Source organism: Parasteatoda tepidariorum, chromosome 3 (genome assembly GCF_982258835.1).
Source record: "Parasteatoda tepidariorum strain Cologne lab strain chromosome 3, Ptep-v5.0, whole genome shotgun sequence".
NCBI classification, from domain to species: Eukaryota; Metazoa; Arthropoda; class Arachnida; order Araneae; family Theridiidae; genus Parasteatoda; species Parasteatoda tepidariorum.
Window position 1 is genome coordinate 92105431 of NC_141757.1, and position 288358 is coordinate 92393788.

General features: G+C 28.9%; 6 protein-coding genes across 14 annotated transcripts; 3 read left to right on the plus strand and 3 right to left on the minus strand.

The window, feature by feature from the left end:
- Positions 1-1138: 1138 nt before the first annotated feature.
- LOC107438351 (32 kDa beta-galactoside-binding lectin) lies at positions 1139-39060 on the minus strand. Its single transcript, XM_016050631.4, has 9 exons — positions 38889-39060; positions 22014-22102; positions 15931-16129; positions 14614-14742; positions 11683-11771; positions 10472-10793; positions 5726-5800; positions 2592-2680; positions 1139-2142 (listed from the first exon to the last, which is right to left on the minus strand). Exons 1-9 carry the CDS (start codon positions 38949-38951, stop codon positions 1821-1823), a joined length of 1377 nt encoding a protein of 458 aa, XP_015906117.1. The 5' UTR covers positions 38952-39060; the 3' UTR covers positions 1139-1820.
- Positions 39061-45569: 6509 nt separating this feature from the next.
- LOC107438341 (opsin, ultraviolet-sensitive) lies at positions 45570-61171 on the minus strand. Of its 2 annotated transcripts, none has more exons than XM_043043595.3 (5): positions 61066-61171; positions 53677-53924; positions 52163-52293; positions 50773-51164; positions 45570-47710 (listed from the first exon to the last, which is right to left on the minus strand). In XM_043043595.3, the coding sequence occupies exons 1-5, from the start codon at positions 61072-61074 to the stop codon at positions 47336-47338; spliced, it is 1155 nt and encodes a 384-aa protein (XP_042899529.1). In that variant the 5' UTR covers positions 61075-61171; the 3' UTR covers positions 45570-47335. The 2 variants fall into 2 exon arrangements, with proteins under 2 accessions (XP_042899529.1, XP_071039103.1); XM_071183002.2 differs by lacking the exon at positions 61066-61171 and adding an exon at positions 56739-57061.
- A 15141-nt stretch (positions 61172-76312) lies between these two features.
- LOC147813954 (uncharacterized) lies at positions 76313-79924 on the plus strand. The gene is made up of 2 exons (XM_087160170.1): positions 76313-78070; positions 79790-79924. Exons 1-2 carry the CDS (start codon positions 76313-76315, stop codon positions 79922-79924), a joined length of 1893 nt encoding a protein of 630 aa, XP_087016296.1.
- Positions 79925-81045: 1121 nt separating this feature from the next.
- On the plus strand, positions 81046-98641 carry LOC107438350 (protein O-glucosyltransferase 2). Of its 2 annotated transcripts, none has more exons than XM_043043593.3 (9): positions 81046-81514; positions 84857-85053; positions 86165-86373; positions 87999-88076; positions 89243-89409; positions 91078-91315; positions 92508-92807; positions 94662-94763; positions 97100-98641. In XM_043043593.3, exons 1-9 carry the CDS (start codon positions 81315-81317, stop codon positions 97124-97126), a joined length of 1518 nt encoding a protein of 505 aa, XP_042899527.1. In that variant the 5' UTR covers positions 81046-81314; the 3' UTR covers positions 97127-98641. The 2 variants fall into 2 exon arrangements, with proteins under 2 accessions (XP_042899527.1, XP_087015906.1); XM_087159780.1 differs by lacking the exon at positions 81046-81514 and adding an exon at positions 82203-82373.
- A 4733-nt stretch (positions 98642-103374) lies between these two features.
- Positions 103375-111466, minus strand: LOC107438349 (uncharacterized). Of its 7 annotated transcripts, none has more exons than XM_087159784.1 (3): positions 111272-111466; positions 110350-110476; positions 103375-104955 (listed from the first exon to the last, which is right to left on the minus strand). In XM_087159784.1, exons 2-3 carry the CDS (start codon positions 110465-110467, stop codon positions 103967-103969), a joined length of 1107 nt encoding a protein of 368 aa, XP_087015910.1. In that variant the 5' UTR covers positions 110468-110476; positions 111272-111466; the 3' UTR covers positions 103375-103966. The 7 variants fall into 7 exon arrangements, with proteins under 7 accessions (XP_087015910.1, XP_087015907.1, XP_087015913.1 ...); XM_087159781.1 differs by having other exon boundaries at positions 111149-111281; XM_087159787.1 differs by lacking the exon at positions 111272-111466 and adding an exon at positions 110926-111158.
- Positions 111467-111561: 95 nt separating this feature from the next.
- arr (low-density lipoprotein receptor-related protein 6) lies at positions 111562-222172 on the plus strand. The gene is made up of 40 exons (XM_087160171.1): positions 111562-111766; positions 115759-116158; positions 116678-116833; positions 117077-117336; positions 119742-119873; positions 120559-120759; positions 121681-121876; positions 132905-133158; positions 133697-133837; positions 134469-134758; positions 135596-135822; positions 136940-137124; positions 138258-138461; positions 139859-140002; positions 143721-143923; positions 144388-144587; positions 144839-145036; positions 146722-148079; positions 159455-159854; positions 162467-162619; positions 163567-163826; positions 163933-164064; positions 165682-165882; positions 166861-167056; positions 168444-168697; positions 170697-170837; positions 181549-181838; positions 183764-183990; positions 185720-185904; positions 188155-188358; positions 188551-188694; positions 189701-189903; positions 191409-191608; positions 195340-195537; positions 196448-197799; positions 213097-213321; positions 217378-217608; positions 218902-219144; positions 220528-220761; positions 221944-222172. The coding sequence occupies exons 1-40, from the start codon at positions 111712-111714 to the stop codon at positions 222012-222014; spliced, it is 10548 nt and encodes a 3515-aa protein (XP_087016297.1). The 5' UTR covers positions 111562-111711; the 3' UTR covers positions 222015-222172.
- Positions 222173-288358: the final 66186 nt, after the last annotated feature.

Here is a 288358-nt window from a genome sequence, read left to right on the forward strand (position 1 = left end):
ATTGATTACTAGGTTCAATAGAGCATATATTAATGAATAAAATTACACAAATTTAGGAATATTAATTTGTAATTTAAAGCAAGAAATTGTGCTCATGTAATTCCATTGGTTGACATGAAGAGAATAGAATTCTTTTTTCTGTTTGAAGGGTATATTTATTGTTTACGTTAAAACTAATTGCAAAATTTAAATGTTTGTCATACCAAAATGCTATATTTATATGTTCATCAACCCCTAACATATGTGTTAGAGTTAATTTGAGCGTGCAAAACAAACACCTAGAAGAGAGGCCTCAGCATAGATCAATTTGGTAGTACGATGTAACGAACATAAACTGCGCAGTGGAGGATAATAAGAAAGATGACACTACGTTTGGGCTACTAGGCTGCACAGTGGGGGATATACAAAAGATTCCATCACATTTGGTCTACTAAAGGATCAAATTTCTTGTTTGTGGTAACACATGCTGAGACCTTCTCTCCTCTAGAAGGTATTGGCCAAACTATGCATATTCTAGATAATTCAAGCATGCTTAGCAGGCCGAATTGTGCACACTCTAGATAATACGAGCAAAGTCTTATTTTATGTTGCTGCACTGAGCTTTGCATATTTTTATTTTAGACAAAAAGTTTAAAAATGTGTTTTATAAAAAAAAAAGTTATTTTTTTCCTTCAAAAGTGTGTGCATTAAGGGATTTAGTTCTACAAACTAATTGAAGAAACATTATGTTAACATTAATTTTATTTTAATTATAATAGTGACTTTTACTTCAAAAACTAGCAGATGCTCCTAGGTTTTTTTTAATGCTAAATATAAACACATTAATTTGATAAGTTATGTTAAAAAATGCAGTTGAACAATAAGACTATTTATCAAATTTTTTCACAATGAAACAAAAAAAATTTATTGAAATTTTTAGAGCATCTTAACATTTTAAAGACTGAATGCCCACTTGGTAATTGTAATTGTGGTCTAGAAATGACAAGTTCCCTATTTGTATAGAAATCAGATGAAGAACCTTGTGTAAGGTTGTGCGGTTTAGTAATGCCTCAAGAACCCAACATCATTGATGTTGCCATAATAATCTTGCCTTCAAAATTTTTAAGACATTAAAAAGAATCAAAAAAGAAAATACATAATCCAGTCATAAATTTATTACAAATTAACAAAATCAAATCAGACAGAAAATGTCAGGTATTCCTATGTTAAAGAAAAATATAATATAGAAAAACACAAATAATGCACCTCAAAATTCAGATTGCACCTTGCAGGTGACAAAAATGCCATATAAATCACAACAAAAACCTCTATATCCAAACCCATTAACAGTGTGACAATAAAAAGATGAAAAAGCACTTTCTAAAATGTCAATGAAACATAGAGCAGAACTGTAGGTAAATTTACAATTTTAGATGAAAATAGCTTTTAATTAGGCATAATTTAAAATTCTAAACTTTGTGCATACCACAAAATAATACTACAAATCAGCTACAACCAATAGAAAATATGTTGAACCATTTCTATACTAAAAATCTACATTAGTTTTTATGGTTTACTTTGAAGAAAATAGCCGTAGATCTTTCAATTCAACTAACTTTTTAAGCTCTATCATAATTTTTAACAAGAAAATTCGAAACAAGCAAATATTATGAAAATAGAGAAAAATCTTTAAAGACATCAATTTAAAGTCTATGTTATGTGCTGCCTTTTAAGGGCTTTTTTTTTTTCATTCCCTGCCCCTATAGACCAGAAGACATATTTAGAAGCTGAGATTCTTATGTAGCTGCTTCATATGTTAAGCTCATTCGTACAGTTTTAGATTAATTAGCCAGCACTCTGTAGAGCATGATTGAACCATCAAGGCTGATGTGTGTAATTCTACTTATGTCCATGCGATGTTCAATCTCTTCAACAACTTCACCATTGACTAGAATACTAAATCCTTCAGAACATCCAATGATGTATATGTCAACTTCCTCTCCAGAAACTATTGGGTTTGGTTTTCTTAATTCTTCACCCCATGCATCGGCTTCTCTAGAGTTGAAAACCAACACAGAACCTTCGAAATCATCCCACCTTGGGTTAATGTGCATGGCAATATCATCATCTGGGCTCTCACCACATTGTAAATTTATGGCAAATCTGTGTATAAGATATTGTGTTATGAAGGTGCATAAAAATTCAAATTGGATTTCAAAAAAGTTCAATTAAGTTATCTAACCTAGATTATCAAAGTAACCTAGATTATCATATTTCAAAAATTTTACAAGAAAAAAAAATTTCAAGCTTGAGCAATAGTTTTTAATAAAAAAATTTTTAAAAATTTCAACCTTTAAAGAAATAACAGCAGATAGGGATTGAACTAGAAAGAGATAAAACTAGAAAAATTTGTTTTCAAAAATAGCTTTCATACTATGTCATACTTATTAATGAACAAAAGAAAAAGTAAATTTTAAACAGATTAAGACTGTCCACAGATTTTAAAAACTCTTGAAAGAAATATGAAAAAATATTTACATGTATAACTTAATTGCACATTTGCTTTGACACACTATTTCAAACAATCTCTGAATCATAAAAAATATACTTGCCGTGATGGATCATTATCAACTTTTCCAGAAATGTAAATAACTTTTTCAGAACCGAAATGTCCAATAAGTGGTAAAGAAACAGGTGCATGCTGAAAAAAAAATTTATTACATTTTAATTACAGGTTCATGTCTGGTAACTAAGCCAATTATATTTGCTATAACCCTTGATGGTTGTTTAATTATGAAGAAAAAGGTCATAAAAGTGTTTTGTTATTCAAGAAAATTAGATAAAACTTAAGTGTATGAACAAGTACAATATATGTATTCATTTTTAATTTTCTAGCTTACATGTTTGAAAAGTGCTGAAATCTAGTTTAAAATAAACTATCTCTAAATATATTACAAATAGTCTGGTTCTACTGCCATCTAGTGTATAGATTGAAGAGTAAATATATTTCCAGGCATAAATTAATTTATTGGTTTCTTACTTTTGAACACTCTAGCCCAGAAATGTCACAAGCACAAGAAATAGAAGATGAAACTATACTAAGTTATTTTGATAGAAGCAAAAACGAAGAGGTTGAGTGTTATTTTATAGTTACCAAGGTAACACATACTGTGTAACTTACATAAAATGCTGTCTAATAACCAATAGTTGGTTACCAGACAACAAAAACTGCTTATTATGATGCTAAAATGGACTATACAATATGCCTACAGACAAGAGAAACGAAATTCTTACTAAATAAGAACTATATACAAATGATCATCCTGTAAGGTTTCGTACTTCATGATTCTGGTACCCAGCTAACAGGTAAGCACCATAAATATAGTTATGGTTGTACTTTTTTTTTTAATTGTTATACAATTAAAATTTATTTGGTTGGTTCAATAAAAACCTTAAAACGAAAATAACTAATTAAAAATTTCAAATTGTGGTCAAGTCTAACATATAGACAAGACCCTTAGCTATACTGAACCGAATGTTAACAATATTATAATCTCTATATGTTAATAATAACTTTAAATATTATAAATTCAGTATATAAATACTATATATAACAATATTATAAATTATATATATATATATATATATATATATATATATATATATATGTAGTTTAAGGGATATATACTAAAAAGTAATTGAAGATTAAGTTTACTTAAATTACTATTATTTTAATAAATTGGAAAGATTACTTTTCAATTAATTTAACACATAACTTAATAAATATCAAAAAATGTTTAAGATAATACGAAACAAACAGCAATTCAAAAGAAATAACTAAAAAAAATTTTTTTTATCAATTTTATGCTGTTAATATTGAGACAAAACTTTGATTTTCTTTCTTTAGTGAAAAACAGTGTAACACATTTGTCTGCTCAGGCTTTAATTAAAAATTGGGCAAGATACAACTATCAAGTTTTATAAAATAGAAAAATGAGGAAATTATACTGTTATAGATATCACAAGCAGATGAATAAACAGAATCTTTAAGGTTAATGTTTTCCTCTCAATATAATGGAAAAATATGAATTACTTGTTACATTTATAGTGATAAGATTAAATAGCTACATGACACATGTAGTTATTCTTCTCTGAAAGGAAATAAAATGTTTGAAATACAGATAAGATTAAATTTTATTAGAACGTAGGATTGTCACTATTTCCTAACACAGGAAAAGAATTATAAGACTTAATGAAAAACCAGGTTATCTTTAATAAAGTTGGAATACTTTGCAGTTTAAAGAAACAAACTAATGTTATTCTTTTAAAGATTTATTTTCGAAATAAAAATATATTTTAACATAATTATTTAATAATATAACAGTTTAAGAAAAAGCATAATTCATTCTGAAACAAAATTGAAATTTCAGTAAAAATAGAAAAATTTTAATGAGAAAGAATCTAAATATCTATTTTTTAAAAAAAGACAGACTTTTTGTACTCTTTTATAAAAAAAATAATTTCTCTAATTTGTTTTGAATATCATCCAGAACTATTCAATCTATTTACAGAATGTAGATCGTTAAAATGTATATTATTTTATTCTATGCTTGAATTCTATTTACCTTAGTTTTTACATAACTACATGCCAAGTATAAAAAGTTCACTAAATTTTGAGAAAACAACAAATACCAACTTTTTTTTTCTTTTTCCCCCCCAACTACCATTCTTTTTTCTTATAAATTTAAAGTTAGTTTTATATAAAAAAAAATAAAAAATAGATTCAGAACCAATTGAATTTAATAGAAATATTTTTTTTTTCAAGCAGGACAACATTAAGAAACATATATGGCAGTTTATACATGTTACACGCAAATGTGACTAAAGTATATACAGTAGGGAACCGATTATCCGGAACGGTCGGAACCATCGCTATTCCGGATAACTGATTTTTCCGGTTTTCTGAATTGCTACAAAAAGCCGTTTTTTTTTTATCGTCAAACCGAACTAAAAAAAAAATATTAGGAAATAATCTTAAAAAGAAGAAAAAACGATGAAGTAATACAGTAGTGATTATTTCTAAAATGATGGTATGGTAAACATCTTTCAAAAAAGAAAGAAAAATCCTAAAATCTTATGAGGAATTTTTTTTTTTTTTTTAAAAATCGCGGGAAAATGTATCGAACTTCGTTCCGGTTTTCTGATTTCCAGATAACTGATTTTTCCGGTTTCCTGAATAGCTACAAAAAGCCGTTTTTTTTATTGTTAAACCCAACTAAAAAAATTTTTTTTGGAAATAATCTTAAAAAGAAGAAAAAACAATGAAGTAATACACTAATGATTATTTCCAAAATGATGGTAAGGTAAACATCTTTCAAAAAAGAAAGAAAAATCCTAAAATCTTATGAGGAGAAAATTTTTTTTTTTTAAAATGGCGGGAAAATTTATCGAATTTTGTTCCGGTTTTCTGATTTCCGGATAACGGGTTCTGTACTGTATTAGAATTTTTTTTTTATCTTTATATATCTGGAAAACAAATATATAAAATTTATACTTATATCAATCCATTTCTTAAATGTCTTAAGATTATAAGTAGGATAGTTAGAGTATTTTTTAGTAAGAAATAAAATTATAACCTAAATTTTAAGAAAAATATTGTTCTTTCCTTTTCTTCCAATCCACTTATTATGAATATTGTATGAACCTCATTAAAGTACATAATATTGTTAGTCATTAGAATACTTACTCCCCTCAGAGCCTGAGTAGTAATTTCTTCAAAAGTATCAATATCAATGTCTGGTACTCGAGGAGGCATTCTAGCCTAAAAGAATAATTCATATTAAAATGCTGCAAAGTAAAATAATTTTTAAAAAAAAATCCCATTAATAAATTACAAGAGTTTATAATATACAATTTTAATTATTTTGAAAGCTTTATTTTATATTAAACCTTGACAGCAACCGAATTGTTCAATCATATTTTATAAGAGGACTCAATCCCCTTCTGCTCGCAAATTCCAGCTCATATCACACTCTCATTTGATACATAATTTTTTCAGTCTAGCTTTGTGGAATGGTGATACTATTTTTAAAATAATGTTAAAAAGTATGTAACATATACATTCAGTGATTTATATACATTTCATACACATTTATTTATACTTCATTTTACATACACTTCAATACTATATGGAACAAATTATTTATAGAATTTCTATGTCAGTGTTTGAAGATAACAGTTATGAGACTTATAATTATATTATTATGAACTCGTAAAAATCAAAGAAATGAATTTTTTAAAAAAAAGTAAATAAAACTGAAGATATTATTCTAGAATTAAAATTTAGGCTGAATAAGCAACGCGAGCTATCCTCTAAATTTATAAAATTTCCCACCTATATTTTCCTAAATTAATATTTTACTATTCAATAAAAATATAATAAATTTCCATCAATTAGAGCAATTTTTATCTAATTTTATAATTAATAATATTTTTTAAATAGATTCCCTGATAGGTCTAAATTAATAATAAAGTGTCAGTTTTATTTTGAGATATTTTTATATCAGTATCTGTTTGGGTTAACTACAATTATTAATTAAGGAATTTTAAAACTTTCAAAAGGTCCCCTGCTAAAGTTTCTCATGAGCCACAGCTCAGAAGTCACCTAATATTTTGCATTATATTTGAGGTAGATAAAAATATGGAAATCTTTCCGTTTAATGTTATACTTTAAGCATTGCTACATTATTTGGACACCGGACAGAGGGTTTTGGACAAAATGGTTTAAGCTATTCCTTCTTAAACCTTGTCAACCCTGGTAAAATTCCATAAAATATTTGGCCCATTGCTTTACTTAAGGCCATTGAAAAGGCTATTGGATTGAAAATTAAATCTAACTGAATGAAATTAATGGTATTAGAGATATGAGGTACCTTTAGTTATACAAAATACCTACAATTTTTAAAATTGGATAAACCCTGGAATTTTAGGGATTAAACCTGAAATTTCAAAATTTAACTTGTGATTTTGAGGGATTTTAAAGGCAAACCAAACTGGCCTGATTCCAAGATAAATTGAAATTAATGTATGTTATGTATGCAATGCCTTTAACAACTGCAACATAAAAAAAGCATTTGCATTTGAGCAGATTGATATTTCAGTTTAAATGCAATGTTGTTTTTTTCTAAACACATCACTTAAAATATCATGCATTACAGTATTAAAAGGCAAATTTAAATGTAATGTTTTTTACTTTATTATTTGAATATAATAACTTTAAAATAAAACATTATTCTAAATATCAGTAAAAAATATATATCGCAAATATTAAAAAAGAAAATTTCATATTTTTATAAACTGCTTACACAAAATATTTAAAAAAAAAAAAATTTAAAAAAAAGGCTCAAAGCATTAAACGAACATCCTATTAAGCCACTTTACTCCTTAAGGCTGGGTATATATTTTATTTGAAAGGGCTAACATATCAATCTTATGACTGGTTAAATGGAGTTCAAATCTCAGCACTGATACTACAATATTTCATCCCTTCCTTCAAACATGTATGGCCACTGTACAGTACTTCTCGAAGTACAATATTTTTCGAAAAATATGTTCAAAGGCTAAGCAAAAATTAAAAAAGTTAATCCAACTTATTAACCACAAATAGTTAAAATATATGGATTCTAAGGGATGATTCCAAGTCTGCTACTTACGCTGAAAAATGCGAATGCATTGAAGACCAATTTAAACTCCTGTGTACACAATAAAAAAAAAAGCTTTTAAAATTTTCTTCCCAAAAACCCGGCTTATTCCAAATAATAAACAGAATTTTTTTTCAACCCATTGCATCTCTAGGTACCTCGTTTGCCCTACCAGGCCGGCATTTAACTTTAGAATTCTTCAGATTTTCTATGTATTGTTCGCCTCGTGCTTTAGCACGCCTAAGCCTGTCGGCAGCATTTCTGAGTGCTTTCCGTTTATTCCTTTCTTCTGCAGTTTCTCTAGAACGCTTCTCTCTCCTGAGTAAATTATGACGCAATTTGAGTAAAGTTTTAAGCATAGTTATAACAAGTTCTAATTCTGGTTTGTGTTCTGTATTTACGTAAATAGTAACAGTAAACTCATTTCTGTGCAGCTTTTGCTCAAATTTGTGTGAAACTTGCTTACAGAGCCTCAAGAAAACCGTTTCAGTAAACTCTTGTCCAGCTAAGAGCTCCTTGGGGCGCTCTGATCACCGTAGGGAAAAAAAAGAACCTGAATGAGTTATTCTCAGGATAATATTTATCATCAATTAATGTAATTCTTCCACGACGGCGATCGGAAGTGCGTGAACCGCATTCAGTGAGAATGGCCCTTAAACATAAAAATAAGAAGAGCTCGCGTGCAGTAAGAATTTTATGTATTGGTACAAATGCTTATTTTATTAGTTATTTCTCCTCTGCCTCAAATATTTTGAGTGCTAGGTTGACATTTATATATCATTCTTTTATATACTGTTTATAAAGGTACATCGACTTTTCCGTACATGAAAGCCAATAATTGGAATTCTCTAAAAGTCTCCTTCAAAATTGCAGAGAAATAAAGAAATTTTTTGTAAATTATCATTGATTCTCATACGCACAATTTCAATTTCGAAAAATTGGTAAAGATCCCAATTTGGAGAATTCTGATAAATTTTCGTATTTATCACAAACTATACGTGGAAGGAATAATTGCTGAGGAGTTTATTAAAAGTTTTCTTACAAATGGAGGTAGCTATAGAAAAAACCTAGAGGCCAACTTAAAAGTAGATGAGGGAGAGGGGAGCAATTCATGCAAGTTTATGTAAAAGATCTTTCTCTTGTCCTCCAAAAAGATTAGAATCAACGAAAATCACTGAGAGGGCTCTATGATTTTTGATTTGTAAGAGGTTAAATTACGTGAGGTGGAGACCCTATGCATAACCAGAGATAATTATGCTGCATCTATGTTGTTCCCCAATATAATGAGAAAATAAGAATCTAAGAAAGTTCATGTCAATAATGTGTGTTTTTCATAATAAAATATTTTACCCTGTATCCAGTTAAAAATCAGGAACTTTAGTTTGTTTCTGATTTGTAATTTAATTTTTAAACACATTACTTTTCTAAGTATGATTACATTAAGTTAATTCTATTCAGTAATTATATTAAATAAAGTCTCGATGATTGGCCAAATACTAAAAATGTTTATCAGTTTATGCATTTATTCATTAAATCAAAAAGTCAATAAATAAACGAATAGTCATAAATCAAATAGTCATTATCATCATTTAAGCGACTTTTACTGATTTGACTCAAGCAGTAAATAATTCTTTTTATGCTAATATATTATCAACTAAACGAGAATTCATAATTTTTTTTCAAAAAAAAAAAAAAATTTAAATGCTAATGGTGTCACATTTATACTTTAAAAGAACATTTTGATTTCTACTAATTGGGACGATTTTTTCTCATTCCCTGAGCAGTTAGGTGGCTGAAGAATTTTCTAAATCATCTTTAACATTTGATTTCCTTAACGTTTTATAGAGAAAAAACCGAGCGCATTTGCTTAGGTGTAACTGAAAAGTTCTTAAAAATTTAAGTGAATACGTAAAACGAACATGTCCTTTTAATATCGCTCATATACAAACTCTAATTTAGTATTTCGTATTTTATACTTCAATAAGTGTAAGAGTGAAAGAGACCAAATTAAAAGATTTAATTTGGTTTTTATACTCTTACATCTATTGAAAACATAAAAATTAGAAATACTAAATTACAGAGTTCATTAATGAACGATATGCAAAGAGCATGTTCATTGGAAGTGTTTCGGCAGATCAGGAATAATTACTCTGACTGCCTATGAGACCTCCATCCCTGGATAAGATGTGGATCAAGTTATCCATATCTCTTCCACGTAAAAGCTATGATGTAAGTCTAATAGATAGCTTTTAGATTTCGACTGGATCTTTCCTGTACCAAATATGGATGTTTTGTGGACGTTCACCTGGCGACCACATGAACCTACGTGGATGTTTGGGATGACGTCTAGGGGACACCCACTTGATGATTTTTTGCTATATGGGTTTAAATTCCTAAAATTAAAAACGATAAAGAGATAAAAAAAAAATTAATCTTCTAGCAGATATTAGGCTTTTTTTCTTGTCTGTGAAATTTAAATTCATCCCCCTCAAAAATGAAGTTCTTACGACATCCATGCAGAACAGTATAAAATGAATCCATCAGCTATCAACTTTTATAAACACTAGAATGAAGTTGAATTTAATATGGCGTGATGTTTTCCAGTGAAGCAAACCGGGAAAGTGTTTTCGTGCTACATTATAAATGAAGTAATGGATAAATATACGCACAAATGCTCCATCCCCCAAAAGAAAAATACTCATTGAATAATTAGATAACAAATTTAGTTGAATTGCAACCTTCACATACGAAGTGTGTTGACTTAAATAATTTATGTAGAAAATTTTACTTACTGGAGGACAATCTAGAACAATTTTTTTCAACTCAACATCACCTTCCACGTTAATTGTGCATGCACCTGAATAAGCCACTCTGTGGTTGAAGGTAGGCAAGGGCTGGTTATTCATCATTGGTATAAAACCATCTTTTGACACCACAATGCACAAGCTAAAATTTTCTCCAGAAGCGACGGGTAAGCCATCAAATCTTTCCTCATCACCCCAGGAATCAGCACAACGGCTGTTGCACACTAAAGCGTTGTCACCAAACCGAGGATTAAAATGGTACAAGATTTCTGCATCTTCTCTTTCACCACACTGCAGATTTACGTGGAATCTATAAAGGGATAAAAACTTATAAAATAAAAACTTTACATAGAAATCTTTCAACGAAAATAAATTTAAATTTATAAAAAATGAAACTGAAATTACGTGTTTAAAAAAAAAATGGATGAAACTTATTTGTATTTATAAAATGATAGCTATGGCTACGGTTTTATTTTGTTATTTTTAAGCAATAGGATGATGAATACAAATATATTTATTGAAAATAACAGCCCCCTTTCTTTCATTCAGACTTAACAATCGAACAATTATTTAAAATTCTACACGACACATTAATTTCAGAGCATTCATAAATTTTAATGGCAGAAGGCTGTGATGAAGATCAGTATCACCCATAAAAGCTACGAAATATTTAAGCTAAACATATTGTTAAGTTAAACATTTTTCTTCAAATTTCCAGATTAGCTTGCGGTCAAGCAAAAAGTCTCTCGTGTTTCGAAGGCAGGAGAATCTTTGAGGTCTGCTCCAAATGTCAAACTAAGCAGCCTTCTCCCAAACACATCCTGGACTGTTCGGGACTTTCCAGAGAGGACATCCGCCCTTCTGGTCCTTGATTTCCTTAGGGTCAATGGTCTGATGAAACTTGTCTGACTTCGTCAGACATTTGGAGGATAAGCCCCAACATTTTACTCTTTTTCTCTTCTTTACCATAAATAATATACAAAGGAAAGAAATTGTAATTCAAATATGGAATAAATATGGATGGTTGACCGTGTAAAGCTGAGTGCAGATGGCGCTAGGGGGTTAGAATTCACCGTAAGACTTCTGGGTTACTACTTCCGATTGATTTTTTACACCTAAGCTTGAAAAATGACCACCGTACTGTACAACAATACCTTGTATCAACACATCAGAACCAGAACAATGAAACAAAAATTTACCTGTCAGCTCCACCAGGAACATGGCCTTCAATGAGATAAATGTCTCCCACAAAAGCATTTTTGGGAATGCGAAGATTCAAAGGAATATTCTGCAAAGGAAATTTTATTTTAAACATGATTAAGCATCAGTGTTTAAATAAGGCATTTCTTAACGTTTAGTAACAATATTATATTTCAGGTGAATTCGATTATGTAAAAGCCTTTAGGGTTAAATTGCAAATAAGTATTGGTGCATACAATCATATAATCAATTAGCTCATAGGTTTAAAACGTTTGCAAGACAAATCTTTTTTCAATACTCTCTTAAAAAAATTTAACTAATAATTATTAAGCTAGTTAAAAAATAATTTCTTTATTTTCGATATGGAACTCTTAATTATAACGTAAATTTAGTGAAAATTCCTATTGATCAATGATTTTATATTTGAACTTTTTTTTAACAATTTTTTAATTAAACTTTTCGTGAAAAAAAAGGAGTATTCACTGCGAACTTCTAAGTAGAGCGTAAATTAACTAAATATAAATTATTTTAAAAATCCCAAACTTTCGTTACATTATGTTGTTTAATAAAACGTTTCAAAATAATTTGTTAAAAACTCAAAAAGAATAGTTTGAATTCAGAAAGATGAAAAAGCTATGAAAAGCTTATATGTAGAAGAGCTTGCAAAGTGTTATTTTCGATATAAAATTGGTTAATAATCTTTTCCTCAATTAATTGCTGAATTAATAAATATACTTACTGATGATTGTTGAATAAATAGACTTAATAACATGTAATTTATGTAGAGATAAATATTTATTGTTTTTTTTATATGAAATAAGATATCAATTCTGAATCGTACTAGACATTTATAAAATTTTCTTTTGTAAGTTTTTACACATCCTTCTTTCCCAAATGCTCCCCCCCCTAACCTAGAAGTCTTCAAGGAATACTAGAGGGTAATATCAATTAGCACATTATATTTTAAGGCGTGGGGGATGACCTTGGTTGAAAGTTTAATATACTTCCAAATTATGAAGCTAATTTTTTCCCCAGATAACTGTCTTTCAAAAGTATTTATTATATTAAAGAACAGAGCTGGTTGGTCATGAGTTTGATCCTGGCAGCAGACAAAACAACTAGCGTGTGTATGCAGCAAGGTACACATTAAATCTGTCGAAGCGGAAAATTCGTGGTGTGGAAAAGTTGAACAGAAGTAGCAGCTGAGACGCTATCCAAGTCGTCTGTCCGGGTTGCCCGGAATCAAATCACGTGACATTTCTACCATGGCCGTTAAAAGATAGAGTTCTGAAAAACTGGACTAAGCGCTTGACTATAGTTGAGTGATATGAGTTCTAAAATTTTTCATACATGGCAAAAAACTTAAGACTTACTCGCAATAATTAAAAAGGGAAAAAAAACTTATTCATATAAAAAAAAACATAGATGAAACACTAGTTAATAGCACAATACCCCGAAACAACTTGGAAATCGAGATCGAGGTGTTTCTTTAACAAGACACTCCTGTATGATTTGAAACTATTATTTCTCATTTCAATTTATATTTACACCGGAATTAAGCAAGGCCTGTTAAAGTAATAACCTTGTACAGCACGCAAAATCCTAAATAACTTTTGATCTAATGATCGGATCTTCACGTTCAAGTACTCAATCTTAATGGTTCGAGGGGGTGACCTCAAATATGTTAATTAATTGGCGCTGACGATATTTTAAGTTAGGAAATCAGACACAAAAACGTACTTTCTCTGAATAAACATACCTTTCTTTTCGACGGGTCCGGATTTTTGACCCCCAAAATATTAGCGATAGACTATAATCTAGTAAATATGAGGCCTATAGTTTGGTCAGGAGAGCGATCCAAAGTTTGGACCCTTAACGTAAAATTTTACTTTTTGCTTAGTTCGCTATATTTCGAGAACTCTTAAAACTAATTGAAAAATCTTTGCACACAATTATAAAATTCATTTATCCAAAGATAAATCGATGCAAAAAACTAAATTTCAGTAAATATTTACAATTTATTATTTTATATAGCTATAATCGAAAAAGTTTGAATCGTAAGATACACAATTTTTTACATCATTTTAAAGAATCCTATTTTGATAAAGTAACATGGCAAAATACAAAATTTGAGCGAAATTGGTTGAATAGTTCCTGAGGAATCAAATTTTAAATATACTACTTTAACTATTTAACTGATTTCGCCCAAATTTTGTATCTTGCCATGCAAAATTAGATACTTAAAAAGTATGTAAAAATTTATATACCTCACAATTCAAAAGTTTTACACCCGTTATTAAAGAAAATAATAAAAAATAGTAAATATTTACTAAATTTATTTTTTTCATTGATTTATCTTTGGATAATCAAATTCACAATTATGTGCAATGATTTTGTAATTTGCTTTCGATTAAAAGTTTTCGAGATATGGTGAAATAAGTAAAAAATAAAATTAACATTAGAGGGATAAGGAAGATTAAAATTAATTTTGAATCGCTCTCCTGTTCAAACCATGGGGACCATATTTCCCAGATTGCTGCTACTCCCCACACGATATTCGAATCCATCAAAAAAAAAAGAGGTATATTTATTTACAGAAAAATTACATTTTTGTGTCTGATTTCGTAACTTTAAATATCGTCTGCACTAATTAGCATATTTTAGGACACCCCTTCTAATCATTAAGATGGAGTCCTAGAACATGAAGATATGATCATAAAATCAAAAGTTATTAAGGGTGGTCGGTTTTTTTTCCAGCACTGTACAACAATCTTACTTACAATCAGAAAACAGGAAAGTTCTGAGTTAAAGATATTTACAGGTGATATTCACTAATGAAAACATACACTGATGAACTATCAAGAGAAAACATACACAAGATGCCACACAGACTTATTGCAAAGCATGCAACAAAATTCAATCTTACTCACTATGGAGGGGAATGGAACGTAAATTCCATAAATTGTAACATCTCCCCACATTGCTATATGAGACACATTAGCGAATGGCAGTCCTTCTCTGTGGTTGAACTTAGCAAATGGATTTCCGTTTACTTCAACCTATTAACAAATAAAATTTTCAAACTTTAAATTTAATCAATAAAACTATCAAATATATATAGAAAAATTTCTTAATTAAAAAAAACTACGTAGTTTTGAAAAAAAATTCGAATCAAAATTTTTACAGATCTTAGTTTTTCACAAAAGAAAGCATTATTTAGTTACATAATCAAGAGTAGCTTCCTGTTTTAATTCGCTTCAAACAGTAATTTTCTCCTTTTTGTTATTCAATGAATAACAAAGAGAAAAAAAATTCTAAAAACTCAATTCAGACATATTCTGCATCGACCTTTAAGAATTGGAGAAGCAAGGATAAAGGTTCTAGATGACATTTTAGTAATTCAACCTTGAAGATAACAATAATAAAAAAAAAGATTATGTATTGCCTACATTTTATTACTGAATGGCGAAATCTGTAAATCCTTAACATATTTAAAATGTTCATGTAACACTACGAACACATGGCGCTTTATTTGTTGCTTACGGTTATTCGTCAATTGTTAGTTGCATTTGGAACCTTCTTGACTTAAGAAAGATTGAAGATTGACTCTTAATACCTTCTTGAAAAATTGACTCTTAATACCTTCGTCCGTTAATGTCTGCCCAATTTAAAACACTTGGCAAAATATATTAATGCTGAAAAGAAATTAATAAGACTGAAATAAGATCTTCCCTCTTAAAATCTCAATTTTACAAAAATGTCACTTTGAACCTTCAACTGAGTTTTTCAATTTCAAAACTTATAAGCCATCCGGTAAAACATGCTCAATACATGTTTTAAAATAATTAAGCAGTAGAATTTTTTTTAAATTTTATTTCCTATGAGCTGCACAATCAGTCTTCCCTGATGAGCAGACCCAGGGTGTTCTCCAGAATTGGTATCCACTCTTTCAGGACCACCACATTGGGTGAAATACCGTTGGCCATGTTAATTTGGACGTCTAGTTTCTGCCACACTAGATGGCAGCACCGAGACTATTTGGATGCTAAAGTGCACTAGGAATTTAATTTTGCCGGAAATGCCAAGAGCCAATAAGGCACTCCCGGGATCTTTTACATGTCGCATAATCATACGACATGGCCGCTGAGGATTTTCTGCATCCCGAAAATCCGGTGTCTTGGCCGGGGATCGAACCCGCAGACTTTGGCTCAGATAACATAAGTAGTAACATTAAAAGTAATAATTACATCATAGTCATCATCTGTTGCTGTAATGGTGATCAAAAATGGTTGGCCAGCTTCAAAAGGCATATCACCCTCTCTTTCCTCATCACCCCAGGATTCATCAAGACGAGCGTTTCGGACCACGCACCCTTCATCCAATCGGGGATTGAAATGGAAATAATTGTTGGCATCGCATTCAGCATCCTTCAGATTCACTGCAAACCTAAAACAGTAAAAGTCATATCGTGATTATATCGCATTCGATAATTCATCGCTATTGATGATACTCGTGATAATATAGCATTCAAGACATCGTTCTTGATTATGATCGCGATATTATAGTTGTTGATAAATATCTTAATATTCGATATTTTATTTTATTTTAGAACCGCCGTTGAACAGCCAACCCAATTTTGAGCTAATGACCACCAATGCTCAACGCCATAGCCTTGTAATTTCGAACCCAATCTAGAAGACAAGGGAACTTCTGAATCAAGTATTGGGAGAAATTTGCCTTCGCGGAGGACTTTTTAATGGAACTAACCTGCATTTGCCTTCTATGGTGAGGAAAAACACGTAGACCAGCTACGGATAGCCTGAGAGCAAAGGGGACTCTAAACCATTATCCGTCTCCCACTGAGAATATTTTATGTCAGCACTGTGGTCAGTACGATCAGGGTGTGGAATTCGTATCGACCAGCCATCTCTGGGAATCGAACCCGAGTCACCTCACTGGGAGGCGAGCGCTCTATCCCCTGAGCCACTAAGGCTCATTATTCGATATTAACGGTATTCAATTGTTTTTAAAATCGTTGTCGCAATGTCTAAAATATAAGGGTATAATACTATATAATGCTCAGTTTTACTTAATATTTTGCAAAATACATATACAATCTGTCGAATTTTCCAAAGGAAGTAGACAGATTTACATACATATTTCCAGTATTAGAACATGCCACACACCGTTTTAAGAATATTTAGTTTTCTAAAAATAAAAATCTTCAAACGAAAATAAAAATAACTGTGACATCAGAAGAATGGAATTCTTTTTCCCCTTTAAACAAAACAATATCCTGCAGTCATTTTCTTAATATTTATCCTTGAAATTATTTATGATTCTTTGTATTGTAGTGACTTTTTTACCTTCACGCAGATCGTCTAGGTTTGATATATTGAGCTCGTGGTTGATAAACATGAATAAACCCTTTACTTGACGTAATTGATTTTTTATCTTAAAGAGATGGGGTTTTGGAGGGGGGTAAGGAGTGTAAATTTCATACAGGCATCTTTATTGGCATAATAAAATTTTCAATTATCAATTAATTGTATAATCTATACATATATTTCCCACGTGTGGTACCGATATCTAGGGTATTTGTTCAGTTATTATATTGTTAAGTTAAATTTTGTTAACAGGTCATTTTGTTAAGTTGCCTTAAGTAATAATTAAAGCAGTGTTGACTATTTAGTCATACTTCGAGTAATTATTTAAAATAATTTTGCATTTTAATACATGTAAAAACTCAGTTACGAAGCAATCATTGAAATTTATTTTTATCCTTTCTAAAAACAATTATGGAAATTTTAAATATAAACGCTGCTGCTATGGTGCCACATATTGTCATATCAATTATTAATGACGGAGTTATTTTTTTTTTAACAATATCATATCTATATTATGCGATACTCAAGTTATGGCTCGATAAACATAGTAATGAAGAAACTGGCATTAAAGTTTTTGTGTTAAATTGGATAATTTGAAAGGTGAACAAACTGATCGCCAAAGACGGCTAGAACATATTTTACAATCATTGGTATAATACCGTGTGTAAAAATGAAAATCAAGGTTTACTATAAGCACCCTCATTGATAACACAATTTTCAAAGTAAAAGAAAACATACTGAATAGCATAATCATCGAATTCGACATAGTTTTGCTGCCATGTGAAAGCGTATACTTGTTCAAAATCATTAGTTATAAATATTTTATAATTTGTTTTTGAGAAGAATTTAAGCTTAGGTTAGTATAGTTTAAAAAGGTTCACTAATTCTGAAACTGAGCTATAAGAATTCGAAATTATTAGTGATCTAATCTACTAACTATTAAAAAATTATGCACATATTTCTGCCATGGTTTCATTATCCTAAAAGCATAACAGTTGAGCATAACAGTCGGAATAAGTTATGCCGCAGCAAACAAAATACAAACGCTATCGTAAAATGTTGGTAAATTGATAAAATAACGCAATAAACTATGTCTGAGAAGATAAAAAATGGATATAAGATCGAGGATAAATCTTGAAATTTTTTTTAGAATGCCTGGAAAGACCATGATGTGTGGTGTCTAGGTTGCAACAGAAATTTTAGAAATACTACTGCAATTTTTTAAAAACAGTTTTTTTTAAAAATATATTTGGAATATGACAGCAATTATTCATATGTGTCATAAAATATTAGATAACTTACATAGGTTTTAAAAATAAGTCGAAAATAAGCATTTTTTTAAAAAAAAAAATTATTAATTTTATATTTATTTTCAATGTGAAGAAAAATCACTGAAAATCACGCATTGAAAAGAAGGATTCGATACAAGATATTCGGACCAATGAAGGGTGGTGATGTTTAGAGAATTCAAGCAAATTTAGAAATTCAACAGCTATATAAAGATATTGTAAATATCATATAGGCTAAAGTGGTTGGGCCTTTAGATGCGATTTGATAAGGACACGGGTACGATAAAGGGTTTTATTAGGGAAGAAATGTAGCAAAATCCAAGAAAAAAAGTTTAGATAAAGTTGAAGCAGATCTTAAGAGGACGCCATACCACGGGAGAAACGTTTCGTTGCAAATTCCCTTTCACCTCCATGAATTGTTAAAATTTAAAGTAGTAGGGGAGAGTCGGGTAGCCCCGCTCACTTAAGGAGTATTGCTCATATTTCTGCATAATACTGAGTAATAATCAACATTTTTGTATGTTTCTATTGTTTTATCATCTAATTAAATAATACAAAAAGAATAAACCAAAAAAAGAATAGTTAAACTTAAAAAAATAGAAATTTAAAAAAACATGTTTTTCAGCTCTTTTCAAAATGTGTCGGGTAGCCCCGCCCAGTTACAAAAATTTTGTTTTTTGGCTATTTTTCAGGTGTAAATGAGAATGACCAATGTATTGACAATAGATAAACCTCATTTATCATTTTTATCACAAAATTATTTTATTTATTACATATTTATATACTTTCAGTGAATTCTATCATTTAATAACAACAAATGTCATACTTTTTATCATTATTAATGTATATTAATATATTATAATATTAATATATATTTATATTAAATATTTAACGAAAATAATTTAATTTAAGTAACAATAATTAATAACAATAGTTGTTTTTCAATATAAACTTATTTGGTTGATCTCTTCTTATAAACTTAATATAAAATACTTCTTATAGAATTACAAATTCACTTTGTATTTTGATTGCATTCAAATGCTTCTGTAGATTGATTCGTTCACAAATAAGTGAAAATATATAAGTAAGCAAATAGCCTATCATAATATTTATGATTTCTTGATATTAAATTTAATTTGGATATATCAATTACATTTTAAAAATATTTAATTTTTCATTTTTAAATATATAAATTTATGTTTCATGTAATATTAAAACATATATTTGTTGTTAAAAATGCATATAACATTCAAATTTGAAGCAATAAAATAATAATCTTTGCAACCGTACATTTATAGACGAAATAAAATTGGGCGGTGATACCCGACATTCATGTGAGCGGGGCTACCCGAAATCCAATTTTTTTGTAAATTTGTAATTACTCGAACAATTTTTTGCATACAAACTTCTTTCTTTGGGCAAATTAAACTTAAGACTACTTACTTTAATGCTGTATGTATAGAAAAAAAAAATTTTTAGTATTAAAATGAAGTTTAATCGAAACATTCAACCAATTTTTTTTAATTTCATGACTACTGTATTCAACATATTTTCAAAACTATTGTTTACCATGTTACCAGCTGCATAAATACTTGAAACTTTCAAAACGATATTTTTTTAATATAACAATTAATGTCCGATGACCCATTGACTTGAAAAAATATTCTATACATATGAAATTGACAGTGGGCGGGGGTATCCGCTGGATGGGGCTACCCGACTCTCCCCTATAGAAAAAGTGAGTTCAGACAAAACTAGAGTAAGCGTTGAAGTTTTACTAACTGAAAAGGAATTTTTAAAGTATCAAAATGAAAATAAATTATGAAAAGACAATTTAGGATTACGTAATGGAGAAGTTTTCCGATAATTTGATTGTATTTTGATATTCAAAAAAACATTCAGCAATTGAAACTCGTAGCTTACTCTAGGCTTGTCTGAATTCACTTTTAATTTCTTCTAAGTTTTAAATTAGTTATGAAAGTAAAAGAGAATTTACGACGAAAAGTTTCTCCTCTGGCATGGCGTCCTCTTAAACTATGGAGTCACAAATTATAAAAAGAAAGCTGAGGATCGGAAAGTTTGGAGATTTGCTGGGACGGAAGACAAGATCCTTCATGTTTAAGGAGTCAATGAATTCTTTAATGGAAAGAAAAAGTCTCATAAATTAGTAAAAATTATTCCTTATACTATACACAAGCTTCTCCTCATCTCTTTGACTCAGAATTTTTATTAAACACATTTTTAATAATTTTTACATTATTTGGTATCAATTTAGAATAAAATAACTGAAAATATTATATTTAGCATATGTGGTTCAGAAATCCTGCTCGAAAAAAGGAGTCTCCGGAGTTAAAGGTAAAATCTTCCATATGCGACTCACTTCTAAATAATTTTTCCAATTTGCAGTTATTTGTAGCTAATTAGACGCAAGAGAAAGCTATTCATCAGTGAAATTTCTTTAATTTATAAAATCAATTATTGATAAATTTTTGAACATGAATGAAAAAAAAAAAACTACTTTTTTGGATTTTATATTTTAGTACAAATATAATTCAGATAATAAAATTAATCTTTTTAGTTTAAACTGTTTTATATAATTAAAAAATACCGAAATACATTTTTGCTTGTAATTAAAGAATCAGAAAAAATAAAAGGGAGACTAGTGTCCCCTCTGCGTCAAAGGTCTAAATTATGCTTAAAGGCAGGTATAGGTATGATAATGCTTGGTATATATTTTAATAAGAATATAAAATTATTAAAGTTGCAAATTATGAAAAGAAAGCTAATGTTTCTTGTAATGTCAAGGAGGGAAATAGTTTATTATTATTATTTTATGAAAAAAAGTAAAGTTTTAAGAATTACCGCAAATAAGGGCACGCAAATTTTACAATCTATACTTCTGAGAGATTTAATCAACACTTTTGTAAAAAAAATTTATACTTTAAAAGTATTAATTTTTTTACTAATTTTGCAAGGTGGCAAAATATTTCATTAGAACAGAACACACTTTAATGAATGAGTGATTAGAGACAGCTCCAAGTTAAAAAAAAGTAGATTTGATCATCGACATCAACCAATTATTTCACCAGAATTTCAATTCGAAGAATGATCACATCATCCCAAGTAATCGATATTATGACTTTTTAATCGCAATAACATTAACAATCAAACACAGAGATTCAGAAGATTGTTAACAATTCATAATCGTTAAAAGGAGGAAGTATTTATAAGAGATAAAAATGGAGATAAATGAGCCGGAGTTAAAAATGAAGTTCATTAGCTCAAACTCAAGAAAAGGTCACATGTTAAGAGTCATTTTGGAATCCGAAAAATGATCCGGGTTATTTAAAAAACCTTGAGGAATGCAGAGGCGTTTTATCCTTTACTACCTTGACCCAAAGAACCATTTAGCTTTTGACACTTCTTTAGAGGAGTTCAAGAGCTCCGGTCAAAAGAAAGCAAAATATCATATTTCATGTAATTAAGAAGTAAAATATAGAATCACTAGTAAAGTCTCAAAGACGACGAGGTGGCTTGAATCACGAATTAAAAATTAAGATTGTAATTTACAAAAATGCAAAGTAAACACAATAATATATATACTTTTTTTTGCATAATATGTGAAGGAAAAATATGTATGCGAAATGTTCTTACCTTGATGCTGTAACAAATACAGCCCCATGGATATGAATTTTGGTTCCAACTTCTAACTTGTTCGCTAGTTTAACTTTCAATGGAAATCTCTAAAAATAATAAAATATTTAGTTAGTTTCTTAACTAATTTCAGTTAAAAAATATACAGAATTTTAAAATTTGTATAAAAAAATCGTTTTGAACCAACTATTCTAAAATGCAATTTTTGTGTTACATGTTTACCACAAATATTTAGGGCGATATCGTTTGTAATAAAAAATTGAACAGCATTCACTATTTGACGAAACTTGCGCACTTTATTGTATTTCACGGAAAGGGCAATCAAGATTCGAAAGATTAAAATTTATAGTAGAGAATAATAGCACTTACACATAACATCCTGCACGCTCACACTCGAGACCGTCTAACGTATTGGACAACATTTGGCATAATTTTATCACATATTTTATAAATATTTTATAGTTTTTTCCATTTCTCTATCTTACTACAAAAAGATTGTTTATATAAAAATTAAGTTGTTTTACGCTTATTGGTTGGAGTTTTCAATTACTATGAAAAACAAGAAACTTTATTCTAGTAATTTTGTGAACAGTTTCGTGGTATATAAATATCCTATTTGAGTTTAGTTGATTTTATTTCATAACCAAAATGTGAAGAAATACAATATAAAAATATTCTACAATACATAAAAAATGCTAAAATATTAAAATGTATAATTTTTTATGCAATAAATAAATATAATTTGAAAAATAAAGTTTAATAAACTGAAATTAAAACTTTTTCACATAAGTTTATGTTAAGCTACAAACTTGTTTCAAAGCTAGGGCGTTGCAGGGACCCAATTTTTGAGGGGCCCTGAAGTCAAATTACAACCACAATAATTCTCAACTTTCGCACGTAAGAAAAAAAAATTCTTAAATGTACTAAATATTGGAAAAAAGATTAATTATTTTTATCTCTTTCTTTACTTTTTAACGTATATTTTTCTGAAATATTGAGGGGAACTTTTAATTGTTTCTAATTATTGAGGAGGGGGGGGCATATATTCTCCGTCACAACCCCAACGACGTCAATGTTTCCAATAAAAATCGCATAATTTCTATTATTTAACCCTTTGACGCAGATTGACACTAGTGTTCCTTTTATGCTTTTTTTTTCTGACGCTCTTCTAATTACAAGAAAAAATATATTTTTGTATTTTTAATTATAAAAAATAGTCTAATAGTTACTAAAAAAACCTTGTTAGATTACTGGAATTATATTTGTACTAAAATATAAAGTCTAAAAACAGTAGTTTTCATTCATATTTACAAAATTTTCGATAGTTAATTTTGTGAATTAAAGAAATTTCAATTGATTGATTGATTTATTGAAATTACATACATTTGCTGACTTGTGTGCTCAATATAGGCTTATAAGTCATTGTCAAGTAGAAAATACAGATAGAACAATTCAGAGAAAGACATCACAAAGAATACATCCAGGGTTACGGCGGGACTCGAACCCGCTACCTCCACGCTTAACAGAGCGTTTGGACCGACGATACCGCTCGACCAGGGAGGCCCCAGAAATTTCAATGATAAATAACTGTTTCTCTTAGAATCGAATTGAATGTAGGGTTTAGTTGCACAAAGTCCAAAAGTGGACATGCTGCGCCAAACAATACAGTAAAACAGTTCAAAACTGTTTCTCTTAGATCTAATAACTGATAATAAGTGCAAATCTGAAAAATTATTGTTTGGAAGTGAGCCATGTTTGGAAGATTTTACCTTTAACGCTGAAAAAGTCCTCGACTTTTCATGCTATATTTTATAACCATAAATTATTAAAATGCTAAATATAATGTTTTTCGCATTCACCTAAATCAATACAAAATAATGAAAAAAATATCAAAAGTATGTTTAAGGGTTAAAGCTCGGATCTCAGGAGTTTAAATTAAAACTTTAATTATTTATAGACCTCAGAAGCTATTTGGTGTACTATTTCTCTACCTTTGTTTTCGGCTGTCTTATTTTCAATAAAAATTTCAAACATTATAACTGCTGTGTTTTTTAAAAAACTGCAAAATGAAACAACAAAATTTTATTTTATTGATCTTTCGTAAACTATATTATATATATATTATGCAGAACTATTTTCATTTGACAATTATGCAGAAAACAGCGCTAACGCGTCGATAATCGTAACTTATTTCATAAAAAATTGTCATTCATAAAAAGAACTGCGTATTGCACAGATGGAATGCAAGTTGCAACAGTACTTTAACTAAGAAACAATAAAAACTAAACCAGTGTTATAAAATTTTGTTTACAGTAGCCTTAAATAAATTAAATTGAGCCATGTAAAAAGAACCCATTGCTTCAATGAACATTAAGCCCAATGTAAACAATGAATCTCGTAAAAAGATAGCAATAAAGCAATGCAGGAAACTTTATTGAATCTATGAGTCATCTAATGATTCTATTCTCTTCCACGCGCTGGAAAAAGACAGAACGCCAGACAAGCTACAGAATTAGTTTCATTGAAACTTCCTTTTTAAAAACTTGTTTTCTCTCTTTCCCACGCCATTTTCATCGTGTCAAGACCATAAACTCATGTCCAGAAAGAATCGGAATATATCCATTTACTTCGGGAAACCTTCCTCCTTCGCAGATAGTTACGAAAATGTTCTACTTTTTATTTATTCATTATTATGTATAATATATAGGTTAATTTGATAGAAAACGTACTCACTTCTCGGCTCTACAGTCCTTTGATAGAACACAGACTAAAATGAATTTTTAACGAATTTTTTTATTGATTTATAAAATTTACAGTATAGTGATTTGTGTATGAGTAATATAATGGGTAACGAAAGGGTCGTGAATATCACATACTTCTTTTTTTGGTCGAAATTTTCAATGGCCGTTTTATTAAATTTCGTAAAAAAGGCAACCTCAGTATTTCATTTGATAGCTTGCATAATCATGCTTTGTTAAAACAAATCTTCAACGTAAAAAAGTCCAATAACTTTATATCTAATGATCTAAGCGGCGGTGGCTCAGGAGATAGAGCGTTCGCCTCCCAATAAGGCGCTCTAGGTTCGAACTCTAGTGATGGCTGGTTGATACAAATTCTGTTCCCGGCTCTCAACGACCATAGTGCTGACGTGAAATATCCTCAGTTGTAGATGGATCATGGGTTTTAAAACCCCCTTGCCATCGGACTAACCGTGGGCGGGCTAACCGTTCCTCCTTATATATCGTAAACGTAGGTCAGCACCATCGAAAAGTCCTTCATGAAGTAATCTTTGACACCTTGTCTTTTGTGTTGGATTCAAAACTACAGAGTTAAACATTAATAATTGTAAACTCAAACTTTTGTCGGCTGTTCAACGCTGGCTATAAAAATTTAATGATATGGGAGGCAAATTTTTATAATCAAAACACGAATGGTACAATAATGCTTTAAATGCTGTTCAACAATTAAAAAAAAAAAAAAAAAAAAAAACATTCTTTCGGGCAGTGATTTTTTTTCTAACCCTGCACTACCAACTCGACTTGTTTCATTTTCTTACTCTTTTTTTAACGTTGGTAAGATTTTATAGCACAAATGGCAAAAATTCTAGTCTTGTGTGAATTTCGACACACACTTTATACCTATATTAATTAGGGTTAAACACTTAATCGCCGCATAATTCACTTTATACTTGGTGAATTACTTCACAGTACAATTTTAATCAATGCAAAGATAAATTTTAGATTTGTTCAACAAAAAAAAAGGAACTTTCCTAGTTTTGAATTATATGGATGTATTAATTCCTTTTAAATCTACAAAAATGCATAAAAAAATTCTTTAGTGCACCTTGGCAGCGTATCAAGCACAAAATAGTTTTACCCAGCAAATCGTTTTCCTTACAAGGATACAATTACAGCAGAGAAACAAATAATCAGGCAACCTATATACGTTTTTTTCACGTTCGTAAAAAACCAACCGGTAAGTTATGTTAATGATACAAAATTATTATTTTCATATGAATATTAATTTCATATTTTTTTACTCATTTTAAATATTCACGAAATATTAACCATACGAACATCTTCAACAAGGTAGCACAAATAAGGTAGCACAAAACAACTTAAGTAATTGATTTTCCATTTAGAAATTAATTTCATATGTCGTGGAACGAGCAGAAAGAAAAGATTCAAAACAATCAACAACTTTGGATGTAATGTTCGGATTTTCAAGTAAAAGCCTTATAAAAGTTATAGAGCTTACCTAATTCATGCAATATAATACTTTTTAAATTAGATATAAAAACATGTTTTTTCTGAATAAAAAAAACTATTTTAATTTACCATATTTACCCTACAAATATGAAGTGTAGCATCAATATGAACTTGAAGTTCAATCTATGACAGGTGTTTTAGATTTGACTTTGCAAATCATATTTTTACTCATATGATTTTTTTTATAATAGCATACAAATTTGCAAGAAAATATTTTAATATAAAAGAAAAATTTAATTTTATCACTTCCGAATCTATAATAAATTGACTGAAGACTTTCCTAAAAATAACAATCTAGTAAACGTATTTTCTAAAAATTCTTAATATAAAGAAAATTGTTTTTGTCAGTTTCTTTCAAATTTTCAATTAGAATTAAACACTTTAAACGCGTCAATAAGAGCAATGTTACGTGGAGGCTGTGAGTAAAAAATATCTACACAAAAAAAAAAATATCCAAAATTTGGAAAATACGTCCCACGGAAACATTTCAGATTTTTAAACAATATATTGTTTCGAATTCGCTTTTATACTATCGCAATACAGTTATAGTAGTTTAGAGAAATAGGATTCATCTGTTTCTGGGACCAACACTTCATATTTAACAATGAAGAACATTAACAAAGCCGGGAATATTAATCTTAACTTGTATATCTTCTCCTTTATCATTCACCAACTGAGCAAAAATTAAAAAGTTAGTATTTTTGGGCTAAAAAAAAATTAGACATTTTTGAAACACTAATTATTGGGTTTATAAGCACCTTAAGTGTCTTGCTAAAAGAGGTTGACGGCGGCAAGTGTACTCTTGCTAAAGGTTCTACCATTGAGGATATTTTAAGTCAGCACTCCAGTAGTTCCATACAAATTCTGTATATAATATATTCGAATCTACCAGCTTTTAACGGAGTTCCAACCTGGATCCCCTAGTTGGGGGACGATAGCCCTCAATCCTCTGAGCCATTTCTTCTCACTGACTTATTATAAATCAGCAACTTATTCCTAAACTTATCAATTACAAATCAGAAAATTATTTCACCAAATCACTGAGAAATGTTAATGATTTTAAAAAAATATATTAAAATTCCAACTCATAACTCTCAAAAAGGAGAGAATAATTATCACTACAATCGTGCAAATAAGTCACGAAAAAGTGATTTTAAGCAAATTAATACTGTAAATACTTGTAGACAAGCATATTACAAAGACATGATTAGAACTAAATTATCGAATCACGAATGATTAATATATCTCAATCAGGTGAGTATCAAAGTTCCTAAATGCAAATAATCGCGTTTTAAATCACAAATCACGGATAATTTAATCTAATCAGTACACCCTAACCGTGTTAAGTCTATCATCCTAAAATTGAGATGAAAATCAGAAAAAAGGTAAATTAAATATCGATAATTACATTAATCAGAAATTCAGATGGTAAAATATAGTCATTTATTTTAAATAACTCACGAGGGCGTGATCAAGCCAATGCACATTCGTGAACAATAGTCTTTTATTTACTCACGGAAGTTTTACGGACGGGAATAAATCATGTGACAGGTGTTTGCATTGATGAGAATTCTATCTTTTGTTTTGAAGTGTTGCAAAATGTGAATACAAAAAAAGTTTTGAAGTGTTGCGACATGCAGAAGAGTAATAACAACACAACAGGAATAGCAACCATTTCTTTCTAAGCTTCACACTTAAATTTGGAGATAATTATTGACTAATTTATTTTATAATATCTTCTTTTTGGTAAGTTTTCATAAGTTCTTTAAAAATAGAGTGGGGAGAAGTAGGTTAACTACTACGGGGGAAAATGGTCACACACAAAAAATTTATCTAAAAAGATCATTATTTGTAGACAATTTTTTAAGTTGCTAAAAATGTGGAACAACTTTGTTTCAACGAAATTAATTAGCAAATTTATAGCTATTTTTATGACATGCAAATTTATAGCCGATTTCAAGACTAAAATAAATTTTAAAAAGTCTAATTATATTCCAAATGATTTTTACTCATCGGGAAGTAGCGGTTTTTACCTAGTTTTTAGTAAAATTAATCATCATTTCTATTTTTAAATCCATATTTAGTTTAAACTCTGATAAGAGAATTAACCTCTCTTTGGGATTTCAAGACCAAAATTAATCATCAAAAAGAACAATTATATTTCAAACCATCTTCACTCATCGGGAAGTAGTATTAGTATCGGTTCCTCCCAGGTTTTGTAGGTCCATCCTACAAGTTTTGTAGGTCCATCGATCCTCCAAGTTCTTCGTATATTTAGCCATTATTTGTATTTTTAAATCAAAATTCAGTTTAAACTCTAATTAGAGAATTAATCATCTTTTACAGAAACTATCTGAAATGTGTGTTGAGCGTCAATGTAAGTTTTTGTACGAGTTACATTAAAGTAAGGAACAGTGTAATTTCAAGCTAATATATTTCTACTTAATTCTACTTATTTCTATTCACTTAATATATATTTTGCTAAATACATAATTTAGCTAACATAAATTAATAATTAAGTAACATCTGTATTAAAAATAAAGATATAGAAGCTATAAAATAGACATATTAGGTAAAACACTATGACCACTTACACCTCAAACTTAAATTATTATAAAAATTATTTTAATTTATAAAACTGTTGTTAAACAGCCGACCCAATTTTTAGTTTACGACTGTTCAACTCCATAGCCTTGCAGTTTTGAATTCAGTCCAAAAGACAAGGGAACTCCTGGATCAAGTATTGGGAGAACTTTGACTACGTGGGGGATTTTTTGATGGAACTAACACTTATTTGGGTTACATTGAGAGGAAAACCCCGAAAACCTCTGTCGGTTAGCCTGATGGCAAGGTAAATCTAACCCTTGATTCGTCTACCACTAAGGATATTTTACGTCAGCACTGTGGCCAGTGCGGGCCAGGTGCAGAATTTGTATCGACCAGCCAACGCTGGGATTTGAACCCAGATCCCCTCATTACGAGGAGTAAGCTCTATCCAAGTCACCACGGGCTTATAAGGGGAGATTAAATGTTAATGAGAAAATAATACCCATAAATGTATAGAACTACTTAAATTATCAAGGTGATAAAAAATCACTTCAGAAAAATGTTTTTAAAAAATTTTACAATACGAAACTGGTGCCCGAATGATCAGAAGAGCTGTTCCTTTTACAAAAGTATTACCATGATAAACTTGGCTCGCATTGATTGAAATCTAAACAGGCATTAAAAATTGGCAAGCAATTACAATTTTTAAAGTTATAGCTATAAAGCTTGGAGTAAGACCATTTTACACTCCCTATCCTATGACTTTAAAAATGCTCTGAGAACTTTTTCAGTATCGGTTAATACCAATTCTAATCATGACATTATTTTGCGACAGCTCTTAAAACTGCAAAAAGCTGTTTGCCGAAACCAGAGAACTAATTTAATAATTTTTTTATTTTTTTATTCTTCTATCCTTAAAGTTTGTTTTAATGTAAAGTTTAATGACCCAAAATTTCAATGCGACTGCACTGAATCAAACTCAAAGCTGGGAAAATTTAGGACATTAAAAAACACCTCAAAACTATATCTGACACTATAAAATGAAAAGGAGAGAATGAGAAAGAGACAAGGAATAAACAACTGAGGAGAGGTATCTAGATAACTGTAAAGTCTTGATCCCTTTTTTATTTAATGAAAGTAAACACGCCAAATCTTTATTCAATAACATTAAATATATTTTTTGAATTAAAACTTTTTTAAAAAGTATTGACGAATAAATTACATCTACACGAATAAATTAGCAATTTTGAGGTCAGATCCTTAAACCGTTGAGTGCTGAAATGTAAGAATCTGCCAATTGATCAAAAGTTATTCTCGGTGTTCCGTTTTTATTTTTCTATACTGTAGTACATCGAGAAAATGAAGTATTTGAGAGAAAAAAATACTAGACAGGGATACAAAATATAATATGGTTAAGTATAATAATATGGTATGGAAAAAAATATGCTTAACTTAATTGTATTTAAATATAAGATATTTAACATAATATGAGCTATTTAGGCTGGGTTTCAGAAGAGATTTCTATATTTTCCAGCACCTGCACAACATAATTATTCATCGTACATTTCGAGTTTTTTAAGTATACGTAAGGTAAAACACCTTCTAGCGTCAAACTAATTAGAAATCATTAAAAGAGTATTGCGGAAAACGGAAGCAATTATTCTAAGAAAAATAATTTTCATTCAAGGAGGCAAAAGTAATAAATCTAATTTTCGAAGGTTTTGCAATAATGTACTTGGAAATGCATGTCGTAACATAATTTATCAATACTAGAGATATTTCGTTTACAGAGAAATATCCTAAACATAGAAAAATGTAGTCGGAAATCGATATCCATAAAATTTTGTTGACTTGAAAGTGACAAATAGTGCAATACGCATTTTATTGCCAACAAGAAACCTAAAGTACTTTTGTTTCATTTCCTGCTTATAAGATTTAGAAATATTGACAAAATTATAGATTACTGTCATTTACAAATTATAAGTTTAACTTTTTTTTAAAATTAATTTGCAATCTGATTCACTGTCTTTCAATCTTTTTTTTACTCAAATATTATTACTTACAGTAATGACTGCAATTTCGATGTTTTTTTTTTTTAAATTGTATGTTTGTAAAGTTAGAAGTAGACTGTCTTGAAAATAATGTTTTTAGACAGGAAAATAAAGTGTGCAAAAATTTATCACCACTTTTTAGTTTTAAGTTATTAGCCCAAAACAGTGCAGTTAGCCGCTTTACCCATTCTGCATATTACTCTTTTGTACTAGAAATTGGTCGCAATGGTAACGGTCTAAGAGGTTATAGTATTTTAAGGCTTATAGCTTGTTTGATTCAGAAGTTCCCTAGTCTTCAATGTAGGGTTCAAACTTAGAAGGCTGTGGAGTTATATATGGAATGGTTGTTAAACACCAATAACTAAATAAAATAAAACCCCATAAATGCTCTTTACCGTTGAGGTAACTATGGGAGGCTTTTCATTCATAGGTTCCTTTTAATGTAACATGAATATGGATTAGCTTCCCTCAAATTTCTTACCCCTCTCTGAAGGAGAGTTTATCTCGAAATCCTTGTCTTTTGAGTTTGGTTCAAAATTGTAAAGATACGGAATTAAACATTAGTAGTCACAAATTCTAGATAGAAGCTGTTCAACACCAGACACAAAAATAAAGAAATCCTATGAATTATTTCACTTGAAAGGCTTAAAAATGCAATAGATTTTTTTTACCATAGGAAAATAAATCTTATTCCGTCTAGAATAGAAAAATATATTGCAAACTCTATTTTTATTTGATGAAACTATTAAATTTTTCTAAATTTCAAACATGTGGAAAAGTTTCAATTTTTATGCTGGTTAAGACATACGATTTAGTATCATTATTACATATCTTAATTTATCCACTGTTATTCCTTCCGACACAATCGTCTCTATTATATATTTCTATTTAAGTAAGGTCAGCTTAATATGAGCCTCTGCCAGCAGTAAGCGTCTGTGTTCTAACTACTGGAAAGAATATTGAATATTTAGTGAATGCGTGTGAGGCAAATAGATATTAAAATCTTACTATTTGTCTTAATTACAGTTCAAACTTTTTTCATTAATTATTTTGATTTTAGATCATTTTCATCCAGTTATGATTTTAGCATAAACTAGAATTTTTAAAAAAAATTGAAAGAAAAATTCGTTAAAAAGTTAAATATCTGATATTTCGCGAACGTAATAATGTTTATAAAAATAATAAAGAGTTGGACGGGAATATTAAAAAAATGAATAAAAACAAAATTCAAACATTCTATTCTACTCAGACTGATATTACGATAGACCTACACACATTTTTCCCAGAATGAGCCCCCACAAACCAAACAGAATAAATTAAAATTTTTGCATGCTTCACAAAATGGAGATGAACGGATACTGAAGGCTGCATAACCGGTCCAAATCGAAAGTGACGTAAGAAAAGAATACAATTAAAAAAAAAAAATTTTTTTTCACCGCAGACCTGCAACCTCTTAACGTTACATGCGTTGATGGACCTTTTCAGAAAAGTCGTCTGGCTTTAAGCCAAAGAGAATAAACTAATAGACAAGAATGTGGGTCGTAAACTGTGAGGAAAGAATAGAATGTAATCGCATCGATGCCCCAACCACGCCTATCAATCTAATAATATGACTCATATTGTCTATTTCAAGGACATGTTAAATTATATTTGTTCCATATTGACTCTTTTATTCCTTTCCTGTTTTGGCAACACGCTGTCTACCAATCTCTGTTAATGACAATCACGAGAGTATTTTTTGATGAACTGATTAGATTGGAAGATGTGGGGATGTCTGAAAATTTGCTAAAAAAGGCTAATTATATCGCTGACTCAATATATTTGTGATGTAATTTAACTCGTGATTTGAACTGATAATGCATCACTGCAAAACTGGTTTGTAACCTTTAAGGATATTTATTACGCTAATTTGAATATTCATTGATGATTGTTCAATCACAAGACAAAAAATATTTGCTATTGCCTTTAAAATGTACATTTTTTGAAAACTTTTGAAAAAGAACGGTTGAATGTAGGGGCCTTTTTTTTATTAGAATTATTTCCTTTTATATAAATGCGCATCTTCAAATTTTATAAATACATCTCCAAGTTTTTTTTAAGTAAGACTAAGTATAATACTTATTAAGTTGATCAATTAAATAACATGAGAAAATTTATGACTTAATATAGACATCTCATGTAAAGAATTCTTATGATTACTGAATACATATAATTAATTAAAACAAATGCATCACAATTAATTATATTAAGATCTTAGGAACAAAATTAAAAGAATACATCCTTTAGTTTGCTTTAATAAAATTTATATAGCTTAAAAAGATTTTTTTCTTATTTAACAAAAATTAATAAGAATATAAGAAGAAAGTAAATAAGTTATCTACCTTCGTGCTTCATTTGCAAGTTACAAGTATATTTGAACATTTTCTTACCGTTTTGATTACTTTTTACAGTAGTATAAAAAATAATTAATAAATAATTTTTCATAAATAGTTAATGCTTTGAAAAAAAGAACATCATGACAATTCAAGTGCGGTTGTGAACACACAGCCTATTTCCTTAATTTAAAAAAAAAATGCTTTTGAAATTTAACACTCCTTATAAGTTTTAATAGAAGAAACGTATAAATTTCACGAACAAAAAATTCTTTTCGGAGGAATTTATAAAAAGTTTTAATTTGAGCAATTTCAGTCGGGATAGTGCTTTCCAAGTCAAGTGTCGAGCAAGAGCAAAATGTTTTCGATAACAATTTTACTTCTGAATTCCGACAACATATACTGCTAATACAAGTATGAAACTGTCAAATTTAAAAAAAAAAAAAAAATTCTAATTAGCGAGGTCGTAGAAAAATACATATCAGAAAATTAATCTCAATAGTTCATAAATATAACACAAAATAATTATTTTAAAAATTAGGAAGGTTTACGAAAATAACAAAAATACATTAAATCTAATATATTAGTTAGTATAGGAAAGATAATATAATTTTCTGGGATTTTACAATACGTCTTATTTTAATAGTGCGTACCAAATAAATTTTACAAGAGAAAAATAAATACGCTTTTTGTGGTAAAAAATTATAGAAAAATAAATTTCTTAACTAATGCCCTTAGTAACTATGCTATAAAATGTTTCCTTGGCGACCGAAGAATTTTGTGAAAATCTGACGCAATCGAAGCGAAAAGAAGGCAATGAAAATCAACAAACATATTAAATACACTTAAGAAACCTAAAGAGTGATAGTTTATGGCCAAGATCATGACCTGTAACTCCATAGTCAAGGACAAACACTCAAAAAATTCATTATTCCACAACCAGTTTTTCATACTCATTTCAATGTTTGATAGTGACTAAAATGTTAAAATAAAAGTGAGCTCACCATATTAAAAATATAATACTTTCCTGTTGGCTATGATTAAAAAAAAATTAGCCGATATTTTATTAATGAAGAACTTATTAACCCAAAGAAAAAATAAAGTTTTCGATCTTAGAAACAAGAGGATCGATACATCGATTTAAGTTAGGCTGAACTTATCTAAAAATATACCATCTCCAACTAAATCGCCCTCTTTGTTTAGTGCAAAAACAATCAAACATTTGATATTTTAAGAAAAATAAGTTTGGTTTATAAAAATGTATTTATTATTACTGGACTGAGACATTATCAGGGAAAATTTTTTTAGATCGTAACTGTAGGGGAGAGTGGGGTCAATTGTAACATTTTTTACTTAACTATTTTTAACTAACAAAAAATCCAATATATTATTAGTATTAATTGACAGACGAGTAAAGTAGACTATCCTCTACTAGAAAAAAAATAAATACCTGATTTTAAATATTATTATAATAGTTATTAACAATTTTTGACAGTCGTGCAGTTGTTACAATTGTCCCCACTTACGGGGTCAATTGTAACAGTTCATAAATTCAACTAAAATATAGTTAATTATACATATTATCATAGTTGTGATATATTTTTTTATTGATCAAAATAGTAGTGATATTTTAGGAGTAAAAATAATAATGAGCAGAAACCTAAAGGGTTAAACTTTTAACTTTAAGGGGTTAAAAATTTTAATTTATGCTGTGAAAGGTGACAAATAAAATAATGCACATGCAACATAATATAAATGATATAGGAAACTATTGGTGGTTCTTAAAGAGTTAAGTAATGGTTTGTAAACATAAGATTATTTATTTTCAGCTGTTACAATCGTCCCTTTACTTATTGTTACAATTGTCCCCAAGACGCCATTTCAGCTTCATTTGTTAAAAACAATGCTAGTTAATTAGCAAAACTAATCTTTTTTTTATTGAAATGTTAATTAAAGTGTCCACTTACATATTCGGTTACTAATTTTTATTTGTTTAAACAAAATTACTTTGTTACAATATAATATTCTAATACCAAAAAAAGTACTTGCGTGGCGTGAAAATATCTTTTGTGATGTAACTCTTTCAAAAGTACATAAAAATGGTTGCCATCAGGGGTGTACATGTAGATTTATTAAATACACCTTGTGCGCCACCTAGGAACCAAATCTAGAACCCGACACTCGAAATTTTTGCTCTGTTACAATCGTACCCTGTTACAATTGACCCCACTCTCCCCTACTTAAACCTAATATACCTTCTACTTGCTTAGCAACACAACTTATGAAAAATCTCATATATTCTCTTTTTCGCTTAAATATGACTTTTTTTTAAACAAACAAGGCAATAGTGCTTCTCATTACTTTATTCTCTACTGTTTTTGCTGTTGTTGTTGTTCATTTACGTCGCACTAGAGCTACACAATGGGCTATTGGCGACGGTCTGGGAAACATCCCTGAGGATGATCCGAAGACATGCCATCACAATTTTGATCTTCTGCAGAGGGGATGGCACTCCGGTTCGGTAGCCCGACGACCTGCACGCGAAGTCGAGCACTTTACGGTAGCACAGTTTAACGAGAACCAATACCGCACACCCTCGGTCCCTACGCAGACTGATCCAAGTGGTCACCCACCAGCACACTGACAGCAGCCAGTGATGCTTGACTTCGGTGATCTGATGGGAGCCGTGTCTTAACGATCAGTCCACTGCAGGACCTATTGTTTTTGCACCTATAATGATTGTAAACATTAATTTACACTATAGCTTATAAATTTTTTAATTACTAACAGTATTATTTTTTAAAAAAAAAATATTATTTTTGAATTCTGTGGCTTGATAATTTTAATACTTATATAAAACATTAAACTGAAGATTAAATTCACTCATATTTTATAAAATAAAATTGAAAAGGAAAAACAATAGAATATAAATTCAGAAATGCTTTTGACGCAAATATATATAAAAAAAGAACAAATAAATAATTTCTTTTCTTCTCGAAAAAAAAAAATATTAAAAATGGTTAAAGTCACCAGACGAGGGAGTTAGGTAGTTGAACCGCATCTATTTGGATCGAAGCCAAGTGCTTACCCATCACAGTAGTTGTTAACATCTTGGAAGAAATTGTAAAAATAAAAATAATTTAGGAACTTAAAGTTTTAAACACGAGAATAAACAAGTTATTATAACGAAGAAAAAAAACACCATCGCAATTTTGACTAAAGTTGGATCAGATTTACAGCATCTAATCAGATTACGAGCAAAACTAATTACTTTTAAACATTTATATATTTTTGTAATGAAAAAATAATTAAAAAAAAACAGTAAATTCAGCACTTCTGCAACAGACAGTCTGTCGACCAAGAATGGTTGAGGTGCGTCGGTGGAGGTTAAGGTACACAATTTCTTGACTAACAGAATGATGATAGGAATGTGGTTGGCATTACGTACCGCCCGCCTTTACTTCCAGGCAAGTTGGTAGGCACTCTTCGATCCAAAGCCGTGGGCGAACTTCCAGCTTTCACGGGTTTAGATTGTTGTTGTAGTTGTTGTAGTTCATTTACGTCGCACTAGAGCTGCACAATGGGTTATTGGCGACGGTCTGGGAAACATCCCTGAGGATGATCCGAAGACAATCCATCACAATTTTGATCCTCTGCGGAGGGGATGGCACCCCCGCTTCGGTAGCCCAACGACCTGCACGCGAAGTCGAGCACTTTACGGTAGCACAGTTTAACGAGGACCAATACCGCACACCCTCGGTCCCTACGCAGACTGATCCAAGTGGGTCACCCACCCGCACACTGACCGCAGCCAGTGATGCTTGACTTCGGTGATCTGCTGGGAACCGTGTCTTAACGATCAGTCCACTGCGGGACCACGGGTTTAGAAATGCTATTCTTCACAATGTCAGTTCAGTACTTTAAACACTGTGCCATTGTGGCTCAAATCGTAATTATTAGATTGAATTATTTCCTTATTCTTAAAGAAATTTGATAATCGTGCCCACATTAAAAAAAATTTCAGTTTGTTGCATCAAAAAACAATTAACTATGCAAATTTTTAATTAAAACTAAAAATTTGCATAAATTTAAAATTTAATTCCTGCAATTTTTTTCCTCAAAGTAATTTAAATTCATACCACCTGTTAAGCCAGTTTTCAGTGAACAGTACTTGACCACACCCAAAGTCCTTATAGTAGTAATGTTATTCATTTTTTTTTATTTTATTCTTTTTGCAAAACATTGTAATAAAAATCAATGAATTTATATTTTTTTACATGTAAATCGTTGGGTATTTTCTGTATAAACCGCCATCTTATATTTGAGACCTCCCATATGGTAAAGATATTTCAACAAAGAAATACATTTTTATTATTATAAAAAAACGACGATGTTAAGAAAAAGTACATATATTTATCTAAATAAAATTTATATAATATCTATATATATGTATATATATGCAATCTATAACAATAAATCAATAATATTTCCGCAGTTATAAATTTAAAATAATCGATCGTGAAAAAATGACGCAATAAGGTTTTATAATTTAAGTTTCCTTAAAATGAAACTAAAAATTCAGGATCGATCATAAATTTTTGATTCTAGAATCCCATAAGTCGAAAAAGTTTCGTGTAAAATTTACATAATTATTAAAGAGAGGAGAGTTTTAAACAAACTTTGAGAAAAATTCAGGACTGAAAAATATGGTTCAAAAATATTCCCTCTCAAAACTAAAAGTAAACATTAAAAATCATAGAGGTAACTTAAATTTTTAAAACAAGATTTTTATCAATCAAAATCAAGTCAATCATAACCAAGTTTATGAAAATCCGTGTATGATCAGTTTTAGAAATTCTGCCAAAGAAATATTAGATTTAAAAAATACGGTTTAAATCAATTATGCCGAAAAATACCAAAATTTATAGTAACCATTGCCATTACTGAATTTGTAGAATCCTTATTACGAAGTAGAGAATAAGATAATATTAACATTAAGATTAAAAGGTTTTTATTAATGATAAATATCAATTAAATGTGTAGGTTCAAACTAAACAATCATAAGTTGAATCGTAAAATTGATTAAAAAAAAGCCACCCATTCTAAATAAATGAAACTGATTTAATATATTAAAATAAATTGGATTTTTCTCTTATTAATCCTACTTAAAAATGAGTTTTTAAAATAGAAAAATATGCTGTCTCATTTTGGAAAATTAAAAAAATATATATATTAAATTGCATGATAAAAAAATCTCTACAAAATTATTTTACCATAAGTACCAAATCTAATACATCACATTTTCAAAATATATTTACTCATTTATTTTCGGAAAATCTATTTGTAATATATTTTTGAAGCGTATTGCTCCTAATAAAAGTAAGTTACAATAAAATTGATAAAGGCAATCACAGCAGTGCATTTATCAAACAAAATAATTGGTTATATAAATAATCATTAAACATTTATTCTCAACATGTAAAAACAACGCCCACGTGAAAGCCGGCGACTGAACATCACCTGATTACGCCCAACTAAATTTCAGATTTTAAATATTTTATTTAAAAAAAATCTGACAATACACTTTTTTTAATCACATAACTTAATAGAAATAAAATATTCTGAATAAATACTCACTGGATTTTTGTAATGCAAACCAGGTTCCTTTTTAAGGGGAGCGACAAGATCGGCTACAGTCATGATGATTACGGAAGATGGTGAGCTATCGGAGTGAAATCCTAAATCAGATAGACGTGTACTTTTTCAGCTGACAGGAGCTGAGGTAAATTTGGCGAGTTGAAATGCGATTGTGCCAAATGGGTATCGCCAAGCTGAACTGTGAGTAATTTCTTCCGGGTGCAATAATAGTGCAAGAAATAGTAGATTTTTGATTACATAAAAATTTAACTCTGGATTAGACTTTTTTTTTAGATTTTGCATGATGCATAGAACTTTAAAATATTTTATTTTCAGATTTATTAGTTCTAAACGTATACATATACCTGTACTGTAAACTGTAATATTATTCAATAATATATAAATATTACGATAAATTACTGTTTAAAGCTTACATACTGTGGCTCCCAAAAGTGTTCGTAAAAGCTTTCAATGAAATAGGGCTCTATTCATTAATTAGAAGGAATATTTCAAAATGGTTAGATAATAATAAGGTCTTAAATGCATTCTTTAAAAAAAAAAAAACTACATGAAAAATTTTAAAAACAAAGCAAAAGTTAATATTCATTCTAAAATATCCATTTTAATTAATGAATTGAGTAATATTTCATTGAAAATCATAAGTTTACAAACACTTTTGAGAGCCACTGTATATATTTTTAAGTCCTTAGTTGATGTTGGGAGAAAATTTGTAGTTTCATTTAAACAAACATTTGATCTTGTCTAATTCGGGTTTGGGGGATTTCAAATCTGAAACTAGTTTTTCACATAAAGTTACAGATTTTTTTTAGTCTATTTTTAAGTCAAATTTACAAGTTTAAAAGCGCTATGCACAAGGGGGGAGGGAAGAAAAGGAAGTTTCTAAATTGTAAGATTATAAGAAGGAAAAAAAAAAATTATAATTTCATTTCAAAAAGTGAATTTCGATCATAACTTCAATTAAATACTATGTTATTAACTTTAATAACGAAATTTATTTTCTGAATAATAGTGAAATTTAACTTAAGCGATGAATAAAACTCTATTTTAAAGTTTTTTGGCTTTTATGTTTTATAATCATATAAATGGATATAATTGCTTTTTTGTTTTGTAGCAGCATTTGTTTAGATTTAATTAAAATATTTTAATTTATTTATTTATTCAATTTTCATTATCTGATCTTGAGTAAAGGAGGTAATTTTAATCGTATGATTTATATTTTTTTCTTTTCAAACAGCATATAAATATTAAAAAAATCATACTTGAATTTTACGACTATATTTTTACATAACTTATTTAGTCCCAACATTTTTTTTGTGATCTGATATCAAATAAGGTTGTGAATCTCTGTTGTAAATGATAATAATTTTAGAAAATTTTGTTTTCTGAAAATTAAAATTTATTTTTCATGATCGTAGTGAGATATAATTTTTTTTGGGGGAGGGAGGGAGGGGGGAGAATACAAAATTTGACAATTCAAATTTACTTTCAACCCGATTAATGTTCAATTAAACAAAAAAACTTTTTTTTTCATTCCGACTGTTTAAAAGAAGTCATAGAAATAAAAGTCAAATTGGAAAAAAAAAATTTATTATTGGTAATAGGGCTAATTAAAGTGTAATACAAGAAATGTGGGCACTTCCTCATTCTTTACCCTTTAGTTTATACAATAATGAAAGTAAAAAGATAAATTATTAAAAATTATTCTGTATTTGTTTATTCATAAAATATTCGGAAAATATTAAATAAATAAATAAATAAATAAAGCTTCACTTATCATCACGGACCCTACAAAATTTCTAGGAATACTCTTTATGAGTAGTATTTTTTTCTTAGATTTTAAAATTGTTTTCAGATAAGTTTTTATATGGTTTACTTTTATCCTGACGGCTAGAAAGGATAAAAATAAAACAACTCTAATCCTCCAGTTCTTTTTCTGTTCTATTTGACTGATCGTTCAAATTGTTTCTAAGAAATATCCTTACATGCTATTTTAAAACATTTCTTTTTCCAAATTGTTCTTTCTAAACATTTTATAGTCTAGAATATAGTCTCCAAAATTATCTGTTAGCCTAACTAGCATATTTAATTTTTTTGCCCAATTTAACTTGTTTACTAACTTGAAATTGATTTAAAAAAATAAAGCGCCATATCGCACATCGAATTTGTTTAATTATGATTCCTTCGCGTTCTTACTTAACTTCCTCTTTTACTACTTCTTTAACTTCTTTTACTTAACTTCTATTTATTTTTTGTTTATGTATTTTATTGTAACCGTGTTATATTTTTGTTTCATGTACCTGGCAACTTGGATGTATAATAAGTTTGTTTATGTTCCACTGGGCTTCATGCCTATCTTTGAGTTAAGTAAGAAATATATAGTGAAAGAACTGAAATCTTTATGAAAGAATATAGAATGTGCATTTTAAGATAATTGATACTTGACGGACTTGGCTTACTCGAAATAAAATGGATAGATCAGTTGCTAACATAAACAAATGCTATGTTTTAACAAGCAATCAGGATGGAGATACCTACACTATGTCACTTGCAGGCATCACATTGTTAAGATTTTTTTTTTTTTTTTAAATTCTACTTGAGAATCATTTTCTACTTTAAAAATTATTTTTATTTTTATATTATTCCCTAATCATTATTAAATTATTATCTACACAAATTATGTAAAATTTGAGAACTAATTTTATCACGTTTTAGGGAAAATGTCAATGTAGAATTTCTCTATTATTTAAGAGTTGAAAAAAATAATTTTAAAAATCTATATGCAATAAATTTTCTTCAGGATGGAGATACCTACACTATGTCACTTGCAGGCATCACATTGTTAAGATTTTTTTTTTTTAAAAATTCTACTTGAGAATCATTTTCTACTTTAAAAATTATTTTTATTTTTATATTATTCCCTAATCATTATTAAATTATTATCTACACAAATTATGTAAAATTTGAGAACTAATTTTATCACGTTTTAGGGAAAATGTCAATGTGGAATTTCTCTATTATTTAAGAGTTGAAAAAAATAATTTTAAAAATCTATATGCAATAAATTTTCTTCAGGATGGAAATACCTACACTATGTCACTTGCAGGCATCACATTGTTAAGATTTTTTTTTTTTTTTAAAAATTCTACTTGAGAATCATTTTCTACTTTAAAAATTATTTTTATTTTTATATTATTCCCTAATCATTATTAAATTATTATCTACACAAATTATGTAAAATTTGAGAACTAATTTTATCACGTTTTAGGGAAAATGTCAATGTGGAATTTCTCTATTATTTAAGAGTTGAAAAAAATAATTCTAAAAATCTATATGCAATAAATTTTCTCTTTTAAAAAATTCTTATTATTAATTTTTAGCCTTATTTTACTCAAAAAATTAAATAAAGTTTAGTATCAGTTTAGTACGTTTCAGTTATCAGTTTAGTAAAGTTTAGTACATATCAGTTAATCGAAAACTACAATTACGAAATTTTTTGGTGTTTCTAAAAACACTGTGTCTAAAATTTATTTCGTGAATTTAAGTTCGTTTGCTGAAAATTGTGAATTTTTATTATCTGTTTATCTCTCTCAAAAACTGCTTCAAAACAATTTTCAACTCAAAAACTGTTTGAAATCAATATTCCGTAAGTTTTTTTCATATCGTATTTAATGATACTTTCTGAGAAAAAATAAGTATAAATATTATTTTAAAATTTTAGAAGAAAATTGCTACAGATGTTTTAGAAAATAAAATTGAAAACTGAATGCAAGTATTTCATGAATGTATTTTTGTCTTTCCTTGGTAATTTTATCTAAAACTAATACGTTAATACTTTTGATTATTCTATTATTTTTATGCCGTCGAAAATTGCATGATTACAATAGTTCAATTTGTGGTTATACTTTAATAGATGATTGTTAAAACATGCAAATATTTATTTTCTTGACCAAATTTTAGTTAATTTATGTAAAAAAATTAGGCGTAATTCTTTTTTTTAATAATTTTCTTTATTTTGTTTATTTTTTAATAATTGTAAATTGTTTTTTTTTTGTATGAGTAAAAATAATTTCAAAATTTATTTGAAAAGCTGAAATAATTTTTTTTTTAAATTATGAACATTCCAAATCAACCATTTTATGAATTCTATACATAACAATTAAATTGAAGTAACAGCTCCGCGTGTTTTAAAATGAGTATAAGTAAAAAAAAATTCAAAATTTCTCTATGTTTCTTCCATCTATTGAAATTTCAGCAGATAGCTTTGTTCTAAAAATAATTTCAAATGAACTGCATTTGCGACATTTTAGAATTATGCTTATTTCACGAATTACGAAGTTAAAACCAAATTCCAAAGTTTCATAGAATCTCTGACCTAACTATTGTAGGTGTTAAAACAACAAAACCGATTAGGAATCATAGTTACGTGATTATGAGTCATCAAGGATTTGCTTACACATGATTGCGATATCTTATAAAATCCCTTCTTGCTTAGATTTCATGCAGACTTAGCAATCTATAAACTTTTTCAAAGTAAGAAAAATGACCAAAACATAAAGATTATAAGATTATGTGTTTTATTGGGTAATTTTTAAAATGGATTAATCGATATTTTCATAACTGCGTTAAGTTGTTTTACGATAACAAATTTTTTATTCTATCTTTTTAATTATAAAAATCAACAATAATTTTTCATTTTACTAACGGTTTCTTATAAAAACCTATTTCAAAATGACTTAAACGTGAGATTGATAACAAATTATTTTTAGTAAGAAACTTTAAAATTTAATGTTATAATTTTTATGTTTTAACCTCAAAAATTAGTAAATAAGTTATTAAATCACCTGAAAAAATTGATTTTAAGATTCATTCGTGGTTTGTTAATCATAATTGTCTTTCAAAAATAAAACTAATAATGAAGAGTTACGGATTTCTCTAATTTTTTAAAGAAGTTACAGGCGAATCATTTTGAGAGTGATGATTTAATTTCTAATTGAAGGATATTTACACTAAAGTAATGAAGGGTAATAAAAATGGACTATTGTTTTACGAGATTATGCCCACTTAAATGATTCCTACATATTTACTACCTACAGAAATTTTACGCCAACATAAATTTCATTGGAATAATTCTAAATCATTTCACGCTTTCTACATGATCCCAAAATAACCTTTAAAATCAATAATGTTTCGTGATAATTATAGCTTCATATTTGTTAATAGCTGATGTTTGAATCTTAAGAAAATTAATAATAATAATTATGAAGTATTTTTAGAATTGAATACTGCTAATTGAATGCTACTTATGCCAACATAACGCATCTTTTTAATACCGTCGGTCATATTATTGGCATCAGCAATATCTGTTATTATTTGAACTAAACCTTATTTTCACTTCAAAACCAGCGCTATGAAAAATAAAAAAATAAATGATACTAATAAAATAAGTAATCATGATCCTGTTAACTAATAAATTATGAATAAAAATGCATTCTAGAAAATCGTGCTTACATTGTTTTTTGTTGGAAAAACATTTTAAAGCCATAAAACACATTAGGGGGGGGGGCGAAACTTATGTCATAATTGTTTTTAAATTCTTTTAAGTAGCTTGAACTTTGTTTGAAACTGTACAAGTTTTGATTTTTTTAAACATAAAAATATGAAATTTTGTATAAGAGCTGCTTTAAAATAAATATTTCGTACTTTTAAGTATCATAATTGTATTAATTGTTGCATATAGCGAGACAACATTTTAGACTTAGACCCTGACTCCATCGTGGTTGAGCCTTTCCATTTGCTAATAGGGATCTTACTTCTCTCAATAATTCCACCTCTGAAAAATATAGTGTGTTACCCAGTACAAAGTCAGCACGCGTTTAGATTGATTTATTTCTATTTCATAAAATGTCTAGAATCTAATGCTTCAATACAATTTTATCACTTTTATTCCAGAGTATGTGAAAACGCGATACATCTTTCTTACTTTTTTTTTTCCTTTCTAAAGACTAAAAAATAGCACAACTTATTGATCAAACAAATATAGCACCGCATGTGATAATGAGTTAATTTACACGTTCTCTATGCATTTGCTTAGGTCATAAAAATAGAAATCGAAGAATTATTTTACATGTTTATAATTTTAGTTTTATGTGACGAAAATTCAATAAATCTCTTCTTTGATTCAATATTTTTAAGTAAAATGAAGTAAAAAATAATTTAGAATTACGAATATAATTGTAACATTGATAGAAAATAATCAAGTGTAAATGGAAATATGACAGAGACTGTAAATTATAAATTGTAGAGTGTACCACTTAAATCTGTTCAGAACTAAGAACTATTAAGCTTAAGTTAGTTAGATTAAGACAGGAACTTACTTTTAATAATAAATAAAATTTTTAGGGATTTTTTGGCTAAAAAATTTGTCATAGGAGTAGAACAAGTAAAAATTATATAGTAATTAAGGACAAACAAACGAGGTATGCTTTTAAAATTTAACTTTAAATAAAAAAACTCTTCTTCGCAAAAATCGAAAAATGTGCAAATTTTTATTTTCTATAAATTGCGCATGATTATTTCCTGTATTAAAATGAATGTGTAAACGTTTAATCCCAGGATGAAAAAAAATCCCAACATGCAGACAACAAATTAAACACATCATTATTTGATAGTATCTTTATTCTGAAGAAATACAGAGGATTTTTTTTAATTAATTAAATACATAGCAAATGCATGCATAAAAACAATTTGTGTTTTACAGTATATGAAAACTTAGAGCTTTGCTATTCAATTATATAGTATTTATGCTATTAATTAAGCATTTTCACATTTTATGGGAAAATTGCACTAATTCTACAAATTTTCCTTCTATTTCAACTAGGATTTGTATTAGAATGTATTAAAATTGTTAGTGTTAAAATTGTAACCAAGGAACTTAGCTAAATTTTTATTCCTCACCCTTCTCTCTCGTAAATATAATTTTTAACGCTCTGGAAAGTTCCTAAACTAAACTCTAGACTGAAGTAAACTGTCTCCAGTGTTTTGCTCAAAAACTATAAAAAAACAACATCTATTTAAAATCTAGAAAAGTTTTACAGTTTACTAAATCTCTTATTTTATAAGAAATATAAACAGCTATGTATTTTTTTTACTCTATTTATTTACAGTAAATTCCGCTAATTCTTATTTCATTATGCAAATTTAACTACCATATTTATGCATAAAGGGTCAAAAATTATAATGAATTATTGCAATATCTGAAGACATTTTTCAGAAATACCATTTAAGTTTGCAACCTAATCAAAACTATTTAAAATATATTTTTCTGTAGAAATTACAGTAAATTTTTAATTTTAATAATTTGCGATAATAAAACTTTTTATATTTTCCTTTAAACATTTTCCACTTTTGTGCATAATAGAAGGGATTATTATACTACAATAAATGGTAGACTAGCATTGTGTTAAATTGAACATTACATTCCCACACAAATTAAATACTAAGTTCAGTTGGACAGTTAGATTCAATAGATATGTAAAATCTGAGAACAAAGGTAAAAATTTTCATATTGAAAAATATTTTTTTCTTTTATAATATTTTTTCTCTCTATTATAATACTCTTAGTTACTATAAGAAATTGCAGTATTTATATACGATGTAATTAAAACCATAACGCTCAATGCTCTATTTGTAGAAAAGAAAAAAGCCCTATTCAATAAATAAATATATTATTTCCTCGAGTTTATTAATTTCATAAATATTTTATATATTATGTCCTAACTAGATTTAATAATAGTTTAACATCTAGTTTAGGTCAAAATAGGTGCATAAATACATAATAATTTATTCTTTTCTCGAAATCACATAAATCAAAATAAAAGTGAAATGATTTTTTTTCTTAATTTCAGTGTTTGGAATTGAATGTATTCTAGGTACAACTCGCAGGTGCTCATAATTACTTAAATTGTAAATAAATATATGCATTTATTACTAAGCATGCCAGACCAATATTTGCATTTTTTTCACTGACTATATATATTTATAATTATTAGGAATATAATCCAAAATGTAAACGGTATAATCGGTCAAAATGTAAATAAGTAAGTTTTACCGAAATAAAAAATTTTCATTGCTGAAAATGTCTAACACATATTTTTTTTATATTTATAAGCAATTCATAAGCAGTTCGTAAGGATAGAACTAACTTACAAAAGTGTTTAGATATTCCCCAAATAACTTCCAGATATCTTGAGATTTTATGGGCAAATCACAAATTAACATCAAGCTAAAATCCCTCCATAAAGAAGAAACGTAAACAATGTTTACATATTTCATAAATAGTTCCTAGGCATTTTAGAATTTATGAATAAATTACCATATAATATCAAATTAGATATTACAAACAAAAACAGCAATTTTCTCCTTGAAATCTATGTCTCTGTAGTAGCTTTGGACACAGTATCGATGTTGCCATTAGAAGCATTTTCAGCCTTCTCTTGGATGCAAAGCCAAGGTAATCGCTTTTGTAGCTCCAGTCGGTATCTAGGATGACTTATAGCGTAAAAGAATGGATCGAAACAGGCGGATGCTTTCAATGTAAGTGCTGGAATCATTGATATTATTGGGGTGATCTTTCTCTCACTGGGATCTGAAAAACCAGCCAAAAATGCTACCGAGATGTAAGGAACCCAAGAAAAGAGGAAAAGGATGATAACACAGAATGCTGTTTTTGCAATCCGTACTTCAGCAGACGAGTTATTCATTGCTGCATTGGATCGAATGCTGTCCACGTTCATTTTTCTTGCCTAAAACGAGCATTTGACAATTTTTTACTTGGATGGAAAGGATTACAAATATAATGAAGAAATATTAACAAATTCAAAAAATATTACTAATCTGATAAAAAAGATGGTACAGTAATTAATTATTGACAAATTTTTACCTTAATAATACTGCAAATGGGTGAAGCAATCGTGCCTTTAATAATAGAAAAATATAACTTGGTACACATATACTACACATGCGAAGCTTTAATTATGGATAGGAGTCCCTCTGGGATTTAACCCATAACAATAATGGCGGCCTCTGAAAACTTTTTATATGCTCTTTAAAATGTTTTTTGACGATTTTTATTGATATCTATTAAATAAATGATGAACACATCATATTTTGTGCATGCCCTTGAGGCAATAAATATTACTTGTTTACATTGTGCATCGGCCCCCACTATTACTTTTTTTTTTCATGATAAACAAATTGTGACACTAAAAGCATCCTGTTTTACTCTATTTTTATTAATGCATGAAATTTTTAATAGTGTATCATTAATAATATATTTATCTAAATCAAATTTCATGGATTATCTAATGGTATGAATTAATTAATGTTAAAGTATTTTCGCTTATTTTATAGCATATTTTTTGTACTGCTAGACAGTCTATAATGAATTGAATGTATAAACTCAATATAGATTGGATTTATATGATAGATTAAATTCAAAATTTGATACCGCCAAGTTTCATAGGGAACCACAAGCACAAAGAGCAATACACTGAGAGAGAGAGAGCCATCTTACATTGTCCACTGTCGTGTACAACCATTCTTGCAGCCATATTGTCAAAGTTTAAAGCGAAACTTTGGTACTTGGTACTTCTCATACATCTTCAACTTTCTTTTAATTGCCCTAACAACTTAAGGTTTGAAGTACTGTTGTTGAGACCATCATGTGAACCCATTAGTAGCTAGATTGATAGACAGCTCTCTTTGTAGGCTGAAGAAAAGCATTTTGCGAAGGTTTGAAACCACAAATGGTTTGATATGGTATGAAACTACAAATAATCTAATCTATTATGCGTTAATTTACTACTATTTCTACACAAACTACATGTACAAAAATTAGACTTTAAAATGAATTTGTTTAACCAAATTTGAGTTAATATAATATGAAATTTTGGGATCTTTCAATCGAATAATTTTTAATTTCAAAGAAAAAATATGTTCATAGTTAATAATACAAATTTATCGAGAAATAATCGTGGAGTTGATTAACGAAGCTAGCTGGTAGTGAAACCCCCGACATGTTTTGGTTAAAATAGAGAATTTCATGCACAAGATTTCAAGTTTTCGTCCTATCTTTAGTAAATATTATTTAAAGTAGCAAAAATTTTTTTATAAAAAGTGCATCAAAAACTAATTATTCCATAAAATTTGATTTAAACAAACACATTTTAGTGAAATATGGCATATATTATTGAAAATAGAATAATACATAATATTTTCCATCTACAAAATGATTGAGGAGTAATAGTGGGGACCAGTGAGCAGTTGGTTTATTTTGCTCGAAGTAACAGATATTGGTTAAAATAGAAAACTGTATCCACAAAATAGTGAATGTTTCTCATATCATTAATATATATCACTCGAAATCGTTAAAAAAACATTTAAAAAGAAAGCAACAAATCCGCCTTTCTGAAAGTTATAAGGTGACTGTGAAGGAAATTGTTACATGCTACATTTGAGATGGTCATCCATCCAAAATTAAAGTTTCATATGGTGTGGTATGTGTATGCCAAGTTTTAAGCTTCGATTATTAATGGCGTTATTCATTCATATATTTCACCAGTCTGTCGTACTATTGAATTCCTACCTCTTCACACTGAATTTTAAAATAGGTCTTAAAAATTTATTTGTTCGTAGCATGCTACAATAATGAATATCTTACTGAAAAATTTTCAAGCTCCTAGAAATAATTTTTCGGGAGGACGTATAGGACATCTGAACAAAAAATACAAAAACGTGTTCTAGGTAAAAATTAAAATAGAGTAGCAATGATTGAGGCTGTCTTAATTTTAATCTTAAATAATTTTGGGAATATTCTTAAAATAGTATTATCTCCTTCACTCGGAATTTTTAAATAATCAAGAAAAAAAATTTTCTTTCAAAACATAGCATGTTACAACGATGAATATCCCATTTGAAAATTTTTAAGTATCTGAAATAAATTTTTAGACAGTTATAGTGGATAAAATAAGTGAATACAAGAGAAATAGTGGGTAAAACACGAAAAGTGGAATTCTGAAAAAGAAACACAAAATTAAAAGATAGTAGCAATAATGAAGGTTATCTTAATTTTAACCTTAAATAACAGGGATATTCTTCAAATTTTGAAATAATTTAGTAAGAGATTTTTAGGAAATTCTAACAGTTTTTGGATAAAATCTGAAAATCTCAACAAAAAAAAGGCCCAAATCAAATCAGAATATTCTTTCAAATTTTCCATTGATTAATTTTACTAAATTAATTTTTAATAGAACCAAACAAAGTATTAATTAAATACATCCCATTTCAACACAACTTTATGAAACTTAATACCGAAAACAACTTTTTTCAGAAGTTCCATGCAGTTGTCTGTCAAGGAATAATTTTGAAAAAACAATAATAAGATTTTCTACCCTCAAATAAACTAAAAATTGTGTTTCTGATTATTATTAAGTAAATTATGCAAGTTTAAAAGTGAACTTCAAATAAAAAAGAATCACCTTATTTCGGAAATAACTACTTCACTTTAATCAAGTTTCACATATTTTCTAAACAAATAATATTATATTTTAGTTTTTTTCCAGTTTTATTGTAAAATTGTTTTGATTCCACTATTATAGCGGAAGATAAAAAAAAAATTAAAAATGAAATTTTGCATAAAATATGTTAATATGATTTAAAATACATTTTTATTTCTTCTAATAGCTCATAGAATATAGTGAATATAGCAGACTTTTAAAATAACTTGATACAATATTTCATATAATTCAATCACAATGCTTTTGAATTTACGTCTTGAATCACTATTTACAACTAAGTTTGGTCGTACCTGTTCTTTTATTTGCAATTCATGATTTCTTACAGCAAGAAATATCCTAAAGTAACAATACAGAACTGTGCAAATAGGAATAAACCAACCAAAAAACCATGTCCCCACTATATAAGATCTTCCATTAAAGTCGTGCATAAAGAAATCTGCAGCACAACTGGTCAGGAAACCTTCTGGCACAAATCGGCTCCAGATTTCGAAAGCAGGCAATAAAGCAAAAGGGGTTACATAGATGTAAATGAGAATCAGGATGCAGATTGCTTTTGCCAACGTCATCCCAGATTTACTGAAGGGATGGACGATAACTCTATACCTATCATATGATATGAGGGCGTTGCAAAAGGCTGAGCCTATACCTGAATAAGCTCCAACAACACCGTAGATGGTACAACCTATAAATAATACAGAGCAGTAAGTAAGATTGAAAAAATATTTTCACAACTATTTTTTGTTACTATGAGAAGTTAATGTTTATAAGATCTTCATTTTCTACTGAAAGCAAATTGAAGTTGAGGTATTTAAAGTTGATGGATTTAAAGAAAAATGTCAGTTTAAAAAATTAAGAGGAAACATTATTTTGGTCATTGTTAGAATAATTATGATTTAGAATTTATCTTTGAAGCAGTAATTTATTTCAAACAAATAAAATATTACCAAATACGATGATATATGGCACTGTAGAGCAATCATGGAAAAATCATTCTGTAAAGATATTTTGACCTGGCTGCTATGTTCCTCAGGAAAAATTCAGTTGATATTTATACTTTTATACGGTTACAAATCGTTTTTTCGATCGTGTTGGGTGGATTTGTATGGAATTTTAATTTTTGGATTCTTATAAGCGTTTCAAGTTTTCTGCTAAAATTATGCAAATAATTTATCTAAAACAGCTGAAATTATATATTTTTTTTAAGTTAAAGCATTTTTACTTTATCCATGAATAAGGATAAGGTAATAAGGCTTTAAATTATTTAAAAACACAATTCAAGTTATCGATATTTAACTTCAAATCCTAAAAAATATATTTTTTCATAGAACCAGCTTAAACACTCTAAAGGTCCTATTTATGCAAAATAATAATAATATTGAATAAAATCTTTTTTGAAATTTTTAATATTTGAAATGCTCCTCCACAGCTTAAAATATAAAAATATGGAGAAGAAACCAAAACTTAAAAAACACATTCAAATGTTCCAAATTTTGCATTTTTTTTTGTATTTATTTTAAGTGATAAAAACAATTTAAAACTGCTGAGATATAATATATGTAAAAAAAATCTCTATATTGTAGTAAAAGCATAAGATATATTACACTTAAATCTATAATTTAAAATACAGATCTACTGCTTAAAAATTTCAAAAATGCATAATAAATTAAGTGGATACTTAACCTAAACTTCCAAATACAGGTCCAAGTTGAAAAGAGTTGTAAATGAAAACTGGTGTTTTGGCCATCATAAGTAAATCTGATAATGCAAGACCAATTACAAACATATTAGCAGGTGTTCTTAGATTTCTTGCTCTGAAAGGAAATAAATGCAATGAGAACACGCCAAATAAGCTCTTACAAAGCAGGACACCATTTTTTAGGGAATTTTTAGTATAACTTGTGTCATTTTTACAAGTTTTTAGAGGATCTCGAAAATCAGATTTAGAGAAACTGGTTAAACTATTACATGAAAATTGAAAAAATTTATACAGGTTGCAAAAAAGTTTGGAGACGGTCAAATATCTCGGGAAATGTATATGGGATTAAGTTTGTGAAACTGGACACAGTCAATATTTTTTAAAGGTTATCCTATGATTTCGAACTCGATCTTTCACTCCCACCTGGGGGTTGACACCTGGAGGTTGGAGGGGGCCAACTTTAAAATCTTAAATGTAAACCCCAGGTTTTTTATTGCAAATTCTGTTTGCATGAGGAGTTAAAGCTAAAACGTATTTTTTAATGTCGCGAAGTTGAGTAAAATAGCGATACAGAAATAGGAAGAACATGTATTACATATTTCAAACGCGAAAATTGATATTTAAAGAACGCGCTGCTTGCAGTGAAAAAATAATGAGTTAGAGCTATTGTTTCTAAGTCTCAATCATTTTTAAGCATAATGTTGATAAAAAAAAATTTTGTGTAAATACTAGTTATGATAATACTTAACAAATATAAAACCTACACTGTAATGTATAAGTTTGTATCGTATTCATTAAATACATACTTTTCAATACGTGCATCTGTGTAGTCACATTTTACAACTGTTATTAACCAGCATATGCGACTTAGGTACAAAACAAAATGAAACAAACACCTCTATATTTAGTCAATGTAAACAATCCTTCTTTTAACGGCGAATGTTTTGGAATATTTCACAAAGCAAAACTATTGGCACAATTTGAAAAAATCATGCCTAAAGCTTTTAGAAAGGATGTCCTTACCTATGCAAAATTTCCATCTTTTCTTTCCTAATACCTCGATAATTCTAAAACCATTCTTAGATAAAGATTGCAATCCCATTGAATGATTTCAAAATTGCTGGTATTAAAGTTGCTAACTTTCTCTCTTCATTTTGCTCCTAAAGAATTTTGCAGAGATGAAAATGACAACAGATTGTGCCAACAAATTTGCAGTGTAAAATCTTCTGTAACATTTGTTGCTAAAAGACAAATTACTTACAAAGGGTTAGAAGTGTTCTCCTTATTTTGTTCTGTACCAGTAGCTATTTTTAGAAAGTCTAACAGGAAGTAGCATCTATTCAGTAGCACTGGTATCGATATTTATTTTAATAATTTTGTTGATTGGAAAGAAGATCCCCAATCCTAAATATAGCCACTTTGCCTGTCTTTCCATTGTAAATAGCACAATCTTTATTGTGATGTAAGAAATTGTCAAAAATCATTTTGTAAAACTCACACTAAAAATATATAGATGACTATTCCATTTCCAATGCATGAGACTACCATCAAAACTACGTAGAGTATACCTAGTAAGTAGTGCAGGTAGGGTGCAGGCGCCCTGAATTGTTTCCAGTAGGGGCTGACATAAACATCAGGAGGAGCGTTCCAACCGTTGAAGCGTGTCTCGTAACACCACGATGGCGGACCTTCATCCAAGAAGGTTGGTGAATAAAGTGATGATGCGTTCAACATTCCCCAGCGAAACTGAAAATTAAACATTTTTGATCATCAGAAATCTCCCCTATACCTTTTTTGAAACATCCATGATTATATGTAATCGAGTTTTCTAAAAGCACAATTGAAGATATTATGAAAGAACTTGTTAAAGTAACATTATTTAAATTCTACATTTTCAAGGTTTTAAAACACGTAGTTGTAATTATTGACTGTAAACATAGAATCAAGTAACATGTAAGGTAATTGATAGTGATTCTATATATTCCAAAACTAATTTCGTCTTCTCCCTTCGTGTCATCTAACATGGTCTGGGTATTGGAATTCCTATAGAGTTTTCAATACTGAAAGATGTTGCTCCAATAAAAGCACAACTGAAGATATTATGGAAAACCATGTAGTGTTACGTAATTTAATTTCTACATTTTTCAGGTTTTCGAACTAATAGTTATATTTGTTGGTTGTGAACATTGGTATATTATGTTTTAAAGTGAACCCTCTACAGTTACATATTAAGGTAGTTTACGATGGAACTTCTAGATGTTTCAATACATTCTAAAACTGATTTTGTCTACTCGCTTCATGTTATTTAGTATGTTCTGGACATTGGAAATCCAATAGAGTTTTCAATTCTGAAAGATCTTACTCCAATCAATGAGATAAAAAGAAGAGCAGCGAATTTTATGAGAACAAAAATGTCGGCGAAACTAACATAGATTGATAATGTAATTGTTGCTGGCAAAAAAATAACACTGTTTGATATTTTATCAATTCAACAAAAATAGGAAATTAAATTTTTTCAACTAATTTTAGTCACAACCCTAAAACGTTTCGGAATATTTTTGGTTATTAAAGATATATGCTGTGAAAAATAAAATCTGAACAAAATCAGTAAATTCCAACAAAAAATTATTAGATCACTTTATAGCTGCCGTGTGAATTAAAAATATATAATTTAGGACATTCGTATATAACTAACTAAATTGAGCTTCCTTAATTATTTATTTTAGTTTAAATGTATAGAGATAAGAACAATATAATCCAAAGAGTTAAGTTATCGTACTGCTGCCAAGGTGCCAAACTCGATGCTATATTTTCTCGCTGTGTGAAATGTCTACAGACAAGAAATTTAATAATATACTTAACTTTATAAAAAACTTAAAAGTAGAAAAAGATAGAGAAATGGACTACATGCATAATAAATTTTATCAATTATAAATTTTAACAATTCTATGCGTATGTTAAAACTTTTAAAGATGAAAAAAAAAAATAATGAAGAGCGATAGCATTCGTTCCTTATTTGAATTGTTGTAAGTCTCTTCTACCAGTTAAATTACTTCTCATATTTATATCTTCTGTGAGTCACATAATTGTTATTCCTTAGACTAAATTTTTCTCTTGAAAAAATTGCACAGATTATTTTTCAAATCCAGGTAATCATCCATTTTGTTACGATTAACATTTCCACAAAAGGTTCTTAAATGAAGTTACAGTAATTATATATTTTTAAATCAAAATGTTCTGTGATTTTATCGAAATTATTGACGTTAAAGAAAAAAAAATTATTAATGAGAAGTGTTCCAATTGCACTTGATCATTACTAGTCTTTGAGCTCCTCAAAATACCTAAATCCAAAATAAAAAAATGAAATAAAATAAAAAGGAGACAGACTAAATTCTTGTGACGATATCTCGAAGAAATCCCGGCAGAAGCGAATAAATTGTTAAAAACAACGGGTACTAGTAATAGTAACACTATATTGCACGCATTTTATATTTTATTTAATGATAAAAATCAGCCTACGGAAATTAAAGCAATAATGGTAGGCCATTTGAATGCTACGAAAATAGTATGAAAAACGAAAGAAGAAAAAAATGAATATATGTCACAACATTTGCCCACACATTATAAAATTTTTCTTTCCTGTCACTTCAAATATTTTAACTCAAAATAGGCAGACCAAAATCAGGTGATCGAACACATCTGCAGATGTAAGTAAAATGTTAAAAAAATATCATTAAAAATTAATAAACAATTTAAAATGCATAAAAAAGTTATGGAAAGTGAAAGAAAATATTTGGAATAAAAAAATAAATAAATGAGGAAAGCAATTTTAATAAAAAATAATCTGTATCATCATTAAAAACAGTCATATGCTTCGGATAGTTAAATTCATGAAATGTGTGTATCATGGAAGAAATGTAAATCATTACAAATTTAAAAATATTGTGAAAATATTCCTTTCATCGCGATCGCAAACATTTATACGCATCTGTCAGTTAAATTAATGGAAGGTGTATATCATGGAAGAAATATGAATCATGGCAAATTAAAGAAATTGCGATAATATTTTTTTTGCCAGAATTGCAATCATTTATACGCATCTGTCAGTAAAATGTCAAGGAATGTGTATATCAGGGAAGAAATGTAAATCATTACGAAATAAAAAATTGCGAAAATATTCATTTCATCGCAATTGGAAACATTTATACGCATCTGTCAGAAAAATTTCAGGGAATGCATATATCAGGGAAGAAATGTAAATCATTACAAAATAAAAAATTGCGAAAATATTCATTTCATCGCAATTGCAAACATTTATACGCATCTGTCAGTTAAATTAATGGAAGGTGTATATCATGGAAGAAATACAAATCATTGCAAATTAAAGTAATTAACATAATATTTTTTTCGACGGAATTGCAAATATTTATACGCATCTGTCAGTTAAATTCTTACCACTAATAGATAGATATATAACAAATACTTTTGATACAATCGCCATTTTATTTTTTTATCTAATTCATTTTATTTTTAGAAAATAATAAGATTTTTAATACTTACAATTTTTTTCTGAAAGTTATTTTGATGAAATAGCTAAGACTGGATTTATCCAAGTACGGATGTGGTTACATAGTGTGGATGTGCTTTTTCTGTGATGAAATGACTCTTTGTGTCAGGTATTACAAGAAGAAGCCATACTGCGGCTTCGATGTTAGCTACGCGAAAAAGGCAAGTTCCAACAGTAACAAAAAATTTCTATTCGATGTCATTCTTTCTTTTGTATTTATGAAAGATAATGATCAAACACTGAAGCCAGATCTTTGAAAGCGGAATGATTAGAAAATAAGACGTTTGACATAATTGAGAAAACGCAAGTAAAGTAGATCGAGTAGTAAGGGAATTAAAAATGGATCAAGAAATCAAAAAATAAAAATAATAAATAACGAAATGAGATGTAATACAAAATTATTGTGTAAAATATGTTAACAGGGTGCTCTATAATCACAACCTATTTTGAAAGTTCTCGTCAAAAAGGAAAATATTATAACTTACACTAAAAATCCCAAATTAATATTTAAGAAGAAAATAAACATTATCATGATTTGACGAATCCTTATCAAAGTCAATCACGAAAAAATAGGCTTCAAATTCCGTTTAGTTTTTGGAGGAAATTTTAAAAATTTTTTATCAATCACTTTTCCCTTCTTTCACCACCTTTCAGTTTCATCCGAACTAATTTTTTTTAATTTTTGTATTCCCGTAAGATAATATTTTATGTCACTTGTACTTAAATCTTTTCTCACCCAGCCCTATACTTAACACAAATGGAGGCTATAGCTAGTCATCTCAGCTATCCAGAAAACTATTAAATCGTTACTAAATTACAAATTTTTTGAAAATTGCACTTAACCCTTTTTTTACAGCCCATATCCCACCCAGATAATTAGAACTCAGATGATACACCTTTCAAATGCGACGGAATCATGCTTCTTTTTCTTTTTAAATTTTCAATTAATGCATAGAATGAAACGGTTTGAAAGAACTGTTTCGATTTTCTTCCTCACAACTCCATCTGATCTCAATAAAAGCGATAGTCTATTCAGGGATGGTGAACCAATGGCACGCGTGCCATTTATGGCACCCGACACAAGATTTTGGGCACGCCACCGATCACATTTGTTATTACAAAATTATGAATTGTTATTACAAAAATGTTATTACACTATGAATTGTTATTACACAAATGTTATTACACTATGAAGCATATGTATAACAATTAAATTAAAATTCACAAAAAACACACAAAATAATAAACAATTACTAATAAAAAAAATTTCAATTAATGCTAAAAAAAACAATAAATAACCATAAAAAACTAACAATAAATAACTAGCAAAAAAAATTAACAGTCCTGTTTAAACTAACATTTTACAACCTAATTTGCCATCGAATCTGCAACAACAGAAGTCACACTGATGTTACTTTAAGTTGAATAACACGTATAACTGAGACATTGCAAAATATTTTTTTTCAAAGTAAATAAAGAGCTTTGAGTTAATAGTATTTAGTATTATTATTTTCCCAATAATCACAAAGTCAAAATTATTTGACGGCACGTCTATGACCTCATCAAACAATTTTTTAGAAAATAATGGCAGTTGAAGCATAAAGGTTCGCCACCCCTGGTCTATGTGAATGCTTTCTAATAATAACTCGAGAGAGGGAGCAACGATTTAGATCGTGTTCTTACGGTGAGGCAGTTCGCCCTGTAGTCCAATCGCCCAACTGTCAAATTCCAACGGAAATATAACAAGAATCCTATTTATTTATTTATTTTATTTTCCTTTCTTTGCTTTTTTTTCTTTCTACAGTTTACTAATCTTTATGGGCTAGTTTGAGTTTGTAAAGGATCACCAGTTCCGGTATCAAATATTTTAAGCGCAATTTCTAAAATTCTATTGCTGAAACTCATTGTTACAGATTCAATCTTTCCTTAATATCTCTTGAATGGCTTCACTGATGAATGCAACTTATTATTGTTAAAGATTTAAGATGAATAGCTTTTGTATCAATTTGTGATATTTGTCATCTTTCCAAGAGCAATAAAAAAAATTTTTTTTTCGTTGATCTTTGCTATCATGGAAACAACAGCCTCGTTCGTAACAAAATATTTCATAAGAAATAGAAACAGATGAAATTTCGAGAAAATACGTACTTGAAGTCCCCTTAACTGAAGGGAAAACAAAAACGCAGGCTAACAGACATTATCAAAAATTAAATAAATACTGTACTCAACCATTACAGGTAATTTTAAGCATAACTATACTTACCCAAAATGCATTTGAATTTCAAGAAGTTTGAATTTATTAAACTTAAATTCAAAAACTTTTTGTTACCAATTGATAATAATAATTTAGCATCTTTTTTAAACACAAGTTTTTAATTCTCAAACTTTAGGTTATGATAATTTAAAATGCAGATATAATTCAAATTAAAGATGAAATTTAATGATGCAATTTAATTTAAAGTTTAAATGAATATAATATAAAATTTATTTTAAAAAAATCTGTTACAGGAACTATAAATCTAAGTTTGTCAACATGTTGGAACAACGCCAGGTTCTGATTTACTCAGGTCACTGAGACTGCTAATAATACTCATAAGTAAATTAAATACGACAAAATTGTAAATATACCAGAGATAATAATTTAATATGACGTTATTGTGAGTGTTGCTGCAGTTTATTTGGGCAACGAGAATATTGGCCGAAACGTAAAACTAATATAAATTAGCCAAATTGGAAAAAACCACAATATGTTATTAAATGTCGGGACAAGTGTAAAATCCCGTTGACCAAGAAAGTTAGAGCGAATTCTGCTAAAATGAGAATAAGTCATTCCATATTGCAACCAGTGCATATTTTGCCTAATGAAATACTGTTAGATTTTAATATAATAGTTTTCTAAGAAATGTGTTAAAACAACAAATATTTCCCGGAATTCGTAAATAATATTTTTGCGTGAATCGAAATCAAAACTTTTCATTTGATCGTTTTTCCTTTAAAAAAAAGTGAGTGAACTTGGTATATACAAGCTTAAAATCGGGAGACTTCTCAGTAAGTCCTCTGGACGTAAATATTAAAAAAAAAGTGCAATGTTTAAAGAATAGTTTAAAAAAATTACTCTGTTAAACCTAAACTAAGAAAGCTATGTCATTCAAAGTAAATTTTATTGTAAAATATTCTATAAGCAATCCAACAATTCCATAGACATTCGCAACTCGTATAATGTAACACATGGGGGGGGGGGGATACGGATACTTATTAGTACTATACATTAGAAAAGATTTCCAACCTCGATATTACGAGCTTGAAGAAAGACACTAAAAATTTCGGGATATTGAAAATTTAGGATACAAAAAATTTAATATTTTTTATCGAATATCAAATATTCTTTTAATCGGTTTAATTAATAACTTTACTATCATTTCAAAATTTCCATAACATGTATTTAGTTCAAACAAAACTTATTTCAAACACTTTCAATATTTTTACTCTTTTTATTTGAATAATTAGCTCACGTTCCGCTATCTTCTTTTTCTGATAAATTTCTTAATGCTTAGCTTCTTTTTTAAGATTTCCGATTTTTTCTCATCACCACATACTGAAACATTATTGTTTACAGTAACTGTTATCTCATAAACATTAGTTTATTTTGGATTCATTAAATTTGTAAGTTCTTTTCTATTTTATAAGCAGATGTTCTGATTTATACATATACACCTGGCACCTTCTTTAGGAATGGATAATGCCAGTATTTTTGTTTTTAAACATAATAATCTTTTTCCTTGTAGACTTTCAAGACAAGATTCATAACATTGTTTTAAAAAATTCTTAAGATTTTAAATTCTAAAACAGGTTTTAACTAATTCAGAAATCAGGAGGAATAACTTTTTGGAGATGAAAACGAATTCGTGGGTCACTGAGAAAAAAATTCGACTAAAAGAGTTTTTTCTTTTCTTTTTTTCCAGTTACAAAGCAAACAGGTAATAAATTCAGATTTTTTCATGGCATCTGTAATTTCGGGTTATTGAAGTTCGTGACATTGAGGTTTGATTGTATATTGTTGGTAAACATATTTTTTAAACCTTCGTAGAACAAATTATTTCTCTTTGCTTATAGCAGACCATAACCATGTTTTCATACATTACAAACAGATAGTTTTAAAATTTCACTTTTTCCCCAAAACTTCTTAAATTTACATTTTATCAAAGATTAATTTTTAAAAAAATTAATATAGATTGAAAATTAATATAGATTGACCTGACATCTTGAACTCTTCATCAGACTATTAAAACGCATTGTAAAACAAAAATGTTGCATACTCACCACTCTCATATTGTCATCAAAAAATATATGGTGTGATGAAGTTGTGGCAATTATAAAGCGCCTACACCCTACAAGATTTAACTGTAAAAAAAGCACATATTTATGATCTCCGGGCTTCGCATAGAAAAGGCTTCAAGTCAGAAAGGTTAAGTTTAACTTACTTTAATCTGAAATGTAAACTTGCAAGCAAAACATAATATGACAAATGATGAAGTAGTATTTTAGTTTTTTACAGGGAAGCATAACTGCCTTAAAACACTAAAAGAGTGTTTTATTATTTTTACCTATTTGTATGGTTAATTAAGTTAAGAATAAATTATTAACCGTGATTATGCGTTAAACTGAGTCATAAATAACTTTTAGTACTACCTGAAACTCTTTATCGAATTTGTTGCGATCTTCTTCAACTTGTATTGTAATATCAGACCTACAGCTGCAGAACCAAGTGTTGTGCAGAAAATAACTCAAAAGTTATTTTATTTTTAATCAAAATTCAATTGAAAAAAAATAAACAAAATAAAATTGTTACAAAAAAATTTTTCAAAGATTTTATTTTTAAGTTGGTTTACTACCCAAATCATAAATAGTATTTTCAAATCAGTAAATAAGCTACAGAGATATCTAAGTTGCCGTCACTTCACTTACCTGTCTATTAGAAATTCATCAATGATCAATTAGTTACAGATGCAACCAATAACAATATGTTTCCATTGAGATAGGAATACAAATCGTCCAATAGGAATGGGGTAAACAGAAAATAATTGAATGATTATAATGGAACACTGATCTAGTTCAGCCTCTGACTTGGACATCTCTATTGAATCTTGAATCATTATTTTTGGTTTTACAGTTAATATATTGAGGAATAGGGGAATTGGGCAACTATTTATGTTACAGCTTTTTGCCCAATAAAATCTCATTTGATCAAACAAACCAATTAAAGTATGCTTCTGCTCCTGAGAAACAAGCCCCTTTTTCACATACACAGCATATACACTACGCGTGTAAAAATGTGATGACAAAAACTTTATTAATGTTTCGATTTAACTAACAAATCTGGAGCATTTCTATTAGCAAACACGTGCCTTTAAAGCGGAAGTATCTTCAACTCAATCTATGTATATAGGCTTCATCTTGTTGGAAATCAAAACTTCATTTACCTATTCATCCTTTATTAATCTATCTGTAGACAAATATACGATGAATAAGCAGTTGGTGATACTTTTACGCGTAAGATAAATTTAAACCACTTCTGGTCATTGGAAATAGAACAAATTGTTAGTTATTTAAATGTTTGACAATTACAATTTGTCAAGTTTGAGTCCGTAAGAAAGTTAATCTTCTTATAGGTTCCACGATTCATTGTGTACCCGGGTGATCTTCTTGCCTTTTATTCTGCCCCTTTCTTGGCAGATTTAGTTTACACCACTATTTAATTTTGTCAACAAGTATGCAAATTGAATTCTGCTTGGAGCAGCATAACCGTTGACAATTCTTGTGCTATTTAAATCTACATTAGAGCATTCAAAAAAAAATTTTTTTTGGTGCACTTGAAAATTTTGCGAAAAAAAAAGTAATCGTTTAACCCTTTGACGCAGAATTTTTATTACAGATATTTGTCAAACTTTTTTCCCTATTTCGTATGTCAAAATAAGAGAAAAACATTATATTTAGCATTTTAATAATTTATGGTTAGGAAATACAGTACAAAACGCCGGTGTCATCTTCAGTGTTAAAGGTTAAATTTTCCAAACACGGCTCACATCCAAACAATAATTTTTCAAATTTGTAGCCATTTAAATCTGCGCGAAACATTTCTTTAGTTTACAAAATCAATTAGTGATAAATTTTTATATATGAATAAAAAAAAATTCTAACTACTTTTTTTGGATTTTATATTTTAGTACAAATATAATTCCAATAATCTAACAGATTTTTCGAATACGAAAATATATTTTTACTTGTAAATAGAGCTATATATATATATATATATATATATATATATATATATATATATATATATATATATATATATATATATATATATATATATATATATATATATATATATATATATATATATATATATATATATATATATATATATATATATATATATATATATATATATATATATATATATATATATATATATATATATATATATATATATATATATATATATATATATATATAATATATATATATATATATATATATATATATATATATATATATATATATATATATATATATATATATATATAATATATATATATATATATATATATATATAGGCTAGTCGTGGACCGTGGAAGGTTTTCATGGTTTTCTCCTCGGTGTAACGCAAATACAGGTTAGTTCCATCAAAAAGTCCTCCACGAAGGCAAATTTCTCCCAATACTTGATTCAGGAGTTCCCTTGTCTTCTGGATTGCGTTCAAAATTACAAGGCTACGGAGTTGAACATTAGTAGCCGTAAACCCTAAATAGGGTCGGTTGTTCAGCGACGGTTATGAAAAAAATAATAAATAAATATAAAAATCAGTCAAAACTATAGTCCGCACGTAATGCAAATTTTGGTGGTATCGATAAAAAAGTTCATTGTAGATGCATGGTCAACTATATACAGGTGTCTAAAATGCATGAAAGCAAGCAAATATCACGAGAAATAAAAATTATATAGAAAATCTAAAAATACGTAGGTGAAAAATTTTAAAACGATGCAATCAGTGATGCTAAACTCAACATCCCAACTCCAATAAGAACTCCAATTTTTATTTATGTTTTATTCTCCAGAAAAAAAAATACCACTATCGAATTTATAGTTCTCTATAATTACTTTTCTGAAGGAACTGAATTCTTGAAACGTTAATTTGAGGTAATACCGAATTTTACCATTTGTTTATAAAATAAATTAATAGAAAATGATGATATATAGGAAAAACATTTTTCGTCAGGTCAAAAATAAATTTTAAACCTCATTTCGGAAAAAAAGCACAAGTTGTGTTTTATATCTATTGCAAGTTTACTTCATTTGACGTTCTGCATAGTCCTGGTTTTGCAGATTTCAGCTTCATCACATTCATTAGATGTTTTTCGAAATTCGCGTTTTACGATTTCTGCAACATGAATATTTAACAAAATAATGCTCGTTAAGGGAAATGTGTATTATTTTCTAAGTTAGAGCTTTGATTGTTGCAAAAAATTATTAATGATTAAAAAATTTAAAAAGCATTTTATTATGCATAATAGTTCAGAGAAAAGGGAAAAAGCATAAAAACGCAATCATACAGAATAAAAGAACATTATTTTTTTCTTGGAGTGGTGTTCAATATTGGTTTGTGTAAATACTTGAAATTGCTGTCTAATTTTCTTTTTTGCAAATTAATGTCATTATAATTTTGCATGATTTTAGGATCCATTTAAAATTTCTACTTAATTCAGATTGATAATTTGATTATAGTGTATTACGAACGCGATCTCTGCACACTTTCAATGTTTTTTGTAAATTCTTGCCTCCCCTATATAATTTCACATTTTACCAATTTCATTGAAGGAAAAACTTGCTTTTGTTTTATTCCTTTTGTGAAAAACAACTTAATTTTTTAAAAAATATTTTTTGTCTTGTTTTTTTAATCACGTTTCAATCATTTTTTTTAATAGAAAATTTCGTTAATTTAAAAATTTTATTTATTATCCACTTAAAAAAACAGCCTGTGTTAAAATATTTATATATATAGTATATATATATATAGTATATATTTATAGACTTATTATATATAGTATAGTATAGACTTATTATATATATAGTATATATATATATATATATATATATATATATATATATATATATATATATATATATATATATATATATATATATATATATATATATATATATATATATATATATATATATATATATATATATATATATATATATATATAATATGCGGTGTATCCACACCGATATTTTTTAGTATTTTGCGTGAAAAAAGCATGATTAAAGAGTCCAGTTGTGCATTATCTGTTTAATCTTTTATTTTACTAAGCGATGGTGAAATAGCAGTTTAACCCCTCTCCGAAGCGGGAGAGGGGGAACAGATATCCCGTCTAAGCTGACGGATTTTATTTTAGCAAGATAAACAACAAAAAGCCACGCAAAATCTTGCGCTCTGCATTTTATAGGATGATTAAAAAGAGTAAAAAGTCCAGCCATATGGTTTTTCTGTATTCTTACGCCTCATCAAATTTATTTATTACTCAAAGCAAATCGTTTAATCTTTCCTTATATGGAAGTGAAAGATCTTAAAATAACTTCTCTTTTGAAGTATTAATCTAATTATTATTCATTGGCATGTTTTTAGCCTTGAATTCCCAAAATAGAATTTCTACCCTTATCTTTTACTAAAGATATTTTATGAAAAGGAATGAAGTTTTAATGCTTTTATTAATACAAAAGTATTTAATTTTTGTATTACATATATATATATATTATATCCGCAAAAAGCTCTCCTTTTTGCGGACATAATAATGTGAGCTGATGAAAAGATTATATCTTTTATTTTCCCGATTTTTATTCGTTTTTTTTTCCTAATACAGTCTTTTTAAAAAATGGATTCGACAGACTTAAATTATCTTTCTTATTTTTTTATGTTTTGTTTTATTTTTTTGCTTGTAAAAAATGGATTCGACAGACTTAAATTATCTTTCTTATTTTTTTATTTTTTGTTTTATTTGTTTGCCTGTAATCAACATTTTTGCTACCTACATTTATGATGTACATTTTTAAATTCATATATAAAAAGTATCTAAAAATATATGCACATAAAGGTCTTTCCAAAACACCTACGCATCCTAATTTTGACAGAGACTTAAGCTCCTAGTTATACCCTGTAATCAAAATTTTTAAAAAACTATTTTAAAAAAATCTAATATTTATTGATTAATTTAATAACCAAGCAAACCACTAATTTGGACTTTAAAACTTTTTTAATCCAATGAGGTAATATTATACAATGTAATTGATGCAAACTTGTAAGAACTCACCACAACATTTAAGCCTTATTATTTATTCAAATTTATTTCATTCAAACAAATAAAAGAGAAAAAACTAAATTTCCTCTCAAAAGACATTCGTGTTTTGTGTAAGAGCAAAGGATTAAGCGCGTACTGCTTTAGAAGTCCTAGAGTTTCATGTACTTGCACAAACCTTTGTTGTCGTTCTTTAGATCGATGGCAACTGGATAAAATTTCCATGTCAACTTTCAGGGCTGAGTGATTGGATGCCATAAAAAATAAGGGAGTTGACATGGGTTGAACCTATCCCCGATTTATTCGTGTGTAATTGGATTTTCGCGTGACATCATTTTCCTGAAAAGGCATTTAAGTTTTAAATATCAATACTCGAAAAATTTTGCAAACGTTTCTTTAAACTAATAGGATTTTGTTTATCTTAATCACTTAATATTTTCCCTGTGGTATGGTTTCTCAACATAATTAAACTAATATTTATTTTAACTGAGCCTCAGAGAGATTAATTTTTGGATCAGCAAATTAATATCGTTAACCCTTTGACGCAGAGGGGACACCAGTGGCTAATTAACAAACCAGCGGCCTTTAACGAATGGCTCTCTTTTTCGAAGATTTTCCTCTTGACTGTAATTACTGTAATTGTCTCTTAAAATTTGTTACCTGAACTGAACTAAAAAGAGACATATATATATATATATATATATATATATATATATATATATACATATATATATATATATATATATATATACATATATATATATATATATATATATATATATATATATATATATATATATATATATATATATATATATATATATATATATATATATATATATATATATATATATATATATATACTAGGGGGCAAAGCCCCCTGTTCGCTACCGCTCACCAACCCCGATGATTGCTTCGCAATAATTGTTTTTTCTTGCCAGAAAACAGTTTTTCTACTAAAATTAAAGATATTCACCTAACATCTATGTACTAAAAGGATTTCTGTTTACTTACTCTCTTGAGCCTCTACTTCCCACTTCCAAATATCTATTAGTATTATAAACATTTAGATCTCTTGGTGAACAGAAGTGATTTTTTAATTATCATTTTTTTAAAATAACATTTATATTCTTAATACATTATATTGTTCAAACAAACTTGATGAGTTCACAACCATAATTTAAAATTTTCACTAATAATAGCAGTACTGAAAAATAACTTTAAATTAGGGATACAAAAGTATTTAAAGGAAAACAATACCTTCACGACTTTTGTTAATTTTATGCTGATGACAACCTAAACAATATGGAAATGAATGGGGGGAAACTGGATCCTACCACGTGATTTTCCAGCCAATAAAAATGCGCCGACAACAATGGAAAACTGCGACACCATCATTAGAATTTTATATATATATATATATATATATATATATATATATATATATATATATATATATATATATATATATATATATATATATATATATATATATATATATATATATATCTATATATATAAAAATCTCTTGTCACAGTTTTAGTGGTTAAACTCCTCCTAAACGGCTGGATCGATTTTGATGAAATTTTATATGTATATTCAGTAGGTATGAGAATAGGTTTATAACTAATTTTTTTTTCATTTTTTGGACAGATTTAACGTATATTTTAAATATATCTTTATTTAATCATATTCCAATCCAAACTAGACATAGAAACCTGATAAATCAAAAAGTAATATTCACGCACGTTGCAACAATTCACTTTAAACTCTAATACTTATACTCGCCCTTAAAAGAAGAGCATCAAATATATTTGCAAGTATGTGAATAAAGGCAGTGATATGGCAGTATTTCGAGTTGAAAATACCAATGTGACAGCTCTTCCAGTGAATTGGGTATAATATAAAAGAAACACAACTACTTCCACTTAGTAGGAATAACATTTACCATGACGCAATGCTAAATTCTATGCCACTATCCACATAAATGCCACTAACCACATAAATCAATTATTAATCAAAAATCGAATATCAATTACTTTTCTTTCTAATGCAATAAAATCTGGCGAGCAGCTATTTAAACGATCAAACACTTCGTTTGTTTATTTGTGGCTTGAAGTAAGGCTCGCAGAAAATGCCGTTCATGGGTTAAATTTAGTAGGAATAACACAACCTGTGACGTAGGCTATAGTATACCCAATAACAACGACGAAATAACGCTGTACCAAATAGGCCGGTTCATCAGTTCCAATGAAGCTGTTTGGCGTATCTTTGGATTCCCAATTCATGAACGGGATCCAACCGTTAGTCATTTTAGCCGTTCATCTTGAAAACGGTCAGAGCGTATATTTCACGAACGAGACAGCGATTGACCGAGCTGCAAATCCACCGAAAACTACACTCGCCAAATTTTTTGAATTGGGTAATCGTACGGATGCTTTTGGTGCCGTTGCACAGACATTACTCTACTCAGAAGTACCATCCTAATTCACACGGGTTCAAAAAAATGGATAACCCGCACGCAAGGCACACCGGTTGATGCATGTCCCGGTTTATTCAAATCAAACGCCTTGGGGAGAATATTTACAGTCAATTCAAGGCAGACTGAGTGCTTTTATTTTCGACTGTTGTTGGTTAATGTCACCGGCTCATTGTCATTTCAAGATATACGTAAAGTCGATGGACATCAGCATCCAACGTATAAAGATGCATGCCTTGCACTCATCTTGCTGGAAGACGACAACCAGTGGGAATGTATGCTTGCTGAAACAGCATTGAACTGTACTGCAAAGCAAAATCGTCTACTATTCGCTATAGTATTAACTACATGTTTCCCGGCCTGTATAGAAACGTTATGGGATAATCACAAAGATTCGATGACTGATGATATACGGTATCAACATCGCACACGTTGCAACGATCTAACGATAACATTCAGAGATGCCATGTACAATGAAGCACTGATTGCTATTGGGGATCTTTGCATTATTATTGCCAACTTGCCACTCAGTCATTTCGGTATGCCTTCGCCAAATCGACGTGCATCTGATTTATTAAACACTGACATGAATCGTGAACTTCAATGCAATACGATAGAAATAGCAGCGATCGTTACTCGCAATGTTCCACTAATGAATGAGGAACAAAGGAACATTTATGACCGCATTATGCTCGCAGTTTCGGCAGGACAAGGTGGATTTTTTTCCCTGATGCACCAGGTGGAACTGGCAAAACATTAATTATTTCGCTAATTCTCGGTGAAATACGATCAAATAATGGCATCGCGTTGGCCGTTGCATCATCTGGCATTGCTGCAACTTTATTGAACGAACCAACGAATTGAATCTGTAGATGCAACAGTTATTGCCAGGTAACTTGGTGACATATAAATCCGTTGATGCAGTTTGCGATCCCATTGAAGCTGCAAATTTTCCAACAGAGCTTTTAAACTCATTGGATTTACCTGGCATATCACCGCATAATTTAGTACTCTAAGTTGGATCTCCAGTTATTTTGCTTCGTAATTTGAACCCACCACGGCTGTGCAACGGCACGCGATTTGCCGTTAAAAAAATTTATGAACAACGTCATCGAAGTCATTATTTTAAATGACAAATTCCGGGATGAAAGTATATTACTTCTACGAATCCCTATGATACCCACAGATGTGCCAATTCAATTTAAACGCATTCACTTCCATATAAGACTGACATTTGCAATGACAAGGCCAAACAATGTCAGTTTGTGTCTTAGATTTGAGCACACCATGTTTTTCACACAGACAATTATACGTGGCATGCTCTCGAGAGGGCAAACCACCCAGTTTAATTGTGTTAGCTAAAGATGGAATGACAAAAATTATTGTATGCTCCATTGCACTAAGAGATTAATATTGTTGACTAATATTTTCAGAATTCGTTGTATATATAATTTATAAAAAAAAGTTACAATAAATTAAAAAAAATATTATTTGGTGTGTTGTTATTTTCACATTCCGTCATCGTTCATAGCGCTCCATGCCTCTTCCACTCATATACCACATACGCACACACTTACAATAAATAAGATATATTTTCATACTATAGAAATAATTCATGTGGCAAAACAACGTTTGCCGGGTCAGCTAGTATATATATATAAATACAAGAAAACACTAAGAAAGATAAGAAAAACAATAAGTATCATTTATTGCGCTTAAGCTGCAAGTAAACAGCACTCATTAGATAAGTTCAAAATGAAGAATAAAACAAAGAAAAGTTATAGACATATGAAAAAAAGGGGGGTGGGAAATAATAAGTAAAAAAATAACAAATAAAATGTTGTTTGTTATTTTTTTACTTATTATTTCCCACCCACCCACTCCTTTTTTTCATATGTCTATAATTTTTCTTTGTTTTATTCTTCATTTTGAACTTATCTAATGAGTGCTGTTTACTTGCAGCTTAAGCGCAATAAATGATACTTATTGTTTTTCTTATCTTTCTTAGTGTTTTCTTGTATTTATATATATATATATATATATATATATATATATATATATATATATATATATATATATATATATATATATATATATATATATATATATATATATATATATATATATATATATATATATATATATATATATATATATATATATATATATATATATATATATATATATATATATATATATATATATATATATATATATATATATATATACATATATATATATATATATATAACTGCAAATCTGAAAAATTAAAGACACCGGTGTTTCATGCGGTATTTCATAGTCATAAATTATCAAAATGTTAAATATAATACGTATTTTTCACTTATTTTGACCAAAAGTAATACAAAATAATGAAAAAAGTATGAAAAATAAGTTTAGTAAAAATTCTACGTCGAAGGATTAAAGGGCAACGATCTCAAAACAAAGACTTTTTTTCAAAAGTGAAGTAATGAGTCAAGTTTCTCGTTTTTTATTTAATATTTTATTACCGTCGTTGAACAGCCGACCCAATTTTTGGGTTTTCGACTACTAATCTTCAATTACGTAGCCTTGTAATTTTGAACTCAATCCAGAAGACTAGGGAACTCCTGTATAAAGTATTGCGAGAAATTTCCTTCGTGGAGGACTTTTTGGTGGAACTAGCCCGCAATTGCGTTACAGGGAGAGGAAGACCACGAAAACCTCCTGCGGTTAACCTGACTGCAAAGGCACTCTAACCCATGATCCGTCTACCACTGAGGATATTTCACGTCAGCACTGTGGTCGGTGCAAGTCGGATGCGAAATTCATATCGACCAGCCATCGCTGGGATACGATCCCGGTTCACCTCATTGGAAGGCGAACGCTCTATCCCCTGAGCCATCGCTGCTTAAATTTCTCTATTTATAGAATAAAGAGTTTGTAGCTCTGAGTGTGTGTCTCCTTCCTGAACTCTAGAAACATTTAAAATTTGGATAGCGAGTGAAAGGAGCCATTTTCGCTCGGTGTTAAAATATTCAAAAATTTTAATACTTCCCTTCGTGTAAAAAGCGATTTTTTTCATAGGTTTAGCATTACTCTTTGCACAATTAACTGTTTCTTCAAATTATTTAAATTACAAAAACATCATTGACGTTTACTAACTAACAAATCTATTTAAACGAGTTGCATTAGGAATTCAGTTCACGTTCTTTAATGATTATGTACTTTTTTATTATTTATGTCAATGTTGACAACATAAGAAACTAAGGTGGTAAGCGTGTTAGGGTGAGGTTCCCATATAAGTTTCCGAGCTACTTAAAATTACGTGTTTGTTTTGTTCATAGTTACACTTTTGAAAAATCTCTGTATAAACCTAAAACAAAATAAAACTTGGAAAAATAGAAAAAAGGAATTAAGTTTTGTACTAAAGTATCTATTCATAGGAAAAAATTTATTCTGAGAAACCTCGACTATCAAGAGTTTGTTGTATTGTCAGTTTCAAATCATATTAAATATAGTTAATGTTTATTTTAATGAGTTAAACTCTTAAAACCGTTTTCCGTAATTTAATAGCGTAAAGTCACCGCTAAAAATACCAAATAAGAGTGAAATTTTTTTTAACTGTCTTAATTGTTTTGATATATGCTTTTTAGTTTCGTTCATGATTGTGTAGTGCTAACTAAAAGCAATCAAATTAGTATTTACAATTGTTTTACTCCGTACTCAGAACAGCATTATGTTAGTAATAAATAAGAAAATATGTATTTATTTTTACATCATTCTACATACTTTTAGCTAAATTTAAATTAAATGAGGATTAATAGTAGGGGAGAGTGGGGTCAATTGTAAAATTTTTTACTTAACTATTTTTAACTTATAAAAAATCCAATATATTATTAGTATTAATAGACAGACGAGTAAAGTAGACTATCCTCTACTATAAAAAAAAACAAATACCTTATTTTAAATGTTATTATATTAGTTATTAACAATTTTTGACAGTCGTGCACTTGTTACAATTGTCCCCACTTACGGGGTCAATTGTAACAGTTCATAAATTCAACTAAAACATAGTTAATTATACATATTATCATAGTTGTGACATATTTTTTTATTGATCAAAATAGTAGTGATATTTTAGGAGTAAAAATAATAATGAGCAGAGACCTAAAGGGTTAAACTTTTAACTTTAAGGGGTTAAAAATTTTAATTTATGCTGTGAAAGGTGACAAAAAAATAATGCACATGCAACATAATATAAATGATATAGGAAACTATTGGTGGTTCTTAAAGAGTTAAGTAATGGCTTGTAAGCATAAGATTATTTATTTTCAGCTGTTACATTCGTCCCTTTACTTATTGTTACAATGGTCCCCAAGACGCCATTTCAGCTTCATTTGTTAAAAACAATGCTAGTTAATAAACAAAACTAATCTTTTTTTTTAATGTTAATTAAGGTGTCCACTTACATATTCGGTTAAGAATTTTTATTTGTTTAAACAAAATTACTTTGTTACAATATAATATTCTAATACCAAAAAAAGTACTTACGTATCGTGAAAATATCTTTCGTGATGTAACTCTTTCAAAAGTAGATAAAAATGGTTGCCAGCAGGGGTGTACATGTAGATTTGTTAAATACACCTTGTGCGCCACCTAGGAACCAAATCTAGAACCCGACACTCGAAATTTTTGCTCTGTTACAATCGTACCCTGTTGTAATCGTAATTGACCCCACTCTCCCCTACACATTATGTTAGACTAAACGAGAATATGGACAATAATGTTAGAATTGTCTTTGGAAATATCTGAACAGTGGACATGATAACTTATTTAAAGTTTGTCCGATTTATTTAAATATTTAGTTAATACACTACGCTCCAATGACAATCTTTTCAAATATATTTTTACTATCATAAAACATTGTAATTTTTAGAAAGTCAAAAATTAAGGTCAAAAGTTACGCTCATTAAAAGTCTCAAAAATATTAAAGCGAGGAAAATTGAAAAACGCTATCAAAATTTAACGAATCATTACTGAGGGAATCAGGATTGAAAACATCAAAAGTTAATTGATTTCAAAAGAAAGAGAGAGGAGTTGATATGCAATTCTTAGAAATACTTCCAAGCTTTACCAGGTAAACTGGTTTTGATGATTTTTATTCTGCCTTCCACAATAGTGATTTTAAAAAATTTTGACAGCATTTTTGTTTCCTCCTTGCCCAAATATTACAAACCGTAATAAACCTTAATTTTTGTCTAAGATTCTAAAAATATGTATTAAAGATGGAAATTACGGAATGTTCTGCGTATCATTACCGTGATCCGCTGCTTGCATGATTTATTCTCAATTTTTTATTTTCAACAAAATTATGGCATATTCATTGAAAAAGCCCTTCTAACTTATAAAATAAATTAACAGTCATAGAAAAAACTGTTTATTATGGTTGCATTGTACAGGCTTTTAAATATTAAATCTTTAGGAAAATCGTATGAAAAAGAATTGGTCAAAAAAAATTTCATTTCCTTAAAAAATTTCCTTCCCATAAATAAAAAAATACAAAAATAAAAAATTTTAATTTGCGAATGCTTACTTCATATAGTTGTACAAATTTTTAATGCGAGGTGAATTTTTTTTCTTTTCATTTCTATAAATATTTTATTTTATAACCGTCGCTGAGCAGCCGACCTAATTTCGGGTTTACTACTACTAATGTTCAACTTCACAGCCTTGTAATTTTGAACCCAATCCAGAACTATTTATTTGAGCAAGGGAATTCCTTGATCAAGTATAGGGAGAAATTTGCCTTCGTGGAGTACTTTTCGATGGAACTAACCTGAATTTGCTTTACATGGGGTGAAAAACCACGAAAACCTCCCACGGTTAGCCTGACGGTAAGGGGGCCCTAACCACCCATGATCCGTCTATCACTGAGGATATTTTATTTCAGCACTGTGGTCGGTGCGAGTCGGGTGCGGAATTCGTATCGATATAGATGTATACATGTTTTCTTTCTTTCTTTTTTTTTTTGAGAACGAATATCGATTCACTCCAACATTTAGATTTTTTACTACTTTATGGGCAATCCGTCCCAAATCTCAAATGAAGTCAGCATCGTAAGAAGTTCCGGGGTTCCCTAATTTGACTTGTTATTATGGCTCCATATTCCTTAATGGACCAGATTTTATTTTGTTTTCTTAATAATTTTGTTATTCACTTAGTAAAAAAAAAAATTTTTTTTACTTCAAAAATATACTAAAAAATTTTAAGTCACATCTTTTTTAAAAACTGCACACTTGAAGTAAATACTCGAATAGAGTGATCCCGATAGAAATAAAATTGATCAAGCAGGTTAGTTTCTAGATTATTTTGTTTGTTTCCAGGAACTTACAGGCAGTTATGCTGTGACCTTCGGCCTCTTCGAATCCCCATTGTGGTCAGATGTAAGAAAAGGGAAAAAAGATTGTTTTCCATAGGGAAGGGTAAACGATGTGGAAAGAAATGAAGAATAAAGTAAAATTTCATTGCAAATCATTTATGTATTTTTTTTTCTTCATAAAAAGCAGAAAATCGAAACAAAATTAATATCAATTTCCCTTTTTTTCATAATTTTTTGAGGAAAATTTTTAAAAAATTTCAGAAAAAAGTAACGATATCTTCCAACATTATCGTTACAAATACTTGTACTTTTTCGCAAAAAAAGTGGGGAAAAAACAAGTAAAAGTACAAAATTTTAAAAGTAACGAAGTACAATTCTCTGAGCTATGCATTATGCTATATATGAGAAAATTTAGAGCCTCAAAAATTTCATATAAGTACTGGAAAAGGATTATTCAAATATTTTAAAATGATATCGAACAATTAAAACAGATAACCGACTTTAAATGTCGTTTGATTTCATCATTTAAATTGCTTCAGTCGTTATTAGTGGTCATTTAATTAAAGTTTTGAAATTTAAATAACTTACATAAATTGTATATATTATATTGTAAATTGTATTAAATTGTATATATTTACTTATATTCTACATATATACATAAATTGGAAAAACCTATACACACATATGTACAAAACATGTATGGCCAATATATGCATACACATAATTACAATAAATGCATATCGAATGTATGCAAGCTCATATGTACGGTGTCTACCTATGGAATGTGTGTATTTACATATGCACAATATACCCTGTATATGTATAATTGTACACACATGCTTTGTGCATACATGATTGAAAATAGTAATCACGATTACAAGTAATTGATTACATAGATGTAATTGCCTGTTATCGATTACCATAATCGACGCCCAACTCTTTTATGTACGACTGTACATATATATGGAGCTACGTTGTATGAGCTAACTAAAGTATGTTCATTGCTATTAAATAGTCCATAAGTAAGTACATTGTGTGATCATACTTATTGTATACGTACCTTTGTTCGTGCTTTGCATGTACACATATACGTATGCTTTCGTACGTATGTATATGCACCTACTTACGTATATTTTTAACATACACACATATATATTTTATGTGTATACGTATATTATGAACATACGTACGTTGGATGTGCATCTGTACACAAACGTTTGCTTGCATACTTGCATACATTGTATGTACATGTACATATATGCGTACTAATACACATTGTGTGTACTACTTTAATGTAGGTTTGCATGCATATAAATTATGCATATATGTATGCATAATTTCATATCGGGCCAAATTCTCTTGGCGGAAGCAATGACTTGTGAAATTCCAAATGACAGTTATCTAACCTGGAATGAGGAAATCACGCCTATGAAGTGTCGAAGGGAAAGCCATTTGGAGCCTTCGATGCGGAAGAAGTCATTGATGAAACCTAAACGCAAGTTACGAATTGGTGCTTGGAATGTAAGAACTATGTACCAATGTGGAAAAAGTAGACAGGTATCAATGGAAATGGATAGATACCAATTGGATATCTTGGGAATATCAGAACTTAGATGGACAGGTTTTGGCAAGATTAAAACTGGAAGTGAACAAATCATTTTGTACTCAGGAGCTGAAGAAAAGCACGAAAGAGGCGTGGCGCTAATCATTAATAAAGAAACAGCGAAGAGTCTTTTGGAATGGGAACCAATCAGTGAAAGAATTTTAAGAGCACGATTTTATTCAAAATATATTAAACTATCAATTATTCAAGTGTATGCACCAACGAATGATGCTGATGAGGAGGAAAAGGAGACATTTTATGATCAACTACAATGTGTTTTAAATCGAGTTCCAAAACATGACATGATAATTCTTATGGGAGACCTTAATGCTAAGGTTGGAAAACGGATTAGTGATGATGAAACCTCCATGGGAAACGAATCACCGGGTGAGAGGAACGAAAATGGAGAACTGTTTGTTTCCCTGTGCGAACTAAATAGTTTAAACATAGGTGGGAGTAGATTCAAGCATAGAGAGATACATAAATGTACATGGACCTCACCAGACGGAAGAACAAAGAATCAAATTGATCATATTGCAATTAATAACAAGTTCAGGAGCTCACTAAGAGACGTAAGAGCGATGAGAGGTGCCGACGTTGGATCAGATCACTACTTGATTCTTGCAATATTAAAACTGAAATTAAGAAAATCACCAAAGAAGACGGGACATAAAAGAATAAGCTATGACATTGCTAAGTTAAAAGCCAAAGAGTGCAGACAAGAATTTTCAATCGAGTTGAAAAACAGATTTGAGCTGTTAAAGGAAGAAGAAAATCATGGCAACACTAAGCAATCAGAAAATGAGGTGAAAGAAAAAGTTGAAGAGACTTGGGAACATATCAAAAACATTTATTGCGACGTAGCAGAAAAAGTGTTGGGTAAAAAGAAAGGAAAGAAAAGCAAAGAATGGATTACGGGTGAAACATTAATACTAATTGAAAGCAGAAGGAAAAAGAAAATACAGATGGAAACTACAAAGTCTGAAAGATTATTTAATCGGTATAGACAGCAGTATAGTCAAATTGATAGAGAAGTAAAAAAGTCAGCCAGAAAAGACAAAAGGAAATATTTCACAGACCTTGCCAATGAGGCTCAAGATGCAGCGCAAAAAGGACAAATAAGTACTTTCTATCAGAAAGTGAAACAAATAAAAGGAAATAAACGAAATTCGCAATGTGCAGTACGAGACAAAAACAATAAGTTACTTACTACGGATAAGAGGATCGAAGTAAGATGGAGAGAATATTTTGAAGATACGCTTAACGCACACCATGTTGAAAATTCTGAGCAACTCCCAAATGTTACATTAAATGTAGCATCTACTGTAGATTTTTCTTTGGAAGATATCTCGCTGGATGAGGTACAGAGTGCCCTGAGGGCCACAAAACCAAAGAAGGCTGCAGGGAGAGACGGAATCGTGGCAGAGATGCTTAAGGCAGATTTTGAAACCGCTACAAGACAGTTGCAAAAGCTCTTCAATGAAATCTGGAGAAATGAAAGAATACCAGAACAATGGAAAGAAGCAGTAATAGTGAAAATTCCCAAGAAAGGCGATCTAACAAAATGTGAAAATTGGAGGGGCATTAGCCTACTTTCCATACCGGGAAAAATATTTGGAAGAATATTTTTGAATAGACTAAAACATGAAATTTATGGAATTTTAAGAGAAGAACAGGCAGGTTTCCGCAGTGGAAGTGGAACAATGCAGCAAATCTTCACACTTAGAAATATCATTGAGCAAAGCTTAGAATTTAACACCTCTTTATATTTAAACTTTATTGATTTCAGTAAAGCCTTTGATTCAGTTAAGAGAGAGAAATTATGGGAAATTTTATCACTTTATAATATACCAGAAAAATATATTAACATAATCAAAGATATGTATGATAACAGCAAAGCATGTATAGAAGTTAATGGAGAATTAACTGAATTCTTTTTAGTAAAAACTGGCGTGAGACAGGGATGTGTTTTATCGGGATTTTTATTTATACTGGTGATAGACTGGATTATGCGAAACAGCTTGAAAGATGAAAAAAGAGGAATAAGGTGGAATTTCACAACTACTTAAGAAGACCTTGATTTTGCTGATGACATCGTACTTATTTCATCCAAATGTACAGACCTTCAACTTAAAACAGACAAATTCAACAAATATTCAAATAGTGTAGGTTTATTCATGAACAAGAAGAAAACTAAAGTAATGAGAATAAATCAAAAGAAAAATGACAAAATTAAAATCGAAAATCACGAAATAGATGACATAGAGTCATTTAGCTATTTAGGTTCTATTGTAGATAAAAAAAGGTGGAAGTAGCGAAGATATTAGACAGAGAATAATCAAAGCAAGAACATGTTTTAAGGGATTACATAAATTTTGGAGAGAGTCAAATATTGAAATAAAGACAAAAATAGTTGTTTACAAAGCTATTGTTAGAGCAGTACTATTATATGGCGCAGAAACCTGGAAACAGACTAAGATCGAAATACAAAAATTAGAAACCTTTCAAAACAAATGTTTAAGATTTATTTTTAAAATTTTCTGGCCTTACAAAGTATCAAATCAAAATCTATTAAAGAAAGCTAAAATAAAAACAATCGAAGATGAAATTAAAAAACGAAGATGGAGCTGGCTCGGACATATCCTTAGAATGCCCAAAGAAAAAATTTCATCTGTTGCGCTTACATGGGCCCCTGATGGTAAGAGAACAAGAGGAAGACCCAGACTTACCATCCAGCGCATGTTGTTGGGCGAATTAAAAGAATGTGGAATATCTGGCTGGGAGGAAGCAAGATCTATTGCTAAAGACAGGAGGCGTTGGAGGGATATGCTGGAGGCCTTAAGTGCCCAAGGCACGTAGAGGATAAGTAAGTAAGTAAGTAAGTATGCATAATTTATACATTGTACCTCTACTTGTACATACAATGTACCGTAAGTACGGATTTACTAAGTAATAACAATGCAGGTAAGCATGTAATCGTAGTCCATTAGACTATTCTGTGCCCATTTCTGTTGAGCAGTGAAATTATTCACTTATTCTTGAGTAACGAAATGATTGAAAATATTGAATGATTTATTCTTTATTCAAAATATTTCTGACTAATGAATAATTCTTTATTCCTTATGCAGAAAGATTTTAAGGAATTATTTATTATTCTTAATTCATTATTTTGAATGAGGAATGCCCATCTCTGATAATGGGTGTGCTTCTGTACATATATGACTGTTGCGATGATATGAACCTAGGAACCCTGTGGCAGAAGCGAAGGCGCCACAAGAATGGCTCCGCCACATTCCTTTCCTAGTCTGCTCGATCCCCAGACTTGTCACCGAAAGAGCATGGCTGGAACTGCAAGTTGTGCAGCCTCCAAGTTTAGCTGATTTAGCGGTGTTTTTACGGCAACTGAGAAACGAGCTGCCACAGGATATGTCAAGGGTCTTTTATGTCTCAATACTGGACCGTATCGCATCCTGTATTCTCACTGCAGGTGGCCCAAGACGGTACTTTGTATATTTTCCAGCAATTTATCATTAGTTTGATTTGATTTTTTCCATCACTTTCTTAAAGTTGTACTTACGTATGTAAAATGTAGAAGTTAATTTCTTCCTGACAACTCTTTCTAGGTGCGCTAATTATTCTGAAAATGAGAATATATATGCATCAGAAAAAAAAAACATATAAACATTGAATCGAAAATAGGCATATTCAATATATTTAAAAAGCAATTCAATGATTTCAAACTCAATCTTCCACCCCGAAGTGGAGGGGGTCATCCCCTCTGCAAAGGATCAAAATTGTGATGGCGTGGATTCGGATCATCCTCATGGATGTTTCCCAGACCGTTGTCAATAGCCCATTGTACAGCTCTAGTGCGACGTAAATTAACTACAACAACCACAACAACAATCTTTCACCTAATCCCCTGGAGACAATTTTAAAATATTGAATCGGAATCCCGAATTTTTATTACAGATTCGAATTTTTTAAAAAAGGAAACTGCGCGCGAAGTCGATCACTTTACAGTTGGATCACTTTTATAACAGTTTAACGAGGACCGATACCCCACATCCTTGGTACCTACGCAGGCTGATCAAAGTAGTCCCCCACCCGCTTACTGATCACAGCCAGTGATGCTTGACTTCAGTGTTCTACTGGGAACCGTGCCCTTTAAGATCAGTCCACTGTGGGACATTTTCCCTTATAATCTTACAATATAGCTATATGTTATATTTTTCGAAAAAATTTAAGTGTAGCTTTATTTAAAGATTTATTCAATATTGAAATGAAATTATTGTTTATTCCACTTTTTTTCCCCATTAAAATAAATGTAGAAACCCAAATTCTCCCATGATATAAAATCGGAATTAAAAAGAAACTGAGAGCAATTAGACGATTTCAGACTTTTGGTCATCTTATGTCTGCAGCGCCCCTCTCCACACATCAGATCAAAAGTGCCAAGTATTATTCATCTAGGTTTTAAACTGAACAGAAATAGACAGCCAGAAGCGTTGAGCAATGAAAATAACTAAATAAACAAATTAAAACGACAGTCTGTTCTTTCTTGTAGTTTGAAATCTTGCATCTTGAGGATGTCAAAGGTTATTTTCAGGGATAAACCGGTTGTTATTTATTTATAGAAATGAATTGTTTTAAACATTATCGGCTTTCCTTGCGTGTGAATATTAAGAACCTTTTATTTTTTTGTTCTTCGAAAGAATTATGACCTGATTTATCTGAGCAAAATAATTTGCACATTTTACGTTTTTCATTATGTTATTCAGAATATTTTGTAAGAACAGAAAATGCATATTGCTGGTTAGCATTTTTATATTGACATTAATCTCTTGCTTTTATTGCGAAAATAACATTGATTTGAAGAACAGTAAAGTATATGGGCCAGGTCTAATTGCAAATTTTACTGTGCCTGTTCGATATTTTTTTATTCAGCTTGTTACTGAAAGAAATAATAGGTAATAAAATATTGCAATATCATGCTTATATCAAAATCATTTTGACGATTTTATAACGAGTGTTTATTTAATGCATCTAAATGTTTTATTGTTTTATTTATGCTTTTAAACTACTTAAGTATTAAAAATTTTTATTTCTTCTCGAAAGTTCATCAATTTTGTAATTACTAATTTATATTTCGAATTATTGGCCAAATTTCTAAAATCTGTATTTCAATCTTTTTTTTTCTGTGTTATATTTCTGGCATGTTAAAAAAAATCATAAAAATTTTAACGTTCTATTATTTTATTTAAGAATGTGGTATTTGCAGACTCTTAAAAGCACACAACTCAGTCAAAAAAAATTCAAGTAGTTCTAATAATAGTTCTAATTGTTTGAAATTTTGAGAAAATAAGTCATTGTGTCATTTACACTAATTTTAATGTTTTTAGTAATTTCAAATGTTTAAAAAAATCAATTAATGTGTTATGGACTTAACACATTATGGTACATATATAACAGTCGATTTTTAAGTTAAAAAACAAAATTTTTAAATTTGTTAAAGTTTTTAAAAATAGGACAAATGACACCAAGACTTATTTTTACAAAATTTATTAAAACTGCTTAAAAAATTTTTAAAAAAATAATGTTTTATAATTTTTAAGTTTGTGAATGCAAGCTTTCTCCTCTCTTTCTTCTCGTTGATAGTTACCTATGGTTCTAAAGTTGTTGACGTCGAACACTGTCACGTGAAACTTTTTCAAGCTGCCTAATGAGAAGGAATTGTATTAATGTGTCCGCATCTATATTGGTGTGTTTTAAAAATAATACATCATGATTCACCTTCTTGCAATTTAAAAATCATGCATCACAATTTGGGTACACCTGATTTTAAAATCTTATATCACGATATATTATAATCTTATATCACTCAATTAAAAAATTGCGCATTGCAATTGCTATTCAAGCAATTTAATTATCCCACATTGCTTTTAGTATTAATGCATTTTAGAAATTATATGTTGTGATTCATCTTCCCACAATTTAAAAATTATAACTCTTGTTTAGTATTAACCTGATTTAAAAATCATGCATTGAGATTCGTATTCACACGATTTAAAATTCGCAGATCATGAGTTGTATTCAAACTATTTAAGCTAGCATTATTTAGTTATTGTTATAAGCATTAATATTAGCTGAGCTGTCAAAGACTGACAAAGATGTTAGAAAGTTAATATAAGTAGTTTTATTTTTCAAGTTTGAGAGTAATCATATATTTTACATCATGTAAATATATTTTTAAAAAATTTCTATCGACTAAATCTGTAAGCATGCTGTAAGTGTATTTTGTATGTATGCTGAGAGAGGAAATTATTGAATATCAGCATCCTTAAGTTAGAAGATAATTTTATCCTCTAATATCATTCTTTGGGATATCCATCCATGTTTGTGCGATTCAGAGAAAATTTTAAGCTTACAAAGAAAAATCTGAGAAAGGTTAGGGAATTTGAAAATATCTTCTCATAATTTAAGTTGTAATTAGGTTTAGTTTTCCAATAACAATGTCATATGTTTTAATTGTTACTGTTTTGAACATTTACTTGCATGAAAAAACTTAGTAAAAGAATGTTATTAAGAGATTAAATGAGGCTGCAGTTAGGATATGCAGTTTTCCAACAACCCATTTTATTGTTAAAACCTTGCATGTGATATCCAAACTCAGTTCCGGTAACGCAAATTCATCAATTTTAGAAAAGTCTGACCTAAGATCAGACAAGATAAAAATTGGTGCCTCAATTCTGTGAAATCTGAACTTAATTTATTCAATGCATAATAAGTAATTCACCATTTTTTTTCAATAGATGGTGTTACTTGTTTCAAATTTTCCCAAAAAATTTCGGCTGTTTTGTTGGATTTTTAGAATTTGACAGAAATTTAAAGAAATCTATGGCGCATGAAATTCATAACAGTTGATATAAATAAATAATATTGCATTAGTTTATTATATTTATCTTGAAATTTATGTCATTTGACATATTTTGCTATAACTTGAGCAAAAATTGCTGTAATACGTTAACATTTCCCATATGTATATATATGAAAATTTTGAATATCGCAGTTATATTTCGCTTTTTTAAAAAATAATCTATTTCTAGCATTTTGATGATAATAATAAATGAAATTAAAGATAACTTTTTTTCTTTCCGTTTGTGCAATGTTTTTCTCAAATATATTCCTTAGGAAAGGGGTTAATATTTTGCAGGTTCACATACTTGAAAGACTTTTGGTAAAATAATGCATTAAACTATCTTATTTAAGTACAGTTTCACAAGGACAATAATGAATGTTATCTTTAGTATTTATTTGCATGAAAAAGCTTATCAAAAGAACACATTAAATGATCTTATTTAAGTTACAATCAAGTGCAGTTTTCCAACAACTATGTCAAAAGTTATATTTATTTAACATTTTGCATATTTTTTTGCATTAAAGAGTTTTGAAGAGTATATTAGAGGGCATTCTTAAAAGTTCTAATTTTTCTCTAATTCAACTGCAAATATTATTTTGACAAATCTTACAGTTTATCCATTAAAAAGAGTAAACTTTTCAATTCATAAAGGTGTTTTTATGAATAAATTCTTCTATTTCTGAGCATTTTATGGCAGAATTTACAACAAAATGTGGTTTCAACTTATTTTTTTAAATATTAAATTGCAGGTTTTTCCATAAGCTTTATTATTGTTATTTAAATTGATAATTTTTTTTATATCTCAGAAAGATCATTATGTTTATTTTTTCTTAATCACATTTGTTTTATGATATTTATTCATTTTTCGTTAAAAAATTAAATAACTTTCAAAAGAAGCACTATTAGCTTGCTACTACAGTAGGGAACCGATTATCCGGACCATCACTATTTCGGATAACTGATTTTTCCGGTTTTCTGAATCGCTGCAAAAAGCCGTTTTTTTATTGTTACACCCAACTAAAAAAAAATATTTGAAAATCTTAAAATGAGGAAAAAACGATGAAGTAATACACTAATGATTATTTCCAAAATGATGGTAAGGTAAACATCTTTCAAAAAAGAAAAAAAATCCTAAAATCTTATGAGGAAAAAAAATTTTTTTTTTTTTAAATGGCGGGAAAATTTATTGAATTTTGTTCCGGTTTTCTGATTTCCGGGTAACGGGTTCTGTACTATACTATAAATACTATCCTCTTTCCCTTTTTTGATGCTGAAAAATGAAATGAATAAAAAAAAAAAATATTGAACATTTAATTTTCATTACATTTGCTACTGTTTACCTTTAAATTGTATTATTTTACTAATGAACATTTTTATTTGATTTTCTTTAAAGCTTTTCAATTCTTCCACAAAGTTTAAGTATCCAGGTATCTGGACTAGAACAGAAATGTCGTATTTGGTATCAACTTCTACAAGTTAAAGAGGGACTTTTCATAGCTCGTTACAGATTATATGAAACATGCCAAAGCGTTAAAATAGATATTGTGTATGAAAATCAATTGGTAGCTGATTCACCTTATATTGTTGAAGGTATTTTACTATCATTACCATTATTTTATTTATGTATAATTATTGTAATGAAGATATATTGTTATCAGTGTCAGATAAAAGGATAATAAATTTGAAAATTGCTGACTGGTTGAAAATATGTTAATATGATTGTGAAGTATTGTACTCCATTATAAAATTATTTAAATGAAGTTATGTACGTAGTGGGTTTTTATCATCTTAAAATCATTAAATCACATTGGAAATATTAACTATTAGTCAATTTTATTTAATATAAATTTTAAACAAGGCTGCATTTATAACACTATAAAGAGTGATACATTATGACGGTCAGGGTTGGCAAGATTTTGACAATTGACACTTTCATCCGGTTATTTCAATTTTCATAAATTCAATCAAATTTCGAAATAGCCCTTTTATCATAGTTTTTATCCAAAAATTTTGAAAAAATTGTCATAAATATCTATGACATAACAGGAATGAGATTTTTTTTTATTTACGAGACTTTGAATGAGCCTTATTATTATATAAATAAATTAAGAAGAATAAAATAGAGCATAGACAAATGTAAAATAGGGTGCACAATGGCTCAAGGTATAAATAGCACTTGTTCCTAGCATAAACAGCCCAGGTTTGAGCCTAGCAAGTTGATACATTTACTAATCCATGTCATAACTTACCACATTGTTGTCATAAAATATTCCCAGTGTACTTATGGTTAGAATCAAATTTTGTGTAAAACTATTTCAAACTATTGTTGTTTTTCTTGACTTGTAATGAAAATGTATAATTGTTCTTTCTCATGGTGAGTTTGTTCCAATATTAATATAAGGAATTATTGTGTCTTTGAAGTTGAAAATTACAATCATACAAAGTAAACTATACTCACATCAACTAGATTGTGAAATATTTCTTTGGAAGTGATGAAATTAACTGTATTTAATAAAATCCTATCTATTCTTGCTTTTTTATTTATAAAAAAAAGTATTAAATTTAAATAAGATGACAAAAAAATATTTTTTTTCTTTTTCTTGAACAACTATTATGCTTTATAATTAAACGAAAGTGTTAAACATTTAGATTCGTTTTTTAGCATTTGAATATTTCAACTTTTTTTACATTCTTTCTTTAGGTATGTTATATCATGAACAGTGTTACTGCCCTCAACCAATGACCGAATGGCTGTCTTCTTTAAATTGCCCTTCCAGTTACTCACAAATTAAATATGATTTATCATCTTTTCCTTCGATTAATATGAAAGATGTTGTAACAGATGCATTTTCAAGGTTTAATCATCCTGGTTCATTTAGTATTTGTCACTATTCTGTTATCTCTAATCAGGTATATGTATTTCTAAGATAAAACCTTTAAATGCTTTTATTTATTTTTATTCCTAGTGATTAGTTATTGGGTAAATTATAATATTGTCAGGCTTCATGTATATAATGAATTTATTCAATGCTTTTAGATTTAAAAAAAAAATCTTATACAGTGAAACCTTCTGTTATGGACACTCCTGCAAAAGGGACGCCTCTCAATATGAACCAATTTTTAATTCCCCGGGAATCTTCTATGAACAAACCATTATGTACATACTCCGCAAAGTGGACACTCCCGTAACCGGATGCGGACAGTCATTTTGGTCCTGAAACATTATTTTCTATCTCTTCAAACCGGACGACACTACTTTTTCTAAATTTGAAAAAAAAAAATACTTTCTGCTTTAAATTGCAAGAAAAAAACTCAACTTTTCACCGTTTTTAAAGCATGTAAATTTTTTTTGCCTTATCCATAACTAAAAATATTGTTAAACTATTTCACTACTGAAGAATCAATCTTTCTCCTGTCACCTTGCCTTATCTTAGTAAAGAAAGGAGAGAGAAATTCGGAATGCTGTTGTGAAATAATTCAGACAGTGGGATTTTTTTATCTGAACCACACAGGTTATGAGACCCCTTAAGTTGAAATGACATCTTAAATGCTCTCATTCCTTTTTATCTTTCTTAAAGTTTAAAAAAATATCCTTGTAGATAATTATTGTAGATTATTTAATTTTTTCCACATCTTCCAAAATATTTTAAAAACAATTCACGATGTTAAACTTTGTTATTAGGGTACCCTTTCCGTAAACGGACAATTTTTTCGGTCCTAAGAATGTCTGCTTAACGGAGGTTTTACTATATTTAATTAAAAAATTAGATATTTGTGATTTGTTTATTTTTCTATTCATAGTAATTATAGGGTAAATTATAACATTGTTAGGTTTTATGTATATTAGATAAAAAAAAAAATTTTATTGCTTATAGATTAAAAAAATTAAATATTTAATTTTAAAAAATGATTTATTTGTGTGATCCATACATATTTTTCAAAATTAATTTATTAATTATTATTTTTCAAAATTATTTTCTTTTTTTACAAAAAAAAAGGAATCTTTTTGTAATACCTCAAATCTATTTTGTATTTCTTCTGAAATGTGACATTTTTTTTAGTTTACCCTAATAAATGAGATGTAATTAGCAATAAAAATATTGAAAATTTCAAAAACTAAATGTGGGAATCTGTAGAAAATTTTCTCTGCATATATTTTGTTTATCTAATCAATATTTTAGATTTATAATTTACGCTTTACATTTTTTATGTTATTTTATGTATTAAAAAAATGCATTTTAAGACCGAGTATTCTTTCAATATGATATTCATCTACTTCCTCAAAAGTAGTTGTTAGAGTTAGATAATACTTTGAGTAATCAATTTGTTACTATTTCTTATAACAACACGAATTCTGCAGAAAGAAATACTTTAAAACTTGTACTATAATAGTACTTTATAGCTTTTTCTCGATTTCTAAAAATGTCAGGAGTTATTTGTTTATTACTAATTTTTTAGTTTAGGACAATGCTTATTGTTTCATTGTCCATTGGTTGTGTCTATGTTATTAATTCTTTTTTTCCCCTATTAATTAGATCTATCGAAAATGTTTGGGTCAGTATGTTGGCTTCAGCATGTTCATGGATGAAATACTTTTGTCATTGTCTAGAAAGGTGTATATTTATTTCATTCTCTTATCTTTGACAGAAGTATGTCAATAATTTGTTTTAAATTTATTTGCTCTATTTTTTTAATTGCTATGGTGGTGATATGTTAAATCTTTAGTACTCTAATTTTTATATTCAAAATTTAGTAGTTTAGCAGTTATTTTTATTGTTTCTATCAAATTTTCAGTATTTCTTTTTTTTCTCATTCTACTGTGATTAATAATATTTAACTAAACTCTTCTCTATGATTACGCAAAGATCTCTTAATGAAATTATTGAAACTTATTAAAGTGCTAATTAAAAATTTATTTGTTGCCATAAATTGCAAGCAAATGATCTTAGAAGGAAATTTTATTTTGTTCAAAAGTAAAATGTATCTGTTTTCTTTCCTATTTTTCCTCATTTATTATTATATTTTTATTTTAAATAAATAATTTTGAGATACTGAAGTGTTAAGATATTACTTGATTAAAAACTATAATCCCTTAAGAATTTCGAAATAACATCAGAATTTCGAGAACATTAAGAATTTCGAATTCGAAATAACAGTCGGTGTGTTTCAAGAGCTCAAATATAGGGACCCTTTTTCAAAACTTGTCAGACGTAAATGAAAAACAAAAGTGATTTGAAAAATGTTGGTTAATAATTAAGTTAGAAATATATTTTCTGTTCATAAAGATATCAAGTATGAGATTTTAATCAGCATAGACCTTTTTTCTTCGTTTTTATGCAATGTCAATAATAATAGGCATGCTAAGATTGTGATAATAAAATTAAAAACCTTAAATTAGCATGTCAAGATATGTTATTGTTAATGATCAATATTTCCTTGCTTGTACCTCACATTTACATAAAATGAGAATTATTTAAAAATAATTTTTCAATCTTATTTTATGCAAGTATTTTTATTATTTTCTTTTTTAAAAAAAGAAGTATTAGTAATTTTTTCCTTCTACACATAAATATTTATTGACAGTTGTTCATAAAATTTTAATAACTTCAAAAATTTCCAAAACAATTATTTAAAAAAAATTATAAATGAAATATGAACAAATACTAACATCAAAACTTTCTCAATGTATTAATCCAATAAAGTAACAAGTTTAGTTGTTTATTATAGTCTTTTTGTGGTTGTAATATGTTTTTAATATATTGTATCATTTTTATTTCAGACATATCTTCCAAATTTTGAGCTTATTGTTAATCTTGGTGATTGGCCTCTAGAACAAAGAGCAGAAAATCCAATACCCATATTTTCTTGGTGTGGTTCAAAATACACTAAGGATATTGTTATGCCTACATATGATATAACAGAGGCTACCCTTGAAATGATGGGACGGTATGAAAAAAAACTGTTTTCTTTAATTCTTGTCTTTTTCTGTTTGCAAATGAAATTTCATCATATTGATTACCATAAGATGAGAATTGATATAAACTTTAATTTTTCTATTAATACATTTTAGAAATGTAGTTCTGTTCATTTATGTCTTTTTAAAATTTAGACATCTAAATCATTTCAAACTATAGTTTTTGAATTTAAAGCTTTTTAAAAGTAATTTTTTTTTTCCATCTTCTTATTGTTCTGCTGCTAGCCTAATATTCTAAACATTATGACAGATTTATATGAGCACATAGTTTCATAAAATAATTTTTATCATCAATAGCTCTTCGTATCTTATTGTTAAGCTATTAACCTATCACACTTCTTTCTATAATCAATGAATCTTTCATTAATTATAAAAAGTAATTTATTGGTGATATTATTATTTCATTAATATATATTTCCTTTTTGAACTAGAGCTCAATTGGCTTATTTTCATTCTACATGGTAATTATGTTGATATTTGTATTACTGTATTTCTTACATAATGCCTAAGAGAAATGTATTATAAGTAATAAGCACATGAATATGGATTAAGAATTTACAATGAGTTTAAAATAGGATATAAATTGGAGATAAAATTAAAAAGGAATAAAGACTTGAGCTAAGTTACAGCCTCAACCTTATCTGATTCATATCTAAAATAAAGGAAAAAATTACCTTTTTCTTTTTTTTAGGGACCTTGTAAAACCTGATCATGTTATACCCACTTTTTCCTTCATACAGCAGTATGACTTTCAATTAAAAATTAATAAAAAATGTGTGCGAACATCTAGATAAAATCAATCTTTCAATTAATTTTAAGCCGCATTGTTTTTAAATTTTGATTCATACATAAAACTAACATATTTTATTGGAATCAAATGTAGATCTTATTACATTCTACGTTGATAAGGAAGCAGCAAAGCTTATATCATTTCTCCAGATTATTTCCCTGCTTAATTTCTAAACTGTTCCATTACCTTTACTTTTCCCGCATAAAATTGTGCTATCATAATTCCTTTCTGTTATCTTAGTTACTTATTTGTGTGGTGTTTCTAATAAAGATGAAAATGTATTTTTTATGCTTAGAATATGTATGAAACCATATAATCATGCTCATTACTCTATGTGTAATAATACAATAGTAACCTGACAAAATTACTTGTATAAAAATTGATTAAAAGTTTATTATATACAAATCACAATGGTAAAACGTAACAAACTCATAATGATAAAACGTTAATATCACAATGCACAAGTCAAATTACATCCTTTTCATGTCAAGATTATTCTTTAAACATATATTTTTCTAATAAATGAATTATTGTATAAAAATTTATAAATTATAACTATGAAACAATTTTTATAAAAATTCAATATATTTAATAATTATTGTGCTTAATTCAAATTACAATGTTTCATGTCATAACTATACTTTAAACATGTACTTTTGTATTAAATGAATTACAATATAAATATGTTTATAGATCTGAAAAAATCATGATAAAAAATCAATATATTAAAAATTTACTGTGCATAAGTCAAATTACAACCTGTTAATGTCAAGACTATTTTTTAAACATATATTTTTCTAATATATGAGTTACAATATAGTAATATTATCATTCTTTTACATTTTTTTAGAGTTATGGTTGACATATTGTCAGTTATGGGAAACTCTGGACCCACTTGGGAAGAAAAACTCAAAGTTGCTTTTTGGAGAGGACGTGATAGCAGGCAGGAAAGACTTGACCTTATTAAATTATCTAGACAATATCCAGATCTTATAAATGCATCTCTTACTAATTTTTTCTTCTTTCGGCAAGAAGAAGCAGAATATGGACCCAAAACTGAATACATACCATTTTTTGATTTCTTTAAGGTATATTTATCTAAAAAATTAGAAAAACTCTTCATTCTTATCAATTTATCGAGTGATATCTGTAACTTATTCAAAGTCAATCTGATATTATATGCTTATCCTATTTTTAAGTGGAGTTATTTTCTTTTTGTTGATATCAAGTTAATTTTAAGTCTGTTTATTTCATTATTACTCAATTTTGATAAAAGTTCATTGAAAACTCAAGTTTTAATTAATCTTTTGATTATTGCTAATAAACTTCATTGCAAGATCTGTTGGTTACAAGTGCAATTCATGTACAGTAGAAGGTTTTTACAACACAAAGATTTAAATGTAGGGCTTTGTGGAATTTTGTGTTATACAGATCATTTCACTTATCTACTAACTATGGCAATATTAGTCTGAAACAAATTAATCTTAAAATGCTTTAAAACAATTTTTAGATACAAATACTTAAAAATACAAAATATACGTTGAAGTATTTATTGAAAAAAATTTATGTTTTCTGCAGCATTAGAACTAGTTACAAACAAATTAATTTTGGTTAGAAATTTTATCTTCTCAGCAAATAATTAAACAAATAATATGAAAAGTTCTTCCTTCATAATAGAAATTTCTTAGCTGCAAATTTCATTGTTTACACTCAAAAAGCTAGTGTGGTGCATGTAGAATTTTGGTTTATAACATAAAAAACACATGGTTAACAACTTTCTTACTTAAAAAAACACATTTTTCATATTCACTTCTTTGAATTTTTATACCATCTACACTCCATATATTTATATCGTAAATAAGGTCTTGTTAATTAAAGTTAACTAAAGTTGTGTGTACCATTTTAATAATGCATTATATTTTTATTATTATTTTTAGATAATATGTAAATTATAAGAAAAGGAAATGTTAAATTGCATTTTGTTCTGGTATTTAATAATACAATCAAACTTGAAAAATTGTATTAACATATATGTTAATTATTGAATGTAGTGCAACATCAAATAGATGGCAGATTGTTACATTACATTTAATAAGAACAGATTATATTTCATTAAAAAAAGTTAATGTTTGATTTTAATGCTGATTTATTTAAGGAAAAGATATAAAGGTTTTCAAGAATGAAATGTATTTTAATTTCTTATGCTTTCGTTTAAATCCAATAAATTATTTCTTAAATTCTTCTTAGTTGTAATTGAGAAGTGTTTTTCTTTTTATCTAGTATCGATACCAGATCAACATAGACGGGACTGTAGCTGCTTATCGATTTCCATATCTTTTAGCCGGACGTAGCTTAGCTCTGAAACAGGATTCTGAATTTTATGAACATTTTTATAATGACTTAGTACCTATGTTTCATTACATACCGTTTCAAAGAAATCTTTCAGACTTAGTTTTAAAAATCAACTGGGCACTGTCTCATGATTCTGAAGCCAAAGCAATCGCTGAAAATGCCCAAGAGTTTGTTCTCAATAATCTCATGCCAAAAGACATCTTATGCTATTACACAGTTTTGTTTAATGTATGTATTAATTTTTAACTTATTTAAGTTAAATGATTTTGATATATCAGTTAATTTTTTGAAAGAATTGTTTGATTAATCTTTCTTTCATTTTAAAATGGGAAGGGTTTGGAATATTTAATTTTTATTTTTCTACTAGTAGTTCTTTTATATTTCTATTATCATAACTAACAAATATCTATAGGCTTTATATAATCTACACTTGTGGGCAAATAAATATCAGTTTTTATTGTCTTACAGGATCTCATTGATACATACTAATCTACTAATATTCAGCTAATACTAACAAGTTTTATTAGCTGAAATTTCAATTCCAAAGTCTTATAAGCTTATATTATTCTAAAATATAAAATACAGTTTGTAACTAGGTGGAAAGAAAGGATAACAATTATGGCATACAACATTTTGATTTAAATAAACACAATTAAAATTATTACATCAAATATTTTATGCAATTTATTTTAATATTTTGTTCATCAAAATGAATTCACAGTCATTATTTGTAAGCTGACATATTTTATTTAAACACATAGTTAAAATTTGAAAACGAAATTTTTAATATTTTATGATAAAGGATAAAAATTTTTGAAAAAATTTGACATTATTTATGGAAGGCCCATTTTGTATTTATCATAGATGAATCAAAATTATATCTTAATTATTGCAGTTGAGTTAGTGAAATATTCATTTGAGAAATGACTAAAATATTCAACTAAATTGCCTGAAAATATAAAAAATCTGAAAAAGGTTATATTCATGCGAAAATTACAGCAAAAAAAATAGAACACAATAAGTAAAAATAACATGTAAAAACAGAAAGTAAAATAAAAAGAAAAAGCAGAATAAAAAAAAATCTATAAAGCGAGTAGGGAATTTAAATGTACTTACATGAACGGGAAATTTTTCAAGAATGATTTATAAAATATTTTCGTAACAAGATTGCATAATATGAAAACAAAAATGCGAATTGAGCGTAACTAGAGGAGTTTTGTTTTAAGCATCCTTTTTTGCGGATATAATCGTGTGGGCTGATGAAAAGATTATATCTTTTATTTTCCGGATTTTTTTAAAAAAAAATTATCCTTTTTTTCCCCATTTTTTTCTCCCCCCCCCCTTTTCATATGTCTGTAATTTTCCTTTGTTTTATCTTCATTTTGAACTTATCTAATGAGTTCTGTTTACTTGCAGCTTATGTGCAATAAATGAAACTTATTGTTTTTCTTAATTTTCTTCGTGTTTTTTTCATTTATTTATTTTGTTGTATATATAAATATATAAGTAATAGTTATTTTATGTAACGATTATTAAAAATAAAGTTTTATAGTCACTTTGCTGCACATTCAAAAGGAAATGCCCAATATTTTAAAATATATTCAAGTAGAAACATGCTTGGGTGTACAAAATATGTGTAATACATTCCACATTATCCATTTGCCCTTTAACAGTATCAGTGTAACCTTATTGTCTTTAATTCTAAGTTATCCTGTGGATTTGCATACAGATTTAATTTTTTATCTAGTTTCGTTCATGGTAATACTGAAATGTTAAATAGCATGTAATGATGAATATTTATTTACTATTTTTTGTCTCAAATTAAGATTTTGTTTTATGAATCTAAAAATAAATATTAATGTTTACAGTAATGTCAACTTTAAAAGAAAATTATAATGTCTAGTACACTGTAACTATTTCTAGAAACTAGCCAACAACTGCACTATTTTACTTTTATGCTTACTACATTCATAAAATTTTCTAAATTAATAAAAATAATATTAGTTAAAAAAAACCTATATGTCAGTTGTAATACAATTCTTAAGAAGTTTTTTTAATATACCTTTATATATATATTTGCAGGAGTATTCCAAAAAATTAAACGTCAAAAGTGAAGTTCATGAAGGTATGGAAAAAGTTACACAGCCGCCTCAGAAAGATTGCATTTGTTCCAATAATGATCCTGTATGTAAATACTAACTTATATAACTTTTTATTCACGATTTATTTATCACAACAGTAAACATAATATATAAAACTATTTTCTTAAAAATAAATCAAGATAACATTTGAGGTTAATAAAAAATTTATTTCATTTTTATTACACATTTTCTTTATCAATTATTCTGTTGATAGAGATACATTAAGAATATGCTTATTTTTTCTTAACCAACTGAGCATTTACAGCAACTTAGGAAGTTTTTTTTTACCTGAAAAAAAATCCTCTTTATTCAGGAAAAATTTCCATTTGAACTTACTTGAATAATGAGTCCTTTAATTTATGAGTTAATAAGAATAATCAAAAGTTTTATTTCCTACTTTCAAATGTGACAAATATTTACTAATATTATTTATTAACATTCATCCAATAGACTAAATTGTGTTTCAAAATTCATTCCTATTTATTAAATCAATCTACATATATCAATGAAAATATCTAGTTCTACCCAAAAATCGATAATTAATGTAGTATGATATCAATGAGTTCCCTTTTATTATTCATATCTTAGACATCCATATTTCCAGGGAAGCATAAATCTTAGACACTTGAAGCATTGTAGCTGCCGCCTTGTGCTTAAAGTAAAATAATTTTGGTTTAATTGATGTGCTGCTTATGTTTTAAACATGCCGGCTTTCTGAAATTCTGTACTATTATTGGCTCCTAATTATATTTCTAGTTTTAAAATTACTTTGTGATGGCAATAAAACCTTCTTATCATTCCCTAGTTCAAATTTTTTAGTTATTAAGCAAAAATGTGAGAGGAGACGTGCATGCATTTCTCACACATAGCACGCTTTTTAATTTTATAGGATACTGCCACTCCTGATTATGTTAGGCGAAAAATACGTAATTAAAATTTCACTCTATAAATGAGTTTTTTTAATTTCAATAATTATAGTACTATTATAATAAACTTTATTATTTCTTATTATTATTAAAATATATATCATATTAATATAAGTCCAAGAAATTATTTTAATCTATTTTTCTTTTATTTGTTTTAAAGAGGATTATTCCTAAATACCACTTGTAGTTCCAGGGTGGCCACCCACCTGGAAAACCTGGAATTATCAGGGAATTTTTTTATACTGGAAAAAACCTGGAAATATCAGGGAAATTTGGATTAAAACCTGGAAAAATCAAGGAATTTTAAAGAAAAGATGGAAATTTTTTCTTTGATAATTTTTTTTAATTTCACTTTTTTAAAATATTTACTAATTTTCTTAATTTAAATTATTTCATCCATTATATCCACTTTTTTTAACGGAAATGTATCGCCAAACAGTTGAAATATCATCAATTTAGCTATACTTTGCTTGCATCAAAATTTGCTCCATTACAGCTGTTAAACTTGAATGCCACATAAAATTCTCCTATTGTTGCTAAACGAGTGCAGAAACCTTTGACCGCTATGGGACTGTGCAATTTAGGAAAGATTCTGGTGTAGGTGGAAAAAGATTTAGGATATTAGCTTCTATCTTTAAATACTGTCTTTGGGCTGAATCCATTTATGGCTCAAGTTTGTTCTGATGCTTTGGTGGTAATTTTTTTTTCTATTTTGACAAAATGTTTTTGTATTTTTAACTTTATAAAATTCTCCAAAAATTAGTTGGTTATAATTTGATAATAGATTTTATATTGCACTCTTTTTTCTGAAATTTTTTCTACTCCCATTCAAGGAAATCTGTGAATTATTTTTTCTCAGCAAGCCAACCAATCACACATTTTTTTACCATCGCTGACAGCAATGTTTGTCGATAAATCGTTACAATTGTTGCATTAATGCTAATTTTTTCTATTTCATTTTAACCTTTTATAACATATTTTTAAAAAAGGGTTTTTTTAAGAACCAACTATATATTAATATTTAATTTTACTCTTTTGTTGATCAATATATGATTTTTGATTCAAAATTTTGTACCAAAACATTTGAAAAATAAATAAAAAATCTTGCCAAATTGTCAAAATAACATTTTGAATAAAATATTTTATAATATAGACACTTTTCTTGTACACATCCTACACTTAATAAGAAAAAAGAAACAACAAACCTGGAAATTTGAAGATTTTTATCTGGAAAACCTAAAAAATCAGGGAAATTTGAAATCTGATTTGAGTGGCCACCCTGAGTTCGCACTATTTTTAAATTGCGACATTAAAATTTTTTCCCAACTATTTTAAATGTCAAGCTACTTAGGCAAGAGTATAAAAAATATTCCTATCTTGGTTAAAATAAATGCTTTTAAACCTGTATGTTCTAATATAATCTTGCAAAATAACAGTTATGTTTTCGTTTTAGGTTAAGCAAGCTAAGTCAGAATTATGAAAGTTTTGAGTTTGATATGAAGGAAAAGCTTTTACTTGGGTTACATTTGACTAGATGAATGTTTTATGAAAGCTCCTTTAAATTCAACAGTATTTGAACTGCATTTGTTTTTGAAAGAACTTTGTACTTGTTGATATTTCTGTAATTATTAGGTTTAAAGCATGCCAACATATAGCTTAATTTTATATTAGCCTTCATCTATGAAATGCACATATACCAAAGAATCAAGTGAAAAGCAAAATATCATGAGCATTTTTATAGTATATAAAATTTTAAAAATTATTCAATTTGAGGTGCAACTATGTTGCAAGAAATTTATATTCAATTTTTTATGGTTTTTACAAAAACTTTTAGATATTGTGGAGATAGTATGACTATTCCTCATGTGTGTAAGTAACTAAATTACAACAAAGAATAGTGATATTTACTTTTGTTGGGACAAGTAACCTTATAATATGCAAGGTTTCTGTTGTATGAGATTTTTTTTTTTAAATATTTTATTTTCTAAGTTTGACTTTTTGGAGTATTTCTAAATCAAAATTAATTTTTTTTATATGAAGCCAATCTAAGAGATAATTAGAAATTGATGTTTTTTTTTAATTATTACAAAATTTTGTACTGATTAAAACACGAGTTATTTGAAAATGCAATTTAAAATGCTCTTTATATGAAATACAATACAATTTAAGTTCACTCTTTTAAGTCTTATTATTTAAGGATCAAATATTTAAATGTCAGCAAACAGAAACTGTATATGATACATATATATTTGTCTATTAACAAAACCTGAATAAATAAGTTAAAATAACAAGCAGTTTTCTTGGCACTATAAACAAATACCAAGAACAGATAAAACAGAAAGAAAAAAATTTTTCCCCTTGATTTGTCTGAGCACAAAAATGGCACTTGTTTGTAGTAAATTCATTTTTTTTAAAAATTTATCTGTGCGAATATGCATATATAACGTACATTTTTTTCCAGTGTCAAGAATACCTTCATATATTTTTAATTCATTAACGTGCAACATTTTTTAAGAATTTTGTAGCACTATAAATATGTATTCAACATATAATAATAACACTATAAATATGTAATTTCATGTAGCTTTGAACAATTTTTTATATTTTTGTACTTTATTATATATTTGCATATTCTGTATACAATTTTTTCATTTACTCAATGTATATATTTACTTTGAAATATTCATGAACAATATCAAAGTTGTGCCAAAAGAAGGTAATCTACTTAAATTGTGGCCTTTTTTTTTTCTTCTTCTTTACAAATATTTTATTATTAGTAATTTGTCATTGTTTATGATTATTTATGGGCAAGAAATTATTAATTCTAAACCAACTAAGAAATTATTAATTCTAAAAAATATGAATGAGGCACTGTCAGTGACAAGTGGTTGGAATAATGGTTGAAAGTCATAAAGTTATATTATAACTTATGAAACGCAATATAAAAGTTTTGGTATACATCTCTATAAATTTTATCCATGCAATAGCGCAAAAATAATAAGACTAAATAAATAATTGTTGAAATTATGTGCTAAAAGTTATTTTCTTTTCTTGAAAATTATATTCCCTAATTTCCAAACTGCTTTTTGGAAGGTAAAATTAATTGCAATTTTGCAGAAGCAATTACTTTGTGGATGTATAAAACATGAATATTTTTAGCTATATAGGAATTCTGTGACATAAAGCCAATGGAGTTCTCCAAATTGTTGAAAAAATTCAATTGGTTAAAATATCAGATGTTTGAGATATCCACCCTTTTCTCTTGTAAATAAATAATTTAGTATTGAATAAAATATTTTAATACTGAACTTTTACTTGTTAAAGGAAAATATTAAAACTGTTTATAATCTAACTGGTAGGCCAAGATCAGGTCATGAGACAAACTCACGAGAAAGTGTTAAATAAGTGAGCAGCAAAACAAATTTTCCTTAGCAGGTCCAAAGCAAAAAAGATGTTCAGGGGTGAATTAAGGGTTGTTACATTTTCTATGTAAAGGCAAATGTCTAATTTCCCTAGTCAAATGTAAAGCATTTTAGTAATCCACTTGACTAAACAGTCTGTTTGGACTTGACTATCGCTTAAGAAAAATATTATGCGGTGATGAACGAAATTTAATATTTGTAACGTAGGTTTTCCATTGAAATGAAAACTCATATGAAATATTACAATGGCCATGCACACTCAGAAAAGAGATATCCCTGTCTTTTCCTTGACTAATTTATCAAATTTCCAAATTTTTCTAATTGCAGATTTTGTTATGGCTTATTCATTTACATATGTAATTAGAATTTTAAAAAATATTACAAGACCAATTTTTTCTTGGCAAAATTATTGAACTATCAGGTACTTAAATTCATTTTCCAGCACTTTTTTTTTAAAATGAAAATCTCAGATATTTCCAGTTGGATAAAATTGTGACTTTTTCCTATTCTGAATATGCATTGGGTTATTAGTAGAGCCCGGAAGTTCAGGCAAAATGCCATAAATGCCCTTTTCTGCCTTTTTTAAACGTTTTCTTCTGAAAATGCCTTTTTCTTTCCTTTTGTTCATAAATGCCTATTTCTGTCTAATTTAAAGTTTTTCTGCAAAGCTTTTTGTACTTTTGACCGAGCATAAATTTTGAAGTACAGAAATGGTTGACTGTCATCCGACATATTGTAATGCATTTATAGAGATTAGGACTTTATTCCTTTTGGGACAACTCCCTCCCTCTGAGGCAGTGGTCACCCCTCGCACTGTACAATGGCTATTCATCTGAGCTGATAGTGTACTCGTGCTTGAGTGAGCAAGGCAGGTGAAAGACATTTTTCTGTCCATGAGATTGACAGTGTTGTTTGAATAGAGAATAGAATACACTTAAAGCTGGAAATGCCATAAAAGTTTTATTTCCTAATATGATCCATCTAACGTGCCTTGTTCATGCATCGCACAGGATAGCAGAGGAAGTAAAAGGTCTCTATCCTGAGGTAGACTCGCTTGTTTCTAGTGTGAAAAAAGTATTTGTGAAAGCCCCTTCAAGAGTTCGAAGAAATTGCACCAGACATTCAATTACCTCCTAAACCGATCCTTACTAGATGGGGAACATGGATTTCAGCAGTCTCATACTACTGCACAAATTTTGAGGAAGTTACTCGAGTCCTTACAAGCTTTTCGGATGAAGAGGCAATAACCATAAGAAAAAGTAAAAGTCTGCATAGCAGTTCTAAAATAAAAAATGAACCGACTTTTATTTCAATTTATTTTGGGAAGCTCCCTGGAGCTATTGAACACATGGAAAAAAGAAATATGCCTTTTCCCGAGTCACTAAAGATTTTCGACAATACTACTGAAGAATTAATGTCTGTGCCTGAACCAGCTGGTGACAGAATAAGGAAGAATTGTGAGAACGTCATCACTGCAAATACAGACTTTGAATGCATCAAGAACATTGCAAAAGTACTTTCTGGTGATACTACAGTTGAACTTACCATATATCCTACCATGGCAAGTTGTTTTAGGTACGCGCCCATAACCTCTGTCGAAGTAGAAAGATCCTTCTCTTTGCTTAAAACCATATTGACTGACAGGAGACAAAATTTATCTTTTGAAAATTCGAAAAAGCATCTAGTTGTGATGTGCAACAACAACCAATCATCAGAATAAATTTGCATACAATATTATTGTAAGTATGAGTTTTCAATTTTTATTTCACACTTACGCAGTTGAAGGTTTTTTTTTTGTGCAATTATGTCCACTTCTTTTGTACTATTGCTACGACAGTCGAGTAAAATGAATATATAGGTATACCGGATACTTCTAGCAACTTTTTTTATACCTTGGATACCTATATGGGCTTTTAGGCATTACCAACTAACATTTTGCTCCAATTTTAAGTGCCTATTTCAAGCTTTTTAAATGCTTTTTTGCCTGCCTATTTTTGCATTTTTTATTGCCTGAAATTCCGGGCTTTAGTTATTAGTGTGTTCTAGGTAGACTGGTAAGAATACTTTGTAAGTTTCTAAAACTGTTGGTCCCTATTATTATTTGTTACAATTTTCAATATGCACTGTTATAATTTGTTTTTTTCTCACAGAAGTATTTTAACTATTAAAATATAAAATTTTTACCACTTGAATAATTATATAGTGTTAAAAGTATGAACTGGATTGTTCAAAATGTCTCTTTATTGAATACTTTACAAAAAAAAATCCAATATTCAGAGAGCATATAAACGACTTAAATTCCTGTTATTCTACAGATGACACTGCTATTTACAATGGTGAATAAATGATTTTTCTGTAGAAAAAAATTAAAAAGGTGCAGATGAATGTTCTAAAAGAACTATTTTATTATATATTTTTGACAATTTTTTTTAGCATTGTATATAGCTTACATTTTCCATTTTTCTACTTATATAATGTCATTTTTCTTTTACCAAAGAGTGCAGCATACTTTTATGTCATACTTTTCATTTTATTGATAAACTGATATATTTTATAAAATGTTGTTATACAAATATTGTGTTTACTTTAAATAAACTTCTATTTCTTATACTTTCTAGTGTAATTATTTATTTTAAAATAAGGCATTAACATATGAGGATTTTCAACGTAGATTAACTCTAATTGCCACATATCTTTGGTTTTGTCATACATGAAACAGTTCAGAAATGAAAGGGATTAACTTGAAATTTTTGTCAGTTTCCATATTTCCTCTAACATAGTTTGAATCAAATTTTACCCATCATGTCTTTTTACAACAAATGTATCCAAAAAAAAATTGCACATTTATTAAAAATTTGATAAACTCATGCAATGTACAGTTGAATTAGCAAATGCATAAAAAAAATTATCAGCACATTATTTTTTAACATAATTCTAAATTTAATTCTAGTGAATTAATGCAACTATTTCAGTGAAAAAAATATTTCATATAAATATTTTTAAATTCAAAAAAAAAATTCAGTATTAATGAACATAAAAGATCAACAACTTGCAAGTTTTAAAATTATTTTATAACAATCTTGAAGTTGAGCAAAATTCGAAAATAAATTAAAATGCCCTTAATAAATGAAATATCTATTGACAGAAAGTTGTTAATTATTGTAGTGGATTAAGTTCTAAATTAAAATGTACATTGTTATTTAATCAGTTAAGTGGTTGGTTTCCAGATTTCTGAGTGGTTCAAAATAAAGAAATTTTTGTGCAATACGTTTTAGACTATTTTTAAAACGGAGAAACGCAAGGTCGGGACTAATAGTGTAATCCACTTTGATATTTTTGTTTTCTCTACAACATAAAAAGAAAAAACATGAGTGCTAAACGTTCTTAAATAAAAATTATTAAGATTAGAACAAGTGATCAGAAATGATTTTTAAAAGAAACTATACAATTTTGTGTGTACATTTGGTGAGAAACAATGGAACTTCGAATTTTTTTAACTTTGGAAATAGAAATCCTCAGTACAAAGATAAATCAAAGTAACTTTAAACGAAACATAATTATTTTCATTTTGATGGACAATTTACTAGACTTATGATCGAAAGAGATGTTAAATGAGTCAGGTAGAAAACAAACCTGTAAAAAGGGGGGGATTAAATAATATTTTGTTCCAATACTGTTGCAGCAATAATTCATTCTGAGAAGAAAAAAAGAGAAAGATTTCTGTTTTTCACAGAACTCCTTTTCATTTTAAACATGTTTCAGATTTCACTTTTTGAATCTAGTTTGATTTATTTTTACAATAAAAGAAATTTTTAAAATAATCCAAGCAATTCTTTTAAAATTGAAGCTACCTCAAAATGGTATATTCTGAACAAAACAAAAAAACAGTAATATTTTGACGGAATGTGTAAAATCAGGACAAATATTTTAAGTTCAGACAACTATCAACCATGAAATTCTAAAATCAGATGGGAGAAATAATAAAGGCATCCGAATAAATATGTCATGAATATCCAATTGTATTTTAAATAATCACATTTAAATACAAGTCAATCATAAAATTGTAAACACTTTAATCCTAATGAAATTATATATATAAGAAAATTAGTTATTTAATGTCATTAATCTGGGTTTGTCCACATAGCCTTAGTCTGTAACTGGTTGTAGAGCCATAAAAGTATAAAATGACAATTGAAGTGTGTTTATATCATTTTAATATTTTGCAGTAATATTTTATTAATACCAGTAATTGCTTATATGTACCAACTGAAATAAAACAATATTTCGATGACAAAAGAGAGACAGATACATTTCTTTAGGTTTTTATTAATTTTTTACATTCATGTTTGATGTTTGAAATTACAAATCATTTCTTAGAAAGAAAATTTAAACATTTTCTAAAAATTTGTAGCTGAAACATTTTAAATATTTTCATAGTTATGATACAGCAATAGTATTTATATAAAAGATTTATGCCCAATCTTTAAATTTTCTTAAATAAATCTCGGCTAGATGTTTAGAAAAGGGAGGGAAAAAAACTAACAAAATTAATGTGGATCAATATTATCCCTTTTTTTTTTTTTTTTTAAAGAGACTCACTAATGACTCAATAGATACGTAAAAAGAAAAACCTGCTTAATATAATGCCACAATAGTCTAAAGGAAAACTTAGATAACACAACTTAATTAAAATTCTGCTGTTTAAGAGACTAATAAGTTTTTATTAAAAAAATGTGCAATAACAAAAAGAATAATGTTGCTTTCATTAGAATCTCACACTAAGGAAGGTTTTGAAAATATATTGCAGTCATTTTAAAAAAAATAATAAGTTTGCAATAAATCAGTAAGAGAAACTTTTGTCTACTTTCAAACGATATATATTAATATATATGCTAAGCTCAATACTTATGCAAAACCTTCACAAGTTCAATCATATTCTTAATCTGTTCCAATGAGTACTCTATTTTAACATGTTCCGCATTTATGCCTTTGTGTTTCTTTGATTTCTCTGACCTTGATTTACGTTTTCGTTTTCCGGAAAGATTGGAGCTAGCTTTGTCTGATGGACTTGGTACATTTCTAGAAAAAGAGCTAAAATTCTTGTTCTGTGCAGGTGCACATTCTTTTTGGTCAGAAACAAGTTCCTTTTCAAGGTGTAAACTTTCAGGAATGGGCTGAGCACACGGAACTGGTTGAGAAAGATAACTTTCATCTGCATCAACTTTAGATTTTACTGTTAGGATTTCTCTAGAAAGACCTGCATTGTCAAAACAATCATTTTTACTTTTCCTTGTAGGAGAAAATTCATTCCAAATCTTTCTTGATTCTTTTTCCTTAGAAAAATTAGAGGAAGGTATAGACAAAGCAGCATTTGTTTGAAAAACATCCAACTCTAAATTTAGATCTTGACTCATTTGACATTGAACCCCACTGCTAGAGAACTGAGACTTCTCAGAAGAACGATGATCCATATCAACAGGCATTTCTTTAACTTCTTCTATTTTTGATAATGAGGATTTTTTAGTTAAAATTGCTTTATTCCCAAAACAAGAATTATGTGTATCGAAAGAAGAGATCTGAACTGCTGCAGCCTTTTCTTCTATATCTGAAGCAGAAGATGAACGTTTTAATATCCGAAGAGAGGGGTTAATTTTATGGATACTAACAGAATCAAGAGATGAACTCTTTCGTAAGGGAAATCTATCTTTTCTGTTGGTATCCTCCGAATTTTTTTCACTTTTGTTAAGATCAACTGCAAGAGCTTTCTGACTAAGAGTACTTGCTGGCTCTACACTTATTGATGAAGTCTGTTGATTTTCTTTATCTTTATTTGATACAGTGTTTAAAGATTGACTATTTTGGGCTGACTCTACCTTGGATGTCCACCCTAAAATTGATAATGAAAATACTTTAATACAAACTTAAATAGCAATCAGCATTAAATAGGTAGTAAGGAATTTGAAAAATTAAACAAGAACACAAAGTAAAAACAGTGATGCTTAAAAATTTGATTTACATTATGTACATTAAAATATATTTTAGATTAGTTATACATCTTTATTAATATTGTAGTTAAAGATATTGTTTTCCTAGAAATGAACAGAAATTTAAAAAAAGAGAAGAAAACACCACTTAAAAATTTTATTATTCTTCAGGGTGTAAATAATTTAAATAGATTTGTTAAATGTAGCAATTTAATCCACTGTTTTAAAAAAGTGTTTCAATTATGAATACAATCATTTTCTAAGGAAATAGCTTAATTTCAAATTTTCATGCAAGCATGTCACAAGCTGACTATGAATTAATACTTACTTTCTTTCTGTGGTTTTTTGAGATTAGATATATCTTAGACGTGTAGGCTTTTAAGATTTTCTTTTCTGTGTTGCTAAAGTCTTAAGTTTGAAATGATCTAATGCTAAATCTACAACACTACATAATAAGTTCTTTAACAGGGTTGCCACTCAAATCTGGAATTCCCAGTACATAGTATACACAATACATTAAGAGGAAACAACAATTACTGTGCTCTTGTGTGAGCTATATTAGGCTAACTATATTTATTAGTTTTAATTGCTGGAAAAAAGTTGAACATACTTAAATAATGATATAGTAAATGAAATAGTTTAGTATAGCTGAAATATCATGGTTATATATCCCATAGATAAAGCTTTGAGTGGTCACCATTTTTTAAAAGTCGAAAATAAGAAACTAAATAATTTGTAATAATAATTTGTAAAGAAAAAAAAATCAAAATTCCCAGTCTTTTAGATGATTTTTAAATTCCCGGCATTTTCCAGGTTTTTCCTGTTCTCCCTGTAGAGTGGCAACCCTGTTTAAGCATAAACTAACTATGAGATGGAGATATTAAATTAGAGCCGGAACCTCCAACAAAGTAAAAAACCTGTTTGAACAACTTCATGTGGTCAAATAGAACAAATAGCAATCTTTTAATAACGAAAAATTTATCTTATTTCTCCCAATACTGTTGCTAAAGAGTTTTGAACACAATAAGCATCAACCCAAAAACTAAACCTCCTATATATATATATACAGTGAAACCTCCTGTTATGGACACTCCTGCAAAACGGACGCCTCTCAATACGGACATATTTTTAATTCCCCGGGAATCTTCTATGAATAAACCATTACGTACATTCTCCGCAAAGCGGACACTCCCGTAACTGGACGCGGATAGTCATTTTGGTCCTGAAACATTGTTTTTTATCTCTACAAACCGGACACTACTTTTTCTAAATAAATTGCAAGCTAAAAAAATTCAACTTTTCACCATTTTTTAAAGCATGTAAATAAGACTTTTTGCCTTATCCATAACTAAAAATATTGTTAAGCTATTTCACCACCGAAAAATCAATCTTTCTCCTGTCACCTTGCCTTATCTTTGTAAAGAAGGGAGAGAAAATGGTACTGCACTCCTGAAATAATTCTGACATCGGCATCTTTGATCTTTTCATCTGGACCACACAGGTTATGAGACCCCTAAGTTGAAATGACTTCTCTCAATGCTTCTTCCCCATTGAAAATTTCTTTAATTTTCTTATCAATTTGAAGACTGTATTTAACACAACTGGGGTAAAAAAAAAGAGAACAGAAGTATAATCTTTGAGGTGTTTATATAAATGAAACATTTATTCAGACACTTGATAGCTGATCAATTGTGAATAATCATCTCCATAGGTCCTCATGACTTACAGGTATGCATTACTTTTTTTTTCTGTGAATTATGGGAGGTTTATTTTCCAAGAAGGTATTAACCATGTTCCCTATCAAATGATAAGAAGGTGTAAGGGGATGTGAACCTAATAATTGAAACGGATTGAGGACAGTATGCTCCTATTTGGTATCATATCTCTAACTTGAGTATCTATGCTAATAGGAAAATTATATTTATTTATCTGTAGCTACATACAGAATTATATATTTATATCAAACTTCTTTATAAATTCTTTTTTATCTTTCTTATTGTTTAAATAAATATTCTTGTAGATATTTACAGTATCCTTGTAGATATTATTCAATTATTTCTACATCTTTGAGAATACTCTAAAAACAATTTACGGTGTTAAATTTCGTTATTAGGGTACCCTTCCCATAAACGGACAAATTTTTTGGTCCCATGAATGTCCGCTTAACGGAGGTTTCACTGTATATATATATATTGAAGATTCTAGTTATAATCCCAAGCTTAGTAGTGATATGAATGTAGATCCATCACTTAAAGCTATTGAAACAGTATCAGAAAAAAGAAAATCCTTTTACATTCTTAATTTCATAATGTAATGAAAATGATTGTGATGATCCATTATAAAAATGAATGTCTTTCTCTGTGTGCCCTTCATAGACTCCTCCTAAACCATCCAATTGAAATCAATGAAACTCTGCATACAGATAGTTTGAAGCATGAGGAAGGTCACTGTCGACATAAGAACATTCTACAATGAACTATTCGAGCGGCGTGAATGACAGACAAACAAAATGGAATTTTCTGATTTGTTACACATTAGCCAAACATTGCAAGGAAAAGGATTGGGGAGGTGGAAAAGGTAAGGGTAAATTTATTGAGTTTGATGAGTTTTCGAATTTTTGTAACTTACCTGTTAATTTGAATAATATTTTCACTATTAGGAAATATATTTTTGGTTTTAAAAATAAAGTTTTAAAAAATTTCCTTATTAAATATGGTTCTAAAATTAAATTTGATACTGAACTTGTTAAATTTATAGTTTTGGATTTAATTAAATCAAAAATTGGTGTCAATAAAACTGATTTGCTTTTTAATAATGTTTCTAAAGTCGAAAAGGTTTTTTGTACGATTAATTTTCATGATAAGAATTTTGAAAATGCTAAGTTACCACAGATTATTCATGGTCTTTCTGATTTCTTTCCTTTAGAACAAATTAGGGTTACTGCTGCTTTTAAATATTCTTCTACACTTAGGAAAAAGGTGTGTAATTATAATTTTTTAAGTCGAAATCTTAATTGTATTTCTAAATCTGATTGTTATTGTAATGAGGAGGGTTTTTCAAAATTTATTGATAATGATTATGGACATGTTATTACCGGAAATTTGGAAATTGTGGGTGATCAGGATCTAATTAGCATTTTAAGTAAGGGTTCAAAATTTAGAACCAGATTTAGGATGAAAAAAGAAGATTTTATTTTATCCATTAAAAAAGATCTAGATTTTTTTATTGCAAAAATTTCCAGAAAATATCATTGGCCTGTTGAAGGTTTTTCTGAGTGGAAAGCTAAAATTATTGAAAGGGTTAGATTTAATTTATTTAATACCAGTTTTAGTTCATTTCCTAAAGGTACTTTTATTGATTATGATTTATCTAGAAAAATTAAAAATCTTAAGGATAAATTCATTGTTACTGTTGTAGAAAAAGCTTCAAATAATTTCTGTATTATGTGTAAATATTTTTTTAAAAAATTGATTATTGGGGAATATAATGCAAATAATACCTATTTAAAGTTAAAAGAAGATAAAAAAGTTTTTGAAAAAAGAATTATTGCATTTAGTAAAAAATTAAAATTAAATAGGATTACATTTCCATATTTATTTCCAATAGTTAAATTTCATAAAAATCCGATTAAATTTAGGTTTATAGCATGTGGTACTAATAGTTATAATTCTGATATTAGTAAAAGGTTTTTTTGTTTTTTAAAAATTATTTTGCTTAAAATTAAAAAAGAGAAAAATATTATTATTGAAAGTAATGTTGAAGTTTTGGATTTTATTAAAAGTAATGATATTTCCAGCATTAACACTTTTGATTTTGAAAATTTGTATACCAGCATACCACATGAAAAAATTATTGAGATTTGTGAAGGTATTTATGACAAGTATTTATTTGATGAAAAAATTGATAGGTTTAACTGGTTAGATTTATGCAAGTTTAATCTTTTTGAGAATGTTCTTTTTAATGGTTTAGATTTTTATAAACAAATTATTGGAATTCCACAAGGTAATTCCTTTTCTGGGGCTTTTGCCAACATTTTTTTGCACTTTTTCGAGGCTAAATTTCTTGAACATGAAGTGCTTAATGCTTTCCGATACATTGATGATTTGATTTTGTTTAATTGTGACGATTATAATTTTATTTATACTATTTATCCTGGTGATTTGGTCCTGAAAAAAACTAATGAAAATTGCTTTAATATTGAACATTTAGATTTTAAAATTGATATTGTTAACAATTTTATTAAAATTGGTGTGTTTGATAAAAGAAAAGCCTTTAATTTTAATGTTATTTTTTTCTGCAACTTTAAAACTAATTTGTGTAGTAAAATATTCAAAAATCTTGTTTTTTCGCAATTAGTTAGGATCAAGAAAATTTGTAATAATGTTGAAAGTTTTCGGGAAGCTGTGGATAATTTTTTAAATAATTTGAGTAAAAATGATTTTCCTTTTAATTTTTGTAATGTTAATTTTTTAATTAAAAAAATGATTGATGGTTTTTAAGTTTTTATATATTTTTTCTTTTAACAGGGCGCAATTCTAGTCTTAACTGAGCAGCCCCAGTTAAGCATTCTATTAATTTATCTACGTATCTCCTTCTCCTGACCTTTTTCATTTCATTTTTAAACTTCTACTGCGCATTATTATAGGGGGCGTTGTTTTTCAGTTTTTAGTGTTTTCTTTTCCTCCACTTGCTTTTGAAGTTGATTCTTGACCTGTGACTGTGAGTTTTTAATTTTCTGATGATTTTTATTGATTTTCTTTTGTAATTTGTTTATTCTTTTGAATGTATCTTGTTTTTCCTGGACCTCTATACAAAACCATCGGGGTACTGAGGGAGATATTTTAAGCTTTTGCTTCTCCCTCAAATAGAAATGGTTTTGTTTTTAATGGCTACCGGGGCCGGTACCCCCTGAAGACGTCGGCTTCGGTGGTCATATTTTTATTTTATTTCATTTGTTTTGTATTGATACTTTTTTCTGAAATTTCTGCTGCTTCTTAGCACGTTTTTTTTTCAAAGAAGTTTTATCCTTTTGATCTTAATTATTTGTGTTTTCTTTCAGTATTATAAAGACACATAAATTCTGTGTTTTACGATTTTTGTCACTTAATGATAAGATATTAAAAAATTCGATTCTATAAATAATTTCTATCCAATAGTATTCATAACCACTTATTTTTGGTCCATTTGTCTTAATATTTTATTCAGCTAAATAAAATATTAGAAATTAGCAATCTACAAATTCTAAAAATTTTGATTTCAGATAATTTCAGCTAATAGCAAGCAAAGTTAAATCTTACCAGGAATGTTGTTTAAAATTTTCAATTGATCTTCAGGGATTCTCAAGATTTTTTGGAGATACTGGCTGTTCCAAACAGAAGATGTGCTACCTAGCAAATTTGCAGTTGACTGTAACATAACACACACCTAAAATAATTTTTATTTACTGTTAAACAATTAATCACAGAGGTTTATGATGAGTTTTTATTGATTAAAATTAGCCAGAAATTAGACTTAGGACTAGAAACACACAATGTATTTTATTGTGCAAAAAAGATTCTTAGAACGTAGTGAACTTACAATAATTAGATAAACAAAGTTCAGAGTTTTCGGTACTAAAGAAGAAAAAAAAGATAAATGACATTTAAATCACTTAAATCCCACTGACGCCATAAAATCATTGCATTAAAAATAATTTTAAATCTATAATTAAATAAATATTTAATGTTTCCTTAAAGAGACAGATTAGCTATAGATTAATAAGAATATATTATGTAAAATTAGAGAAAAAAATCACAAAGTCTCAAGATAGTTTTCTCACTGAAAATTTTTTTAAACTCATATCTTAATTACTTCATTAAACTAAGGGTATCTACATTAAATAAAATTGTTCGCTAGCAATTCCATTCTCTAAAAACTTAAACAATATTCCTTCCTCTGTGTTGGGATTAACTATGAACAGAATTATAAAGCTTAATTAGTTCTACCATTTATAAACGATTCATGAGGTTTACGAGGGAAATATATAAACAAAAAATATTTAAGTCAAACGATACAAATCCAGTGAATGAGTTGGAAAGTTACAATTAATTACAGAACTTTATTAATCACTATACTCCGTGAAAATTTCATATTAGTCCAATTATATCCTTCAAATATGTACGTCAAAAGCTTATTTTTAACTATAAGATGAGTAGCGAATAATCAAATCAATAAACTTACAATAATTTTCTATTCTCTAATTCACTACTTCGCAAACGAAAACAAAAAAAAATTGCGCCTTTCAACTATTCTCTGATGCCAAAAACTAACTTTAGATCTTTCAAATAATTTATTTACATTTAAATACTGTGGTTGATTATTTTGAACTCTTTTTCTAAAATTTATAACCAAATAAATAAAAAATTGCTTTGATAGGATAAAAAAGGAGAATATTAGATTTTTTCTCAATGATTTTTGCATTGCGACCTCAGTCACTAATGGTAATTGTTTAAGATTTATTTCATGTTTTTGGCATCACTAGTTTTCGCGTTAGTAAATAATTAAAATGGACTTAGCTTGTTGTTTTATACAAGCGGTTCATTGTTAATTACCAATTAAATGATGATTTTTAAATTTTTCTGGATCTGTGCGGAAAATCGCCAGATGTTTCTTCCAGAATAATGGAAATATTTTTTAAGTTCTTATTGTTGTCATTACTTTTGCTACATTGCTATGGTACGTCATTTAATTCATATTTATTATCTCTAGTGCTTTCATTCATTGTAGGCCATTGTCAAAAAAACATCTAACACTTAAATTGAATTTTTGTGTTCTTTAGCAATATTTGTCCGATTTTTTTTTTTTATCAAGCAACAATATTTTTACTGACATCTTAGTATTCTTTTACTTTTTTAAGTGTCGGAATGATATTGCTTGGAATCGATTAATAATATCGTTCAAAACCTTTAATATTTACTAAGTAAATTATTACAGAAAGACTATATTTGCAAAAATATCTTTTGATTATGGTAAAAAATAATGCGTTTTGACCATTTCAAGTTTAAATAGAATTTTAAAAAGGAAAGATATTCTATAATAGCAATCCAGATGAACACTACTGATTTTATGTAAAGTAAATTAAGATAACTCTATATTTAAAGCCAGACCAAACAATAAATAGAAACTCCTATCATTTTACTTTCTAGTTACACATTACGATCTATAATTACAGTTGCTTGTGAAAAAATTAGGAACTGTTTGTTCCAAATCAAAGATAGAACATTGAGTTCAATTTTTCTTATAAAAGTAAAAACTTTTAGCAGTTCTTTTCTCAAAAGGTTTTCACGTTTTATCAAATGCTTTGTTTTCATCACAAATTTTTTTCAGTCGACTTCTATGAAAACAAACTATTTTGAAAAATTTAGTAATAAATATAAATAAGATGATTAAAATGTATACACATAAATTTAACAATGAATAAATTTTTTTATCATCCACAGGGTTTTAAATTATGTTTTTTTCTTACTGAAATTCATATTTTGTAATCTTTTTGATTAGGTATTAGATTACAGCTTTTTTTAGAAAAGCTATGTAATTTAATATTTTTCTTTAGAGTATTGCAAATTAAAGTTTTGGTGACATAATTATAATAACAATGGCCCCACATCATATACAGTAGAACCCGTTTAAGAAGTTTTTCAAGGGAGTGGAAAGAAACGACTTATTAAACGGGAAAACTTATTAAACGGTGAAACTTAAAAACACATTAATAAAAAACTAAAAAATTTGAAATTGTGTAACTTATATTAAATTCTCAGCCTAATGAAATAAATATTGAATTTTAATATTCATTTAGAAAAAAAATTGCTAATAAATAAAAACAAAGTAACCTACTTTATTTTTTGTTTCATACAATGTAATATACGTTGTTACAATAATTGACTAGATTTCTGTGAGAAAAAATCGTGTAAAGTGGTTTGTTTTTGTCTTTTCTCACCTACCTTTAAGTGAAAATTGTCCAACTGCTGTAAAAATTTAAACATTTCCGGGGGTACATTTTCAACAGTGTAAATAAATTTCCTAAAAGTATCCAGCCCTTTCCTGGCATCAGAAAAGCTAGGTGGTTTAGCAATATTTTCTTCAGTTTCACTGAATTCTTCTGTATCATTTGTAACATCACAAATATCCTCTAATGTCAGCATATCACAAGGTAAAATTTCGTCGTCAACGGATACATATTCTTCAAACGATGCTGTGAAATTAAGTTTATTTTTGAATGACTTCCAATCATTAACAAAATTTACGTTTGTTTCTTCGTCTTCATCTGATATTTCATATTCAGCTTCTAACAGATATTCTTCAGTTGTATCTCCGTCAGAGAATCCAGCTTTCCGAAAACAGTTAGCAATGGCAGATGGTGTTATTAATTCCCATGCTGATACAATTAACTCAATCGCTTCTAACATATTGACTTTTTTTAGCTCTCCAGTATTTTCAAGTCCTTCCAGCTTCCGTTTCACAAGTCGCATTTTATAATGCTGCTTAAATACCTTAATAACTCCCTGATCCATTGGTTGTAGAACAGAAGTAGAATTTGGTGGTAAGAACTGCAACTTGATGTTAGTGTACTTATTCTCCTTGGAATGAGCAGCGCAGTTGTCTACGAAGATTATGATGTTTCGTTTTTCTTTTCGCATCTTACTGTCTAATTTTTTGAAATACGTTTCAAAAATTTTAATTGTCGTCCAGGATTTTTGATTACTGTCATAATCACAAGGCAGTGACTTAACATTTCGAAAGCATCTTGGTTTTTTCGATTTACCGATAACTAAAATTGGTAATTTTTCTATACCATTCATACTGGCCCCAACTAAAATTGTCAAACGTTCTTTAATGTTTTTTCCGCCATGACAGGGTTCACCTTTAAAGGCAAAAGTTTTATTTGGTAAAAGATTGAAAAACAGTCCACATTCATCCATGTTAAAAATGTTCTTTGGTTGATACCCTGAAATAATTTCAGGTAATTTAGCTTTCCATTCTTCAGCTTCTTGTAAATCAACGCTGTTACAATCTCCTTTAATTGTTTTATAAACTAGACCAGCTCTTTTTTTCATCCGATCAATCCATCCATTGGAAGGCGTAAAATCAACATTCAATTTCTCCGCAATCTCTAATGCTTTTCCTCTAAGAAGAGTTCCGTTAACAGGTATGTTGGCGGATCTTGCTTGTTTAAACCATATCATCAGTTTCTCTTCAATATTTTCGTATTTTCCTTTCTTCACTTTTTTTACTTTCTGGGATGCACCGGAACAGGAAGAGTTTAAGATGATGTCTTTCTTAGCAATAATGCCATTTAACGTAGTAACAGGAAGATCTAAATTTTTTGCTATTTGAACTCGTGTTAATTGAGGATAGCTGTCAACAGCTTTTAAAATTTTTACTTTGTCATCAATAGATAGAGCTTTACGCTTAATGCCTTTACAGGACATTTTCCACAAAAATCAAACTTTTTATGATGATTTTTAAGATAACATAAGCGCCTACACTAAGAAAATTTTCAACGAAATGCTGCTAAATGTTTAGATGTATCTTTCTCTTCAGTTATTGAATGGGTGTGGACAGCAGTGAAGTTCGTGAGTCACCAGGCTATTCATTTAAGGTGGACACAATGACAAAGCTATTCCCTACATTCTTATCAGTTTTATAGTTCATCTAAAGGTTCACATTCCTTTGCTCACACCTGTTCCTGATAAGTCACCTTTCTTTGTAACAAAGGAGTGATGAAGGTCAGTGGTCAGTACCCATACATGTGTTTGTAAGGGCAAGTTAAAACTAAATAAGACATTTTAAATAAAATTTTAAAAAATTGAAATTAGGAGTGGAAACTTCTTAAACGGGAAAAAAACTTCTTATAAAAGTAAATTTAACATTATGGTAATTGGTTTTTTTAAAAAATAACTTCTTACGCGGGAAAACTTCTTAAAAGGGAACTTTTTAAGCGGGTTCCACTGTAGTACAATTTTTATTACAGCAACATTGACATCACAGACTTCAAGAATTTTTGTCTGAAATCCAAATAATGGATAAATAATCCATGATTCAATTTATCTTAATTGCTCTGATTAAACAAAATTCTATTTTGCTCTTGAGTTTTAAAATTACATATAGAAATATTTTTAACTTAAATATAAAAATTTAAACTACCTACCTATAATTATTAAATATCAGGACTAGCTTTCTACAAGAATGTAACTTATGGTTTTTAACCTTGAAAAACTAATGTTAGCAAATGAATGGTTTTAATTATATTGTAAAAAAATTTATCATGGTGCAATATACCCCAATGATTTTTTTTTTTAATATAGAAATAGATGTCTGATTTTATTTTATGTTTAGTAAAGGTGACAGTTAACCAACATAATAGCCAATATTTGTTTCAATCTTGAAGTTGCTTTCTACATTCTTTTAAAGACAGAGATTTTTTTCCTCGCACACCAACAAGTCAAACTCATTGCGATGATTGAAGCAATTGTTTATATTGAAAACAAAACAGTCAACAGACTCTGCCAATCAGGAAGCTGAATGAGTTTCATTAAATCTACTGTCTAACTTGTATTATATTTATATGTTATTTTATAAATCACTTTATTATTTATGTTTGTGTCATTATCTATATTATCTCATAAAGCCATTTTTTAAAAAAAAAAAATTATTATTTTTCTTTTCAGGCTTATATAACCAGCTACTCTTCTCTAATCGAAAAGATATCAGATTACTGGATTATGATACAAGAAGAAAAAATTCCTCTCGCATACTCATTAAAGACTTAGATGATGTGAATTTTATCGATTATTACTTTGAAAATCGAACTATTTTTTGGGCTGATGCCGGATTAGAGGAAATTAGAAGCAGACAAATCAATGATCCTGAATCTGATCGAAGCATAATATCTACAGGATTGATTTCACCTGATGGCTTAGCTGTGGATTGGCTTGGGAAAAAATTATACTGGACTGATTCTGAAACAAATAGAATAGAACTTAGTAATCTTGATGGAAACTTTCGAAAAGTTTTATTTTGGAAGGACCTTGACCAGCCTAGAGCCATTGCTCTTGTTCCTATGGATGGGTAAATAGTGTTATACTATGTATATTTTTATATTTTCTTACTTTAACTTTTTCTTTTTGGAAATTTTTTGTTCAAATAAGGTTATCTTATACTTAGTTTTATCTAGTTAGAAAATTTTACTGTGGTCATGAATTAGTTTTTTACCCCACTACGCATTTAGACCTGATTTTTTTCATTCTTTTCTTTTACAAGGAAAAGAAGCATAATGTAGGTTGTAGAAAATTTAATTCAATTTTTTTTTCTAATTACACAAATATGGCTTTTAAATCACATGAATATGAAACTCTATATTGAATTTCAAATTCGATACCGGACTGAATTTCCAAAAAAAGCGGAATATTTATTTTAAAAAATCGAAACTTTTAGAGAAGCATAGTTTTTGATAAAAAGGCTGAAGTTCGCTCATCCCTGATGATTTATTGTTTTGATTGTTCCATAATGAAATTTTATTGTAAGACTTGTATTTGTTTGTATACAGTTATTTTCGAAGTATTTTATGTTTATATAAATTAATTTCAGGTGGATATTTTGGACAGACTGGGGAGAAACACCTAAAATTGAAAAGGCTAGCATGGATGGTAACCAACTCACAAGAAAAGTTATAGTGCAAGATGAAAACAACTGTGTGTCTATATGTTGGCCTAACGGTTTAGCTGTTGATTATGACAATAAAAGGCAAGTCACAGTTACAATATTATATTTGAATATGTTTTTAAATTTAGTATCAGTTTATTGAACTGTTATATGTTCCATTTAAAAAAAAATATTAGAATTTTTGATTTAAACATATGAGATTTTTTAGGGGGAAAAGGAATCGTTGAAGTTTAAATAGGAAGTTTATTTAAGTTTTTTCTGTTATGAAAAATTTTCTTAATTGATGTATGAATTATAAATACTTATTATTTTATTTATTTTTAGAATCTATTGGACGGATGCAAAAATAAAAACCATTGAAAGTGCAGATTTTGATGGTAATCTTAGGCAAAGAATCACTAAAGAAGCAGTTCCCCATCCTTATGCTATCAGTCTCCATCGTGATACTCTTTATTGGACTGACTGGTCAACCAAAGCTGTTCATTCTTGTAGCATCTTAACTGGGTGTGTTAAGAGAACAACTTTTGGGGGATATTTTACACCTATGGGTCTTCAAGTTTATCATAAAGATAGACAGCCTATAGGTAATGGCTTTAAGCCAATGTATTTTAAATATTACACTAATTTTACCTTTTCACTAATCTAGTACATATATTTAAATAGAGTGATTGATTTAATTAAAAGCTTGGAAAAGAAATATAACTTTGAATAAATTTCAACTTTATAAGTCTAGATTTTTAACTACACTGGTTATCATAAATTAAGGAAAATTCACAAAAATCGCGATAACTCAAGAAATTACACATGGAATTTTATGAAACTTACCCACAATATACAACACATAGTAAGGTATTAAACAACATAAAAAGAAATTATCAGACATTAATAGTAGTATAGAAATTAGCACATGTATAAAATAAACAAATTGGAAGTATCGGTTTGCAATAGAAAAAGTACCTTTAATATGGAATATGATTGCCTCTAGAAGCAATACAGCACAAACAGCGATGTGTGATGCTTTCAATTATGCGGTCTATCAGTTCAATAGGAAGTGAGAGCCATTGCTCTTGTAAAGCAGTTGCAAGCGTGGCAAGGGTCTGAGGGGGCGGATTGATGGCAGATACACGCCTCCCTAGAGCATCCCAAACGTGCTCGATAGGATTCAAGTCCGGGGATCGAGCTGGCCACTCCATGCGAGTAATTGTTTCCTGTTGAAGATAATCATCAACAATGCGAGCTCTGTGTGGTCTTGCATTATCGTCCTGTAACAGGAAGCAATCACCAATTGCCCCGGCATATGGGCGCACATAAGCATCAAGGATGTTGTCTCGATAAACCTGAGCATTCACGGTTCCCCTTGGAAAGACATGGAGGTATGTGCGCCCTCCTAAGGATATGCCTCCCCAAACACAGACACTGCCTCTTCCGTATGCATCTCTTTCACGGATGTTTGATGGATGATAACGGGTCCCAGGTTCTCTCCATATCAAATAACGTCTACTGTCACTTTCTAGACTAAACCTGGACTCATCCGTAAAGAGAACAGGCCTCCATTGATCTGACGTCCAGTGGACATGTTGTCGGGCCCACTGCAAACGGTCTCTCCTATGGCGTGATGTGAGCGGCACGCAAATGGCTGGTCGTCTCGCATACAGACCACCTTCGTGGAGCCTTCTGCGCACAGTTGACGTTGACACCAACCTTCCGGTGGCTGCAGCAAGAGAGGATCTAAGATGTGTCGGAGTAGCGGTTCTATTCCTGCGTGCACTTAATGTCAAATATCGGTCATCGGCACTGGTCGTAACAGTTGGCCGTCCTTGACTGAACCTCCTAGATGCCGAATCTGTGGTTTGAAATTGCCTCCAAAGTCTATGAACCACAGATGGACTCACATTTAGCCATCTGGCCACTTCTGATTGACTCTGCCCTGCCTCTAGTCTCCCGATGGCTCTCCATCGTAGTTCTTCAGGCAAATGATGCCTAGAGGTCATTATTACGAATTGGCTATCTCAGATTTTCAATGTCGCAATCACAGTAAAATTTGTGTGCTTTCTCTCAAACTTGGACTTTTATGCTCCAGGCAGATGACGTAAGCCGAGTGCAGCGCCACTAATTTGCATATTGCAATTTTACTCAGCTACTCTTAGTGGACAACATATGCAAATTTTGCACGGTTTGGCTTACTTTTGAAAGAGTTATCGCTATTTTTGTGATTTTTCCTTAATTTATGATAACCAGTGTAGTTGTTTGATTTAATTTTTTTAGTTTGCCTATGTTGTACGCTTAGCATTTTCATAAACTTTTTTTTGGTTTTTCATAATTTTTGTACATAAATGTGGTCTTATATATAGTCCTACACCGCTACCGCTATAATGAAGCTGCTTTATCTCTCACAAACTTGCTTTTTAAACTAGGACAAACAAGTAGCACATTCCTCTTCTTACTCTATCCCCCTTATACTGAACAAGAACAAAAAGCTTTTGCCAACTTTTATATCAAAAGTGAAATGGCATTGATCTGAAGACTAGAAAATACTGCATTCTTTACAAATTATTGATAGAAATTGGTGACCTCAACATAAAAAAATCAAATTGTAGTTTGTCAAAAATCCCTAATTTATTCCATAAATTATAAAAGTTAACTATTTTTTTTTTACTATTCGATTCATTATCTATGAATATTAATCAGTTAAAACTTTATAAGTTATATGACTAAAACTTATAGGTACTATCATAACTACTTCCCACAATATTTTCATATGCTAAAAAATAATTTTTCCTGGAATTTAGATTTATTAAATGACAGTATATAGCTGACATATTACCGAGTCTATAAACAGTTACTATGACGGGGTTCGGTTGTACTAGTGAATCAACTTTGAAATTTAATATGAATACATTTGTACATTTTTTTTCTCTTTTACTTTCTCTATTTTTCTGTAATTTTGCAACTAAGCTTTTATTTAAGGACTTGCATTCTAAATTTTTAGCTCAAACCCCTTGTGATGAAAACAATGGGGGATGCTCCCACCTGTGTTTACTATCTGCAATTGAACCCTATTATTCCTGTGCTTGTCCAACTGGGGTGAGGTTAAATTCTGATGGAAAGTCTTGCAAAAATGGTATGGTTTTATAAGTTTTTGTTGATGTTTTGTTTTAACTGACCCTTTTTTTCCTTCATAATAGTATTCTAAAGTTACGAAATAGTTACAAAAGCAATTCTTTGTGAAAAAAATTAAATTTCATTTAAAACAAGGTTTAAAAATCTAATGGTAAATCTTTATGTATGTTTTAGTGTGACATTGGTGCACTAATCTGACATTGAAACAAGTGTGGGATTTTATAAATAAAACTTGACTGTTTGTAATTCTTAAATGTTTTTAATGAAATATAATAGTATCATGTTCAGTATTAGTTAATCTTTTTTTTTTTTACTTCTTATTTTATGATATTATTACTACCATTTAAATTAATATATCAGATTTTTTAATTGAAAATCTAAAATTTAGCAATTTTATCTTTAATGTCATATTTTTTTAAACATTTGTGAACATATTAAATTATGTATTTTTTGTTACATGGTTAGTGTAATATCATACTAAATAATTAAATTGTATTATTATTTTTAGTTTTAAATAATGTTGTTTTTCATGTCTTTTTTCATCATATTTTAGTCCATCTTTTTTTTTCTTTGTAAGCTTTCAAAATTCTTTTTTAATTATTGCATATCATATGTAATTATATTAATGTCTGCTGGTTCTTTTTAGAAATTAAGTTGAAAAAAAAATTTTTGCCTGTTTATTTTAGGCCCGCAAGAGCTTCTTTTACTTGTTAAAAGGACTGATTTGCGAAGGATTTCCTTAGATACTCCTGATTATACAGATGTTGTTTTAGAAATTGATGGTCTTAAACACGCTATTGCTATTGATTATGATCCTGTTGAGCAAAAAATATACTGGACTGATGATGAAGCAAGAGTTATAAGAAGAGCAGAGCTAAATGGGACGGGTAAATATGTTATATATTCTAGTGATATAGTAGGTATAGGGTATAGCAATTTGATGGATTTCCAGATTTATAAAAGTTGAGACTACTTTAAATTTTATAACTGCATGCATTTAAACAGTGATCTCATTTACATGCTCTAACATGTCATTTGTACGAATTTTTTTTTTTTTTTTAATTTAAAATTAATTTGCAGAAAATTAGCTATTGCACATGCCCTATTATGCAAATTTGCAGCCTGCAAAAAAATAGTTTCAACAGGTTTGCGTAAATAAAATTGTAATTGAACTTTTAAATATATATTGAAAAAAATATTTTTCTTTGTTCATTATTGATAGCTTAAAGAGAAAATTTTGAATAATTCTGTGTATCAAACTACATTGTTGCTTTTCATTCATACAGGCATTTGATTAGTCCTAATTAACCTTCTGAGCGTTAGTCCCGGCTTTTTACGAACTCTTAACTGCAAGTATTCCTGCATTATGAAACCAGATTCCGCCAATGGAAGACTAGTTCGTAGCTATGACAATTTTACCCAGGGGCTCAATGCTTGGAGAGTAAAAGCCTTGATCTTCCAAATATAATTCTTCTTGTTCATTTATAAATAGATAGAATAATTATTACTGCTAATATAATAAAGAAATGAAGATACATATTTTAAATAGGAACTTTCTTTTGGTAAAAAGTGTGCTTGAAATATGGAAATCCGTAGTTTCCAAAGTTTAGCAAAATCGTTGATTAAATGTGTTGTTTGTGCGCCACATATTTAATAGTCCTGAATAATTAAGCTTAAATTTATTCTTCAGTTATTTTTTATAAATACATGCTATATTAACTTCAAGTTTACTTGCAGTTAAAACAATTTATTAGGAACCTCATGTTGCTTTGTTGAACAAGAAATTAACATTGTTAATTTTTAATTAGGATGTGAGGACCTGGTTTCAGCTGAAGTTCATCATCCTGATGGAATTGCTATTGATTGGATTGCACGTAATATGTACTGGACTGATACGGGAACTGACCGTATTGAGGTGGCAAGACTGAATGGTACATCAAGAAAAATTCTTATTACTGAGAATTTGCATGAACCCAGAGCAATCATAGTGGATCCACCTGAAGGGTAAGCCAATTTACTTTTCTTTCTTTTTTTGTCCTTATTTTGGGATTACTTTCAATTGCTTTTCTCCCTGATTTAAAACTTGTGACATCATTCTGTATCAAATAATGTATTGTTTAAAATCTGTGCAGCTTATAGATAGCTATGAGTAGAGATAAGAGGAGTTTAGCCAAAGAGCGTAGGCCCGACATATGCTCGTATTCATTAGCTTGAAGAAATCTTGAGCTCAATAAAATTTCATGAAAATTCAAACTACTTCATAGCTAAACAAATGTACAAATTTCCTTTCTGTTCAATTATTAAATGTTAAATAAGCAAAAATGAGTAAGCATAGAAAATTAATATCATGCCTCTTGATCCACAAATAATTAATCTTAATAATATATTTTAATTAACTTTTTTTTTCTTCCAATTTCGACTTTATATTGGACTTTATCTGACACATTAAATTAATATACTGGGGCTCAGTTTTAGTCTTCAGGGTCAGTTTTCTAAAAGTGAGTCCAACTCATCTCTACAAAGAGGTTGCAGTGCCCTCTTAAGAGGACGCAATACCTACCCTCTCAATGCCAGCTGCTAATGCTTTTTCTATGGGAGCTTCATTTGCTAATAACTTTTTTGCATTTTGATATTTTGGAAAAATTCTTTCAGCATTTGAAAGTTCATAGTTTACTCTAAGGTCTTATGAAATCACTTTTTGTTTTACCATAAATTTTAAATTATTAATGGAGTTTAAATATCGGTAATAGAGACATCTTCTTGAAATCCGTTTTTTATCAAAATTCATTTAGTAAATCCTTATTTTTGAGTTCACTTACTCGAACTATACATTTCAAGCTACCAGAAGAAATAACTAGTAATTATTTTCTTCAATTATGAAATGTGTTATTAGGAAAGAAAGATGAAAAAATTCTTAAAAAAATTGGGAAAAGAGCCTAAACCACGCCTCCCATCTGTCCTCCCTTCATTTACCAATACGAGTAAAAGTTCTAGTGGGGAGATCTTTTGGGGGGTTAGGAGAAAAGCCTCTTTACTTTCTTTGAATAGTTGAGGGGTTAAATAGCCTTGGGGTCTTCTGTTGTGGTTGAAAACAGTTTTTATTTCATTCTCTTTCTTTAAAATGAGTTAGGATGGAAGACTTTCTTTCGAATTTTCTTATGTTATTTATTATTATTTTTTCTTCTTAATTTTGGCAATAACAACTTATCAAAACATTGTAGGATAAATATATTTAATTAGTTAATTATATATATCAATTAAGCTAACAATAATTATGCAATCTTCTGTAAAAAATTTTATGTAGCACTTTTAAATACGGAGTTAAAAAATAGTAAAAATTTTAAACTTCGTAATTTAAATTATAATATTGTCATTAAATTTTTTTTAGCTTTATATAAGAGGTTAAAAATTGAAACTAACAATATGAAATTTCTTTACTTAAATATCAGTCCTAAATTTCATAAAATTACAATAAATTTCAGAACAGTCACATGTGGGTCTAATACTTTCCTAATTAAACTTGGCACCTTTTTCTTTAACTACTTAAATAAAATTATCAACAATATTATTAAAGAGGATTTTTCTTGGATTATCACTAATAATCCACCGATTTTAGAATTTATTAAACATAATAAAATTAATTCTATTGCCACTTATGATTTCCAAGATCTTTTCAATAGCATTCCCCTTTCTAAACTAAAAGATGTTCTTTTGAATTATTACTATGTTTTGAAAAAATCTTTAATTGCGATTTTGATTATTGGGAAATTCCAATTAATTTTTGTCTTTTCAATAATTATCTTTAAAATGGAAAAGATATTTTTTTTTCCTAGTTGATGGAATACCGGAAGGACCTAACGTTTCATCTCTCTTAGCTAATTTTTTGTTTGCACTAAAAAAAAGAAATTGTACTCTTAATATTAAATTTGTTTTTAGATTTATTGATGATTTAATTATCTTCAATTTTCATGAATATACTCTTTTATTTAATAATATTTACCCCTAGGAATTAACCTCGCTTCGTAATCATAATGATAGCTTTAATTTTTTGGATTTGAGTATTATAAAAGGAGAAAATATCTGCTTTGTTGGTCTATTTTATAAAAGAAATTATTTTTATTTTAAGGCAAATAAATTATTTGGAATTCTAATGTTCTTAAAAATATCTATTTTAATACCATTTTTAATCAAATGTGTAGAATTAAAAGATTATGTAGTAATGTTTAGTTATCCAAAAAACAAATAGACAAAATTTGATAAAAAAAAAACAATGGTTACCCAAATAAAGTAATTAAATTCTATATAAAAACATTAAGTTAATTGTATGTTATTGTGAATAAATTTACTAAAAAACTTCTTCGTTAATTTATACAATTTTTACCGTGTGCAAATCCATTTCGGGCAAATCCTTGGCTGAAATTATGTGCATAACAGGCAATTCATATTTCCTTCTCTCTCTCTCTTCTGTTTTATTTATTTTTTTCTTAAATAAAAGTTAATTTTCTAAAATTATTAATTGGCAATTTCTTTAAATTATCCGATATAATAACCGATATGCGATTTATATTTTAATTTCTTCACTAGCAAATGCTAACTATTTCTGAGCATCATATAATGTTACTCAGGTTTTTATGGTCGTAAATATAGATTGCTAGTTTTAAATATGAATATTATATTTTCCCATTTCGTAAATTTTCCTAACTGTTCAATAATAATGAGTTTTTCTGAAAATACGTTTCATTTTCTTTACAGTGCTAACAGAGTTAAATGAACATATTTCATTTTAGTATTTTCAAATCTAATTTTTATTACTGTGCAGAGTCATGTATATTTTTGAAAAGGAAATTTTTTTCCCTGTATAATTTGTTTTATTCCCGTTTTATTTTCCCATTTTCAAATCTCTGCCACTATTTAGCATTATGTGTTTATTCGAAAAGCATACATATACATACATACATATACATGCATATACATACATTTTAATTTTCCCTTCCCTTTAGCAAGTGCTTCTTATGTCTCAGCATCCAGATTTTTATTTTGTATAGTATTTCCAGATTTTATTAATAATGTTATATTTTCTTCACATTGCTGACAGTGCTAAATGTACATATATATATTATTATTATTATTATTTTCAAATTTAATGTTTGCAACTGTACATCATAGTATATATTCTTGAAAAGAATTTTTTTTTTCACTATTATTTGTTTTAGTTACTCATATTTTATCTTCAAAATTTCCACATTTATTTAGCACCATGAGTTTGCCCGAAAAAATACTTGTGCTAGTTTACAGAATTGCCTAGTATCATGAGTTTTCTCAGTAAAATTTTGCTTTCACAGTGTCAACGATTGTATATTATAATTTTCCTTCTCGCAAATGCTCTATATTTCTCAGCAACACATGTTGTTGCCCAGATTTTTATTTATTTTGTTTTATATACTAATGCTAGATTTAAACATGAATATTATATTTTAACATTTCTTAAAATTTTTATTGCCTGCTCATCATAATGCCTATTTGCTTTATTTATTCTTGCCTGACTTTATATTTTAATTCTATATTTTAGTATTCTTTTCCTTTCTTTTGTTTTTTTGTCAGCATTATTTGCAATTATTGAATCAGAATTATTATTCTCTAAAATAAGTAGTTATAGCAATTTGACAGACTTGCTATTAAAAGTCGTTACTTTATATGTATTCAAATAATCATCGCTAAAACTGCATTTTGGATAAATCAATTTTTAATTTATGTCACAATTAATTTATTTTAATCCATTAAGACATACCATAAATTTAATAACATACAATGTATTCAGATTAATTTAATCATGAGACAATGGGGATAGGGGAGTATGTAGGTGATATTAGCGAGTTGCATTAAAATTTTTAGAAAAAAAAATATAACACCAATTTTTAGTATTTTATTGCAAAATAGCTTTTATCTTTAAAAACTTTTTTAAAGAAAATTATATTAAAAATCTTTTGTTGAGAAACACGTTTTTATATCTTGCAGGATATTTCGATGGCTATTTAAAATTGACAGAAAAATGTTCACTTTAAGAAAATAAATGTTTACTTCGACTTTTAACTACTACAAAATGCCCATAATTAGCATTGTATTATTTACTTTGCCAATTTTACCTTTAATTAACTTTTTGATATTACATTCCTTTTTTCCATCTGTGATAAAGTAAGAGTTGTGTTCTTGCTTTTAGCCCTCATTTTGTTACCATATGTAAACATAATAAATCTATTGCAATTATACATTTCTTGTGACTCAAGTTATACTGTTTGTAATGCACACATGTAAACTATTTATATTTGCTCTATTTTGTAATTTATATTTTTTATTTTTTCCTTTTTATGTTTTTATCTTGATTATACGGAAGTAAAAGATCAGGATGGTTATAAATAAAGATTTTTTATGCTTTTAATTAGAGAGTTTTTTTAATTGCATGCTTCGCCCTCAAAATTAGAGTTTTTTGTAATATTACAGTCATTTTCTCTATTTTTGATTTATTATTTATTTTTGTGTTTGCGAAGTTCTGACATATGTCTGCAAACTTATCTGCGTTATAAATAAGTTTATATTTCATTACGTAAATAACAACAAAAAAGTAACATATGTTTCAAACATATGTTACAAAACATATGTTTCATACATCAAAAAAGTAGTTCGAGAAAATTTTCTTCACTGAATTTAAACACCCAAAATGACCATTTTTTTTTTTTAAATATAGTGTCTCTTAGCTTTTATATGTATCTGTATGAACAGGTGTGTGCTCATAGATACACAATTAAAATGAAAGTAAAGAATTCAAGATGTGATCAAAACAAAATTTTAAAACTTTAGAGAACAAAGTAGAATAACAGAAAAATAAAAATCGAGGGGAAATTTTTTTTTAATTCGTTGATTATCAAACTATACGCTAACAGATGTTTCATCTGAATTCCATCTTTCTGAGGCTGAAGTAATATGGAACATGTGGTGAGAATTCGCTTTAAAAAAGGAGAGTAAATAAATAATACTAAAATACAAAAATAAATAATACTCAAACAGAAATTTTAATAATTCAAATGGAGATTGAAATGTATGAAACAGAAAAGAATATAAAATTATTGAAACGGAAAAAAATAAAAAATTATTTTTGTGTAGAAATATTTATTTTTAAATTTTCTTTCTCCTTTGCACAAACACACACCCATATTCTAATATACGTATGTGTCTTAAACTATTGAAAATGAAAGGAGAAAAATTCTCAGACAAATACAAAACTGTTGTCATTCCCTGGGAAGGATAGCTACGAAGTCTTTTTCTTTTTATACCGCCAGATGGCGTTCTTTTTAAATTTGTATGTGTTTGTTTGCTTTTCGTTAATAAACTTTTACTTTCTGTCTGAATCTCGATCCACGGACTACAGTTGGCAGCACGACTGTGGTTTTGAAAATTATGACGCAGTAAAAAGTTTCACTTAGTTTCGCCGTGATTTACATCGTTTAGATTCCAAAATCAAAATGAACAGGGATCTGCCGAGTATCCCACTGCTGAACAGTGAGAACTTTTATCAGTGGAGTATTAAAGTCAAGGCTTTGCTGACACTTAAGAAAATAGCTAATGTGCTAACTGAGGAAGCCCCCGTTGATCCAAAGTTGCGGGAACAATGGACATTAAACAATGATGACGCAGTTGCATACATACAACTATCGCTTTCTGATGACCAAAGTCTTCAGTTCGCAAACGAAACTAACGCTAAAATTCTATGGGGAAAAATTCAAAGCACATTTACTGGTAAAACCGAAGATCGAAAAATCGATGCAAGTAACGAAATAAAAAATCTTGAAATGAAAGAAAATGAAAATGTGTCAGACTATATTGCAAGATCACGAGGACTTAAAACGAAATGTTCATCACTTGGACTGGAAATTTCTGAAAGAGAACTTGCTTATTATACTGTTAGAGGATTAAGAGGAAAATTTGCAAACGTAAGGGAAATCCTAAAAACCCAACGCGAAAAACAAATGGATGAAATTTTAGAAATACTGCGGGAAGAAGAAAACATCTTATCAAAATTAAGAAATGACATTCCTAGACGAACAGAAGCATTCGGAGTAAAACATAAAAATGAAAATAGAAGCAGGAAGAAATGTTTCATCTGCCATAAAACGAATCACCTAGCTAAAGACTGCTATTTCCGAAACAAGAACGAGGGAAATCAAAACCAAACATCTCAAGAAAAAAGAACATTTTCGAACTATAAATCGGACATGAACAAAATCAAAAACAATAACGCTCATTGTGCATTTGAAAATCAAGATAAACATTCTAGTGAAAATTTTGCACTTACCGCAGAACAAGAACAACACCAAATAAATTCTAGGTCTACCGGTAAAAACAAAACTGTTTTCATTTTGGATTCTGGTGCTACTTCACACATGGTAAAAGATTTAAACTTTTTTGAAAACTTAAATTATGTTAATGGGATAATACAATTAGCAGGTAAGAAGTCAAATTTAATTTCAAAAGGAATCGGTATTGTAAAAGCTACAACAACAGTTGATAATTGCAGTAAAAATCTAACAATATACAATGTAATATATGTACCAGACTTACGAAACAATTTAATTTCGGTATCTAAACTGATTGATAAAGGTTATAAAATAGAATCTAATGGTAATGATATTTTGATTTTAACTAATGATAATCGCAGTGTTTTAAAAGCTGTAAAAGTAAACAATCGTTTCGAAATTTTAATGGAACCGTGTAATAACATTTCACCTAAATTTTTTGATTATAACGATGTAACTAATTCTGAGTTAGAATGTAATGAAGTAAGTAACTTAGATACTTATAATATTTGGCATAAAAGACTATGTCATTTAAATCCACAATACATGATTAAAATGCAAAATGTTCTTGGCTTAAATTTTAAAGATTTTGAAAATTATCATTGTGAATCTTGTGATATAAGTAAAGTAACTCATAAAAGTCATCCAACAGTTAATATTGCACAAAGTAATTCTGTATTAGAGCTGATCCATGCGGACCTAGCAGGCCCAATAAATTGTGATTCATTAGGAAATTCAAAATATTTTTTAGTACTAGTGGATGATTTTTCTGGGATGTACTTTTCTTATTTTTTGAAACATAAAAATGAAGTATTTGAAATGTTTTGTATGTTTAAAGAAAGGTATGAAAATTTAATGAATAAGAAAATCAAAAGATTCAGAACAGATAACGGTTTAGAATTTGTTAATAACGAGATTGATAGTTTTCTAGAAAAATACGGGATCATACATGAAAAAACATTACCGTATAATCCTTCGTCAAATGGACGTGCTGAGCGAGCCATAAGAGTATTAGTAGAAAGGGCTAGGACATTATTATATGAAAGTGAATTACCATTAAAATTTTGGGCTGAAGCGATAAATTTTAGCACTCACATTTCTAATCTAACACCGCGTAAAAATAAACAGAATCTTCCGATTGAAATATGGTCAGGAAAAGAACCGAAACTTAACTACTTAAAAGTATTTGGATGCGTCGTTTATTTTCATATACCTAAACAATTCCGAAATAAATTTGATGTTCCGGGAAAACGTGGGATTTTCGTCGGTTATTCTAGAGAAAGGCGCGCGTATAGAATATATGATGTTGATAAAAATATTGTAATTGAAGAGCGATCTGTTAAATTTAACGAATCATTAAGTGGAAGTAAATTTCTAACAAACAAAAATGAATGTAGCATATGGAACATTGAGGATTTGACCCAGTTTAATATAACTCTACCACAGATCGAAACTGAAACCCAAAACTCCCCTCCAACTGAATCAAGCAGTGAACATTCTTTTTCTCATAAATCTTCTCAAGAAAGTGCTGATTCACAAAATGAAAATAATCAAAATACTTCTGCATTAAGACGTTCTGAAAGAATTAAAAATAAAATATCCGCGAACTTAGCCTTGAAAGGATCATCTATTCCTCAAAATTATGACCAGGCGATAAATAGTAATAAATATTCCGAGTGGAAAACCGCAATGGAAAATGAACTTCTTTCGATGGAGAAACATAAGGTTTTCGAATTAATTGAGAGGCCTAAGAAGGAAAAAATAATAAAAAGTAAATGGGTGTATACAATTAAAAATAACGATAAAAACAAAATTTACAAAGCGCGACTGGTTGCAGCAGGGTTTAATCAAATTAAAAATGTTGATTATTCTGAATCATATTCACCTGTGGTAAATATTGAATCATTCAGGTTATTAATTGCTTTAGCAGCAAAATTGGATTTATTTGTTAAATGTTTTGACATTAAAACTGCATATTTATATGGTGATATTGATGAAACTCTGTACATGGAAATACCTCCAGGTTTTGAAGATAAATATGGTAAAAATAAAGTGTGTAAATTAAATAAAAGTATTTATGGTCTACCTCAATCTGGTAGAAATTGGCATATAAAGTTAAAAAATGAACTTAAAAAGATTGGTCTCACTCAACTTGCATCTGGCAATTGCGTATTTACTAAAATTAATGATAATGATTTTTTCGCAATTTGTGTATACGTAGATGATTTGGCAATATTTTCTAATAATTCGAAATTATACAATGATATCATTTCAAAACTTAATCAAACATTTGAATTAAAAGAAACAACTAACGATTCAAAATTTTTAGGTATTGAGATTTCACAAAAGGAAAACGGAATTGGTCTATCTCAAACTCATTACATTGAAACTTTAATGAAAAAATATGGTTTAGAAAAATGTAAGAAAACAAATATTCCCATAACTAAAGGTGAAGATAGATGTTTTAATCCTACTGATGATTTAGTAGATCAAACTGATTATCAGGAAATCGTCGGTGAACTTTTATATTTAGCAAATAGAACTCGACCAGATATTGCTTTTGTAACTAGTTATTTATCACAATTTAATAAACGTCCTGAAAAAAGGCATTATGTTTTGGCCAAGAGAGTTTTGAAATATTTGAACGGTTCAAAAGATAGAGTCTTGTTTTATAGTAAAGAATTTGGTATTTTAAGCTGTAGTGCGGATGCAAGTTGGGGCAATGCAGAAGGAGGAAAATCTTTTTCAGGTTGTGTAATTATGTTAAGTAATTCTCTTATAACATGGAAAAGTAGAAAACAAAGATGTGTAGGACTTTCAACATGTGAAGCTGAATTATTTGCTGCAGCTGATACAGCTCGAGAACTTACTTGGATAATAAATATGTTAAATGAACTGAACTGTAAAAAATTTATTGATGCTCCTGTTACTATATTTTCTGATAGCCAAGCAGCTATTGACTGGTTGAACAATGGTAAATCTTCTAACAAAACCAGGCATGTAAATCTTAAATTTCATTTCGTAAGAGATATGATTGAAGATAAAATTTTAAAAACTCTTTATAAGAATACTAATGATAATATTTCTGATTTTTTAACTAAAGCTGTAACTTTTGATAAGTTAATTTTTTCTTTGGAAAAAATAAGTTTAATTTGAAATTTATATTAAGAGAATTAATGTTTTTTGTGTGTATATTGTTATATGTGTTAAAAAGTAAAATCCTTCTCGCAGGGGGAGATTGTTGTCATTCCCTGGGAAGGATAGCTACGAAGTCTTTTTCTTTTTATACCGCCAGATGGCGTTCTTTTTAAATTTGTATGTGTTTGTTTGCTTTTCGTTAATAAACTTTTACTTTCTGTCTGAATCTCGATCCACGGACTACAGTAATGTAATTTGTAATTCAGCAAAATTACAAAGCAATATAAATAAATTAAAAAATTTATTGAGAAATTATTATACTTATTTACAGAAAATAAAATTTTCCCGGATGGTGAATGTAAGTTTGAAAAAGATACATCAAAACAAAAATTTTCTTTGATGCAATTTAAAAAGCGTTTGATTTTTCTTTTATCATATTTTATAATTAATTCTTATTTTTTTATTTTTATAACTTTTTATTATATTAGTATAAGTTTTAATAATTTTTTCAATTCTGTATTATGACTTAATAAATTGCCTACGTTTTAATAAATTATGTATTTTTCAGAATTTTTATAATTATATTTCTTCATATATTTACAGCTCAATATAATTAGCAGTTCTAGCTCCGATTATTAAAACTAAGTTACTTTAATTAATTCCATTAATTCCACACACATTAATAAAAATTTATATTCTTCTTGGTGTTTTAATTTGAAACGAATTAATTGTAAGATATAAGTAATCCCCATTATCTTGTAAACACCTATTTACATACAAATAAATAGTTAGAATGTCTATTCTGGATATTTCACAACGAAACTAAGAATGGGTTTAAAAATAAAAGACCGCGTACCCAGAATCACTTTTCGAAACTAATGCTTATATTGTTCAGTTTTGCTAAGGGAAGGATGGGATAGTTTAACTGACCCTCTATCATATATCACTGTCACTGTACCAATTCACTCCTCCCTCAAAGCGACGCCCCCAAAGGGTGACTATTACAACTCTGATTTTGCCAATTCCGGTTTTTTATCTGGGTATCGCGTCCTCTTAAGATTTAAGATTAAGGAGATCCTGTATCATGCATTTCTTGGGGGGGGGGGTGAAAGTATCTAATACAACCATTTATTTATTTATTTTTGGATTGAGAAGGTTTTTTTTTACTTATTTTTTTAGTCTGATATGTGTGAAGTGCTATTCAAATGTTATAAAAATAAATTATTGACTGAATAGTCAAATTTTAATTGATTAAATAGATCTAATTGATCTAAGATGGTTTTCTTTTTATGAAAAACTTTGATTGTTTTGTACAAATTTTATTAAATATTTATTACATTAATTCAATTTTAGAAATTTACTATTTTTAATGTGTGTCTGGGCATGAATTCAACTATTCTAGAAAATATATAGTTGAAGTGACACATCCTTGGGTTGTTTCTTTTTAGTCTTCTTAATTTTCTTTTGTTTGGGTCATTTGATATGTCAACCCAGGTAAATATTATTCGCTTCTTCACTCTTTAAATTATTCTACATTTAATTCTAGATACATGTACTGGACGGATTGGAGTCCCGATCATCCCAGAATTGAAAAGGCTGCTTTGGATGGCACACAACGCATAATATTAGTAAACACATCTTTAGGATGGCCTAATGGCTTATCTATTGATGTTGTTGAAAGGAAACTTTACTGGGGGGATGCTAAAACAGATAAGATTGAAGTCTCAAATCTGGATGGGAGTGATCGCAGAGAACTTGTTTCTGATCAACTGCCTCACATTTTTGGTTTCTCCTTGCTTGGTAAGTGCTATTTTTTATTTTATTTACTATGTGTTATTATATTTTGCACTAATGGATAAAATCTTAAGGTAATAATAATTAAATAGGGTAATATTTACTAAAAATTAGCATTAACACAATCCATGCATGCAACAACAAGAAAACTCTATATGAGGGGGGGGGGGCTTCATTTATTTTAGAAGAACTCTTAAACTTTAAAATTGATCAGTTTAAAATTATTTAATATTTTTTGCACTCTTCCATTTTGTTGGAAAAATTTATAAAGTCCCCAAGCACAAATAAATTCAACTGTTTTTTATGTATATATATATATAGGTGACAGCTATCTTTTATTTTAAAAGATAAATAACTAAATTAATATAATAGCTGAATTTAATTGTGCCAGGGAAATGGAAAAGTATCATATTTTTTTAATTAATTTGTTTCAAAATAATAGTTATTAGATTAATGACACCAAAATATGTTACGAGTATTTTTTTAAAGTGCATATAACTGTTGTAAGTTGTTTAATTTTTATTGTCTTCTCCTTTTTCTTTAGGCAATTACATATATTGGACTGATTGGCAACGACGCTCCATTGAAAGAGTCGACAAAATTACTGGAGTTAATAGAGAAATTTTAATTGAACAACTTCATGATGTCATGGGCATTAAAGCCATAAATGTCAACGATATACATGGTATGACTATTTTTTTTTAAATGGCATTTAGTTTTACATTGGTTAAGCCTTAACTTTTTTTTTCTTCTTGAATAAGCAAAATATTTTTCTCTGCATCTTTTTTGTTTAATTCTGAGTTCATAATCAATTAGCAGGTTATCCTCATTATAATTTGTAAATTCTAAAAATCCATCCTAATCTCGAAATAAATTCTATCAAATTAAAGCATATATTATTTTTACCTGTTCAATCATGTATTATAATTTGATTTCCAATATTTTTTTTCTTACTGTATGAGAGTTTTAAATATTCAATGCAATTATTGAAAATATTGAATTAAAGGTAACTGGTCTTTAATCAATACTAAGCGTAAACAGATCATCTCCAATAGATTTCTTATTCAGATGATCTGTTTACAGACTTACCGATTAAATTATAATAGTTTTGGAATCATATTTTAAGTAGACGTGGATCATATATCCTTACCCCTAAGCTGGAAAACCTTTATAAGTGATTTAAACAAACAAAAAAAATTAAACCTGGAGTTTTTAACCAATCATCATTGTTCTATAAAACAATTCTTAAAGATTCTTGATTATTTTTTATTGTAATTTTTTTCTATCAATTTTTGAAATGTTTAACATCGTTTTAGGTACCAGTCCTTGTGCGAATGACAATGGGAACTGCTCACATCTATGTCTTAATAGACCAAATAACAATTATACTTGTAGTTGCCCTATAGGGTTAGAACTTACTAGTGATAATAAGACTTGCATTGTTCCTGAAGCATTTCTTTTATTTACAAGAAAAGACAGTATACGAAGGATATCTTTAGAATCTAATCATGATGATGCCATTCCTATATCTGGAGTTGAAGAAGCAAATGCAATTGATTATGACATCAGTGATAATCGTGTCTACTGGACTGATACTAATAAAAGGGTATGTTTAATTTTTAAGAATTTATTTTTTTATTGTGTGTCATTAAAATTGTCAAATGTGACATGATATATTCATTTCTTATATTGTTTGTTATTGTAATTTTAGTTCTCTGTTCTATGTTGTTTAAATTGCAATAGTGTAACAAAGAATAATTTTAACATTCAAAGATTTATGTGTTTTTTGATTTACTGGATGAGCATAGGTGATTGTTCTCCCTGGCTTTAAACTTACTGTAGTGATTTGGCTTGTCTTCAAAAAAAGGGAAAAAAATCTTATCTTGCATCCAATTATATTACTTTAAATTCATTTCTACAGTTTGGTAAAAACTTTCTTACAGTTGGTTCTATAAAAGAAAAATAACAAACTAATGCATGCTGCACCTAATTGTTAAACTGTTAGAAAATAAATTTTTTGCTAAAATCTTCTGTATTTTTTTTCCTGTAATAATTAGTTGTCTCCACAAAATGTTTATTGTTTGAAGCAACACATGTATATACTAGAAGCTTTAATTTATTATCTACAGCATAGCAAAACTTTTTTTTACCCTTGGCTAAGTATATGAGAAAATAACACAAAACAAACTAGTACATGCTTCACTTATATTACATTTTAAGTTAATGTTTATAGTACATTATTATTAAAAATAACACATGTATAGGTCATAGTAAGAGATTGTTTTTTTTTTTTTTTTTTTCAAAATAAATTTAGCATATGCTATATTTATTTTTTTCAAAATAAATATAGCATAAATTTAGCAAAACAAATTTAGCATCAATTGTATTCAATGATTTTCATTAATAAAACAGTTATTAATGTATTTCATTTCTCTTATTGTAGACAATCAACCGAGCTTTTATGAACGGAAGCAGCGTAGAGGTAATTGTTCAGATTGGACTCAACTATCCTGAAGGAATGGCAGTAGATTGGATTGCCCGAAATCTGTATTGGACAGACATGGGGCTAAACCGCATAGAAGTAGTGCGACTGGATGGGTCATCAAGGAAAGTTATATTGCATCAAAATATGGACGATCCTCGAGCAATAGCTTTAGATCCAGCTGAAGGGTATGATGCCTTTTCTCTTTATTAAGCTTTTTTTTAACTGCCAATTTAATATTTTCAAACATATTTGGTTTTTAAATATTGGTGCAAAAAACTATACCTTAACCATTTTTGAGTTTTTAATTTTCAGTTAAACACCAATTTGTTTTGCTTTGCCATTTTATATTCATACTTTATTCCCATATTATATTTCCTTTTTTTCCTATTCTGCTTTTTGCCTTATTAACATCAATTTTTTATTTTTATTTTAATGTCAGTCATCAGATTGCTAGAAAAAACGTATGTCTTCAAGTTTTTTTTTTTTTTTAATTTCCTAAAAAGATGTTATATTAACCATTTGATGCAGTAATATTATTAAATATATTTTTCATACTTTTTTCATTATTTTGTATTATTTCAGTACAAAATAAATGAAAAGTTTGTATTTATTGTCATTTTAATAATTTATAATTAGGAAGTACGGCTGGAAAAACCAGTTTCTTTTTTTGCCTTAAAGGTAAAATCTTCCAAACAATATTTTTGTCAAATTTGCAGTTATTAATATCTAAGAAAAGCTGTATAAATTGAAATTTTTTAATTTTCAAAATCAATTATTGATAAATTTTTGAATATCAATGGGAAAGAAAATTTCAAACTACTTTTTTATATTTTGTTTATAGAAATATAATTCTGATAATTAACCGATTTTTTTAGTATCTATTAGACTGTTCTTTTTTTTATAATTAAAAAAAATAAAATATATTTTTACTTGTAATTGAGCATCAGAAGAAAAATATATAAAAAGGACAATGTTCTATTTGCATTATAGGGTTAAAAACTTTCTTTTTGTTGAAAAATCTTATTTTTTCATTGAATAGGTAGTTGCTAATTATTGAACATTCATTTAATTGAGCTTATATAAATTATTAATTTTTAATATTTAAAATGTTGCTAATCAATTTCCAATGTGAAAATTTTTTTTTCTCTAATTTATTTCGTAACAATGCAAGTATTTTCCTTCTGAATTCTTATTAGATCTTGGCTATTGTGTTTCATAAATCTACCTTTTTTTGTTTAAGTATTTTTTTAATTTTCAAATTGTGACAGTTTATTATTTATTTTAATAAATATATTATTTCAGTTATATGTATTGGACTGATTGGGGCACAAGTGGGCGTATTGAAAGAGCTGCAATGGATGGCACTTATCGTAAAGTTTTAATTGGTAAACTTGGTAGACCAAATGCAATAACTATCGACTACCTAGAAAGGCGTCTCTATTGGATTGATGTGGATGCTCGGAAGCTAGAATCTTCAGACTTATCAGGTTGATATTAAGTTTTTAACTTTAAATATATTCAAGATATATTTAACTTCATCTTGAAATTGATTCATTGCATTACATTTTAACTAAACCACTTTTAATCATTACTAATTAGTCACAATTCTTTCTTCGAAACCATATGTGCCACATCCATTAGCACACCAGAGTTACTATTGGTAATCCAAATTAACTTTAAATTATGATTTATTTTAATTTATCCTTGGATAACAATTACTTCAGAATTTCAATATTTACTACATAACTTTGTAAATTATGGATTAACAATAAAAAGAACATATTAAACCTGAAATACTCCTTTTAACCGGATAGAAAACATGCAATATTTCTTCTGTACTTTTTCTGGGATAAGAGAAGGCAGGATATCAGAAACTTTCTTTTTTGCTTTTTCAAAGATGTGTTACGAATTTCTGTCTGTCCAGCAGTGGGCGTTGTAATCTCTCAAAATTGTTCACTTGTGTTGCAGGCAATGGATCAGAATGGATGGCTTATTGGAAAGCTCTAAAAATACTGTACCACCATATTGTTGTTTTTATTATTTTGCTATTATTAAATTTCTTTGTTATCAAATATGGCCTCTTTATTCGATGTACCCATTCACCACTGAATCAAGTTGCAACAACCTGGAAGAAGCAAACCAATTTTGCTAGAAAATGGTAGCAAAATTGGCAAAGAACAGTGTGATCTGGCCTCTCATCACCTTATGTACTAAGTTCCATTGTGCTTGCTCTTTGATTTTATTTAACTTGGAAGCGTTTACTTAAAAGATAAACAACTAGCGCTAGCGATAGTTGTTATATTTCAAGTATAGTTTTATGTTCAACTCTGATTTTTGATTTTTTTTAATAATAATATTAGCTTGAACAGTCACTTTAAAGAAAAGAGTTTTATTTTTCTCTTGCCATGAAAGGACAAGGTAATTGAAAATGGGTTTCTATTAAGAATTGTAGTACATTTAATGCTTTTAGTTCAAATATTTTAATAAATGCATAAAAGAATAAATGTCATTTGAAATATTAAAAAAATGTGTATTCCTTTTATAAAATGCAATTAAATTTTATTTTAACCATTTGATTTGGAAATTTTTATCTTCTTTTTTCTCTATATGAAATTATTAGGCAATAATAGAGTTCAAGTTATTGGTGAAGATATATATGAACCCTATGGTCTAACTCAGTATACAGATTATATATATTGGACTGATTGGAATAATAAGAGCATTCAACGAGCTAATAAAACTAATGGAGGCAACAGGACAACTATTCAAATAATGCCTGATAATGTTCTAGATATACAAGTCTACCACACATCTAGGCAATCAGGTAAATTAGATATATTTTTAATTTATTGTTTTGTTTGTAAACAATGTTTTAAAGCAAGTGTTTTTATTTTTTAGTTTCTTTACAAAATTAAAAGTTCAAAACAATGTTTTTTTATTAAGTTATTAAAAATTGAACTAAATCTTTACCCAATTAAAAGAAGTGCTATGTTGGATTATGATTACATCCTTATTGTTATGCATTAATTATAGTTGTATAAGTAGCAAGAATAATATCCTTCCCTTAACTGTAGCTTAACATGTGTTTAAAATCTTTGAAGAAATTTTACATCTTGGTGGAGTACGTTTTTGTACGTTAAGCTTGTTTAAAATTTATTCCTATTTAATATTCATTTTTTCTTTAGCTTTTTCGTTCTGCCTTTTTGGCCAGTGAAGTGTATGATAATAAGTTTCTTTAACTGAATAGTCACTTCTTCTTAGATGCATTCATATGTGTGTTGTTGTTCATATGTTGTTAAATGTAACTTCTATAAAAGGTGTTTGGACGTATAAAAGTTCTATTTTGGCATTATTTTATAAGTTATTATACCTGGCAAAGCATGTCAAAATTTTTAGAGCCCTGGTCAGGTGTTCTCAAACTGGGTTTTGTGGAACCTTGTGGTTCCATACAGATCTTTCAAAGTTGTGTGAAAAATCTGAATTCCTCTCTTCAGTTGTAAATCTGAGTATGGATAAATTGATCCATCATTATATTTTTAAAGATTCTCATATAAGCTTTTTAATTATAAGTTTCGTATAGCAACAAATCTGCTACAAATTAACTTTTAGTTTAGTAAAACTCTAGTAGCATAACATAATGTTACACCATGAACAAATGAGGCTTTTAATAATAGATTTATATGCAACAAATAGTGATAAATAAATAAAAAAGTATCAATACCATTGCGTATTTCTTTGAAATTATAAGTTACAAATAAAAATGGTCGCAACAGATCAAAGTTCTCTTACTCTTTTTGTGGTAAATCTGACAATGAACTTAAATTTTGTGTTAGATTTCACTCCTTTTTTTTATTGTTATTTGTTTATTACATATATATTTTTGCAATAATAGCAAGTATCACAAAATTAATTTAATTTAAAAGAAAATAAATTATATTCTCTAAGATACTATAGAAAGTCACAATTAAAATGAAATAAGATTTTGATTCTTTTAAAACTAACTGCGAGCAAATTGAGAAAGATGGGTGTCATGAAGTTACTTGAACTAAAAAGTTTGGGAACTACTGATGTAAATTATAAAGATGAATGAACAGAAAGATTTGTAAAGTGTTCATATAAATTTATATGTGTATTTCTGCTGAAAGTTCAAGGTTTTACTTGGTTATTAAAATAAGTTTCATTTTCAAAACATATATCTTAAATATTTTTTTCCCTTAAAAGGTTGGAATCCATGTGCATTAAATAATGGAGGCTGTGCCCATTTGTGTCTTGCTGTACCTGCATCTATTCAGTCGAAAATCTACACTAATCATTGTGGTTGTCCCACACATTACAGCCTGAACTCTGATAACAAAACATGTTCATGTGAGTTTTGCACATTAAGTATTATTGCATTCTAAATTAATTTAAATTTATATTGATTTAGTATTTTTAATTTGAAATTTGAAAGAGAAAAAAAAATTTTCTTGAGAGGTATGTTTTCAATATTTTACTTTATAGCTATTAAATTATTTTCATCTCTCAACATTGATGCTTAATTGTTAAATTTTTGAGTGTGCTGAAAATTGAAAGTGCAGTCTTTCAGTCTTTAACAAACTGAAAACCTGTTTGTAGTAATAAACTTTATCTGCATAGAGTGACCAATTTTTCTTCTTCAAATTTTTAATGGGATAGAAGTGTTATCAAAATATTAATTTTTACTACAATCATAAGCGCACTTTTTTCACTATTAAAAAAAGTATTTAGAGTTTTCTTCATATTACTATTTTGAAATTTTAACTTGCCGAATCGTTTCAGACCAAAGGTAAATTAATCTGACTTTAACATTTAAGCCTGAGCTCTTTATAAAAAGAGAATCAAGTTATGCTGTTTACAAAAATCTTTAGGGAGTTTATGAAGCAAATGTTAAAATGCAATTATGCAATACAATACAATAATAATAATTGATGAACAGATATTGCAGTCCATATCTAATCTTCTAATATACCAATCTTTTTTTTCGTTCTTTATAATTAATTTAAAACAGGGACAAACAACAATTTACAATATCTTGTTTTATATTTCCTTTGGATTGTATTTAAAGAAATAATATCAGGGGTCTAAGATTTTTTAGAGGTACCTATTTTGTGAAAATTTAGACATAATTTGTGAAAATTATATTAAAAAATCAACAGCGTAAGCGACCATTTAGGCTTACAACCATATATGGCAACGTTACATTTAAAAAGTAACGAGTAAAAGTACAAGTAATTTTAAAAAATGTAACGAGTAAAAAGTAAAAAGTTCTTATTTTAAAAAGTAACGAGTAAAAAGTACAAGTAAAAGTACAAGTACAAAACAAAAAAAGTAACGATTTAAAAGTACATCTCTAGGAAATTGAAAATTTAAAGTAACCTAAATTTTATTGAATAATATTCTTATGTTCTGTAATGTTTTTGCAAAATTGTTGTTATTTATTTAATTATTTTTAATTTTGAAAGTTATGGATTTAAATTTACTTTTAAATTCGAAAGAATATTATAATATAATTTTATAATATAATCGTATAATATAACTTTAAAATCAAATATAGTTTTAATTTCAAACTTTTTATGGATTTGCACGAAAAAGAAATTTTATCTATTGATTTTAATTTTTAGTTTATTATTTTTATTTATTTAAATTACCAGTGATTTAAAATTGTTTAACTCTATAGAAACGCGTTTTAAAAGCACAAACATAAACAAAGCAAACACGGGGTTTCAGATAGCTTTGTGATCTTTGAGCTGGTAAAAAATAATTGAATGTGCAGTATAAGTTGAAATATAACAGTCTACAGTTTTATTTGTAACAATGGCTAATGCTGAAGTCATGCGAGAAAATCATTTTCCGAACATTAGACTTAGAGATCTAAACTTAGAAATTTGACTGGGCTTTGTTTGACAAGGTCGGGCATAAACATAATTTCAGTAAAAAATGCACTAGGTAAAAATGTATTTAGTAAAAAATTTATTAAGACAAAAATGTATTTTTAGTGAGTTCAAAAAGAAAATTGAAAAACATAATAACAAAATCCAACATTTTTTATTTAAAATCTGTTAAATAAATGCATAAAACTCGAAAATGAATGAAAATAACTTGCTAATTAATATTTTTTATTCATTTTGCAAAATAATTGCATTTCGAAAGTGGTGTCACTGAATCTGCTGCGAGAATTTCTCAGAACGTGCTTAACCATCGCTTAACCACGCTGAATAAGCACTCCACGGGAGGTCAAGGTATTTAAACTCACGAAGTTAGCTGTGAATGCTTATATATTGCACATTAATTTTATAAATTAAAAAAACATAAGCATTTTTTTTTAAATTTAATTTTTTTTTAAATTTTTTTTTAGAAAGATTTCTGAGTTTTAGAAAAAAGTAACGATTTCATTGGACATTTCCGTTACAAATACTTGTACTTTTTCCCTAAAAAAGTAACGAAAGTACAAGTAAAAGTACTAAATTTAAAAAGTAACGAAGTACAAGTAAAAGTACGTACTTTTTACTTGTACCGGCGGTACAAGTAACGAAAGTAAAAGTACTGCCATATATGCTTACAACCAGGGTTGGGGTTTTGGACGTCCTTAACTGGTTTTGGACAGGACACGTGGGTTTTACTGTCTTAAACTGGGTAAAACTGTCCTAAACTGAGTAAAACTGTCCAAAACCTTAAACTTTGGTAAAAGGTAAAAATTCTATAGGTGTAACCATTGTACACATAATAATTACATGTATCAATAAATATTTGATATTTTTTATACAATTTACTTTAACTTATCAAAAGAAAATAATATAATAGGAAAAGGTTTATAATTTTTGAACCTCCATAATTCATTGAACAACGAAAGTGAATACCTAATCCTTTAAATATAAATATGCTTTTAATACTGATAAATAATATTTTTGCATAAGGATAAATAATGCAATATTAAAAAATAATGATTTTTTTTTAAAAAAAAATACTAAATTTGTTTAAAAATTAACCTTTTATTTTTCACAATATTTTTTTTAAAAAATGTTATAATTTCTGCATCACAGGATGATAGAAAAGACATCCATTTTTTAAAAAAATTGTTTTCAAATATAAATATATTAGTTTAAATTGAAAATACAAAATAACTGAAAAATGTATTAACAGTTTTAAAGAGCATAACATCAGTTTCAGTTACTGACACTGGTGATGTATCACCACTATGCTATAAGAATTGAACATGAATGAAATAACAGTATTCTTGAATAGTACTATAGGTAAATAAACCTGTTTATGACTAACCAAGCACTTAGTCCCTAATAGCTTAACCTGTATGGCAAAGTCCAACTTCAGTTATGTACTATTGAATGAGAGGACCAATTGAACTTGATTACTGATTAATCTTCCTTTGTTTAATGTTTAAATTGAAGAGTCAAACAATATTAATAAAACATTATACTTTTAAAAACAAATATTCTGTAGTAGATTTAATTATCAATATGTTATTAGTTCTATGTTTATTTTACCTCTTATATATTGTTCAGATAAAATTGTGACATAATTTGAGTAAAAGGGTTTTGGACAGTTTAAGACAGTTTTGGACAGGACGGTTTAAACCATGGATTAATCCATTCTGTCCTAAACCTTGCCAACCCTGCTTACAACATTGCACCAACTGACCTTTTCGTAAAAGACAGCTGACAGAAAAGCCCTTTTCCATAGATTGCAACGAAAATGGGGTTTGCATGAGAACTTGCTTTTTTAAAAGTATTATGTGAAACTACCATTTTCCCTAAAGTTGAATTTGTGAAGGTACTGCTAAACAGTAGTGAATTTACCCTGGACAGACCCCTGAATATAGTTGGATTAGTTATTCTTTACTGTTTATTATTAGAAAAAGAATAATATTTTTTATTTTTTACTAAAAGGCTCAAAGAGCAGTCTTGAAGTTTAGTTTGTCTTTAAATTTAAAAGAATTTAAACTAATTTGTAAATAGGATAATATTTTGTTGATTGGTATTGGTTTACAAACAAATATACTCCAGAAAATTCATATAAAGGAATTATTTTTATTGTGTATGTTTTTATTTAGATCCAAAAACATTCATGCTCTTTAGCCAGCGTAGCAGTATAAATAGATTTCTCATAGAAACATTGGATTCCCCAGAAATAAATTTTCCAATTCCCAACTTGAAAAACATCAAAGGTTTAGATTATGATCCTGTTGAGAGATTCGTTTATTGGATTGATGGAAGAACTAAGACTGTCAAGAAAAGTCATGTCAATGGAACCAAAGTAGGTTTTGTTTAAATATTAAATGATTCTCACATTTATTATTTATTATCACATGTATTAAATAATTATCGCAATTATTATTTTGTAATGATAATTTCTTAACAAGTAATATGTGACTCAGTGTTATAGATTTGCATGTGTCAACATCACTTAGATTTTATAAAATGGTATTAATGTCCTAATTTGTTGGGTTTTATATAACTATTTATTTTTGCATTTTTAGAAAAATTAACAATAGTTATAGTCTTCTTTTAATATCTCTAGAAGGCTTAAATTTCAAGTTAAATTTTTCAAAGATTTTCTTCTTTAAAAAAAAAACTTGTTTATTCCTAACTTATTACAATATTTTTATTCCTATCAATAAGAGATTGAAGGGATGTTATTGTGCTATAAATATAGATTTTTCTAGTATCAAATCATTACAAATATTAACTTTTTACTAACGATGATTTATCTTTTCTTAGGCTAGCATTGTTGTTGCCAATCCAACTGATAATATTCATCCATTTGCCATTGCTGTTAATTCATACTCCCGGACACTATTTTGGTCATGCTCTCAACACAATACCATTAACGTCACAACTCTAAGTGGTACTCCGATAGGCACAGTAATTGGAGATGAAGATGATAAACCTCGTTATTTGGCTGTTCACCCTACAAAAGGGTAAGAAATTTGTATAATTTAATATGAAAATGAATAAATTGTTTTAGTTTTAGCCCATATGATTATTTTTTAATTTATGTAAGGATTTTTTATGAACTTTTCTTTAATTTATTTTACATTAAATCCATAATCTCTTTCTACAAATCTTTTCAACAATAGAAAGCTTTTCTAAATAATTAAATTATTTAGAAGAGCTTCCTATCTTTTGATGATGTTTTTATTACTTTATTAATTTACTTATTTTTGGATAGATTCCTATTTTGGGTAAACATGATACATCCACCTTTAATAGAAAGATCCAATATGGATGGCCAGATGAGAAAAATTCTTTTTTCCACTGAATTAGACTCTCCAGTATCACTAACAGTTGACGTTTTGGATAATTTTATTTATTGGGGAGATGCTGGATTGAAAACAATTGAAAGAGCAACAATATTTGGAACTGATAGGTATGTGATTTGTTTTCCACTTTGCATTCATCAAAGTTTATTTCAGCTGAAATACGTATATATACACGTTGTCCCATGATTATTTCGACACACTCTAAGGGGGTGTGGGAGACATCACGAGTTCAGATTTGCATAGCAACCCATGGTTGGAATTGTCTTCGTACTCCACTTGGTGTTGTTGTTCACAAGATTAGTGGACCAGTTCCCTGGCCACTACACTTTCTTGATTTATGCAGGTGTTCTTTGGGGTACACTAAAAAGTGCTGTATACGCAACACCTGTAGATTTTGAAATGGATCTGGCTGCAAGAATAATCTGTGCTGCTGCGGATCTCCAGCAAAATCTGTTGCAGGTGTATTTAAGCGAGACGGGCAATCCATAGCCCGATGAAGTAACGCGTGCGTCGCTAGCAATAGTGGAAACTTTCTACATCTTTGATGACATTTTCACATATTATCTACCACAGCACACATAATATATTTGCCCGATGAATATATCAAATGATCTCAGTCTTGTGTCTCTTTTTTTTCTTTTACCTGTCATGCTACTTTTTCATGATTTTTCCGATCATGGGTTGCTATGTAATTCTGATATCTCCTACCTTGTCTTGAAGTTTTTCCCAGTAATCCTTGAACACTGTATATATTTATATGTGTGTATACATATTAGCCATAGAGCTAAAAAAAAATATTATAGTCAGCCATGAGATTTCACCAACTTTTTGTGGGTATTTTGACTTTTTAAGAAATTGTGTATTGAAAATTTATTATTATTGATCATGACTTATGCATAAAATTTAACAGTTTGTTGGACTGTTAATGTACACATATGGTAAAAAAAAACTTTAATGTAACTTTAAATGCATATATAAGTAAGTTAATTTTTTTTTAATGTTTGCGCAAAATAGTTTCACATGCTTATTTATTTATTTTTCATGATTTTAGTTGAGAGGTAGTTCTTTTTCTACTCACATACTAGTATGATGTTTAAATTTTAGACTTCCAAACTTTCTAAAATTATATTTTTAAAGTAGCATCAATTTAGTTTCTTAATTCCATGAAAAGATAAATTTAGGTTTATTTTATCTAAATAAGTTTCATTAAGACCTTTGTTTCCCAGTGTTTGTATTTAAAAATAAATATCTTTTGAGTTTGCTTTGAAATTGTCTTTAGTATCAGGAAATAGGAATTTCCTACTAATGGCATCTCTTTTGATGAAGTTGGTGGTTACCTTCTTCAAATAAACATAATTGCCATAGCCCCAAGGATTTTTTTCTTTGTTTCATAAAACTTGGTGTTTATAATATTGTTTGACTTAGATGTCATCAGTAAGCTGTGCATAATATTCTTGTCTGTAAACTCAACATTCTATCCATCTGTTCTATGAATGTGTGTATTTTTCAAATGTTACATATATTTTTTTAAAAAAATCATATTTTTTCATCAACAGCAATGGGTGGAATTGTATACTGTCTAAATTATTGGCAGTTGTATTTATGGAATATCTATTGTTTTTTCTTAAATTTCAAGTGAAAATAAATAGTTCTTCTAAATGGTTTTGTTGCAAACTTAAATAGCAAAGGAAAAAAGTTGGAGTTACAATATCACATTGTAATAACTCTATATTATATAAAAGAATAGTTACTTTTCATAACTAAACTTATTTTTACAACTTTTTAATTACAGAAAAGTACTTGTCTCTGATCCTGTATTGCATCCTGTTTCTTTGACGATTCTTGGAAAACACATGTTTTGGATTGATAATGATCAACAAATCATTGAAATGGCTGATAAAGATAGTGGTGGTGACAGACAAAGAGTACAAAGACGCATACCAAATTTAGTTAACTTATTAGGTGTTAATTATATTGACCCTGACCGCTATTCTAATCATGCTTGTTTCACTAAGAATGGGGGCTGTTCTCATATATGTCTTATTACAGAGAATAATAAAAAACGTTGCTCTTGCCCAGTGGATTTAGTTTTATCAACAGATGGTACTTCTTGCATTGATATACCCATTTGCCCTCCTGATAAGTTCCGTTGCCTTACTGGAGTGACTTGCATACCAAAGAAATGGCTCTGTGATGGCAGATCTGACTGCAGTGATAGGTCAGATGAGAATAACTGTGAAGTTTGCAAACCAGGGCAATTTAGATGTCATAACGGTGACTGTGTTGAAGGAATACTAAAATGTGACGGTGTTCCACATTGTAAAGATTACTCTGATGAAGAGTGCTGCCAAAAGAATGAGTTCCTGTGTCCCACTTCAAGAGAATGTTTGAGTGTCACTCAAGTTTGTGATTCTAAAAGAGATTGTATAGATGGCTATGATGAAAGCCACTCCACCTGCGACACTTTGCCTAAACCCCGCACAGCAGAGTCAAACTCTCGATTTATATGGAGTGTGTCGGCATTTGTTACTATATTTATATTAATAATTTTCCTAGCTTTTGCTGCCAAACGATGGAAAATTTGTCTAAAGAAAGAAAATGTAATTGATGCAGAATTGAGGAATGAGATGCTACCTTCGGCAATGTGCAATGGAACACTCAGCTCTATGAATGTGAGCAATCAGCGAGGAGGTGTGGCTGTTTCTTCATTTCATAGCTCTAGTTACTCCATGTCTGGTCTGGGACCTTCAAGAGCTTTGAGTCGTAGCAGTGTTTATGACCGTAACCATGTAACAGGAGCTTCATCGAGCTCTTCAAACAGGACTTATCGCACTGAATTAATTAATCCCCCTCCCAGTCCTGTTACTGTTTGTGATCGTGGTTTCTGCTATACTGGACCACCTTATAGATATTATCATCAAAACAATCGTTCATACATTAACCATCCTCCACCACCCACTCCTTGTAGTACGGATGTTTGCGATGAAAGTGAAGCTTATGCTTCGTCCTTTTATGGTTCAGGAATGGAGCTTTCTTATGATTCTGATCCTTTTATACCACCACCACCTACTCCTGGAAGTCCGTATCTATCAGATGAAAATCACGAAAATCTTGAGCTTATGGCTCCACCGCCATCTCCTGTGCCTACATCTTGAAGCTATCTGGCTACTTAAGTTAAACTTTTCAATGTCCTGTATTTTATTTGTACATTTGCAATAATATATTAGAATTGTAGAATTCGAATTTGCCAAAAACTCTTTAGTTCTTGTTGATTTCAGCACTTGTTATATCTATAAACAAATTTTATAGCATAATTATTATTTCCTACATGAAAAAAAATAAAACCTTTATCTGATGTGAAGTTACATTTTCATAAAGAATTAAATTATTTCTGTGTTTAGAGAGTGAACATCAGATAATAGATTAAAATAATTATTTTAAAAAGATATATTAAAATAATTATCTTATTGCTGTGCAAAATTTAGAATGTTTGTAAAACTTGTTGCTGTTGTATATAGTTATCTTTGTATTTTGTAAATATGTATATATGTAAGGTATATTTTTAATAACATAGATATATTCATATAATGTTTAGTCTTCCCCAGTTTGTTCTGAAAAATAAATTTTATGGTAGCTTTACGTATAGTTGTAAATTATGTAATTTAATATCGATTCTATGATAACATTTCTTCATCAACAAAATTTTCGAAAAGCTTTTCTGCTAATATTTTTGCTAATGATAAGGAGCTATAATTTGTGATAATTATACTACAAATTAATGTACAAATTATTTGTATTTATATCATTCAGAGCTCTGAAATAGTAAATGTTTTTTAGTTGCTCTTTTGTGCAGCTATATATTTTAGATACACGTTTTTGTGCTATTATATTAAAACACTTATTTTACAATCATAATATTTTATCCGGTTATACTTTTTACATAAGTATTGGATTCAAAAACTTTTGGTTATCCCTGAATTCAGTCAATTCATAATTCTATTCTCTAATTTAGAATGCTATGTACATTTTGCATAGTGGATGTTTATGAGATATATTTTTTAAAAAAAACTCAGATATAACAGAATGGTTCTGTTCATTTCTGCTCTATTTTTTACAGAGTATGAAGCTTTCTAAAAATAGGGAGTGTACTATGAATCACGCTGTAGTTTTTTTTCTTCTTTCTTTTCATTAAAATATACAAACTTTTCTACCGAAAGATATACAAACTATTGTAGCGTTTATTTTTCTAGGTTTCATAATAGTTTACCCATTTATATTGGGATATTTGATTAACTTTATTTTATAGTTCTTAAAATGCATAATTCTTACTTTTTATGAACTGTAGCAATTGTAAAACAATACTTAAAGACAATAAGTTATTCTCAAAAAAAATTCTCTTAACAGAAATCCTTTAACACTATTTCAAAATAATATATTATTCTTATGAAGAAAAAGAAAACAATAAACTCTTATTAATATTTTACTCAAGTATAAGTTGAAGTATGCTTGTTTTTATTTACTGTATGATCTATTTTTAAAAAAAATGAAAATATGTACTTTTATTTAATATAAATTTTTTAAATTTTATCTTAGGACTTTTTAAACTTTTTTATCATTATATTTTAGTCCAACTAAAATTTCTTTTATCTGAGAAAAATTTTCTCAAATTATTCTTCAAGGTTTTGTCTAAATTATTTTATTTTGATGTAATTTTTTCGATATAATTTTTTAAGCTTTCTCTCCCCACTTTATAGATATTAAGTAAAAAGTTATTTTTGTGTTAGATTTCCTGGGGAAAAAATATGCCTTTATGTAATACATGGTTTATTGGAGATATTTTAAGTATATATTTATCATATTTACTACAGTGTAGTTACAAAATATTTTCTTATTAAACCATAGTATACATAACAAGCTCTATGTTTAAAATTCTTGATAATTGAAGTTTTAAATGAGGAGAAAAGTAAAATGCTTTTATTGATTGCAATTTTGTAAAACAAAGAAACTGATTAAAAATAATTTTGAGATGAAAATAAACATTTTGATGAGCTAAGTTAAGAGTTATTAAAGTTGTAATGTAATTATAAAAGACAGTCCATTTTTGAAATTATAACTCATGAAATTTTTGAATGTTTAAAATTATTCTCGTTATAGCTATTGTTTGAAAAAATGACAATCATTTTTCTAACTTAAGGAGTGCTAATTTTGATCTGTGGTTTTAAAATAATATTCTTTTAAGTATTTGTTAATATGTTATTAGCAGTAATTATTTCCAAAAATTTTTAATTCATTTTCTAATGATTCTATTAGGTTAAATTTGCTTTATTATGTGAACTTGTGTCACTGTGCAAGTGATGTTGCTTGTTTTTTTTTTTTTTTTTATCTATTCATATTTGCACATACTGTTTCAATTAGAGTGTGTTTTGCTAAAATTAAAAATTTTTTATTCAATGCAATGATATTTCCAATTTAAGTTATAAGGTGAAGTAAAAGAAATAATTGTTCAGACCCTGTGATTTTTTTTAAATTATTACAATATTGTAGTTTTGATATTTTTTTTTTAATATTTGTGTTTGTTTTTATATAACTGATATGTGTTGAATTTTCAAAATTTTGAAGGAAGTAATTCTGAAATTTAGAATTTTGCACGAGTTTCTTAAAATGTATTTAGTATGAGCATTTAATTGTCATTGATCTCTTGTGATGGGAAGGGTACTTTACTCCAGTAGTGTTCTGGAAGTTGATTTTAATTTCATTACAACTAATATTTATGACTGCAATTTTTAAAAAATGCTTTTATAAAAATATTAACAGGAATTTATTAATGATTTGCTTTATATATTATTTTATTATAATGTAGATAAACCTTAGACGGTCATATTAATTTTTACATTTTAGTGTTTTTTTATAATTGTTTTTTCTTAGTTTCCCTTTAAATTCAGTGCTTGTTTCTGTGAGTCACTTTTAAAATTGTCTGTAAATAGAAAGTACTTGTCGAATTTTTAAAGGTGTGCAATTAATGGGATTTTTTTTTAACAAGATAAAAATGTAATTCAAGTTAAGGGTGTTCAGAAATATGATGTTTCTTAAATATACCATTTGTTATATTAAAGTTAGCTAGCAAAGAATAATTTAAAGATAATTATAAATAATACTTTGTTCCATACATAGTTAAATTTATATATTTGACTTTGAATTATTTACAGTTTTAGTTATTAGTAACTATACAGTCATATGTCCTATTCATCTCAGGTAATGTAATAGAATAGTGTTACTAAAGTTGATTTTCTCTTTTACAATTCCCATCCTAAAACTAGTAAGTTCCTTTGATATAAAGTGCCATGTGTATAGTAGTATGTATGGAAGTTTTTTTTTTCTAGGTGGATTTTAAATGATTTTTATTTTAAATCATGTTGTTTTTATTCAACTCTACAATGCACTGTGTTGCATCTTTTATTTACTTAAAATTATTTTTGATAATAAAGTTAACCTTTTTTATTTATCTCTACTATTTAAAATAATTATGTCATTCAATTTTTTTCTTCTATTTTTTAAGCTTAAAATTCAAGTTTAATTGTACATTCATTATCAGTTGCATAAAACTAATGCTATGTTCAATTTTTATCTATTTTATTTTTAGAGCCTGAATTTTGATTAAATAGTTAAATAATGCTATTAAAAAAAACATAGTAAATATCATACCATCTATAGGATATATGCTTGTTCATATCATATCTGGGCATTATTTATCATTAATGCTCATTTAATTTTTATTGTTTATGAAAAAAATCAATATCTTTGTAGCTATAATGGAAACATAGCTACAAAGGATTCCATTAGAAGTTAAAAATGAAAAGGCGTAAAAGAATATTGTGTGCTTTGTAGGGTTAAATAAATTTTATATTGTGTTCATTTATTTCATATCACTCATACATTTTAAATCATCAGGAAATTAGAATTTGCATTTATTTTTTAGTTCCTATTTAACAATACATAAGTATGATAACTTGAAGGATTGTACTTATTCTATATATTTGTCATTTGAAGGTTCAAGTTAAAATTCAATGATTCAAAATATTATAAAGCAGCTATAGTGATTGGAATGTGTCTTAAATGCTACAAAAAGTAGTTTGTAAATAATGTCATTGGAGCACAAGACAGTATTTCTATTTTTTAAAATTTGTTGTATTGATGTGCCTTATTAGTGCTACTAAATTCTTTATTTGATTTTGTATTTATGAGTTGTTATTGTATTCAGGATGGAATTTACAACTGATAAAACTTCTTTGCAAAGGACAGTGGCATGTCAATGACTGTTACTTACAATTGGCAAATCAGCTTTAAATTATTTGTGCTGAACAATGTCTGCTTTTCTATTCACTTACTTATACCAAATATGTCTAAAGATCCATCTCTGTGTTAAGTAAATTAGATTACCGTTCTTTTATGGTATATATTTTTTATTTTTGAATAATTCAAATATGTATGACTTTTCTTTAACTTCCTTTTGCAACTCCAATAAAATATAGCTCCTACTGTTTTAGTGCTTTGCAAAATTCATGCTTTTGCTTTTTTAATAAAACAAATGTAAAATAGATGAAAAATATGTATACATTAAAAGTTTTAGTAATGATATTTTTTGGTTGTTATTATTATTTATTTATTGTTTCAACTTAACTTCAAAATCATACAGATATTATTAATTCTTTACTTCTTTTTTTTTAATTTACACAAAAACGATAAAAAAATTTCAATGTAATCAGGGTTAGCATTTAGTTTGGAAGAAACGTATTTCTTCCAAAACATTAGAAGAGACTAGAAAAAAGCAAAAGAAGCTGGTCAAAGTAGAAGAAACTAAAAGTAACCAATACAAATGTTTAGAAGTATTATAACAGTTTAAGCTTAAAAAAATTAATATAGTACCAGAATATTATAAGTTTTTCACTCCTACTTTTAAAAAAATATTTATATATTTTCATACAAAACTTTTAAAAATATATGTATCATACAATTTAGATATTCATACTTAATTGTAATTGATTTGCGACTCTATATTCAATATTTTGCGTTTTTAGTAGTGTATATGTTTAGTAAGTAATTTGTTAATTTAGTCGTAGTAATAAAATTTGATTATGTCATTTTGACAGTTCTTTATATAATTATAAAATTAGATTTTACTATACTAATTTACAAAAAAATTTAAAATTTCTGTTATTTTTATTTCTTAAGAAAGTCATTACAATTATTTTTTCAAAATGTTGTTTTGAAGTTTCCACTTATTTAATAATGAAATATTAAATAGCTTGAAAATTAATAGTTTTATTTTAACTAGATCACAATTATAAAATGTTTAAGAAACTGTTTTAATATTTGATATTTCTTTTTTAAAAAGTTTCTTCTACTTGGGTTGCAAAAAACCTATTTCTCTTGAAATTTGCCATGCCTGAGTGTAATGAGCCTCGTGTGTCGTTGGATGTGAAAAGTGACGAGGCGAATTTACATTCAAGATTGTAGATTAGAAAAAAGCATGTTTTACTTACATGTTCAAATATTTGGAGGTTTCCCCCCTCTCTTTGTAATATTTGCTCCCATTGTTCACTGATGGATATTTGCATATTTTTATTATTGTGAAAATATGCAGATAACATAACCAATTCAACATATTTATTTAATTATAATATTTTAATGAACATTAACATTTGTTTATATTGATCATAATAAAAATACAAGTTATACCATCTATTTTTTATTCTTAATTTATTTGCTTTTAGTTGATTAATTAGTAGATTTTCTGCTTTGAAAATATTTGCATTAGATGTTTAGTATATAAACTTTTAAGTTATATTTCGATGTATATTTTTTTGGAGTGTAGTATGTCAAAAGGAATATTATTATTTAAAAAAATAATGATTTGGAATTTGACTAATAGTTAATTATTAATCGAAATGCATTTTAAAATTGAAACTAGCTTTTATGATTATTGTGCTGATTCCAATCATTTATGTATTTGTAAATATTACCATCAACAATTGGAATTAGCTTTTAATCTGGATTTTGTTGCTGTTAAATTTTTATCTCAGTTTTAATAAAATTTTGTTTAAATTTTGACTGTGACTTTTTATATGTTTAAGCCTCTCAATTATTCAGACATAAAATTCTTCCGACTTTCTTAAATTAAAAAGAATTCTTAATATTTCTACATTACCTCTCTTATATCCCTTTGTATAAGACGACCCCCTGTTTTTGATTATGAGATAGCAAATTTTTTGTATGTCAGATGGATAAGTAAACCACTGAAAAATCTAAATATAAAAATTTCCAAAATTGAAAGAATATTAATTAGTCAAAAAAATTTCCCATTCAATCCCATTGCAGAGTGAGATCCATATAAGGACACTGCTAACCATATTTATTCCTACACTGGAATCTTTAAATTTGTATGTTTATGATTTATCTTAAAGGATATTTTTGTATTTAAAAAGTCCGCCCGATCTGTGTAGGGGGCAGGGAACAGTCCTTGCATCAGAAAGGTTCTGGGTTCGAATCCCGGGCAGGGGCCCTACCATGAGCTACCGGGAATGGAATGAAGATACCCGGCTGGAAGGTGAAACTAGGAAAGTTTGGTTCCCTGAACGTTCAATACCGCACCATGAACACTCCCTTGGAATCAGACATTCCATGATAACTCTCTCTCTCTCTAAAATTTATTAGACTGGAGGAAAGAGAGCTCTAACCCATGATCCGTCAACCACTGAGGGTATTTTGCATCAGCACTGTGGTCGGTGTGAGCCGGGAGCAGAATTCGTATCTACCAGTCATTGCTGAGATTCGAACCTTGGTGACCTCAGTGAGAGGGGAGTGCTCTATTCCCTGAGCCACCACGGCTCGCACTTAATTGTTCACATATTTAAAGTTAAATTCTCGAACTATTAAGATTGCATCTTAGTACATGACAGTTTTTAAAGCGCTCCTTTTTGACTTCCCTCGCTGTATATATACTGAATAATCTTTTGTAAGAAATGAAATAAAAAAATTATTTCATGGATCGCAAACAAATGTTTAAGCGAGGAGAAAAGCAACGAAGTTATCAAAATTTCTCAAACCATATCCAAAGTCAATAATCGTAAATGTGAAATTAAAATAATCAAAACCAGTTTATTTGTTTGAAGAAATTAAATGGCAACATAGGTAATTGTTTGGGTCATTTCGAGTTTAATTTAATTTATTTGACTATAGTCAAGTTAACTATAAATTTTTTTTAATGGCACCTATGCTATGATAATTCTCAATACTGATTCGCTTGATGTAGGTAATAAGTGCTTGTTTTCCGTTCTCACTTGAATATTAAATTAAAACTCTAAATACATAGATTCTAATATTGACCATTCATGTGAGAATAATACTAAAAACATATAAATAGCGGCAATAACTGATATTTTGCATCAGATATGTTTAACTAAAATCTTATACACTTTAATATATATATATATATATATATTTTATGTCCAGTGCCCACCTTTTAAAAGGACCCACTTGGGCATCTGAGGGCAGATTTGCTGGCCACTCTTTCAGGGGTACCGTGTTAGGTGAGCCAACGCTGTTTCCACAGTAAGGACAGATAGTACAGAGAAGGAAAGAACATTCATGCCTTGCCCGGTATTCGAACTCAGAACCTTTCTAATGCAAGGACAGTTCCCTAACCCTTACACAGGCCGGTCGGCACTTTAAAATATATTTGATAGTTTATTTTATAAGTCAGCGTTTTAATAAGTTATAATTAATTGCAAAACTAGTCCTTTTTTTTAAATTTTTTCCGACACGATTAGCTGAAAAGGTTTTAAATAGTAATATTTTCATTACGGCTTCATAAGGAAAATTAGAGAGCAGATTTAAATAAGGGAGCAAATTCATATTACTTCAAGAGAGCGCAAATGGGCTAGTTACGCCACTGTTTTTAAAAGAAAACATCGTGAAAATTTTAAAATGAATAATATTAAGAAACGGGAGCAGTGATGTCTCAGAGGATAGATCGTTTTCTTTCTAATGACGTGGCTCGGGTTCGATCCCACTGATGGTTAGTCGATATGAATTCCGTGAATTCCGCATCCGGTTTGCACAGACCCCAGTGCTGACGTAAAATATCCTCAGTGGTAGACGGATCATGGGTTAGAGTCCCCTTACCGTCAGGTTAAACGTGGGAGAGTTTCATGGTTTACTTGTCATGTAACGCAAATGCTGGTTAGCTCCATCAAAAAGTCTTCCACGAAGGCAAATTTCTCCCAATGCTTGGTTCAGGAGTTCCTTTTTCTTCTGGATTGGGTTCAAAATCACTAGACTACTGAGTCGATTATTAGTAGTCGTAGACCCAAAAAATTGTGTCTGCTGTTCAACGACGGTTATAAAATAAAAAATATTAAAAAAGTTTAAAAGGAGGAGAGGGAAGGGGCGAGGATGGAGACATAGAAACGATCTTCTCCCTAGATGGCGCATTCGAGCGTTGCGAAAGTTAAGATAAAATTAAGCTGTAAATTACTGTTTAAAGAATAGTTTGCTGCACAGAAATAGATAGCCAAAGACTTCAAACCAAACAATAGTAATAAGATCCGCGAAATTGAAAGTCAATGTTTTTTGTTGTTGTTTTTGTTTGTTATATGTTTTTAATTACTAATTAAATATAAATTTTTAAATTATGTACATTTGAATTTTTATTTTACAGATGTTTTTCTTAAATTTCATATTATTGTCTCTATTTTTAATCTATTGCAGTGGTATGTAATTTTTTCGCACGTTTTAATTGAAATCTCTTTAATTTTATATATCGCTATCAGAGCTCTAATACTTTAACTGAACAGACTTAAATTATTTTAAAAATCATCAATTTTACTCATTTCCGTTTCACCAGGGAACAGGTTTTGAATAATTTACTAATTAAACTAATTAGTATATTGCATCAGGCGTACTTGCTTCTTTATATTAAACATCTTGCTGCATTATAAGAGAAAATAAAGATTAATGCAAGCGAAAGTTGCAAAATTTACTGGAAAGGGTAACTTAAAAGGAGAGATTCATTTACCTTGATGAAAGAGAGAAATTGGCACAATGTTATTTCTCTTAAGTAACGAAATTCATTCGTGACCTTAAAATATTGCTTTAATTATTACTAGTCTCGGATGAGTAACAATGGGACATTTTATTTATTTGGTACATTTATTTACATATTAAAATGATTTCACTATAACAAAGCAAACCAATGTTTCACAGAATTTTTTTTTGCTTGAATATTTTTTAAGGATCACTGAGTTAAGATTGAAACATTGTTTACATCTACTAAATTTTTCTCATTTTAAATTTTATCATTTGAAAAATTTTCATTTCAATTTTTTATCAGTGTTGCCTGTGCATGTATTAGTGTATGCTTGTCATTTGTATGAGTAAAAGTATCTGCATTCAAATATTTATATATATCACCATAATATTAATTTTTGGTGCCTCTAAAGGATTAATTTTAGCTTATGAAATAAAACTAAATTGGCAAGAGAGGTTAAGTGGGGTAATTTCTTAAGTTAGTGCATAGTTACATAAAACATATAAATTTTGTTTTTAAAACTAGACTGGAGTAAATATATCCTGATTATATTTAAAGGTAAACATTATTTATTTAAAGATGTAGTGTCGTTTGGTATCAAAATTATGTTAAATAATTGTGTCAAATCCATATTACTGATGTTCTTGCCCCAGCAGATCTATTTATATCCACTTCCTTGCAAAACAGTTTATATTTAAATTGCAAAGAAATTATGCATGCTATTATCAATTTTTGTTTTAATAATTAGTCATGGTTTCTTAATTTAAAAATTTAGTGTGTGAAAAAAATGCCATTATTCGCATTAGTTTGCAATGATTTTACACATTTGTTATTGAAAAATAAATTTTTTTAAAATTAATATATACATATTTTGTTCTAGGGATTTTAATAACGTAAAAAATAATCTGATCATTAAATGAAAATGTTTTGATGCCTCTAATATTATAGCAGTAATATTTTTATTTTAATATTAATTTTTTTCATAATTCAGTAAATTTTGAAGAGTTGATTTTTACACTTTTTTTTTTATAAAAATTGTACTTTAATGTATTTTAATTGCAATATTTTACAATATGCATGCAAATTTGCCTTATTAATGTTATCTCAGTACTAATTGAGTCATTTTTCGATTATTAGTCATATTTTTTATTCATTATCTATCATCAATTTTATTTATGTTTAGAATATAAGATTAAAAAAGAATGTACTGTAATTGCAATTCAGGATTCTAAACATATCAGTAAATTATATTTTTAATAATTAATTTAATTCTGAAATATATCATTATGCTTTTACTAAAGTTAACAGAGGTTAAAAAAAATTCTATAATGCAATACTTAGCTAAGCCTAATTATAAGCCTAAATCATCTGAGCTCTAGAGGAAAATTACTTACAGTCAGGGTTGAAAAAAAACATGATTTTGTTTTCTTAAAAAACCTAGCTTTTTGATTTAAACTAAGTTTCTTTGCTTCAGACTGTTTGTTTTTTGGGATTTTTAGAATAAAATGTTGAATAATATTTTCAGCTTTCTCTTTGAGCGTTCCTGCTTGCTCTTTGATCCAAATAAATGTGCCCTTTTTGTAAAAATAAGCCACCATCCCTTAAAAACACTGCCTTTTTTATTCATGTGTCATTTTGAAGAAAAGTAATGCTGTTAATGTTTAAATATCAATTTACAGTGGTAAAATTATCTGTGTTTATAGACTTGCTTGAAAATATTTCAAATATTTGAAAATATTTAAAAAATGCATAAAATCATAATACAATGCAAATTAGTTTCACTGATAACAGCAAAAACCAAAAAGTACTGTATATAACTTGAACAAGCACTTTATTTCCCATTTTTACTTTTGATTGTGACCAGCGTAGTATTTCTTAAAAACGAATTTTAAAGAAAAGTTTCTCTTACTTTCATGAAGAATTAATACATTTTAAGCAAATAAATAGGTATGAATAACTATGTATCAATTTAATTTCCCTTTCAAAAATTACTTTTAGTATGTATAAATGATAAATTATGCATTTTCTCTCATCCTATTTTCTTTACTTATAAATGTTTTTTTTTTTATTTAGACCCAATACTTTAAATTTCATTCAAAAAAAAAAAAACATTAAGAATAAAAAAAAAAGTTATGATGACTTATTTAAGAATATTTAAAAAAAATTAACACGATGAAGACTTTCATGTTCTCTCAGCCGTGGACTTATAATCCCAATAGTGGACTTACATACTCAATAGTGGACTTATATACCCAATATATCAGAATCCTATAATCAAAAATAGGGGGTTGACGCTGGGATATATATTTGATAAGATCAATAAAAAGTAATCTATTGGAAATTTTGTGTATATGAAAATATTTATTATATTACAAAATCCTACATAGTTTTCATTTTGCAAATTTCTTGAAATAATTTTGAAAATTCAATATTTTTTCAGGTTTGTACACTCAATTAATCTTTTCTAATAGAAAAGATATCAGATTACTTGATTATGATGCCAGAAGAAAAAATTCCTCACGCATACTCATTAAAGATTTAGCTAATGTTAACTTTATTGATTTTTACTTTGAAAATCGAACTATCTTCTGGGCTGATGCTGGGTTAGAAGAAATTCGAAGTAGGCAAATCAATGATACTAAATCAAATAGAAGCATAGTGCCTATAGGAGCAATTTCTCCGGATGGTTTAGCAGTTGATTGGTTAGGCAAGAAATTATATTGGACTGATTCAAAACGAAATAGAATTGAACTTTGTAATCTAGATGGAAGCTTTAGGAAAGTTTTATTTTGGAGAGATTTTGATGAACTTAGAGCTATTATTGTTGTTCCGATGGATGGGTAAATAGATTTATGATTTTTGTTTAAATACATATAAATTTTTACAATTTTTTTTTATTTTACAAATTTGTGTATCTTATTATTTTAACTTTTATTTTGAAATTGAATTCTGTAAAGCATGTTTATAATTTTTTTTAATGCAATAGATTTTTACAAAAATTAATTTACGACTTACAAATATGTATTTTTTTTTTAGCTTCATATTCTTATTTTACAGTTTTTAATTGTTTATTTTGACTATAATATCTGCATAGCCCTACAAACATTACCAGGATTTTCTTTGATCTTAATTTCACAATTCAATTAATAAATTCATAACGTTAATCAAGATTATTTTATCATGTTTAATTTCATGAAAAATCTTAATTATATATAATTTTGTCTAAATTTTAAAATTTTGCTTTTGATAGCAGTTATTTAAAAATTTTTGTATCCAAATATAAATCGATATTAACACCTTGGTTGTTGATCTTTTGCCTGGTTCGTGAAGCTACTCTAGTGACTGTCACAGGTTGCTCTGAGATTGATAACAAATGTTTTAGGTCACAGTTTTTTTACAATTAATTTTCAGTAGGAAATAGTCTTGAGAAAATTCATTTTTTGTTTTTTAGTGAAAGTAGATGGGATGAAGAAAGGCTGAATATCGGGTGTAGATGCATAGACTTAGATAAAATGAAAAACTCTCTGCGAACACAAAATCTGAATTAAAAAACTTTCTGCAGGCATTTGATTAACTCTTGTAACTAGTTTTATATCCTTTCGTTACCACTTCCTTTTGGTGAAATTTGTTTGAAAAACTTGAATTTTTTAAAAAAAAATGTTTTCATTTTTATAAAAATTAAAACATCATCAAACCACAGGGATTATTTTGGCAATAAACCAAAAAAGCTGAAAAAGTAATCTAAAATAAGTTATATGCAAACACACGTAAATTTAATTGAAAGAAATGCCTGAAATTTGAGGGGAAAAAAAGTGTATGTGGAAAGCATTTATCCATAGAATGTTATACAAATTTTAATAAGGGGCCGGGATAACCTGGTCGATAGGGCGCTGGGTCCATGTCCGAGAATTCGTGGGTTCGAACCCCGCCGGCCGAGACTCCCCGTGCTATAAAGTGACTGATGCATGTTAAATCTGTCGAGTCGCAAAAGTCCTTCATGTTCCCATAACAAATCAATACCTCTTGGGGTACTGGATTGGAAATCGATCGTTCTCTGATTCAGGTCAAAATTACGATCTGTGGATGAATGAATGGGTCCGCCCTATAAACCGGTGTGACGTATGGTGTGGCAGAAGTCGAATTCTTGGCCATAGATGGCGCCACTGGAAAGCCGGAACAATTGAACCCCCTCTGCCGAAACAGGCATATGTCAACAACAACATTTTAATAAGAATTACGATGCGAGATTTTATTTATTTATATTGTGAGAATATGAATCTCAATCTTTGATTTTTAAATCACGCGAATACGAATATCGATATTTAATTTTAAATTACGGTAACACCAACATCGATGTTTGGTTTTAAAATTGCGCATATAAGAATCTCAATATTTGATTTTAATATCACGTGAACAGAAATCTTAATGTTTGAATTTAAAATTGTTTAAATACGAAAAGTGATAATGTGAAAATTCGAAACAAAATGCGCTATCTTAAAATCCATAAAGACGAATCGCAATGTGTGATTTTTAAATCAGGTGAACAAAAATCTCGATGTGGGATTTTAAATCATGTGAACACAAATCGCTATGTGTGATTTTAAATCATGTGAATGTCATTTTAAAACTCGTAGGTGTAGGAAATTGCTTAAAAATAAACCCTTTTTACTCCCTCGGGAATTAAAAAAAGATCAATTTTCTTTCAAAATAAAGGTTTTTTCCCTTTTTTAAGTACTAAAAAATTTAATCTGAAAATTTTCATGATGTTGTTCGCACGTTCCTGTGTATTATACGTATCTGAAGATGCAGAACAAATAAGTTCCACATAAATTTTTTAGAAATCATTAGGTAATCCATATTCACAATTGATTCAAATACATGATTGGAACGTATTGTATACACATTGTATTATCAAGGTAGTGTTGTTTATAATTACTGGTATGATGCTTGTGAAGTTTCATCGTAATAAGATATTAAAAATTTAAATTTTTTTCTCTGTGAATAATAAATACTTGTGCATATGTTTATGTTTTTAAGTACTTGTTCCAAGTAATTATTTTAAATCATTTTATGATTGTTCTGTTACAGACTAACATTGTTTCCATGTTTAGTTAATAAGTTCAAGGATATGTGAAATGATACTACACAAGATTCTATAAAAATTAACATTATAAAGATCTACTATAATTACTATAATTATTTTTTAATTCAAAAAAATTTAGATTCTAAATGATTAAAAAAAACAGTATAATTTCAAAGTGTAAAAGAAATAAAATTTTTTGTCTCTTTAAGAACTCTTAAAAATTGCTTGTTTTCTATGTTTTTAATAACTCATTTTAGTCTTGCATCTAATTTAATAATTCAATATATATATTTATTTCTTGAAACAATTACCGCTAAGTGTCCAGATACTTCTATTGCAGTATTTTAAAACTTTGGAAACTGATTTCAGGTGGATATTTTGGACAGACTGGGGAAAAACACCTAAAATTGAAAAGGCAAGCATGGATGGTAACCAACTTACACGTAAAATTATTGTACAAGATGAAAATTGCATTTCTATTTGTTGGCCTAATGGTTTGGCAGTTGATTATGACAAAAAAAGGTATTTCTATTAGATTTGAATGACATTTTTGAAATTAATATAATTACTATGGTAGGGATTAATTATTTTGAAGCTAATTTGTAGAAATATTAGTTAATTTTTTTTTAATATATCAAATGATTGATTAAGTAATTTCTTTCAATTTGAATACAATAATTTCTTAAGTGGAAAACCTTTTTTTTAAAGAAAAAGTAGAAATAATTATTTTATGTCTCAATAATCTTCTATTTGAACTAAGATATGAAGTTCTTTGGTATAATAAACTTCAGTTACATTAAAAGTTTACAAAATGTTAAGCTTATTTAAAAATGATAGAGTGTTTTCTTATCAGTCTGTCTTATTGCTAAATGATGGTGTCTGTAGTAAAGAGACAGATTTTTCAATTAGTCTACGACTGAGGGTTAAAAAATAGAACACCTGTCTTCCATGTTCAAATCCTGGCAATAGTTTGTTCATTTAAAATTGTTTAAGACTTGCACAAACCACAGTGATGACATAAAATATACTTAGTGGTAGATAGAGAACAAGATAGAATGTCCTCATTGTCTGGCCAATCATGGGAATTTTCCGTTCTTTTTTTGCCATGTAATACAAATGCAGATTGATTGCATTAAAAAAGTTTTCCAAAGAGGCAAGTTTGTCATAATGATTATGCAGAATCCAGGTTTTCCCTTGTCCTCTGGATTATGTTCAAAATTACAACTCTACAGAATTGACTACCAATCGCTTCGAACCCCCCCCCCCCCCCAAAAAAAAAAAACGGCTGTTGTTCAGTGCCAGTTATAAACTGTAATGAATTTAGCTCACAAATACCAAATTTCAAGCTGTTCAATTAAAAAATGTGGATTTGTATTGAGAAGGCAAAGGATTAAATTTACATATTTCAGACTTCCAAAATTTAAATTTATGTTCAATTGTTATAGAAATCTTAATTTTTTTCATTTTAGGATTTATTGGACTGATGCAAAAATAAAAACTATTGAAAGCACAGATTTTAATGGTAAATTTCGACAACGAATTACTAAAGCAACAGTTCCTCATCCATATGCGATAAGTCTCCTTCATGATACTCTTTACTGGACTGACTGGACTACTAAAGCTATTCATTCCTGCAGTATATTAAATGGATGTGTTAAGAGAACTACATTTGGTGGATCTTTTACACCTATGGGGATTCAGATTTATCACAAAGATCGGCAACCAATTGGTAACAGTAAAGCTAATAAACTTTAAAAAAATTCTAAATTTCTTTCAGTCTAAAATCATATTTTTATAACGACTCAGCCTGAAAATTTACTTTAATATTATTACAGTTCCAACTCCTTGTGGTAAGAGTAATGGTGGATGTTCACACCTGTGTTTGCTCTCTTCTGTGTATCCATATTATTCATGTGCTTGTCCAACTGGAGTAAAGTTAAAATTGGATGGCAAATCCTGTGAAGATGGTAAGTACTCCAGAAACCTGATGTGCCTTGTATGTGTATTTTTTGAAATTTTCTGTTGACTTCGACATGTGACTTTGTTTTCATAACTTTGAGTATATGTAATATCACTCAAATATGGAAGATGGAGGCCAGTGTGGACATTTTTTAAAAATTTGGAGAAAAAACACATTTAGTATATTTTTTAACTCATGTTTTTTTAAATAATAATGTAGACGTTTACTTGCATTTTGGTCGATATCTTTAAATTTAAAGATATTTAGTTTTTCCATAATAATTAAAAAAAAAAAAAAAAGATTGCTTTTATCCACACTAGTTCTACTGTATTGACAAACTTAATAATTTATAAACTCAGAAAGGTATATCTAATACCAAAATTAAAATAATTTTAATCTAAGCCTTATTGGAGGATAAATATTGACATATTTTAATTAAAAGAATACTTTGTAATGGAGCATTTCTCTTCACTAAGATTCACTTGAATATTTGATTCATTATTATTTAATTCATGAATTATTTGATTCATTAAAAAAATGTTTTGAAATTTATTTTTCATTTTATCAAAAAATTTGCCATGTTAACTTTAAATGTGTATTGAGATGTATTCTTGTTAGTTTTAACAATCACTTACGATGAAAGTTTGGTAGCTATTTCTTCCCTTGAGATTTAAGAAACTTTTTTTGGGAAAAAAAGAATCATGATTAGAAAAACTATGTTCTTTTTTTTAAAAAAGAAATAGAGCACCATAGTCTTCATATCTATTAGCAACTTTCACTGCACCAAAATAATGCACAACATTGTTATTTTAAATTTTTTAAAAATCTTGACTGGCATAAAGTTGTTAATTTTTATTAAGTCAGCATTGCCAATAAGTCTAATTTTAATTCTCTCATACAAATTCTTTGAAAACAACACACGTGGCTTTTACTTCGTGTTTCTTGAGGCTGGTTTTAGATAGCTTATTTATGTTATATTGACAATTTTAAATTGAAATAATTTTAATAACAAATTTTAACTTGATGATGGAATGGACAACACAAGGAGTGCATGTCAGCAATATTTCCCTCACTGAAGCAAACTGCGGAAAGAGAAGATGCGACTGTTCACTGATACTCTGTTTTAGTTAAAAGTGCCGCAAAAAAATATGTATTTACTAAGCATTTTGTCCTTTTCTTTAATTCATCTATATTAAATTAAATTCTTTTTTAAATTAATCTTTTAGAATTTTATAAATTAAATTCTTGATAAAACATCCTGAAACTTTAAAAACATTTCAAAAGTGGATTGTAAGTGGGTTTCATGTTAAATTTTTTAATTAAGTTTGAAACCATTATTTGTAAAGGTATATCATTTTATAAAATCATTCACCTCTAAAAAATAAATAACACAAAATATGTTATATGTATTTGTAACCCATTCAATATGTTATATTGGTAACCAATTTTAGTTTTGAAAAAAATAATTTAATTTTTGTGCTTTTCTGTTTTATTATGTAATTAAGTTTGCTGATACATTAGTTAGATATTTAGTTTTGTCTAAACGTATATTTTGGTAGTACTAATTTCATGTTACTTGTGTGTTTTTATTTATTCATTTATATTATGTGTGTATATTTTTCAGGGCCACAGAAACTTCTTTTACTTGTTAAAAAAACAGATTTGCGAAGAATTTCTTTAGATACTCCAGATTATACAGATGTAATTCTAGAAATAGATGGTCTCAAGCATGCTATTGCTGTTGATTATGATCCTGTAGATAAGAAGATTTATTGGACTGATGGTGAAGCTAAGGTTATAAGAAGAGCTGGACTAAATGGAACTGGTAAATTTATATGATAATTATTTGTTTGAATTCTTTTGACAATAATTTTTTATAGATTGTCTACAGGTGTGAATATTGACGCAAGAAGTATTCACGCCACACTTTTATATAGCATATGCTGCTACTATTTATTAATTAATTACATTAAAAATTATTGCTTTGAAAGGTTCTTGCTCTCTATAAATTTCTGTGGTGTTGTGATATCTTAATAAAATATTTGAATATCAAAGACTGTGGAAATTGCTATGCAATAACTGCCAACAAAACTGACTAAACAAGCACTTGTCTTTGAGTAGAGTTTTCTCAGAACTGGGTTATCAAAAGTGTTTAGTTTGCTAGAGAAGTTGCATCTGAATCAATCTTTCTGTGCTCATGGATAGGTGAAATCATCATAATTGAAACAGCACAATAATTTTACTTTAAGATACAAATAGGACCTGTCATATAATTTCTAAATTACTTTACATTGACTTAAGTTATCATGTTGAGTAAATGGTGGAAAACATTGCTTAAATTGCGTATTTGCACAAAAAAAAATTTATTTTGTTAAACTGTGATGTACTATTTGTTTATTTGTATGCATGATCCTTATATATAGAGAAAATATCAAAGACATTTATTTCTTATAAATTATAATTAATTTCTGATGGTATGATAATAATTTTTATTAATTAATGTTAATTAATTTTTCTGATGATTACTTTATAACTTATTTTTTTGTTAAATCATTACTTATATTTTGTTCTGATATAAACAATTAGAATTTTAGATTTCTTTCTATTCATAAACTAATTTTTTAAAAAAAAAAGAAATGTGACTTTTGTATTTTAAAAGTTTTGTACTTATTACCATTTGCTAGTACTTAATGGTTTATCTTAACTAACCAGGTTTAAAGGTTAATTTGTAATGAATTGAGTAATAAATAAATGAAATTTATTTTTTATAATTTAAACTAATAAGTGTTTATTTTTGAATTAGGGTGTGAAGATTTGGTATCAGCTGAAATTCAAAATCCAGATGGAATCGCCATTGATTGGATTGCTCATAATATGTATTGGACTGATGCTGGTACTGACCGTATTGAGGTAGCAAGATTAAATGGCACTTCCAGAAAAATTCTTATTACAGAAAATCTGAGTGCACCCAGAGCTATCATACTAGATCCACCTGAAGGGTAAAATATCCGTTACTTATTCTATACTTTTATCAAGCTGTCATTATTTTATTAAGCTAATTTGTCTTATTAACATTTTTATTAATTAACTCTTTGGTGCAGAATTTTTATTCAGCATATTTCTCATACTTTTTTATTATTTTGTATTAATTTAGGTTAAATTAAGAGAAAAATATTATATTTTTAGTATTTTAATTTATGGTTATGAAAATAATACATCATGAAAGACTGATGTCTGTCTCTGGCTTAAAAGCAAAATTTTCCAAATACAGCTTGCTTCTAAACAATAATTTTTTTTAAAAATTTGCACTTATTTAGATCTAAGAGAAACAGCTCTTCATCATTGAAATTTCTTTAATTTACAAAATCGTTTATTGATAAATTTTTGAATAAGAATGAAAGAGAAAAATTTTTAAGCTACTTTTTTTTTGGATTTTATACTTTAGTACAAATATAATTTTGATAATTTAAAATATATTTTTAGTAGCTATTAGACTGGTTTTTTTTAATTAAAAAAATGCTGAAATATATTTTTATTTGTAATTAGATCGTCAGAAAAAATATATATTAGAGAGACATCCCACATACTTCTAAGAGTTAAACTTAACCACCTGTCCACATGAGTTTGATCATAATTGTAATTTTTTTAAATATCACACCCATAGATATAATTTCAATCTTTTTACTATCTCACTCATTGGTATGATTGCAATCCTCAGATTATCACACCCATTACTTTGAACTATTATTCTCATGTTTGTGACTCCTACTCCAAACTGCTTCTGTTTCTCCACCTGGTATCAAAGTGCATGAATATACTCAAAATTTTTCTATATCCTGTATTATCTTAAAATGAATATTACTGCAGAGTTTACCAATCATGCTTTAATATATGCTGTAAAAATCTGTTTTTTAAGAGGGAAAATTCATTTTTATGATGAGTTGGTTTTTATTTTAGTTTGTGTCAGTACTAAATTATTACATCATCGGTTTTTTTAAAGACTGAATTTGATTTTAATTACTATATCAGGTTAAATCACAGCTTCAAAAGTATAAAATTAATACTTCAAAGTGCATAAAAAATGTAGTAATTGATTCGCTTAAACATTAAAAGTTGTTACGCCACAGTGTTTACAAATTTTACAAATTCAAAAATTTTAACACCTGATAATAGATTTTAATTGATCCCCATCATCTTAGAGTTATTTAACCAAGACCTAAATCCATTTGTGCACCAGTCTAATATATATGCCAGAATAAAGATAACAATCGAATAAAAATTGATTCTAATAAATTTTGTATGCATTGGCTCCTTTCAATGTTCTTACCATTTAGTTTAATATTCTTGGTAAAAATTTTTTAAGCTCCATGAATTAATTTTTGTTAGATACATGTACTGGACAGATTGGAATCCTGATCATCCTAGAATTGAAAAAGCTGCATTGGATGGTACACAGCGTATAATATTAATAAACACATCTTTGGGATGGCCTAATGGCTTATCTATTGATGTAGTTGAAAGGAAGCTTTACTGGGGTGATGCTAAAACAGATAAGATTGAAGTCTCAAACCTTGATGGCAGCAACCGCAGAGAACTTGTTTCTGATCAACTGCCCCAAGTTTTTGGATTGTCTTTGCTTGGTAATTTTTTTTAAACATTCGTTTTAGATTGATTATTTACTTTTTTTTAACAGTTTAACATTTATGTTAATAGCATTTTTCTGTTTTAAAATATCTAAGGGTATATAAAATGTCTAGAAATTAATCTTCTAATTTTTTCTTGTCCTTAAAATTTATATTTTGTAAGTTTGTCTATCAATTTGCATATACATTCTTGCTAACCCAAATGATATCACATAATCAAGTAGTTTCAAAAACTAATATACTGTGTTTATTTATTTTTTGTTCTTTAGTAATGATAGTTTTAATTTTTGTTAGTTTTATGATATATGATCTAGAAAAAGAAACATTTAGTTTCATGGTGCCGAACTAATAATCTAATACATTGGAGAAGGTTTTAAATATAGCATGGACAATCTGCTCATTAGACCTGTTAGTATTAAGTTCTAACAAAAAGCAACTAATTAAGCATTTAGCTCATGTTGTGAGATTAGTTTATTTAATGACTATATTTATACATATCTGTTTGCATGGCAAAAATTCATCATTTATGTACTTTTTACCAGTAGCCAAATGACATAAACTGAACATTTCATTACATAAAAATGCTGGTATTTTGTTAATGAGGGTGCAAATAATGCTTGACAGTTACATGTTAAAAAAAAGTTACTGTGGTCACTGTCATTGTTAAAAATTTTCAATGTGTCAAAATTTTAAAAGGTGCACTTGTTTTGAGAAATATTTAAGGGACATTCTAATAAATAAAATATCGTTTTCTACTTTTAAAAAGCAATTTTTTTTATTTGATAAAGTTCTTTTCAAATTTATTTAACAGGGATTAATTTTCATTTTGGTGTATACTCATTAGAGATTAGTTTGGGCTTGCTTTTGGAGATCTGAGGCCCCCTCCAAGCCCAAAATACATAGGAATACTTAGGTCTTAAGCTTGAGATATACGTTGGATAAAAGCCAAACTTTACGTTCCTGCTCTGCAGCCTTTCGTGTCTAAACAAGTCAAATGTGTAGTCAAGTAGTCAAATGTGTTTATGAAAATTTTATCAAGAGTCCAAACCTGAAACCTTCCTTCAGTAAACGAGCAGAGTCCGTCTTATCTCTAACACTCATCCATTCTATATCAAGGTACTGTGTTTTCATATGTGGGAATGTATTAAATTTTTGTTTCATATTTGTTTTAAAAGTACAGTAGAGTCCCGATTATCCGAGCCCCGGTTATCCGAGTTTCCGCTTTAACCGAGCTATCAAATATTTCAAGGATTTTTTTTGTTCTAGTTTATTTTTAAAAAAACCGCTGAAAAATAAATCTGAATTTTATCTTCCAAACACTCAGAAAAACAAAATCCAACAACTTGGTCTGATGAAATTATCGTTAATATCGTCAATAATGATAATGAATCTAGCGAAGATGATGAAGACAGTGAGTAGACAGTGATGAAGACAATAAAATCAACATATAAAAATATCTCATACAGATGGACTAAAAGATATCGAATGTACTATTGAATATATAGAACAACAAAAAGAGGCGACACCAGCCTTCCTGTTATCCGTAAAAAAGGCAAAACATTACTACAGAAAAGCGCCAAAGTTACGTAGAACGAAAAACGCTTAAGGACTTTTTTTTAAGTAAAAACTATTTAATTCTCGTAAAGTATGCTTTTTAAATGTTTTTAAGTAAGCTTTTTAATTATAATATGAATTGTATGTGGTATACTCGTATACATTTTGTATTTCTTAAATATATTACATTTATACCTTCTTTTTTTCTTTCTGTTTTTATACTCTTCGCTTTAACCGAGTTTTTCAGTTATCCGAGTTTGTTGCGGTCCCCATTAACTCGGATAATCGGGACTCTACTGTGTCTTTAAAAAACTGAGTAGTTCATATTAGCAATATATATTTTAAATTAAAATTTGTTTAATATTCAGCAGTTTTTTCAATCGTGTTTAATTAGAATAAATCCTGTTTAAATATTTTTTTTTGTAAATCTATATTTTTTTAGGTGATTATATTTATTGGACTGATTGGCAACGTCGCTCTGTGGAAAGAGCTAACAAGATTACAGGAGGCTGTAGGGAAATCTTAATCGAACAACTTCATGATGTGATGGGTATCAAAGCCATTAATGTTAATGAAGTATATGGTATGCCTGTTTCTGTGTTATTTCAATTTTTTAAAGCTAATTATGTTAATGATATGTATAGTATAAATTATGTTAATGATATGTATAGTATAAATTATGTTAATGATATGTATAGTATAAATTATTTTAATGATGTGTATAGTATAGTTTTTTGTAGTATTATTACTTTTTACTTATTCATTTATGATGTATATGTGATATGTCTGTTTCTATACAGTTCTATTATATTTTTTTTCAATCAAAGTCATTGACATTAATCTATGTAGTACTGGCCACTTCTAACCACCAGTTGAGTTTTCTTTTTTAATTCATAGACCATAATCATCTCAAAATTTTAAATAAATATAGCGTACTTATAAAATTTAAATTATAAATCACTAGTGAGATTGGTTTCCATTAATTTTTTTCTAAGTCAACCAGTAGAACTTTCCACTCCAAACTTCGATTAGAGCTTATGCAAATTATCACTTCTTAAGAAGCAAAGTGATACAGATAGTAAAAGCATGTTGTCTGCATTTCAAGATTTAATAATAATTGAAATCAGGTTTGTCTGTGTTAGATGCAATAAGTTTTTTTTTTTTGAATACTCCCATACTTTTCTTAAAATTTATTGTTTTTCAGAGAAAAAAGTAAACTTTAAAAAATGGCATAAGTAACCTTGGCTTTCAAATTGAATTTTCGAAGAATAATGTATTTCCACATCAGTATCAATAGATCATAATTAGTTTCTTTTAATTTCCATTGGAGTTCAGAAAGACCTCTAATACACAAAAGGGGAGGGAAAACAAAACAGGCGAGGCGAGAAAAGTCTATAAACTCAATAAGTCCCTTGTGCCCCAGTGACGGTGGCACAGATGGCCAAGGTGGTCTACATCCATCTCTTCCTGAAAATCACAGAGCGTGCAGAAAGGGGCTTGTACAACATGGATTCGATGAAGATGTTTAAGGAGGTAGTCGTGTTCAGTGGTCAGTTGAAACTTGCTGACTGCTTTGCATCTTGGCCACATAGGAGGATCTTGGATATTATTCCACCAGATCTTTTCGGAATTTCTCTCTGTGATTTAGTTAATGTGAGATCTTTAATCTTTTTCTTGATTAGGCACTTAGCATTGGTACGAGGGACAGATTTCCTTGATGTTTGTTGGATAGAAGCTCCCAGCTTTTCAACGTAGTCAGCTGACTTGTTACCAGCTATATCATAGTATTCCAGATCAATATAAGTCTGTTTCTAGAATTTCCCTAGATTTAAATATGCTAAATTAACTTAAAAGCATTTTTTGATGCTTATTCATTTTTTATAAAACCTGTATAGAATCTGTGAATGCAAAATATTCTTTTCCTTATCATAGTTTTTTTTAAGAGTAGAAACTTTTCTATTAAAAATTGTATGTTGATTATTATTAAGATTTGAAAGTGTAGTAAAATTTAAGAAGTATTTTAAAATCTTATTTTCTAAAAACTTATATGACTTAATTGAGTTATTTTCAATTAAAAAGAAGAATTTTTTTGTAACATTGTGCCCATTCTACATTTCATTCCTTTTAAATTTTGACTGTTGCAATAAATATTGTAGTTTGTGCTAACTTATACCTTTGCAACTGTGTCAGGATGGCCGAGAGGTCTAAGGCGCCAGATTTAAGTTCTGATTCTCGAAAGAGAGTGTGGGTCCGAACCCCACTTCTGACAATAGGTATCTTGTTGTATATAATAATAGTTTTTGTGCAATTTTTATTCATATGTTAATATTAAATTCAGAATTTTAACAGATACTCGAAAAGTGGAAAAATATTTATTTCATAAAAAGAAATTGATCTGAAACTTAAATGTTTATAAAATATGTGTTAACTGTAACTTGCTATTCATACAATTTAATAAGCTAGTAGAGGGCAGTTGTTTTTTATACTTAACCTCTTCACGTGGGCGCAAAAATAAGAAATCGAGATCCTCTGGTGGGCTCTTTTTGAGACTGGGGGATGAATTCAAGAAAGGGAACCGCTAATCCCTAAAACAAGTCAAATGATGGGTGTTAAGCATCCCCGAGAGTTTTATTCCCCCTCTGTTATTCTAAACACCATTTGCTGTCTTTTACACCACCCCGGTTAGGGTAATAGAAATACCACTGGTGGAGAATTCCCTTTTTTTGTCAACTAAAAAAGCGCGGGAAAACTTCTTTGGTGGTTTTATACAATTCAGCGTAAAAAACTACATTCCAAATGTCACATGTTGACTATTTATAGTGTTTTCCAAACAGTCAGAATCAGTGTGGTGTGTCACAATTTTCTCATTTTATTGTTTTAAATTCTAAAAACAAATAAACCTAATCACAGTTTTAGAAAACTTTTCATTACGCTAGCTATAAAAAAATTATGCACGCATATATATATGCTGTTTATGACAAATAAAAATAAAGAAAACTAAAGATTACGAAGTCAATATCTATATTCTGTTCTAAACTATATTAACAATTAAAATCTCCATCCTCTGAGTAATTTTATTGTATTTTTTTAATTTCTATTAAATGTTATTTAAAAAGTTTTTTTTTTTCGTTCCATCAAACATTTTTCATCATATATTTAACTTAAAATTATTGTAATTGTGGTATGTCATTGCTCACTGTTTTACATCAATACTTTCAACGTATTATTATGAAACATTTCATTGTTTAATATATAATAATATTATTACTCATTTGAATAATAGCTAAAAAAACCTTTGTTTTTTGGGATACTTTTTCAACAGGTAATTCAGTTTTTGAAAATTTCAGTTTGATTTCGCTGGAGATATTTATATCAGTTTTTAAAGTTATATCTATTTTTTATAAGCTCTTTGATGCCATATTAAAACGATTGGTTTATTTGTAAGTTTACTCAAAAAATAAAAAGCTAATGAGGTGTACAGTGATCCTAAACACTCTTTTAATGAGTTAAAAATCATCGGAAATTTTGAGGACCAAAGAAGAAAGCTCAGTTTATATCCATTTTTCACATAAATAACAGATAGATCGTCCTCTCTTGCAATTTGAGGGTTACTATGTTTTAAGTGTGAAATCTGTTCTTCCTGAGAGTTACTACGCATTGAAATTGGTTCAAAATGAGGAAAAACCATTTTTGTTTGCGAGTGAAATCGATTTTTCTTTGAACCAATTTTTATGTGCACAAAGAGTTCTTTTTCGTGATCTTAATTTAGTTAATTTTATTTTATTTTATAACCGTCGTTGAACAGCCGACCCAATTTTTGGGTTTACGACTACTAATGTTCAATTCCGTAGACTTGTCATTTGGACAAGAGAACTCCTGGATCAAGTATTGGGAGAAATTTGCCTTCGTGGAGGACTTTCTGATGAAACTAAAACGCATTTGCGTTGCTTGGAGAGGAAGACCACGAAAACCTCACACGGTTAGACTGACTGCAAGGGGATTCTTACCCATGATCCGTCTACCACTGAGGAAATTTCACATCAGCACTGTGGTCGGTGCAAGTCGGATGCGGAATTCGTATCGACCAGCCTTAGCCGGAATCAAACCCCTGTTCACCTCATTGGAAGGCGAACGCTCTATCCCCTGAGCCTTCACGGCTCTAATTTAGTTTATTTTAAATATCAATATTATTCATTATAAATATTTTACATGTATATATATTTTAAATATTATAAATATATTATAAATATTTTACAATATTTTACATGTAAAATATATTTTCTATGTTTTCGAAATTGAAATCATAAACGCTATTTTTAACTTTTTTTACGAAACCATTTTACTTTTGTGGCCGCTTTCATGCTTTTTTCCTTCACTCTACTCACAGTTCACCTTTTAAATATAGTTTCTATAAATTCTTTTGGTATCTCAGCTTTGAATCTTTTTATAAGTGTGCAGCTGAAATTTTGAACATTAAAATTCTATAAATCTATTAGTTGTTAAGTAAGTTGAAGTCAATTGAGAATAATATTTTTAAATATTTTTTTAAATATTTAAAAAATTAAAAAAAAAATATTACATATGTAACGCAGTTTCAATAAAGTGCTTGCTTTTCATGAAATTTGCAACAAAATAAAAGAAATGAACCCTATTGTTATATGCTAATCATTTGCAACTGAAGCATATCAACTGAAATATTTATGAGTTTTCGCGTTTTAAGAACTATTTCAAAAATATATAAAGGAAGTTGAAGAAAAATATTGTTAGAATTTTAGAACGCATATTAGATTCTGATCAAGAGTTCACGGGACGAAGGTGCTAAGAAACGTGTTATAAATTTAGAGTTCGCTTAACACAAAAATTTTTTTTTTATTGTAATGGTTTAAACTATTATATGCTATTTAGAAAATTAATTTAAAAATTCTGTATCATTATTTTTAAATAATTAACAATAGTTTATAATTTGAAATCTTAAAAATTTATAAAATAAAAGAATTCATTTGATAACATAATTTTCAATCGAAATGACCTTGATTTTTGCAAGAGAGGGTCTTCCAAATTAGCCAGGAGTAAGGGCAGATTTACAATCTTTTACCTCGCTTTTTTATTATTATTATCAATAATAATAACAATAATAAATAAATGAATCTGATGAATAAAGAGAAAAATTATTTATCACTTATTGAAGTGACCGGTATTTTTCATAAGTCGATAGATGAAAAAGTTGAAAATCAAATTATTAAGTCAAAGAGTTAATATCAAATTAAATTTCCTAAATTGTCTTGCATCGGATATGACTTAAATCGCTTCACTGGTAACAGACTTATGAAGACAGTGACTCAGTCTAAACAATGACTAGTTGCATTTTAAATAGTTTAAAAATTAATATGTGGTTGAAAGTCTTCTTGTAAAAAACTTTTGATTGAAATTAAACGTAAAATGTTTAACAAAGTAACTAAAATTACAAACATTAATTTGAGTATATTATATATTAGATAGCAACAATTATAGAGACAATTAATTTTAAAAATTATTTAAATATTTGTATTAAATTTTACATTTCGACTTAATAATTCAAATTTTGTTTTGAGGAAAAAGTTGCAATTAAAGTATTGCAATAATAGCAGAACAGAAAACAAATTGTTTTCATCATTTTCATTTAATTAACTAATTGATTTTAAGTATAAATATTTATAGATATTTAAAAATTGCTTTTGTGTGATATGTGCTATATGTTGATAAGCAATAAAAAGTGGAAAAAGCGTTATACGTGCTAATGGATGGAATGTGTGTAAATAAGAAGATAGGACTTTTTATAAGAAGTCGGTATGTGAAATGTCTTGTTACCCCCACATTTTTACGCTGAAACCAATGATACCACCGAAGAAGATTTCCCGCGCTTTTGCATAACTCAAAGAGCAGCAGAAACCTATGATCTCTATGATCCCTTACCAAGTGGTAGAAACATTTACTCTACATTCCAACTTTTAGTTCGGATTGTTCGATATGCTCCTTTTTTCAAGTGCGTGAATTTTCGCTGATATGTATATCTATATTTATTTTTTCTTTGTGTATTCATGTAAAGTTTAAAAATTATGTTTTTACTTCATAATATTTTTATTTAATTTGTTAAATTTGTTTTTGATTTTTTATGATTTAAGGTTATTACCTTTATCTTAAATTTTTTAAATATCATGCCTAAAAGGAAGTATTTGACTCAAGAAGAAATCGAGATCCTTGTTGCTCGCTGGGATGAAATCAGCTCTGATGATTGTGCTGATAGTGACTCTGATTGTGAAATAGAAATAGAAGAAAATTTAGAAGATATTAGGCATGATAGGTTTTTTGCGCATGACACCAGTATACTCTCCCAAGCAGAAGAAAATAATTTCTCAATTGCAACAAACGGAGGAAAATCCTTTTTATGGAAAGATGTGGAATTCCAGAATTCAAACAATATTTGTAAGCCTACTGTGCACCCTTTTATATCTGCCAGAGGAATCAAAATTAATATGCCAGATAGTTTTAAGGATGTGGATTATTTTTTTCTTTTGTTTGATACTGATTTATTAGATTTGATTGTCGAAGAAACAAACAGATATTTCTATCAAAGGAAAAATAAAATAACAGGCGATCAATTATCTGAAAAGAAACGATCCCACCATGCTGAATGGAAGGATTTAACACAAATGGAACTTTTATCATTTTTTTCGTTGTGTCTGCTCAGTGGACATTGTATTAAAGACACTATTTCTGATTATTGGACAAAACGATCTTCCTTAGAAACTCCATTTTTTAGAAATGTTATGAGCCTTGATAGATTCAAGCAAATACTGAGTAATTTGCACTTTGCAAATAATGACGAAGCTCCAGACAAAACCAATGCGAATTACGACAGACTATGGAAATTGAGAAAATTATTCGATAAGTTAATTTCCAACTTTAAAAATGCCTATACTCCAGAACAAAATTTGGTTGTTGATGAGGTTATAGTTACATTTAAAGGTCGAGTAGTTTTCAGACAGTACATTCCAAAAAAGCACAAACGCTGGGGCATTAAAATTTATAAACTTTGCGACGAAACTGCCTATACTTTGGATATGAGAGTCTATCTAGGAAAAGACAAAGCAGAATGCTCGCCAGGACAAAGTTCGGCGTCATCTGTCTTAAATCTTATTAAGGACTATGGAAATAAAGGGCATAATTTGTTTGTGGATAATTTTTTTTCATCCCCTGAATTATTTGCAGAATTGAGGGACACTCATCAAATCAACAGTTGTGGTACAGTTCGAAAAAATCGAACAAATTTTCCTAAGGACTTATCATGCTTAAAAAAAGGAACAGTTAATGCCAAGACTTCTAATGGATTAATGGCTGTGTGTTGGAAAGATAAGAGAGAAGTGTTTGTTCTTAGCAGCATGCATGCTGCAACAGCTGAAAACTTATCAACTGGAGAAGACAATAACAAAAAGCCTTTGGTTGTGCAATGCTACAACAAAAATATGGGGTTTGTCGACCTTAGTGATAGAATGGCAAATTCCTATGGTTTCTCTAGAAAAACCCAAAAATGGCCGATAAAGCTGTTTTTTCACTTATTGAATATAGCTGTTTTAAACTCATTTATTTTGAAAAAAAAAAATTTAAAATTGATCATAGAGATTTCCGCATTTCACTAATTGAACAATTAATAGGACTTTCTCTAAACAATTCATCATCTCCAAATAGAATTATAAACAAATTCTGTTGGTCATTGGCCCGAAAAATCTCTGAAACGGAGACGATGTGTCCAATGTCAAAAATCAAAAATAGAGAAAAAGACAAATGTACAATGCAAAGCTTGTGGCTTAGGACTTTGTTTAGGACAATGTTTTGAAGAGTATCATATCACTTAATGATAGTTTATAGGATAAAAGAAATGGGTTTGTAAGAAATTGCTCTGAGATTCCTTAGATTTTTTTCCATTATTATTAATCAAAAGTTGAACTTTCTGTTGATTTAAACTCTATGCATAAGGTAGCACTATTTCTTTCATTTGACATGTTTAACATTAAATTCTGTATGATATACATTTAACTTTAAATTCAAAATGTTCATTTTATAGTTTGCAAGAAGTTGTAATAGTAGTATTTTAGTAATATATTTTACGGTTTTTGCAAAAAAATGTTATTCCTTATTTCAGTTTTATTTTTTAAATTCTTTGAAATTTTAAAATTTGACTATAAATTCAGCATTGAAAAAAATTTTTCTGAAATTTTTTTAATACTAGAAGCTATTTGTTCCCTGCTTCGCATATATTCTCTAAATTCAAAAAAATATTTGAAAATCATTTTCTGTGTAAACTTTAATTTCAATTCCTGTTTTGAATAACGAAGTCATTGATATATTAGAATTATTTTTTCAGTAAAAAGTAATGTTCATTTTATTAAATATATACAAATAATATATTCTTCATAGTGAAATATTAGTTGAGTCATATCTGATATGTTATGTGAATAAATAGGAATTTTTTTAAAACTTTTATTTAAATTCTTGTTTTGAATAACGAAGGCATTGATATTTTGAAATTATTGTTGTAGGAAAAAGTTATGATTATTATATTCAATATATACAAAACATGCATTCTTCATTGTAAATTATTATTTAAGGATCATATTATATTTCATGTAAATAATAAGAATTTTTTTTAAAACTTTTATTTCAATTCTTGCTTTGAATAACAAAGATATTGATATTTTGAAATTATTGTTGTAAGAAAAAGTAATGTTTATTATATGAAATATATACAAAAAATGTATTCTTAAAAGTAAAATATTAGTTCAGGGTCATATTATATGTTATGTTAACAAATAGAAATTTTTTAAAAAACTTTTATTAAAATTCTTGTTTTGAATAACGAAGATATTGATATTTTGGAAATTATTGTTGTGGTAAAAAGTATTGTTTATTACATTAAATATATACAAAAAATGCTTTCTTCGTTGAAAATTATTACTTAAGAGACATATTATATGTTATGTAAATAATAGGAATTTTTTATAAAACTTTTATTTCAATTTTTGTTTTGAATAACGAAGAGATTGATATTTTGGAAATTATTGTTGTGGTAAAAAGTTAAGTTTATTATATATTATATATATAAAATATGCATTCTTCATAGTAAAATATTTCTTAAGAGTCATATTATATGTTATGTTAATAAATAGGAAATGTATTTAAAACTTTTATTAAAATTCCTGTTTTGAATAACGAAGATATTGATATTTTGGAAATTGTTGTAGGAAAAAGTAATGTTTATTATATTAAATACAGTACAGAACCCGTTATCCGGAAATCAGTAAACCGGAAAACCAAAAAACCGGAACGAAATTTGATAAATTTTCCCGCCATTTTTTTTTTAAATGTTTTTTTTTCCTCATAAGATTTCAGGATTTTTCTTTCTTTTTTGGAAGATGTTTACGTTACCATCATTTTGGAAATAATCATTAGTGTATTACTTCGTTTTTTCAAGATTATTTCCAAAAAAAATTTTTTTTAGTTGGGTTTAACAATTAAAAAAACGGCTTTTTGTAGCGATTCAGAAAACCGGAAAAATCAGTTATCCGGAATAGCGATGGTCCCGATCGTTCCGGATAATCGGTTCCCTACTGTATATACAAAATATGCACTCTTCATAGTAAAATATTTCTTAAGGCTCATATTATATGTTATGTAAATAATAAGAATTTGCTTTAAAACTTTTATTTCAATTCTTGTTTTGAATAACGAAGATATTGATATTTTGAAATTATTGTTGTAGGAAAAAGTAATGTTTATTATGTTAAATATATACAAAAAATGTATTCTTCATAGTAAAATATTAGTTGAGGGTCATATTATATGTTATGTTAATAAATAGGAAATGTAAACTTTTATTAAAATTCTTGTTTTAAATAACGAAGATATTGATATTTTGAAATTATTGTTGAAGGAAAAAGTAATGTTTATTATATTAAATATATACAAAATATGCATTCTTCATAGTAAAATATTTCTTAAGAATCATATCATATGTTATGTAAATAATAAGAATTTTTCTTGATACTTTTATTTAATTTCTTGTTTTGAATAACGAAGATATTGACATTTTGAAATTATTGCTGTAGGAAAAAGTAATGCTTATTATATTAAATATATACAAAAAATGCATTATTCATAGTAAAATATTACTTAAGGCTCATATTACATATAATTTAAATAATAGGAATTGTTTTTAAAACTTTTATTTCAATTCTTGTTTTGAATAACGAAGACAATGATATTTTAAAATTATTGTTGTTGGAAAAAGTAATGTTTAATATATTAAATAAATACAAAAAACGTATTCTTCATAGTAAAATATTAGTTGGGTCATATTTTATGTGATGTAAATAAATAGGAATTACTTTTAAAACTTTTATTTCAAAAAAATTTTTTCACAAGAAATGCAGCAATTATAATCAAAATTTTAAAATTCCATTAGCTGATTTTATAAAACGAAATTAAAACAGAACCTAAAAAAGCTTTATTTTTTAAGTTTCTGTAAAATATATTGCTTTTATATTTTATTTCAATTTGAGTTAATTCACTTAAAAGAATGCTTTTCGATTCTTGATATTCCATATTTTTTATGTACTTTTGAAAATATTCGTTGAATTAAATTTGTAATAAAAAAATTATTTTTTTCAAAAAATGGCCTAAACTTGAACAAAAAAATTTATACAAAAAAATAGCAACTTTTAAACTGACTAAAAAAAACTTAAGAAAACGGCATACAAACAAGCAAGTACCCGAACTTGGAATAGATGTTTGAAAGTAGGTGGGAAAAGTAAAGAAACTTCTCCCCTTAACTTAAAAAGGTGAGACCTCTCGTATAGACTAAAACAATAAAACACATCCCCCTGTAATTTGATCCTCTGTCTTAACTGCGGTGGAGTTGTCACATGCCCACCAGTGGAACCCAAGTTCAGATGTGACAACTGCTGTCACAGCCCCCTGGAAAAGGTTAACTATGCATAATTTAGTGTGTTTTTATTCTAGTTTCTTGATCTAGATGAAGTGTATGCCTATTGTATAGTAATCCATTATTAATGTAATTTTAATGCTAATTTTTTTTATTAGTAGTAGACTTTCATTTTAGATAAATTGCTGTTAATTTAAATCATTTAATTTTTTCTTCATTAATAGTTACCATTTTAACCTTGGTCAACTTTTCATAAAACAATTTTCAAATTTATTTTTTTAGTTGTTGCTGATGCTGTCATATTGAATTCTTTTAGGTACAAGCCCTTGTGCAAATAACAACGGTAATTGCTCACATTTGTGTCTAAATAGACCAGGAAACAATTACATATGTAGTTGTCCCATTAGTTTGGAACTTTCAAGTGATAATAAAACCTGCATCATACCTGAAGCATTTCTTTTATTCACACGGAAAGACAGTATACGGAGAATATCTTTAGAATCAAATCATGTTGATACAATTCCCTTGTCTGGAGTTGAAGAAGCAAATGCAATCGACTATGATATCAGTGATAATCGTGTTTACTGGACTGATATTAACAAACGGGTAAAATGAAAGTTTTATTATTTTTAACTGCCAATATTGTGTTGAAAAGGTTGGAAGGAGTAAAAGGAAAGTTTTATGTGCCTTCAGCAGTTATAAAATTTTCTCCTTCATTTCAATATTTCTTTGTTGCATTATTTATAATAACTGCATTTCTCTTTAAGTGTTTTTCATTCTAGTGATATTATTTTTATAGTTTTAAAGCTGAGCCAATTATGAGGAAATTATGTGGTTGTGAATTTAGATATAAAAGGGTTGCCCAAGAAAAAGTGGACACATTAGATAGTGTCTGAAAAACAGCAATCATATCAATGTCACCGTTCAGGATTATAATGAAAGGTGCGGCTATATCACTGGCAAATGATTAAACAGTACAAATGAATGCATTTTAAGTGAATGTAAAGTCGTGCTAAGAAGGATGTGTCTATAACGGAATTGTGTGAATTAGAATGATTTGTAGTTACAGAAGGTAGTTGTACCAGTATTTTGTTTTTACAGCAGATATCAAAAGTTTTAATTTTTAGAACAAACAACTGCAACAAATTCATTTGAGATTATAGTGCTTGCTTTGCAACTTGGCAATCTGATACTGATGTTCACGGTTCTGGAAAACTTTAACACAATTTATTTATAGTGGTTTGCCTTAGACAGGGTTTGCTAAAGACTACCTATTTGACTATAAATGTCTACATTATGCTCATCTTACACTAAAAATCATACTGTGTTTGTTGTTCTTTTCGGAATGCATCGATTTTAGCATGATTTTACCTTCACTTTAAATGTTCCCCGTTTAATCAGTTATATGCCACTTGCAGTGATTGCTGAAAGGTGACACTGCTGTTGCGATTGTACTTTTGAAACAAGGAAGTAACTTTAAGAATTTAATAAACATTTTTGGTGTGAAATTTAAAAAATAGTGTTGAACTGGCAAAAGTACAAAATTAATCTTTTTATGCATCTACCTTCTATAGTTATGAATTGCTTTAATTGTCTACTTTTAAAATAAAGCTTGGGTTGCAGATTGGTATATCATAGGTCGATTACACTGTACCCTGTTTTAAATCTTTGTTATGATTTTGCATAATTTTCAAGATGGCTATTGAACAGGGAAAAGTCAGGGAATTTAACAAAAATGCTCAAAAAGTCAGGGAAAATGAATTCATTTGAATTTGAAGGAACCTGAATGTCCATTATTTTTTTCCAAAATGATTTGTCTGGTAATGCCTATATATGTTTAAAAATTTATATTTTCATCCTTAATGGTAAATATAATTACTTTGTGATATATTTTATATCTAAGAATAATGAACTGTAACTGAAGAAATAACAGTAAAGTTTATGACATTGGTTACAAAATTCAGGAAAATTCAATGAAATCAGTCTGGAAAAATCTGAGAGCTTTTTTTTTCTAAGTGTTTGTGGCCAACAATTTTGTTTATACTCTTAATTTATAAATTTTTAGCAGTTATCTAAAATGTTTTTAATATTAGAGAATAAGTACATGTTAATTGTGTTTACCTCTGATAAGCATTTAAATAAGTATATTATAAAGCATTTTTAACATTGTACATTATCAACCAATATATTTGCATGATATATTATAATATACAGGTTGTAATATGTAGATTGCTATGTATTATACAATATCAACTTATATATTACAACCTATATATTATTCTTTAATCAACATATATGCTAGTTATGACATAAGTAGACCAGCAGTGTTTGCTAAATTTGCTCTTTTATTAATTTTGGGTACTCAAACAATATTATGAAATTTGAAAATTACTCTTATTTCTTTTGATTTTGTAAATCTAGACTTATTCAATCAAGTCAAATTCTTGCACTGTTAGTAAAAGTATCTGTAGTTTATTTATCATTTTGGAACACACTTTAATTTATTTCCATATTTTTTCCTTATTACTTAGACAATCAACAGAGCTTTTATGAACGGAAGCAGCGTAGAGATAATTGTTCAGATCGGCCTCAACTATCCTGAAGGAATGGCAGTAGATTGGATTGCTGGAAACTTATATTGGTCAGACATGGGACTAAACCGCATTGAAGTAGTTCGTTTAGATGGCTCTTCACGAAAAGTTTTACTACATCAAAATATGGATGATCCTCGATCAATAGCTTTAGATCCAGCTGAAGGGTAAAATGTTTTTCTTTTTATAATATTCTTTTTTTTTCAGGGGTCAGTTTAGACTTTCTAGTTTCATATTGAAAAATTCTACAGGTGTAATTTCTAGTTTTTCTTGTGCAAAAAAAGAGCAAATTTGTTTCAGGTTTATGTCATTCAGGTTCTTGTCAATCTTAATCTGAAAAAAAAAATTGCATATTTGCTTCATATTAAAACTGAAATAACAGTGAGATATAAGTGTCAAATTTTATGGAGTATTATAGGGGTTAAGTTAGACTTTCTATTTTCACACTAAAAATTAATTATTTTAAAAAGTCATACAAAAATTATATGAAATTTTTCTTTTACGAAAAAGATTCTTTCAATAATCGGGTTGCCACTCCACAGGGAGAATAGAGAAAACCTGAAAAATACAGGAAATTTAAGAATCACCTAAAATAACAGGAAAAATGCAGGGAATTTTGAGTTTTTCTTTAGAAACTAAGAAATTATAGGAAATTTTGTTTCTTATTTTCGTCTTTTAAAAAATGGTAACCACTCAAAGTGCAACCTATGGGATATTTCAGCTATATTAAACTATTTCATTTTCTTTAGCATTATTTGTTTTAAGTATGTTCAGCGGTTCTTTTTTCGCAAATGTAGCTAGTATAATTAGCCCAATACAACTCATATAAAACACAGTGATTGTTTTTCCTCTTAATATATTGTGTATAATACATAGGGAATTTTTTTTCCAGATTTGAGTGGCAACTCTGACTAGTTTTGTATAAAATTGCTTTAATTTTATTATATTTCTCAATTTGATAATCTTTATGGGAAAACGAAACCAGTGTTTGTATTTACTTCATATTAAAATAATGTTAGCCAAAATAGCAGTTAGATATAATTCAATAAGATCACCCTTCTCTTAATGTTTTTTATTTCATATGTTTCACTCACTATCTATTTAAGAATTATTAAAGCTGTGTTTAAATTACCAGATATTTGTTATGATTTTAAAATTATCTGGTGAAAACTGCATAATAATTAAAGTTTTTAGACTTCTTAAAAACTTTTTATTTTGGTAGACATAATTACTCATCAATTAAGACTTGTGTTACATAGCTTGATAATTCATTCTTATCAATCAATAAATGAAAGAATGCATGCATAATATTTTTTTTTATTTGGTAGATTTGGTTATTTTCTATTTATTTTATAATTTATAACTCTTCTAGCATTAAAAGTAATGCTATTTTTATTCAAGCATTTTACTAGTGAACAACTTTAATTTTAATGCTTTTATCTCATAAGAAATGAAATTATATTCAGAAGTTTAATAGAATTTTATATTTTTGATAGTAAACTAAAATCAATGTTTTCTAAAAAATATTAGTTATTTTTTTTACAATTATTTTTTGCACAAGCTGTTTATGTATTAAAGTTTACAAAAAGGAAAACTTAAATTTCTCTAATTCTCTGCTACTCAGTATTGAAAACTTTATTAATTCTGACTATGAATTTAAATCTATTTTATTTCATTGTGTGATCGAAGGTAATTAGATGCCTGATTTTACAAACATCACTTTAATAATAATATATTTAATGTTTATTTTTCACTTCAAAGCTTGCAAAAACTTGCTAACTTAATCTTAAGTTTTACTCATTGTTTTTATTTTATTAGAAAAAAATCTCGTATTTTTTATTGAATTTAATTTTTAGAAGAAAATCTTGTTTAATTTTTACTGAATGTATTTTTTAGCTATATGTATTGGACTGATTGGGGCTTAAGTGGACGCATCGAACGAGCTGCAATGGATGGCACTTACCGAAAAATTCTAATTGGGAACCTAGGTAGACCAAATGCTATAACCATTGACTATCTTGGAAGACGACTTTATTGGATTGACGTTGATGCTAGAAAACTTGAATCTTCCAATTTGTTAGGTTATTATTGATGATTTTTTAAAATATGTTTTAAATTGGACCCATTTTTTTTTTTTTTAAATGCAATCAAGTGTGATGATCATTGGAGAACAAACTTTTTGTTATATTTATACAAATACTTTTTCTTGCCTAATTCGGATGTTGGGATTTTAAATATTAAATTAGTTTTGTTCCTAAAGCTTCTGATTTTTTTGAAAAATGACCTTTTTAGTCCATTTTTTATTAAAATCTTTAAGTTTAAAAATGTTATATGTAACAAGGGGTCGCATAAATGTTGTAACACATTTCTAAGAGAGTTAGGGCCTGATCAAGATTAAAATTGCATAGGAACCGATCCCCAAAAATGTTTATGGTCATGACTAGTGGTGCTTCTTTGCTATAATCTGTTCAGAAGCACACAGAGAAACAATTTATAATAGGGAACTGTTGGTAACCAGCGGAATTCCTGGATATTGGTTCCTATGCAATTTTAATCTTGATGATGTGCCATAACTCCCCTAGAAGTTTGTCATGACATTTATGCAAGCCCTATTATATATAACTTTTTTAAATTTGTATATTTTGACAAAAATCTATTGAAAATTACAGTTTTAGAAAAATTGTAGCTTGGAAAAAGAAACTGATTACAGATTTGAAATCAGTGATGCAAAAGTATCTAAGATCTGTTAAAAAAATATAGTGCAACAGAGAACTTAAGAAAAAAAAAAATTGTTCTTGAGTGTAATAATTATAAAATGTGATTTTTTTTTGTTTTTTTTTTGTTGAGTAATTAAATGAAATAAAGTAAAACAAGCAGGCATAAAAACAAAAATAATATAGTTATCATAGATGAGTAATAGTTTAGGTACTATAAACAAGTACCATCTGTGTGAAGCAATAGAATTATTCTTCACCACTTTATTGATAAAAGTACTTATTATAGTACCAAAAAAAGTAATCTGTCTCTTTTAACTGCATTATTTCTCCTTTCATCTGTTGCTTTACTTTATTTAATACTACTTCACAAAAATATTTTTTGTCTTTTGTATTTGATTGATGTTTGTAATAATTATCCTCATTCATTATTCATTACTCAAGTATTTTTCTGTTTTAAGGTTATATCAGATTAAGTTATCAGTGTTGTTAAGCTATTATCTAATTATTCCTTTCTTAAAATACAGCTTATTTATGTGATTTGTAATTTATTTATGCCTAATTCTAAGACAAGTTTGCAATATTGAAAAGTTTCACATCTGTAAAATATTGTGACATAGGTGTAGAATCTCCCTTTTTTTAACAGACACAATACTGCAGAAGAAACTCTTCATGGCAAATTCTCTTCAATAGTTATTTAAAATTCAAATAATTTAAAAAAAAAGTTTAGACCAAGAATAATTTATAAGGTTTCAAACACTGAATTTTTTTTCTTCAAAATATCAAAATGCAAAAAATTTATGAAAAGTGTTATGAAAAAGAGAAGTAATATTGTCATTAAATTTAGGAAAATTGATCTGGAGCAATTCACCCTTGAGGAAAAGGTAATTTTAACTTTCCCAATTTCCCGAGTATAATCATTTATTTTGTTGCCAAATGAAACATTTTGTTGGTTCATTGATGATTGGCAATTGATGACCAATGATTTTTCATAGCTGCTGATGCTACTTTCAGGGCTGATTGTGCTCCGTAAAAAATCTGGATTTCTCGATTTTTCGCTAACAGTGATCCGGCAGTTTCCGGAAATCGAAGATCCAGACGTTTAAAAAAATAATTGATCACAGAAGTTTCTGAAAATCACATTTTCAAAGGTGAAACTTAAAAACGCAGTTTATTTTATTTGTTTGTAAGGGAGAACCAGAGAGATACTTTATAAGCTTATATTCATGATTAATATTCATTTTTTATCAGAGTTATAATCATAAACTCAAGAAAGAAAGACATATTTATAAATTTTAATTACTTCTCCAGGTCATCATAGGCATGTGTAAAATTTTAAATATATTTTAAGTAAACTAAGAAATATTGAGAAAAAGGAAGAAAAAAAAACCTTGTTTACATTTTTTTCTGATTGTTCAATTTAAACAGAATTTTTTTTTTTTAAACTCTATTATATATAACTTGGGCTCACAATCACCGAAATTTGAAATTTTCCGGAATTTTGACTTGGGCTCTCAATCACCCCTGTACTTTTCATTCGAGTTGCTTTGAGTTATCACCAATCAAATTCTTTTACTTCTTTCTTGATTTTAATTTTTTTATGTACTTTGTCTTTAGGCAATGACAGAGTTCAAGTTATTGATGAAGACATTTATGAACCATATGGTCTAACTCAGTATGCTGATTATATCTACTGGACTGATTGGGATAATAAAAGTATTCAGCGAGCTAATAAAAGTAACGGAGGCAACCGAACAACCATTCAAATAATGCCTGAAAATGTTTTAGGCATACAAGTCTATCACAAATCTAGGCAATTTGGTAAGTTCATAAAAAAAATACTGAAGTATAAAAGTGATTTTAGATTAAAGTGAATAAGACTAGATTCAATTTTTGTGTTCGAATTTATACATAAAAATTAGTCATTTTAAAAACATTGCATAAAGGCTCAAAATATTTCTCTATGATTCATAATTTTATTTTTACTATAAAGTAATTTCTCACTTTTTGAAGGTTGGAATCCATGTGCTTTGAACAACGGAGGATGTGCTCATCTCTGTCTAGCTTTACCTGCATCTGCTCAATCCAAAACTTACATCAATCATTGTGGGTGTCCCACACACTACAGTTTAAATTCTGATAACAAAACATGCTCATGTAAGCACCATTTAGTATCTATAAGCTTTGAACTTAGTGGTGAACACTTAATATGACTTCGCAGATAGCTACACTATAAATATATATTTGTATCATAGGGGTTGGATAGTCCAAAGATATTAAACTTTTTTAAATCTAAAATTTTCAAGCTGTGTGAAATATTCCTTTATTATTATTTTATTTCTATATTTTTTAAACGTTGAACAGTCGACCCAATTTTTGAGTTTACGACTACTAATGTTCAACTCCGTAGCCTTGTAATTTTGAACGCAATCCAGAAAACAATGGAACTCTTGGATCAAGTATCATGAGAAATTTTGCCTTTGTGAAGGACTTTTTGATGGAACTAACCCACATTTGCATTACATGGAGAGGAGACCACTATAGCCTCCCATGGTTAGCCTGACAACAAAAGGACTCTAACCTATGATCTGTCTACCACTGAGGATATTTTACTTCAACACTGTGGTCGGTGCAAGTCGAATGCAGAATTCTTATCAACGGCTAATCGCTGAGATTCAAACCTGGTTCACCTCATTGGATGGCAACCGCTCTACCCCCTGAGCCATCACGGCTCTCTTTATTATTATTATCATTTTTGATTAAATATTAGTTTGTGGTGTTTTAGTTCCATGGCTTATTGTTTACACTATTGATTTATAATTTTAGTTCATGCTGATTTAATAAATTATATCTTTACATGACTTGCATTTCAATAGTTCAAAATCATTAAGTTATCTAGATATTCAAGATAAAATATAAATCCACTTTATTTTACTGAAAAAATGTCTTTTAGTATAATCTTCACATCAATAAACATACATAAATTAAGCACATATAAATCAGGTTATAATTAGACTATAAAATTTTTTTTAAAGTTCTAATCATTGTGTTGTTACACTATGGAAGTGATTAATTGTTTTTGTTCTGATTCCCTTTTAAAGCGTGTTCCTCTGATGTTGCTTTTTAAAATTTATGTATATATATATATCTTATTTTCATTTAGATCCCAAGGCATTTATGCTATTTAGCCAACGTAACAGCATAAATAGATTTCTGATAGATACATTGGACTCTCCTGAAATTAAATTCTCAATCCCCAACTTGAAAAACGTAAAAGGTTTAGATTATGATCCTGTTGACCAATTTGTTTATTGGATTGATGGCAGATCTAAAACTGTTAAGAAAAGCCATGTCAATGGAACAAAGGTTGGTTTTTAATTTTATACACTAATTTTAATTATTAGTTTAAAAACTTAATTACATTATGAAAGTATTAATCTAATTTTATGGAATTCACAGTTAAATCAGCAGTGAACAACCTGCTGCGCGGAGGCCTAACGGATGCCTTAAATGGTAAATGTGTCGCTATTGGTTTTGCAGTCTAAAGTCAATTTCAGGGTGCGTAGCGTTTGTAAAAAGTACTTAAAGGTGCTTTTTTGGGGATTTCGTTTTTAAAAGCTTTTAAAGGTGCATTTTTCAGCTGGCGTTTTTAAAAAGTGCTTTTTTTCCCGAATAATTTTTTTTCTCCCTTCAGTGATATCTGGTGGATCCCATGCATTTCACGAAAAATGGGGTGTTTGCTACGTAATCATTCACGCGGACTTCATGTCGTACCCACGCATGCACGCACACTTGAAACCGAAACCCGAGTGCTCCAATTCGGATGGAGAATATCAGATCCTTATGAAATGTTTTTCTTTTTAATTTATTTACATTTTATTATTGTTTATTTTATTTTACTTCTAACACTTTTTTGATGTAGGGGAAGGGGGTACGGGTACTTTTGTTCTGAATTCAAGGTCAAGTTGAATTCACTCGATGATGTGGGAAAGTACTGATTGTTTCGATTCACGTCTGTTTCTTTTTGGGTTCTTTTTAACGCTAAAACTGTTTATAAAAAGTTTTTTTGTTTTTCAATGATATCACTGATTGAATATAAATTTTTTGAGTGCTTGAAAATTTTTGTAAAGTGCTTGAAAAGTTTTTAAAAAGTGCTTATTTTTGATTCAAAGATTTGGCTATGCACCCTGAATTTGTAAAACCTGCATAACATTGACATAGAAATTTTATTACTGCTTTTCAATAAAGATTGAAGAAATTTTGAAATTATAACATTAAAATTTCCGATTGTAAAGGTTCTGGCAAAAATTTAAATATTTCAACATTTGATTATTATTTTTTTTGAAGAAAAATTTGCTGTAACCAAAACATTTTCAAAACAAATGTATTTCTAAGGTTTATTTAAAAATTTAGTATGTAATTAGTTTATATTCTGTAAGAAATTATTTTTTCCTCAAAAAAAATTAAAAACATGCAGTTAAAGTAGGCAAAATTTAAAATATTTTTTTATTCAAAAATATATTTATTTGTGGTACTTCCTTTTTTAGTTTTTAAGGAAAATTGATATTATTCTTGCTACGTTGAATAATAATTAGGTTATTATCAGTTGATATAAAAACTGATTTTTTGCAGCCCATGAAAGTTGCATTTTTTTTCTGCTGCTTCCTTCCGAAAATGGTTATGCACCCCCAATTTAGAAATAATATGCAGCACCATGCTAAACTTTGTTGTCTTAAAAATCTCACTTTTTCCTATATTATTATTTTATTACTTATGTGATATTTACATAAGGTAATCATCAAAATAATTAAAACTTCGTTCTTCTATAAATTAATTGCAAATGTTAGTTTTTTAATTTTATTTTTTCTTAGGTTAGCATTGTTGTTCCAAATCCAATCGATGATATTCAACCATTTTCTATTGCTGTTAATCCTTATACCCGCACAGTATTTTGGTCCTGTTCTCAACACAATACTATAAACATCACAACTTTAAATGGCAATCTTGTTGGCACTGTAATCGGAAATGTCGATAATAAGCCCCGTTTTATAGCATTACATCCAAGAAAAGGGTAAGAGTTAAAGTTTCTATTTTTAGTCCAACTTGAGAACTTCAAATTATTAACAATTTAAATATTTAATACTAACTTATTACTTAGTTTAGTAGTAAAGTTATTTGCTTTCTGATTGAAACATCCTATAAAATGCTATTTTTACGTTTATTAATTGCATATTTTTTAATATTCTTTTAAATTACTATTCAATTGACTTTAAAAATTTTTTTTATACATTTAATTTCGATATTTTAAAATTAATTCAATAGAAATCAAAATATACTCTTTTTCAATACAAAACAAATGAAATAAAATAAAAATATGACCACCGAAGCCGACGTCTTCAGGGGGTACCGGCCCCGGTAGCCATTAAAAACAAAACCATTTCTATTTGAGGGAGAAGCAAAAGCTTAAAATATCTCCCTCAGTACCCCGATGGTTTTGTATAGAGGTCCAGGAAAAACAAGATACATTCAAAAGAATAAACAAATTGCGAAAAGAAAATCAATAAAAATCATCAGAAAATTAAAAACTCACAGTCACAGGTCAAGAATAAACTTCAAAAGCAAGTGGAGGAAAAGAAAACACTAAAAACTGAAAAACAACGCCCCCTATAATAATGCGCAGTAGAAGTTTAAAAATGAAATGAAAAAGGTCAGGAGAAGGAGATACGTAGATAAATTAATAAAATGCTTAACTGGGGCTGCTCAGTTAAGACTAGAATTGCGCCCTGTTAAAAGAAAAAATATATAAAAACTTAAAAACCATCAATCATTTTTTTAATTAAAAAATTAACATTACAAAAATTAAAAGGAAAATAATTTTTACTCAAATTATTTAAAAAATTATCCACAGCTTCCCGAAAACTTTCAACATTATTACAAATTTTCTTAATCCTAACTAATTGCGAAAAAACAAGATTTTTGAATATCCTACTACACAAATTAGTTTTAAAGTTGCAGAAAAAAATAACATTAAAATTAAAGGCTTTTCTTTTATCAAACACACCAATTTTAATAAAATTGTTAACAATATCAATTTTAAAATCTAAATATTCAATATTAAAGCAATTTTCATTAGTTTTTTTCAGGACCAAATCACCAGGATAAATAGTATAAATAAAATTATAATCGTCACAATTAAACAAAATCAAATCATCAATGTATCGGAAAGCATTAAGTACTTTATGTTCAAGAAATTTAGCCTCGAAAAAGTGCAAAAAAATGTTGGCAAAAGCCCCAGAAAAGGAATTACCTTGTGGAATTCCAATAATTTGTTTATAAAAATCTAAACCATTAAAAAGAACATTCTCAAAAAGATTAAACTTGCATAAATCTAACCAGTTAAACCTATCAATTTTTTCATCAAATAAATACTTGTCATAAATACCTTCACAAATCTCAATAATTTTTTCATGTGGTATGCTGGTATACAAATTTTCAAAATCAAAAGTGTTAATGCTGGAAATATCATTACTTTTAATAAAATCCAAAACTTCAACATTACTTTCAATAATAATATTTTTCTCTTTTTTAATTTTAAGCAAAATAATTTTTAAAAAACAAAAAAACCTTTTACTAATATCAGAATTATAACTATTAGTACCACATGCTATAAACCTAAATTTAATCGGATTTTTATGAAATTTAACTATTGGAAATAAATATGGAAATGTAATCCTATTTAATTTAAATTTTAATTTTTTTACTAAATGCAATAATTCTTTTTTCAATAACTTTTTTTATCTTCTTTTAACTTTAAATAGGTATTATTTGCATTATATTCCCCAATAATCAATTTTTTAAAAAAATATTTACACATAATACAGAAATTATTTGAAGCTTTATCTACAACAGTAACAATGAATTTATCCTTAAGATTTTTAATTTTTCTAGATAAATCATAATCAATAAAAGTACCTTTAGGAAATGAACTAAAACTGGTATTAAATAAATTAAATTTAACCCTTTCAATAATTTTAGCTTTCCACTCAGAAAAACCTTCAACAGGCCAATGATATTTTCTGGAAATTTTTGCAATAAAAAAATCTAGATCTTTTTTAATGGATAAAATAAAATCTTCTTTTTTCATCTTAACTCTGGTTCTAAATTTTGAACCCTTACTTAAAATGCTAATTAGATCCTGATCACCCACAATTTCCAAATTTCCGGTAATAACATGTCCATAATCATTATCAATAAATTTTGAAAAACCCTCCTCATTACAATAACAATCAGATTTAGAAATACAATTAAGATTTCGACTTAAAAAATTATAATTACACACCTTTTTCCTAAGTGTAGAAGAATATTTAAAAGCAGCAGTAACCCTAATTTGTTCTAAAGGAAAGAAATCAGAAAGACCATGAATAATCTGTGGTAACTTAGCATTTTCAAAATTCTTATCATGAAAATTAATCGTACAAAAAACCCTTTCGACTTTAGAAACATTATTAAAAAGCAAATCAGTTTTATTGACACCAATTTTTGATTTAATTAAATCCAAAACTATAAATTTAACAAGTTCAGTATCAAATTTAATTTTAGAACCAAATTTAATAAGGAAATTTTTTAAAACTTTATTTTTAAAACCAAAAATATATTTCCTAATAGTGAAAATATTATTCAAATTAACAGGTAAGTTACAAAAATTCGAAAACTCATCAAACTCAATAAATTTACCCTTACCTTTTCCACCTCCCCTTTTACTTCTAAATTTTGAATCACAAACACCAGGAAAATCAAAAACTTTTAATTTATTATAAATACAAAAATCTTCAGTATTAACAGTACCTTCCCCATTAAATTTACTATTTAAACCATAAGGAAAAAGAGTTTTAAGACTACCAATGTAAATATTTTCTAAATCAAGTCTTTTATCTAAATTTTCCATAAAATCCAAAATAAAAAGAGTAACATTATTAAAATCATGAAATTGAAAATGTAAAATTTCATAATCCGTGGAACAATTACTATTATTAAAATTTTTTATAGCTGATCTGTGGGAATTAATCCGCTTATGAAATTCAAGACCTGTCTGACCAACATAACACAAATTACAACAATTGCACTGAATTAAATAAATAATATTAATACTTTTACAAAAAAATACATTAGAATGACTGTCAATTTGAGAACTATCAGCCAAAGGACAAGTTTTACATTTTTTATTACAACATTTCTTAAACTTTTTAAATTTTTTTATATTTTTAAATTTATTTAAACAAAATATTTGACTTAGTAACTTTTTGTCCGAAGTAATCCCTAAGTCAAGACTAACTTCAGTGCTCCTTGTTTGGGCGCGCGACGAGCCAGGCGCCATAAAATATTTATATATTGTACTTTGCATTATTTTAAAATTAACCTAAAAGGAAATACTAAATTAGACATATAAAACCTAGACATCCAACAAAACCCTTTGACGCTTTAAATTAATTAGAAAACACCTAAAGCAAGAAATAAAAACAAAATAATTTTTCAAATAAGAAAAGCGCAAATGCAGCATAAACCAAATTTGAAAATTACAATACTGAAAGAAAACACAAATAATTAAGATCAAAAGGATAAAACTTCTTTGAAAGGGTAAAACTCTTCTCTTTTTCAATAATTATATTAATATTAAAGTATAAAGGAGCTTAACAATGCATTCAAAATAATTAAGCTTTGATTGCAATTTTGTTAAATTAGAATGTATTGCAATTTTAAAGAATGTATTTTTATCATTTGATAAGCATTGATTTCTTTTACTAGATTCTTATTTTGGGTAAATATGATCCATACTCATGTCATAGAAAGGTCTAATATGGATGGAAAAATGAGGAAAATACTGTTTTCTACTGGTTTAGATTCTCCAGTATCATTGACAGTTGATATTTTAGACAGTTACATCTACTGGGGAGATGCTGTACTAAAGACAATTGAAAGAGCAACAATATTTGGAACTGATAGGTAAGTAATTTTTTCCCCTCACAGAATTAGTAAATTCTTTAAGTATAGTAAGTAATCCCCATTTCTGATATGATTCTGATCATACTAAAATCTGAAAGTAGTTTATAAATACAGTTTGTATTGTAAGAACTAATTATAGTCTTGCTCTAGAGATGCATTCAATTTCATCTCATATGGTGGTTTAAAAACTGAGAATATAGGTGTTTTGCGTGTGCATATTCTTTTTTTAATGTTCCTATCATAATTATGTATTTGTTCTTGCCACGAAATTTTTTCTCTCTGTAGGCTGTAAAATGTTCATTTTTCTTTAAATTCCTAAACTACGACAGTATATGGTACAGAATGATACTTCATCCAGAAAAAAAAAATATTTATTTTCGTCTTGTATTTTTATTTCCAAGAGATCCAAAATTACTTAAATAAGAATAATATAGCGATATCTCTTAAGGATCAAATGTATTGACAATGAAAAATTTTGCATTACATGTAGTTTTAAATTAAAAAGTTAAGGTTTAACTCTAAAAATTGTATTTACTCTAATTTTTGCAGTTAAGTCAAATTAAATCAGTAAAGTTTAACTTTTAATATTTCTATCTAAAAATCTTATAATGCATAAATTATCAATTTATAAAACATTCTGCTTATAAACATCTGCTTGCAAGATTTTTATCATTTTCATCAAAAATAATTAATAACATTCAAAAAGATTTCAGTAAAAATAGCAACATTTGAGGCAAAAAATTGGACAGTAACCGTTTACCTTTTAATTTAAAGTAGTATAGCATAGGGTATGGGTAATTAGAATGCCTAACATATGAACTAGTTATAGTTTGATTTATTATTCTAACTACATTTTTTGACATGTAATAGAGTCTCATGAAGTAACTCTTAATTTTTCTTTTTCCTTCAGAAAACTGCTGGTTTCTGAACCTATTTTATATCCTGTGTCTTTGACAATTCTTGGAAAGCACATGTTTTGGATAGATAATGATCAACAAATCATTGAAATGGCTGATAAAGATAGTGGTGGAAATCGCCAAAGAGTACAGAGGCGTATACTAAATTTAGTTAACTTATTAGGTGTTAACTATGTTGATCCTAGAAGCTATTCCTCTCATCCTTGTTTTATTAAGAATGGGGGCTGTTCCCATATATGTCTTACAACTGAAAGTAATAAAAAATATTGTTCATGTCCAGTGGATTTAGTTTTATCAACAGATGGAACTTCTTGCATTGACATACCGATTTGCTCTCCTGATAAGTTTCGATGCTTAACTGGTGTAGCTTGCATACCAAAGGAATGGGTTTGCAATGGTAGATCTGACTGCAGTGACAGTTCAGATGAGAATAACTGTGAAGTTTGTAAAACAGGACAATTTAGGTGTCATAATGGAGACTGCATTGAAAGAATGCTGAAATGCGATGGTATTCCTAATTGCAAAGATCATTCTGATGAAGAGTGCTGTCAAATGAATAAGTTCCAGTGTCTTATTTCAAGAGAATGCCTTAGTCTTACTCAAGTGTGCGATTCCCAAAGAGATTGCCTGGATGGGCATGACGAGAGTCCTGCTAGCTGTGGCGTTTCGGAAAAACCTCACTCAGCAAAACCTAACTCGCAGTTCATATGGAGCGTACCAGCTATTGTAACTGCATTTATTTTATTGATTTTCTGTGCATTTGCTGCAAAAAAATGGAAGTTTTTTCAAAAGAAAGAAACTGTGAGAAATGAAGTTAGAATAGAGATGCAGCCTTCAGCAATATGCAATGGCGAATTCAGCTCTATGAATGACATAAACCGACAAAGAGGTGCTGCTGTTTCTTCATTTCATAGCTCTTTTTATGAACCCATATCTGATTTAAGACCATCAAGAGTTCAGAGCCGTAGCAGCTTTTATGATCGTAATAACATTACTGGAGTGTCATCAGACAGGATGTATAATACCCAATTAATTAATCCTCCTCCAAGTATTGCCGCAAGCAGCACCGATTATGAACATGGTTCTTATTATAATGAGCGTCCTTGCAGACATTATCAGTGCAATGATCATTCATATATCAATCTTGCTCCCCCACCCACACCCTGTAGTACGGATATATGTGAGGAAAGTGAAATTTATGCCTCTTCCTTAAATGGTTCAGGATTAGATCTTTCTCATGGTCCAAACTCCTTTATATCGCCCCCTACTCCTGGAAGTTCCTATTTATCAGAAGAAAATCTTGCTCTTATTGCTCCACCTCCTTCTCCTGTTCTTACAACCCCTTAAAAAATATTATTATTTAAATTGTTTAATGAGACAAAAATGTGTGAAATATTCATACAATATTCTAACAACTATTACTGATGTTAAAAAAAAAAACAACTCTGATTTTCAAACCATGAACCATTGTTTTGTTTATTAAAGTGTGTGTTCAAGTTGCATGGATCTATTACCCATATAGTTTATCTTGACCCTATGTTCGAATTTGAAACTTAAGAGACACCATTTATTTACAATCATCCTCATTTATTCACTTTACTTCACATGCCGTATCAAAATCTTAGACCTGATACTTTGCACAAATCTAAATCATACTTTTATATTGATTGTAGTATCAATTTTTTGGATCCCGTGCAAGGTATTTAAAAACTAATTTTTGGGTGTATTGATAAGAGATGCTTTTGGAGACATTCTGTACAAAAATGCACAGTTAAACACTTTTTCTTGAAACTGTTTGGTAATGGTAATGCCATGTAATTTAATCTTGATCATTCAATGTCATTGGCTCCTGATGTAATTAATACCCTTTCTTTCTTGCTTTGTGTAGCAAATGGAGTTCTTTCAGAACTAACAATTTCACGTCACACTTGCTTTAAATCTTTAGTCAGTCTTCATAACTGAATCCATGACTTTTAGCTATAAGTCAAGCTTCACTCTGGAACTTAATACATAATTTTAAAAAGTACCCAAGTTTACTTTTTCTTGATTTTCAGAAAAGTTATCCAGCCTTACACCAAAATTTTTAAATGCATTTTGTATATTATTTTGTCAATCATAAAATTTGATGAAATTAAAAATGATGCAAAATTGTTTCACATTTATCTACGAAATTCGAATGTTGGTAAAATATTTTTCTTTTGTTCTTATCTTTTTTTTGTGTGTGTTGTGATATAGTTTTTAAGACGTTCATCTAAAATGTCTTTTTGAGTTCCTAATTTAGTGTGAAAAATAGATCTTCCAGTGGCTTTTAAATCCCAATAAAATTTATGTAGTGAACATCATTTCTATGAATATTCAGAAATTGATAAGCTGTTTGAATAATATTTTTGATAATGATGTCAACTTTTATTTGTGATTTTTACATATTTTATTAGAAGCATTCATCTGATATATTCTTTTGTGTTTCCTATTTATTGTGAAAACTAAATTTTATAGTGGCATTTAAATCCTAATGCAGATAATGTATTTTAGTATCAGAGAACTCATTCTTTCTCTATATAGAAATTGATATAGGAATAATATTTTTGTAAAAATTTTTAAGTTATATTTGTGATATTTAGTGTGATATTTACTCATACATTTGTACATATTGCTTTCATTCTTTTAAAATAAGCAACATTATTGTGTTGTTGCATATAATTTAGTTGCAAAGTACTTAGCTTTTTGTGATAACTTATCATAATTGTGATATCATTATACTTATTTGCGTAAGTATAAAATAGGAGGGAATGGTGTATGAAAAAATAATGGTCGTTTAAGGTTTTTATATGTTTAAAAGTTATTAATTTTTTACATGTAAAATTGCTAAATTTGTCTATTGCAATAGATGTTTGCTAATATAAGATGTTTCTTTCCTATTTGTAATTGAAATACATACAAAAAAATTTTAACTCATATTATCCTTAAAAACCATATTTTTTAAGGTTTTTAGATCTAATTTTTATTGTTTACTCAAGTAAATTTTATCTTTCCATTAATTATAAATTTTTTAAAAAAAAAAAACTTTTTTTTCTTCTTAGTTTTAATAGTTTTTTATAATGATGTAATGTAATGCTCCCAATGTTCATATCAAGTTTCATTTACAAATTAAGTAAAAAAATATTACAATCTATTCCTTAGAAATTATTTTTATAAGAAAGTGTTTGCAGTGTGTTGTTATTAATATATTTGTAGAATTTTGCAAAAGAGAGAACAAATCCGAAATTTTTAAGAATTTGAAAGCTTTTTTTTATTTTCAATATTTTATATTTATCGTTAGTATAAATAAATAGTAATTTTAAATGTAAATTATATATGTACAATCAAGGCTGAACGAAAGTCTTATGTGCTGTCCAGGACCAAATTTATTGTAGGACCCTTCCTCAAGGCACAAAGAGTCTTTTTTTAATATTTTGAAGACATTTCAAACACTACAGTTTTTATATAGATATAAAGAAATAAACTGCAACTTTCGTTTAAAAAAATGTTCCTTTCCTCAACCTTGTATAGAATACTTAAAATTGAAAACAATCTTTATAAGAATTAAATTTGTATTTTTGGAAAAAACTGTTGATTTTTAGTGAAAACAACAATTATACTACAATATTGTATAATTTTAAAGGAAAGCTACTTCAATCATTATCAAAAGTCTCATGACATGATGCTTAAGATTTTTAATTTTTTACGATCTATTAAGTTTTAAGACAAGAAAGTGGTCCAAACTATTGTAATACTTTTTGTTTGTGCTCCTTCATTTAGTTTAGGAGTATTCAATTTACTGTAAGTCTTGATGATTCTGCTTTGTATCTATTTTAACATTAAGTTTTTCTGAGAATAAGAATTTCTCTTAAGATTGTATTTGCAAACTAAAAGTAATTATATTTACTTACTATTACTTTTAAATACAATGATGTTGATATTTCTTTTTTGATTTTAGTTATGGAAAAAAAAAACTATTATTTAAATATTTTGTAATTTTTTTTTGTAGTATGTTTTGTTGCACTTTAATATATTCCTGTTCATTCCATTTGTTACAATTAAAAAATGATCTTTTTTAATGTTGAAAACAACTTACATAATGCCCCAACATTCGTAAATAAAAAAGTGCTTACTTTTACATAAGTACAAAAAGTAGATATTGTCTATATTAGCATATCAAAATAAGTTGATGCATCAATAAATTCATGTATCATGGATTTTGTATTACTAAGAAAATTTATTATTATTTTTTTTGAAATTTCATCATTCTGATTTCATCATCATATATATCATACACTTAGAGAAAAAGCTGTATTTTTTTTTAGTTCCTATCAATGTATGCATTTCTTATTGTGATATATTTAAGATGTAATTGTATTTTAGTGTGTTTGTAAATATTTTGTGCTTGTTTTTGAGATTTGTGATTTGAAAATTTAATGTGTCTGAGAATTAAAAATCAATCATAATTTCTTCATTCTTTAAGTGTACCCAATTAAATAAGTACTTCAAGTGTATCCAATTAAATAAGTACTTCAAGTGTTCTTTGTAATTGTTAAAGATTTGTTTCGTTTATGTGATGAATTCTATATTTGAATGACCAGTGTTCCATATTGTTTAGAAATTCACTTTTTTGTAATTAACATTGGGCTCATATCATATTATAAGCACGCTAATGAAATCCACACTAGAGTATTCTTCAAGTTTCAATTGATAAATATCAAATGAATTTTGGACAAAACACCCTTTGAGTATTAAAAAACTTTTTTTTGTTGCTATTTTTGAAAAAGAATAAATTAATTTTATATATTTTTTTAAAAAAATAATTTTTTAAAATTTTTTTATGTAGTTGTACTGCAATTATTCATTTAAAACAGAATTATTTAATTGTTATAAATTATGTTCAACAAACAATTTTCAAGTAAAACGTAACTAGTTCAGAGTTATTTAATGAAATTTTTTTCTTCATTTGCCTGAATATTAAAGTTTTTTTTAAATGTTCTGAAATAATTAAAGACTGCAGTTTTTTTTCCTTTGAAAGTATATACCTAAAATTAAATAACTTGATGAAAAATGTTTTCTCATTGGAAAAATTTCTGAAAGAACGGAAGTTGAATTTGAATACAAAAAGATCAATCATCAATATATTTGATAATTAAAGCTGTTGTGGTTGTTTTTTCCCCCACCAACATTTACAAACATTAATAAATTTCATATCTTACTGTTAATTCGTTTCTTTTACATGAAAATAAGAAAATTTTTTAAAAAAACTTTTGAAGTAATTATGGAACATAGTTATTTTTCCAAAAGCATTTATCTTATAATTAATAAATGGATGAAATATGTTTTTACTCTCTGAAATCAAATCAAAATAAATAACCAAATTATCAAGTAGTCCTGTTATCAATATATTAGTAAATAAACAATAATAATAAGAGGAACTGAAATATGTTTTTTTTTTTTTTTTAAAATTTAAAATTTGTTATGTATAAATTGTTGTATAACTGTTTTTTAAAATAAAACTATTTTTTAACTTCATTTGTCTATTTCAGTTTTAAGTTAATATCCTAATTACCTAAATTTCACTATAAATTAGCATTCCATTTATAAATTTGTTCGAAGATAACATCAGCAAAAAGAATATGCTTTTTAATTTAAATGCTGTTGCATTGAAATTGTTTTATAATTGTTCATTAAAATTTATTTTTATAACATTTACTCTTTCATTTAAGTTAATTTCTTATTCAAAATATTTTTACCCTTTATGAAATCAAACTTAGCATTAAGAACAATCATTTGATAAATTGATTATATTTTCACACATTTATTTGCCATTGATCAAACCACCCACTTAAGATGATAATTTATTTTTACTTTTAACCGATTTAGCATTGCAAAATCTTTTAGAAAAGGAATCATAAATGTTTCCTCTTTAGAAAAACCGTATCTGGTCTATGTTTTCTCGTATGACCCCCCAATTAACCACCTAGGCTTAGAGTCTTGTTTACTATCCCATAGACACCATGTTATTTTAACACCCATAACAACGTTTGCACTGTGTCGTTCATTCCAATATATTGACTGAAATTCTATTTCATGTTTTAACACCCAGGAAAATCAATCAGTAATAGGTGTTGAACTTTTTTTTTTTTAGCAAAATGCCACCATTGACATTAAGCCATTTGATTTAGCAAAATGCTTAAAGTAATCATTAAATCCCTAATTCATTTTATGTTACCGCACATTACAGGGTAACAAAAAAGTATAGGGATCACTTTTGTGGTTATCTACTACTAAAGTTTTAAAACCTTTTTACATATATAGCATACTGATCTAAAGCTCTGCTATTAGACTTTCAATTGCAATACTATTTCATAAAATCACAAAAATGCCTTGAAGAAATTTGACAAAAAGCTAATTGGTCAAGCACAAGCATTTTTGGAACTTCGATGGAGCCACAGGATTATACAAACCCATTTTAAAAAGAAAGGTATTGCGATTTCACTCAGCCATGTCAGTCGTATCAAGAATTCAAAACTTGGATCGTTGCAAAATAATGCAAAACCAAAAAGAAGTGGACGGTCAAGCAAATTGAAGAAATCAGATTTGCCGAAGCTTGATAAGATGACATCAAAACCGGACCCACCAACACAGGTAAGCATGGCTAAAGCTCTTAACGTGAGTCAGCAAGTTGTAAGCAATCAACTAAAACTAAAGTTGACGAAAAAATGCCATACAAAACCTAAATGTCATCATTTAAGTGAGAGATCGGTGCAAATAAGGAGGCAACGTTCATGGCCCCTTTACAAGCTTCTCCGTAAGGACAGATGGCGAAAGTTCATTACAACTGATGAAGCTTAGATCTATCTATCTGATACCAATGCTAAATTTAAAGTTCAATATCTTAGCCGTGGGCAGAACAGGCGAGACTTGACACCATCAACCACGGTGCCTCATCCCAAAGGCGTAATAATTTGGATGGGCATATCCGCCCATGGTGTGACCAAACCTCGGTTTGTGAAGCCTGGGGCCAAAATAAATTCTGAGTATTACATACAGAAGATATTAAAGCCCTTTCTTAAGGATGATTACTGCAGATTATACCCTAATGTTGATGCTGTGTTCCATCAGGACTCTGTCCCATCGCATGCATCTAAGGTCACCCAGAAATTCCTAACAAATCAGCAAGTGCAATTCCTGAGACCAGAACAGTGGATTCCAAACAGTCCTGATGCTGCACCATGCGACTATTTCCTATGGGAACATCTGAAAAACAAACTGAATAAGCGAGGAATTTCTATGAGAGGCGTTCAAAAAGCTATTAGAGAAGAGATGAAGAAAATCCCCTAGGAAATCATTTTGCGGGCTTTAAAATCATGGAAGAAGCGTTGTAGACGAATCCATTATGCCAGGAGGTCGACATATTGAGAAGCATCGCTGAATTTATGTAATAAATTTTGGAAATAAAAACTTTCAAAAATGATCCCTATATTTTTTGCTACTCTGTAATTGTGAAACATTTTGAATTGCCTGATTGAATAAAAATTGATGTAACCCAACACCTGGAAGTGAGAAAGGCTTTGCATGGGTTACAATAAACGAGAAATCTGATCCCTTAGTAGTCCGAACGTTGTGACATCTCTTATTTTTTCCCCACTGTACAATTTATCTTTTTTCGTCTGCCTACTAAGTTGATCCGTACAGGGGCCTTCTCCCTTCTAGAGGGTGTTGCATGATCTCCCAGATTCTTATCCTTTGTGGTTATGATTCTATGGTCGAAAAGTTGTTAACATGTAGATCACATCATACTAAAACATTTGTATGTTGCACGGCCATGCAGATATCAGTATTCATCGGTTAAAATTATAAATAAAATCTGCACAGCTTTTTCAACTCAAATTGCATTTCTGCGTTGTTAAGTACCCTACTGTATTACATTTTTTACTTCGATTTTGACATTCAACTTTTCGAACTAAGTATAGAGTGTTTTTTTTAATTTCTATTATATTTTTTATTCTATTAAACTCTCGTTTTATCGTTTTTATTCTATTATATTCCCGTTCCATTTCTTGTACCCCATCGAATTTCAAGTTTCCAAGTTAGGTAGTTTTTGTGCAGCGAAACATAATGTAACGTTAAGTTATGTAAACCAAAAAAGTGCGAAAAATTCGCAAAAAAGCAATTTAAATTGCAATATTTTTCGATCACACAATTTGGAATAATAATAATAAAAAAAAACTCTGTTAACCTCATAAACAAAAATATCTCATTCGGTACGCCAAAGTCCACCTTTGCATGAATGCAGGCTAAAGACCAGCCTACGTGGTATTTTTAGTGCAAGTTTAACGATTAATGATTCTCGAACTAATTATTAATTGTTAGATTTTTTTATCCCGCTGTAATGCCAGTATATTTTTCTGCTCATATTCGTATTTTTAAGTTTCTAAGTGATATAATTTTTGCGCAGCAAAATAAAATGTAATGTAAAGCTGAACACTCAAAACAGCGTCGGCTTTGTTAACGTTCTTTCAATCTAGAGATAAAAAAACGATAAAAAATTTACGAAAAAGGCACTTAAAAATGCAACAATTTTTGAACAATTGACTTGAACAATTGCAACAATTGACAATTTTTGCAACAATTTCGAAAAAAATTTATAAATATAAATAGCCCTTTCAGTACTTAAAATTGTAACTTGTAGTTGCTCTGCATTCCTCATGGTATTTTATACTACAAGTTTATCAGTTAATAATTCTTGGCATAATTATCAAAGATTAATCTTTTTTTTTTATTCTATCGTACTGCTGGCACATTTTTCTACACTTAGTCTCAATTTCGGGTTTTTGGATGTTATAGTTCAGGGATGGCGAACCAATGGCACGCGTGCCATTTATGGCACGAGACTCAATATTATGGGCACGCCACCGATCACAATTGTTTATTACACTATGAATTGTTATTACACAAATGTTATTACACTATGAAGCATATGTAGCAATTAAATTAAAATTCACTAAAACAAACAAAATTATAAACAATTATTAATAAAAAAATTAACAATTAATGCTAAAACAATTAATAACCATAAAAAACAAGTTAACAATAAATAACTAGCAAAAAAAAAAAAAAAAAAATAACAGTCTTGCTTAAATTAACATCTTACAACCAAATATAAGTTATTTGTCATCTAATCTGCAACAACAGAAGTCACACTAATGTTACTTTAAGTTGTTTTAAGTCATGGCAAAATGTATTTTTTCCAATGCAAATAAAGAGTTTTGAGTTGATATTATTTTCCCAATAATCACGAAGTCAAAATTATTTGACGGCACGTCTATGACCTCATTAAATAAATTTATAGAAAAATTGGCACGTTGGTGTATAAAAGTTCGCCACCCCTGTTATAGTTTTTCCTCAGCAAAACAAATTTACCGTAAAGTTGAGCACTCAGCTCAGCGGCGGCATCGTTCACAATGTTTTAATAGAGAGAGAGACAAATTATTGATGCAATGGGAATTTCATTCATGTTTAGTTCTTAAATAAATGTGATAATAATCGATGATGCAGTCAGTGTTAGGGTCTTGAGTTTTCAGAGAAAGAGAGATCTCGTACATCATCCACCATGCACGTTTTTCTAAATTTAGTTCAAAACAAATAAAATAATATTAAAGTTAGTAAAGTCGCAATAGTTAGTATGATCGTACATTGGTATCACTTCCTACAATTTCACAAGAAAATTCTTCATTTCAAAATTGCTAAGAATTGTTAATTTTTAAGGACCGTGCTGAAATATTTAAGAAATTGTGTTAGTATATGTTTCCTACGTCTGTCAATCTGAAATCGTATCAAACACTTTGCATCGGTGAACTTTTTCCAAAAATGACGGCCAGAAATACAATTTTCTTTTTCAAAATTTTCTACGCGTGTCTTTTTTAAATGCATTATCACTTTACATTCGAGTTGTCATTTCTTTCAAAAAATTGCAGTAATAGAGTAATTTCTTCTTATTATTATTGATAGTAATTTTACAGTAATAGTAAATAATAGTAATTTTCATTATCATTAATCGTAAATTATTATTATTAATCGTAATTTTATAGTAATAGTGAATAATAGTATTTTTTTTATTATTATTAAAAGGTGTTTCAAAATTTTACGTTTCAGAGGGATTCTTTAAAAATTAATTTTACGAATTGTCAATATTAAGTCTTTTTTTTTTCTGGACTAGTTTCTAAGTGAATCTATCTCTGGTGCCGTATATTTTGCATTACAGAACTATTAAAACATAATGATAGTCAAAAATTGAATTCTTTCTCGAAAACGTTACTTTATACTTTACAAGGGACCGTTTAAATATAATTTTGAAAAGCTTTTCCCGCGAAACCAACGAAATTGGTACATAAAAAATTTCTCCGTGTGCCCTATTTTATAACTTTCAATAAAATAAAAAAAGTACAGTTTGATATTAATGGTAAATTTTTTAAACTATTTATCATGTAATTCAGTCTTTATTAAAAATGCCCAATGTCTTGACTTGCTGTAGAAAAAATGGCATTTTCGTGAGATAAAATGTATAAGTAGTAAAGCTTTTTTTTTATTTGTGTTAAGAGTCTTTTATCTAGACATTTTTATTGATTTCCGGTTGCTGATATACCCCTTTGTAGACTTCCTCATTTAATGCTTGTTAAGGCAAATCATTATTTGCTATTTTCGAAATATTAACTCAATTGTAAGTTAAGAAATCAATTGTAGACAATGATTCCACGCATAATAATTGCTTTGTTAATCTTCGTTGTAGTATCTTCAACGCAAGGTAAGCTGGAAGCATGATAAAGATACTTTTAAGTTAGATTTATATTTAAATGTTAAAATATAAATTTTAAAAATGCTTTTCAAGTGCACTCTAACCTTTATTGTTACTCGCATTTATGTAACGAAAACCCTTCATTGTTTTTTCCCCTTCTTTGTATTCCCTGAATTGACCTGCAGATGGCCGAACCAACCATAGGTGTGAAAATAGTTTCTCATAGTCATTTAAAATTTGAAGTTCGTGATAAGTATACTTACCAAAGCTTTATAAAGGGTTAAATAATAGGAGATAATGCGATTTTTTTCTTAAATACTGTATCTCAGGCAAGTAAACTCAAATGCAATAAATTTTATTTCAAAATTCAATTAATTACACTTAATTATTTTTTTAATTATCACATAAAAATGATACATGTTAGTTTTTAGCAATTTTTTCCTTTTTTGCACAATGTAGGATATTTTTAGTGTTTTTCAAAATCCGATCATGAAACTCAACTCAGTAATAGGTGCTTGCATACCACGAAACTGCCCTAAAGATTGCTTGAATTGAATCTCTTATTTTTCTTTGTAATCAAACATTCTGACCAACGACGGTAAATCGAATTATATTTTTAGATAGCGTAAAGGTATACAAACAGAAAATATGTTTGTTTGTTCTTTTTTTCATTGTCTTTTACATGATAAAATTGACCAACATTGTCCAAGTTACAATTTATTGAACGCTTTGTCTCAGGTGACTATTATGAAAGTGCACCCAGTGGTTTTATGTATATATATATATATATATATAAGTAAGTTCAAAATGAAGATAAAACAAAGAAAAATTATAGACATATGAAAAAAAGGGGGGGGGGAATAAGTAAAAAAATAACAAACAACAGTTTAAAAAAAAAGTAAAAAAATAAATAAAGGATGAAATTTTATTTAAAAAAACCGAAAAAAAGATATAATCTTTTCATCAGCCCACACGATTATATCCGCAAAACAGAGTGCTTTCTGATATTGTATTAATAAAGCCAAAGCAAAATATATTAATACAATAGTGTGAGGAGCACTCAAAAAAATTTTTTAACAAAAATTACAACAAATAAAATAGAACACAAAAAGTAAAAATAACATGTAAAAACAGAAAATAAAAGAAAAAGAAAAAATAGTATAAAAAATGGACTATAAAGCGAGTAGCGAAATCAGATCTACTAACATGGACGGCAGGGACTGAATGACTGCATGATGGACGAGAAATTTTTCAAGAATGATTTAAAAATGTTTTCGCAAAATGATTGCAGATTGCAAAATATGAAAACAAAAGCGCAAATTGAGCGTAACTATAGTCCGTTCAACGAGAACTGAGAGTGGAAGTAAACAAAAGGGTTGCTGTTTGATCGCCAACGTTAGCCACTTTAACGGTTTCTTCGCTGAATGGGCGGTTTCATTTGAATCGATAGAGCTTTCGCTTTTATAGAAAAACAAAAACGATGTTTGGTTTTTGATACCTTAAAATTAGATAAGAAAATGCAAAATTAAAATATTTTCATGAAAATACGTTTCTAAGTGTTTCAGTAAACACATAATTTTATTTTAAGAATAGTTTTAATATATCTATATTTCTTTAAGTTTTGATTAAATTAGTTTTAATATATTTTGCATAAATATCTATGAAAAACATAACTTTTATAATTCCATCGTAAAAGTCGTATAGAATGGAAAGTCACGTTAAAAAATGTTTAAAAAATACACTTTTATTTTCATAATTAAAATTTTTTTAAAAATTTATTAGAAGTTAAATAATATTTAAAATAGTTTTATGTTTCACCGATTGATTTAAAAACATATTAGAAGGAACTGCATTTATTTGTATTTTTAAATTGTAAATTATCTTTATTTTTTTAAGGGAAGTATTACGAAAATAATTACACTAAAAGAAACTTAGAACTTTTTTACAAGTCTCACGAAATCTTTTGTTAAGCTACCAATGTGCCAATCCGCGTCGCTACCAATGTGCGTAATAATAAGTCTCTCACCTTTGCCAGAAGGCAATTTTAATCCTGTAGAAAGACCAGATAAAAATGCATGTTTTGACGAGATAATGGAAGTATCATTCCACACTTTGTCTTGCGTGTGTCCAGCATTCAACCATGTCTCATCCATATAATAAATTTTTCTTCCTTCTTGTCTCATTTTGTTAATTGTTCTTAAATATCTTCGCCTCCACAAAATTATTTCTTCTTTTTCAATGAGTGAGCTGTTCCGTCCTCGTTTTTGATGTTTGAAGCCTAATTTTTTTTAACAGGGAATAAAATGTCGTTCTTTTAAAGTTTGGTAAATCAGAATCATCGTTCACAGCTTTGAGAATTTTGTTTATTGTCGGAATTTCGTTACGGCGGAAAAAGTCATGAACTTTTCTTCTTAGAGCATTTTTGTCGAAATCGTCGAAAAAGTTTTACGAGGTTTAGTCCTCTTCGGGGAATGTAATATACCATCCTTTTTATATTCTTTGATAATTCTGAAAACAGAAGCTGTGCTAACTCCCGCTGCAGAAGCCGCATGGTCAGCCACATCAATGATTGGAACATCTGGTTTTGAATGCACTTCTGTTTTATAAATGTTCAATATTATTTCTTTCTCAGCTTTACTTATGTAAGATTTCTTCCGTCGTTTTTTAGGAGGACTTAAATCCATCGCTTTATTTTCCATATTACTCATGAAACACCTGCAAAAAGACACCACGGCGATACAAACAACCCTCTAAAAATAAGAGTTTTTGCTTGTCTGATAGGCGCTATTTGTCATTATTCCGGCGCCAAGTAGACAGCTGTATTGCGCCAAATAGCACGCCGCTTTGTTTACTTTCGCTATCAGTTCTCGTTGAACAGACTATAGAGGATTTTTGTTTTAAAGTGCGTTCTTGCTGCATTACTGAAGTGCGCTTGATTTGTTAGTTACCAAGGATGGGCCCGAAAATGAATGTGCGCAAGGTAATATTATACTGGATAATTTAAAGAAGTTGTCTATAAATAATTTTAGAAAATAAATATTTATTTAAGAAAAAATATGAATTAGAAGAGAAAAAGAAACATGAATTGCCTGTTTTGCACATAATTTTAGCCACGGATTTGCACATGGAAAAATTATGTAAATTAACAAAGAAATCTTTTTAGTAAATAATTTCAGCCACGGATTTGCCTGAAATGGATTTGCACATGGAAAAATTTTATAAATTAACAAGGAAATTTATTAGTAAATAATTTTACCCACGGATTTGCCCGAAATGGATTTGCTCATGGAAAAATTATATAAATTAACAAAGAAAATATTTTTTTAGTAAATAATTTTAGCCACGGCTTTGAGCGGAATGGATTTGCACATGGAAAAATTTTATAAATTGATAAAGAGATTTTTCAGTAAATAATTTTAGCCACGGATTTGCCCGAAATGAATTTGCACATGGAAAAATTAAATAAATTAACAAAGGAATTTCTTAGTAAATAATTTTGGCCACGGATTTACCCGAAATGGATTTGCACATGGGAAAATTATATAAATTAACAAAGAAAATTTTTAGTAAATACGTATATCTACAATAATATGCGATTAACTCAATAATTTTATATAGAATTTTATTGCTTTAGCTGGGTATCCATTGTTTTTTTATCAAATTTTGAAAGAGTTTATCGATTTGTTTTTTGGATAAATAAATAATACTACATACTCTTTTAATTCTATTCATTTCATTAAAAGTGGTATTTAAATAGATGCACATAGAAACATTAGAATTCCAAGTAATTAGTTTATTTATATTAAAATTAAAATCATTTCTTTTATCGTATAAATCAAAAAAGCAGATATTTTCTTCTTTTATAATACCCAAATCCAAAGAATTGAAATTAATATTATCATCATGATTACGAAGCAAGAATAATTCTTTGGGGTAAATATCATTTAATAAGATAGTATAATCTTGAAAATTAAAGACAATTAAGTTATCAATATATCTAAAAACAAATTTAATACTAAGAGTATAATTTTTTTTCATAATAATGCAAAAATAAGTTAGCTAAGAGAGATGAATAATTAGATCCTTGTGGTATTCCATCAATTTGAAGAAAAATATTCCTCCCATTGTAAAGATAATTATTAAAAAGACAAAAATTAATCAGAATTTCCCAACAATCAAATTCGCAACAAAGGATATTTTTGAAATCATAGTAATAATTCAAAAGAACATCTTTTAGCTTAGAAAGGGGAATGCTATTGAAAAGATACTGGAAATCAAAAGTCGCAATAGAATTCATTTTATTATGTTTAATGAATTCTAAAATTGGTTGATCATTAGTGATGATCCAAGAGAAACCTTCTCTTAAAATTGGTAGTAGTGATAATTTCCCGATAAATTCTGTTTGTTACGGTCAGGAAATGATTGAAATTCATCGAGAACGCACCTCCAAACGAAATTTGAGTGCCTTAGCAAGTCGGATTTTGATTGCTAAATTCCAATGACACGAAAACGGGTCAATTTCAAAGTAGAAAGAAAAGTATCGACATTATTTATCTAGTAAACGATTATGCTGACAGACTCTCACTAAAGTTTCTGCAAATGAGCTAGAGTGTTGCTCCTAATGCTTTTTCAGTAGCATTCATGTGTCTTTGTCAGTTTGGAAGAATGATAAGGGATAGAAATGAAAATCAAATATTTATCAATAGCTTTTAGATTTCGTGGAGTAATTAACACTTAGATACAGATCGAATATGGGTGATCCTTATTTATATATATTTTTTTCTACCACATTAATTACAAGCAAAAATATATTTTTATAATTTTTACTTATGAAAAACAGTCTATCAATTACTAAAAAAATATCCGTTATATAATTGGAATTATAATACCACTAAAATATTAACTACAAAAAAAAGTAGCATTAAATTTTTTTCCATTCATATTCAAACATTTATCAATAAGTAATTTTTAACACTTAAGAAATTTCAATGATAAATAACTATTTCTCTTAGAGTTAAGTAATAAGTGCAAATTTGAAAAATTATTGTTTGGAAGTGAACTGTGTTTGGAAGATAACTTTAACGCAGAAAAAGGACACCGGTGTTTCATTCTGTATATCATCACCATAAATTATCGAAATGCTAAATGTAATATTTTTCAATTATTTTAACCTAAATTATTATAAAATAATGAAAAATATTTTTTTTATAAAAATTCTGCCTCAAAGGGTTACGGAGAGGAATCCAAGAAAGATATTAAAAATCCTCACTGAGGTGTGTTTAGTCGTGTGCGCATATAAATGCCCTCTTCTTTTTTAGTTTATAAAAATACTACAGAAATCATTAGATGCAGAAAGAAAGTTTATACAAAACATGCTATATGAAATTTCCTATAAACGTTATAAACGGGAAAATGTAACGAGAGTTGAAAACGCGTAAAACGACGTAAAAATGTCATTTTTGTTATGTGAAATAACTAGATATTAGTAAAAAATGTTTCTTGCACAAAATTAACTTAGTGAAATGATAATAGTAGTTTTTCCTACAAAAATGATATGAAAAAGTTTTTTTTTTTACTCAAGGGATAGAGAAGATTTATTGTTCAGGTAATAAATGGGAAGGGAAAAAATAAAACGAACTATAACGAAAGAGAAGCAAGCTGTTTTACTTCCTACAAAAATAAATAAAACGAAACAAAAGAAAAATTATATAATTTTATCAAAAAATCTGAAGTTTTGGCTCTCTTATCGAGAAAGCCTATTGTTAGCCTACCTTTTTGTATCTGTATCTATTTTTTTTTTAAATAATTTATTTTCTGTTACAGATTGCCTATTCAAATTTCAGTGTGATGATGGAGAATGTATTAGTGAATCGTATGTTTGCGACGGAGAAGATGATTGCAAAGATGGTAGTGACGAACGTGTTTGCCACGCTAGAGTTTGTGACTTAGAATCGAATTTTCGATGCAGAAGCGGGCAATGCATCCTGAAATCAGAAGTATGTGATGGAAGATCCGACTGTGGAGATAGCAGTGACGAATCAAATTGCAGTAAATGAAACTTTATCTATTGTTTAAAATATCTGGAAGCTCCGAATCTGCCAGCTTCGCTCGCGAACACCCCAGAGTAACATCGCATTCAACTTGGTTTTTTCCCTTAGAATTCATTACTTTTCAAGGAAAAATAATATCATGTCGTGTATAAATATATAATTATTATAATCAATTGTAAGAACATTTTCTTGATTTGTTAATCGTAACAAAATGAACCATTACTTGTATTAGAAAAAAAAATTTAAACTTAAGATTATAGAATGCGTGATACAATAAGAAGTAATAAATGATAAGTAATTTTCTTTCCAACAGTCTATAATGATAACCTCATCTTGTATAACAGTTCAATTTGCAGATGACTTCAAGTTAAAAAAATTCACGTAAGAAGCACTCGAAAATTGCAATAATTTTCAAAGAAAATAGAATTTCGAAATTTTTTTTTTTTGTGTGAATTTTATAATTGAAAACGGTCCAACCAACATGCAAAATTTTAACTCTGTTAATTCATTTCAGCTGGCAGTAGATCAGTCAACATAGTTTTTTGTTTTTGTTTCAAGTTTTATCTTAGCATATTTGATAAGTCTCGAACAAATAATCCAATCTTAAATTTTTCTTATTCCATCTAATTCCTTATATCTTTGTAATGTTCAATTGAGCACCTAAAACAGCAGCAACGACCCTAACGATGATTAATAATTCTCTAAACTTAGTTAGAAACTTGGGAACGCTTTGAACAACAATATCATGCAAAATTGGCTGCAACTTTAATACGAGGCCTTCTTGAACCATTTTGTCGTGCAAACTTAAACATCATATACAATACATGATCACAGTTTAACTTGGACAGCAAAGCATGGTTCATTTTCACATATTATTAACAAATTACAATGAATTCGCTCAATATTATGGTTCAATTGACTTATATTAAGATTTTACGCTTAACCAATTTTTTGAGAGCGTAGGTACCTTTAAAAGGCGAGCCAAGGCTGCCTCTGCCATGGTTGTTTGCCAAAGACGTTAGATATATGGCTTTATAGTTACTTGGTTTCGTCTTTGAGGGTATATTTTTCACGAGTTTCTGAAGCATTTAAAGTAATTTTTGCATTAGCAATAAACCGATGTTTTTAATTTGGTGCTATAAATTATCATGCTAGTTTATAATTAACCTTGTGAAAGTCTTTTTCTATTAAACGAAGAAGGAAAAAAATTAAAATGCGATAAGAACTTTTAGTATTTTAATTACATCCGTTAAATAACTTCGGAAATGAGTATGTTCTTGTTTCAAAACGGATGTTTGAAACTGCTTCCTATTTCTATTTCGAAATTTTCATTAATTACCATTTATTTTAATTTTAATGCGCTTAGCGATGGAACTTAACAAGTTGAGAAGTATTCCCAATTAAATAATAACTTAGGAATATTATTAATTCATTTATTTTAATTTTAATGTGCTTTGCGATGGAACTTAACAAGTCAAGAAGTGTTCCAAATTAAATAATGGCTGAGGAATATTATTAACTCATTCATTTTAATTTTAATGTGTTTAGTGATGGAACTTAACAAGTCGAGAAGCATTTCAAATTAAATAATAACTGAGGAATATTATTAATTCATTTATTTTTATTTTAATGTGCTTAGCGATGGAACTTAACAAATCTAGAAGTATTTCCAATTAAATAATAACTGAGGAATATTATTAATTCATTTACTTTAATTTTAATGTGCTTTGCGATGGAACTTAACAAGTCGAGAAGTATTCCAAATTAAATAATAACTGAGGAATATTATTAATTCATTTATTTTAATTTTAATGTGCTTAGCGATGGAACTTAACAAGTCGAGAAGTATTCCAAATTAAATAATACTTTGTTTTAAAGTTCGTCTTTAATAAATGAGTGTTCAGTAGAGAACTTATAACTGTCTCCTAATACTGAAATTTAGAATTGTGAATGTAGGGAAATTCTATGAATTTATTGTTCCAGACATAATTTCCATGTATGTGTTAAATTAATTGTATGCAAATCAAATCACGTATACGAATTAAATGAAATGAAATATAAATAAAAGTATTGTTTCGTCAGTAATGTACAGTGGATTACCCTGAATAACTTTTGATCTATTGATCGGATCCCTACGTTCTAGGACTCAATTTTGAATGACTCGAGGGAATGATCGCAAATATGCTAATAAATAAGTGTAAACGATATTTTAAATTAGGAAATCAGACACAAAAACGTGCCTTCTCTGTATAAACATACCTTTTTTCAACGGATTTGGATTTTCGTCCCCGGGAATATAGGGGGTAGCTGCAATCTGGGAAATATGGCCCCGATAGTTTGATCAGGGGATCTATTCAAAGTTTGGACCTCTTAATCTTAATTTTACTTTTTTCGTATTTCGCCATATCTCGAGAACTTTTTGAAAGAATTGAATAATTTTTGCATACTGTTATAAAATTTGTTTATCCAAAGATAATTCCATGCAAAAAATAAATTTCAGTAAATATTTATTATTTTATTAAATAATAGTGGAGAAAGTTTTTGAATTGTAAGGTACCGTCATGTGGGGCTACTTTGTGCAGCAGGGGCTACTTTGTGCAAATTCGAATTTGGCACTTTTCAAGTGCTGTTATTCAGTATTATGTTTTTTTGCACGTTAAAAATGAGTGGAATTTGAAGATAGAAGTATCCTCTATTACTACAAACATTTTTTCGAATTTTAAAACAATCTCAGAGTGTGTTTTGTTTATCCAATGTCAACAACTTTCCGAGAAAGTCAGACGTTGAAAAGTGTGCGTGGAAACTTAAGCTGTGCAATATAAAGACGTTGATAAAACAATTGTCGTAAGTGCAAAATTTTTTATTTATACATTAATAAACAATGATATCATGTCAGCGTTAAAAAAAATTTAAAATTAATAACAAATAAACGGAAAATGAAAAAAAAAATGCACTGTGGGGCTACTTTGTGCAAAGTTTCATTCATTTTTTTCGATTGTCGGACGTTATAAAAAAATACCTCGAATGAGAAATTACCGTGATTACACTTTAGAAAAGCTGCAACAATGTTTGCAAGCAGTTGCTGGTGGTATGTCGATTGCAGAAGCTTCTCGGAAGTACAAAATCCACAGAAATACTATCTCTAATAAAATTCACAAGAAACACGTGAAACGTGCTGGTAAACTATTATTTTTCTTCTAATGAATTAATCAAACGATTTAACACATAAAAATATATTTTATAGAACATCAGGTGATTTTGACAGAAACTGAAGAGCAAGTTCTGTCGTGTTCATTCAAGCATGTTATGTTCAAATTTATCAATATTATAAATGTTAATGAATATATAATAATTATTATTTTTGAAATGTCATCCATTTCAATGTTCAAAAATGTATATGTTTTCCTATTGCTTAAACTCAAATGTTTCGAAATAAACATTCTTTTTAAGAAAAAATTCTTTATAAAAAATGTTTTTTTAACACTGAAAATTATTTTTAAACTAATATCTTTACATATCTTGATGTTTTTGTTATCAAAAATGTCAACAATTAACTTTTTTAACAATTTTATATCAATATTTTACTAAAAACATGATTATTAAACTGAATTCCTATCGCTGCACAAAGGAGCCCCACTTGGGGGCTACTTTGTGCAAGGTACGTTTTAACTTATTATTTGTAAATATTACATACAAATAATGCCAATACTGATCAAATTCACTCGTCTGAGTCCAGTTATGAACATCGATAAATTTTACTAAAGTTTCAATTAACATAGTTTTTTTACATGTCAAAGTTCAAAAATTGCGAAATCCTGCACAAAGTAGCCCCACATGACGGTATACAATTTTTTTACATGATTTTAAAGTATGTAATTTTACAATGCAAAATACAAAATTTGAGTGAAATTGGTTGCAATGGATTTAAGTGGTTAGCGAGAGCAGCCCCTTTGAACCCTTATCCAATTTTCGTAAACTGTTTTGAGCCATATTTCTTAGTGTCTCTACATTTTTAAGAAATTGATTTTTTGTTTGTTTGTTTCATTGCATTTAGCTGCATCAACCTGCCAAGGTTTTTACTGCGGACATGGAGTATGCTTATCTTTGTTTCAGAGATGTGATCGAAAAGTAGATTGCGTTGATGGCACTGATGAAGAAGATTGTACTGATATTCCTTGGTGCACTGAAAAATATTATTTCCGGTGTGGGAATGAATGCTACCCTAAATACTTCGTCTGTGACAGTGATCCTGACTGTTCTGATGGTTCCGATGAGAAAGACTGTGGTAAGTGGCATTTTTAAAATTTACAAAGTGCAAAATAAAGAAAAAACACGATAAGACCCTAATAATTTTTCATCTCATTATTAGATTTTCACGCGCTAAGATGCAATCTTTAAGGGACTAAACTTTGTTAAAATATTTGTTCAGATGATATTTCTGGAAAGGGAATCAGACTAAAAAACGACCTCCTCAAAATATGGGGGCGGGGTGGCAGTCGCAATCTAAAATATTTGATTCCATTAGTTTAGTCAGGGGAACGGTCAATTGTTTGGTCTTTTTAATATTATAATTACAATATTTAAGTATTTCCCTATATCTTGAAAAGTGCCTAAGCAAATCGAAAATTTTTTGGACACAATTATATAGCTCGTTTGTCTTAAGATAGTCCCTGCGAAAAATAGTCAACAATTAAAAAATCATTTTTGAAGGAGCTTAGTATATCTATGCTTAAATTATTAAAATGTGAAGGTAGTCAAAATCACTTTATATCACCCTTATTTAAACAAGAGTAAAATGTTATATAAATTTTGCCATCACTTTAAATATAAAATCTTCCCAAAAATCTGAAATAGTTGGCAGGCACGAGTGAAATAAACAGATTTTTATTTTACTTTAAACTGCGTGATTTGAAAAAAAAATGCAAATTGCGAACAAAACTGGTTAAATAGTTTCCGAGTTTAAAATTTATATAAAAAACAGCATTTTTAAACTTTCTTAACTCAAGGACTGTTTGCACTGATGCCTATACCTAGGGTGCCACGTTTTGCAATTTTTTTTTTCCGGAGCTAAAGGTACTCGGCAAAATTAGCCAATCCAATGGACTTCACAAATATTAGATTAAGAAAACGGTTAGATTAAGAAACAACACTTGCGTTAAAAACTAGTTTTGAATCCTTAAAATACAAGTTGGATACCCTTAAGATAATAGAGATGTCTCCTCTGGGAGTTTAAGTGATGCACAAACTTGGTACAAATGCAACTCTATTCTCAGTTGGCTTCACATTTACTTTGTTTAAGTGATACTACTGGGAGATTTTCAAAGGCAAATTGTTTTGAACATATCAGACGTGTGTATAAATCGAGGGTCGATATATTTCTGTCAACAGGCGTAAATACATAGGAATGCTTGTTTCGTTTTTTTTTGTGGTAAATTTTAGCATTCAACTGATCAAAAAATCAAGTAAAGAGAATTACCCGTGTGTCGTAATTCTCCAACCTAAATATAGGAACTCTACAACTACATTGACACAATTACCAAAAATACTTTACACTATGTGAAGTCTTTTTGTGTTGCAGATTTCCATCCATCCGAAGAATGCACACCCCGACAATTCAAATGCAACAATGGTTCTTGCATTTCGGAGTTTTGGGTTTGTGATGGTGAGAAGGATTGTTCTGAAGGGGAAGATGAAGATGGCTGCGAAACCAAATCTTGTGAGGAGGGGGAGTTCCGATGCAAGTTTGGACGTTGCATCCCAAAAGACAAAACGTGTGACGGTAGTTATGAATGTTACGACAAGACTGATGAAGCTGTTTGCCGTAAGTTTTATTTTTAATTATTTTTCAAGAGGAGGCAATACCACGGGAGAAACTTTTCAAGATAAATTCTATTTCACCTCCATTGGTAATTTAAAGTTCAGAGAATAGTGCGTTCAGATAAACCTAGAGAAAATCAAGACGTTTGAAATGCTGAAAAATATTTTCAAAACATCAAAATACGAGCAATTATTCCTGGATTAATTTCCCATTGCGTAATCTTGCAATAATTTGTTTGTACTTGGATAGTCTGAAAAAATTTTCATAATTTGAAACTGCATGGTTTATTTAAGTTTTTAAAATTTTTTTTTTACAATTCCCTCCTGGGGAATAACTTACGTCATACAGGCATCTGAAGGGCAGATTTGTTAGCCACTCTTTCAGGGGCACCTTATTAGGTGGGCCAACGTTGCTCCCACAGTAAGGACAGATAGTACAGAGAAGGAAAGAATATCCATGCCTTGCCGGGGATTCGAACCCAGAACCATTCCGATGCAAGGGCAGTTCCCTAACCCCTACACAGACCGGTCGGCGGTTTTTTTTTAACTTTAAATTACTTTTGCAGATGAGTGAGACTTTGTCATGAAGGTATAGTTTCCTCTTAAAGCATTAATTAAAAATTCATTGTATTTTAAATAGCTTGTGATTACTTCAGAACCATGAACACATATACGTAATCCCTTCACTGCCCAAGGTATCATATATGCTATTATATATGCTCTCTGAATCTAGTGGCATAAGTTCATACGGACGTGATCTCATTACGGTACTCTAGTATTAGTATGTACGCCCTCTGCGAGTGCGGATCACTTCTTTCTCCTACCACTGGTTCTGAAAGGGTTAAAAGACTTTTTAGAGTTTACAAATGGGGGGGGGGGACAAACTTTTAATTTAACAGGTTAAAGATGCAAAACACTTAACCAAACATTTATGAATACCTTTTATGAACTTGTAACATTTATAAATATAGCATATGCTGAGAGAACAGAGCCTTTGTAGATTTGTCATAAGTCTTAAAAATGTTTCGACTATGCAGCAAATATGTAACTAATACAATATATGATTCCAAGTTAATACAACTATGATTCCAAGTGCAATAATATTTTAATGAATCATTTTAAGTTTATGTTGTTGTTTCTTATTCCAGGTGGTATAGCTAAACTACGCCACCTGCTGCCTCCATAAAATCAAAAATCTTCAAAAAGTTCAAAAGTAAAACAGGAGTCTTTAAAATGTCGAGACCAGTTAAGTTTAAGCATTTAAGAATACAGTTGAGGGAAACCTGATCTGTCTTGAACCATTTTAAGTTCATAAAATAGCAAACTCTAAGTAGATTGATTTTTGACTATGTGTCTTTAATTCTATGTGTTTTTTTTCTTCCACCAGCAAAATCCAAATGTCGTGGATTTTATTGTGGCAACAAACAGTGTGTTCATCAAGAGTTTAGATGTGACGGGGTGAAGGATTGCATGACCGGAAATGACGAAGAAAACTGCGAGACCTATCAGTGCAACGAGGAAACTCAATTTAGATGCGATGGAAATAAATGCCTTCTGAAAGATTTCTTTCTTTGCAATGGTCGTGCTGAATGTTCAGATGGAAGTGATGAAGCTAAGTGTGGTAAATAAAAGTATTTTAATTACATAATTTTAATAAAAAATAACTACCAGGAAAAATAAAAATAATTTAAAAAAAGCGATAGAAATGCATACTGAAAGGGAAAACCGATTTCTTTTTTCGCGCTAATTTTCAAAATCAGTTACAACGGTCGTTAACATGATGGCCGTGGTCATGGTCAAGGGTTGCTGCTGACAGAAAAAAACTATAAAAATTCTTTCAGCAGCATGTCAATCCATTCTAATTGAGGAACAGTTGTGAGAAAAGGGGGTCATAAAAAAACTTGGCCTATTTATAGACCTCTAGCGGACAGTCCGTTAAACCAATCGAGATGAGATTTCGGATGTAGAGTTATTTAGGGGTATAAGCTTGATATTCTAAAAATGACAAAGTACGGTTCACGGTTAAGGTTTTATAGGTACAGAGACTCGACATTTTCAAATTGTGACACCCATTTTTTTTCGTTGCAAAGTGTTCAGCGCATGCAAGCAGCCTAAACAGCATTGAAAGGTGCGCGTATCACAAAATGACTTATGCGCTATGCACGACACACAAACAGCAGCTCTGCCCACGTCCGAAAACACACGATGGAGGTGCAAAGATAGAGTCCATGCATATCATAGAGTCAAAACAACAATCATTGAATAACGTTCACCAGATATTCAACGCAGAAAGCGTATAAAAAGCGGGATGGAACAATAGTTCGCGTCCTGTTCTTCTTTGAGGAAGCGCCACCTACGGGGTTTGTAACATATGCCCTGTGACAGGCTCACGCTATGCAGCCATGCTGTAAATTTACGTCATACCAGAATTGCTGCAACAAAATGCACTGAATGACATCGTTTGAATGCAAGATTGTGCATCTCGACATATTTTATTTTTTAATCATCGTTGAACAGCCGACCCAATTTTGGATTTACGACCACCCATGTTCAACCCCGTAGTCATGTAATCCAGAAGACAAGGGAACTCCTGGATAAAATATTTGGAGAAATTTTTTCTTTTTTGAGCATTTGAAAAAAACGCCAATCAAAACTTCCTAATTCGATCATTCAAATTTAAATGTGTAGTTATTGAATTTAATGCATTTTATATCGAAGTTGTCTTCTGATTTTTTATCGTCGGTAAAATGTTTTTACAAATTGTTGATTTTTTTTTGTATAATTGGATTTTTGTTTCGTATAGATGATGTGAAAAAGGAATCTGCTGATATCAATGATATTATTGAAGATGCTGTAATTGAAGAACTGGACTGAAGAGGGACAGAGTTTTTAAAGAGTTTTTTTTATCACTTTCAATCAAAATTCTATCGAATCTTAATATTTCAAATTACAGACTCTTAAAATGTTTTATTCTTTTAATTTCAATATTTATTGCTATTGATGTATAATCAAATGAGTTTTTTTTTAATGTATTTGAATTTAAATAAATATTTTAATGAACAAATAAGAAATAGTATAAGTATAGGTTTGAATTTATATATATTTATTGTTAGATAGTACGTTATTCATGGTGCGTAGCGTTTTTAAAAAGTGCTTAAAGGTGCTTATTTTCGGTTTTCGTTTTTTAAAAGCCCTTAAGGTGCTTTTCTCATTAGGTGCTTTCAAAAAGAGCTTAATTTTTCCTTTTCGAAAATGAGATTTTTTTCTTTACCATGTCCATTTTCGCCACATTTTATGCTAAAAGCAGGTCTTGTTCTATTCAACATTTTCACAATTCATTTAACCACAATCTATTTCGGCCCTACCGTTGGCCCACAGCGTATAAAAGCGACAATCATTTTATATGCTTGATGAAATACTTGCGAGTTCGCATGAGCTTCTAATGAGCTAGGTTTGGTGAGCTTATTGCACTCTCATGTGCAACTCAGCATCATTTTGCAAGATATTCTCAATTTCAGGTTCCACCCTCTGATTTCGAACCGAACAATCTCTCGATTATTTAATAATGGCTAATATAATAAAGAAAAGAGTTCTTTGTCAGAAGCTAGTTGTTTTGTCATGATCATGTGAAGTTTTTGAAAATTATATTGCATTTTGTTAATGTATATAGTGCTTAAAAATATCTTTTGAGTACATAAAAGGTGTTTATTTTTTGTTGAAAGATTTGGTTACTCACCCTGTTATTTTCAAAATTTAGGTTTCATTAAATGTTTATACTCTATTTAAGTCTCCAGGAATTCAATAGAAACTCATATTTGCACAATAATTGGTTTAGTTTTAAAATTTTAACTCATCAATGATTCCTTAAAATCAATTTTTTAAAAACTTGTTTGTCTCGAAGACCTTTGAATGTAACGATTTACCAAAAAGAACAATCTTCTTTTTAGAAACTGTGAACAGAACCCGAGAGAGTTGAACTTTTGATTGATATAATTCTTGAGAACTTAAATATGGCACTTTAATTATATGGTATTATCAAACCTATTTCTTAAGCATTGTAGACTCCAGAGATTTATATCGGCAATTATAATCCTTCTGTAGTAAGTTCACTGGGCTAAAAATCACTCTCTTCTAGAGAAATCACGAAGAGCATTATTTAACATCGTGGAACTGGTCCCGATAACAGTTTTAGTACGTAAGAAAGTTAACCCACAATGTTTTGCAAGTACTTCGTATCCAATTTAAGCTGCTAACTGAGAATTTTATGATGCAAATCCCTCTAGTTGCGTGGGTGTTGATTTCTGAGATTTATTTGCTATTGCAACGTGTCACATAAATTTTTTTATGGAGTTCAAATCAAGTGACTTTGCTGGGCAAATGAGATACAATAAGGTGTCGGTAAGTGTCCATCAGTCACATATTTTTCAAGTTCAATTAACTTTACTGCTTAATTACTTATTTAAAAAAATAGAAATATTAATATTATGCTCATCAAGATGTTAACTGCAAACCAACGCTTGTAACAGCAAAAGAATTATATATATATAATGTTCTACAAATAGACTTTTGATAATTATAATTTGTTTTGAAAATGTCAAAAATAAGCACAAACTTCCCACTCGATAATTTATTACTATGACGGTTAACTTCCTTTTTCAAGCTAAATTCACAGAAAGGTAACTTTAATTAGTTAAATTACAAATCATGCATAAGCGCTTATGTGATAAAACAAAAATTATTAACAATACATACAATTTTCACGTGACGCAGACATAATTTTTTTAGTAGGACGTGAACGTAAATAGGTTTTCTCTGTTTCCAACATAAATTGTTCCGCAAGGATTTTAATTATTCTGAAATGTTCAGTCATTTTCAGGTTTAGGGACACCTATTGATATAGAATGTTAAAATAAACATGTCAGTGGTAATAGTTACTTAAGTGAATCATCCAAATTATTCACGGACTCACCTTTGATTTTAGGAATATGGATAGTGATTGTTAATTAGCTAATTAATAGCCAATTAGCTAATATTAACCTTTTTTTTAACCAATTTGAGACTTTAAAGAATGACACTTTAAGCCACTAGTTTACGATAATAATCTTTGTCTGCTCTTTATTATTCTGCTTTGAAGGCATGCTTCCATAAGATTACCATCCTTCGATATTGAGAAACAATAAACCATAGGAGAAGAGAGCCCCAAACTCCGCAAGTATATGAGCTCTATCAAAGTGAAGCACGTGACACGCTGACAACACTAAAAATTTTTTTTGTTTGTATGAATGAATGATTTCTAGAGTTTTTTCATTGATGTTCGAGTCAAACACGGATTTTGCATATATTCTTTCAGGAAGGACTTTTATTTCTAAAGGCTGGCGTGGAAGGTTCGATGTCGTTCCAGGTAAGTATATACTCGAAGAAACACTAGCAGAAATGACGAAACTAACTTCGAAGAAAAACAATGTTTCGAAATCTGAAAACTTGGTGACTAGAAACCAAGATAACGACAAACACATATGAAGGAAAAATATTACAGAAGCGATTAAAGCAGGCGATGACAAAACGTCGTTTAAATCCTCTAAAACGTTTCTAACGTTAGAGTAAGTACTTATTAATTTTATTGACACATCGTCTTTTTCAAAATGGCGCAACTGTTCTTTATATACTTAACAACTTAGATGCGCTATAATATTAAATACCAAGAGCAAAATTTATAATACATGGGAAAAAAATATTTTGAAAATAATACAAATAGCTGCACACAAGCAACATTAAGCTAGATACTAAATTTGAATCAAAATGGTGACCAAACATCCAATAGAATGCAATTTCACCTCCGACTGTATTATAAATTAATATTAGCATGACACCTAAGAAAGGAAGTATACAACAAATGAGCAGTAAACAATAGTTGATTGTTCGAGGTTTGCTTTTGGGTGGTAAAACTAGAAATACTTTCACTTTATACAATTTTATAATCAAGTCGTGTATTTTTGCTCTTCTATTAAACATAGCAATCCAAAGACATAACGAATTTAAAATTATTGTACTGGTTGAGATAAAGGATTTTATGAACTGAGTATCGTGTAGCATGAATGATGTTAAAAGTAATGGAGGATATAGTATTGATGATATATAAATGATAGCTATTAAAAGCTGCATTAGTCTCAAAATAAAACGTTCAACATTTGATACATTTTTCGATGTGCCTTCTATATCATTGCCAAAGTAAAGTAGTAATTTCCATAGGTGACCGTAACTTTCAAAAGCATAAATGAGAAGGTTAAGTTCATTTTTGCTTCTTCCAGAATATCCCCTGTTCGAATAAGTGTGATAAAAGAGTATTTTGTCCCCCATCATTACAGGAAGTTTAAAGATATATAGTTGTTTTAGATGACGGGGACATTTAACGGACTGTCTACTAACGATGCATCAATGATCAATTAGTTACCAGTAACAAGCAGTCATCAGCAGTTGCTGTCCTGCTCCTCGTTCTCGAATTGATACGTTTTTTTGAAGATAGAGTACATGTAAATTATCGATTTTAAAATTATAAAATTTTTTCAATAGAAATCAAGCAAAATCAGATGAAATTAGTATCAAAATCAGAAGATAAATTTAAAATTTCTCACATACAATGTTTCACCTGAAAATGGAATGGTGTAGGCACTTTAATTAGTTAATAAGTAATTAGTAATTAATATAATTAGTTTAATGTAAATAATTAGTTAATTGATGATACGTAAGGTTATCTAGTACAGCCTCCATTCTGTACAAGAAATTATTCGTTTACAGAGCGAAAATTAGTCTTCATGAGATGCAAAGGATTCAATTACTATTATAAGTACCAAAAGATCAAGTGACATGTTACAATATGATTGCACATAGTTACCATATGGCTTACATTATGGTTTTTAACTTTCAACTTTTTTTTTCTAACTTTTTTTTGAAAGCAATTACATATTTGGTTACTAACTTTTTTTTTGGAAAGCAATATGCTTAAGCACCTTACACAAATTAGAAAATCTTTAGAATCGTTTAGTTTATAACCGCGAAGTAGGCTAGATAACACTTTACAGAAAATGCAAATTCAAAACATGATAGACATTTATTAAAGTTGCTTCATAATAATTTATGGAATAACTCCAGTAAATTTATCTTATAAATATTTATCTGGTCAGAAAACATCCATAAAAATTTACATTCATTTTTTGGATATGTTTCAAAGTTTGTGAAAACAAACATTGCTTTTATCAATTAAAAAACTATTACAGATACTATGAACTTAGATTTAGTTTACTTTATATCGATTATTAAGTGCGTGTCAGTGGTTAGACAGTCGATTAATATGACATCTATTAATGAATTTTCAACGATGTTCCAATTTAACTAATGTATAAATATTATATTGCTTCTCTTTTATCACACGACTATTAAATAAAAAAAATATTCATTTCAAAAATGTTTAATTTTAATCATTTGGGTAATTACAAGACAATTTTGCAAAAGGGTAATTCTGCCGACGGCAAATTAATGCAATCTAAATTTTTCAAAATTTTTTTAATGCGGACCAGCCTGTGTAGGGCTTAGGGAACTGCCCTTGCATCAGAAAGGTTCTGGGTTCGATTCCCGGGTAAGGCATGGATGTTCTTTCCTTCTCTGTACTATCTGGCCTTACTGTGGGAGCAACGTTGGCCCACCTAATATGGTGCCCTTGAAAGAGTGGTCAACAAATCTGCATTTCAGATGCCTGTATGACGTAGGTCATTCCCCAAGTGGGCATTGAAAAAAAAAACTTTTTTTTAAAAAAATTATTGCAATCCTACTTTGTCCATAAAAATTTCACAAACTATATTGTTTTCAGAAGAAAAATTATTTGTTTTCGTATGTTTATCAGTTACGCAATTCGTTAAACTCTGACATTTCTTTGGTATTTTGTCTCAAAAACCGCTCTATAATTACGATATATGATAACATAAATTAACAGTTAGAAGTTATCTGTAATTGTTACCAATTGTAACATTCAGTGCAAATTTATTTAATTGAAAAGTAATTTTGTATCATTTCTAAATCCGCGGAGAACATTGTCTCCTCGAATTGTCAAAGCAACTTCTTCCGCAAGGAGATATATACGCCAGGTTTGCTCACATAAACATTAAGATGGTAAAACATACCGAAGAAAAGGCTGAATGACAGTAGACTCTATATTTCTTCTAATGTTTTTCAAAAGAAAACTTAAATTTTAGGAAGATCGGAAATCAATGTCGTTTCGGAGCATTAAATATTCATTAGCCTTTAACACCAATTAATTTTTTTCGATCATTCGGCATGAAAATGGCTGTTGCTAATGAGGATAAATACATTATTGATTAAAAATAAAATCTTGATAACAAATATCAAATGTACCGTAACGACATTACTTTCTGGTCCCCTAATACTTCATACACTCTTAAAGTTAAAAAACAAGTCTATATGTAAACAATGCGGCTACATAGCTTAACATATGTCACACTATCACTGCAAAAATGTTCTTTTTAAGATATGAATGAAGCTTATTTTGTCGTCAATTTTTCATTTTCGAACCATGCAGAATACAATCATAAGCCTTTTCAAAGAAAGTCTTTATTCTTTTATTTAGATGACTAAAACTTCGAACAGTTTCCGTAAATATCATTTCCGCGGAAAAGGTTTGATTAAAGGCTTCGGAATATGTGGGCAAATTCCATACAAGATTCGTGATCAGATGCTTGCAAAGGAATGCTTGTAAATGATATAGTTTCTTACCAGCCCCCGTAATTCCTCCTGAATATTTGTATGCGTTTTGAATGCATCAATTAGAAGAAATTTTTTCCTAAAACTCTTTTATTTTCTTTTGTAGCTCAGCAATAACTGGCTACAGTTGTAGTATATCATATACAACAAAGTGACTAAGGGAAATACAGTAAAGAATAATACTAACACTATTAAATAGTTTCAACTCCCTTAAAGTTAATAAGCAATAATCCGTATGTAAACAGTGCGCCAAGAAGGTGCAAAATATGAGCTTCATTATAGCTCAACATATGACACCCTGTTATTGTCAAACATTTTTTTTTCATATATGAATGAAGTATATCTCTTCGTCGATCTTCCATTCTCATATCAAGCAGAGTGTTATCATAAGCCTTTTCGAAAGTATTCGTTATTCTTTTGTTGAGGTAAGTAATTTTAGAACAAACTATCGGCAAAGAAATGGCTAAAATTGTACAAACAGATCCCGAAAATATCATTTCTGCTGTAAAAGATTGATTAAATGCATTGGATGTAGTGAGCAAAACCCATGCGAGAGTCGTGAACAGATGCAAGAAAAATATTCCAGAGCAAATAAATGCTGGCAAAGACAGAACTTTATTAACTTCCTCCACAATTTCTAAAATGTTTTTATACCTTTCGATTACATTAATTGGAAGTAATTCTCTTCTAAAACTTTTTAATTTTCTCTTGTAGCGCAGTAATAACTGACTGCAATTGTAGTATATTACACACAACATGAAAGTGACCAGAGACGGGAAATATAGTAATGAGTAATAATAAACAAAACTACTTAAAGAGGCTGCTAAACGAAGCAGAAACTCAGATTCAAATTTTAAACCCAAAGTCCAAGCATTTTTAAAATCATCGTTATCTACTAAAGACAACACTAAACAATAAAGAGGAAGGGGAAAACTGAAGAATAATAAAAGAACATTAATTGTTTGAGAGTTGGTTAATGAAGTGTCAAACAGATTTAAATTTAAAATGAATATTTTGGTTACAATATTAAATATTTGTACCTTTTTTCGATACAACACTATCCATAACATCACGGAAAGTATAGTTGTTGCAATTGTACTTACATTAGCTTTAACAATATGCTCAGGGCTTTGATTCATTGCAACGCTTAAAATCAAAACGGTATAAGCATTGGATAAAATATAAGTAGAGAAATATATCAGTTGTTTAAATCTCAGAATACCCCTTTTGGAATCGAAAAATGCTTTTTTACCGTTTTCAAAATTTATACCATAACATAAAAAAACTTTCCACAAAAAGCCATAATTCTGAAAAGCGATTTCTAAATCAGTACGACGACGTTTTATTCTCTCGGAGCAAAAGCACATCATTCTAGCTAGATTGGAATGTTATTAACAGTATATGCAAGTAGCGTAAATCGAAAAATGTGTGTTTTGGAATAAAATAAAGTTTTTTTACTGCTTTTTGAAACTTTTGTAAAACATGAAAAAAAAACTTCTATAATTTGGGAAAATAATTTTAAATCACTACGATTGTGTTTATTATGCTCTGAAAGCCAGCACTTTATTTAAATTGCAATAGGATGTCAAAAATAGTTAATAATGAAATTCAATAGAAAAATATGGTTAAAAAATTGAAAAAGAGAATATTTTCATTGATAATAAAGGAGATGAAAGATATCAGTTCTTGCATGTAAAAAAATTTATCAGCCGTTCTCAAGGAAATGGCAATTTAGTTAAAATAAAAATCAATTTCAGGTTTTATTTTGACGGTGCTTTAGTAATAAAAGAATGAGAGTTCAATAATAAATTTTCTCAACTACAATAGCCGTCTCAGATATTTTAATAAAGGATATGCTTATGTTCTAGAAAGGTTACAGCTTATATTGAAATATTAGCTGATCATCAATACAATAGATAGACGATCAATATAAATTAAATGAGTTGAATTTGCGTATCAATTTGCACACGCATTAATTCTCGTATCAATTTGCTCAACTAATATGTATGCATTTTTGATTTCATTTTCGCAAAAAATTAAAAAAAAATATCATTGAAGAGTGGTTGTTATGAAACACCCTATGTGCAAGCATTATATAAATCAGTTATGTATTTAACTCATTACAATGAAATTAAAGTACGTGCACGTACTACATCAAAGTAAATTATATACTTGTTTCAAATACAATTTTTTTAAAACATATTTTGAGATATAGAATTTGATACGTCTACGATTTCTTTCTGTTTGCTCAATCCTATATTAATAATTTGTATACGATTAAGACGATGATTATGTTTGATTATAACGATGATTATATAAACTATGATTATAAATAGTCAAAAGTTAATTGTTAAAAAATAAACGAGTCTCTAATTTTGAGGTTTTCAATGATAATATTAATGATGATATCGGGCTTATAAATCATTAGCAATATTTCCTGCTCTTATCTTAGTGAAAGTAATTCATAATTTACAATGAGAAATAACATGAAGCAATTCACTCGCTTTTGCAAATTCTGTTGAACAAAATGATGTCAGTCCCTCTAATTGTTTTAATAACCATCCTTTTCACTTCTTTAGACAAGGTAATATTGACGCATGATGGCGGTTTAAGCATTCTTACAGTTATTATTGCCTAGCGTCATTTATTATGGGCAAGTTTAGTTTTAAAACAATTAAAAAATAAAACACTATATTTTGACTGATTACTTTTGCGTTAAAAAATTATCTAATTCTGATATATTGTCTAAAAACAATAACTACAGATTTTTTGATGCTCTTAATGTTCACAGGAACAGCGGGCCAACGAAAACAAAGACTTAACCCTTAATATTTTTTTCCCTAATGATCTTATTTTCAATTACTTAGGGCCAATATGAATGGAGAACAAAGGGTTGATCTTCCTCAAATATGCTGTTTGTTAGCACTAACCATTAATTAAAAACACACCTATTTTTTCCACGGATTTGGATTTTGGACCTTCAAAACTGAAGAAAGAAGTTACCACAATCTGAAAAATGTGGTCTCAATAGTTAATCCAGGAGCAAGGTTAGAAGTTTGAACACTATAATAAAGTCAAACCCCGCTATAGTGAACCTTCTAGGGACCGAAATATCGGTTCACTATAACCGGGAGTTCACTATATCTGTTACGCAGGCAATTTAACTAATGGTTCCCAAACTTCTCCCTTTTATTACACATTATTCAAATAAATGACTGAAAAATATTATGTAGTAGCAAAAAATGTGTTATTTTAGATTACTCTTCGTCGTGCGTACAAAAAAAAATTAGTAGTCTCTAGCTGATGAACAATCCTCAACATCAGATATGGAAACACTTCCCGACTCTCAGATAATTTTTCCTGAATATCTGTCATTTCGCTTTTTAAAATAGTCTCACCTGCCATTCGAGCCCATAAAAGTAGTCTCATAAAATCACTATTTACAAATTCATCAAAATTTCTCCAAATACTGGAAGATTGCGGCTTCTTCGAATGGTGAACTACTTCAGTATTGCTTCTTCAACATCCTTGTGATCTGCTTTTCTAAACTTTTTTCTGCCATCTAAATTTTTTTCATGAGTAGAAATTATTAATCGCCTATTTTTCCATATGTTACAAACTGCAGATTTGGATAGTTCAAATTCCCTAAAAATATCAGCTTGATTGCATCCATTTTCAATTTTTCTGTTTCCGCCCATTTTATTACCAATGGAGAACGTTTAACGTTTACTGCTCGCCATAGTTAAATTTGAGACACTTGTTTGCAGGAGTTTTTTTAACTGAACTGAGAGCAAAAGGAAATGAAATGAGGGCCTTATCAACACGTATTAGTGTCTAACCCTTTGACCAATAATGAATAAATATTCATTCCCTCTGACAGAAAATGCATATTGATCCCACTGACATCTTATAGGTACATCATCTGCCTGGGATGGAAACATCTGCTTGATTTGTTAAGGGATGAGAAAGTGAGAAAAAGGAAGCAAACAAGAAAAAATGCTTATCGCTACATTCCCTTCTATAGATGGTTTTAAAAATCAGTATATGTATTTATTTCGAAGTAGAAATTTCAAAATTATTACAAAAAAAAAATGAAGAAAAAAATCAGCCGAAGACAGAAAAAAGTTCCTTATATCCAACTTCCTCACTTTTTTGGTTCACTATATCCACAAAAAATAACATTATACGTGTATAGCAAGGTACGGGACCGAACATTTCTTTCACTATATCCGGGAGTTCACTATGAACCGTGTTCACTATAGCGGGGTTTCGCTGCATTGATTTCCCTTTTCATTAATTTAATCATATATTGAGAACATTTTAAACGAATTTAAAATTTTTTGCACACAATTAAGAAAAAACTCATCTTTCCAAAAATTAGTTTTTTTTAATTATGTGCAAAAATTTTTTTATTCGTTCATGGCAAAAAATAATTTTTAATTATTATATTAACACGGGTAAAAAGATAAAGTTGTAAGAAATACACATTTTTATTATCGTTTCAAAATATTTAATTTTAAATAGCACAATAAAAATGTGTCAAATATTTCTCAGGAAATAAAAGTTTTGCGTCTGATTTTGCAATTTAAAACAACTTATACGTGGATGCTTGGAAATCTGATCAATAGGACAAAAGTTATTCAGTTGTTCGCTTTCTTACTTTTACAGTAAAGGTTCAGTGGGATAATATCGGAGCTTTGCTGAGGCCACAAAGTTTTGCCACGCGTTGGAAAATTCAAATAAAAGATTCCACGCAGAGATAGGCAGAAATGAGCAACGATGAAAAAATTTAAAATCTCTTATTCTTGCAACTTACGAAGTAGATCACTGATACGCAGACACCTTACCTATGACCTCAGCGCCAGCTGGTTGTCTCTAAACAAGATGGCGTGTTAATGTTCTGGATATTGCTATTTAAGATCGAGCTGAGCTTCTCCTCAAAAGTTATAGACTGTTAATTAACATTAAGTAAATTAAATACAACGCCGTATCAGATATCGATTTTGTTAAAATGTCAAATATTTCTACTTTTAACAGTTCTTGCTCTATAGAGAAACAACCGAGTTTATGGTGGCACATAAGGAAAATATATACATATATATCGCTTATTATTAAGGTTTGCCGTTCCCTTAATGTATTCGACAAGTTTCGATAACTTTTATAAAAAATATTAAATTTTTTAAAACTAGTTCATTTGTTTTATTATCTGTAAAAACTTACGAAACTAGAAACAAAAAACTTTTATTTTATTTTTGCTTTTTTAAATGACCAATTTTAGATAAAAATAAGGCCTCTTTTTGCATATACGCTAAACACTGCAAAAAAAAAAAAATTCTATCGCCAAAAACAAAAAAAATCCTTTGAGTATTTTATTTAGAAGGCTATCAACTGTGTTTTGAAATACTATCTTAAAAGCAAGTGCATATACTGTTGAGTTAAGGATCAATGTAGTTGAAAAGGTGATTTTCAAAATTTTTCGTACTTGTCTAAGCGAAAAACAGCCATAAAAAATAATATTTGACTTTTTTCTCTTAGTCTGTTCTTCAAAACATGTGTACTATAACCATTACTTAACTCATGAAAAATTGTTGACAATTATTTTGAAAACAACAAGAGATATAGTGTTTAAGGTCGTGCAAAAATGTGATAAAAATCTGACTTTCAGATAAACGCATTTAAAGACTTAAGATCTCTAGTCCATCCATTGTTATCACCTTGCACAAAAACTACTATGACTTTGTAAATAAATATAGTACAGGCAAAAGTAAGAGCACAGGAATTTTAAATTTATAATAAACTTAATTTCTGAAATTTCGTCCAAACTCATGTTTCTGCACTAGTCAGATACCTTAACTCGTATAATTTCAAATTCTTCAGATCCACCTGACAGGCCGATACTAATTAATTTCACAACTCGTTCTGCAAATTTAACATGGATACAGAGTTCTTATAACCACTATATTACATTAGATCATTCAGACAAACTAATTTAATTATGTTTCAATAAGTTTTTCTTCTTCTTCAAGTTATGTAACTTTCCAAAATATGGTTATGGCATAACAATAATTAAATTAATAAATAATTGTTGCATAGGAGGTGAAAAAACTTTTTTCAAGAAAGAAAAACACAGTGTGTGAAATATTATTTTGAATAATATATATTTTCAAAGGCCACATACTTGAGTTAACAGTATTGTTCTGTACTGTGAGATAAATATGGTTCTTTGCTATGGTGGTTGAGAGTAGACATGCGACTGCAGTGGTTTAAATTGGACGAAAATTAAATGAATTACCGTTTGTCACATGGTAAACATGCACCATCATTGTATTTTTAAGAGAATAGTTTTTTCAACTGTTGAAACCTTTACAAATACTTTAGAACTCTTAAAAAATTTAGAAATATTTAAGAAATATTAAAATATTTAAAATGCCATTCAGAAATGGTGTTTAGTTTAATAAAAAATTTGTAACATATTGTAATCTGGGTAAAAGTTAATCATTTGGGTAATTTTTTGAAACATGAAATGAAATCGAATATTATTGAAGCTGCTGAAACGTAACAGTTTCAAAACTATTTGTTTTCATCGCAAATGAAAGAAAGAGCTATTTAAACACGATTATTTTCATTCAAAAGAGGAAGCAAAATTCACGAAAATCGAAATACGCCCCTCCCCTTTCTGAAAAATGCCCTATGCCCCCCCCTCGAATAAAGAACGAAATTTTCCAAAGTTTTTGTAATTCATAAAAAGAACAAAGTATGTTTTAAAATTTAGATTTAAGAAACATGACAGGTATTGTCCGTCATCAAGAATTGTATTAATAATCTATTACAGCACATGGTTGGAACCTTGAACTTAAATTTTGATTTGATGAAGCCAAAATTCTTTCCATCACATAATTTCATTCATATGGATGCTGATTTCCTAGTTAAATATACGTCATTTGTCCTTTCCTTTCGGAAATGCATTCTGCCCTAATTCACTTTTTTCGGCCACCGTCCTTCCTCACGTCTACCTCAAAAAAAAAAAAATTTTTTTTTTAAATCTATATTTTGAATTCTTTTGACGGCAAGTTTGTATTTTCTTTTTTCAAACCTGCCTTGATTACTTCCTTCACATTTGGTAAGTGCTGCAATTGCCCAAATCTCGTGAAAATTTTGCACCTTTTCAATTTTTGAAGTTAAGGAATATTTTCCATTTTCAAGCAAGTATGAAATTGTTTCTTCATGGTTTTAGTTCTTTAAAGTTTTCACTTTAAGGAATGACATCGCTACTGAGGTTTTTTTTCTTATGATGTGTTTAATTTAAAGGTATTTCGGTTGTAATTTAAGCATCAAATCGGAGAGAAGTTCCCTTTCTTATATAAATCCAACTAATATTTGGAGCCAAATCCTCTTTTTCCTATTTTTGGGTATAATAGAGTTTGTTAATTTAAATTTAAGGTGCTTCGTTTTTATTTAAGTAAAATTATGCTAGTTCATTATTAAATTCTGCAGTGATATGTGATCATAATAGGAAAATGTTGCTAATTTGAGAAGAAACACTCTAACTAAACTAAAGAGTTAGCGCTCTAACTAAAGAGTTCCAACTCTTTTAAAGTTAAAAAACAATAGTCCGTACGTAAACAGAGCGCCAAAAAGGTTCAGTATATAAGCTTCATTATAGTTCAACATTTGACACCCTGTTATTGTCAAACACTTTTTTTTCATATATGAATGAAGTATATCTCTTCGTCGATCTTCCATTCTCATATCAAGCAGAGTGTTATCATAATACTTTTCGAAAGTATTCGTTATTCTTTTATTTAGGTGAGTAATTTTAGAACAAACTATCGGTAAGGAATTGGCTAAAATTGTACAAACAGATCCCGAAAATATCATTTCTGCAGTGAATGATTGATTAAATGCATTGGAATCGGTGAGCAAAACCCATGCGAGAGTCGTGAATAGATGGAAGAAAAATATTCCAGAGCAAATAAATGCTGGCAAAGACAGAACTTTATTAACTTCTTCCACAATTTCCAAAATGTTTCTATACCTTTTGATTACATTAATTGGAAGCAATTGTCTTCTTGAACACTTTAAAATTCTTTTGTAGCGCAGCAATAACTGGCTGCAATTGTAGTATATTACACACAACATGAAAGTGACCAGAGACGGGAAATATAGTAAAGAGCAATAATAAACAAAACTATTTAAAGAGGTTGCTAAACGACGCCGAAACTCAGATTCAAATTTTAAGCCAAAAGTCCAAGCATCTGCAAAATCATCGTTATATACTAAAGACAGCACTAAACAATAAAGAGGAATAGGCAAACTGAAGAATAATAAAAGAATGTTAATTGTTTGAGAGTTGGTTAATGAAGTGTCAAACAGATTAAAATTTAAAATGAATATTTTGGTTACAATATTAAATATTTGTACCTTTTTCCGATACAACACCATCCATAATATCACGGAAAGTATATTTGTTGCAATTGCGCTAACATTAGCTTTAACAATATGCTCAGAACTTTGATTCATTGCAACAATTAAAATCAAAACGGTATAAGCATTGGATAAAATATAAGTAGAGAAATATATCAGCTGCTTAAACCTCAGAATGCGAGTTTTGGAATCGAAAAATGTTTCTTTACCGCTCTCAAAATTTATGCCATAACATACAAAAACTTTCCACAAAAAGCCATAATTTTGAAAAGCGATTTTTAAATCAGTACGGCAACGTTTCGTTCCCCCTGAACAAAAGCACTTCATTCTAACTATATTAGAATGTTATTATCAGTATATGCAAGTAGCTTAAGTCAAAAAATGTGCATTTTGGAATAAAATACAGATTTTTTTTACTGCTTTTTAACCCTAGACGAAGCATAAAAGAAAACCTTCTATAATAAACTATATTTCTAGAAAACGATTTTAAATCACTACGACTGTGTTTTTTTATGCTCTGAACGTCATTACTTTATTTTAATTATAATGGGATGTCAAAAATAGTTAATAACGAAATTGAATAGAAAAATATTTGCTTAAGAATTGAAAAAAGAGAAATTTTTTATTGATAACAATGGAATTGAAATTTGTCAGTTCTTACATATAATAAAATTTTGTTAGCTTTTTTCAAGGAAATGGCAATTTAATTAAAATAAAAATCAATTTCATGTTTTATTTCAGTGTTGCTTTAACAATAAATGAATGAGAGCTATAAAATCAATTTTCTCAGCTACAATACTCGACTCAGCTGTTTGAATACAGGATATATATTTTTTCTAAAAAAGTAACAGCTTATATTAAAATATTTGAGTTACAAAAAAAAGAAGAAAGATGATCGATACAAATTAAATGAGTTGTAATTATAAAGGAAATGATTGGGTAAAACATAAACGTATACTGGATGACACTTAATGTTTATTTTCAGAAAACATAAAAAAGAACTGCAGTTTAAGAAGTATTCGTTTTAGTCACAAAGTAATATTTTAACAGGAAAAACAAAAATGGTATCAAAATCTGACGAATCACAGGTGAGAAACGCAGGACGAAAAGCATCAAAGCCAGTTCGATTTTCTGATGGAAATTGGTTTCTAAATATTGCCTTAAAGCTATTCTATGTTTTCTAAGATAATCGAGTAGGTTTTAATTTTTTCAGTTCCTTGTCAATTCTACCTCGTATCAATTTGCTCATCTAATATGTATGCATTTTTGATTTTATTTTCGCAAAGAATTAAAAATGAAATATGAATGAAGAGTGGTCGTTATGAAACACCCAATGTGCAAGCATTATATAAATCAGTTATGCATTTAACTCGTTATAATGAGATTAAAGTACTTGTACGTACTACATCAAAGTAAATTATATACTTGTTCTCAAAAAAAAGTTCTTTTAAAGTCAAAATGTTTTGAGATATGAAAAGAATTCCATGAGTCTAAGATACTTTTCTGTTAACTTAATCCTATGTTGAAAATTCATTACGATTAAGACGATGATTACATAATTGATATTGATTTATACATAAATAGTCAAAAGTTAATTGTTGAAAAATAAACGAGTCTTTAATTTTGAGGTTTTCAATGACTTACTATCAGGGATATGCCTCATTATCGATATTTCCTGTTCTTAAAATAGTAGAAGTAATTCATTATTTACAATGAGAAATAACATGAAGCAATTCATTCGCTTCTTATTGGTTTGTTTTTCAATATTTATTTTGAATTCTTTTTTTGGTAAATCAGTATTTTCTTTTTTCAAGCCTGCTTTGTTTTTTCCCCCTTCACAACTGGTAAGTGTTGAACCAGGGCCCGAAAAACCACCCGTCCGCGGCGGTCAAAAATTCGCCGCGGACAACGAATTTCTCGAAACCGACGTCCGCGCGGACGGCCATTTTCCCGTTAATGTTGGTGATACATTTTCAATTTTTGTTATCTTACAAGAGTCTAGCGCCTCACTTCTAAAATGACCCTCTAATCTAGAAACACAGCAACATACTGCGATTGGTAGAATTGATGTTTTCTCTTTCTCGTACTGCAGCGGTTAAAAGGGACTTTTCAGCAATAAACTTTAAAAAAAAAAGAAAAAAAAAACATTACGTACTGGTCTTAAACAAGAAGCGTTAAACGCAATTATGAACATCTACCTAAATGGAAAACCCCTTTCAGATTTTTGTGCGAAACCTCTGTAAATCATTAGCTTGATTGTGGAACTGGCAAACGTCATATTTGATTCATTTAAAAAGCGCAGTACCCTCGGAAAAATTGACATTCCAGATAACTTGACATTTGACATTTAAACTATTTCAGAAAAGAACTAAATTATTTCATAAAAGAAATAAATTATTTCATAAAAGAAATAAATTATTTTATAAAAGAAATACTGGTTTCCTATTAGTAACCTAGTATTCCTTTTATTAATGTATAATGCAATCCTAGTATTTGTAATCCTAGTAACAACTAATTCATTGTGCAATTTATATAAATGTTTGTAATAAATAAGAGAAAATTATATTTTTATTTATTTAGAAGCGACGGGTTAGTTCCAAAGGAGGACGGGTACATTGTTGAACAAGCCGTCCTCGGGGACGGGTGAAAGTTTTAAGTTTTTTCGAGCCCTGTGTTGAACACCTTTGTTCTGAAAGCTCGAAACATGTCAGCCTTTTGCACCTTTATAATTTTTGAAGTTAACGAGCATTTTTCATTTTCAAGCAATTTCCATTTCTTCTTACCACATGGTTTTAGCTCTTAAGCGTTTTCACATTAAAGATTGTCATCGTTTCTGAATATTGTTTTCTGATAATGTGTTTAGTTTAAAAGTATTTTGGTTGTAGTTTGAGCACCAAATCAGAAAGCAGTACTTTTTCTTATATAAATCCAACTTGTATTTGGAGCCAAAACCACTTTTACCTATTTTGGGGTATAAGAGAGTTTGTTAATTTAATTTTAAGGTGCTTAGTTTTTAATTAAGTAAAATTGTGCTAGTTTATTAATAAATTCTTCCGTGATATAAGTGTTCATAATAGGAAAATTTTTGATAATTTGAGAAAATAGCACTATTAAACAGTTCCAACTCTTTTAAAGTTAATAAATAATAGTCCGTATGTAAAGAGTGCACCGAAAAGGTGCAATATATGAGCTTCATTATAGCTCAACATATGACACCCGGTTATTGTCAAACATTCCTTTTTCATGTATGAATGGAGTATATCTCTTCGTCGATCTTCTATTCTAATATCAAGCAGGGTATAATCATACGCCTTTTCAAAAATATTCGTAATTCTTTTATTGAGGTGAGTAATCTTAGAACAAACTATCGGTAAAGAAATGGCTAAAGTTATACTAACAGTTCCAGTAAATATCATTTCTGCGGTGAAAAATTGATTAAATGCATTGGAATCTGTGAGCAAAACCCATGCGAGAGTCGTGAACAGATGGAAGAAAAATATTCCAGAGCAAATAAATGCTGGTAAAGACAAGACTTTATTAACTTCCATCACAATTTCTAGGATGTTTGCATACATTTTTATTACATTAATTGGAAGTAATTTCCTTCTGAAAAGTTTTGATTTTCTTTTATAACTTAGCAATAACTGGCTGCAACTGTAATACATTACACACAGCATAAAAGTAACCAGGGACGGGAAATATAGTAATGATTAATAGTAAATAAAACTACTTAAAGGGGCTGCTAAACGAAGCAGAAACTCAGATTCAAATTTTAAGCCAAAAGTCCAAGCATCTTCAAAATCATCCCTATACACTAAACACAGCATTAAACAATAAACAGGAAGAGGCAAATTGAATAATAATAAAAGAATGTTTATTCTTTGAGAGTTGGTTAATGAAGTGCCAAACAGATTTAAGTTTATAGCGAATATTTTGTTTACACTATTATATATTCGTACTTTTTTCCGATATAACACTATCCACAGTGTCATAGAAAGTATGTTTGTTGCAACTGTACTTGCATTAGCTTTAGCAATATGCCCAGGACTTTGGTTCATTGCAACACTTACAAGCAAAACGGTATACGCATTGGATAAAATATAAGTTGAGAAATGTATCAGTTGTTTAAATCTCAGAATACGCCTTTTGGAATCGAAAAATGCCTTTTTACCGTTTTTGAAATTTATGCCGAAACATAAAAAAACTTTCCACAACAAGCCGTAATTTCGGAAAACTATTTCTAAATCAGTACGACTATCTTTTTTTGGCTTGGAACAAAAGCACTCCATTCTAAATGTGTATTTTGGAATAAAATAATGATTTTTCTTTGCAGTGTTCTGAACTTAGACAAAATATTAAAAAAAGCTTCAATAATAAACTAAAATTTAGGAAAACGAATTTAAATCACCACGGCTGCAAGAGGAATCACTACGACTGCATTTCTCCTACATTGAGCGTGTCTTGCACACAAGAAATCTTTCTATTTGTATGTTGCTAATTATTTGCTTAAAAGGTGCACTTTTAAAAGGCCGTACTGATTGATTATTTATTACGGCCTTTACTTATTTAATAAATAGCTATTTCATAGATAATCGATGGATTAAAATTTTAAATCTATTCGTTCAACAACTGATTTAATCAAAATAAGGCAACGTTTGAATGAGAGAGAAATTTATTTTCTCATACTGAAGCAAAAAATTGTGTTTCCACGTAGTTAATGAAAAACTACGCTATTTATACATTTTGTTTGCAAGAGTTATTGAGGAACAACGTTTCTATCTAAAATATAAAAACAAATAATTTTTTTACTTAGACGAATTATTGGGAAACAAAGCTCTTTATTTTCTCTACAAGAGTTAGAGAAAAAAGAACGCTCCCCTTACGGAAACAAATATTTTCTGTTTACTAGAATTGTTTGGATTACGTTGTTTTTCCATACAGAAACAAAACTTTTCTGTTTACAAGAGTTATTGAGGAAAAACGATCTAATCTCATATCGGAACAAATATTTCACACTTACATCAGCTATTGAGCTTCAGCTATCGGCTTCATACAGAAACAAATATATCCTTTTCACAAGAATTATTGCAGAGCAATGTTCTTCATATAGAAACAAATATTCTCCGCTTACACGATAAACGAAATTCGTCATACAGAGAAATTTTTTTTTATTGTTCAACAGTCATTAAGAAAAAAGTTTCTCAAACAGAAAAAAATATTTTCTGTTTAGCAGAGTTGTACAAAAACAACTTATCTCAAACGGAAACAAATATTTTCTGTTTACAAGAATTGTTGGGATTACGTTTTTTTTTCATACAGAAACAAAAATTTTCTGTTTGCAAGAGTTATTGAGGAAAAACGATCTCATCGCATATCGAAACAGATATTTTCCACTTACATCAGCTATTGAGCTTCAGCTATCTGCTTCATACAGAAACAAATATATCCTGTTCACAAGAATTATTGCGGAACAGTGTTCTTCATATAGAAGCAAATTTTTTCCGCTTACACGATAAACAAAATTCTTCATACAGAAAAAAATTTTTTTGTTCAAGAGTTATTAAGAAGAAAGTTTCTCTAACAGAAACAAATATTTTCTGTTTACAAGATTAAAAAAGAAATAACGATTCCCATACTAAGATAAGTATTTTCTGTTTGGAAACACGTACTCATCGACAGATTAAAATTATTTTTTCATAAAATTTCTGTTAAGAGACAGAATTAACTAAAACTAAACATGAGTGCAGTAAGTGATTTTAGTCAACAAAAGACTGATTTTAAACAGGATTCATTCAAGAACAGCGTTCCTCATTCAGATACAATAACTGCAGATGAAAGTTTTCGGATACTGAAAACAATATTTCGTTTTCTTAACATCAACTTGTGTCTTCGCTATAAAAATGAATCTAAAATATGCAAATTCTTAAAACTCTTCAACATTTTCAACGTATTCATCATTTATTTCTTATCGATAGAAGTTCGAGCCTACATACGGTTAAGCACTCCGTTAAGCCTAACCCTGTCTCTGGGAAGTGGAACCTGTCTCTGGGAAGTCGAATCTAAAATATGCAAATTCTTAAAACTCTTCAACATTTTCAACGTATTCATCATTTATTTCTTATCGATAGAAGTTCGAGCCTACATACGGTTAAGCACTCCGTTAAGCCTAACCCTGTCTCTGGGAAGTGGAACCGTTTTGGCTTGTTTTATTCGGATTTTGGTTTTCTACCAACAAAAATACTTAAAAGAATCTCTTCTAATAAGTTATGATGTGTTGTTTGAGATTAGTGGAGCAAAACCTCCCAGGGTAATGCCTAAATTAGTCTTTCTTGTATTTGTCCATATTGGGTATAACATGCTCACACTTCATTTTTATATTTACTTTTGATTCAAAAACAACCATGAAATTTTGTCTTGACCATTACTTTTTAGGCCTATTTCCGGGTCTTTCATATCCCATCGTCCGTTTTCTTTTTAATACAATTCTTTATTGCCTTCAATTTTTGGAAATTGTGACGTATTATTTGTTTCCAGGATTATGTGTCATTGTTTGCTGTTTTCATTGTTCCATTATAATTACTTCATTTTTATATTTACTTTTGATTCAAAAACAACCATGAAATTTTATCTTGACCATTACTTTTTAGGCCTATTTCCGGGTCTTTCATATCCCATCGTCCGTTTTCTTTTTAATACAATTCTTTATTGCCTTCAATTTTTGGAAATTGTGACGTATTATTTGTTTCCAGGATTATGCGTCATTGTTTGCTGTTTTCATTGTTCCATTATAATTATGTGCAACAAAGCATTAGAGGAAAAAATTAAGCAATGTTTAAGTATAGTTCATGCTGAAGACGAATTCCTTACATACTACACAAAAGTAGAGTTTGCCATCAAAGCAGTTGAAAAAGCGCAATCATCTACCATATTTTTCCTATATGCTTACATTCTGTGCTTCATATTTCAGGTAATAATTTGAATCTACATGAAAAAAAAACATGACAGTTGACTGACTGCCTTGTCCCCGTATATTGAAAAAATAGTTTCTTTTGCACTTTCTCAAATTGTTCCCTGTTTTGATTTCGATATAAAAATGTTTTTAAAATCAAATGAAATATTTCAATTTTGGTAACTTGGGTAAATATAAAAAAACATTTTGTAATGATGAGAGCAGTTGAGTCGATTTCATACATAGATGGAAAAACTAAGTTACTTTTGTTCAAAACACTTGTAAATTAATGAGCTAGAACAAATACTTTCGTTTTTTAACACAAATGTTTTGCTTGTATAATTTAAATGCGTGCGAAATTTATTTTCGACTTGAAAAGAACTTGTAGATAAACCTGTTCAGTAAATATGTTCAATGTTTTTCCAAGAGTCCTAATACCCATAATTTTATTCAGTAAATAAATACAAACTAAATTTCAGTAAATAAATTTCAATAAATAAATACAAAAAACACGAAGAAAATTAAGAAAAACAATAAGTTTTATTTATTGCGCATAACTCATAAAATAAGAACTCATAAACTCCTTTTTTTTTCGAAATTTTTTTTCCGGCTTCTCGTTATTTTCATTTTTGTTATTTTTTCCCCTATATATGTATATATACCGTCATGTGGGGCTACTTTGTGCAGGATTTCGCAGTTTTTGAACTTTGACATGTAAAAAAACTATGTTAATTCAAACTTTAGTAAAATTAATCGATATTATATTCATAACTGGACTCAGACGAGTGAATTTAATGAATATTGGCATTATTTATATGTAATATTTACAAATACTAAGTCAAAACATACCTTGCACATTACTTTGGGGCTACTTTGTGCAGCGATAGGAATTCAGTTTAATAATCTTGTTTTTAGTAAAATATTGATATAAAATTGTTGAAAAAGTTAATTGTTGACATTTTTAATAGCAAAAACATCAAGATATGTAAAGATATTAGTTTGAATTGAGTTTAAAAAACCATTTTTTATAAGGAATTTTTTCTTAAAAAGAATGCTTATTTCAAAACATTTGAGTTTAAACAAAAGGAAACCATATACATTTTTGAACATTAAAATGGATGAAATTTCAAAAATAATAATTATTACGTATTTATTAACATTTATAATATTGATAAATTTGAACATAACATGCTTGAATGAACATGACAGAACTTGCTCTTTACTTTCTGTCAAAATCACCTGATGTCCTATAAAATATATTTTTATGTGTTAAATCATTTGATTAATTCATTAGAAAAATCTTTGTAGAAGAAAAATAATAGTTTACCAGCACGTTTCACGTGTTCGTCGTGAATTTTATTAGAGATAGTATTTCTGTGGATTTTGTACTTTCGAGAAGCTTCTGCAATCGACATACCACCAGCAACTGCTTGCAAGCATTGTTGCAGCTTTTCTAAAGTGTAATCAAGGTAGTTTCTCGTTCCATGTATTTCTTTTATAACGTCTGACAATTTTTCTGTCGAAAAAAGAACGAATGAAACTTTGCAAGAAGTAGCCCCACAGTGCATTTTTTTTTTCATTTTCCGTTTATTTGTTATTAATTTTCAAATTTTTTTAACGGTAACATGATATAATTGTTTATGAATATATAAATAAAAATTTTTGCACTTACGACAATTGTTTTATCAACGTCTTTGCATGTGACAGCTAAAGTTTCAACGCACACTTTTCGACTTCCGACGTTCTCGGAAAGTTGTTGACATTGGATAAACAAAACACACTCTGAGATTGTTTTAAAATTCGAAAAAATGTTTGTAGTAATAGAGGAGACTTCTATCTTCAAATTCTACACATTTTTAACGTGAAAAAAACATAATACTGAAAAACAGCACTTGAAAAGTGCCGAATTCGAATTTGCACAAAGTAGCCCCACATGATGCTATATATATATATATATATATATATATATATATATATATATATATATATATATATATATATATATATATATATATATATATATATATATATATATATATATATATATTGAAAAAAAATGGTGGGATAGAGGTTAGAGATATGCACATATTTTAGTACTGTAATTTGAGATATAAAATTTTTAATTACCATTAGATATTTGTCCTATGTTCAGCAAAACTTTAAGCGCAATGTTTGTTCCCGACTTCAGTTGAAAACATTGTGTAATTTAGTACCTGTGTTTAACGTAGTTACTATAAGTAGCTTCAAAATTATCCAAAAAGGATTCTGGTAATCATATTTCACGACGTTTTCCTCGAATCTCGATTTCTTATTCCGCTTCAAAATCATGTTAACTGCATCGAAATATGTTTTGTTTCCTTTCCTTATCAACCAAAGAACCTGCCAACAATACCAAAGTTACGGATGATGATTTTAAATATAAAAATGTAACTTAATTTTTTGGTTGTTTTAAAAAACATTTTCTTCTAAGAATAACTTTTTAGCAAGAAAGCGAATTTTGATCAACTTTTTTTACATAATAGCATAAATAACTTTGTGAAAATGCATATATAGTTATCATAATTTTTAAAAGACAAAAATACATGGTTGCCCAAATTATATTCCCTCTAAATGTAGGATGGTTGTTTATTTTTGAGTTTAATAGATAGGCTAAAGCAACCAGTGAGGGAACATTTCATATATATTGATTAAAAATAAGAATTTGAATGGTTCTCTTTCGATAGATTGGTAACAATAGCTTACTGCCAAACAATAGGAAGTCATCTGGCAATGTTTTGGATTACCTGGTCAAATAAACTTAACTGGAAAAATTTTTGAATTTGTTATTATCTCTGCAACACCCTATTTCTTTGAAAAAATTATAAGGTGAGTGTTTGTATTTATATGATTGAAGTGGAATTAATTGCATGTAATAGTTTTATTTTTCACACTGTGAAAAAGAGAAATCAAAATATAGTTATTGAAGTTACGTTTTATTTTTTTCAAGCATCATAGCATAATAAAGTACTGAGATGAGGGGGTGTTTATTCACTGGATCATCAAACGATGAAAAATCAGTGAAGGAACAAATGTTCTTTTACTGGTTTTTTTTCTAACTTAATGAAAATAAAAGATAAACTTTAATTTTCTTGTGCCTCTAGTGATGTTCCGCATCAAAAGTATGTTGAAAATACGAAAAACAACTTCTAACCAGAGAAAGAACAGGCATGTTCCTTTATTGGGCATAGATTTCCCAGTGAATGAACAGTATGTGTTAATATGTTGTCATGATTACAAAAAAAATTAACATTTTCCAAGTATTTATATGTTATAATTTCAAGAATAGGCTTGTTTTTAAATATTTGTGTGGCTTATAAATTCATAAAGAGCATTGAAAAATAACCAAAATTAAGTGTTCCTTTACTGGGTGTTCATTCACTGGTAAGAGCTATTCCTTCACTTGGTCTTCTTACTACTTGTTATTTGAACCTCCAAAACTTTAAAACAATATTATGTAAGTTCTCTAAATTTTTTTTACATAATTTGCAATTAGTAACAAATATGTTAACACTGTCATTTAACTAAAAGGACGAATTTTGAAATTAATATGATTTTTTAAAAGGCAAGTGGAGCTTAAGTGTTCCTTCACGGGTTAGTTTACCCTACTTCAAATAGTTAAGATTAATCTTTTAAACCAAGAAAAAAGAATATGGACCTATAATTTCGAGGCTCTATGAAATAACTATATTTTCACGCTAAATCTACGATGTAACCTTTTTGGTTTAACTTTCGGTAACTTCTGATTCTAATCATTCAGAGCAGAATATTACCCATATCTTGTAACTTTCTAATTTCCAAATACAGGTATTCTGTTTAAAATTAACGATTGAGGTAAAATTAAATATTGCAATATTTACACAAGGTAATCAGATTTACAAGCCATGATTTGAGGATAAATCAGCGGTGAACAGAAAATAATTATTTATATGGGCAACAAAGATTACTTTTAATTGATAACTAATTTCAGGTGTAGAAAGCATCCTTATCAAACTTAATTTCATAATTAAGCAGTTTTAAAGTATCATTATTCCGCATTTAAACACATGTAAAATTACATGATAAGTGAGTACATGATAATTAAAATTTATTTTTTTCCGAAATTATTTTAAGACGAATGTGGAATTTTTATCTGTTAGCTTTACAATTGTGCTTTTTTGTATGTGATTTGTAATATCAGTAAGACAAAATTATTTTGTTTTAAAACATTCGCATTTCTGATTTTATTTTGATATTTCACTGTTTATAAAAAAGATTATATGTCCTTTTAGAAATTCAGGGACATTTGACAGCCCATGCTAAAATTTAAAAACATTTCCTGCCCTCAAAAAGTGATTAAAGAAATTCGAGGATTGTTCTCGAGATTTGAAAACGGATGGTCACCTTATATCCACATCATATGAATATTCGGTTAAATTTTAATCAAATTTTTTTATTCCACATAATTTTTTTTTGTAATTTAAACTTAAGGAAAACGATGGAACACTTTGAATCCGGAACGAATGCGAATAGTTTACATGAGTTTATCCATCGATCAATATATTTTTTTTAATAATTTAAATCAGTTAAGTAAACTCCGACCAGAAATTTCCCAACCTAAACAATGTGTAATATTTCAAGGAAGATTCTTAACGAAGGCGATGGGACACTTTGAGTCCGGAACGACTGTGAACAGTTCACATGAGTTTATTCATTGATCAAGATATATTTTTTTAATAATTTAAATCAATTAAGTAAACTCCTACTAGAAATTTCCCAACCTAAACAATGTGTAAGATTTCAAGGAAGATTCTTAAGGAAGGCGGTGGAACACTTTGAATCCGGAACGAATGCGAATAGTTTACATGAGTTTATCCATCGATCAATATATTTTTTTTAATAATTTAAATCAGTTAAGTAAACTCCGACCAGAAATTTCCCAACCTAAACAATGCGTAATATTTCAAGGAAGATTCTTAAGGAAGGCGATGGAACACTTTGAGTTCGGAAAGACTGGGAACAGTTCACATGAGTTTATCCATGGATCAATATATTTTTTTTAATGATTTAAATCAGTTAAGTAAACTCCGACCAGAAATTTCCCAACCTAAATAATGTGTAATATTTCAAGGAAGATTCTTAACAAAGGCGATGGGACACTTTGAGTCCGGAACGACTGTGAACAGTTCACATGAGTTTATTCATTGATCAAGATATATTTTTTTAATAATTTAAATCAATTAAGTAAACTCCTTCTAGAAATTTCCCAACCTAAACAATGTGTAAGATTTCAAGGAAGATTTTTAAGGAAGGCGGTGGAACACTTTGTGTCCGGAACGACTGTGAACAGTTCACATGAGTTTATCAATGGATCAAGATATTTTTTTTTAATAATTTAAATCAGTTAAGTAAACTCCGACCAGATATTTTCCAAACAAAACAGTGTGTAATATTTCAAGGAAGATGCTTAAGGAAGGCGATGGTACACTTTGAGTCCGGAACGACTGTGAACAGTTCACATGAGTTTATCAATGGATCAGGATATATTTTTTTAATAATTTAAATCAGTTATGTAAACTCCGACCAGAAATTTCCCAACTTAAACAATGTGTAATATTTCAGACAATATGCACTGATCATTTTATTGCCATCCTTTTTACATCCTTATTAACTATATTTCTATTTCAGGTTGCCGGAGGAATAGTAACATCAATATTGAAATCAGAGGTTGTAATTAATAGTTTTCTATTATACACCTCACTTGCAGGTTTACTTGTGTCTAGTGTCTCTGGATATATATTTTTAAGTATAAAGACTTTCCAAGTCTATTTATCTTCTCTGCGAGTTCGAAGAAGCGCATTTCAATTACTATCATCGAAGAAAAACGATTCTGTGGACTATGGAACTTTTCGAACGCTTTTGTTGCTTTCCAAGGACTATCCTAATCAAGTGCTTGTAACGGGCTGGGGTGTATTCTCATTAGACGGTAGTTTTGCTCTTACATCTGTAGGAGCCATTTTTACTTATATCATAGTAGTAGTACAAATCACTAGTCATTAACATTATGCATCTGTAGTGTATCTACCACTACCAAAATACAATTCCGATTCAATAGTATATAAGACATGTTAACTTGATTCTATGATGGGGTACCTTTTCATAGATAAAGGTTGACAAGAGATGAAGGTCTGTAACTTCCCTCCCCACATTGGTGACATTCGGACGTGATATGAACACGCCTACTTTATTGGAAACTCCCACTTCGATCTAAACACGCCTTTCTTGACAGTAACGTCAACTTCGATTTGAACACGCCTACTTTGATTAATGGTCCATATTGAACAGTTGAATTGCTACTTGCGACTGCGACATTATCCACCTCCTCGCGCTGTTGCTACTCAGTCTCGTCTCGATCACACACAACGTCGGCCTGCAGACACTCGACTGCTAATGGCAACACAGGAGCAAACCCAACAGTGAACTTAATACAGCTCTCATGATCAGCAAAAGTATGGTGATCTTAATACAGCTCTCCCGGCTCTTCACAAAACAGCAATGAATCAACTGGTGGTGTCCGTTCATCGAAATCTATGACAGATACAATTCTGGAGGGGGAGTACTGTAGTGTATCTACCACTACAAAAATACAATTCCAATTCACTATTATATAAGACATGTGAACTTGATTCTATGATGGGGTTCCTTTTCATAGATAAAGCAGGGCTCGAAAAACCGCCCGTCCTCAGCGGTCAGAAATTCCCCGCGGACAACGAATTTCTCGAATCCGACGTCCGCGCGGACGGCCATTTTCCCGTTAATGTTCGTGATACTTTTTCAATTTTAAACTAAAAAAACGCAGTACCCTCAGATAAATTGACATTCCAGATAACTTGACCTTTGTCATTTAAATTATTTCATAAAAGAAATACTAGGTTACTATTAGTTACCTAGTATTTCTTTCATTACTGTGTAATGTAATCCGAGTATTTGTAATCCTAGTAACTACTAATTCATAGTGCAATTTATATAAATGTTTGTAATAAATATGAGAAAATTATATATTTATTTATTTAGAAGCTACGGGTCAGTTTCAAAGGAGGACGGGTACATTGTTGGACATGCCGTCATCGGGGACGGGTAAAATTTCTAAGTTTTTTCGAGCCCTGAGATAAAGGTTGACATGGTCTGTAACTTCCCTCCCCACACATCGATAGAAAATCTTAAAATGTTAGCGATGAACTGAGCTGGGATGTTGATAACCTAAAAATTCTTGAAAAACACCCAAAACACCCTTAAGAAATAGTTCATAAAAACCATTAAAAATTGAACTCTAAATTTTCCATGACGCCATGTTACATAGCACTTTTTAAAAAAAAATTACAACTCGTTACCTGAATTCATAAATTTAGTAAAATGAAAGAAATACTTAAATATGTATTTTATGAATAAAATCTAATGTATATAAATACTCGATAAAGATCTTCTATTATATATAATTCTCTTACGTGGCTCCCAAATTTTGGCTGTATTTCTTTTCCGCCGGTGGCAACGTTTGCTTTGTTTTGAATACACCAAAGCATTCTGCCTTTTAATGATGTGTTTCTGATCTAATATATACAATTCTCTTACGTGGCTCCCAAATTTTAGCTGAAGTACTTTGTACAACTAAATAACGATTCTTTTCACAACACTTAAATATTTATTTTATTTTCCTCATTCATAGAGAAAACAGTCGGCAAAGAATTCTGTTAGGTTAAAAAATATTTCACTAAAAAAAATAAGGAATTCTAAAAGAAATAAAAATAAGCAACTTAAAAAATAAAAATGCTGTTGCCAGCCATAGAATTTTTTGAAAGTTAACTTAGCAACATAAATCAAAAGGACATAGAAGCGCAACTAGATCAAAATTATGATACCTGAGCGCTTGACGTAACAAATCCTTCAATTCGCGATCGCAACGAACTATAGGGGGCGTTGTTGTATGAGACGCATACCTGCGATTTCTACATGAACCGTCATTCAGTTACTCTAGAGACGTCGTTAATGTAGCATGTAGCATTGCAACGTTCCTTCTTTATTGTGACTAATTAAATTTAAAAAAGAAAAATGCTTGATATTCTTTCTTATGCAAACGAAAACAAAATGGTATCTCTTTTTATTAGAGAAGGAATATCCAAAACACATCGGAAAAATATTTGTACATTAACAGAAAAAAATATGCATATTCTTATAAGAGTTAAAACCTAATGCCCGAGAAATAGTTTTACTAAATTTAATGATATAACATGAAAGGCCCATTTAAACTTTACATTCTATAGTTTTAAGAATCATATTACTTCAAAAATTAAAATGAACAAAAAGTATACATAAGCCTCATAATTTTATGAAATTTAATTTTGTAACAAAGTTTTTTGACAACAATTTTTATCAAAAAATTTCAAGTTTCAATAAAAATCATTATTTAGAAACTAAGAAACGTAAAATAAAGAATGCTGACGAAACAAAAACAAATGAACAATTCTTTTTCGTCGCCATTTTTAGTGCTACAAAAATTCGTCTTTGGGATTTGCCAAAAACAAAACAAGATGCAATTGTATTTTTTAGGAGGGAAATATTTTACCGAAAAAACGAAAATGTACCAATTCCCACAACATAAAACTTTATCTTGGTAAACGTTCGTTTTGGAAATGTTATTTCATTTGGAATCTTATTTATCAGAGTTCATATGGCGATATGATTGTTTTGAATCTTTGCTAAACTCTATATCGGCTCATTTTCCACCGAAATCCGATTGACTATTTTGATTTTAAATAAAGTGTTTTATTTTATGAATTGTCGCAAAAATTTTAAGTGTAGATTAGCGGCACTTAAAAACCGCCAAATCTGTAGCGGCGGTGGCGTTAATAAGTAAGTACCGAATTTTTATTCCATACTTTTCTGAATCATATTACTTCAAACATTGGAATATACAAGAAGTATACATAAACACATAATGTTATACCATTTATTTTTTCAAAAAAAGTATTTTGAGAACAATTTTTATCAAAAAATTATAAACTAAAAAACGGAAAATAAAGAATTCTTAGGATAAAAAAACGATTTCAAGAATTCTTTACATTGAAATAAAAACTTTCATATTGTTTCTTTTTTTATTATTCTTATAGTTCTTAATCAGACGTAAAAAACCATTCTGTAGAGAACCATCATCAAATGAAAAAAAAATATTTACAGTCAAATTTTTTATTGTAAAAATCATTGCACTTACCTGATTTATAATTCCCGGAGAATTCCAAAATGATAAGTTCCTTGTTTGAAAACTTTATTCTCAAATAATAGATGCATAGTTTATCCCTTCATTACTTTTAGATAACATACTATACAGCAAAATTTTATAATAGATATGAAATTGAATATGTAGCTAAAAACAGAATAGCTGAATTCTAGTTGAACTTATTCTTTCAACACTAAAAAATACTTACCAAGAAAGTGATTAAAATTAATTAAGAATCAGCACAAATGGCACTATTTCAAGTAACTTGGATAATTTTTTATTGTTGTTTTCCGAATTATATGGGTACAGAAATATATACTATTCTATAACGAAGAAGAATATGTTATAACTATTACAATTCTGTATGTTCTGAATTCATATTTATTCACTGGAATGACGAAAGCAATGTTGACTTCACTTTAATTCGTAATGAATTGAAGACAGAAGAAATGCATTTTACCTTAATACACACATCCGTAACAGTATCCGAAATCGGAAGTCATCAGTTGCAAGTTTGTTGATAATAGAAATAAAAAATTACTGCGGAATTTTTCTTCAAATGTTTGGCGTGTTCTGTTCCTGAAAGATTTACTAATATTCTGGAGATTTTTTTCAAGTTCTTCGGCCTTTTCCTTAGGGAAATTTTGTTTCTTATTTGCTGCTAAAAAATGGCGTCTGATTCAGTCAATGGTTTCGATGGAACTAAATGAAAACGTGATAAATTAATGTCCGATATTTACAGGCTCCCGCTAGACGGCGTACTCGAGCGTTGCGATCGCGAATTCTAAAAGTGTTGTATCGCCAAATGCCCAAATTAACAATTGTGTTCTTAAAGAAATTCTATAAAAAGTTTTAAATAAACAACCTACTTCTACAACTGCTTCTTGAAGAACTTGGCACATTGATTAAAAATATTGTTTTAATTTTACAGTACTAACTTTACTTCTACTTTCATTATTGCTATGACCCTCTTTCATTACATTTTACAACTTCATGCGGAATTTGAGGACTTTAAGTTATTTTGTGGTTGAATACTGACATTTAGAAATGTGTACATAAAAAAAAATATTTAGAGGTTAAGAGTTGACTCAGAAAAATTTGAATTGTTGACATTGAACTTAACAATGGAAATAATCGTTTTTGTGAAAAATTGAATTGTATTGTTGACATCAAAACTAAAAATATTGTGTTTCAACTTAACAATACTACCTTAATTTATACTTTAGAATTGCCTCGGAGAAATTTGAATTCTTAGCAATGACTTAAACAAAAAGTTTTATTTTAACTGACAAATACTATATTATAATTTTAACTTTTTCTATGACTATACTCATTTTCTTACTCTTTTCTTTGTTTTTTATACATTTTATTTTTTTGTGATAAAATAAAAAACTTATAGTTGTTCTGCTTCTAAACACTGAAGAAAACACAAAATGATGGGCTTCATCAGCAGCCAAAAATATACACATTTACTTTACAAATTCCATATTATTAGGTGGCGCCCTTCAGAGAATTAAAAATACAAAATTATCTTCATCAAAGCCGATGCTTTACATCCGGCGTTCAGTGACAGACTACTATTTCATACTGTTTTACAACACATGGCTTTGGCCCTCTGGTGGGAAAGACTTTAAAACAAAACTTACAACAGTTACTTTTCTCAACAACTGAAATTTAGAATAGTGTGATTAAGAAAAATATGTGAACTGCTTGCAATTTCAAATTAATATTGAAATGTACAGGTTTAGAATTTTCTACAGTGAAAAGTTTTCGGAACATCAGTATTCAAAAAAGTATACAAAAGCTAGACATTAAGAACGTATCCAATGAGCGAGCAAAGCGAGCATTGGATTGCGAAGCAATCCGAAATGAACTGAGAAAGCAGTTCCGGGGGTTGGTGAGCGCCAGCGAGCAGGGGGCGAAGCCTCCTAGTGGATAAGAATTTGTTAATCTTTAATTGCAGGCTTCAGAAACTTCATAATTACATTGGAAAAATCAAATAGTTTTCGATACTCTTCTTAAAATCGAAAACGCATTTTTTCCTAAAGCAAATTTGAACATTCGGAAAAATTTGGATCTGTATCAACACTTGTTATTGGGTCATATTTAAAATACAAGATATAATAATAAGTTCACAGTCGAGAAAAAATTAATGCAAGAAAGAAACTGGTTTTAAAATACAAAATATCAAAATTGATAAAAAATTACTAAAAAAGATTTAAAAAAAGCTAATATATATGACCAAAAAAGTATGAAAAATGCCTTATAAATAAAAAAAAGAAAAGAAATGCATATGTCATCGCAGGAATTCTCCATACGAATTCCGCGTCCAGTTCGCACCTACCACAGTGATGACGTAAAATTATCCTCAGTGGTAGATGGACAATAGGTTAGGGTCGCCATGCCGTCAAGCTAACCGTGAGAGGTCTTGGCGGTTTTTCTCTCCATGTAACGCAAATGCGGGTAAGTTCCATAAAAAAGTCGGCAAATTTCTCTCAATACCTGATTTAGGGGTTCCCTTGTCTTCTGGATTAGGTTCAAAATTACAAGGCAACGGAGTTGAACATTACTCGTAAACCTTGAATTGGGTCGGCTGTTCAATAACGGTTATGAAATGAAATAGAAGTGTTGTTCGTGAAATATGTCACATTTCACCTTACAGTGTTGTTTCTGATTATTAATAAAATACAATTTTGTTTCTATTCATTGAAAGCTATTCTCTTTATTCTTTACAAGAACAACAAATGTCAAGGTTTCAAACTGCTTTAGACTTCTTTTCAAAATTAAAAAAAGAAGAATATTATAGTACTTAGTTCAACGTTAAACCACTGTATTTTTTAATGAAAGTGATTTTTTCACCTTTCGTCCATGTCTTTCACTTATTAAGTGGCTGCTTTCGTTGATAAGAGTTAAAACCAGATTTAATCTCTCACGGAGGTTTTCGTTAAACATTGTCAATGAACCATACATATATGTTTCTGAACCATTCAATTGTTCCACATGTACAGTGCTAAAAATAAATAAATAAATAAATAAATAAAAAAAAAAAATTAAATCCGGACTGCACTGATTAACTTTTGATCTAATTATCGCATCTTTACGCTCAAGGACTCAATCTTAACGACACGAGGGGGTGACTTCAAATATGGCAATTAATAAGTTCAGACGATACTTTACATACCTTTTACGATAACATACCTTTTTTCAACGGATTCAGAGTTCTGACTCCCGAAATATAGGGGGTAGCCACAATCTGGGAGATATGGTGGCAATAGTTTGGTCAGGAGAACTCCTCTAAGTTTGAAGCCCTTTATGTTAATTTTGCTTTTTGTATATTTCGCTAAATCTCTAGAACTTTGAGAGCTAATTGAAATTTTTTTTTTACAAGATTGCAAAACTCATTTATCCTAAGATAATTCCATGTAAAAAATAACTTTTCGTAGATATTTATTATTTTATTTAATAATTTTTGTAAAAATTTTGAATTGTAATTTATAATTGTATACCTTACAATTCAAATTTTTTTCGACTATTACGTAAGAAAATTATGAAAAATAAAAACAAATATTTACTAACATTTATTTTTTGCATGAAATCAAATTTAGATAAGCGAGTTTAATAACTGTGAGCAAGAAAGTTCTCGAGATAAAGCAAAAAACGTAAAAAGTAAAATTAACATTAACAAACTTCGAATCGCTCTCCTAACCAAACTATGGCGACCATATCCCATAGATTGCGGCTGCCCCCTTTATTTTGGAGGTCAAAAGTACAAAACCATTTTAAAAAAATCGTACGTTTGTTCAGAGGAAGTTCGCTTTTGTGTCTGATTTCGTAATTTAGAGTATCGTCTGCACTTATTAATCAGCATATTTGTGGTTACCTTCTTGAGATTGAGCCCCAGAATGAGAAGATCCGATCATTAGATCAAAGGTTATTAAGGGTGGTTCATTTTTGATTTTGCGCACTGTACATGTGCCTAAAATGATTATGTCTTTTATACAATTGTTTATAATTTATGGATTTTATATAAAATGTAGAGTTTTGTTATCTAAAAATTCTGCTTGATACACAAAATTCAGTGAAAAAATTCTAATAAATTTGGTAATGAGACATAGATGTAAGATACTGACATTTATGCCTATGAGTTAATACAGCAGGGTCAAGCACAAAAAGGGTTTTCTTCCATCAGTTATTAAAGATTTTCAATCTTGCAAATATTACACTCGCATTTTTAAAAATCAGTAACTTTAAAATTTTTACAGAGCAATAAATAATTTGTCACACATCTTTACTTGAAATATGGTTATGAAATACACGAAAAAGAGTTTTTTACATTTTATATTTACCTAGTTCGTGATAAATATTGTGTCGCTTACAATCGAAAATATATTGTGTTTAATGATTTATGATTGCAACAAAGTACTTATGCACAAGTTACTGCTATATACTTTCTTTAATACCAGTCAATACAAACAACCAAAACAATATTGTGTTTAATGCTTTACAGCAACAAAGTTTTCATGCACGAAGTACTGCTGCATACATTTTTTAATATCATTTGATACAGACGTGCGAAGCCCAAAATGTCGTTTTTACTATCAGTTATTAATCAGAGATTAGAGAGATCTTGCAAAATGTTACGTTTCTCTTAACTCTAACGTTAAAGCTATTTGAATTTCACAGCACATGGGCGAAAATTAAATGAAATACTATTCAATGCCTTCAGACACACAGTATTGCTAAGTTGTAGAAAATAAGGTTAGTTGTATGGTAAACCTAAAACAAATGCTATGCAAAATCACTCTATTAATACTCTTCAAGCTCTATATAAATAATTTTACCTAATATTGAGCATTCTATGCTGGCAAATAGTAAAAGTGCTTTGCAGAATGCCGTAAAAGGAGTTTGGCAAAATATCAATGCCATGAAGATGCTAAACTTAAATCAATTCGACGAAAATTCAAAATGCTTTTGTCTAAAAGATCTCTTGAAATATAAAAACTTCCATTTATATAATTTCATTCGATTTTATATTTAAAAACAACAAACCATACGTAAATAACGCACCATAAAGTTGTAGCAAATAAGCTCTGTCATAGTGTATAAAGTGCCATCCAGACATTGTAAAACATTCCTTTTTCGTACACGAATGCAAAATTTCCAATTTTTCGTCACTCATTTTAGATGCGAACAAATAAGCATCATGCATTTTACCGAATGTAATTTTAATATTATTACTTATTCGTGGTATGTCAGATGCTGCAAAAGGTAATGAAATTGAGAGTATAAGGCACATGAATCCATTGTAAGTCACTTCTGAATAAAAGAGTGCAGCGTTGTCCACGAACTGACTTAATATCATCCATCCAAGAAAAGCACTCACGTGTATGAAGACGATCACGGAACACAAGAATGCAGGTACTGATATTACCTCATTTATATCTTCTAGTACTTTCCGAATATTACAGTACTTTGAGATTACCTGAAATAATTCGTCTTCATCATTCACAGTTTTTAATTTTTCTTCAAACTGTCGTAGAAACTTGCCACAATTGTTGTACAATACGCATATCATAAAATTTATCGAACAGGGAAAAAGCAAAAATTGGTAAAAATAAAGAAAACTTAAACAAAAGTTACTCAAACAAGAAAGAAATAGTGATTCAATCTTGAAATCAAACTTCCAAATGCTTGAAATGTCATAATAAGCAAAAAATACAGCTGTTAATGAACTGTAAATTAGCAGTGGCATAAGCAAAACTGCTAAAAGAATGTTTATTTTGTAAGAATCATTCAAAGGTGAAGTGAATAAGCTTGAATTGAGGTAAAATGTTTTGCTTACAATTTCACGAATTTGCAGTTTTCGCTTATACACTACAAACCACAGAACGATTGAAAGCATATTTATAGTACTGGTGATTATAATTACTTTCATATACACAGTCCAGTCACATTAATGTGACCACCTGTCAAAAGCCAGAATAACCACCTTTGGCAGAGCGGACTGCTACGAGACGTGCAGGAAGAGAGTCAATTAGGTTTCTGATAGTGTTCGCTGGGATGTTGAGCCATGCCGACTCCAGTGCCGTGGCCAGCTGCGCTAGATTACGCGGTTGAGTATCCATGGCACGAACAACCCGATCGAGGTGGCCCCACAGATTCTCGATTGGGTTTAAATCCGGTGAGTTTGCTGGGCAGGGGAGTACGGTAAATTCTTCCTGTTGCTCTTTGAACCACGCACATGCACTGCGAGCTGTATGACACCTCGCACTGTCCTGGTGGTAGATGCCATCATTCTGAGGAAAAATCATTTGCATGTAGGGGTGGACATGGTCCGCAAGGACAGATGCGTACTTGTACTGATCCATCGTGTCTTCCACAATGATGAGTGCACCCAGTGAATGCCAAGAAAACATTCCCCAAACCATAACGCTCCATCTTCCAGCCTGCATCCTTCCGGCAATTGTTGCAGGGTGTTTGATTTCAGACGTTTCACGCCGTATACGCCAACGTCCATCTGTACAATGGAGCATAAAATGTGATTCATCGGAAAAAGCCACCTGTTGCCACTCTGTGGACGTCTAGTTGCGGTACTGGCGTGCAAATTCCAGCTTTCGTCACAGATGAACAGCAGTCAGCATAGGTGCATTAACCAGGCGACTGCTGCGGAGGCCCATGCGCAGCAATGTTCGCTGAACAGTTGTTGAGGATACACTTTTGGTAGCCCCTTGGTTCATCCGGACGGTCAATTGCTCAACAGTTGCACGTCTATTCGTCTGAACGCATCTCCGTAGCCTTCGTTCGCCTCTGCTATCTTTGGCCCGTGGTGCACCACATGTGCCACGCCGCTTGTTTTGTATAGTGCCATTTTGCCATGCACGGTATACTTTTACCACGGCAGCACGCGAACAGTTCACAAAATCAGTCGTTTCCGAAATGCTTCCACCCTTGGTCCGAAGGCCAATAATCATGCCCTTTTGGAAGTCGGATAAATCGCTACATTTCTGCATTGCGCCAACGACTGAAATGCTTTTCGATGCCCTAGGACATCCAATATGTACACTACACTGTAATATGCTGCCACCTGCACTCTGTGATTGGTTATTTCACGTTGACGTCGAAAGTAGGTGGTGGTCACATTAATGTGACTGGACTGTGTAGTTGAGATTTACGTTGATTAGAATTAACAAAGAATATACACTGGAGGATAGGAAAAAAAACCCGCTTAAAAGCTGTTTTATTCGCAATAAAATTTGATTAGAATAAAAGAATCGTTCGGCATTGTCTTCAATATTTAAGCTAAAATAAAGTAAACTTTTCCACAAATATCCATAATTCTGAAAAGCTGGATCTTTGATTTTACTATTATTTTTCGATTTGCAAGACTTGAAGTACTTCATGTTAGAAATAAAAAATAGAAACATCAAACTATTTACTTCAAGGAAGGGCACTAAAAACTTAAAAGAATTTTCTTTTTATCCATCAGAGATAAATAAGTTTAATAGTAGTGAGAATTTTCTTGCATTAAGTAATATAGTTTTTACAATTTTCAAATGAAAATAACCATTTTTAAGGATAAAAATAATTTAACTATTTATATTCTTTTCTGTTGCGATTTAATCAGAACTCTTCCTTTTATCAAAAATTACATTATATAACTTCTAAGTAAATTAAAAAAAAAAAAGCGTTCGGAAAATTTCATAGTTCAAATAAAGATATGAGGACAACTGTGTGAGATCAAGAGCTGAATATACAATAGAAGTAAGAATAAAATATATTTAATGTCTTTTTGCATGCAAAAGATATCAATAAAATTAATGCATTTTCTTTAAGAATATTAAACTATCACGCATTTTTTTCTAGTCAATAAGAAAAATATAATGCAGTTTCAAAAAAGCAAGTTTTTTAAAAAAGCAATTATATAATGAAAAGTCTTTGTCAACTGTAATGTCCATGCAAGTTTTTACATTCGAAACATAATTGATACCAGTGTTTACATGCTATATAAATGCTTGCGTGTTTTATAAATTTAGTCAATAAGACTACTAGATTTGATAGTAAATTTTCTAAAGATATATAAAAAAGTTCTTTACATTACCTAAACAATTAATATTATTTAAATTTTAATCAATAATCAATTTGGATAAAGTTTTTCAATCGTTTTTCTTAAGTAAAGTAAGCCTGTAAGTTTAATTCCTTGAAAAAGTTTCGATATTATCCATCTGGACACAGCTTCCTTTCCCCAAGAAATTGTGTTGGATAAATATAAACCTCAAAATTACTAGCATAGTTTAAAATTTGATATTTCAAGTTTTTCAAAATAATGCTATTTGTTTTTATGCAAAAATCTTCCTACCGGTAACAAATAAGAAAAAGTTTAAGACTTTGTTACTTTATGAATATTAGTGATTATAAAAATGCTACGTAACACTAAAGTTAACCTAATAAATAGTAACCATTTTCATAATCACTGTAAATTACCAGTATTGATACATACCCTACTTTCCTTAAAATACATTATTTAAATTCTTTTCAGAAATGTAGTCGAAAAAGTTTACACTTTAGGGGCTACAAATTAATATTTAAGAGATGAAAAAAAATTATGTCGAAAACTGGCAAATCACGAAAGAAGGAATGAAAGCATCAAACACCCTGAAGAAAATTAAGGGTGTTTATACTAAACGTCTATTAACTCTGCTTCTCCTGGCAATCAAATAGGTTTTCTTGCTCTTTGTTTTGCCTTCTCTATAGTGGTTCGATAGCTTTATACGACATTTCTAAATTTTCCCCATCTTAAATATAAACATGTGACCCATAATGAACGTGTATACTTTTCTATTTTCATATTCATTTTCGACAAGGATTCCAACGAATTATTATTTATGGAGGTCATAAAGAACACCCTCTAAAAATTTCCATGTTCAATATGAATGAATTTTCTATTTCCTCGGAGATGGCATAGTAATTAATCCACATTTTGTTTCAGGGTTGTACCAAGTAAACAAATAAATAATTTGCACATTATTAGTTTAGTTAGAGTTTTGATAAAAGGGAATTTTGAGAAAGATAAAATAATTTACTTAGCTCAGTGATAGTTTTCTTTTTCAAGAATTTATTCTGAGAAACGCTATGATTTTACTACAAATTTGAAATTCATGTTGAAAGTAATAACGCATATAAACTGACTTTTGGGTGATTTTTGTGTCAAAGTTAAAAAGTATATGCTTTTAGCAATATTGAACAAATATACTATGCCATAACAATTGCAATTTTTTAAGCCTATAATTCTTATATTTTACCAGGACGTTGGTGTTTTAAATCTTGACATAGTCAGAAACTTTATAATTATTACAGAGCATTAAATAGTTTGTCACACATCTTCACTTAGAATATGGTTATGAACGCGCGAAAATAATTTTTTACATTTTATATTTATCTAGTTAATGATAAATATTATGTCACTTACAACTAAAAGTATACTATGTTTAATGCTTTATAGCAACAAAGTACTTATGCGCAAAGTACTGCTGCATACATTTTTTAATATCAGTTGATACAGACGTGCGAAGTCCAAGAGGTCGTTTTTAATATAAGTTATTAAAGAGATTTTGCAAATATTACGTTTCTCTTAACTCTAACGTTAACGCTTATTTGAGTTTCACAGCACATGCACGAAAATTAATATTCAGTGCCTTCTACTACAATATTGCTAAGTTGTGGAAAATAAGGTAAGAGTTACGGTTAACGCAGAACAAAAGTTATGAAAAACCTCTCTATTATTACTCTCTAAGCTCCCTATAACTAATTTTATCTAATATTAAACATTCTTGGTAGGCAAATAGTAAAGGTGGTTTGAAAAATATCAATACCATGAAGATGCTAAACTTAAATCAATTCGACAAAAGTTCAAAATAGTTTTGTTTAACAGATCTCTTAAAACATAAAACTTCCATTTATATAATTCCATTCGTTTTTATATTTAAAAACAACAAACCATACGTAAATAACGCACCATAAAGTTGTAGCAAATAAGTTCCGTCATAGTGTATAAAGTGCCACCCAGACATTATAAAACATTCCTTTTTTGCACACGAATGCAGAGCTTCCAATTTTTCATCACTCATTTTAGATGCGAACAAATAAGTATCGTACATTTTACCGAATGTAATTTTAATATTATTACTTATTCGAGGTATGTCAGATGCTGCAAAAGGTAAAGAAACTGAGAGTATAAAGCACATGAATCCATTGTAAGCCACTTCTGAATAAAAGATTGCATCGTTGTCCACAAACTGGCTTAATATCATCCATCCAAGAAAAGCACTCATGTGTATATAGACGATCACGGAACACAAAAACGAAGGTACTGATAGTACCTCATTTATATCTTCTAGTACTCTCCGAATATTACAGTACTTTGAGATTAGCTGAAATATTTCCTCATCATCATTCACCGTTTTTAATTTTTCTTCAAACTGTCGTAAAAACTTGCCACAATTGTTGTATAATACGCATATCATAAAATTTATCGAACAGGGAAAAAGCAAAAATTGGTAAAAATAAAGAAAACTTAAAAAAAAGTTACTTAAACAGGAAAGAAATTGTGATTCAATCTTGAAATCAAATGTCCAAACGCTTGACCTGTCATAATAAGCAAACAATACAGTCATTAATGAACTGTAAATTAGCAGTGGCAAAAGCAAAACTGCTAAAAGAATGTTTATTTTGTAAGAATCATTCGAAGGTGAAGTGAATAAACTTAAATTGAGGGAATATGTTTTGCTTACAATTTCACGAATTTGCAGTTTTTGCTTATACACTACAAACCGCAGAACGATTGAAAGTATATTTATAGTACTGGTACTTTCATATAGTTAAGATTTACGTGGATTATAACTAACATGGAATAAACACTAGAGGATATGAAAAAAACCCCGCACAAAAGCTGTTTTATTCGCAATAAAACTTTATTAGAATAAAAGAATCGTTCGGCATTGTCTTCAATATTTAAGCTAAAATAAAGTAAACTTTGCCACAAATATCCATAATTTTGAAAAGCTGGATCTTTGATTTTGCTATCATTTTTCGATTTGAAAGACTTAAAGTACTTCATGTTGGAAATAAAAAATTGGAACATCAAACTGCTACTGCAAAGCAGTGAACTGAAAACTTGAAAGAATTTTCGTGTTACTCACCAGAGATAAAGCAAATAAGTTTCATAGCAGTAATAGTATTTTCTTGTATTAAGTAATATAGTTTTTACAATTTTCTAATAAAAATAACTATTTTTAAGGATAAAAATAATTTAACTATTTATATTCTTTTCAGTTACGAATTTAATCGCAACTCTTCCTTTTATCAAAAATGACATTTTGCAATTTCTAAGTAAATTTAAAAATAAAAAAAATAACAATTCGGAAAGTTTTATAGTTGAAATAAAGATATGAAAACAACTATGTGAAATCGAGAGCTTCACAAGAGAAATATACAGCAGAAGTCAGATTAAAATATAAATAATGTCTTTTCGCATGCAAAAGATATCAATACAGTTACTGTATTTCCTTTAATAATATTAAACTATTCATTTAACTATATATTTTGTGTCTTTTTTTGCATGCAAAAGATATTAATACTGTTAGTTTAAGAATATTGAACTTAGAGAAAATTAAACTATTACCTTTTTTTTCTAGTCAATAAGAAAAACACAATGCAGAAGTTTTTGGGAAAAGCAATTATATAGGGAAAAGTCTTTGCCAACTGTAATGTCCATGCAAGTTTTTACATTCAAAACATAGTTGATACCAGTGTTTACATACTATATAAATGCTTGCGTGTTTTATAAATTTAGTCAATAAGACTACTAGATTTGATAGTAAATTTTCTGAAGGTATATTAAAAAGCTTTTTACGATACCCACACAATTGATATTATTTACATTTTAGTCAATAATCAATTTGAATATAGTTTTTAAATTTTTTTTTTTAAGTAAAGAAAAAATTTCGCTATTATCTATCTGGAAACAGATTCCTTCCCCCAAAAAACTGCCTTGGATAAATATAAACCTCAAAATTACTAGCAAAGTTTAAAATTTGATATTTAAAGTTTTTCAAAATAATGATATTTGTTTTAAGGCAAAAATTTTCCTACTGGTAGCAAATGAGAAAAAGTTTAAAACTTTGTAGCGTTATGGATAATAGTGATTATAAAAATGCTACGTAACATTGAAGTTAACATTATAAGTAGTAAAATTTTCATCAACACTGATAATTACCAGTATTGATACATACCCTAATTTCCTTAAAATGCATTTTTAAAATTCTTTTCAGAAATGTAGTAGAAAAGTTTACACTTTAGGGGCTACAAATTAATATTTAGGCGATGAAAAAAATTAAGTCGAAAACTGTTAAATTGCTAATAAGAAAGACAAGATGAAAAGCATCAAAACAGCTTTAACTCCCCGAAGAAATTTAAGGGTGTTTCTACTAATCTTCTATTAACTCTGTTTCTCCTGGCAATCAAACAGGTTTTTTTGTTCTTCGCTCTGCCTTTCTCTATAGTGATCGATAGCTTTATATGACATTTCTAAATTTTTCCTGGACTAAATATTGACATATAACCCATAATGAATAAGTATACTTTTCTGTTTTCATTTCGAAAAGGATTCTAAAATATTATTATTTATGGAGGTCATAAAGAACACCCTCTAAAAATTTCCACGTTCAATATGAATGATTTTCCTTTTTCCTTGGAGATGGCATAGTAATTAATCCACATTATTTTTTCAGGGTTGTACCAAGTTAACAAATAAATAATTTACTCATTATTATATCAGTTAGAGTTCAGGTAAAATGGAATTTTGAGAAAGATAAAATTAATTACTTAGCTCAGTGACAGTTTCCCTTATCAAGAATTTATTCTAAGAAACACTGTAATTTTACTACAAACTTGATTTTTGGATGATTTTTGTATTTAATTCAAAAAGTATATGTTTTTAGCAATATTGGACAAATATACTATACCATAACAATTGTAATTTTTTATGCCTATATTTCTTATTTAACCAGAACATTGGTGATGTTTTAAATCTTGACATAGTCAGAAACTGTATAATTATTACAGCGCATTAAATAGTTTGCCACACATCTTCACTTCCAATATGGTTATAAACGCACGAAAAGAGTTTTTTAAATTTTATATTTACCTCGTTAATGATAAATATTACGTCGCTTACAACCAAAAATATATTGTGTTTAATGCTTTGCAGCAACAAAGTTTTTATGCACTAAGTACTGCTACATACATTTTCTAATATCATTTGATACAGACGTGCGAAGCCCAAAAGGTCGTTTTTACTATCAGTTATTAATAAGTTATTAGAGAGATTTTGCAAAATATTACGTTTCTCTTAACTCTAACGTTAACGCGCATTTGAGTTTCATAGCACATGCACGAAAATTAATATTCAATGCCTTCAACCACATTATTGCTAAGTTATAGAAAATAAGGTTAGAGCTATGGTTAACGTAAAACAAAAGCTATGCAAAGGAGCTCTATTATTACTCGCTGAGCTCTCCATATCTAATTTTATCTAATATTAAGCATTCTTTTTAGGCGAATAGTAAAAGTGTTTTGAAGAATACCATTAAAAGAGTTTTGAGAAATATCAATACCATGAAGATGCTAATATAAGTGCTAGATAAAAATTATAAATACTCTTGTCCGAAACATGTCTTCAAATATAAAAAATCTAAAACTTCTTTCAACAAGATATTACGAGGGAAACGCTATCAAAAATTTTCTCTCAATTTCCCACAGCCCAGGATATTTTTCGGGGATATCTGCCTTTTTTAAATTTCACCTTCAGTTCCTCGTTGGTGCTCAAGTAGCTCTTCTTGTAGTACCACATTCGCCTCTTCCGTTTCATCAAATGGGGTTATGATCCATGATGGTAATTCCATCCCCAGAATATCTTTAAATCTATTTTTGAAGTCATCATGCAGGGTATTTAAATGCGAGCGGGTGCACGGGCGCCACTTTGCAAGTCTCGACATGTGGTGTACACTCGTACTATTATCTATTGTTCTATTCAATTCTGTGTTTGAACTGAGTCTCGAATATTTTTGAGTACCTACCTAGTGAATAATGTTACCTGTCAACGTTGATAGGTAAATCCAAGCCAATTTTTTTTTTATTTAATATGAAAACCAGAAAATGTTTCGTGGACCCCCACTTACAACTTGTGAACCCTTGTTTTCTTTTCACGTCTACGTGGACCCACGTCTGGTCTCCTATGGACCACTGGGGGTCCACCTGGATCACTTTGGGAACCTATGGTTTAAATGATACTACTGGGTGCTTTTCAATGGCAAATTGTTTTGTATATCAGACGTGCGTAAAAAATGGAGGATCGATATATTTCTGTCAACATGCGGAAACACATGTAGTTCAATGCTGATGGTATTTTTGATGGGAATGTTTGTTTCTTTTTTTTCCGGAAAATCTTAGCATTCAACTAATAAAAAAATCAAGCGAAGAGAATTACCCGTGTGTCGTAATTCTCTAACTACACTTAGATATAGGAACTCTTCAACTACATGGGCAATTACTAAAAATACTTTACACAATGCGAAGCCCTCGTATGCTTAAGATTTCTATCCCTCCAAAGAATGCACATCCCGACAATTCAAATGCAACAATGGTATTTGCATTTCGGAGTTTTGGGTTTGCGATGGCGAGGAAGATTGTCCAGAAGGGGAAGATGAAAATGGCTGCAAAACCAAATTTTGCGAGGAGGGGGAGTTCCGATGCAAGTCTGGACGTTGCATCCCAAAAAACCAAATGTGTGACGGTAGTATTCAATGATAAGATTAGTCTGATGAAGATGTTTGCCGTAAGTTTTATTTTTAATTATTTTTCAAGGGGAGGCTACACCACGGTAGAAACTTTTCAAGACAAATTCTATTTCACCTCCATTGGCAATTTAAAATTTCAAGTTCAGAGAGAAGTGCGTTCAGATAAACCTGGAGTAAATCAAAACGTTTCAAATGCTTTCAAGATATCAAAATACGAACAATTATTCCTGGATTACTTTCCCATTGCGTAATCTACTTTGTTTGTACTTGGATAGTCTGAAAAAAAATTTCAGCATTTGAAATTCCAGGGTTTACTTTAGGTTTTTTTAACTTCAAATTTTAAATTACTTTTGTAAATGAGAGAGACTTTGTCATGAAGGTATAGTTTCCTCTTAAAGTATTAAGTAAAAATTCATTGCATTTTAAATACGTTGTGATTACTTCAGAACCATGAACACATATACGTAATCCCTTCACAGCCCACGGTATCATATATGCTTTCTGAATCTAGTGGCATAAGGTCATACGGACGTGATCTCACTACGGTACTCTCTTAGGTATGCTCTCTGCGCGTGCGGATCTGTGGAAGCACTTCTTTCTCCTTCCACCGGTTCTGAAAGGGTTAAAATACTTTTTAGAGTTTACAATTGGGGAGGGGGGACAAACTTTTAATTTCAATAAGTTGTAACGCTGTGATTAAAAGATTATTTAAAGTGTAAAAGCAATGGAAGAAAATTAATCTGTAAATGATCTAACGATTAGATTTCACCTTGCATAACTATCATTAGAAATAACAATTATTTATTATCGTACATAAAATATGCGAATTAATTAGTGTAAAAGTTTTGTTAAGAAAAATGAAATTATAACACATGAATGATAAAAAAAAAAACTTGGCCTATTTATAGACCTCTAGCTTCCAGTTCGTTCAACCAATCGAGATGAGATTTCGGATGTTGAATTATTCAGGGGTATAAGCTTGAGATTCTAAAAACGTCAAAGTATGGTTCACGGTTACGGTTTTATAGGTACAGAGACTCGACATTTTCGAATTGCGACACCCATTTTTTTTGTTGCAAAGTGTTCAGCGCATGCAAGCACCCTAAACAGCGTTGAAAGGTACGCGTATCACAAAAAGACTGATACGCTATGCACGACGCACAAACAGCAGCTCTGTCCACGCCTTAAAACACATGATCGAGGTGTAAACATTGAGTCCATGCATATCATAGAGTCAAAACAACAATCATAGAATAACGTCCACCAGTTATTCAAAGCAGAAAACGTATAAAAAGCGGGATGGTACGATAGTTCGCGTCCTGTTCTTTCTTAAGGAAGAACAGGATTTGTACGGGATTCCTACGGGGTTTGTAACATATGCCCTGTGACAGGATCACGCTATGCAGCCATGCTGTAAATTTATGTCATAGCAGAATTTCTGCGACAAAATGCACTGAATGACATCGTTTGGATGCAAACTATGCCACCTCAACATAATTTATGCTATAATCGTCGTTGAACAGTCGACCCAATTTTGGATTTACGATCACCGATGTTCAACTTCGTAGTCATGTAATCCAGAAGACAAGGGAACTCCTGGATCAAAATTTGCCTTTGAATAAAATGGCAATCAAAACTTCATAATTCGATAATTTAAATTTAAATATGTAGCTATTTGAATTTAATGCATTTTAAATCGAAGTTGTCTACTGATTTTTTATCGTTGGTAAAAGGTTTTTGCAAATTGTTGAATTTTTTTTTGTATAATTAGATTTTTGCTTCGTATAGATGATGTAAAAAAGGAATTGTGATGCCAGAATTGGCATACACATATTTATTTTCTATCTTTTAAAATATCTTTCATTACTTAAGCTGATTTTTTATTAATAGAATTACATTTAAAATAAATCACAAACTTAATCTTTTTAAAACAAACATAAAATATTTATTTCTTCTCTTCCAGATCAATGTAACGGATACTTTTTTATTTCATTACTAATGCAGACTTATATATTCACTGTCGCCTTTAATCGAAAACAAAAATCTATTTATAACTTTTTATTCTAATTTTCCAACGGCTAAATGTTTCGGTGGCATGGTTATAATAATTCACATAAATTTGTTGGCGACTCGTGATCGCCAAGGTGTTCTTTTAAACCCATGTGGATATGCTAGTTGGCTTTGTTTTTGGCTATGATATATTTTAATAGATCGCCAATTTTGGATCTCCTACCCATGCTTCTGTGTCCGATCGGAACAAATTACACGTACTTTTTAATTTGGCTTTTGACTAGGCAGGTTGTGGGGGATTCGTCTCCCATGGCCTGTCCTTATTAATATTTATGCAAAATTGATTCAACTGAAATTCTTATGGATAATATGATTTTTATATTTTGTAACTCGAGCTCTGCAAATATACTACTATACATAAAATAAAAGCCTTTTTATTAATTCTGATCCAGCTCAAGTTTTGTTTTCATCATCTTCTGTTTTCATTACTATCTTCAACTGGCCCACTATACGAATACAAACTCCAACCCCACCTGATATATTCCATCATCTCACCAACATAAAATGGGCACCCTTGGCTTTTCCTTCTCCATAGGAATCTGCTGATATAGATGGTATTATTGAAGATTCTGTAATTGAGGAACTGGGAGATTAAAGTGGAATAGAGTTTTTAAAGAGTTTTTTCTGATCATATTAAATCAAAATTCTATCGAATCTTAATATTTCAAATTAAAAATTTTTAACATGTTTTATTTTTTAATTTCTATACTTATTGCTATTGATATATTATCAAATGAGTTTTTTTGATGTATTAGAATTTAAATAAATATTTTGCAGAACAAATAGGAAATAGTATAAACATAGGTTTGAATTTATATATATTTATAGTTAAACAGTACATTATTTTCAAAACAAAAATTTATGTTTGATTAAATGTTTATACCTTATTAAAGTCTTCAGGAATTCAATAGAAACTCTCATTTGCACAATAATTGTATTAGTTTTAAAATTTTAATTCATCAATGATTCCTTAAAATCAATTTTTTAAAAACTTGTTTGTCTCGAAGATCTTTGAATGTAACGATTTACCAAAAAGAACAATCTTCTTTTAGGAACTGTGAACAGAACCCGAGACAGTTAAACTTGTGATTTATATTATTCCTGAGAACTTAAATATGGCACTTTAATTATGTAGTATTATCAAACCTATTTCTTAAGCAATATAGACACCAGAGATTTATATCGGCATTTATAATCCTTCTGTAGTAAGCTCACTGGGCTGAAAATCACTCTCTTCTAGAGAAATCACGAGGAACATTATTTAACATCGTGGAACTTGCCTCGCTAACAGTTTTATTACTATAGAAAGTTAATCCAATGGGTTTCACAGGTACTTCGCATCCAATTTAGCCGCCAACTGTGGATTTTATTATTTAAATCTATCTATTTGCGAGGATGTTGATTTCTGAGATTTATTTTCTATTCCAACGAGTCACATAAATTTTTTATGGGGTTCAAATCAAGTTATTTTTCAGGGTAAATGAGATGCAATGGGGTGTCGGTAAGTGTCCACCAGTCACATATTTTTCAAGTTCAATTGACTTTACTGTTATTTAACTACTTATTTAAAAAAAAAAAAAAGAAAAATCAATATTATGCTCATCTTGAAGATATTAACTGAAAGGCAACGCCTGTAACTGTAATAGAATTATCTAATATATGTAATTCTCTTACGTAGCTCTCAAATTTTGGCTGTATTTCTTTTCCGCTGGTGGTAACAGTTTTCATTTCAAAAGAAGTACTTTGTACAACTAAATAAGATTCTTTTCACAACACTTAAATATTTACTTTATTTTCTTCATATATACAGAGAACAGTCGGCAAAGAATTCTGCTAGGCTAAAAAACATTTCGCTAAAAAAAGAACGAATTCTAAAAGAAATAAAAATAAACAACTTAAAAAATATAAATGCTGTTGCCAGCAGTAGAATTTTTTGAAAGTTAACTTAGCTACATAAATCAAAATGACATAGAAGCGCAACTATATCAAAATTATGGAACCAGAGCGCTTGACGTAACAAATCCTTCAATTCTATAAGTGTTGTATCGCTAAATGCCCAGATTAACAATTGCGTTTTTAAAGAAATTCTATAAAAAGTTTTAAATAAATAAACTTCTATCCAGCTACTTCTACAACTGCTTCTTGAAGAACTTGGCTCATTGATTAAAAATATTGTTTTAATTTTACTGTACTAACTTTACTTCTACTTACATTATTGCTATAATACTCTTCCATTACATTTTACAACTTCATGCTAAATTTGAGGACTTTAAGTTGCTTTGTGGTTGAATACTGACATTTAGAAATGTGTACATAAAAAAAACAATATTGAGAGGTTAAGAGTTGACTCAGAAAAATTTGAATTGTTGACACTGAATTTAATAATGGAAACAATCGTTTTTGTGAAAAATTGAATTGTATTGCTGACATCAAAACTAAAAATATTGTATTTCAACTTAACAATACTACCTTAATTTTTGCTTATATAATTACTATGATCCTTTTATGTATATATATATATATGTATTAGGAGGCTTCGCCCCCTGCTCTCTGGTTCTCGCCAACCCCCGGAATTGCTTTTGCAGTTCATTTCGGATTGCTTCGCAATCCAATGCTCGCTCATTACATGATTCTTAACGTCTAGCTTTTGTATACTTTTTTGAACACTGAAGTTCCGAAAACTTTTCACTGTAGAAAATTCTAAACCTGTACATTTCAATATTAATTTAAAATTGCAAACAGTTCACATATTTAGCTTAATCACACTATTCTAAATTTCAGTTGTTGAGAAAAGTGACTGTTGTGAGTTTTGTTTTAAAGTCTTTCCCACCAGAGGGCTAAAGCCATGTGTTGTAAACAATATGAAATAGTAGTCTGCCACTGAACGCCGGATGTAAAGCATCGGCTTCAATGAAGATATTTTTGTATTTTTAATTCTCTGAAATGATAATGTGGAATTCGTAAAATGAATGTATATATTTTTGATTGTTGATGAAGAACATCATTTTATGTTTTCATCAGTGTTCAGAAGCAGAACAACTATAAGTTTTTTTTATTTGTTAACAATTCAAATTTCTAAGAGGCAATTCTAAACCTCAATTTTGTTCTAAATGTCAGTATTCAGACACACAACAGAAGTTTAATATGAAGTTGTAAAATGCATATATATATATGTATATATATATATATATCACTGCATTAAATACAAGAAAACACGAAGAAAGTTAAGAAAAACAATAAGTTTCAACTTATATATATATATATATATATATATATATATATATATATATATATATATATATATATATATATATATATATATATATATATATATATATATATATATATATATATATATATATATATATATATATATATATATATATATATATATATATATATATATATATATAAAGGATCATAGTAAGTTAAGGTAGTATTGTTAAGTTGAAACACAATATCTTTAGTTTTGATGTAAGCAGTACAATTCAATTTTTCACAAAAACGATTGTTTCCATTATTAAATTCAGTGTCAACAATTCAAATTTTTCTGAGGCAACTCTTAACCTCTAAATATTATTTTTTATGTACACATTTCTTAATGTCAGTATTCAACCACAAAACAACTTAAAGTCCTCAAATTTATCATGAAGTTGTAAAATGTAATGAAAGAGGGTCATAGCAATAATGTAAGTAGAAGTAAAGTTAGTACTGTAAAATTAAAACAATATTTTTAATCAATGAGCCAAGTTCTTCAAGAAGCAGTTGTAAAAGTAGCTGGATAGAAGTTTTTTTATTTAAAACTTTTTATAGAATTTCCTTAAAAACACAATTGTTAATCTGGGAATTTGGCGATACTACACTTATAGAATTGGGTATAATATAGCCTACGTCACAGGTTGTGTTGTTCCTACTAAATTTAACCCATGAACGGCATTTTCTGCGAGCCTAACTTCAAGCCACAAATAAACAAACGAAGTGTTCGATCGTTTAAATAGCTGCTCGCCAGATTTTATTGCATTATAAAGAAAAGTTATTGAAACTAAATGCAACTAAATAAACAACAACAACTAAAACAAATAACAACAACTACTAATAACAATAACTAAATAAACAACAACTAAATTCCATTCGTTTAGCATTGCGTCATATGTTGTTCCTACTAAATCGAAGTAGTTGTGTTTTTTTCATATTATATCCAATTAAAGGATTTGTTACGTCAAGCGCTCACGTATCATAATTTTGATCTAGTTGCGCTTCTATGTCATTTTGATTTATGTTGCTAAGTTAACTTTCAAAAAATTCTATGGCTGGCAACAGCATTTATATTTTTTAAGTTTTTATTTTTATTTCTTTTAGAATTCGTTTTTTTTTTTTTTTTTTTTTATCGAAATGTTTCTTAACCTAATAGTATTCTTTGCCGACTGTTCTGTGTATATATGAAGAAAATAAAGTAAATATTTAAGTGTTGTGAAAAGAATCTTATTTAGTTGTACAAAATACTTCTTTAAAAATGAAAACTGTTGCCACCAACGGAAAAGAAATACAGTCAAAATTTGGGAGCCGCGTAAGAGAATTATATATATATATATATATATATATATATATATATATATATAACTGCTTTTGCATCAGAAAGGTTCTGGGTTCGATTCCCGGGCAAGGCTTGGATGTTTTTTCCTTCTCTGTACTATCTGTCCTTACTGTGGGAGCAACGTTGGCCCACCTAAAATGGTGCCCCTGAAAGAGTGGTCTACAAATCTGCCCTTCAGATGCCTGTATGACGTAGGCCATTCCCCAGGTGGGCATTGAAAAAAAAAAACTTTTTTTTTAAAAATTAATTTCAATCCTACTTTGCTCACAAAAACTTTACAAACTATATTGTTGTTTTCAGAAGAAAAATTATTTGTTTTCTTTTGTTTATCAGTTACGCAATTCGTTTCAAAAATTAAACTCGGCCATTTCTTTGGTATTTTGTCTCAAAAACCACTCTATAATTACGATATACGATAACATAAATTAACAGTTAGAAGTTATCTGTAATAGTTATGAAATGTAACATTCAGTGCAAATTTATTTCATTGAAAAGTAATTTTATATCATTTCTAAATCCGTGGAGAATATTGTCTCCTCGAATTGTCAAAGCAACTTCTTCCGCAAGGAGATATATACGCCAGGTTTGCTCACATAAACATTAAGATGGTAAAAAATACCGAAGAAAAGGCTAAATGACAATAAATTCTATATTTCTTCTAATTTGTTTCGAAAGAAAACTTAAATATTAGAGTTATCAGAAAGCAATGTCGTTTCGAGGCATCAAATATTCGTTAGTCTTAAAAACCAATTAATTTTTTTCGATCATTCGGCAATGATAAGTTGTTGCTAATGAGGGTGAATACGATTACATTATTGATTAAAAATAAAATCTTGATAACAAATATAAAATACACCGAAAAGACATTACTTTCTTGTCACCCTAATGCTTTCAGCACTCTTAAAGTTAATTAACAATTCTGTATGTAAACAATGTGGCTACATAGCTCAACATATGACACCCTGTCACTGAAAAAAATTTTCTTTTTCAGATATGAATGGAGTTTTTACGTCAATTTTTCACTTTCGAACCATGCAGAGTACAATCATTAGCCTTTTCAAAAAAATCTTTATTCTTAGATGACTAAAACTTCTAACAATTTCCCTAAGTATCCTTTCCGAGGAAAAGGTTTGATTAAAGGGTTCTAAATATGTGGGCAAATTCCATACAAGATTCGTGATCAGATGCTTACAAAGGAATGCTTGTAAATAATATAGTTTCTTACCCCCGTTATTTCTCCTGAATATTTGTATGCATTTTGATTACATCAGTTGGAAGAAATTGTTTCTTAAAACACTTTTATTTTCTTTTGTAGCTCAGAAATAACTGACTACAGTTGTAGTACATCACACACAACAAAGTGACTAAGAGAAATACAGCAAAGAATAATACTAACACTATTAAATAGTTTCAACTCCTTTAAAGTTAACAAACAATAGTCCGTATGTAAACAGTGCGCCATGAAGGTGCAAAATATGAGCTTCATTATAGCACAACATATGCCACCCTGTTATTGTCAAACATTTTTTTTTTCATATATGAATGAAGTATATCTCTTCGTCAATCTTCCATTCTCATATCAAGCAGAGTGTTATCATAAGCCTTTTCGAAAGTATTTGTTATTCTTTTATTTATGTGAGTAATTTTAGAGCAAACTATCGGTAAGGAATTGGACAAAATTGTACAAACAGATCCCGAAAACATTATTTCTGCTGTGAAAGATTGATTAAATGCATTGGAATCGGTGAGCTAAACCCATGCGAGAGTCGTGAACAGATGCAAGAAAAATATTCCAGAGCAAATAAATGCTGGCAAAGACAGAACTTTATTAACTTCGTCCACAATTTCTAAAATGTTTCTATACCTTTTGATTACATTAATTGGAAGTAATTGTCTTCTAAAATCTTTTAATTTTCTTTTGTAGCGCAGTAATAACTGGCTGCAATTGTAGTACATTACACACAACATGAAAGTGACCAGAGACGGGAAATATAGTAAAGAGCAATAATAAGCAAAACTGCTTAAAGAAGCTGCTAAACGAAGCAGAAACTCAGATTCAAATTTTAAACCAAAAGTCCAAGCATCTGCAAAATCATCGTTATTTACTAAAGACAGTACTAAACAATAAACAGGAAGGGGTAAACTGAAGAATAATAAAAGAACGCTAATTGTTTGAGAGTTGGTTAATGAAGTGTTAAACAGATTTAAATTTAAAATGAATATTTTGGTTACAATATTAAATATTTGTACCTTTTTCCGATACAACACTGTCCATAACATCACGGAAAGTATAGTTGTTGCAATTGTGCTTACATTAGGTTTAATAATATGCTCAGAACTTTGATTCATTGCAACAATTAAAATCAAAACGGTATAAGCATTGCATAAAATATAAGTAGAGAAATATATCAGTTGTTTAAATCTCAGAATACGCCTTTTGGAATCGAAAAATGTTTTTCTACCGTTTTCAAAATTTATGCCATAACATAAAAAAACTTTCCACAAAAAGTCATAATTCTGAAAAGCGATTTCTAAATCAGTACGGCAACGGTACATTCGCTCTGCACAAAAGCACTTCATTCTGGCTATATTAGAATGTTATTATCAGTATATGCAAGAAGCGTAAATCGAAAAATTTTTATTTTGGAATAAAATAAAGGGTTTTTACTGCTTTTTTAAAACTTTTGCAAAACATTAAAAAAAAAAAACTTCTATAATTCGGGAAAACGATTTTAAATCACTACGATTGTGTTTCTTATGCTTTGAAAGCCAGCACTTTATTTTAATTATAGTAGGATGTCAAAAATAGTTAATAACGAAATTCAATAAAAAAATATTGCTAAAAAATTTAAAAAGGGAATATTTTCTTTGATAATAAAGGAGATGAGAGATATCAGTTCTTACATGTAAAAAAATTTATCAGCCGTTCTCAAGGAAATGGTAATTTAATTAAAATAAAAATCGATTTCAGGTTTTATTTTACCGGTGCTTTAGTAATAAAAGAATGAGAGTCCAATAATAAATTTTCTCAACTACAATTGCCGTCTCAGATATTTTAATAAAGGATATGCTTATGTTCTAGAAAGGTTGCAGCTTATATTGAAATATTAGCTGATCATCAAATACAATAGCTAGATGATCAATATAAAATAAATGAGTTGAATTTGCGCATCAATTTGCACACGCATTAATTCTCGTATCAATTTGCTCAAATAATATGTATGCATTTTTGATTTCATTATCGCAAAAAATTGAAAAAAAAATATGATTGAAGAGTGGTCGTTATGAAACACCCTATGTGCAAGCATTATATAAATCAGTTATGTATTTAACTCATTATAATGAAATTAATGTACTTGTACGCACGTTGTGTCAAAGTAAATTATATACTTGTTTCAAATACTATTTTTTTTAAGTCAAAATATTTTGAGATATAGAAAGAATTTGATAAGTCCAAGATTTCTTTCTGTTTGCTCAATCCTATATTGGTAATTTGTATACGATTAAGACGATGATTATGTTTGATTACAACGATGATTATATAAATTATGATTTATGCATAAATAGTCAAAAGTTAATTGTTAAAAAATGAACGAGTCTTTAATTTTGAGGTTTTCAATGATAATATCAATGATGATATCGAGTATATAAATCATTAGCAATATTTCCTGTTCTTATCTCAGTGAAAGTAATTTATAATTTACAATGAGAAATAACATGAAGCAATTCACTCGATTTTGCAAATTCTATTGAACGAAATAGCAGCATTTAAAAATTATCTAATTCTAATATATTGTCTAAAACCAATAACTACTTTGGTACAGATTTTTTGATGCTCTTAATGTTCACAGGAACAGCGAGCCAAAGAAAACAAAGACTTAGCCCTTAATATTTTTTTTCTAATGGTCTTATTTTCGATTACTTAGGTCCAATCTGAATAGAGCAAAGGGTTGATCTACCTCAAATATGCTGTTTGTTAGCACTTACCATTCATTAAAAACACACCTATTTTTTCCACGGATTTGGATTTTGGACCTTCAAAATTGAAGAAAGGAGTTACCGCAATCTGAAAAATGTTGGTCGCAATAGTTAAACCAGAAGCAAGGTTGGAAGTTTGAGCACTATAATATGTATTGATTTCCTTTTTCGCTAATTTAGCCATATATTGAGAACATTTTAAACGAATCGAAAATTTTTTGCGCACAATTAAAAAAAAACTCATCTTTCCAAAAATTAGTTTTTTTAATTATGTGCAAAATTTTTTTTATTCGTTCATGGCAAAAAATAATTTTTAATTATTATATACACACAGGTAAAAAAATAAGGTTGTAAGAAATGCACATTTTTTTATAGTTTTAAAATATTTAATTTTAAATAACACAATTAATAAATTGTGTTGTCAAATATTTATTAGGAAATAAAAGTTTCGCTTCTGATTTTGCAATTTAAAACAACTTATACGCGAATACGTGAAAATCTGATCAATAGGACAAATGTTATTCAATTGTTCGCTTTCTTACTTTTACAGAAAATATTCAGTGGGATAATATCGGAGCTTTGCTGAGGCCACAAAGTTTTGCCACGCGTTGGAAAATTCAAATAAAAGATTCCACGCAGAGATAGGCAGAAATGAGCAACGGTGAAAAAATTTAAAATCTCTTATTCTTGCAACTTACGAAGTAGATCACTGATACACAGACACCTTACCTATGACCTCAGCGTCAGACTAAACAAGATGGCGTGCTAATGTTCTGGATATTGCAATTTAAGGTCGAGCTGAGTTTCTCCTCAAAAGTTATAGACTGTTAATTAACTGTTAATTAACATTAAGTAAATTAAATACAACGCCGTATGAGATATCGAATTTGTTAAAATGTCAAATATTTCTACCGTTAACAATTCTTGCTCCATAGAGAAACAACCGAGTTTATGGTGGCACATAAGGAAAATATATACATATATATCGCTTATTATTAAGGTTTGCCGTTCCCTTAATGTATTCGACAAGTTTCGATAACTTTTATAAAAAATATTAAATTTTATAAAACTAGTTCATTTGTTTTATTATCTGTAAAAACTTACGAAACTAGAAACAAAAAACTATTATTTTATTTTCGTTTTTTTAAGTGACCAATTTTAGATAAAAATAAGGTCTCTTTTTGCATATGCACTAAACACTGCAAAAAAAATTCTATCTCCAAAAACAAAAAAATCCTTTGAGGATTTTATTTAGAAGGCTATTAACTGTGTTTCGAAATACTATCTTAAAAGCAAGTGCATATACTGCTGAGTTAAGGTTAGTTGAAAAGGTGATTTTTAAAATTTTTCGTACTTGTCTAAGCGAAAAAACAGGCATAAGAAATAATATTCTACTTTTTTCTCTTAGTCTGTTCTTCAAAACATGTGTACTATAACCATAAACACTCATGAAAAATTGTAGACAATTATTTTGAAAACAACAAGAGATATAGTGTTCAAGGTCATGCAAAAATGTTATAAAAATCTGACTTTCAGATAAAGGCATTTAAAGACTTAAAATCTCTAGTCCATCCATTGTTATCACCTTGCAAAAAAACTACCATAACTTTGTAAATTAATATAGTACTGGCAAAAGTAAGTGTACAGGAATTTTAAATTTATAATAAACTTAATTTTCGAAATTTTGTCAAAAATCATGTTTTCGCACTAGTCAGATATCTTAACTCATATAATTTCAAATTCTTCAGATCCACCTGACATGCCGATATTAATTAATTTCACAACTCGTCCCGCAAATTTAACATGGATACATAGTTCTGATAACCACTGTATTACATTAGATCATTCAGACAAACTAATTTAATTATGTTTCAATAAGTTTTTCTTCTTCTTCAAGTTATGTTATTTTCCAAAACAAGGTTACGACATAGCAATAGTTAAAATAATAAATAATTGTTGCATAGGACAAAATGAATTTCTTTCTGAATGAGCATAATATGAAAAAACTTTTTTCAAGAAAGAAAAACACAGTGTGTGAAATATTATTTTGAATTATATATATTTTCAAAGGTCACATACTTGAGTTAACAGTACTGTTCCGTACTGTTAGATAAATATAGTTCTTTGCTATGGTGGTTGAGAGTAGACATACGACTCCTATGGTTTAAATTGGACAAAAATTAAATGAATTACCGTTTGTCACATGGTAAACATGCACCATCATTGTATTTTTATAAGAATAGTTTTTTCAACTGTTAAAACCTTTAAAAATATTTTAGAACTCTTAAAAAAATTAGAAGTATTTAAGAAATATTAAAATATTTCAAATGTTTTTCAGAAATGGTGTTTAGTTTAACACAAAATTTGCAACAGATTATAATTTGGGTAGAAGTTAAACATTTGGTACCTTTTTGAAACATGAAATGAAATCAAGTATTATTAAAGCTGTTGAAACTTAATAGTTTCAAAACTATTTTTTTTCATCGCAAATGAAAGAAACAGCTATTTAAAGACGATTATTTTTATTTAAAAGAGGAAGCAAAATTCACGAAAATTGAGATATGTGTTTTTCACCCCCTCCCTTCGAATAAAGAACAAAATTTTCTAAAGTTTTTGTAATTCATAAAAAGAACAAAGTATGTTTTAAAATTTAGATTAAAGAAGCATGACAGGTATTGTCCGTCATCAAGAATTATATTAATAATCTATTACAGCACATGGTTGGAACCTTGAACTTAAATTTTTATTTGATAATGTCAAAATTCTTTCCACCACATCATTTCATTCATGTAGACCAGGGGTTTCTAACTGGCTGCCCGGGGGCCGCATTCGGCCAGCGAAGCATTTTTTTGTGGCCCGCGAATTAAAATATATCAGTTGTCATTTTTTTAGGACAATTTTCGTAAAAAATCTATATAGGTTTAAAATACTTTTCTCGCTAATAAAAACCTAATTTCTTCGTTTCTGTGAAATTAAACATATCAATGGTGCTAAGAAATTTATTTTTCAGGTTTTGCACCCAAGAAAATATTTATTCAAGTACAAAAATAATCTTGTATGTTGCTCTTTTTTATTTCATTTTTTTGTATTTTGTGAATATAATTTAGCATGTGCGTATCAGAAATTTTCTCGAAGAAATTCTCCGATTTAACTTTTTGAAACCACTCATTTTGGACGAAAATATTTTCACACACATTTGTAATTTTAAATTTAAAATGTAAATATCTATTCTCTGGTGGTTGCAGAAGACAAACCTCAATTTTCTCATTGAATATTTTGTGTGCTACTATTTAAATTTAATATGTTAACATTTAGATATCTGTTGCACATTAATTGCTTAATACGTATGTGCACATTAAGTTATTGTAGCCCGAATTATTATTATTTATTTAATATTTTTTAAAATATTATTAATAAAAATTAAATATTTTTAAAAATCTACTTCTTATTTTAATTTGTAATTCAATACTTTTGTTTTGTGCAACTTGGTAAAACTCTGACAGTAATATTTAATGTTTCTTCAAGCATAAAATTTTGATAAAGTTGCGGCCCGTCATTTGATTTGTGTTTTTAATTGTGGCCCCCGGCCTCATGGAAGTTGGAAACCCCTGATATAGGCGCTGAATTCCTAGTTAAAGATACGTCATTTGTCCTTTCCTTTCGGAAATGCATTCTGCCCTAATTCACTCTTTTCGGCCACCGTCTTTCCTCACGTCTACCACAATTTCTATCGTTTTTTTTTTAAAATCTATATTTTGAATTCTTTTGATGGCAAGTTTGTAATTTTCTCTTTTCAAGCCAGCCTTAATTACTTCCTTCATATCTGTTAAGTGCTGAAATTGCCCGAATCGTGTGAATATTTTGCACCGTTTTAATTTTTGAAGTTAAGGAATATTTTCCATTTTCAAGGAAGTATGAAATCGTTTCCCCATGGTTTTAGTTCTTTAAAGTTTTCACTTTAAAGAATGACATCGTTACTGTATATTTTTTCTAATGATGTGTTTCCAAAGGTATTTTTGTTGTAATTTAAGCACCAAATCGGAGAGTAGTACCTTTTTCTTATATAAATCCAACTAACATTTGGAGCCAAATCCTCCTTTTCCTATTTTGGGTTATAATAGAGTTTGTTAATTTAAATTTAAGGTGCTTCGTTTTTAATTTAAGTAAAATTATGATAGTTTATTATTAAATTCACCAGTGATATAAGTGTTCATAATAGGAAAATTTTGCTAATTTGGGAAATAACACTGTTAAAGAGTTCCTACTCTTTTAAAGTTAAAAAACAACAGTCCGTATGTAAACAGTGCACTAAAAAGGTGCAATATATAAGCTTCATTATATTTAAACATGTGACATCCTGTTATTGTCAAACATTTTCTTTTCATATATGAATGAAGTATATCTCTTCGTCGATCATCCATTCTCATATCAAGCAGAGTGTTATCATAAGCCATTTCGAAAATATTCGTTATTCTTTTATTTAGGTGAGTAATTTTAGAACAAACTATCGGTAAAGAATTGGACAAAATTGTACACACAGATCCTGAGAATATCATTTCTGCTGTGAATGACTGATTGAATGCATTGGAATCTGTAAGCAAAACCCAAGCGAGAGTCGTAAACAGATGGAAGAAAAATATTCCAGAGCAAATAAATGCTGGCAAAGACAGAACTTTATTAACTTCGTCCACAATCTCTAAAATGTTTCTATACCTTTTGATTATGTAGCGTATCTACTACTACAAAATTATAACTACAATTCACTAGTATATAAGACATGTTAACTTGACTCTATGTCGGGGTACCTTTTCATAGATGACGGTTGACATGGTCTATAACTGCCATCCCCCACATTGGTGACCTTCGGACGTGATGTGAACACGCCTACCTTGGCAAAAAAAAACGCCCACTTTGATCTGGATACTCCTACATCGGCAGTAACGCCTACTTCACTGGATGGTCCACATTGAACAGTTGACTTGCTACTTGTGACTGCATCATTATCCACCTCCTCACGCAGTTGCTACTCAGTCTCATCTCGATCACACACAACGTTGGCTTGCATACACTCGACTGCTAACGGCAACACAGGAGCGACTACAACCGTGAAGTTAATACACCTCTCACATTCAGCACTCAAAAAAATACGGTGATCTTAATACAGCTCTCCCGGCTTCACAAAACAGCAATGAATCAACTAGTGGTATTCGTTCATCGAATTCTATCACAGATATAATTCTAGTGGGGGAGTACTGTAGCGTATCTACCACTACAAAATTATAACTACAATTCACTAGTATATAAGACATGTTAACTTGACTCTATGTCGGGGTACCTTTTCATAGATGACGGTTGACATGGTCTATAACTGCCATCCCCCACAATTACATTAAATGGAAGTAATTCTCTTCTAAAGCCTTTTAATTTTCTTTTGTAGCGCAGTAATAACTGGCTGCAATTGTAGTACATTACACACAACATGAAAGTGACCAGAGACGGGAAATATAGTAAAGAGCAATAATAAACAAAACTGCTTAAGGAGGTTGCTAAACGACGCAGAAACTGAGATTCAAATTTTAAACCAAAAGTCGAAGCATCTGAAAAATCATCGTTATACACTAAAGACAGCACTAAACATTAAAGAGGAAGGGGTAAACTGAAGAATAATAAAAGAACGTTAATTGTTTGGGAGTTGGTTAATGAAGTGTCAAACAGATTAAAATTTAAAATGAATATTTTGATTACAATATTAAATATTTGGACCCTTTTCTGATACAGCACTATCCATAATATCATGGAAAGTATATTTGGTGCAATTGCGCTTATGTTAGCTTTAACAATATGCTCAGAACTTTGATTCATTGCAACAATTAAAATTAAAACGGTATAAGCATTGGATAAAATATAAGGAGAGAAATATATCAGTTGCTTAAATCTCAGAATGCGAGTTTTGGAATCGAAAAAATGCTTCTTTACCGCTTTCAAAATTTATGCCACAACATAAAAAAACTTTCCACAAAAAGCCATAATTCTGAAAAGCGATTTCTAAATTAGTACTGCAACGTTTCGTTCGCTCTGAACAAAAGCACTTCATTCTAGCTATATTAGAATGTTATTATCGGTATATGTAAGTAGTTTAAATCAAAAAATGTGCATTTTGGAATAAAATACAGATTTTTTACTGCATGTCAAAATTGGGCGAAACACAAAAAACCCTTCTATAATAAACTATATTTCAAGAAAACGATTTCAAATCACTCCGGCTGCGTTTTTTTATGCTCTGAACGCCATCACTTTATTTTAATTATAATGGGATGTCAAAAATAGTTAATAATGAAATCGATAAGAAAAATATTTACTCAAAAATTGAAAATTTTTATTGATAATAAAGGAAATGAAATCTATCAGTTCTTACATATAATACAATTTATTATCCTTTCTTGCGGAAATGGCAATTTAATTAAAATAAAAATCAATTTCTTGTTTTATTTCAGTGTTGCTTTAGCAATAAAAGAATGAGAGTTCAAAAATCAATTTTCTCAGCTACAATACTCGACTCAGATGTTTTAATACACAATATAAATTTTTTCTAAAAAAGTAACAGCTTATATTGAAATATTTGAGTTATAAAAAAAGAAGAAAGATGATCAATACAAATGAAATGAGTTGTAATTATGAAAAGAATGAAATAAAATTGCGTAAAACATGTAAGTATACTGGGTGACACTAAAGGTTTATTTTTAGTGATTAAATGTTTATTTTATATAAAAATTATTCATTTTAGTCAGAAACTAACACTTAAATAGGAAAAGCAAAAATGCTATCGAAATCTGACGAATCACAGGTGAGAAACGCAGGACAAAAAGCATCAAAATTAGTTCGATTTTCTGATGGAACTTGGTTTCTAAATATCGCCTTAAAACTATTCTCTGTTGTCTAAGACAATCGAGTAGGTTTTTATTTTTTCAGTTCTTTGTTGATTCCACCTCGGATCAATTTGCGAATCTAATATGTCTGCATTTTTGATTTCCTTTTCGCAAAGAATTAGAAAAGAAATATGATTTAGGAGTGGTACTTATGAAACACCCAATGTGCAAGCATTATATAAATCAGTTATGCATTTAACTCAATCTAATGAAATTAAACTACTTGTACGTACTACATCAAAGTAAATTATACACTTGTTCTCAAAACAGAATTCCTTTGCAGTCAAAATGTTTTGAGATATGGAAGGAATTTCATGAGTCTAAGATTCCTTTTCGTTAACTTAATCCTATGTTGATAATTCATTATGATTAAGACGATGATTATATAGTTGATTATGATTTATACATAAATAGTCAAAAGTGAATTGTTAAAAAATAAACGAGTCTTTAATTTTGAGGTTTTCAATGACTTCCAATCGGAGATATACCTCATTTTAAATATTTCCTGTTCTTAAAATAGTAAAAGTAATTCATTATTTACAACGAGAAATAGCACGAAGCCCTAGAAGCAGAAAGTGCCTAAAACTGTGATGTACGTCGCAGAACAAACGAAGTCCTGCAGAACAATTTGTACCTTGAAGAAGTGGCAGCGTTTTCCTGCGAACCCCCTTTCTCGCGCCCACCTGCCTCCGGTAGTCTTGCAGAACAATCCCCAACCCTAATCTCATACATTCTTCTGTAGACCATAATGACCTGAAGGTTTAAAAGCTTCCCCTCGTAATCTTGCAGAACATTTCCTTTCACCTCAGTCAGAAAGAAAGTTTCAAGGAGTTCCTCTGCCAGATTTGCCTGTTAGCTCCAAAAGACTATGCTCCATTTTAAATAATTCTGAGCTTTCTATATTTTCTTCAGATGCAATGCAAATTATAATCTACAATGATTCCATGTTGGAGCAGTATGAAATATGTTTTGAGAAAGAGGAAAACGTTGATATTGTCAGTAAACGAATGAAAATTCTTTTAAGCTTTGATCACTTGCTGTTTCCCAGGAATGATGTTGCTTTAGAAGAGGAACATTTGACACCCTGCACAAATTTCAGCACATTTATCACTAATCTCCCTCTCCCATATCTTCGCCATTATGAGGAGGAAATTAATGAATTAGCTTTTAACTATAACATTTTTTATGAAATGGGAGTATCAGTTTTTAGCAGACAGCAGGAGAAATCGATCATAATTTTTATCAAGAGAGCTTCTAAAGTAAGCAGTAAAAGAATTAAATTCAGAGATTTCCAATTTCATAAAGTTTATGACTTTTATATTTTCCATTCCCATTTCAGAAGCAATTTGTGAATCGTGGGGATCCATGATTCGCAGATTTGTTTCTAAAAGAGCAAATGCTTTCGATGGACATGAAGAAATTGTTGGAACAACAGCCCAGCGAATGTTTGTGTTTGCAAATGGTGCACCATTTGGGCACTTGTCACTTCGAAATATTTTAAGGCAGCCCTTATTTTATTGTTCGGATCTTCATATCGTAGGCATTTTATTAATAATTAATCATCATCATCAACAAAATTTTGTACTTCAAAAGTGATTGAAAAAGTAACAAATCAGGAATGTTTTCCTTGGTGTAAAAAATAATGTAGCGTATCTGTGCATGATCCGGCATTTTAATAAATGAAAATATGGTATTTTAACATAAAGTGGACTTTTTTTCGCTCTGAAATGCTTGCAGAACACTTGTATAAATTAATAAGCCCTGTTGTAGAACATTTGAAAATATTCTGCTTATGAGCATGAAGCTATTCATACACTTTTTATTGTTTTGTTTTTCAATATTTATTTTGAATTCTTTTGTTGGTAAATCAGTATTTTCTTTTTTGAAGCCTGCTTTGCTTCTTTTCCTTCACAACTGGTAAGTGCTGAGTACCTTTGTTTTGAGTGTTCGAAACACATCAACCTTTTGCACCGTTATAATTTTTAAAGTTAAGGAACATTTTCCATTTTCAAGCAATTTCTATTTTTTCTTACCACATGGTTTTAGCTCTTAAGCGCTTTCACATTAAAGAAAGTCATTGTTTTTGAATATTGTTTTCTGATAATGTGTTAAGTTTAAAAGTATTTTGGTTGTAATTTGAGCACCAAATCAGAGAGCAGTACGTTTTCTTATATAAATCCAACTTGTATTTGGAGCCAAAACCACTTTTACCTATTTTGTGGTTTAAGAGAGTTTGTTAATTTAATTTTAAGGAGTTCAGTTTTTAATTAAGTAAAATTGTGCAAGTTTATTATTAAATTCTGCTTTGATATAGGTGTTCATAATAGGAAAATGTTTGATAATTTGAGAAAATAGCACTATTAAAGAGTTCCAACTCTTTTAAAGTTAATAAATAATAGTCCGTATGTAAACAGTGCCCCAAAAAGGTGCAATATATGAGCTTTATTATAACTCAACAAATGACACCCGGTTATTGTCAAACATTCCTTTTTCATGTATGAATGGAGTATATCTCTTCGTCGATCTTCCATTCTAATATCAAGCAGGGTATAATCATACGCCTTTTCAAAAATATTCGTAATTCTTTTGTTAAGGTGAGTAATTTTAGAACAAACTATCGGTAAAGAAATGGCTAAAATTATACTAACAGTTCCAGTAAATATCATTTCTGTGTAGAAAAATTGATCAAATGCATTGGAATCTGTGAGCAAAACCCATGCAAGAGTCGTGAACAGATGCAAGAAAAATATTACAGAGCAAATAAAGATGGCAAAGACAGAACTTTATTAACTTCGTCCACAATTTCTAGGAGGTTTGCATACATTTCGATTACATTAATTGGAAGAAATTCTCTTCTAAAATGTTTTAATTTTCGTTTGTAACGCAGCAATAACTGACTGCAATTGTAGTATATTACACACAGCATAAAAGTGACCAGGGACGGGAAATATAGTAATGAGTAATAATAAACAAAACTACTTAAAGAGGTTGCTAAACGAAGCAGAAACTTGGATTCAGATTTTAAACCGAAAGTCCAAGCAGCTTCAAAATCATCGTTATATACTAAACACAGCATTAAGCAATAAACAGGAAGAGGCAAATTGAATAATAGTAAAGGAATGTTTATTGTTTGAGAGTTGGTTAATGGAGTGTTAAACAGATTTAAATTCAAAGTGAATATTTTGATTACACTATTGCATATTTGTACCTTTTTCCGATATAACACTATCCACAGTGTCATGGAAAGTATATTTATTACAATTGTACTTACATTAGCTTTAACTATAAGCTCAGGGCTTTGATTCATTGCAGCACTTAAAAGGAAAATGGCATATGCATTGGATAAAATATAAGTCGATAAATATAT

What these genes read in the sequence shown, in the direction of transcription:
- LOC107438351 (XM_016050631.4), bottom strand. Translation starts at nt 38,951, where the DNA reads ATGACTGTAGCCGATCTTGTCGCTCCCCTTAAAAAGGAACCTGGTTTG. An exon ending in GTATTTGTTACAGCATCAAG is followed by an intron (nt 16,130 to 22,013) that starts GTAAGAACATTT and finishes TTACTGTTTTAG; the next exon opens with GTTTGCAGTGAATCTGAAGG. An exon ending in TTGTTCTAGATTGTCCTCCA is followed by an intron (nt 5,801 to 10,471) that starts GTAAGTAAAATT and finishes TTATTCTTTTAG; the next exon opens with GCTAGAATGCCTCCTCGAGT.
- LOC107438341 (XM_043043595.3), bottom strand. An exon ending in ACCTGTATTTGGAAGTTTAG is followed by an intron (nt 51,165 to 52,162) that starts GTTAAGTATCCA and finishes TATTATTTATAG; the next exon opens with GTTGTACCATCTACGGTGTT. An exon ending in AATTGCAAATAAAAGAACAG is followed by an intron (nt 47,711 to 50,772) that starts GTACGACCAAAC and finishes TGCTCGTTTTAG; the next exon opens with GCAAGAAAAATGAACGTGGA.
- LOC147813954 (XM_087160170.1), top strand. Translation starts at nt 76,313, where the DNA reads ATGACTTGTGAAATTCCAAATGACAGTTATCTAACCTGGAATGAGGAA. An exon ending in CAGAACAATGGAAAGAAGCA is followed by an intron (nt 78,071 to 79,789) that starts GTAATAGTGAAA and finishes ATATGAACCTAG; the next exon opens with GAACCCTGTGGCAGAAGCGA.
- LOC107438350 (XM_043043593.3), top strand. Translation starts at nt 81,315, where the DNA reads ATGTTATTCAGAATATTTTGTAAGAACAGAAAATGCATATTGCTGGTT. An exon ending in ATTCTGTTATCTCTAATCAG is followed by an intron (nt 86,374 to 87,998) that starts GTATATGTATTT and finishes CCTATTAATTAG; the next exon opens with ATCTATCGAAAATGTTTGGG. An exon ending in ACCCTTGAAATGATGGGACG is followed by an intron (nt 89,410 to 91,077) that starts GTATGAAAAAAA and finishes ACATTTTTTTAG; the next exon opens with AGTTATGGTTGACATATTGT.
- LOC107438349 (XM_087159781.1), bottom strand. Translation starts at nt 111,181, where the DNA reads ATGAAATTTTCACGGAGTATAGTGATTAATAAA. An exon ending in GGAGTATAGTGATTAATAAA is followed by an intron (nt 110,477 to 111,148) that starts GTTCTGTAATTA and finishes AAATTATTTTAG; the next exon opens with GTGTGTGTTATGTTACAGTC. An exon ending in AATTTTAAACAACATTCCTG is followed by an intron (nt 104,956 to 110,349) that starts GTAAGATTTAAC and finishes TATCAATTTTAG; the next exon opens with GGTGGACATCCAAGGTAGAG.
- arr (XM_087160171.1), top strand. Translation starts at nt 111,712, where the DNA reads ATGGAAATATTTTTTAAGTTCTTATTGTTGTCATTACTTTTGCTACAT. An exon ending in TGAATCTTCCAATTTGTTAG is followed by an intron (nt 185,905 to 188,154) that starts GTTATTATTGAT and finishes CTTTGTCTTTAG; the next exon opens with GCAATGACAGAGTTCAAGTT. An exon ending in TCCTGTTCTTACAACCCCTT is followed by an intron (nt 197,800 to 213,096) that starts AAAAAATATTAT and finishes TTTCTGTTACAG; the next exon opens with ATTGCCTATTCAAATTTCAG.